Genomic DNA, 288358 nt, shown 5'->3' with positions numbered 1-288358 from the left:
GCCCAAGTCTAGTCCTATTTGGAAAAGGCCACTCTTGAGGGTTTAGAAGCATTCTAAAGCCTATATAAACACTGTAGAAGGTACCTAAAAGACAAGCATGAAGTAGGAGGCAAGGAATTACTCGAAGAAAGCTGATTGATCCATCTCAGAAGCCGGATTCACCTTCAAGACTAAAGATCTCCCTTCAATTCCTTTCAAGAGTTCTTGGGTTTTCTTTATGTTTTGATATCATTATTCTTTTGAGATGTTTTCTTTCATAAATATGAACTAAATCCCCTAAATACATAAGGGGAATGAAACCTAAAACGGATCTTGTTATTATGTTCTGAATTGTATGATAAATATTTGACTTGTTCTTAATTATGTGTTCTTAATTCATGCTTTAATATTCCAGGATATTGATTCAAGTATTGATGCGCTTATTCAGAGGAGCAAAAGTCCCTGTCTAAGAGTAGATCTAGCATAATTGAGCGGAGTTGATTGCACACCTAGAGATAGGGTGAAAAGATTTTGCCAGATTAGGGTGAAACCTAATAAGGGAATCCATAGATTGAGTTAATGTAAAACAAGGGAGTTAATTAGAAAGAGATTTCAATTAATCAACCTAGGGTTAGACGTTGTTAGTCTCGAGAGAGATAATAATATAAATTAGGGATTTCTATGGATCAAGTCAAGTGAATAAATTGTCTAATTCAGAGTCAATAAAAAGTGAAGTCTAGGTGGATTTTTCCCTTAGGTATTGTCCAAATCATTCAGTTTTCCCAAAAGTTATTTCCCCAAATTACTTTCTGTGCATTCTTAGTTTAGTAAGTATGTAAAATCCTGATTTTGGGCTTAGCCAGAACAGTGGTTTCGGGAAATGATTTTGTGCAAATTTCACGAAAAAATTTCAGGACATGATTTTGTGAAAATTTCGTTCAAAAATTTCGACGTTTGAGCACTCAATTTAGTAGAAAGGATTAAATTGTGAAAAGTGCAAAAGTTGAGTTTCACATGTTAGAGGTGTCTAATTGTCATGAAATTTTAAATGGGAGGTCCTTAAATGATAATTAAACCATTCTATAACTTTTTGGACAAAAATGGCCTAGTTTGGGTAAAATTTGAAAGAACAATAAAAAGGGCATTTTGGTCATTTAGGGGTAAAATGAATTAAAAGACAAATTTTAAACTCCAAATGTGTCCCTTTCTTCTTACTATAGCAGAATGTACCAAGAGCAGCCATGGTTAGGGTCAAGCTTCCAAGCTTAATAGTAAGTGATTCCGAGTTCCGTTTTTAATGTTCTATGTATTTTTGAAATCTCGGTAACATGATCCGCTCATTTCTACCATTATTTTGAGCTAGGATTCATGTTTAAAAATTTACCCATGAATGGTCTGCATGTATTTTGATGTTTAATGGTAAAATATGAAGCTTGAAATTGTGTTAAACAACTTTTGCTAAGCGATTTTACATGAAAACGAGTAAAATGATATAATCGGTAAAAATACCTAATGTTCATAAGTACATGTTAGAGTGAGAATTTGATTTTTCCATAGAAGAGAAAAATGATCAGCATGTCATAAAACATAAGAAAATAGGAAGAAGTTTAATTTCTGAACCTTGGGGAAAAAATGCAAATATGCAAAAGTTTAGGGGTCAAAATGAAAATTTTTAAAAATATGATTTTTAGACCCATATGAATAGTGTGACTAATTAGTAGGCTAAATGTGATATTATAGATCAAGGAAATCGAGATTTGGGCTTAAATCAGGAAAATACAAGGTTATGGGCTAGAATGATAAATTGTCATTTCTGGCTCCGAGGTAATTTTGTACGTAAATAATTTATCGATTCTTTTTATTTTATTATATTTTGTTATCATATGAAATGTGGCTGCCTATAGAATGATTATCTGTTGTAAATTGCAAATTGAAAAATGACTGAATAAATTGTAACATGTTGGAAAGTGAGGAATTTCCCGGTTGAGCCTTCGGAATAGAAACAATACGAATGATCTATTGTGAGGTCACGTGTGTAGTACTAAGTGCAGGCTACTACATGTACCGAATTATTGGTCGCATGTGTAGTACTAAATGTAGGCTACTATGCGTACCCGATAACTTCGATCACGTGTGTAGTACTAAGTGCAAGCTACTACGTGTATCAGATGGTTAGGCAACGTGTGTAGTACTAAGTGCAGGCTACTATGCATACCATATAGCTTTAGCTACAAGTGTGAAAATATGTTCAAGCAACTGAGTATCAGTTATTATTTCGAAGAGTTCAACGGGAAAATCAATTAAGTAAAAATATATGTGAACATGATTATATGATGAATAAGTGCAGGTATATGTTTAAGAAAATTTTGGGCAATATTCTCGATATTTGAGTGAACTTTGATAAGACAAAATGGATTAAGTGAAATTATGTAAGAGTGAATTTTAGTAGTAAAACAATGTTGGACAGCAACAGTTGTGTAAATTTGAAAATTCACCAAACATTGTGTAAGTTGAATTAAATTTCAAATAAATTATGAAATTAAATCTTAATGAGTCTATTTTCATATAAAGGAAACAGAGTGAGCAAAAGAGCTATATATTATGTGATATTATAATTTTTTTGAGACAGTGTTAGAATGAATTCGAAATCGCCTGTTCTGACTTGGAAAAATTGTTAAAATTGTAGAAAAATAATTATGGATTATAATTTATATTCCTAGAATCCTTAATGAATCTAATTTCAGGAGAAAGAGACAGGAACATTATCTGAGTCTTGTACTATGATATAAATAAATGTTAGTGAAGAAAGGTTGAAGCTATCTAACAGCAAAATAAGGGCAAATTTTAATAATAAACTGTACTTATTGGCTGGACCAAAAATTCTGAAATTTTTTTGGTAGAAGGATATGTGAGTCTAGTTTCTGGGAAAATTTATAGATATTAATTTGAAGTTTTTTAACTCTAGATATAAATGATTTAGTGACTGTGACTCAAGGAAGCAGCTTCACCACCAGAACATGTGTAAATGTACAATTGGGTTAGTTTTACTATGGAAAGCATGTTACTAAATTGCTTATTATTTTCAGGTGAGCTTGCTAAGCGTAAAGATTACCCCCTCCTTTCTATTTCTTTTAGTTTTGTCAGGTTAACTCAGGGTTGGAGATCGTCGGAGGCAACATCATACTATCAAGCCAACACCTTGACAGTATAAACACATATGCTAGAATAGGGACATAGGTTTTATAACATGTGTTAATATAATTTGGCTAAATATAATGGTCTTTAGTGAGCTAATGATTCTGACTTATAAATCTAGCTATTCATGTTATGTCTGATATTGGTGATGTGCATATGCTTGTTTGCCATGCATGGTTGGTAATATGTTATGTGTTGTTGCGAATGTTTAAGTTCGTTAACGCCTCGAATCTTATCCTGACATTGGATACGGGTGAGGGGTGTTACATTTAGTGGTATCAGAGCTATGGTTTAGTCGGTTCTTGGACTAACCTAGCATGTGTAAAAGTTCAGCTATACATGCCACCGATCTGTGATAGTGTGATGCCTCTCGATGCGTATGAGAGCCACTTTGTTTAGACAAAGATACTCTCCAACTGAGCTACACCAACCATGTTGAATGTGATGCTAAAATATTCGAGTAAAGTATATTCATGACGAACTAAAACTTGGAAAGGTACGAATGAGGATTCATGACATTTGTACATGGTGAAATGAGCTTATCTAGGATTAATAGATAATTCCATGATGTATGTGATCGATTTATTTGAACAAATGCATGTGTTTGAGTAACTTATCAAAAATATTGATAAGATGAATATTCATGTATATTGGTAGGGATGATTATGATTGGTAAGCTTGTATAACTTGAGTAAATGTATTAAATTGCTTGGACTGATATATATGATTGTAATGATATGTATATGATGATGTGTAAGATGAAAGTTTAGACTGTGATATACTTATCCATGTTTGTTTGGACCTTATATGATATTATGTGCTTGATTTGTTTGATTTAATGAATGTATAAGTAAGATTATCTAGGAAACATGGAAATACATGTATAAGTACACTTGTTTAAATTAGATAACTGGAAAGTAAGTGTAAAATCAATATGAATGTTAGTTACTCGAAATGAATGATATGATTGAGATATGATTGCTATGATGAAAATTTTCTTACATGTATATGTATATGAGAGTTGAGTAAGAGGCCCCACGACCCCATCCCTATTACCAAAGTGATGTTTTATAATGGAAATTTCTGAGATTTGTGTTGACTGAGTTTCCAGGTGAGAAACCAAAGAGTTTAATGATAGAATGGTTATAAGAATGATTAGAGATTGAGAACGAGTTGATAAGTACAGACATGATCTAGAAAGATATCAGATGTATCGAAAGATTGTTTAATTTTCGCAACATCGCAGTTAGTAAAAAAGGTTAGTTTTAGTAAAATGATCTATCCTGGTATGATGTTGAGAAATGTATTGATTGAAATTCCCTAATGAATTGGTTTTCTTAGTAAAGGGAATATTATGGAATTTGGGACGGTAGAAATATTTAAAGGAATAATGTTCGAAATATGAAATGTTCAAGCATGGTAATTACAGCGAACAGTTTGTGACTGTCTCTATTGAGATATTGTATGAGATTACCTGATACTGGAAATATTATTGGGGTTATCTAATCCTTGGTGAATTCTTATATTATGAAAAAGTTCCTTGATCTTAACTTTAGACGAATATATTGTCAGTCTGATTGGGTTATGATCTGCATGGTTCTATTTTTCTCTGGTATTTTGTTATATTCTGCCTATTGAGAATCGATGAGAAATTGTGTATGGTGCCATGATTCTATCTCTATTGATCATTCCTCTGTCTGATTATACACACACACATATATATATGAAGAGCATATAGTTCCAGTCGTATTTGTTGTCAGTGGTTTAAAATGATGTTATTCTGGATTTATTTATTCTGGGCTTCTCCGTCTAGAATTTCTCTATCTTGGATTTTCTGGTTATATTTATATTGTAACTTGTTGATCATGGCTTGCATTTAGAGCATGACCTCCAGCTTGTGATTGATATATATAGAAAAAGTATGACTATACCTCTGAATTGATCCTGATAGTGTGCTGAAATTTCAAGTCCTAATGTCTATGGTGGATTTCCTTTCTCAAGTAAGTTAATCAGAGTTAATGTATTTAGTTGAGGTATCAGTATTACTTATTCTAATGCATTTTTTAAAGTATTCAATTGGTATGATGAGTGAATTTGGAATGATGCATGTTGAATCGTTCTGTTGACTAGAAGAGAGAATTTTTTTGAAATATTAATTACGGATGAAAAGGTCGACTTGATTGTTCAATCTGTATGGAATATATGTTTAGAATTTAATGAGATGTGCATGCTTGAGAATAAGATTTTATTTCTTCACGGGTAAAAAGACGAACAGTCTAATTAAGAAGTGTATGTTTCCTAGAAGAATCCTATGCAATAAGAAGATTTGATATTGATAATGTGAAGATAATCTGGGTATTAAAAAAATGCTGAAACGATCATTGTTTATCTTTGAGTACAAATTCTTGAAATGTTAAAAGTTTAAAGATGTATAGCAAGAATCATCAGAATTATTTTTGCCGTTTGGGAATTAGAATAGAAATAGAAAAGGTTAATATGGATTTTCTTGTTTGGATCATTCCTGTCCTTGAAAGAGGAAAGTGATCTATAGCGTTGTTAAACATTATGAGATGTGTAAATTATGTTGGTATACCTAAATGTAAGCTCACCAGATTCATAGAATTTCGTGTCTTTATGAAATTTGGATATAATGAAATTTTAATCTCCACTAATCGGATTGAGATCCGAGTTTCATAACATGATTTCTTTGGAAAGCCAGAAGAGGCTTGAAATAAAGAGTAGCTGAGGGTTGAATTGACAAATAATTGGACTGTGTGAAATTATAAAGCGTATGAGGTTGAGATGAACTGATTAGTTTTACTATTCGAATCCCAAAAGATTCAGGTGCGAATGTATATGTAACATGATGGTATGGATCGAAATTTTGAGTACATGAGCTTTCTGGTAGAGATTAAGTTTCAGTAAAAGTATTGTAAAGTGAAAAACCAAAACTACTTTTCTGGTGAGATTTTCGGGGACAAAAATCCCTAAAGGGGGGAGAAATCTAACATCCTGATTTTGGGCTTAGTCGGAACAGTGGTTTCGGGACTACAAATCTGATGAGGAAAATTTCATTTTTATTATATTTTTATGGTCTACAATTTCACGAAATGATTTCGTGAAAATTTCGTTCGAAAATTTTGACGTTTGAGCACTCAATTTAGTAGAAAGGACTAAATTGTAAAAAGTGTAAAAGTTGAGTTTTACATGTTAGAGGTGTCTAATTGTCATGAAAATTTAAATTGGAGGTCCTTAAATGACAATTAAACCATTGTATAACTTTTTGGACAAAAATGCCCTTGTTTGGGTAAAATTTGAAAGAATAGTAAAGAGGGCATTTTGGTCATTTAGGGGTAAAATGAATTAAAAGACAAATTCTAAGCCCCAAATGTGTCCCTTTCTTCTTGCTACAGAAGAATGTACCAATAGCAGCCATGGTTAAGGTTTGGCCAAGCTTCCAAGCTTAATAGTAAGTGATTCCGAGCTTCGTTTTTAATGTTCTATGTATTTTTAAAATCCCGGTAACATGATCTGCTTATTTCTACCATTATTTTGAGCTAGGATTTATGTTTAAAAATTTATCCATGAATGATATGCATGTATTTTGATGTTTAATGGTAGAATATGAAGCTTGAAATTGTGTTAAACAACTTTTGCTAAACGATTTTACGTGAAAACGAGTAAAACGACATAATCGGTAAAAATACCTAATGTTCATAAGTACATGTTAGAGTGAGAATTTGATGTTGCCATAGAAGGGAAAAATGATCAGCATGTCATAAAACATAAGAAAATAGGAAGAAGTTTAATTTCTGAACCTTGGGGAAAAAGTGTAAATATGCAAAAGTTTAGGGGTCAAAATGAAAATTTTTTAAAATATGATTTTTAAACCCATATGAATAGTATAACTAATTAGTAGGCTAAATTTGATATTATAGATCAAGGAAATCGAGATTTGGGCCTAAATCAGGAAAGTACAAGGTTATGGACTAGAATGGTAAATTGCCATTGCTGGATCCGAGGTAAGTTTGTATGTAAATAATTTATCGATTCTTTTTATTTTATTATATTTTGTTATCATATGAAATGTGGCTGCCTATAGAATGATTATTTGTTGTAAATTGCAAATTTAAAAAGGACTGAATAAATTGTAACAAGTTGGAAAGTGAGGAATTTCCCAGTTGAGCCTTTGGAATAGAAACGATACGAATGATCTATTGTGAGGTCACGTGTGTAGTACTAAGTGTAGGCTATTACGTGTACCAAATTATTGGTTGCATGTGTAGTACTAAGTGCAGGCTACTTTGCGTACCCGATAACTTCGATCACGTGTGTAGTACTAAGTGCAGGCTACTACATGTATCAGATGGTTAGGTCACGTGTGTAGTACTAAGTGCAGGCTACTACGTATACTGGATAATTGGTCGCATGTGTAGTACTAAGTGCAAGCTACTATGCGTACCAGATAGCTTTGGCTACAAGTGTGAAAATACATGCAGGAAACTGCGTATCAATTATTATTCTGAAGAGTTCAACGGGAAAATCAATTAAATAAAAATATATGTGAACATGAATATATGATGAATAAGTGCAGGTATATGTTTAAGAAAATTTTGAGCAATATGCTCGATATTTGAGTGAACTTTGATAAGACAAAATAGATTAAGTGAAATTATGTAAGAGTGAATTTTAGTAGTAAAATAGTGTTGGACAGCAGCAGTTGTGTGACTTTGAAAATTCACCAAAAATTGTGTAAGTTGAATTAAATTTCAAATAAATTATGGAATTAAATATTAATGAGCCTATTTTAATATAAAAGCAACAGAGTGAGCAAAAGAGCTATATATTATGTGATATTATAATTTTTGTGAGACAATGTCAGAATGAATTTGAGATCCTCTGTTCTGACTTGAAAAAATTGTGAAAAATTGTAGAAAAATAATTATGGATTATAATTTATATTCTTAGAATCCTTAATGAGTCTACTTTCAGGAGAAAGATACATGAACATTATCTAAGTCTTTTACTATGATATAAATAAATTTTAGTGAGGAAAGGTTGAAGCTATCTAATAGAAAAATAGGGTCGATTTTGAATAATAAACTGTACTTATTGGCTGGACCAAAAATTCTACAAATTTTATAGTACAAAAATATATGAGTCTAGTTTCTGGGAAAATTTATGGATATTAATTTGAAGTTTCGTAACTCTAGACATAAATGATTTAGTGACTGTGACTCAAGGAAGTAGCTTAACCAGAACTTGTGTAAATGTACAATTGGGTTAGTTTTATTATGGAAAGCATGTTAGTAAATTGCTTATTATTATTTCATGCGAGCTTACTAAGCGTAAAGCTTACCCCCTCCTTTCTATTTCTTTTAGTGTTGTCAGGTTAACTCAGGGTTGGAGATCGTCGGAGGCAACATCACATTATCAAGCCAACACCTTGGCAGTATAAACACATATGCTAGTATTATCAAGTGAGTGGCATGTATAGGGACCTAGTTTTTATAACATGTGTTATTATAATTTGGCCAAATATATTGGTCTTTAGTGAGCTAATGATTCTGACTTATAAATGTAGCTATTCATGTTATGTCTAATATTGGTGATGTGCATATGCTTGTTTGCCATGCATGGTTGGTAATATGTTATGTGTTGTTGTAAATGTTTAAGTCCGTTAATTCCTCGAACCCTGTCTCGATGTTGGATACGGGTGAGGGGTGTTACAAAGTAGTTTAGATAAAACATACCCCTTCATTTTTAGGCTAGATAATAAAAAGAAGGTTAATACTAATACTTTTAGTTCCTTTGCGTTCGACATCCGGTCTTGCCATAAGCTATACTACTGTTTGATAAGGTGCGCTTGCCTTTGTCGTGATAATAGTTAGCTTTTAAGAACGGACATTCATAAATTTTAAAACTTATTGCACGTATCACATCACAAGATCATGTTTTTGGCGCAATTGCTGGGGAACTAAGATTTTAGGAACACTCGATTTTTATTACTTTAGCCATTTTACTTTTATTGCAATTTAAATTTTTATTTTCTTTTCTAATTTTTCGTTTATTCGCTTCCAGCAGGTTTTTATAGTGTATGACTAGAAGAAACCAGTCGGGACCATTACTTTTTAACAGTGAGATCAATCGCACAGCTCGCAAAAATCGAAGAGAAATAAGGCGAAGCCTAAGATACACAGAGGAAGAGCAAGAAGACGACATTCACACCATAATCGAGGAGATGGCTGAAAATCAGGAAAATCCGCTACCTCCTGCGATTGCTACTGATCCAGTAAATCAGAATCCTACTCCATGCACTATGTATGATTATGCTAAACCTAATTTAACAGGAACTGAGTCAAGTATAGTTAGACCTGCTATTGCTGCAAACAATTTTGAACTGAAACATAGCACAATTCAAATGATACAACAGTTTGTTTAGTTCGATGGTTTGCAAGATGAGGATCCAAACAATCACTTGGTGAAATTTCTGGAGTTTTGTGACACTTTTAAAATCAATGGTGTTTCTGATGATGCCATTGGCCTTCAGTTGTTTCCCTTTTCATTGCGGAACAAAGCTAAACAGTGGTTGAACTCGTTACCACGAGGGTCAATCACTACTTAGGAACAAATGACCAAAAAGTTTTTCTTAAATATTTTTCACCGGCTAAAATGGCCAAATTAAGGAATGACATCTCTTCTTTTGTGCAGATGGATCTAGAAACACTCTATGAAGCATGGGAGAGATACAAGGACCTCTTGAGAAGGTGCCCTCACCATGGGCTGCCCTTATGGTTACAGGTTCAAACATTTCACAATGGCCTGAATCCTTCGACTAGACAGATGATTGACGCAGCTGCTGGTGGGCCTATCAATAATAAGACACCTGAAGAGGCTTATGAATTTATAGAGGAGATGTCACTGAATAATTATCGGTGGCAAGTTATGAGAACAAAGCCGACGAAAGCAGCCGGCGTTTTCATGTAATATCCCGAATTAGGGCCTAATCAGAATAGTGGTTCCGTGACAAAAAATCTGAGATAAAAATAATTATTTTATGATTATTTTGAGGTCTATGATATGATTGCATGATTGTGTGAAAATTTCGTAAAGAAATTCTATGCATAAAGTGCTTAATTTGAAGTTAGGGACTAAATTGAATAAGTTGCAAAACTTGCATTCTTGAAGTTTCTAGTATGAAACTGCTTTGAAATATTAATTAGGAGGTCTTAAATAGCAATTTGACCAATTTCTAAGTTTATGGACAAAAATTGGACATGGATGGAATTTTTGGAAAGTTTAGTAAAAAGGGCATTTTGGTCATTTTGGGGTAAAATGAATTAAAATACAAAATTAAAAGCCAATTTTGTTCATCTTCTTCACCATGGACGTGTATAGCAAGGGAGACTCTATGGCTAGGGTTTCCAAGCTGCCAAGCTCGATTGTAAGTCAGTTCTAGCCTCGTTTTTAATGATTTTTACGTTTTTGGAGTCCCGGTAACTTGATTTAGCTTATGCTAGTAATAATTCAACCTAGGGTTCATAATTGGAAAAATACCCATATGTGAAATTTGTGTATTTTGGTGTTTTATGATAGAATATGAGGTTTTAAATTATGTTAGACAACTTGTGCTACTCGGTTTTAAGTGAAAACGAGTAAAAGGGCTTAATCGGTAAAAATACCTAATAGTCATAAGTACATGTTAGAGTGAGAATTTGATGTTGCCATAGAAGGGAAAAATGATCAGCATGTCATAAAACATAAGAAAATAGGATGAAGTTTAATTTCTGATCCTTGGGGAAAAAGTGCAAATATGCAAAAGTCTAGGGGTCAAAATGAAAATTTGTAAAAATATGATTTTTGGACCCGTATGAATAGTGTGGCTAATTATTAGGCTAAATGTGATATTATAGATGAAGGAAATCGAGATTCGGGCTTAAATCGGGAAAATACAAGGTTATGGACTAAAATGGTAAATTGCTATTTCTGGATCGAGGTAAGTTCGTGTGTTAATAATAATGCAATACCATGCATGAATTGTAATTCTCTATTGATATGGCATAAATTGTATGACTTAATATGTTTAAGAGAAGTTGATGGATGGTATGTATGATATGAAAAAAAAAATATGTAATGCTAGTTGTATTATGTGAAATTGAATGGAAAATTATTGCTACGTTAATTGAGTGTTAAATTACTATTACCTGGGTTGTATGAATTGCTGCACGGTTGTACCTGATGAGATTTCGACAAGTTTGTACGTAAATAATTTATCGATTCTTTTTATTTTATTATATTTTGTTATCATATGAAATGAGGCTACCTATAGATTGACTATTTGTTGTAAATTGAAAATTGAAAAAAAGACTGAATAAATATGTAACATGTTGGAAAGTGAGAAATTTCCCAGTTGAGCCTTTGGAATAAAAATGATACGAATGATCTATTGTGAGGTCGCATGTGTAGTACTAAGTGCAGGCTACTATGCATACCCGATAACTTCGATCACGTGTGTAGTACTAAGTGCAGGCTACTACGTGTATCAGATGGTTAGGTCACGTGTGTAGTACTAAGTGCAGGCTACTATGTGTACCAGATAATTGGTTGCATGTGTAGTACTATGTGCAGGCTACTATGCGTACCAGATAGCTTTGGCTACGAGTGTGAAAATATGTGCAGGCAATTGAGTATCAGTTATTATTCCAAGAGTTCAACAGGAAAATCGATTAAGTAAAAATACATATGAACATGATTATATGATGAATAAGTGCAGGTATATGTTTATGAAAATTATGAGCAATGTGCTCGATAGTTAGGTGAACTTCGATAAGATAAAATGGATTAAGTGGAATTATATAAGAATGAATTTTAGTAGTAAAAAGCAGCAGTTACGTGATTTTGAAAATCCACTAAAAATTGTGGAAGTTGAATAAAAATGTAAATGATATATGAAAATAAATCTTAATGAGTCTATTTTCACATGAAAGAAACAAGGGAAGCAAAAGAATTCTATATTGTGTGAAATTTGAATTCTTGTGAAATAGGGTTTGAATGATTTCGGGATACCCTGTTCTAACTTTAGAAATTCACCATAAATTGTAAAAATATTATTAAGAGTCATACCTTACATGCATGGATTCCTATTGAGTCTATTTTTAAGTAAAATAAACATAATGGTCGTTGGAATTCTGTACAGGGAGAAATTTGGTTCATAGTGAACAGAGGTCAGAGTAGTCATACTCTGAAACAGGGGAGACTTTAACTAATAAACTGTACTAATTGGCCTGACCAAAAATACTGGAAATTTTATGGGAGAAAGATATATGAATCTAGTTTTAGGTAAAATTAATGAAATTAAATTTGGAGTTTTGTACCTTCAGATATGAATGATTTAGTAACTGTAACTCGATAACATAGCTTAACCTGAACATGTGTAATTGTACAATTATAGTGTTTTGTCTTAAAAAGCATGGTAGTAATTGCTTATTATTTTCATATGAACTTACTAAGCGTAAAGCTTACCCATCCTCTCCATTTCTTTAGTATTGGCAGGTCGGCTCGGGGTTGGAGATCGTCGATGTCAAAATCACACTATCAAACTATCAGTTTTGGGAAAATTAATTCAAATATTAGAAATATCAAGTGAGTGGCATGTATAGGAAGTTGGTTTGTGATATGTATTTTTATTATGATTTTGACCATACGTATCAGTCTGCATTGAGTTATTGTATAAAATCATGAGATGTGGTCTTTATCCATTATGGTTTATAAGTTTAATTAATCATGCCATGTCCTATGTTTTGATGTGATGATATAGTTAGCTTTGTTTGTTATGCATGTGCTCGAAAAGTTTTGAATTAAATGAAATTTTATGGCCCGGTTTTCGTCTATGTGTATTGTTAAGTCTGGTAATGCCTCGTACTCTGTTCCGGCCTTGGATACGGGTAAGGGGTTTTACATTTCAACCTCGATGCAGTAACTATGCTATCTAACTAGGTAGAACTCTTAAATAAAAAGATTGACGGTTTGTGTGGTTCTACTCAGGCACATCCAATGATAAGGTGTGATTCAAATGGAGGAGGAGCATACACAGAATATCAACCCTTCAACCCTAGCATCGAGGAGGAACAAGTCCAATATATGGGTAACAATAACTCTAGACCTCAAAATAACCCATATAGTAATACTTATAATGCAGGTTGGAGGAACCATCCCAATTTCTCGTGGGGCGGTCAAGGAAATCAAAGGCCACAACATCCTCCGGGTTCTCAACAACCACCTTATCAACAGAAAAAAAGCCAAACCTTGAGGAGATGGTAACAAAGTTTACCTCGGTGTCGAAAACTCGCTTTCAGAATACCTAAACAACACTTAAGAATCAACAAGCGTCGATCCAAGGGCTTGAAACTCATATAGGCCAACTCGCCAAATTGATTTCTGAATGACCTCAAGGTAGCCTACCAAGTAACACTGAATCTAACCCAAGGGAACAGCTCAATACAATTACCATTCAAGATAAGGAAGGGTTAGTCGAACTTGAACCAGAACTGAGGTAAGGAATTGTGGTAAGTAAAAGCAAAGGTGAGGTAGACCACAGTGAACAAAATCAGTAAATAAAGAGTACAAACCTCGTGTATCATACCCCAACACGACAAGGAAAGACCCCACAGACGAACAATTTGGTAAATTCTTTAAATTATTAAAAAAATTACATATTAACTTACCATTTATTGAAGCTCTTTCGCAGATGCCAAACACAGTCAAATTCTTAAAGGAGCTTTTAACAAATAAGAGGAAGTTGGATGAGGCGTCACATGTGGAGTTAAATGCAGTTTGCTCAGCCATACTATAGAATAAGCTGGTCAACAAATTAAATTGGTAGTTTAGATGTTAATAATGCTTTGGCTGATTTAGGGGCTAGTATCAATGTCATGCCTTATAAAATGTTTAAACAACTAGGTCTTGGGAAACCCAAACAAACTAGGATGAGCATCCAGTTAGCTGACAAAACAATCAGATTTCTTAGGGGTATTATTGAAGTGTGCTCGTTAAAATTGACAAATTCATATTCCCAGTTGATTTTGTTGTTGTAGACATAGAAAAAGATAGTGGCGTGCCCTTAATTTTAGGAAGGCCCTTTTTAGCAACTGCTAGAACTATAATTGATGTTGGTACAGGTGAACTCACACTTCGTGTGGAGGAGGAAACAATCACTCTTCAAGCTCGTAATTCAAGTAACACATCGAATATCAAGGTTGATTGTATAAATTGTACTACTAATACTGATCATGTGGTGAAACCTTATTTGTAGGAAACACGTTCAAAGAACACACCTAAGCCATGTTCGAGTACCGAAAATGGACCCATCTATGAAGAACGAAGGCTACAGGTCAAGGAACTAGATGAATGGCAGACACAAATATCGAGATCACACAATAAACCAAGATCACGCCACGACGAGATCAATATTTCACCAAATCAACTTAAGGTTGGAGACAAAGTACTATTAGTTGCAGTAGACCCTCTGATTGCCACCTCTGAACCTAATGGAGAAATCCCTCTTACGGTACTTAGCATTTTCCCATACGAGACAGTCGAGGTAATTCATCCTAAATTCGGTACGTTCAAGGTAAATAGTACTCATCTAAAACCTTATTTTGATAAAATTGATAGCAGGGATGAGGAGTGTAAACTCCTCCCACCACCATGACCACGCAACAGAGAGGTAAGTCAAGCTTAGACTATAAATAAGCGCTTTTCGGGAGGCAACTCGAGCACTAACGGTGTTCACTTCTTTAAATTTTAGTTTATAACATTTAATTCACTAACTAAATCACTGAATACAGGTTTTCCAGAACCACACGGCCAGGCAAACGGGCGTGCCTTAGGCCGTTCCCATACCACGGAAGGAAACACGACCGTGCGATACAACTGTGTGAAAATAGGGCAAAAATTTTCCCCAACACGAGAGTCGATAAGTTGCCATGGCTATGCGACATGGCCGTTGGTGAATCTGTCAAAACAACACGGGCGTGCGACATGCCCATGTCTAGAGGCCGTGGTTGAAACTGAGAAATTAACATGGAAGTGGGACACACCCATGCCCACCACCCGTGTTTGAGACTGTGAAATTAACATGGGCATGTGCATCCATACACGAGCGTGAGAGAAGCGAACGAAGCAAAACACGGTCTGTAACACCCCGTACCCGAGACCGTGGCCGGAGTCGAACACGAGGTGCTAACGGACATAATATATTTATTTTCACGATCCATTAAAAAATTCCATACGGTGGCTAAGCGTATCACTTGTCACCTTAAAAATCATATCTTGAGTTTCACAACTTGAAAATCAGTTTCGTGATTTTTCCCGAAACTAGACTCATATATGCATCTACAAATTTTTTCTAGAATTTTGGTCGGGCCAATTAGTACAGTTTATTAGTTAAAGTCTCCCATGTTACGAGGATTGACTACACCGACCTTCGCGCATTACGACTTGGATATCTCCCCATGCAGGGCTTCAATCTGATGCCGTTTATTTCTATAGAAACTAGACTCAAAGAGGAATCTATACATATATGGCATGACTCCTAATTATCTCTGGTTAAAAAGTCGAGCAGGAATCCGAAACCGCTTCGCCCTGCTTTTCACGAAAACCTAAATATCTCTTAACATACAACTCATATGACCGTTACGTTTCTTCTATATGAAAGTAGATTCATCAAGGTTCATTTAAATAATTTATTCACTATTTAATTCCATTCCTACTATTTTTAGTGATTTTTCACATCGACATCGCTCTTCTGTCAAGATCGCCTTTAAGGTAGACTTTACCTATTTCATAGTTTCCATGATTCAATTAGCCCTTTTTGCATACATAGCACAAAGTATAATCATGATTAACCATTCCAATGGCTAATCGTTTCCAAACATTTCCATACCTCTTAGTGATCAACATACAAAACGATTATAGTACTATGCTAAAACGTATATAAGCCATTTTCGCATGGCTATCCAAATTTACACAAAATCCATGGGTACATGACCAACAACAAAAGGGTAGTCCTATACATGCCATTTCAAAGTTCAACCAAAATTGTACCAAAAGGGGCTTTGATAGTGTGGGAGACTTCGACTTCCAAAAATCCAGTCCGATGGTGACGAGCCAAAATCTATAAAACAGAGAAACAATGAAGCGGAGTAAGCAATTTATGCTTAGTAAGTTTTGAGCAAGGGATTCCAGACAACAAAAGCATAGCATTCATATAGCTAAACGGATAATTTCATATGCACAAATTCTCAATATCATACTTACTTCACATTACCAACCCTTATGTTCATACACAAAAGATCTACTTAGCCAAAGGCCTAGGTAGCTCGTTTATCAACTGACGAATACTTATTTGTAAGGGCTCAACTAATTCAAAGCACATACTGAAACATACCTCATTGTTGGGATTTCACAAGCGTATTAACTAAAATTTTTACAGCAAGTTCATTCATTCCCGAATCACGTACCTTGAGTTTAACCGGACATAGCTACTGTTCAAATACCTTCGGGACATAGCCGGTTATAGTAGCTCGCACAAATGCCTTCGGACTTAACCCAGATTTAGTAACTCGCACAAATGCCTTCGGATCTTAGTCCGGATTTAGTAACTCGCACAAATGCCTTCGGATCTTAGTCCGGATATAGTCACTTAGCACAAAGCCTTCGGGACTTAACCCGAACATCATTCGAAGAACCATGCACACATATATCAATAAATCATGACACTTCCATATTTCATTTTCATTACCAAAGCTCAACACAAGACACTTATCATATTTACAATTTCGGCTCAATCGCCACATACAAAGAGCATGATTTTGATTTACTTAAGACATAATCTAATCGAATCATAATTTAAGTTCCATTACTCGAAAACTTACCTCGGATGTTGTCGAATGATTCCGATGGCTATTCGACCACTTTTTCCTTCCCTTTATCGGATTTAGTTCCCCTTTGCTCTTGAGCTTAATTTAACAAATAAATTGATTTAATCATTTGAGCATCGAAAAGAGGAACTCAAGGTACTTAGCCCACATATATTCATTAGACATTAAAGTCACATATGTACGGAATCATGAATCAAACTCAACACATTAGTTAGTACTCTCCTTAGCGAATTTTCTAAGTCAAGATAAAGCCTTCAACATGCTTACCTATGGCGAACAACACATCAACCTATGTACTCATTCATGTGGCCGATTATGCATGTCTATGTTGAGGCCAATTATATACTCAATACCACACACAAATGGCATACCTTTTACTAACTAATGCATTACATATTATAACTCAATACGCATCCATCATGTACTCCATAGCCGAAACACCATCATATGTCAGTATATACCTTGAGATATTGTATATGTCATACCAATACGTCATGTGCAAACATATATATATATATATATATATATATATATATATGTGCAAGAGTCGAATCTCAAAATTGATTATAACTAAACATGAACATAAATCCAAAACACAAATCTTACCTACCATGCAATAAGCATAAATCATACTTATGGATATACCATGGCCGAATACATCACAACACCATACCATTTCAATTTTAGTCATGGTTAAACAAAGAACTTAATGTCCCACTCAAAAATGCTAAAAAGGAAATCCATGAGTCATCAATCCACCATCACATGTATCATTATCAAGCTTCATATTTAGCATGCAATGGCATTAACACAAAATCCACCTTGGCCGAATATCATCCCCATGACATAGCAAAGATTTGAACCATGGGCTAATTAGAACTCAAGCTAGCAACTAAAAACATGCATGAATCTCATGGCACAACCTCAAACATACCTTAATCTAGATACGAGTATGGCCAAACCTCTTCCTAATCCTCTTCCAAACCAAACATGAGCAAGAACTCCTTCCTTCTTCCTTAGAATTTTCGCCAAAAGAAATGAAAAGGATGAACAAATTTTTTTCTCTTTTCTTCAACTCACGGCAATGGGGAAACACTCACACCATTCTTTTTTTTCCCATTTCTTTATTACCCATACTCCTTATTTTATTTTTTCCTAACATACACCATTGTCACAACATGTTTTATGACATGTTTTGCCCATCACTCTTTTTCATGGCCGGCCACTAGCAATTAGGGGGGGAATTTGACATGCAAGTCCTCCCTTTTGATTACATGCACTATTAGGTCCTTATAGATTAGCCTATCACATTTCAAAAGTGTCACACAAGTCCTACTAACTGAATTCACATGCAATCGACTAAATCGAAGCTTGAAATTTTCACACATTCATAATTACATATTCTAGACAATAAATATTACGTTCAAACATTTCAGTGACTCGGTTTAGCGGTCCCGAAACCACTTCCCGACTAGTGTCAATTTTGGGCTGTCACACGGTCGTGCGACACGATCGTGTGCATTAACATGCCCAAAGAACATAGGCGTGGGCCGAATTTTAGACCTGCCCAAATTTGAAAATCACGATACACACAGGCTAAAATTAGGACACACAGGCGTGTCCCACGGCCATGTGCCCCAAAATCTATATAAACCCCCCACTATTCATATCCCCTTCCCTAAATATCAAACCCTCGCCACCGGAATCTTTTCACACGCCCTCCCTAGCACGCCCGTGCACCGACCACAGCACCACCATCGACGACCTAAGCTCGTCCCTCTACCAAGCTATTGCGTTTGTTCACTCTTTTCTCTCTATTCTCTTCAATTCTTTTACTAATTTTATGATTTTTTTATTGTTTTATTTCACTATTTTGCTTAATATTCATGGTTCTAATGATAGTAATGCTTATGCTCTTTGTTAGAAATTTTCCATTTTAGTGGATACATTATGCTACATTCATCCATTTTTCTCTTGTTTCCATGGATTTCATGCTTACCCATACCATATTACATATTATCAATCCCACATGCATCCATTCACTAGGTATTCCATTTAACACTATTCTCATGTTCTTATTGTTACTAATGACTTGATATATCTTTCCATTAGGATTTAGTTGCTTTTCGGTACATCTTCCCTTTTGCCTATGATGCCCATGAAGTATTCTTTTTTAATTTTAACATGCTTACATACCTTTCCATGCTATTCTTGGGGGGTATTTCTATAACTTCATCTTTCCATTTCAAATACCATGTCAAATCCACGTGGTAAGAAAATTACCGTCCCCGCCTCGAAGAAGAGGAAAGGAGCAGCATCATCGTCGAGTCCTACCACGAAAATCAGGCATCCATTCGTCCACTTTCCCTCGGGACCACAGGAAGAACTTTTTCAGATACTACGGGCCCGACCCCTAAGTGTGGGCCACTGCATTGATTGGGCAGCACTTGAACAAATCCAAGTGGTTAACGCGATCAGAGCCCTTCTGACGACTAACCCATAAGGCCTCTTTTTCGAGATCATCGAGTCGACGTACCTCGAGCTCACACTCTAACTCTGCTCAACCTTCCACCTTCAAGTCGTCATGACACAGCTCGGTGATCCTGGAATGGTCCAGTTTCGTCTCGGTGGTTTAGTGAGCCAGTTGAACGTACCTGAGTTTGGAATTGCACTAGGGCTGTATACGGAGGAGTTCATGGACGACAACGAACTTGACACCCTCCATCCCCATATCCACTATTCTCCTTCGAAGTGTTGGAGTGCTTTAGCCCCTGAATCGGCCACCTATGACCCCATCTACTCTAAGGCATTGGCCTTTACCCCATCCTTGAGGTACTTACACGCAATCTTGTCCCACACTCTGACAGGGCAGTGAGAGAGCACCGGCATCATCAACACCCACGACGCCTACTTTTTATGGAGTATGGCGAACGGGAACGTATTCGACCTTGCCTATTTTATTGCCCTCACCATTCACCATCAGACGGAGCGCCATAGGAAGGGAGTCATATCCATCGGCCATTATGTGACTCGCCTGGCGCGGTATTTAGGCCTCCTCAACACGGCGACGTAAGCATCTTCCCTCACCGTCATTGGTCAGATGTCCCCACAGGGCATCTCTTGTATGCTACATATAAGGATGATCGAGCGATGATGTTGAGTTGACCCTCCTCAGTACCGCCTGGTCTAGTCCGTCGAGGAGGAGGACCCAGAGGACATTACTGATGATGTCCCTCCACGTCATGAGGACCTACTGTCTCAGCCACCACCCAGTTCATATGGTGGCTTCATACTCTGACATCTCTGAGCGCCTTACTCAATTTGAGCAGTAGTGTTTTCAGTGCTTTAATCACATTGATTGTGACATCCCTAATTTAACCCTAGTCGGGAAGTGGTTTCGGGACCACAAAACTAGGTCACAAAAACATTTAAATACCTTATTCCATGCCAAATATATGTGAAAATGCATGTGTGAATTTTTAATTCTTTGATTTAGTTAAATTGAACGTGAATTGAAAGAAAAAGGACTCATGTGAAAGGATTTAAATATATGTGGCTAATTTTAAGAGGTTAGTAAAAGAATGAAGTAAAATAGATGGAGTTGCATGTCAAATAGTTCATTTCCTAAGGATAGTGGCGGCCATGACAAGATTATGGGCAAAGGAACATGTTTCCAACATGTTAGGTTAGTGGTGTATGTAGGAAGCCATAAAATAAAAGCTAGCATTAAAGAATTAAAAAAATGATGAGCATGGATGCCCCCCATTTGCCGTGAATTGAACAAGAAAAACAAAAAAAAGTGCTCATCCTTTCTCAAATTTTTGTATTGCCGTGAGTGAGGGAGAGGGGGGGTTTGGAGAAGCTTGGCCATACTTGCAACTAGATTGAGGTATGTTTGATGTCATTCCTTAAGATTCATGCATGTTTTAGTTGTTAGTTTGAAACCTACCTAGCCCATGGCTTAGATTTCTTTGCTATTTGATGGAGATGAAGTTCGCCATGGAGGTTGTCTTTCTTGGTTGGTATTTTAATGTTGTTGTGACGAAGCATGAAGAGAAGTGAGATGAATGTTTAATAAAAGGAGATTTTTGTGCCATTGAGTTCTTGTTGTTATATGTGTATGTGCATGAGTATTCGGCCATGCTATAGAATCCATGTTGCAAAATAATTAATGCTTAATGTGATATATAATAGTACTTGTGAATGAGCTTGAGAGTATCTAAATTATTAGTTGGAGGTGCCGATTGTGGTCTTGGATGAATTTTAAAGAACAAAGAAATTTTGGGTGACTATAGGTCAAGGACATTCGACCAAAGGCTTGTGTGCTAGCAAAGTCGGCCTAGATGGGGTAAATGTTAAGTGTTAAATGTTCATGAGATAAAATTTTGTGATTTGATGAATTAATGATGATAGTATAGTTGATGTCATGTATAAATATGTGGCAAGACGGTTAAACTAGTTAATTTATTGATTAAGCTCAAGAAGCTAGAGGTGGAGAATCAAGCAAAGGCAAAGGAAAGAACATCGAGTAGCCAAGTTGGAACCATTTTACCCAATACAAGGTAAGTCATTAAACATATATTTGATATTGCTTAAATGATTGTAATATCTATGCAATTGTGTTTAATGAGATGAAATATATACAAATGTATGTGTATGAAAAGATGATATTGTTGAGCGTAAAAGAGATAGTGAAATGTGTAGGAAGTTTGCTTGGCACTAAGTGTGCGAGAAATAGATGTGTCGGTGATTGAGATTGGCACTTGAGTGTGCGAGCTTGTAATGTATGGCACTAAGTGTGCGAGTTTGGACTATATGGCACTATGTGTGCGGGCTTGAATCACAAGGCACTAAGTGTGCGTGATTGAGTATTAAGCACTATGTGTGCGAACTCTACACATATCTCCGATTGAATATTTATATGGAGGTGTGACTTTATCGAGATGAGTATGGACAGCGGAAAGAGTAAGTACCTTGAGTTCATGGCTAATAGATGCTATGTTCATGCTCGGGTGGAGTTGGTAAGATTTAAATCTATGTGATGATTTCAATTGCATTCCGTAAATAAGGTATCGTGGAATAGATGAAAGTTCATTTGATTGCATGATTGTTGCGAAATGAAATGATGTATGGAAATTGCTTCAAATATCCTATTGAATAGTATATGAAATGTAAATGTATGACTTGGTATGAGATTGATCCGAAGGTCTAAGGAACTATGGTATAGTTCGGTATGGCTGGAACACTTGGCCTTGTTTCATTATTTCATTTTATGATAATTATATTAATGGATGGTTGTGGAATGCTTATGACTTCTTGAGTTATAAACTCACTCGGTGTTTTCTTGTCACCCATTTTAGGTTTCTTGGACTCGTCTCCTTTTGGGTGCTCGGAACCGCAACGAAGTCATCACACCGTGAGCAATTGTTGGTATTGTCTTCTTAGTCAACTTAGGAGAACATTTGGCATGTATGGGCTATTTTGTTTTGTTAAATTTTGGGTTGTAAACTTTAAGCCATGTGAAAATGGCCTATGTGGTCGTTTGAGTGGGATGCTAGAATCTATAGCCACGAGTCTTAGAAACCTTAATTTTGATAAGGTGGCCATAATTTGTGTCACGTATGATGGATGATTAGTAAGGCTAAGGAAGGATTCATGAAATTGGCATAGTCTACTGCAGTAACTGTTGCGGACAGCAGCAGTGATATGAGATCGAAAAATCACTAAAAATAGTAGAAGTGGAATTAATTGATAAAAAAAATTACTTACTCGAAGCTTGATGGGTCTATTTTCATATGGATGAAACAAAACGACCATATGAGCTGTATTTTAAGAGATATTCAAGATTTCGTGAGACAGGGCCAGAACGGTTTCTGGATTCTATGTTTCGACTTTGAAAATTTACCATAAATTATCAAGAAACAATTAGAAGTCATGCCTTATATGCATAGATTCCCCTTTGAGTTTAGTTTTATTAGAAACAAACGGCATGAGCATTGGAGCTCTGTACGAGATGATATCCAGGTCGTAATGCGCAAAGGTCAGTGTAGTCGAACCCCGAAACAGGGGTGACTTTAACTAATAAACTGTACCAATTGGCCCGACCAAAAATTTTAGAAATAAATCCACAGATGGATATATGAGTCTAAATTCGGGGAAAATTTACGGAACTGGTTTTCGAGTTCTGGAACTCGAGATATGATTTTTAAGGTGACAGGGACGCAGTTTGCCAGCTGGACTGGAAATGTGAAAAATAGTCTGTGTGACACATGAGAGTTGGTCTGAGAACCCCTCGTGTCTGACTCCAGCGACGGTATCGGGAACGGGGTGTTACATTGATGCTACTCTACATCAGATTTGTCGGGACCTTCACATCTCATCGCCATCATCACCTCGCGAACCATTTGGCGATGACGATGTTTAAAGACATTTTATTTATTATTTTTATTTTCACTTTTATCTTTATTTATGTTCTTAAAGTACTTTTTATTTTATTTTCCTTTAGTACTATTTCATTTTAGGTTTTATAATTTTTTATTCAACAATTTATAGTTTCGGCTATTTCATTACAAGTAATTATGCTTCTTTATATTTCCTAAAGAGTTCTTGATTTTATCACAGTTATAAAGAGCTCCAAAGCTCACTATCACTTAGGAACTTGAAACTCCACTAGAAAAGGTTCTCTACGACTGCCATGACCTGCCTGATCACCACGATAACCTCTTCGCTGGACACTGTGGTTGTGGAACCCAACCTCTACCACCACTGGAGTATTCTCCTTCAATCTTATCATTGCCTTGGCTAATTATTCTCCATACCTCCAATTCAAGGATTCCATTCAACATTTAGGAAGTTTCACTTCTCTCCCTCTCTCTTCTGATATTATCTTTATATCACTATTATATATCTTTGTACATTGAGGGCAATGTACATCTTCAGTGTGGGGGGTTATTTATTTCATTATCAGAAAAATCCTTGAATTTTGTCTTGTTCACAAATAATCTTCTCATATCATTATTAGAATGAATTTTGATTAATTTATGATTTTTATTGATATGTCTTAGATTAAAACATAGGCATTTATGCATTGATTGTTTAAACTTTAAGGAATTAGAGAATCAAAGCATCATAAGTTGATTTTTGAAAATTATAAAAATTTCTAGGTTATTTCCCCAAGTTTAGGTATTATCTTGAGTTGAAATTCACAGGGTTAACATCAAAAAGCCATAATTTTAGTGAGATCTTGAGCCTTTAGAGCATATATTATTTCTTTCACGCTCACTTTTATTATTGCTTTGAGTGCGTCAATATTGATCTGTTATTCTAGAACTTGCTTGATTATACATGTCAAGACCACACCTTTGATTTGATATGTCAAGATGATAAAGGCACTTAGGTTTAACCCACTCACTCTATAAAAGCCTACCTTCATAATTAACCCTTAGTAAACCCCCTTGAGCCTAATTGTAATATCCTGATTTTGGGCCTAGTCGGAATAGCAGTTTCGTGACCACAAAATCCGAGATAGAAATAATTATTTTATGATTATTTTTAGTTCTATGATATGATTGCATGATTGTGTGAAAATTTCATGAAGAAATTTTATGCATAAAGTGCTTAAATTGAAATTAGGGACTAAATCGAATAATTTGTAAAACTTGCATTCTAGAAGATTCTAGTATGAAATTGTTTTGAAATATTAATTAGGAGGTCTTAAATAGAAATTTTACCAATTTCTAAGTCTATGGACAAAAATTGGACATGGATGAAATTTTTGGAAAGTTTAGTAGTAAGGGCATTTTGGTCATTTAGGGGTAAAATGAATTAAAATACAAAATTAAAAGCCAATTTTTCTCATCTTCAACCCCATGGCCGAATATAGCAAGGAGAAACCATGGCTAGGGTTTTTCAAGCTTCCAAGCTCGATTGTAAGTCCATTCTAGCCTCGTTTTTAATGATTTTTACGTTTTTGGAGTCCTAGTAGCTCGATTAAGCTTATGCTAGCAATAATTCAACCTAGGGTTCATATTTGGAAAAATACCCATAGGTGAAATTTGTGTATTTTGGTGTTTTATGATAGAATATGAGGTTTTAAATTATGTTAGACAACTTGTACTACTCGGTTTTAAGTAAAAACGAGCAAATGGGCTTAATCAGTAAAAATACCTAATAGTCATAAGTACATGTTAGAATGAGAATTTGATGTTATCATAGAAGGGAAAAATGATCAACATGTCATAAAACATATGAAAATCGGTTGAAGTTTAATTTACGAGCTTTGGGGCAAAAGTGTAAATATGCGAAAGTTTAGGGGCAAAACTGTAATTTTTCCAAAATATGATTTTGGGTCAATTTGAATAATGTGAGTCCTAATTAGACTATATTTTAAATGATAGAGCAAGTAAAACTAAAATTCGGGCTAAAATGGGGAAAATACCAAGTTGTGGACGAAATGGTAAAAGTAGCCATTTTCGCATACGAGGTAAGTTCATATGTAAATGTTGGTAACATAGGTATTATTTTAAATGTTTTAATGTTATTTAAATGATATGATAATTATTATGAAATATTATCTTGTGATAATTGTTTGTTAATATGTCAAATTATGTGATATACTTGGAAAATGTGAAATACTACCGAGTATCGGTAACGACATTCCGTAGAAGATGGTTGAGACACATGATTGGGAAAAAGGTCCCGTTGAACCTTAGGAATGGATTAGGATACAAGTGACATGTCACTAGGATATTTGGGCATCCGAACTCGTTGAGTTGAGTCTGAGTTCACTTATGGATGCGAATGTCTGAACTTGTTGAGTTGAGTCCGAGTTCACTTATGGATGCGAACGCCCGAGCTCGTTGAGTTGAGTTCGAGTTCACTTATGGGCGGGTTACATGGTAGCTTAGCTACATATGTGGCACTTATGTGCAAACTTTCCATGTATCCGAATTATATTCCGATGTGTTCAACGGGTAAAATTCTACTCAAATGGAGGAATACTCGAGATGAAAGGGACGTATTGGTAAGTGTTGTGAAATGAATACTTTGAACATGTATGTACTTAACCCTCGGGTTGAAAACTCGATATAACAACAATATGGTAAGATGATAAATGAAAATGTGATATGAATGTCTCGGTGATGATTATGCAAATGATGTTTTATGTTTGCGTATATAGTTGTGTTACTTGCTATTTGCATGTGAGCTTACTAAGCATTTATGCTTACTCCCTCCTTTTCGTTCCTTGTAGTGTTGACAAGCCAGCTCAGAAATCGGGAATGGTCGGAGGCACACTCACACTATACGTATACCATCTTGGCATAATGGCTTGTTATTTTGAGTATGGCGTGTATAGCATTATAATCATTTTGTATATATGGTCTTATGATATGGTTATTGAGTGGTATGGAAATGCTTGGTAATGATTAGCCATTGGAATGGCTAATCATGATCATATTTGGTATTATGTATGCTAAATTGCTAGCTAATCCATGGAAACCATGAAATAGGTAAAATTTACCATAAAATAGATTCAGATAGCAACAGTGATGTGAGTTTGAAAAATCATTAAAAATAGTAGAGATACAATTAGCTGATGAATAAAATATGGAATTGAAGACGTATGAGTCTATTTTCATATGGATGGAACAAAACAGGTATATGAGTTATATTTTATGAGATGTTTAAATTTTTGTGAAATAAGTCCAGAGCGATTTCTGGATCCCCTGTTCTGACTTTGGAAATTCACCATAAATTTTTCAAAGATAATTATAAGTCATGATTTATATGTTCAGATTCCTTATTGAGTCTAGTTTTATCAGAAATGAAGGGCATACTCATTGAAACTCTGTAAAAGGAGATATCTGATTCGTAATACATAGAGGTCGAGCGTTGAACCACAAAGCAGGGAGACTTTAACTAATAAACTGTACTAATTTGCTAGACAAAAAAATTTTAGAAAAATATTAGTAAATAGATATATGAGTCTAGTTTTAGAGGATTTCTAGTTTTGGAACTTGAGATATGAATTTTTAAGCGACTGTGACGCAGATTGCTAGCTTGACTGAAAATTTTAAAAATAAATTGTTTGAGCGATTTAAGTAATGAATTAAGTCTGTTAACACCTCGTGTTCGACTCGGCAATGGTCTCAGTGCAGGCGTTACATTTGGTGGTATCGAGCAGGTTTAGTCGGTTCTCGGACTAACTTAGCATGTGTAAAAGTTTAGCTATACATGCCAGCGATGCGTGATAGTGTGATGTCTTCCGACGCGTATGAGTACCGTCTTATTTAGGCAGTACTCTCCGGTAGAAAGCTGCTACCGACCATGTTCAATGTTATGTGAAGGTATTTGAGTAAAATTATGATTATGATAAGTCTCGGTTCAAAAAGTATGAATAAAAGTTTATGATACATATGTGATAAATATCCATATTTGCTTAATGCTTATATGATGTAGTGTATATGGCTTACTTGATAAGATTAACGGAATAAATAGAAAGTAGTAGAGGTATGAATAAAAGTCATAATATTATGATACTGAATGAAAATGTCCTTGTCTTGATTTGGACGTCGAATGTTGATGAATGCTAATGATATATAATTTTTATAAGATAAAGGATTATAATGAAATGAACTTATCTATGTTAAATTGTTGGACTGAATTATATGATTGTAATGATATGTACATGATGATGCACGAAATGAATGTTGTGATTGTGATGTAAATATCTATGTTTGTTTGGCCTTATATGATGTCATGAGCATGAATTAATTTAATTAAATGAATGGATAAGTAAAGCTATCTAGAAAACATAGAATGTATGCATAAGTATATTGTCTAAATGGGACAATAGGAAAATTTGTGAAAGCCAACATGAATGTTGCATTGGCTGAATGAATGACATGATTCTGATGATGTTGCTATGATGATGGAAGTTGTGTCATATGTGTATGTATAAGAAAGTCGAGTCAGAGGTCCTACAACCCCTCCCCCTTACCGAAGTGGTACTTATAATGGAATTTCATGAGATTTGTATTGAATAAGTTTCCGGTTGAGATCCCAAAGAGTTCAGTGATAGAATAATTATAAGTATGATCAGAGATTGAAAATGAGCTGATAAGTAAAGTCAGAGTCAATAAAGTATCAGATTGATATAAAGATTATTGGAATTATGCACTGTCCCAGTTAGAGAAAGAAATTCTCTTTGATAAATCGAATTACTCAGGTGCAAGGTCGAGAAAAGTGTAAATCAAAATTTATTCAGAACTGACCTTCTTTAGTGAATGGTTTAATATGAAATTTGTGATGGTAGAACTAGTTGGGGAAATGATATTTGAAATGTGAACTATCCGAGTGTGGCATTATGATTTGGACAGATTTAGCAGTCTCTTTTGAGATGTTCTATGTGTTTACCCGTTCTCAGAAATATTTCTATGGCTATTGATCTTTTGAAGAAATTCTTGTTATATGGGAATGTCTTCTAATTCTAGTGTTGGATGAAAGCATTGGTAGTCTGACTGGTTTATAATTTATATTGCTCTATTTCATCGGGTATTCTATTCCATTTCGTCTGATAAGAATTGATGAGAGAATACATATGATATTATGATTCTGTTTCTTCTACTTGATGCTTCATCTGATATATATGTATGGGAAGATATATTGTTCTTGTTGTATTTGATTCAAGTGGGATTAAATGATGTTTTCTTTTGGACTTTCTTTCTTTGAAGAATTATCGGGGTATTCTATATTTTCTCTATGAGTTTGGTTTTCGAATCTCCGACATAGTATCGTATCTTGGATTTCTTTATTCGGTTTTCTTGTTATCTTTGTTCTATAATTTGTCAATTATGACTCATGTTCAAAGTACGTTCTTCAGCTCATGATTATCATGTCAAATATGACTATACTTCTAATTTGATCTTGGTAATGTGGTGATTTTAGTATTGAGATTTTTTTTCTAATTTCTGTGTAAGGATTTGACATCAAGAAAGGCATAGGTGATAAAAGCGAGTTTCATCGGTATGGTGAATTATTTATTTGAAAGATTTCATTTGACAATTATGTTAGGATTATTTTCTCAAGTCGATAATATAATTTCATTTTGTCTTGATAAAAGAGTAAATAGTCCGAACGAGAAGTGTATATTTATTAGAAAGAGTTGGATATTAGTTAAAGTCACTACTGAATGATAAGGTTTTCGTCTTGTGAAAGCTGAAAAGTTTATTACATGTTGACAAAGTTTGGATAGATAAGAATATTGGTAATCAAGCGTTTGAACTAGACTAGTCTACATTGAGTAAAGACTTCGACTTTCATTAATTTACCGTTGTATGAATTGTGATGTGTTTCAAGACGGTGAGGTAATGTGATAGTTTAGAGCTTTCGATGTTACATAAAATCGGAGTTGTTAAAGGGTTAAAGCCGAGCATTGGAATCTATCAAAATTATCCTTGTCGGTGTTGATATTGGGATGGAAATGAGAAGGATTATTCTTGAGGCCATATCGAATTAATTCCATAGCGAGAAGAGGAAAATGTGATGTATCCTATTGTTAAATGTTTAGCGAGATCTATAAATCATATCGTATTGAATGAATTCCTACTCATCGATTCATGGAATTTTAGGTCTCTTTGATTGTTGGATTTCTTGGAATTCGGTCTCCATTAATCAAGTTAAGATCCGAGTTTTATGTCATGATATCATGGGAAGCGAGAAGGGTTGAAAATTTAAGAACGGTTGAGAGTGAGACGTAAGCTTTCAGATCATATGAGAAATTAAAGAGATGTATTGGAGGTACAGCCTAAGTGAAAGTTCTACTGACACCAAATATGAGATTAAAAGTGAAGACCACTTTTCTGGTAAGATTTTCGGGGACGAAAATCCCTAAAGGGGGGGAGAGTTGTAATATCCTGATTTTGGGCCTAGTCGGAATAACGGTTTCGTGACCACAAAATCTGAGATAGAAATAATTATTTTATGATTATTTTGAGGTCTATGATATGATTGCATGATTGTGTGAAAATTTCGTGAAGAAATTTTATGCATAAAATGCTTAAATTGAAATTAGGGACTAAATCGAATAATTTGTAAAACTTGAATTCTAGAAGTTTCTAGTACGAAATTGTTTTGAAATATTAATTAGGAGGTCTTAAATAGAAATTTACCAATTTCTAGGTCTATGGACAAAAATTGGACATGGATGGAATTTTTGGAAAGTTTAGTAGTAAGGGCATTTTGGTCATTTAGGGGTAAAATGAATTAAAATACAAAATTAAAAGCCAATTTTGCTCATCTTCAACCCCATGGCCGAATATAGCAAGGATAAACCATGGCTAGGGTTTTGCAAGCTTCCAAGCTCGATTGTAAGTCTGTTCTAGCCTCGTTTTTAATGATTTTTACGTTTTTAGAGTCCCGGTAGCTCGATTAAGCTTATGCTAGCAATAATTCAACCTAGGGTTCATATTTGGAAAAATACCCATAGGTGAAATTTGTGTATTTTGGTGTTTTATAATAGAATATGAGGTTTTAAATTATGTTAGACAACTTGTACTACTCGGTTTTAAGTAAAAACGAGCAAATGGGCTTAATCGGTAAAAATACCTAATAGTCATAAGTACATGTTAGAGTGAGAATTTGATGTTACCATAGAAGGGAAAAATGATCAGCATGTCATAAAACATAAGAAAATAGGCTGAAGTTTAATTCACGAGCTTTGGGGCAAAAGTGTAAATATGCAAAAGTTTAGGGGCAAAACTGTAATTTTTCCAAAATATGATTTTGGGTCAATATGAATAATGTGAGTCCTAATTATACTATATTTTAAATGATAGAGCAAGGAAAACTAAAATTCAGGCTAAAATGGGGAAAATACCAAGTTGTGGACGAAATGGTAAAAGTAGCCATTTTCGCATACGAGGTAAGTTCATATGTAAATGTTGGTAACATAGTTATTATTTTAAATGTTTTAATGTTATTTAAATGATATGATAATTATAATGAAATATTATACTGTGATAATTTTTTGTTAATATGTCAAATTATGTGATATACTTGGAAAATGTGAAATACTACCGAGTTTTGGTAACGGCATTCCGTAGAAGATGGTTGAGACACATGATTGGGAAAAAGGTTCCGTTAAACCTTAGGAATGAATTAGGATACAAGTGACATGTCACTAGGATATTTGGGCATCCGAACTCGTTGAGTTGATTCCGATTTCACTTATGGGCGGGTTACATGGTAGCTTAGCTACATATGTGGCACTTATGTGCAAACTTTCCATGTATCCGAATTATATTCCGATGTGTTCAACGGGTAAAATTCTACTCAAATGGAGGAATACTCGAGATGAAAGGGACGTATTGGTAAGTGTTGTGAAATGAATACTTTGAACAGTATGTACTTAACCCTCGGGTTGAAAACTTCGATATAACAACAATATGGTAAGATGATAAATGAAAATGTGATATGAATGTCTCTTGATGATTATGCAAATGATGTTTTATGTTTGCGTATATAGTTGTCTTACTTGCTATTTGCATGTGAGCTTACTAAGCATTTATGCTTACTCCCTCCTTTTCATTCCTTGTAGTGTTGACAAGCCACTTCGAAAATCGGGAATGGTGGGAGGCACACTCACACTATACGATACCATCTTGGCATAATGGCTTGTTATTTTGAGTATGGCATGTATAGCATTATAATCATTTTGTATATATGGTCTTATGATATGGTTATTGAGTGGTATGGAAATGCTTGGTAATGATTAGCCATTGGAATGGCTAATCATGATCATATTTGGTGTTATGTATGCTAAATTGCTAGCTAATCCATGGAAACCATGAAATAGGTAAAATTTACCATAAAATAGATTCAGATAAGAATGATGATGTGAGTTTGAAAAATCATTAAAAATAGTAGAGATACAATTAGATGATGAATAAAATATAGAATTGAAGACGTATGAGTCTATTTTCATATGGATGGAACAAAACAGGTATATGAGTTATATTTTATGAGATGTTTAAATTTTTGTGAAATAGGTCCAGAGCGATTTCTGGATCCCCTGTTCTGACTTTGGAAATTCACCATAAATTTTTCAAAGATAATTATAAGTCATGATTTATATGTTCAGATTTCTTATTGAGTCTAGTTTTATCAGAAATGAAGGGCATACTCATTGAAACTCTGTAAAAGGAGATATCTGATTCGTAATACATAGAGGTCAGAGCAGTCGAACCCTTAAACAGGGGAGACTTTAACTAATAAACTGTACTAATTTGCTAGACAAAAAAATTTTAGAAAAATATTAGTAAATAGATATATGAGTCTAGTTTTAGAGGATTTCTAGTTTTGGAACTTGAGATATGAATTTTTAAGCGACTGTGACGCAGATTGCTAGCTTGACTGAAAATTTTAAAAATAAATTGTTTGAGCGATTTAAGTAATGAATTAAGTCTGTTAACACCTCGTGTTCGACTCTGGCGATGGTCTCGGGTACGGGGCGTTACATTTGGTGGTATCAGAGCAGGTTTAGTCAGTTCTCGGACTAACTTAGCATGTGTAAAAGTTTAGCTATACATGCCACTGATCTGTGATAGTGTGATGTCTTCCGACGCGTATGAGTACCGCCTTATTTAGACAGGTACTCTCCAAAGAAATGCTGCCGACCATGTTCAATGTTATGTGAAGGTATTTGAGTAAAATTATGATTATGATAAGTCTCGGTTCAAAAAAGTATGAATAAAAGTTTATGATACATATGTGATAAATATCCATATTTGCTTAATGCTTATATGATGTAGTGTATATGGCTTACTTGATAAGATTAACGGAATAAATAGAAAGTAGTAGAGGTATGAATAAAAGTCATAATATTATGATACGAATGAAAATGTCCTTGTCTTGATTTGGACATCGAATATTGATGAATGCTAATGATATATAATTTTTATAAGATAAAGGATTATAATGAAATGAACTTATCTATGTTAAATTGTTGGACTGAATTATATGATTGTAATGATATGTACATGATGATGCACAAAATGAATGTTGTGATTGTGATGTAAATATCTATGTTTGTTTGGCCTTATATGATGTCATGAGCATGAATTAATTTAATTAAATGAATGGATAAGTAAAGCTATCTAGAAAACATAGAATGTATGCATAAGTATATTGTCTAAATGGGACAATAGGAAAATTTGTGAAAGCCAACATGAATGTTGCATTGGTGAATGAATGACATGATTCGATGATGTTGCTATGATGATGGAAGTTGTGTCATATGTGTATGTATAAGAAAGTCGAGTCAGAGGTCCTACAACCCTTCCCCCTTACCAAGTGGTACTTATAATGGAATTTCATGAGATTTGTATTGAATAAGTTTCCGGTTGAGATCCCAAAGAGTTCAAAGATAGAATAATTATAAGTATGATCGAGATTGAAAATGAGCTGATAAGTAAAGTCGAGTCAATAAAGTATCGATTGATATAAAGATTATTGGAATTATGCCTTTGTCGAGTTAGAGAAAGAAATTCTCTTTGATAAATCGAATTACTCGGTGCAAGGTCGAGAAAAGTGTAAATCAAAATTTATTCAGAATCGACCTTCTTTAGTGAATGGTTTAATATGAAATTTGTGATGGCGAACTAGTTGGGAAATGATATTTGAAATGTGAACTATCTCGAGTGTGACAGTTATGATTTGATGATTTAGCGATCTCTTTTGAGATGTTCTATGTGTTTACCCGTTCTCGTAAATATTTCTATGGCTATTGATCTTTTGAAGAAATTCTTGTTATATGGGAATGTCTTCTAATTCTAGTGTTGGATGAAAGCATTGGTAGTCCGATGGTTTATAATTTATATTGCTCTATTTCATCGGTATTCTATTCCATTTCAATCGATAAGAATTGATGAGAGAATACATATGATATTATGATTCTGCTTCTTCTACTTGATGCTTCATCGATATATATGTATGGGAAGATATATTGTTCTTGTTATATTTGATTCAAGTGGGATTAAATGATGTTTTCTTTTGGACTTTCTTTCTTTGAAGAATTATCGGGTATTCTATATTTTCTCTATGAGTTTGGTTTTGAATCTCAGACATAGTATCGTATCTTGGATTTCTTTATTCGGTTTTCTTGTTATCTTTGTTCTATAATTTGTCAATTATGACTCATGTTCGAAGTAATCGTTCTTCACTCATGATAATCATGTCAAATATGACTATACTTCTAATTTGATCTTGGTAATGTGGTGATTTTAGTATTGAGATTTTTTTCTAATTTACGTAAGGATTTGACATCAGTAAAGGCATAGGTGATAAAAGCGCGAGTTTCAGTCGGTATGGTGAATTATTTATTTGAAAGATTTCATTTGACAATTATGTTAGGATTATTTTTCTCAAGTCTGATAATATAATTTCATTTTTGTACTGATAAAAGAGTAAATAGTCTGAACGAGAAGTGTATATTTATTAGAAAGAGTTGGATATTAGTTAAAGTCACTACGAATGATAAGGTTTTCGTCTTGTGAAAGCTGAAAAGTTTATTACATGTTGACAAAGTTTGGATAGATAAGAATATTGGTAACTGAAGCGTCTGAACTAGACTAGTCTACATTGAGTAAAGACTTCCTGACTTTCATTAATTTACCGTTGTATGAATTGTGATGTGTTTCAAGATAGTGAGGTAATGTGATAGTTTAGAGCTTTCGATGTTACATAAAATCGGAGTTGTTAAAGGGGTTAAAGTCGAGCATTGGAATCTATCAAAATTATCCTTGTCAGTGTTGATATTGGGATGGAAATGAGAAGGATTATTCTTGAGGCCATATCAGAATTAATTCCATAGCAGAAAAAGGAAAATGTGATGTATCCTATTGTTAAATGTTTAGCGAGATCTATAAATCATATCTGTATTGAATGAATTCCTACTCATCAGATTCATGGAATTTTAGGTCTCTTTGATTGTTGGATTTCTTGGAATTCGGTCTCCATTAATCAAGTTAAGATCCGAGTTTTATGTCATGATATCATGGGAAGCGAGAAGGGTTGAAAATTTAAGAACAGTTGAGAGTGAGACGTAAGCTTTGGATCATATGAGAAATTAAAGAGATGTATTGGAGGTACAGCCTAAGTGAAAGTTCTTGACACCAAATATGAGATTAAAAGTGAAGACCACTTTTACGGTAAGATTTTAGGGACGAAAATCCCTAAAGGGGGGGAGAGTTGTAATATCCTGATTTTGGGCCTAGTCGGAATAACGGTTTCGTGACCACAAGATAGAAATAATTATTTTATGATTATTTTGAGGTCTATGATATGATTGCATGATTATTTTGGGCCTAGGCATCCGAGCTCGTTGAGTTGAGTCCGAGTTCACTTATGGATGCGAACGCTCGAGATCATTGAGTTGAGTCCGAGTTCACTTATGGGCGGGTTACATGGTACCTTGGCTACATATGTGGCACTTATGTGCAAACTTTCCATGTATCCGAATTATATTTCGATGTGTTCAAAGGGTAAAATTCTACTCAAATGGAGGAATACTTGAGATGAAAGTGACGTATTGGTAAGTGTTGTGAAATGAATACTTTGAACAGGTATGTACTTAACCCTCGGGTTGAAAACTCGATATAACAACAATATGGTAAGATGATAAATGAAAATGTGATATGAATGTCTCGGTGATGATTATGCAAATGATGTTTTATGTTTGCGTCTATAGTTGTGTTACTTGCTATTTGCATGTGAGCTTACTAAGCATTTATGCTTACTTCCTCCTTTTCATTCCTTGTAGTGTTGACAAGCCAGCTCGGAAATCGGGAACGGTCGGAGGCACACTCACACTATCCGTATACCATCTTGGCATAATGGTTTGTATATTTTGAGTATGGCATGTATAGCATTATAATCATTTTGTATATATGGTCTTATGATATGGTTATTGAGTGGTATGGAAATGCTTGGTAATGATTAGCCATTGGAATGGCTAATCATGATCATATTTGGTGTTATGTATGCTAAATTGCTAGCTAATCCATGGAAACCATGAAATAGGTAAAATTTACCATAAAATAGATTTAGACAGCAACAGTGATGTGAGTTTGAAAAATCATTAAAAACAGTAGAGATACAATTAGATGATGAATAAAATATGGAATTGAAGAATTATGAGTCTATTTTCATTTGGATGGAACAAAACAGGTATATGAGTTATATTTTATGAGATGTTTAAATTTTTGTGAAACAGGTCCAGAACGATTTCTGGATCCCCTGTTCTGACTTTGGAAATTCACCATAAATTGTTCAAAGATAATTATAAGTCATGATTTATATTTTCAGATTCCTTATTGATTCTAGTTTTATTGTAAGCAAACGGAATAGTCATTGAAACTCTGTACATGGAGATATCTGATTCGTAATACACAGAGGTCAGAGCAGTCGAACCCTGAAATAGGGGAGACTTTAACTAATAAACTGTACTAATTTTCTAGACAAAGAAATTCTAGAAAAAAATTAGTAAATATATATATGAGTCTAGTTTTAGGGAACATTTACAGAATTGGATTTTGAGTTTTGGAACTCGAGATATGAATTTTTAAGCGACTGTGACGCAGATTGCTAGCTTGACTGAAAATTTTAAAAATAAATTGTTTGAGCTGTTTAAGTAATGAATTAAGTCTGTTAACACCTCGTGTTCGACTCCGGCGACGGTCTTGGGTACGGGGCATTACACTAATAAGCCATCTATTGATTTACCATCTATATTAACCCATAACCCATTATTGTTGAAATCCCCTAAATTAATTTGATCCTTATTTTTGTCGAGATTTGATTTGAATAAATTGCTTAGCTATTTATTTTTTATAGTTAGCCTATGTTATTTGACTTGTTCTTAAAATTTTTTTAATACATACATATATATTAGTTGTAATTCCTTGTTTTTGAGCGTAAGTGTTTAATTCCATATTCTGAGAAGAAGCTCACATGTATTCAATTGATGATTAATTATTTTTCTAGTTCGGTAAATTTTTTTTCAATTCAATCTCGATTCTAACCTTCTTTTTCAACTTGTGACCACACCCCTAACCAAAGCCATGTTACAACCCTCTAAAAACCTTTTGATTGATGTTTCATCTCAATTTATAGTGGTGGAGATTTGATTTTCATGCAAGCCTATGGTAATAACTTTTCATATTGACAATTGAGTGCTTAACTTGTCGTCCTTAAAAACCTTGAGTGATTTGAGTGAATCCTTAGTGAGGATGTTAAACTCTGTGATATTCTGAATCAAAGGTAATCACTTAGATGAGGGGAGACACCTATATTTTCGTGATAAAATTCTCAACTTGGAATGTTTGAAACTTTGATGTTCTTTCAATTGAATTCTCAATGTATGATTACTTATGGTTTATTTTGAGATATTATTGATAGGAATTATAAGTTAAGAAAAATGAATTCTTAATTGTGTGTTGAGGATTTTGCTTGAGGACAAGCAAACACTTAAGTGTGGGGGTATTTGATAAACCATAATTTATACATATTTTTATCCCATGCTTAGCATAATTTTGGATGAATTATCCTTAGAATTGGTGAATTCGATGCTCCTAATCCTTTAATTTCATGTTTTATACATAGGAGAGCATAGGAGAATAAAACGAGCGAGAAACGAGCCAAAAACGAAAAAAAATGGGCCAACATGGGAAATCAACACGGCCTGGACTTCCTCACATGGGTAGTTCATACGCTCGTGTCCATTTAACAGACTTGAACACGATTTGAAACAATCATACACAGGCATGTCCCTGTTGAGCCCAAGTCTAGTCCTATTCAGAAAAGGCCACACTTTAGGGTTTTGAAGCATTCTAAAGCCTATATAAACACCTCAAGAGGTACCTGAAAGTCACACACGGAGTAGGAGGCAAGGAATTACTCGAAGAAAGTCGATTGATCCATCTCAGAAGCTGGATTCACCTTCAAGACTGAAGATCTCCCTTCAATTCACTTCAAGAGTTTTTGGGTTTTCTTTATGTTTTGTTATCACTATTCTTTTGAGATGTTTTCTTTCATAAATATGAAGTAAATCCCCTAAATACCTAAGGGGAATGAAACCTAAGACGGATCTTGTTATTATGTTCTAAATTGTATGATAAATATTTGACTTGTTCTTAATTATGTGTTCTTAATTCTTGCCTTAATATTCCAAAACATTGATTCAAGTATTGATGCGCTTAATCAGAAGAGCAACAGTCTCTGTCTAAGAGTAGATCTAGCATAATTGAGCAGAGTTGACTGCATGCCTAGAGATAGGGTGACAAGATTTTGCCAGATTAGGGTGAAACTTAATAAGGGAATCCATAGATCGAGTTAATTCAAAACTAGGGAGTTAATTAGAAAGAGATTTCAATTAATCAACCTATGGTTAGATGCTGTTAGTCTCGAGAGAGATAATAATAAAAATTAGGGATTTCTACGGATCAAGTCAAATGAATAAATCGTCTGATTCAGAGTCAATAACAAGTGAAGTCTAGGTGGATTTTTCCCTTAGGTATTGTCCAAATCATTCAGTTTTCCCAAAAGTTTATTTCCCCAATTTACTTTCTGTGCATTCTTAGTTTAGTAAGTAGTTTATATAAAACAAACCCCTTCATTTTTAGGCTAGATAATAACAAGAAAGTTAATACTAGTACTTTTAGTTCCGTTGGGTTCGACATCCCAGTCTTGCCATAAGCTATACTACTGTTCGATAAGGTCTGCTTGCCTTTGTCATGATAATAGTTAGTTTTTAAGAACAAACATTCATAAATTATAAAACTTATTGCACGTATCACATCACACGATCACCTTTGCCTCTGTGGTATTATGTGATTGTTGAGGGTAGACCGATTACTTCCTTTCCCCTATGCTTGGGTTGCGTTTTTGGTAAGTTGTTAATCGTTTGGTTCAATCTGATTGTGTGAATAAATATTAACTGGAATTCGGTTATAATGCAGGTAATCGCCTAGGAGCGTATAATCAACCTTTTTCAGTGATTTAAGTGGACTGAGTTGTCTTAGCACTATTAAGGCAATTGACAATCTCCCTTTTGGACAAGTAAAATAAGAGGGGTCGCGGTAACCCTATCATGAAAGGACTAATGGTGTGTTATGTTTGACTATAGGTTGGAGTGCTCGAGAGTGGGGTGCGCATTTTTGCAAATAAGGTGTGTAACATAATCCCAACTTTCGAAAGCGGCAAAAGCCGGAATGAGTGAACGATGGCACTACACGAGCATGCGCTCACTCATGTGGTAGTCCATGTGACTAAATTAGGCGTATGATCGTGGAGGCCATCCATGAGAGATTTCATGGGCCGAGGCCGTTGTGGGCCATTTCGGGCTGAACTAGGCCGTGTGAGCCATACGGGCATGTGGGCCTACTCGGGAAAACCACACGGACGTGTGGAGAATGTTAGGCCAGGCTGTGTAATCCACACGACCAAGGCCATTTCTAGGTTATGTGGGCCACACGAGTGTGTGAGCCCACATGGGACCGCATTACGGGCCTTGGGCCCATTTTCACTGTTTGACTGTTAAGATTGCACGGGTCGTCCGAGACAACAGTGGACCTACTGTTGGGTCGGTAACTGTACCTGGACCCCTAACCGATAAAATGACTATTATGCCCCTATGTGATAAATTGACTGATATGCCCCTATGAGAAGTATGATTATATTTGAGCATGCCACATTAAACATATTGAATACACGTATGATATTATGACACATCACGACATGATGTATGATATGTTGCATGGGGATGGGTTTATTATGATTGGAGGAAGTGTACTATACTCGCAGCTCTGCTGCATATACTGTTTAGTACCGCAACTAGTACTACTTGGAGTGTAGGGATAGCTGGGTTGATTATATCTCCACATGGAGTGTAGGGTTGGATGGAGATGGAGTGTAGAGGTTGGTTGGGTAGGATCTCATGATTGCATATCTGTAATGTACTGTTACTGAGATGGGCTCTGACCCAAGCTGATATTGATATTGTAATTGGCTAAGGCCCTAATTGATATTAAACCGTCACTAGATTGGGCTTAGGCCCAGACTGTGTTTACTCACTATTTGTTTATTTGATATGGGATTACGCACTGAGTTTTCATAACTCACCCATCTGTGTATTTGTACAGGTAATCCCCAGTCTTAGGCGGATCGGTGCTGCAAGGGACTCAAAGGTGGCCACATAACTACACGTACTTTCGTATTTAATTTTTAAATTATAAGTAATTCTATTTTGGGTATTTTTAATGTAATAAGACCTCTTTGGATTGTATTTTTAATTTTGGATTTTAAATTTCTTTGGTGATAACTACTAGTATTAGGAACTCGAGTTTTAAAAGGAAACAATGTTTTTAAAAGTAATCATAAGAACACAATCGATTTAGAAAACTTTCGCTATAAAGTGATATCTTGATGTTCAAAAAGTTTTCAACGCAAGTTTAAGATGAATGACACATTTTAAAATCATCAATAAGATGACACAACGAAGTTAAATTGGGAAAGGTTTTTTCAATGATATCAAACTTTGCGAAAAAAAAACACTTCAATGTAACATCGCCAGATTCGACCATAACGTCTAGGCTGAGTTTGGGGTGTTACATTTAGTGGTATTAGAGCCAGGTTTCAAAACTCGACTGTGGATTTGGGTTTCTTCTAAAAATTAGAATTTTCAAAAAGAATTGTTCTTAATGATTTGGAAGTATTTTGAAATGTTTTTACTGAATGTGTGGTACACCGAGTCTCCAGTGTCGATTCTAAAAGTCTTTTGAAACTATTGATTGTTTAAATTAAAATACTGAGACTACTATAGGTAGTAGACTGTACTGAAATACTCTATTTAGGGTAAACTAAAACCTGTAGTAAGACTGCGATCTGCAAAAACGAACTCTAAATTACTAATACTGTTTTCTATAAAATATCTGTTAATAAACACTGGAACTGTAAAAATGATGCATAAAACTATTAATACAGATAAAATGAAATTCGATATGAGCACCAAAGGTACTTGCGGAAGGGGTACAAGAGGCCGCGATGGAGGCCGTGTAAGTGCTCGAGCTGGGTCTTTGTCATTTGGCCACATGCCTAATACTAAAGCTAGAGAGGCATCGACTTCACCTATGACTGAGACTAGGTCTCATGATCTTGCGGTTGGGGATGAATCACTGTCCCAAGCTATGTTACAAATTCTAGAGAGTGTTGCATGGCCCAATACTAGTGCTGTGGGTCGTGGGTCAGTTATGGAACGACTCCGGTCTAATGGAGCTGAGATTTTTAGGGGTATTGCTGGAGTTGCCCCTAATGTGGCTAAATATTAAATTGAGGCCACAGAAAGGATCATGGATGATCCTGACTGCACCCTTGAGATGAAACTAAAGGGTGTAGTGTCACTGCTGCAAGGTGAGGCCTACGAGTGATGGCTTATGGTTAAAGAGGGAACTTAGCTCGATCGGTTGACCTGGGAATTTTTCAAAACTGCTTTCCAGAGTTAGTATGTGGGTGTGAGTCATATGGATGCTCAGGGGAGAGAGCTTCTGAATCTAACTCAGGGGGATAAATCAGTGGCTGAATATGATGATGAATTTTTCCGGTTGAGCCGCTATGCGCGAGGGATGGTGGCAAATGAGTATTAGCAATGTGTTCATTTTAAGGACGGCCTTAGGGATAGTCTATAGGTTTTGATAGCTCCATAGAGGGAGTGTTGATAAGGGAAGATCACCGTGGAGGTGACGCGTGCTGAACGCCAAAATTGTGAGAAGGAGAGAGGTAAGAACAAGAAGGATGCAGAGCCCTCAAATTTCTTTCTGAGGCCTAAGAAAAAGGCCAGAATTGATGGGCTAGTCAGAGTTGGGGCCCCTATTGTTGCTACTGGGCTGCAGCCCTGTACTAATTGTGGGAGACGCCACTAGGACGAGTGCTGGAAAAGGATTAGGGCATGTTTGAGATACAGGTCATTAGAGCACTGTATTAGAGATTGTCCATGGAGACCCGTTTAGGTGCAAGCTACAGGTTTGGGTACTGTTCATCTGTTGAGGGGTGTTCAGTAGCCACCGAAGGGCTGTGGTCAGGCCAGAGGTGGTAATAGTTTAGGCCGTGGGCATAGAGCACTGGGCAGAGGTGCTGACCATACTGAGGCGAGGCAGCCAGCTCTGGTTTATGTTGCAAGTCGCCAAGAGGATGGAGATGCTCTAGATGTTATCACGAGTATGTTCTTTATCTATAATGTAACTTATACTGGACTGATAGATATATGATCTACCCATTCCTATATAGCTTGTAGTATGTCTGGGACTTTAGGTATCTTGGTTGAGAGTACTATGAGGTAGGTGACTATGATGAGCCCATTGGGGCAGTTAGTAGTGGTAAATAAACTGTTTACGAATGTACCTTTAGAGGTTCAAGGAGTTATCTTTTTTGCGGATTTGATGGAACTTCCTTTTGGAGAATTTGACTTAATTCTTGGAATGGACTGGCTAGTTAAGCATCGTGTGAGCTTGGATTATGCTACTAAACAGATGGTACTGAGAACTGCAGAGGATGACGAGGTAATTGTAATTGGGGAGCGGCGAGATTATTTGTCAAATGTGATTTCTACATTAAGGGCCAAGAAATTGGTTCGTAAGGGTTGTGAGGCGAATCTAGCCTACATCAGTGTTTCTGGTTCTGGGGTTTCTTCTGTTAAGGATATCAAAATAGTCAAAGACTTTTTGGATGTTTTTCCTGATGAGCTGCCAGGGTTACTTCCAAACTGTGAAGTTGAGTTTGGGATTGAGCTCCTGCCTAGTACAGAACCGGTGTCCATCGCCCCTTATAGAATGGCACCGAAGGAGCTTGTGGAGCTTAAGGCTCAAATTCAAGAGTTATTGGATCGTGGGTTCATCCGACCTAGTGTGTCTCCGTGGGGAGCACTAGTTTTGTTTGTGAAAAAGAAGGATGGATCCATGCGTATGTCCATTGATTATTGGCAATTGAATAAATTGACCGTTAAGAATAAGTACCCCTACCGAGGATTGATGATCTGTTCGACCAGTTTGGAGGAGCTTCAGTTTTCTCTAAGACTGATCTCCGATCGGGGTACCATCAGCTAAGAGTCAAGGAGACTAATGTATACAAGACAATATTTAGGACACGTTATGGTCATTATGAGTTCCTAGTGATGCCGTTTGGACTGACGAATGCACCAGCGGCTTTTATGGATTTGATGAACCGAGTGTTCCAGCCCTATCTGGATCGGTTCATGGTGGTTGTTATTGATGACATTCTTGTGTATTCGAGAACTGAGGATGAACATGAGGCACATCTCGGAGTGGTTTTGTAGATTCTGAGGGAGAAACAACTGTACACCAAGTTCAATAAGTGCAGGTTCTGGTTACGAGAGGTAACAAATCACTGAAGGGATTAGGGTTGATCCTCGAAAAATTGTGGCGGTTTTTGATTGGAAGCCGGCAAAGACTGTATCTGAGATTCCCAGTTTTCTGGGAGTGGCAGGGTATTATCTGCGTTTTGTAGAGGGGTTTTAACTGATTGCAGCACCATTGACTGAGTTGTTACGTAAGGGGGTGCCATTTAATTGGGCTGATGCTTAACAAAAGAGTTTTAAGAAGCTTAAGAAAGTTCTAACTGAGGCCCTTGTCTTGATTCAGTCAGAGTCTGAGAAAGAGTTCACTGTCTATAGCGATGCATCACATGTTGGTTTGGGATGTGTGTTGATACAAGATAGTAAGGTTGTAGCATATGCGTCTCGTTAGCTTAAGACGCATGAGGTGAATTATCTAACACACGACTTGGAGTTGGCCACAGTAATATTCGCACTAAAGATTTGTAGGCAGAAGTGTATCGTTTATAGGCCTTGGGCCCATTTTCACTGTTTGACTGTTAAGGTTGCACGGGTCGCTCGAGACGGCTGTAAACCTACTGTTGGGCTGGTAAGTGTACCTGACCCCTAACAGATAAAATAACTATTATGCCCCTGTGTAATAATATGACTGATATGCCCCTATGAGATGTATGATTATATTTGAGCATGCCACATTAAACATATTGAATACACGTATGCTATTATGACACGTCACGACATGATGTATGATATGTTGCATAGGGATGGGTTTATTATGATTGGAGGAAGGGTATTGTACTGGCAGCTCTGCTGCATATACTGTTTAGTGCCGAAACTGGTACTGCTTGGAGTGTAGGGATGGGTGGGTTGATTATATCCCCACATACAGTGTAGGGTTGGATGGAGATGGAGTTTAGAGGTTGGTTGGGTAGGATCTCTTGATTGCATATTTGTAGTGTACTGTCACTGAGATGGGCTCTGACCCAAACTGATACTAATACTATAATGGGCTAAGGCCCTAACTGATACTGAATAGTCAGTAGATTGGGCTTAGGCCAAGAATGTGTTTACTCACTGTTTGTTTATTTGATATGGGTTTACATACTGAGTTTTAATAACTCACCCATCTATTTATCTGTACAGGTAATCCCCAGTCTTAGGTGGATCGATGCTGCAAGGGACTCAAAGGTGGCCACACAACCGCACGTACTACTGTTTCTAATATTTAAATTATAAGTAATTTTATTTTGGGTATTTTTAATATAATAAGGAATCTTTGGATTGTATTTTTAATTTAGGATTTTAAATTACTTTGGTTATAACTACTGGTATTATGAAATGGAGTTTTAAAAACAAACAATGTTTTTACAAAGTAAATGCAAGAACGCAATTGATTTAGAAAACTTCCGCTATAAAGCGATACCTTTACATTTAAAAAGTTTTCAATGCAAGTTTAAGATGAATGACACGTTTTAAAGCCATCAATAAGATCGCACAATGAAGTTAAATTGGGAAAGGGTTTTTCAACGGTATCACACTTTGCAAAAAAATACTTCAATGTGACATTGCCAGATTCGGCCATAACGTCTAGGCCAGGTTTGGGGTGTTACACATTACTTAACCAAATAGAAACCAACATGATTTTTACCATTTATAAAACATATACTAATCATGCTTTAGAAATTAAACATATCAATAATATTTATTTCATCATTTTATTGTTCTCATTAACATAAAACATATCTTATCACATATACTTTATATTTCTATTAGCCGAACATATTAACTAAATAACATGGCATTTGAATTCTTAAAATAATCATTAATCATAATTCATTTTCATGTACTCAACTTACAACAATACATTCATTTATAAGCTTTCCCACATGCGCATATTAGCCTAAGTTGAACTATACCTCATGGTTAACTAAGAAAAATTTTAAAAATACATACAAGCATATCTAAATGACCAAATTTCACTTGCAACATAACCAATTCATACATTGCTCACTTGACTAACATTAATCATTTTTCGTGTAATTTATCCAAATCAAAACATGTCAATTTCATATGCTATAAATCATGCGAAAATTTCATATACACAACTAAATCAATTTATATATATATTCGGTTATTTAATATGACATCCATAGAATAGTTAAAACATATCCATTCTTGCCATCGTAAACTGAACATAAATAGTCAAATATCATAGCCGAACATACAATAACATATATATATAACAATTTGACCTTTACATCCCAAATCACCACAATTCATGACATAGGTACATATGTATTCATTTATCTATCATCAACCAAATACAGCAGCTCATCACCGCCATTTCCCAAACTAATAAATAAAAGAAATTACAGTCAAAATGTAATTCAATAGTAAACCATACCAAAAACACATCCAACAACCATTTTTAATTCACTTGAGTCGAATTATAACAACCACAAATGCATATCATACCAATTAACAATCTTACCAAGCTGAGCTAAATTATAAACTATGCTTATCATTACTTCATATCGAATCATATATTAAGCACACCACAAACATATTCCATGAAACATAATTCCCAACATGAACTTATACCATGACTGAAAATGCATAAACATAAGCATTATTACTAGCCATTTTCGCATGGCTTTACATTTACAATTTCAAAACTAACCAAAACACAAGCTAGCCTATACATGCCATAGATTCAAAGTTCAACTTTAAAAAAAAATACCGAAATAGCAATCAGTAGTGTGACGGATTTCTCTAACGATCCCGAGCTCGTAACTAGCGTTAAAAAAATCTATAAAATAATAAACAAACACTCACATAGTAAGCTTAAATAACTTAGTAAGTTATAAGCAAATAATTTATTTTAATGACATACATAATTCAATTAAACTAGATCGAACCAAACAAATTTTAACCAAATGTACATGTATTATATTACAAACTCAATCATTATCTCATAAACATTAACATTATAATATTAATGGCCGAATGTACATATACTCATAAACATAAACAATTCTCACTTTTATAGTGTATATTTCATATATAAATCACAAGTACACATTTACCTTATTTTCCCAATCATTTAACCTAGCACATACCTAACCTCTTAGCTCGATTTCACATTCGATCATTACTCAATATTGCCCGTGGAACCATTCAAAATTAATAAGGATACTCGGATAGTTGAAAAGCTCGTACAATGCCAACGTCCCAGACGTGGTCTTACATTAAATCAAATACGATGCCGATGTCCCAGACATGGTCTTACACGTAAATCACAGGTCGATGCTATCGTCCCAGACGTGGTCTTACATGAAAACACATATCGGAATCCTATGTCATGACATATGTATCCTAACTATTCCTGAGGTTCGTACAGGGCTTTCAGACGTCGTAACTCGATCAATTCAGACTCGTAAATACTTCTCCCATACTTATACAAATTCGGCTTGAACATATATATACAAGTAATAATTCAATTCAGCACAAATAAAATATATAAAATCAAATTTAACGACATTTATTTACGTATGAACTTACCTCAGAAACAACGAAAGAACTGGGAGGATTATTCGAGAACTTTAGATTTCCCCTGATCCAATTTTGATTTCCTCTTTTCTTGATCTAAATTAATACAAATTTAACTTTTTTATTAACATATTCATTCAATTTAGTCCAAAAACATATAAATGGGAAATTTACACTTTTGCCCCTGACATTTCACAATTTTCACAATTTAGTCCCTATTTCACAAAACACAAAATATTCAAAATTTGACCATACCCATGCTTGGCCGTATTTCATTAACGTTCCTAGAAGCCCATTTCTTTCATTAATTTCACATTTTGACCACAAAATTCACAATTTAATCCCAAATAGGCATTTTTACTAAAAATCACTTAATTAAACATGAAAATCTATTAACACGTATTTATTTTTAATCATCAAACACAAAATTCATCAAGCTTTCAACAATGGAAAAACACAAAATCATCATCAAATTCAAAAATTCAAGCATGGGTTAGCTAGTATTCAAAGCAACGATCTCAAAAATGTAAAAATTATCAAAAATTGAGTAAAAACAAACCTTGAATCAAGCTTCTAGAGTACCGAATATTCAAAGCTCAAGAACCCTATTCTCTTTTCTAATTTTCGATGAGAGGATGATGAATAATGGCTTTCATTTTTTTTTTGTGTTAATTTTATTAACTTATATTTCTAATTTACAAAATTAACCTTGGTTAAAACTTTATAAAATTACATATATTAAGTCCATTACCGTCCATTAACCTTAATAGTAGCCTAATTTCATTTTAAGGACTTTAAAATTAACAAACCATAGCAAATAAGCACTTTAACAAATAGAAAACCACTTTCACATTTTATGCGATTAAGTCCTTTTTATTAAATCGAGCATACAAACGATAAAATTTTCACACGAAACTTTCGTACATATCAATTCACATACTATAAACACAAAAAATGATTTTAAAATATTTTTTTTTGACTCGGATTTGTGGTCCCAAAACAACTCTTCTGAATAGGGTGTAAATCAGGCTGCTACAACTTCCCCTTAGGGATTATCGTCCCTGAAAATCTTACCGGCAAAAATGTTTGGGTATCATTCTCTCATAGCATCATCGGGCTCCCACGTAGCTTCTTCTACCCCGTGCCGGTGCCATAAGACTTTCACTAAAGAGATTTTCTTATTTCTTAATTCTTTAACCTCGTGATCTAAAATTCAGATCAGTTCTTCTTCGTATGTTATATTGGATCAAATCTCAATCTCAGACGGGGAAATCACATGTGATGGGTCAGATCGATATCATCGAAGCATCGAAACATGGAATACGTTATGGATCTTTTCTAACTCAGGTGGCAACAATAGTCTGTAAGCAACTGACCCAATACACTCAATAATCTCATACGGCCTAATAAATCTCAGACTCAATTTACATTTATGACCGAATCGAAGTATTTTCTTCCACGATGAAACTTTTAAAAACACTTTGTGTAACACCCCGTACCCGAGTCCGTTACCGGAATCGGACACAAGGTGCACACAGACTTAACTACTTTCGCAGTCCATTTAGAAATTTCCAGACAAGCTGGTTACTGCATCACTGTCGCCTTAAAAATCATATCTTGAGTTTCAAAGCTCGTAAATCAGTTTTGTAATTTTTACATGAAACTAGACTCATATTTCCATCTACAGATTTTTTTCTAGAATTTTTGGTCGAGCCAATTAGTACAGTTTATTAGTCAAAGTCTCCCCTGTTACAGGGATCAACTACACTGACCTTCATGCGTTACGAATTGGATATCTCCCTGTACAGGGCTTCAATACTGATGCAATTTATTTCTTTAGAAACTAGACTCAGAGAGGAATCTATACATATATGGCATGACTCCTAATTATCTCTGGTTAATTTACAATGAATTTCCAAAGTCGGAACAGGGAATCCAGAAACCGTTCTGGCCCTGTTTCACGAGAACTTTAATATCTCTTAACATATAACTCATATGACCGTTTCGTTTCGTCCATATGAAAGTAGATTCATCAAGGTTCATTTACATAATTTATTCACTATTTAATTCCATTCCTAAAAATTTTAATGATTTTTCAAATCCACACCACTACTGCTGTCAGCATCTGTTTCAAGGTAAACTTTGCCTATTTCGCGGTTTCCATGGACCAACTAGAGTTTTGTCATACATAGGTCCACATATAATCATATTTAGCCATTCCAATGGCTGATAATTTGCCGAACACTTCCATTCAGTCCATAGTCACATCATGAAACCATACATATATACATAAACACAAATGGTCTAATGCCATACTCCACTTTTACGAGCCATTTTCGCATGGCTGTACACACGTACATCACACAACGTACTTGAAAACAGCAAAAGGGTAGTCCTATACATGCCATACCCAAATTTCAACTAAAGAGTACCAAAAGGGCTTTGATAGTGTGGATGAATTCGACTTCGATGATTGTAACAGCCCAAAATTGACCCTAGTCGGAATGTGGTTTCGGGACCACAAAACCGAGGCATAAAAATAATTAAAAATTTATTTTGATGCCTATAATATGTGTGTGCTCATGTATGACATTTTATGATGATTGATTTAGTGTTATAAAGGTGAATTTCACTAGAAAGGACTTGTGTGAGAAAATTTAGAATTGAGATAGGCAAATGTGGAAGTGGTCTATTGATGCACACTAGGAAATGTTGTCCTTGCATGTCAAATTCCCCAAATTTGACTATAGTGGCCGCCAAGGTGGGCATGATGGGCAAGGAAAACATGTTTCCAACATGTTTGGCTAGTGAGTTATGTAGGAAATATTATAATAAAAATAAGCATAAAAAATGAAAAAAAAGAGAAAGATGAGCTTGGATGCCCTTGTTGCCGTGAGTGTGGAGAAAGAAAGAAGAATTTTGTTCATCATTTTCATTTCTTTTGGGCTGAAAATTCTAAGGAGGAAGGAAGGAATTCTTGTTTCATGTTGGTTTGAAAGAGGTTTAGGAGGAGGTTTGGCCATACTTGTACCTAGATTAAGGTAAGTTTGATGTTTTGCCATGAGATTCATGTATATTTTAGTTGCTAGCTTGATGTTCTTGTTAGCCCATGGTTCAAATCTTTGTTATGTCATGGGAATGAAATTCGCCAAAGTGAATATGGTGTTAATGCCATTGCATGCTAAATATCAAGCTTGATAATGATTCATGTGATGGTAGATTGAGGATTCTTAGATTTTCTTTTAGCATTTTGAATGAGATACTAAGTTCTTTGTTTAACCATGACCAAATTGAAACGGTATGGTGTTGTGGTATTCGCCATGTTGTATCCATAAGTATGATTCATGCATGTTGCATGGTAAGTAAGATTTAAGCTTTGGATATGTGTGTATATTTGGATATAAGCCACTTGAGAATTGGCCATTGCACCTACATGAATATATGTTTGCACATGATGAATTGGTATGACATGTATACTATTTTAAGGTGTCTATTTGCTTGTGATGTTGTTTCGGTTATGAAATAAATGAGAGATGTGTATAGAACTACAATATGTAATGCGTTAATTAGGAAAATGTATGCTGTTTTTTGTGTAGTATTAAGTGTAAAATTAGCCTCCACATAGACATGCATATTCGCCAAAGGAAGTAGATTGGTGTGCATGTATTCGGTTAGAGGCAACCATATTGAAGCCTTATCTTGGCTTAGATTGTTGACCAAATGGGTAATAAGTGAGGATGGTTGCGAATATACAAACATACATATGCATGTGTAATTGAATTATGAATGTTTAGCAAGAGGGTTAAACTAGTTGATTTATTGATTAAGCTCAAGGAGTTAAAGAAGGAGAATCAAGCAAGGGAAAGACGAAGGTCATCGAGTAGCCGACTTGGACTGTTTTACCCAACACAAGGTAAGTCATTAAGCGTATATTTGGTGTTGATTTAAATGATCAATATATATATGCAAATGTGTTTAAATGAGTTGGTGTGTAAATGGAAATGTATGTGTATGGAATGATGCCATTGTTGAATGTATAAAGGCAGCAAAATACATAAGGTATTGGTCTCGGCACTAAGTGTGCGGGTATAAAAGGACACGGTGACAAGATTGGCACTAAGTGTGCGGGTTTAAAATTGTACAGCACTAAGTGTGCGAGTTTGATTATATAGCACTAAGTGTGCGAGTTGAATACATATAGCACTAAGTGTGCGGATTCACTATATGTTCTTGCATTACAATTGGCACTGAGTGTGCGACATTATCGAGCTAATCCCGGACAGCGGATCGGGTAAGTACCTCGTGCTCTTGACGAATAGAAAATATGTTCATGCTCGGGGTTGAATTTGGTAAGCCTTAAATCTATGTGATGATTGAAATTGTATGGTTGTGCTGGAAATTGAGTTAATGTGTATAAATGCTTCGATTATCTTGTTGTGTAGAATATGAAATGTGGATGTATGAATTGGTACGAGATTGGACCGAAAGGTCCGAGGTATTATGGTATAGATTCGATATGGACGAGTACCTAGCCTCATTTGTTGTACATGTAGTAGTAACTTTATCGATGGATTGACGAATGCTTATGACTTACTGAGTTGTAAACTCACTCGGTGTTTTCTTGTCACCCATTTTAGGTCTCTTGGACTCGTATTGTTATGTGCTCGGAACCGTCGTTGAAGTCATCACACCGGCTGAAATCTTGTGGTATTGTTTTTTTGTTGTTGAAGAACATTTGGCATGTATAGGCTATTATATTTTGTCGAATTGTGGGTTGTAAACTTTAAGCCATGTGAAAATGGCCTATGTGGTCGTCGAGTGGGATGCTAGAACCTATAGCCACGAGTCTTAGAAACTCAAATTTTGTTAAGGTGGCCATAATTTGTGTCATGTATGATGGATGATTAAGGCCAAGGAAAAATTCATGAAATTGGTATAGTCTACTGCAGTAACTGTTGCGGACAGCAGCAGTGAGATGAGATTGAAAAATCACTAAAAATAGTAGAAGTAGAATTAAATAGTGAGTAAATTATGGAACTGAACATTGATGAATCTATTTTTATATGGACGAAACGAAACGACCATATGAGCAGTATACTGGGAAATATTAAAGTTCTCGTGAGACAGGGCCAGAACGATTCCTGGGTCCCCTGTCGCGACTTTGAAAATTTACCATAAATTATCCAGAAAGAATTATGAGTCATACCTTATATGTACAGATTCCATTTTGAGTCTAGTTTCATTAGAAACAAACGACACCAGTATTAAAGCCCTGTACAGAAAGATATTCAAGTTGTAACGAGCGGAGGTCAGAGCAGTCGATCCCTGTAACATGGGTGACTTTAACTAATAAACTGTACCAATTGGCCCAACCAAAATTCTAAAATAAATCCATGGATGGGTATATGAGTCTAAATTCAGGGAAAATTTACGAAACCAGTTTCCGAGTTTTGGAACTCGAGATATGATTTTTAAGGCAACGGTGACGCAGTTTTCCAGCCTGTCCAGAAAAGCCAAATTGGTCGGTACTTTAAGAGGATTTGTCTCGTTAACCCCTCGTGTCCGACACCGGCGTCGGTCACGAGTTAGGGGTGTTACAATTTTATTGGTATCAGAGCTATAGTTTAGTCGGTTCTAGGACTACCATAGCGCGTGTGAGTCTAGCTATACATGCCAAATTGTTAGCGCTTAATAATGTGATGACTTCTGACGGTTGGAATTTTTGTTTTGATTAGCAATGGAACCCGGTAGAGAGACCCTTGGCGGATGACGTTGAAAGTGTAGCGGCTGCTCCTGCGCAAGGGACACCGCCTGTTGAGCCTCATCATCCGCGAATAATCAAAATGAAGGGCGAAACAAGCCTTCTTCACCATGATGAATGAGTGGGTCGCGCAATATGCCCGAACCAACCCGGCTGTCCAACCATTCCCGAATTTAAATACTCCACCCCAAGAGCCCGCAATGCCTCCGATTCTTGATCCTGTGAGGTGAGTAAACCACCGTGGACTTGATTAGGAAGCGTGGGGCGAGGAGTTCAAGGCCATAGTTCTTGATGATGCCGAAAAGGCCGAAGTTCGCTCGATAACACCATTAGAGTGTTAGATGAATCGTCATGCACACCGACGAATGTCTTAAGTGTGCTATATCCTTGTTAAGAGACTCGACTTACTATTGCTGGAGGACTTTAATTTCCATAGTCCCAAATGAACGAGTTACTTGGGATTTCTTCCAATCCAATTTCGAAAGAAATACATTAGTCAACAGTTCATCGATCGAAGCGTAAGGAATTCTTGGAACTCAAGCAAGGCGGATGATCAGATCTCTGAATACTGAACATGAGTTCGTAAGACTTAGTCGGTATGCTCGGGAGTGTGTGGCTGATGAGGTTGCGATGTGCAAAAGATTTGAAGAAGGATTGAATGAAGAGTTAAAGTTACTAGTGGGAATTTTGGAGATAAAGGAGTTCGTGACACTAGTCGAACGAGCTGCAAGGCGGAAGAACTTGGGAAGGAGAAGAAGAAGGCGAATTTGAAGCAAGAGATTACCGTAAAAGATCGACGAGTAAAGCTCCGTTCTCGGCTGTAAAGAGGTTCGGGGAGGACACCAGCAAGTCGAGGACGCATCGGGAATTTCCATTAGAGCCCGACCATTGACGGACTCCCGAGCTACTTCAGAGCTAGTGTGGGCAATAATCGTCAAGAGAGACCTGAATGCCCCCAATGTGGAAGACGACACCTAGGTGAATGTTGGGGTAAGTCATTAATAGGGCTGTTATGGATGCGGTTCAAGGACCACTTCATTAGAGATTGCACGGAGCTAGATGAGAGGAATAAGACGCAAGGTGCAAGACCTAGTGGAACGACGGTGGAGGTAGGCCCCGAGAATCTCTGGAGGTAGGGGTGGTAATCGAGAGGAGCCTCTAATACGGCTATCCGATCCGAGACCCGTACTCTGCTAGAGCATATGCCATCCGCGCACGAGAGGAGGCATCCTCCCCGACGTTATCACCGGTACTTTTACTCTCTTTGATACTATTGTGATTGCATTGATTGACCCCGCTCTACTCACTCATATGTATGTGAAACCTTAGCATCCAAAGAAGACTCTACCGTTGAGTCTCTCGAGTTCGTAATTCGAGTGTCAAACCCTTTGGGTCAATACGTGCTCGTTGATAAAGTGTGCAAGAGATGCCCCTAACAATTCGAGAATCTGTTTTCCTACCGATCGATGCTTCTACCATTTAATGAATTCGATGTTATTCTTGGTATGGATTGGTGACCGTACATGATGCAAAGGTGGATCGCAAAAGGAAAACCATTGATTTGAGGAGTGCAAATAATGAGGTAGTCCGAGTCGAGTCTCTCGATTTAAAAGGAGCGCCAGCGATAATATCTTCTATGACCGCTCGGAGGTATGTGAAAAGGGGTGTGAAACATACCTTGCGTATGTGTTTGGAAGTAAAGGGACGGAAAGGAAACTCGAATCGGTACCAGTGGTTTGTGAGTATTCGATGTTTTTCCGAGGAGTTACCGGATTGCCACCGGTTCGAGAAGTGGAATTCGATATCGGTTGTACCGGGTACTACGCCGATTTCAATAGCCCGTGTCGTATGGCATTAACGGAATTAAAGGAATTGAAGGTTCAATTGCAAGAATTGACGGATAGAGGTTTCGCTCGACCGAGTTTTTCTCCATGGGCGCACTGTATTGTTTGTGAAGAAGAAGGACGGAACCATGAGGTTGTGCATCGACTACCGTCAACTCAATAAAGTGACGATAAAGAATAAATATCCATTGCCACGAATTGACGATTTGTTTGATCAATTAAAGGAGCCTCGGTGTTTTCAAAGATAGATTTGAGGTCGGGTACTATCGGTTGAGGGTCCGAGAATCGGACATACCCAAAACCGCTTTTAGAACGAGGTACGGTCACTACTGAATTCTTGGTGATGCCGTTTGGGCTCACTAATGCCCTCAACGGTGTTTATGGATTTAATGAATAGAATTTTCAGGCCATACTTGGATCGGTTCGTAGTTGTATTTATCGATGACATTTTGGTCTATTCGAGAGATGAAACCGAGCATGCTGAACACCGAGGCTAGTGTTGCAAATCTTACGAGATAAGCGATTATCGCAAAGTTCAAAAATGTGAATTTTGGTTGAAAGAGGTTAGCTTTTGGGGCACGTGGTGTCCGCGATCGGTGTCGTGGTGGACCAACAAAATTTCGCCATAGTCGATTGGAAACCACCAAGGAATGTTACCGGTTAGGAGCTTTTGGGGCTTGCTGGTTATTACCGACGATTTGTAAAGGTTTCTCGACGATAGCCACGCCAATGACGGCTTACTCCAAAAGGATGTTAAGTTCGAATGGACGGAGAAATGTCGAAAAGTTTCGATCAACTGAAAGCTTATTTGATGAAGCCCCAATTCTAGTGCAACCCGAATCGAGCAAAGAGTTTGTCATTTATAGTGACGCATCTCTACTTGGGTTAGGTTGCGTATTAATGCAAGAAGGTCGAGTTGTGGCCTGTCGTCGAGGCAATTAAAGCCACATGAGAAAAATTATCCGACTCATGATCTCGAATTGGCAGCCATCGTATTCGCCTTAAAGATTTGGCGACATTACTTATTTGGTGAAAGGTGCCATGTATACTCGGATCACAAAAGTCTCAAATATTTGATGACCCAAAGAGACTTAAATCTGCGACAAAGACGTTGGCTCGAGTGTTAAAGGATTATGAGTGATCATTGACTATCACCGGGAAAGGCGAATGTGGTTACGGATGCCTTGAGTCGTAAATCGTTATTCACTTTACGAGCGATGAATGTGCACTTGTCTCGTCCGATCCGACAAAGGTGTGTTAGTGGCTGAATTGAAAGCCAAACCATTATTGACACACCAAATTCGAGAAGCTCGAGAAAGTCGACGACGAGTTGGTTGCAAAGCGGGCTGCATGTGTTCGAACAAGGACTCGGAGTTTCAAATCGACGATGACGATTGTTTGAGGTTCAAAAGTCGTCAGTGTGTCCCAAAGAATTGAACTCATTTCGATAATTCAATGAAGCCCATTGTAGCCGAATGGCAATCCACCCGGGAGTACGAAGATGTACAATGAATTGAAACGTCGGTTTGGTGGCATGGTATGAAACGAGACATCTCCGACTTTGTTTGAGATGTCTAATATGTCAACAAGTGAAAGCGGAACATCGTGCCTTCAGATTACTTGACCAATCACGATACCCGAGTGGAAATGGGATCGAGTCACAATGGACTTTGTATCCGGACCGCCATTGTCGACAAGTAAGAAGGATGCGGTTTGGGTCGTGGTAGATCGATTGACTAAGTCGGCCCACTTTGTCCCCGTCGTCTGGGTTTTCAATGGACAAATTAGCGGAATTGTACGTTTCTCAGTTGTGAGATTACACGGGTGCCTATTTCTATCGTGTCGGATAGAGATCCGAGATTTACCTCGCGATTTTGGAAAAAGTTGCAAGAAGCTTTGGGTACCAAGTTGCATTTCAGACCGCCTTTCACCCCCAAACCGATGGTCAATCCGAACGGATAATTCAAATACTCGAGGATATGTTGAGATGTTGTATCCTTGAGTTTAGTGGTTCATGGGAACAGTATCGCCTTTGATTGAATTCGCACAACAATAGCTTTCAATCGAGTATTAAGATGGCGCCTTACGAGGCTTTATACGGTCGTAAATGCCGTACCCATTATTCGGATGAACTTAGTGAAGGTAAATTCTTGAGGTTGATTTGGTTAAGGATGCCGAGCAAAGAGTTCGAGTAATTCGTGAAAGTTTGAAAGCGCCGGATCGCCAAAAGTCGTATGCGGATTTGAAAAGAAAAGATATTGAATATCGGGTTGGAGACAAGGTCTTTCTCAAAGTTTCACCTTGGAAGAAGGTGCTTAGATTTGGCCGTAAGGAAAATTGAGCCCGAGGTTCATCGGGCCATATGAAATATCTGAACGAGTCGGTCCAGTCGCGTATCGTTTGATTTTGCCCCCTGAACTTGAAAGGATTCACAACGTCTTCCATGTTTCGATGCTTCGACGCTATAGATCCGATCCATCGCACGTGATTAGTCCATCAGAAATTGAAATTCAAGCTAATATGAGTTATGAGGAAGAACCGATTCGTATCCTATCACGAGAAGTGAAAGAGTTGCGAAACAAGCGGGTTCCGCTAGTGAAAGTGTTATGGCTCAAGCACGGGATAGAAGAAGCTACTTGGGAGACCGAGAACTCTATGAAAGAACGATACCCAAACCTATTTACCGGTAAGATTTTCGGGGACGAAAATTTCTTAAGTGGGGAGAGTTGTAACAGCCAAAATTGACCCTAGTCGGAATGTGGTTTCGGGACCACAAAACCGAGGCATAAAAATAATTAAAATTTATTTTGATGCCTATAATATGTGTGTGCTCATGTATGACATTTTATGATGATTGATTTAGTGTTATAAAGGTGAATTTCACTAGAAAGGACTTGTGTGAGAAAATTTAGAATTGAGATAGGCAAATGTGGAAGTGGTCTATTGATGCACACTAGGAAATGTTGTCCTTCATGTCAAATTCCCCAAATTTGACTATAGTGGCGGCCAAGGTGGGCATGATGGGCAAGGAAAACATGTTTCCAACATGTTTGGCTAGTGAGTTATGTAGGAAATATTATAATAAAATAAGCATAAAAAATGAAAAAAAAGAGAAAGATGAGCTTGGATGCCTTGTTGCCGTGAGTGTGGAGAAAGAAAGAAGAATTTTTGTTCATCATTTTCATTTCTTTTGGGCTGAAAATTCTAAGGAGGAAGGAAGGAATTCTTGTTTCATGTTGGTTTGGAAGAGGTTTAGGAGGAGGTTTGGCCATACTTGTACCTAGATTAAGGTAAGTTTGATGTTTTGCCATGAGATTCATGTATATTTTAGTTGCTAGCTTGATGTTCTTGTTAGCCCATGGTTCAAATCTTTGTTATGTCATGGGAATGAAATTCGCCAAAGTGAATATGGTGTTAATGCCATTGCATGCTAAATATCAAGCTTGATAATGATTCATGTGATGGTAGATTGAGGATTCTTAGATTTTCTTTTAGCATTTTGAATGAGATACTAAGTTCTTTGTTTAACCATGACCAAATTGAAGCGGTATGGTGTTGTGGTATTCGCCATGTTGTATCCATAAGTATGATTCATGCATGTTGCATGGTAAGTAAGATTTAAGCTTTGGATATGTGTGTATATTTGGATATAAGCCACTTGAGAATTGGCCATTGCACCTACATGAATATATGTTTGCACATGATGAATTGGTATGACATGTATACTATTTTAAGGTGTCTATTTGCTTGTGATGTTGTTTCTGGTTATGAAATAAATGAGAGATGTGTATAGAACTACAATATGTAATGTGTTAATTAGGAAAATGTATGCTGTTTTTTGTGTAGTATTAAGTGTAAAATTAGCCTCCACATAGACATGCATATTCGCCAAAGGAAGTAGATTGGTGTGCATGTATTCGGTTAGAGGCAACCATATTGAAGCCTTATCTTGGCTTAGATTGTTGACCAAATGGGTAATAAGTGAGGATGGTTGCGAATATACAAACATACATATGCATGTGTAATTGAATTATGAATGTTTAGCAAGAGGGTTAAACTAGTTGATTTATTGATTAAGCTCAAGGAGTTAAAGAAGGAGAATCAAGCAAGGGAAAGACGAAGGTCATCGAGTAGCCGACTTGGACTGTTTTACCCAACACAAGGTAAGTCATTAAGCGTATATTTGGTGTTGATTTAAATGATCAATATATATATGCAAATGTGTTTAAATGAGTTGGTGTGTAAATGGAAATGTATGTGTATGGAATGATGCCATTGTTGAATGTATAAAGGCAGCAAAATACATAAGGTATTGGTCTCGGCACTAAGTGTGCGGGTATAAAAGGACACGGTGACAAGATTGGCACTAAGTGTGCGGGTTTAAATTGTACAGCACTAAGTGTGCGAGTTTGATTATATAGCACTAAGTGTGCGAGTTGAATACATATAGCACTAAGTGTGCGGATTCACTATATGTTCTTGCATTACAATTGGCACTGAGTGTGCGACATTATCGAGCTAATCCGGACAGCGGATCGGGTAAGTACCTCGTGCTCTTGACGAATAGAAAATATGTTCATGCTCGGGGTTGAATTTGGTAAGCCTTAAATCTATGTGATGATTGAAATTGTATGGTTGTGCTGGAAATTGAGTTAATGTGTATAAATGCTTGATTATCTTGTTGTGTAGAATATGAAATGTGGATGTATGAATTGGTATGAGATTGGACCGAAAGGTCCGAGGTATTATGGTATAGATTCGATATGGACGAGTACCTAGCCTCATTTGTTGTACATGTAGTAGTAACTTTATCGATTGGATTGACGAATGCTTATGACTTACTGAGTTGTAAACTCACTCGGTGTTTTCTTGTCACCCATTTTAGGTCTCTTGGACTCGTATTGTTGCGTGCTCGGAACCGTCGTTGAAGTCATCACACCGGCTGAAATCTTGTGGTATTGTTTTTTTGTTGTTGAAGAACATTTGGCATGTATAGGCTATTATATTTTGTCGAATTGTGGGTTGTAAACTTTAAGCCATGTGAAAATGGCCTATGTGGTCGTCGAGTGGGATGCTAGAACCTATAGCCACGAGTCTTAGAAACTCAAATTTTGTTAAGGTGGCCATAATTTGTGTCATGTATGATGGATGATTAAGGCCAAGGAAAAATTCATGAAATTGGTATAGTCTACTGCAGTAACTGTTGCGGACAGCAGCAGTGAGATGAGATTGAAAAATCACTAAAAATAGTAGAAGTAGAATTAAATAGTGAGTAAATTATGGAACTGAACCTTGATGAATCTATTTTTATATGGACGAAACGAAACGACCATATGAGCAGTATACTGGGAAATATTAAAGTTCTCGTGAGACAGGGCCAGAATTATTCCTGGGTCCCCTGTCGCGACTTTGAAAATTTACCATAAATTATCCAGAAAGAATTAGGAGTCATGCCTTATATTTACAGATTCCATTTTGAGTCTAGTTTCATTAGAAACAAACAGTACCAGTATTAAAGCCCTGTACAGAAAGATATTCAAGTTGTAACGCGCAGAGGTCAGAGCAGTCGATCCCTGTAACATGGGTGACTTTAACTAATAAACTGTACCAATTGGCCCAACCAAAAATTCTAAAAATAAATCCATGGATGGGTATATGAGTCTAAATTCAGGGAAAATTTACGAAACCAGTTTCCGAGTTTTGGAACTCGAGATATGATTTTTAAGGCGACGGTGACGCAGTTTTCCAGCCTGTCCAGAAATGCCAAATTGGTCGGTACTTTAAGAGGATTTGTCTCGTTAACCCCTCGTGTCCGACACCGGCGTCGGTCACGAGTTAGGGGTGTTACAATGATCCCGAATCCGATAGCTAACGAGCAAAATCTATAAAACAGAGAGCCAAAGCAACGGGGTAAGCATTTTAATGCTTAGTAAGTCTCAAGTAATGAAATCAGCTTTGACTAAAGTATTACATTCACATAGCTAAATGAATCACTTTATTAATACACATTCTCATAATCATACTTACTTCACATTACCGACCCTTATGTTTATACACAAAAGAACAACTTAGCCAAAGGCCGGTAGCTCGTTTATCAACTGAGCGAATACTTACTTGTAAGGACTCAACTAATTCAAGCACATACGAACATACCTCATTGCTGGAATTTTCACAAGTGTATAAACTGAAACTTTTACAGCAAGATTGCTCACTTCCGAATCACGTACCTTCGGGATTTAACCGGATACAACCACAAGCACAATTGCCTTCGGGTCTTAACCCGGATTTGGTGATTTGCACAATTGCCTTCGGGTCTTAGCCCGGATATAACAACTCGCACGAATGCCTTCGGGTCTTAGCCCGGATATAACAACTCGCACGAATGCCTTGGTCTTAGCGGATATAATCACTAGCATAAATGCCTTCGGGACTTAGCCCGGGTATCATTCAAATGCTCATGTACACATATATCAATAATCACGACACATCCATATTTCATTTTCGTTACTAAGGCTCAAACACAAAATATTTATCAAACCTTTACAATTTCGGCTCAATAGCCACACACAAGGAGCATGATTTCAATATAATTCAAGTAGGGTCATTACTCGAAGACTTACCTCGGATGTTGTCGAACGATTCCGACGGCTATTCAACTACTTTTTCCTTCCCTTTATCGGATTTAGCTCCTCTTTGCTCTTGAGCTTAATTTAACAAATAAATTGATTTAATCATTTGAGCATCGAAAGAGGAATTCAAGGTATTTAGCCCACATATTTTCATTAGACATTAAAGTCACATAGGTACGGAAATCATGAATCAACTCAACACATTAGTTAGTACTCTCCTTAGTCAATTTTCTAAGCCAAGAATAGGCATCAATATGTTTGCCTCTAACTGAATGCATGCACACCAATTCCCTCATGTGGCCGAATATGCATGTCCATGTTGAGGCCAATTATACACTTAATACCACACACAAAAAAACAGCATACATTCTACTAACTAATGCATTCCATATTGTAACTCAATACACATCTATCATTTCCCTCATAACCAAGCATCATCATAAGTAAGTATATACCTTGAGATAGTATATATGTTATACCAATACATCATGTGCAAACATATATACATATATATGTGCTAGAGCCAATCTCAAGTTGATTGTAACTAAACATGAACATAAATCCAAAACACGAATCTTACTTTCCATGCAATGAGCATAAATCACACTTATGGATGTACCATGGCCGAATACATCTCAACACCATAATTTTGGTCATGATTAAGCAAAGAACTTAATGTCTTACTCCAAAAACACTAAAAAGAAAGTCCAAGAGCCATCAATCCACCATCACATATACCATTAGCAAGCTTCATATTTAACATGCAATGGCATTAACACAAAATCCTCCTTGGCCAAATACCATCCCCATGATATAACAAAGATTTGAACCATGGGCTAATAAGAACATCAAGCTAGTAACTAAAAACATGCATGAATCTCATGGCACAACCTCAAACATACCTTAATCTTGATGCAAGTATAGCCAAACCCCTTCCTAATCCTCTTCCAAACCAAGCATGAAGCAAAACTCCTTCCTTATCATTAGTATTTTCGGCCAAAAAGGAGTGAAAAAAAGGATGAACAATTTTTTTTTTTCTTTCCTTCAACTCACGGCAAGGGAGGGGAGAAGCCTTCACACACATTTTTCTTCCTTTTTTTATTACCATACAACTTATTTTATTTATTCCAACATAACCCACTTACCAAACATGTTTCATGACATGTTTTGCCCATAATTCCTTGTCATGGCTGGCCACTAGCTATTGGGGGGGGGGGAATTTGACGTGCAAGTCCATTGTTTTGCATGCATGCTTTAATTAGTTATCACACATTTCCCCATCATACTTTCAAAGTTTACTACTAGGTCCTTTCTAGTGAAATTCACATTTATAACTCTAAATCAAAACATCAAAAATGTCACAAATGAGTTAACACACATTATAGGCAATAAAATAAATATTAAATTATTTTTATGCCTCGGTTTTGTGGTCCCGAAACCACATTCCGACTAGGGTCAATTTTGGGCAGTCACAACTCTCCCCCACTTAAGAAATTTTCGTCCCCGAAAATCTTATCGGTAATTAGATTTGGGTATCATTCTTTCATAGAGTTCTCGGGTTCCCAAGTAGCTTCTTCTATCCCGTGTTTGAGCCATAACGCTTTCACTAGCGGAACCCTTTTGTTTCGCAACTCTTTTACTTCACGAGCTAGGATACGAATCGGTTCTTCTTCATAACTCATATCGGCTTGAATTTCCACCTCGGATGGACTAATTACGTGCGATGGATCAGATCTATAGCGTCGAAGCATCGAAACATGAAAGACATCGTGAATCTTTTCGAGTTCATGGGGCAAAATCAAACGATACGCAACTGGACCGACTCGTTTGGATATCTCATATGGCCCGATGAACCTCGAACTCAATTTGCCTTTACGGCCAAATCTGAGTATCCTTTGCCAAAGCGAAACTTTAAGAAACACTTTATCTCCACCTGATATTCAATGTCTTTTCGTTTCAGATCCGCGTACGACTTCTGACGATCGGAGGCTATCTTCAGATTTTCACGGATTACTTTTACTTTCTGTTCAGCATCTTTAATCAAATCCACTCCGAAATTTCGCTTTCACCGAGCTCGGTCCAGAACAATGGTGTACGGCATTTACGCCCGTACAAAGCCTCGTAAGGCGCCATCTTAATACTTGATTGAAAACTATTGTTGTAAGCGAATTCAATCAAAGGTAAATACCGTTCCCATGAACCACTGAACTCGAGGATGCAACATCTCAACATATCCTCAAATATCTGAATTATCCGCTCGGATTGACCATCGGTTTGGGGTGAAAAGCGGTCTTGAAATGCAACTTGGTGCCCAAAGCTTCTTGCAATTTCTTCCAAAATCGTGAGGTGAATCTCGGATCTCTATCCGACACAATGTAAATCGGTACCCGTGTAATCTCACAACTGAGAAACGTACAATTCAGCTAGTTTATTCAATGAAAATCCGTACCACGGGGATAAAGTGAGCCGACTTAGTCAATCTATCAACAACAACCCAAATCGCATCCTTCTTACTTGTCGACAATGGCGGTCCGGACACAAAGTCCATTGTGAGTCGATCCCATTTCCACTCGGGTATCGTGATCGGTCAAGTAACCTCAAGGCACTTGATGTTCCACTTTCACTTGTTGACATATTAAACATCTCAAACAAAGTCGGAGATGTCTCGTTTCATACCATGCCACCAAAACCGACGTTTCAAATCGTTGTACATCTTCGTACTCCCGGTGGATTGCCATTCGGCTACAATGGGCTTCGTTCGTAATTATCGAAATAAGTTCAATTATTTGGAACACACGACGACTTCAACCTCAAACAATCATCATCATCAATTTGAAACTCGATTCCTTGTTCGAACACACTCACTTCGTTTTGCAACCAACTCATCGTCAACTTTCGAGCTTCACGAATTTGATGAGTCAATAATGGTTTGGCCTTTAATTGGCTACTAACACATTGTCGGGTAGAATGCACAAGTGTACGTTCAACGCTCGTAAGACAAACAGTGATTTCTGGCTTAAGGTGTCCGCAACCACATTAGCCTTTCCCGGGTGATAATCAATGACAAGCTCATAATCTTTTAACAACTCGAGCCAACATCTTTGTCGCAGATTTAAGTCTCTTTGAGTCATCAAATATTTGAGACTTTTGTGATCCGAATACACATGGCACTTCTTACCAAATAAGTAATGTCGCCATATCTTTAAGGCGAATACGATGGCAGCCAATTCGAGATCATGGGTCGAAAAATTTTTCTCATGTGGCTTTAATTGTCTCGACGCATAGGCCACAACTCGACCTTCTTGCATCAATACGCAACCTAACCCAAGTAGGGAGGCGTCACTATAGATGACAAGCTCTTTGCCAGGTTCGGGCTGCACTAATACTGGAGCTTCCGTCAAATGAGTTTTCAATTGATCGAAACTTTTCTGACACTTTTCCGTCCATTCAAACTTGACATCTTTCTGAAGCAGTTTCGTCATGGGTGTGGCTATCATCGAGAATCCTTTTTCAAACCGTCTTTAGTAACCGCAAGTCCCAAAAGCTCCGAACCTCGAGAATATTTCTCGGAGGCTTCCAGTTAAGTATGGCTTGAAATTTTGCTCGGGTCGACTCAAATACCCGATGCAGATACCACATGACCCAAGAAGCTAACCTCTCTTAACTAGAACTCACACTTGCTGAACTTAGCATATAACTGCTTATCCCGTAATATTTGCAACACTAATCTCAGGTGCTCCGCATGTTCGGTCTCATCTCTTGAATAGACCAAGATGTTGTCAATGAACACAACTACGAATCGATCCAAATATGGTCTGAAGATCCGATTCATCAAATCCATAAATACCGCAGGGGCATTAGTGAGCCCAAACAGCATCACTAAGAACTCGTAGTGACCATATCTCATTCTGAAGGCAGTTTTGGGTATGTCCGAATCTCGGATTCATGAATCGATAATAGCCCGATCTCAAATCTATTTTGAGAACACCGAGGCTCCTTCAGTTGATCGAACAAATCATCGATACGCTGTAACGGATATTTGTTCTTTATTGTCACTTTATTGTCGACGATAGTCGATGCACAATCCTCATGGTTCGTCCTTCTTTTCACAAACAACACCGGTGCACCCCAAGGTGAAAAACTCAAGCGAGCAAAACCTCTATCCACCAACTCTTGCAACTGAGCTTTCAACTCCTTTAATTCCGTTGGTGCCATACGATACGGAGCTATCGAAATCGGTGTGGTCCTAGGTACAAGCTCAATACCAAACTCTATCTCCCGAACAGGTGGCAAACCTGGTAATTCTTCGGGAAAAACATCCAGGTATTCACAAACCACCGGCACAGATTTGGGTTTTGTTTCTAACTCCTTATCATCAAGTACATACGCTAGGTATGCTTCGCACCCCTTTCTTACATATTTCTTGGCCAACATTGATGATATTACAGCTGGCAACCCCTTTAAGTCCGTAGACTCAACTCGGATCATCTCGTTATTTGCGCACCTCAAATCCATAGTCTTGCTTTTGCAATTCACAACCGCATCATGCACGGTCAACCAATCTAAACCGAGGATAACATCAAATTCGTCAAACGGCAACAACATTAAGTTCGCCGGAAAACAGGAACCTCGAATTACTAGGGGGCATTTCTTACACACTTTGTCGACAAGCACGTAACGACCCGAGGGATTTGACACCCGAATTTCGAACTCAGTAGACTCAATAGGTAAAGTCTTACTGGATGCTAACGTTTCGCATATATAAGAATGAGTAGAACCAGGGTCAATTAAAGCAATCACATTAGTATCAAAGAGAGTGAAAGTACCCGTAATAACATCTGGCGAGGAGGCATCCTTGCGTGCGCGTATAGCATAAGCCCTAGCAGGAGCGCGAGCCTCGGATCTGGTCGTAGCATCTCTAGATCCTCTCTGACCACCACTAGCATTGCCCGTATTTCTAGATGGTCTACCTCGAGCAGTGGTAGCGCCCGGTTTCCCACTTTGATCTACATTCTGTTCAGACCACCTTGGGCAATCTTTAATGAAGTGGTCAACTGCTCCGCACTTGTAGCAGGAGCGGTCACGGAATCTACAACTTCCAGAATGCCATTTGCCACAATACTGGCACTCCGTTCTCTCTCGACGATCATTTCCAACACTGGCGATCGAAGTGACTCGTGTGGTCACAGGGGGTCGATCGCGATCTCGTCTAGAAAAGCCCGAGTGTCTCTAGACCGCCTAAGCCATCTCTAAATTTCTTTGATAATTATGGAAGGGCTTCCACGAAGACCTCTTCTGAAACTCCCTTGCTCCCACTTTAGCTTTTCTTTTCTCCATATCGAGCTCTTCGACTTTGCACGCCGCTCGACAAGAGCCACAAACTCTGATTTCCAAAATGCTAACATACAGCTTTATATCATCATTCACCCATCTTCAAGCATTTACACATCACGCTTCAAGAAATACATTCCGTCTGCATCTGGCTAAGCCTTACAAATTTTCGTTCATAGTCGGTAACCGGCAAGGAACCTTGTTTAAGTTCAAGAAATTCCTTCCGTTTTTGATCCATAAATCTCTGACTGATATACTTTTTTCGAAACTCAGTTTGGAAAAACTCCCAAGTTACTTGCTCTCGGGGCACAACAAGTCGAGTACTCCACCAATAGTGGGCGTAATCACGTAGTAAGGTGATAGTACACTTTAGGCATTCATCGGTGTACAAGATAGCTCATCGAAAATTCGGGATAGTATTGTCCAACCAAAATTCAGCTTGCTCGGCATCGCCGCTATCCGTAGCTTTAAATTCAGTAGCCCCATATTTTCGGATTCTCATCAACTGGGGCTTATTGGACCTTATTTGGTCGATTCGGAGGCATTGTAGGTCGGGGTGTGTTTGTTGGGAATGGAGGTTGTGGAACAACAGATTAGTTCGAATGTATTGGTTGAACCAATCATTCATCACGCTATAAAAGGCTTGCCTAGCCTCATCATTCGGATTACTAGCAATAGGTTGAGAGTCCATGCGCTGTCCCTTGTGCGGAGCAGCGCCACACTCTCCACATCATTAGCTATCGCTTCGGTTGGGATCGGATCCATTACTATAAATAAACACAAATTCAAATATCAGAAATCACCACACTATCAATTAATCACATAATGGCATGTATAGCTTGACCCAAACGTATTACGGTAGTCCTAGAATCGACTAAACCGTAGCTCTGATACCAATAAAATTGTAACACCCCGTACCCGAGTCCGTTACCGGAATCGGACACAAGGTGCACACAGACTTAACTACTTTCGCAGTCCATTTAGAAATTTCCAGACAAGCTGGTTACTGCATCACTGTCGCCTTAAAAATCATATCTTGAGTTTCAAAGCTCGAAAATCAGTTTCGTAATTTTTTCCTGAAACTAGACTCATATTTCCATCTACAGATTTTTTCCTAGAATTTTTGGTCAAGCCAATTAGTACAGTTTATTAGTCAAAGTATCCCCTGTTACAGGGATCGACTACACTGACCTTCATGCGTTACGAATTGGATATCTCCCTGTACAGGGCTTCAATACTGATGCCATTTATTTCTTTAGAAACTAGACTCAGAGAGGAATCTATACATATATGGCATGACTCCTAATTATCTCTGGTTAATTTACAATGAATTTCCAAAGTCGGAACAGGGAATCCAGAAACCGTTCTGACCCTGTTTCACGAGAACTTTAATATCTCTTAACATATAACTCATATGACCGTTTCGTTTCGTCCATATGAAAGTAGATTCATCAAGGTTAATTTACATAATTTATTCACTATTTAATTCCATTCCTACAAATTTTAATGATTTTTCAAATCCACACCACTGCTGCTATCAGCATCTGTTTCAAGGTAAACTTTGCCTATTTCGCGGTTTCCATGGACCAACTGGAGTTTTGTCATACATAGGTCCACATATAATCATATTTAGCCATTCCAATGGCTGATCATTTGCCCAACACTTCCATTCAGTCCATAGTCACATCATGAAACCATACATATATACATAAACACAAATGGTCTAATGCCATACTCCACTTTTACGAGCCATTTTCGCATGGTCGTATACACACGCACATCACACAACGTATTTGAAAACAGCAAAAGGGTAGTCCTATACATGCCATACCCAAAGTTCAACTAAAGAGTACCAAAAGGGCTTTGATAGTGTGGATGACTTCGACTTGATGATCCCGAATCCGATAGCTAACGAGCAAAATCTATAAAACAGAGAGCCAAAGCAACGGGTAAGCATTTTAATGCTTAGTAAGTCTCAAGTAATGAAATCAGCTTTGACTAAAGTATTACATTCACATAGCTAAATGAATCACTTTATTAATACACATTCTCATAATCATACTTACTTCACATTACCGACCCTTATGTTTATACACAAAAGAACAACTTAGCTAAAGGCCGTAGCTCGTTTATCAACCGAGCGAATACTTACTTGTAAGGACTCAACTAATTCAAGCACATACGAACATACCTCATTGCTGGAATTTTCACAAGTGTATAAACTGAAACTTTTACAGCAAGATTGCTCACTTCGAATCACGCATCTTCGGATTTAACCGGATACAACCACAAGCACAATTGCCTTGGTCTTAACCCGGATTTGGTGATTTGCACAATTGCCTTCGGTCTTAGCCCGATATAACAACTCGCATACGAATGCCTTGGTCTTAGCCTGGATATAACAACTCGCATACGAATGCCTTGGTCTTAGCCCGGATATAATCACTAGCATAAATGCCTTCGGACTTAGCCCGGTATCATTCAAATGCTCATGTACACATATATCAATAATCACGACACATCCATATTTCATTTTCACACTAAGGCTCAAACACAAAATATTTATCAAACCTTTACAATTTCGGCTCAATAGCCACACACAAGGAGCATGACTTCAATATAATTCAAGTAGGGTCATTACTCGAAGACTTACCTCGGATGTTGTCGAACGATTTCGACGGCTATTCAACTACTTTTTCTTTCCCTTTATCGGATTTAGCTCCTTTTTGCTCTTGAGCTTAATTTAACAAATAAATTGATTTAATCATTTGAGCATCGAAAGAGGAATTCAAGGTATTTAGCCCACATATTTTCATTAGACATTAAAGTCACATAGGTACGGAAATCATGAATCAACTCAACACATTAGTTAGTACTCTCCTTAGCCGAATTTTCTAAGCCAAGAATAGGCATCAATATGTTTGCCTCTAACCGAATGCATGCACACCAATTCCCCTCATGTGGCCGAATATGCATGTCCATGTTGAGGCCAATTATACACTTAATACCACACACAAAAAAACAGCATACATTCTACTAACTAATGCATTCCATATTGTAACTCAATACACATCTATCATTTCCCTCATAACCGAAGCATCATCATAAGTAAGTATATACCTTGAGATAGTATATATGTTATACCAATACATCATGTGCAAACATATATACATATATATGTGCTAGAGCTGAATCTCAAGTTGATTGTAACTAAACATGAACATAAATCCAAAACACGAATCTTACTTTCCATGCAATGAGCATAAATCACACTTATGGATGTACCATGGCCGAATACATCTCAACACCATAATTTTGGTCATGATTAAGCAAAGAACTTAATGTCTTACTCCAAAAACACTAAAAAGAAAGTCCAAGAGCCATCAATCCACCATCACATATACCATTAGCAAGCTTCATATTTAACATGCAATGGCATTAACACAAAATCCTCCTTGGCCAAATACCATCCCCATGATATAACAAAGATTTGAACCATGGGCTAATAAGAACATCAAGCTAGTAACTAAAAACATGCATGAATCTCATGGCACAACCTCAAACATACCTTAATCTTGATGCAAGTATAGCCAAACCCCTTCCTAATCCTCTTCCAAACCAAGCATGAAGCAAAACTCCTTCCTTATCCTTAGTATTTTCGGCCAAAAAGGAGTGAAAAAAAGGATGAACAATTTTTTTTTCTTTTCTTTCCTTCAACTCACGGCAAGGGGAGGGGGAGAAGCCTTCACACACATTTTTTCTTCCTTTTTTTTATTACCATACAACTTATTTTATTTATTCCAACATAACCCACTTACCAAACATGTTTCATGACATGTTTTGCCCATAATTCCTTGTCATGGCTGGCCACTAGCTATTGGGGGGGGGAATTTGACGTGCAAGTCCATTGTTTTGCATGCATGCTTTAATTAGTCATCACATTTCCCCATCATACTTTCAAAGTTTACTACTAGGTCCTTTCTAGTGAAATTCACATTTATAACTCTAAATCAAAACATCAAAAATGTCACACATGAGTTAACACACATTATAGGCAATAAAATAAATATTAAATTATTTTTATGCCTCGGTTTTGTGGTCCCGAAACCACATTCCGACTAGGGTCAATTTTGGGCTGTCACACTTTATCCCAATTTGAAACTCAATATCTTTTCGTTTCAAATCTACATACGATTTCTGATGATCTGACACTACTTTTAGATTATCACAAATCACTTTCACTTTCTATTCAGTCTCTTTGATCAAATCGACCCCGTGTATTTTATTCTCACTAAGTTCAATCCAATATAGAGGTGTTCAACATTTACGACCGTACAAATCCTCTTAAGATACCATTTTGATACTCGATTGAAAGCTATTATTATATGTAAAATTAATGGCAAGTACTGTTCCCACGTACCTTCAAACTCAAGAATGAAACATCTCAACATATCCTTGAGTACCTGAATAATTAGCTTGGTTTGACCATCTGTCTGTGGGTGAAAAGCAGGGCTAAAGCGTAGTTTCATACCTAATGCATCTTGTAGTTTCTTCCAAAACCTTGATGTGAACCTCGGATCTTTATCTGAAACAATAGAAATAGGTACTCCATGCAATCTCACAATCTACGAAATATACAACTCAGCAAGTTTATCAAGCGACCAATCTGTGTGAACTGGAATGAAATGAGCCGATTTAGTCAATCTATCAACAATAACCCATATTGCAATTTTCTTACTCGGTGAAAAAGGAAAACCCGATACAAAATCCATTGTGATTCTATCTCATTTCTATTCGGGAATCATAATCGGATGAAATAACCCGACGGAACCTGATGCTCAACTTTAACTTGCTGACAAATTAAGCATTTCGACACAAATTTCGAGATATCTTGTTTCATACCATGCCACCAATAAAGCGATTTCAGATCATTATACATTTTAGTACTACCCAGATGAACAGATAACCGACTTCTATAAGCTTCATTTAAAATCATCTGAATCAACTCTGAATTTCTCGGAACACATATTCGTGCTTTGAATCTCAAACAACCCTCAGTATCAACTCAGAATTCTGAATTAGTATTCAAATCACATTGAATCCGTTTTGTTAACAATTCATTATTGACTTTCTGAGCTTCACAAATCTGCTGCATAAATAACAGTCTCGCTTTCAACTCAGCTACAATCGAGCAATCATTAGATAGAGCCATATGTGTATTCATCACACGCAAGCAACCAAATATTTTCGACTTAGAGCATCAGCAACAACATTGGCCTTTCCCGGATGGTAGTCAATTACAAGCTCATAATCTTTTAACAACTCTAGCCATCTTTGCTGTCGTAGATTCTTATCTTTTTGAGTCATCAAATATTTTATCTTTTTTTATCAAAATAGATGTGACATTTCTCACCAAACTGATAGTGGCGTCAAATCTTCGATGTAAACACAATAGCTGCCAATTCTAGGTCATGTGTCGGATAGTTCTTTTTATGTGGCTTTAACTGTCTCGAGGCATAAGCTATGACTTTGCCTTCTTGCATCAAAACACAGCCCAGGCTATTCAAAGATGGATCACTATAAATGACAAATTCTTTTCCCGATTCTAGTTGAACTAGCATTGAAGCTTTGGTTAACAAACTTTCAACTGATAAAAACTTTTCTGGCACATTTTTGACCATTCGAACTTAACATATTTCTAAAGCAATCTCGTCATCAGCGTTGCAATCATAGAGAAACCTTTTACAAACTATTTGTAATAACCAGCAAGTCCCAAAAAGCTTCGGACTTCGGAAACATTTCTCCGAGGCTTCCAATCTAGTATTGCCAAAATCTTGCTCGGATCCACTCAAATACCCAATGCTGGCACAACATGTCCCAGAAAATTGCCTTCTCATAATTAGAACTCACATTTACTGATTTTGCATACAACTGCTTATCACGCAAAGTCTGTAACACTATTTTCAAATGCTCAGCATGCTCGGATTCATCACGGGAATAGATCAAAATGTCATCTATAAACACAACCACAAATTGATCCAAATACTGTCTGAAAATTCGATTCATTAAATCCATAAAAACAATAGGTGCATTAGTAAGTCTGAAAGGCATAACCAGAAACTCATAGTGTCCATACCTCGTTCGAAAAGTAGTTTTTGGCATATCAGAGTCTTTGACTTGCAGCTGATAGTAACCTAATCTCAAATCTATCTTTGAAAACACTATGGCCCCTTTCAACTAATCGAACAATTCATCAATTCGTGGAAAAGGATATTTATTCTTTATAGTCACCTTATTGAGCTGTCGGTAGTCGATGTACATTCTCATAGTTTTGTCTTTCTTTTTCACAAACAAAACCGATGCACCCCAAGGATAAAAACTCAGTCGCGCCTCTATCAATCAATTCTTGCAACTGAGCTTTCAACTCTTTTAATTCAATTAGTGCCATTTTGTACGGAGCTATCGAAATCGGAGTTGTCCCTGGCACTAACTTAATGCCAAACTCTACCTCTCGGATGGGTGGAAAACTCGGTAATTCTTTAGGAAACACATTCGGATACTCACACACAACGGGTACTGATTCAATCTTCTTTTTGGTCACTTTAGAATCAAACACATAGGCTAACTAAGCTTCACAACCTTTTCTCACATATTTCTGAGCTAACATCGAAGATATCACTGTTGGTAAACTATTCAGCTCATTAGACTCAATTCGAATAATCTCATCATTCTTGCATCGGAAATCAATAGTCTTCCATTTGCAGTTCACAATAGCATCATGTAACGTTAGCCAATCCAAACCCAGAATTATATCAAATTCATCGAATGGCAACAACATCGAATCGGCCGGAAAACAAGAATCACGTATCGTCAATAGACAATTCTTGCACACTTTATCAACGAAAACACACCGGCCTAAGGGGTTCGATACTCTAATCACAAACTCAGTAGACTCTATAGGCAAAGTCTTACTGGATACTAAAGTTTCACATATACAAAAATGAGTAGATCTAGGATCAATCAATGCAACAACACTAGTATTATAGAGAATGAAAGTACTGGTAATCACATTTGGTGATGAAATTTCTTCACAAGCACAGATAGCATAAGCTCTGGCAGGTGCGTGAGCCTCAGATCTCATAGCCATGTCTTTAGTTACCCTTTGGCTGCTACTCACACTACCCATGTTTTTGGGTGGTCTACCTCGCGCTCCCGTGATGCTCGGCCTCGTATTCTGGACTGTGTCTTGCTAAACTAACTCAGGGCATTCATGAATGAAGTGATTCATTGATCCACATTTAAAGCAGGCCCGATCATTCAATCGGATGTTACCAATGCTAGCTACTGAGGTAGCTCTCAAGCTCACAGGTGGTCTATCTCGATCCCATCTAGAATAACCCATAGTAGCCTTTGAACAGCTAAAGTCATCTCAGAATTTCTTTGATGTCGACTGAAATGTTTTACCAGATGATCTTTTTCGTGAATCTCTAGCTTCAAAGTCAGCTTTTCTTTTCTCTTTCCCGAGCTCTTCAGCTTTACATGCTCGCTTGACTAGTACCACAAACTCTTTTATTTCAATAATCCCGTCTAACAGCTTAATGTATTCATTCAACCCGTCTTCAAATCTTTTACACATTATAGCTTCAATTGAAACACATTCCCGGGAATACCTGCTGAGTCTCACAAATTCCCGTTCATATTCTGTTACGATCATACGAACTTGTTTCAACTCAAGGAATTCTTTGTGTGTTTGATCAATGAATCTCTAACTAATGTATTTCTTAGGGAATTCAGTCTGAAAGAACTCCTAGGTAACTCGTTCTTTTGGAACCACCTAAACCAGTGTATTCCACTAGTGTTATGCAGAATCTGCAAGCATGGATACAACACATTTAATACACTCGTCAGAGGTACAGGATAGCTCATCAAACACACGGATAGTATTATCGAGCCAGAATTCAGCTCGGTCAGCATCATTATCAACAGTGGCTCTAAATTCTTTAGCCCTGTGTTGTTTGATTTTATCAACTGGGGGCTTATTTAATCTCATCGGATCAATAACTTGACGTATTATAGTTATCTGAGGAGGATTAGGCGGGGGTGGGGGTTGTTGAGCAGCTGGATTAGTTCTAATATATTGAGTGAACCACTCATTCATCATCTGGAAGAAGGCTTCTTTAGCCTCTCCCTCATGGCTATAGTAACAAGTCTAGAGTCAGATTGCACTGCCCCTTGAGGGGAGCGGGTGCATTACTTTCCACGTCATCTACTATGGCTCGATCGAGATCCATTTACTATATTAAGAATCATCACACTATCACAGTATATAAATATGGCATGTATAGCTAAACTCACACGCGCTACGTTAGTCCTAGAACCGACTAAACCATGGCTCTGATACCAATCAAATGTAACACCCCTAACCCGTACCCTTCGTTGAATTAGGGTTACGAGGTATTACCAAACATAAGCACAGTTCGTCACAATCACTTATTACAAGTCATGCACAAATTTATATCGACCTCTTTATAATAATTTTGTACTCAATTAGCAGCCAATCACTCATCCGTATAAGTCAAGTCTGCATATATAAAGCACATGACCAATATAAATCAAACATACATTACTAATCATATTACAAAATTAATCCATGCTATAAAATTTAACCATATCAGTATCATTATCTTTTCTCAAATTAAAATTTCAATTCAATTAATATGTATCGTGTAATGCCCCAAAAATTGGGCCTAGGAGAGTTGGGCTTTGAGTGCAGGATTCGGATAGAAGAAAACCGAATATTGAGAAGTTTTAAATATTACTAGTGTTTAAAATATATATATATTGATAAAATATTTATGTTATTACTAATATTTTAATTTTTATGAAAATTATTATCATTATAATTATTAGAGACAAATATATTTATAAAATTATTGTTGTTAATTTAGTGTTTAAATTAACATATTATTAAAAAATTTTATTGTATCTATTTTTATTGATTTATGGAAATTATAATTATTATTATTAGGAAAAAATATATATATATTATCGTATTTGAAATCTTCAATATTATGGTTATTATTATTACTATTATTTTAGTTTTAAATAAATTTAGAAGTATTTAAAGTATGGGAAAAATTCGATCCAAGACTCTAGCAAAAATAATTATTTTTGTTCTTTAGGGATCTGGGCATTAAGGTTTATTAATAAGTTAGGCTAAACTGGACATAAGGAGGAATTTGGCCTAGTGGTTAGGCGTGTTAGCGGTAGGAAGGGAGCGGGGTTCGATTCCTGCGTGCGCAAATGTGAGTTTTTTTTTTAGTATACAAAGTTGCGGTTGGAATAGGCCTTAAAGGAAGTTACGAATGAAGTTTGACACAAAGAGAGCACGTGGTGCAGTGACAAGCAACGTATGTGTGTGTTAAAGAGGTCGCAGTTCGATTCCGTGCGTGGCGAATCTTGTTTTATTTTTAAAGTGGGCGAATCAAATGTAAGGTTTATAATTTATTGTGGCTATATATTAGCAAGGAAGGAAGCTCGTGCAAAGGCTAACAAAGATGGGCGTGGGCGCAAGGCGGACGGAGGTCCGGGGTTCGAGTCCGAGCTAAGGTATGTTTTAATGTTTTAAAATGAACGGACTTCAGCGAGTAACCTTTAAGATAAAATGGGACGGTATATTATTGAAAGCAAATCGGCGTCCCAAAGTCCAAAGAAGATCTTGGGCAACCTGGAGGTCCTGAGTTCGAACAACGTTATGCTTAAAGGGTGTTTCTTTTTGCTGAACGACGTGGGAAGGACCGTCTGAGGATTGAAATGCTACCAATTGCAGGAGGATTCTACTGAATGGGGGATCTTTGCTCAAGAAGGGAGAGTTTGAATTAAATTCAAACTTTAATTATGGCCATGAATTAAGGAGATAAGGAAGGAATTAAAATTGGAAAAGGATTTTATTTTATTTTAATCTTAATCTTATTTCTTTTTGCTCTTATTCTTTTCTATTTTTCCCAAAAGTGAACAATTTTCTCATTTTTTTATTTTCTTTCCTTCTCTCATCTATTCCCTCTTCTCTTTCTTTCTCCTCTTGCCGATTGTTCTTAAGCTAATCCTCTCTTTTCTCTTCCGTTATTTCTTCCACAAACTCTTTACCTCTCATTCTTCCTCTCTTTCATTTATAGTAAAAGTTGAACCGATCATTCTTTTCATTGCTAACCGAATATCAACAAGCCAAATCCCAAGGAGTCAAAGGAAGTCGATTGCTTTATAAAGTGACCCAAAAGCCAAAAGCACAAAGACCCTTGGGTGACTTGGTGGCCGATTCGTAGGATCCTTGTGGTACGGGTTCGCTAGTGTTTTAGAGTGCATTGCGTTGAATCGGAGTTAACACGGATTGAAACCGTTTGGGTAAGTGAACCTTGGTAAGTGCTCGTAGCTTTAATCAATTCAATATTAGGGAGTTTAAGAAAAGCCGAAACCTCTCTAATTTAGGGAGATGGACGAATATGGGCATAGACTTTATGGGGTCTTCTTTTAATATTTTTGGTTTATTTATTGAAGGAGCAGCAAGGTGTAGTGTCGATTTGGAGTAGCTTAGATCACCGGAGTAGCTAGGCCCAATCATCAATCGCGACAAAGGTAGGTGCCTAAGGCCATTTTGGAGGGTGGCCGAATGTGTAAGTGTTAATATTGGATAGTTCTTGATTTGGTTCAATTATTGCGAGCTGATATATTTAACAAATGATTATAGGAGAAATCGTGTAGGAAATCTCGTCGAGGAATATCGCAAATCAGGTGTGTAAACGAACCCTTTCATAGCTTAAAGCGATAAATGCCGAAAAGCCGAAATCTCGAAATTCAGGCATTTCGAGGACTTGTGAGCAAGCGAACGCTCACTAGTTAGTTAGAATCGATGAGATTATGATCGGGAACATTGGAAACGGTAAGAACGTGATTTTTGGCATTCACGGTAAGTTGGACCTCGAGGGGCTGCAATAGGTCCCAATAGGCTTTCGAGCCCATTTGGGTAAAATTGATAGAAAACGTTAAATTGAATGTTAAGATTGTTAATACTATTATGGATATAGGCTAAATGGGTTTAGATGACGAAATTGGCAAAATAGGGCCAATAACTCGTTTTCGCTAAAAATGGGCCAGAATCACTGTTTGCACCCATGAATTGTTTGTAACCGTTAATGAACATGGAAACCCTTAATTTTTGGTAAAATTACAAGATTACCGTTATAATATGAAAATGACCGTTTTGCCCCTAGGTAAAAAAATGACCATTATACCCCTAGGGTTTATATATGAACCTAATGCATGGGATTTTGATAAACATGATATGTATGATATGCACATGACATGTATGATATGCACATGATATGTATGATATGCACATGAGATGTTCATAAATGCATTGGGTTGGGTTTTATATGGATGGAGGAAGTGCAAAAGGGCTTATGCCCCGATTATTAAAGGGCTTATGCCCGCTTATTAAAGGGCTTATGCCCGATTATCAAAAGGGCTTATGCCCCGATTATCAAAAGGGCTTATGCCCCGATTATTAAAGGGCTTATGCCCCGATGATCAAAAGGGCTTACGCCCGATTATTAAAGGGCTTTTGCCCGATTATTAAAAGAGGCAAGGCCTCGATTATATGATAAAGCACTATCTTTGCCAAAGGAGAGTTTGGCGGGGTGGGTCGAGTTAATCCCACATGGTGTGTTGGTTGGTACGGGTGGAGAGTAGCGGATGGTGGGTTGAGTAGTCTCCCAAATGGGTTGCATTCTTTCATTGAAATTATATGTGACATTGAAATGGGCCTAAGGGCCATACTGTTTCTGATAAAGGCTTCACCAATAATATGAAATATGAAAAGGCTTGCCCAAGAATATGAAATATGAAAAGGCTTGCCCATATTATGAAATATGAAATATGAAAAGGGCTACTGCCCAAAGGCATGATTGAGATTGATTTGGGCTTAGACCCAACAGGCCGTTATTGTTTTGGGCTCGAAAGGGCTTGTTGCATCTTGAGTTTCCAAACTCACCCCTTTCCTTAACCTTGCGGTGAGCCTTGATGTGTGGACTTGGGCGGAGGGATTCAGAGTGGCCACGGTGATCGTTTTGGACCTTTAAATAAGAGTTGGTTTTCATTTAATTTCCTTTAATTATTATTTATTTTGGGTTGTAATAAGGCCATTTTTAACTTTTCTTTTATTTCTTCTCGAGATTATTTTATTCTTAATAACTTTAAAATTGGTTGATAATTATTCAAATAGGCTAGACTTAGGACGTGTTTTCAAAGCGATATTTGTTTTCAAAAGTTCAACACCACGATTAATCGATTTATCAAAGTCGTTCACTTAAACAAATTTAAACTCGATATAACAAAGTGTGGCTATGGTTGTGGGCATGTCTATGATTGGATCCAATCAAAGAGCTTGGTACTTAAGCAGCCTTCATGGCTCACCTCCTCTATCTCGGATACCTACCTGGTGCCTAGCTTACATACACTTTGTTAACTCAACAAAATATAGGGTTTGGGGTGTTACATATCGTACCTTACCACATGTGTCTCATAAAATATTCATACATAAGAGATTTTTAAATATTACTAATTAATCAAATATAATCATGTGCATTACTAATCCAAGTACAAAACCACTATAATATCTTTAATCATTTTCGAACATCAAAGACATTTCATAGCATACCTAATCCGAATGCTCAAAAACCAATCCAAACCAAATATGCCTAGCCATTTTAACTCATCACAAGACTATGCGCATAAGGCCATATTAGTTTAAACCGTATAGTTCTCAACTTATAATATTCACACATTTGCATTACTTAACCAAACAAAACCAACATGGTTTTTACCACTTATAAAACATATACTAATTATGCTTTAGAAATTAAAAATATCAATAGTATTTATTTCATCATTTTACTGATCTCATTAACATAAAACATATCATATCACATATACTTTATATTTCTATTAGCCGAACATACAAACTAAATAACATGGCGTTTGAACTCTTAAAATAATCATTAATCATAATTCATTTTCATGTACTCAACTTACAACAATACATTCATTTATAAGCTTTCCCACATACGCATATTAGGCTAAGTTGAACTATACCTCATGGTTAACTAAGCAAAAATTTACAAATACATACAAGCATATCTAAATGACCAAATTTCACTTGCAACATAACCAATTCATACATTGCTCACTTGACTAACATTAATCATTTTTCGTGTAATTTAGCCAAATCAAACATGTCAATTTCATATGCTATAAATCATGCGAAAATTTCATATACACAACCAAATCAATTTATATATATATTCGGTCATTTAATATGACTTCCATAGAATAGTTAAAACATATCCATTCTTGCCATCGTAAACCGAACATAAATAATCTAATATCATAGGAAAACATACAATAACATATATATATATATATATATATATATATATATATATATATATATATAACAATTTGACCCTTACATCCTAAATCACCAAAATTCATGACATAGGTACATATGTATTCATTTATCTATCATCAACCAAATATAACAGCTCATCATTGCCATTTCCCAAACTAAAAAATAAACAAATTACAATCAAAATGCAATTCAATAATAAACCATACCCAAAACACATCCAACAACCATACTTAATTCACTTGAGCCGAATTATAACAACCACAAATGCATATCATACCAATTAACAATCTTACCAAGATGAGCTAATTATAAACCATGCTTATCATTACTTCATACCAAGTCATATATCAAGCATACCACAAAAATATTTCATGAAACATAATTCCCAACATGAACTTATACCATGACTGAAAATGCGTAAACATAAAAATCATTACTAGCCATTTTCGCATGGCTTTACATTTACAATTTCAAAACTAACCAAAACACAAGCTAGCCTATACATGCCATAGATTCAAAGTTCAACTTTAAAAAAAATACCGAAATAGCGATCGATGTGTGATGGATTTCTCCAAAGATCCCCTAGCTCGTAACTAGCTTTCAAAAAACCTATAAAACAATGAACAAACACTCACACAGTAAGCTTAAATAACTTAGTAAGTCATAAGCAAATAATTTATTTTAATGACATACATAATTCAATTAACTAGACCGAACCAAACAAATTTTAACCAAATGTACATGTATTATGCTTACAAAGTCAATCATTATCTCATAAACATTAACATTATAATATTAATGGTCAAATGTACATATACTCATAAACATAAATAATTCTCACTTTTATAATGCATATTTCATATAAAAATCACAAGTACACATTTACCTTATTTTCTCAATCATTTAACTTAGCACATACCTGACCTTTTAGCTCGATTTCACATTCGATCATTACTCAATATTGCTCGTGGAACCATCTAGAATTAATAAGGATACTCGGATAGTCAAAAAGCTTGTACAATGCCAACGTCCCAGATGTGGTCTTACATGAAATCAAATATGATGCCAATGTCCTAGACATCGTCTTACACGTAAATCACAGATCGATGCCAACGTCCCAGACGTGGTCTTGCACGAAAACACATATCGAAATCCTATGTCATGACATATGTATCCTAACTATTCCTAAGGTTCATATGGGGCTTTCCGACGCCGCAACTCGATCAATTCAGACTCATAAATACTTCTCCCATACTTATACAAATTTAGCTTGAACATATATATACAATTAATAATTCAATTTGGCACAAATAAAATATATACAATCGAATTGAACGACATTTATTTACTTATGAACTTACCTCGGACAACGACGAAAGAACCGGGATGATTATTCGACACCTTTATATTTCCCCCGATCCAATTCCGATTTCCTCATTTTTTATCTAAATTAATACAAATTTAACTTGTTTATTAATATATTCATTCAATTTAGTCCAAAAACACATAAATGGGCAATTTACACTTTTTCCCCTGACATCTCACATTTTTCACAATTTAGTCCCTATTTCACAAAACACAAAATATTCAAAATTTCACCACACCCATGCTTGGCCGAATTTCACTAAGGTCCCTAGCAGCCCATTTCTTTCATTTATTTCACATTTTGACCACTCAATTTACAAAATTCACAATTTAATCCCAAATAGGTATTTTTACTAAACATCACTTAATTAAACTTCAATCTATTAACACATATTTATTTTTCACCATCAAACACAAAAATCATCAAGCTTTCAACAATGGCAAAAAACAGAATCATCATCAAATTAAAAAATATAAGCATGAGTTAACTAGTATTCAAAGCAACGATCTCAAAAACATAAAAATTATCAAAAACCGAGTAAAAACGAACCTTGAATCAAGCTTCAAGAGTGCCGAATATTCAAAGCTCAAGAACCCTATTCTTTTTTCCTAATTTCGGTGAGAAAATGATGAATAATGGCTTTTATTTCTTTTATTTTAATTTTATTAACTTATATTTCTAATTTACAAAATTAACCTTGATTAAAACATTATAAAATCACATATATTAAGTCCATTACCGTCCACTAACCTTAATAGTGGCCTAATTTCATTTTAAGGACTTTACAATTAATAAACCATAGAAAATAAGTACTTTAACAGATAGAAAGCCACTTTTACATTTTACGCGATTAAGTCCTTTTTATTAAATCGAGCACACAAACGATAAAATTTTCACACGAAACTTTCACACATATCAATTCACATACTGTAAACACCAAAAATAATTTTAAAATATTTTTCTAACTCAAATTTTTGGTCCCAAAACCACTGTTCTGAATAGGTCTAAACCGGGTTGCTACATCTCACCTGTAACATAACACACTGGGATAAATTCATAAGAAATTACAGAGGAAAACATCATTTACATGAGTCATATTTGCATATTGCAACTGATAGTTTAGATAGTCAATCCCATCGTTCTTAACTTTCAACTTTGTCTCTGGTGAATACTTCCTCAAGTTCCACTCATTTATACTCATTCGTTTCTATACCTTACACAGAAACTATTTCCTTTTCTTATCAAAATGTCTTCGATACATAGCATACATCCTTCAGTCTCTGAGCTTACACCTTATCACGATTCAAGAAGAAACAAGTGCACAAATAATCGATACTTCCTTTGACACCGAATTTTATGTCTATAATCAGAACATGTTTTCAATTTTAATCTATTACTTCTTTATCTCTCTTTCTTTTAATTATGTCCGATCGAGTCTTAGTCTTGTACCATACTTTACCATATAGTCCATAGATGTAGATTGCCCTTCCTGTTTTCACTAAGTTCATTTAGGAGCCAAACAGAACTTGCCACTATGGAAATTCATTATAATACACCATGAAGGCCTTATCACAGTATGCCACAAGGCTATGCTTGCAAGGTTCACTACAGAGGTTATTCTTTCATAATTCAGCACAACGACATTCCCTTCAAAATTTACCACCAAGGCTTTTCTTTCATGATTTTCCACAAAGGAATTTCTTTCATGATTCGCCATAAAAGCACTTCTTTCGTGATTTTCCACAAAAGGCATTTCTTTCATGATTCGCCACAAAGACATTTCTTTCATTGCGTGTTTACAATATGGATTTGCCTAGACTCACACTATGTGAGGTTTGCTCATCATCTTCCTAGGACACACAGAGAACCCCATTGGGTAACCACCTCCTTTAATTCCTGTCAAAAGGTGCCATGGCCATGGGATTTCCTTTTAGAGTTCATGTTTAAAGTCTAGATTGACCCCTTTTGACAACACCGCGATGAATAGACATGGACTCACTTGACAAACCCCACATGCATTAACACAATCTTCATTCACCAGTTAGATCACTTACTCTTAATAGAACGTACCTCATAGCATACATATAAGTCATACATATATGATCGTACTCCCTATCTCGTTACTTGAGTTATCAAATTTATACCCGATGTACATACCATCCTTAACAAACACATAATCATAGATATCCTTCAGTGGTCTCCTATATAGTCACAAACGTATCATACTACAACTTTCAAGATCTCGACATCAACTTTTTAACTAGTTTTCTGCAAATCTTCTAGTACAAATAGTACAAGTACAAGAGTCAGCATAGAAACTCACCAACAACTAGAGATAGTAGCTCAAACTCTAGATCCAAAAAGAAACGACAACAACCACTACTTATTAAATAGGAGAACACCATTAAAACTCATTCGAAACCTTTACCATTATTTCAAACCCAGATAACCCTCATATTAAGCCTTACTTCTTCATTTTACTATTCATGCACTTATTCAAACTTAATCTTTCATAAATTTAACATGTAGAGTCACATAACTTACCTTGATATGGAGTAGTTACTAGCAAAGATCCAGATTGACAACTCCAACTTAAACAAGAGGAAAATAGTTTTAGGCTCCTCTAGCTTTAAATAACAATACTTTAGAAGGAAAAAGAAAAACTCTCCCCTTTCTCTACCCTTAATATCCACATTTTTAACCTAAGTCCTTATTGAAACTTAACACGTGTCACAACTTTCAAGACAACCTTTATAAATGGGTTATAGATGTAGAGAGAACCTAATAAAAAATCTAATAAATTATATACTTGGTTTTTCTATTCTATCCATTTCTAACCAAATCATTTCTAATGCAACTAACATAGTAACTTAATGAACTTGGCATACAATACCTTTGACGATAACTTCTACGAGGCCCAAAACATGTGTTGGAGGTTGTTCGGGACTAAACCTAGAACTTAAGAAAATTTTACAACACCTAGAAAATTTTTCATCAAAATAGGGTTACACGCCCATGTGGCTTAGGACATGCCCGTATGGGTAGGCTGTGTGGTTATACACACCCTTGTCCCTAAACCGTGTAACTTTCTATTTATGACATCATGCACGAAAGGAAGTCACACGGCCAAGTCACACGCCCGTGTGCTAGGTCGTATGGTGAATTTTAATTTTCGTAATTTTCATAAAATATGTGCAGACTTCACACGCCTTGGACACGCCCATGTCCCTAGGTCGTGTTCGTCATACGGCTGAGACACACAGCCGTGTCTCTACCCGTGTGATAAAAATAAGTCTATTTACTAAGCCATTTTGCCACTCTTACTTGGACCAACCTACACAACAAGAAGCAACACCAATCCAAGCATATACATACAACCAAAGCAGCTACAAACAAGATATCAATACATCATTTGCACATACTAACATCTATCATGCATAAACCTCACATACTTTCTTTCCCATTCATGCCAATTTCATCTTCATGATAAGATTCATCACATAAATATACCAACGACCAATAAAATTAATATTAGCCAACTTCTAATGGCCATAAACAAAATGAATTATTAACCATTACAATGCCAATAGATTTGGCTAATCCAATATGACACAAAACAAAATGACCAAGTCCATATACATGCCATAGTAAAAATATTGAAACCAAATATACCCAAAACAATCATTTGATAGTGTGAATCGAGCTCCGACGTTCCTTGATCCTTGAGCTAGTTTGGCGACACTATAATGAATGGAAAGAAAAAGGGAGTAAGTTTTAAAGCTTAGTAAGTTTGCATGCAAATAATAAGCCACATAAATCATACATTAATCATATAACTACTCAACATAAGTTAACATAAATACCATCATGCCTCTTAGGCATAACTTACTCATTAGCATTCTTACCAAGAGTTCATCTCATACTAAAGTACATACTCATGAATTTTACATACATACCTGTACCAACTCATAGCATAGTTGAATACTTTTTCAACTTTGACATACTCTTTGAATTACCCGTTGAACACTTGGAATACTATCGGATACACGGAAAGTCTTGCACATAAGTGTCACATATGTAGCCAATGCTACCTCATATCTCATAGCACGTGAGGCTCACACACGAGCTAATCACGGGCCTGCTCACACAAGATGTTAGTCTAGACATAGCTACACGAGTTGCTCACACAAACTGTCAGGTATCCGTAACACCTGCCGGACTACCCAGCCAACGGTAGGACATACATGACTAGCACCTAGATTCACATAGATCACATAACACAGATTTCCTAGTGATATGCCATTTCTATCCTAAACTATTCCTAATGTTCAACCGAGATTTTCTCATTGTCGAAACTTTGTTGAATATTTCCAACGAAACAATCATACAACTCATGCAATGTTAAACATTAAATACATAATACAACATTACATTATTTACACGCAAACTTACCTCACTACAAAATAGTAGGAAATGGACCAAATCGTCAATAACTATGTTCTTCGCCTGGTCGAGGTTCAAACTTCATTTTTCTTGATCTATAATAGAAATTTTAACTTATTTAATTATCACTTTACTCAATGCTGTCCAAAAATCACATTATGGAAAAATTACAGTTTTCCTAACTTTTCATATTTTTATAAATTAGTCCTTAGGTTCGTAACATGAAATGTATCCATTTTATTTTTTACCCAAACCTAATCGAACCTAAATCATGCTCATAACAACCCACATTTTTTCATCAAATCACATTTCTACTATCTATTTTTACAACTTTTAAAAGCAAGTCCTTTTTATGCATTTTCACTAAAAATCACTTAGTAAAAGTTGTTTATCACAGCTTAAACATACAATATCTTCCATCAAACATCAAAATACATGCATGTCACACATGGGTAAATTTTTAAACATGAATCCTACTTCAAAATAATGGTAGAAATAGATAGATCCGATGATAACGACTTCAAAAATGTAAAGATCATTAAAAACGGGGCTAGGATGCACTTACAATCAAGCTTGACAGTTGAAGGAACCCTAGCTATTGTGAGCATGGAATTTCGACGCATAACGAAGAAGCTGGACATCAATTTTGACTTAATTTTCCCTTTTTATTTTTTTATTTACTAAATGACCAAAATGGCCTTAATGCATAACTTTGAAATTTTACCTATCATGTCCATTTTTGTTCACTAACTTATCTAATGGTCTAATTACCAAATAAGGATCTCTAATTTAAAATCTCATAGCAATTGGACACCTTTAACAAGTGGAACTCAACTTTTACACTTTTTACGATTTAGTCCTTTTGACTAAATTGAGTGCCCAAACGTCAACATTTTCGAACGAGATTTTCACAGAATAGTTCCATAAATCTATATACCATAAAAATATAATAAAAATAAACTTTTCTATGTCAGATTCGTGGTCCTGTAACCACTGTTCCGATGAGCCCCAGCATTGAGCTATTACAACTCTCCCCCTTTTTGGGATTTTCATCCCCGAAACTTTTACCAGAAAATAGGTTTGGGTACTGTTTTCTCATTCTCTCCTCGAACTCTCAAGTAGCCTCTTCAACCACATGTCTTTGCCACAACATTTTCACAAGAGCTATACATTTATTTCTCAACTGTTTTACTTCCCGGGCTAATATCTTGATTGGTTCCTCACTATAAGTTATATTTGGAAAAATCTCAACTTCTGTCGGTGAAATCACATGCGAAGGGTCTAATCTATAATGGCGCAACATAGACACATTAAACACATTATGGACCTTTTTCAATTCAGATGGCAAAGCTAACAGATATGCTACCGGTCCTATTCTCTCAGTAATTTCATATGGCCCAATAAATCATGGACTTTACTTGCCTTTACAGCCAATTCTTAGAATTTTCTTCCAAGGAGATACTTTCAAAAATACCTTATCAGCAATCTGAAATTCAATCGCTTTTCTTTTCAAATCCGCATACGACTTTTTTCTATATGAAGTAGCTTTCAAACAATCACGAATCACCCTTACTTTTTCTTCGGTTTCTCTAACCAAGTCAACCTCGTGAATCTAATTCTCTCTGAGCTCTGACGAGTACAACATAGTTTGGCATTTTCGGCCATACAATGCCTCATAAGGTGCAATTTTTATGCTCGACTGAAAACTGTTATTATAAGCAAATTCAACTGACAGTAGATATTTTTCCCAACTACCTTGGAATTCTAGAACACAACATCAGAGAATATCTTCTAAAATATAAATCACCCTCTCGGATTGACCGTTGGTTTGTAGATTGAAAGATGTACTGAAATTTAATTTTGTGCCAAAAGCTTCTTGCAACCTTTTCCAAAACCGCGAAGTGAACCTCGGATCTCTATCTGATAGAATAGAAATAGGTACTCCATAAAGTCTAACAATTTCAGCAATGTATAGTTCAACTAGCTTATCTAATGACTAATTAGTATGTACCAGTATAAAATGAGCTGATTTCGTCAGTCTATCAATAATAACCTAGACGGCATCATTCTTTTTCGGAGTCAAAGGCATACCCGTTACAAAATCTATGGTAATTTTGTCCCATTTCCACTCAGGAACCATCACAGGGTGAAGTAAAATCGAAGGTACTTGGTGTTCGGCCTTTACTTGTTAACAAATCAAGCATTTCAAAACAAACTCTGAGATATCTCGTTTCTTGCCTGACCACTAATACATTTTCTTCAAATCACAATACATTTTTGTATTGCCCGGATGAATAGACATACAACCACTATGTGCCTCATTAAGAATCTTCTGAACCAACTCTGTATCTTTAGGAACACATATCCTACCTCAGAATCTCAAACAATCATCGGAGTTAATTTGATATTCTGAGTCATCACCCGATTCACACTGAATTCTCCTAGCTTGTAAATCACTGTTACACTTTTGAGCTTCACAAATCTGCTGAAGAAACATCGGTCTAGCTCTCAACTCGGCTAGAATCGAACCATTATCTGATAAAGTCAACTGTGTATTCATGGTCCTCAAAGCAAACAAAGATTTTCTATGCAAAGCATCGACCACTACTGTAACACCCCAAACCCGGCCTGGACGTTATGACCGGATCTGATGCGCCACATTGATGCGTTCAAAACATTCCGTATTACTTAGTTTGGAAAAGCTGAGTTGGTGTTGTAAAAGACACTTTTAAAGGTAGGTTAAAGTGAATGGAAGCTGCGCACTAGGTAGGAAACCAGGAAGAAGAGGAGGTGAGTTCGTCGGATCGCTTAAGTACCAAGCTCTCTCTTGGATCCAATCCTAGACATGCACACCGCCATTGCCACACTCTAACATCTCGTATAATTTTAGAAAACCGTTTGATTATGACCAGCTTAAGAAAATGATTAAGGTTGCAAATCGTTTGCTTAAAATATTTATTTTCTTGGGAAAACATTTACTTTATGGAAACTTTATGCGTCATCGTGATCTTTTTAAAAACAAGTAGATTTTATAAAGCGAACCCTAGTGCTAGCCAGTTTAATAATCCCCAAAATATAAGTAATTAAAAAGAGCGACCTTATTACAACTTTAAGCATAATAAAATAATCCAAAATAAATATTAAACTTATTTAAAATCGGCAATCAATCTTCATGGCCACTCTGAATCCCTTGACTCCAAGTCCACCAATTCTAGGGCTCACCGCAAGGATGGAAAAGGAAGGGGGTGAGTTTGGGAAAACTCGATTATACTGAAACCCATCCAAAGCCCAATTCAGCTCGAGCCCATTGGGCCTAAGCCCTATTCAGATAATAGTACACATGGGTCAAGCCCTTTTGAATCTGATGAGCAAGGCCTTAGCCCTTTTACATAACAAGATGGCCCATAGGCCCGCTTCAATAACATGAATAACAACAGAATAATGAATGCAAGCCCATCCGGGAGACTACTCAACCCACCAACCGCTACTTGCATCAAACCAGCCCTACACACCTTGTAGGAATATCTCAACCCACCCAAATTACACACCACAGTTGCGAAGCACGCACTCAAATTTCATCGATTGAGGCAAAGCCTCCAAAGACGTGGATGAACCACTTTTAGTACTTCCTCCATTAATACCCCAACCCTATGCAATGATATTAATAAAAGCATATCATGTAAAATACAACATTGATCAATCATGCAGTTCACCAATTTAAAACCCTAGGGATATATCGGTAATTTTGCTCTTTAGGGGTAATTTGGTAATTTTGCTCTTTAGGGTAATTTCGTGATTTACGCTCTTCGCACAAGCTAATTCATAATTTTTATCGGTTTTATGCAATTTGATTCCACCATCTACCTAACGAGCTAATTTGCCCATCTCTTACCCATATTGGTGCAGAAAGCCCATTGGGCCCAATTTTGGCCCATCGAGCCCTTTTTCTAAATACGCCAAAACGTCATGTGAACGTGCTTACCACCTTGCGGTGCGGATCTAACAATTACTCTATGCCTTGAGAGCATTCGCATGCTCACATGACCGTGAAATGCCTAATTTGGCATTTTACTTTCTTAAATTGAACTAAGAAAGGGTGTTAGACACACTGTTTCATGACATCGCTCTTGAGATCCCTTACGATGTCCTACAATTATTCATCACCATTTTTAGCATACAAGTTATGCTTAACAAACTCAAAATCCACCCTACCTTATTCGGCCAAAGAACCCTTATTGACCATAAGTTGCTTACCTTCACAGGGTCCAATAATACGATTCAAGCTTATCCAAGTCGATACTCCAAGCCTCGCTGCTCCTCCAAAGTTGTCTATATCACACTGTCCAAGTCAGTCACTTGCCCACAAGGGCAAAATAGTCATTTAACACCCTAGGGGCAAAATGGTAATTCTACCCTACAAGGGTATTTCGGTAATTTTATAAACAAAGGGTATTTTAGTAATTTTACAAACCGAGGTATTTTGGTAATTTTGTAAACCAAGGGTATTTTAGTAATTTTACAAACTAGGGTATTTTGGTGATTTTATAAACCAAGGGTATTTTGGTAATTCTATAAATTAAAGGTAAAACAGTAATTACATGGCCGAGGTAAAAGCGGTAATTCTATAAATCGAGGTAAAATAGTAATTACATAAACGAGGGTAAAATGGTAATTCAGTAAATCGAGGATAAAATAGTAATTACAGAAACTCGTGGTAAAACAGTAATTACGTAAATCGAGGTAAAACAGTGATTACATGGCCCGAGGGTAAAATGGTAATTCAGAATCGAGGTAAAATGGTAATTTTACAAGTCGAGGCATTTCAATAATTGGTAAACTAAAGTATTCTAAACATTGATAACAATACAAATGGGCCTAAAGCCTATTCTCGACCCAAATGGGCCCACACGCGTGTGGCCCTATTAGCCCAAATCTAGCCACAAATATGAGATTCACCTAGCCTAGCCCAATATTTACTACACAATCAAATAACTTATCCAATTGGGCTGTGAGGCCCATTAGGCCCATGATGACCCCTTTCGCCCATCGCGTTCAAGTAGCCATCCTACAGCTAGAGTAGTAAGAAATACACACCTGATAGGAGACTGGAGTTAATCCACGCTCCGAGCACTCTTAGCCGACGCCCAACCCAAACGAGCACGCCATACAGCGAAAGGGATCAGCCAAGAAAGGTGCCTTTACTCTCCTCATGGTTCCCTCTATTTAAAGCCAGCTTCACATCCACTCTTATGTTAGCTTCCCGATGTGGGATCCCTCCATTATCAGAGTTTAAATTCAACACCAGCTCTTGCCATCCCAACATAGCAAAATAATCAACCTTTGCATGCCAAAGGATTCGAACCAAAGTCCTCCTATATGCCAACTCACGCCATCACCACTAGGCCACCAACTCATTTGTGTCATAAATCCAACACATTAAACTTTCTACTTGCTTCTAGATTTATTGAAAAGAAAAACCAAAATATATTGCAAGAGCCAAGACTTGAACCTTGGACCCCTTGCTTCCTCTATGGCGTCACTTCCTTGTCCCCTAAGTGGCGTCACCTTGCCACTACACCACACTCCTTTTTTGTGTCACAATTTCTCCAACAATATTCTTAAGGCCTACCTACTACACCTGTGGTTTGATCTACCTTAAATTTTTACTAGAGTCCGTGTTTGAACCCAAGACTTCTCCAACACTTCTCAAGACACTTAACCACTAAAATAAGCCTTCATTAACAAAATTTACATGCACAACAAAATATTAAAAGTGCCTTCAACCGCTCCCATGCTCAAGGCCCAAAACTTCTAGGCCCAAATTGTGGTGTTACAACTCTACCTCCCTTAAAGAAATTTCGTCCTCGAAATTTCCATTTAACAGTAGTCATCTAACATCTACCCCACTACGCTACAATGCAAGCACTCTCTGATCTAAATAATTTTAATACGACGCAGAACATCTAATTACGAAATAAAGAAACGTTTATCAAGCACGCATTCAATTCGTAACACACACTTAAATAGGATAAACTTGGCAATCCCGAGCTCGATGCTCCTTGGACCCACATCTAAAGCATCCTCCCATCTTCCTAAGGCATTCACCAAGATGACGCTTGCAGCGATCTTTGCGGTTGGAAAGTTTGGTCGTGCCTTAACATGTTTCACGAGCGAAGCTTGGTCTTCGAGAACTAGAATCTTTTCTCTTCTTACTTTGTAAGCACCCCGCTTGAAACATTTCCTAATTTCCTTAACCTTGGTCTCCAATACTTCCTCTACCACTTTCCTTACTAACTCGGCCATTGCCTCGTTACCAAGCTCGAGTTACGCTACACGAAGTTGGCGGACTTTTCTTACCCTCAAAATCCATATCAATACTCTACATTACCAGTACACATATCAATTAACTACAAAGATCTCAAAAATTTTACTATTTATTCACATGTCTTATGCAGAGATAGTATTTTCAAGTTTCTATTTTCACGGGATCATAGCCTAGCTACGCCTCGAGATTCTAGAGTTTTTAGGGTTGCCCTAGTTATAATGTGATGATATGGTCTCAGTTCTATCTACAATAATATCTTAATACGAGGTAATATGAGGAATGAAATACTTACAGACTTGGTGCGGGGATTCAGCAGCCACTTCTTTATCGATCCATAAAACCCATGTTTTTGTTTACCAAAATAAAAGATTTCATTTGAAAACACTTTTTTTAAAACTATTGATTTAACCTCGTTCAATAGAAAAACTTTGAACATTTTGAAAAACCTATAGGAAAAACTTTTTTTTAAAGATTTTGGACTCGATCCACACCGAGTTGTTGTAACCGAGCTCGATACCACTAAATGTAACACCCCAAACCCTACCGGACGTTATGACCGGATCGATCGCCACATTGATGCGTTCAAAACATTCCGTATTACTTAGCTTGGAAAAGTTGAGTTGGTGTTATAAAGACACTTTTAAAGGTAGGTTAAAGTGAATGGAAGCTGCGCACTGTAGGAAACCAGAAGAAGAGGAGGTGAGTCCGTCGGATGCTTAAGTACCAAGCTCTCTCTTGGATCCAATCCTAGACATGCACACCGCCATTGCCACACTCTAACATCTCGTATAATTTTGAGAAAACCGTTTGATTATGACCACTTAAGAAAATGATTAAGGTTGCAAATCGTTTGCTTAAAATATTTATTTTCTTGGGAAAACATTTACTTTATGGAAACTTTATGCGTCATCGTGATCTTTTTAAAAACAAGTAGATTTTATAAAACGAACCCTAGTGCTAGCCATTTAATAATCCCCAAAATATAAGTAATTAAAAAGAGCGACCTTATTACAACTTTAAGCATAATAAAAATAATCCAAAATAAATATTAAACTTATTTAAAATCGGCAATCAATCTTCATGGCCACTCTGAATCCCTTGACTCCCAAGTCCACCAATTCTAGGGCTCACCGCAAGGATGGAAGAGGAAGGGGTGAGTTTGGGAAAACTCGGTGTATCTGAAACCCATCCAAAGCCCAATTCAGCTCGAGCCCATTGGGCCTAAGCCCTTTTCAGATAATAGTACACGAGGGTCAAGCCCTTTTGAATCAATGCAAGGCCTTAGCCCTTTTACATAACAAGATGGCCCATAGGCCCGATTCAAGAACATGAATAACAACAATAATAATGAATGCAAGCCCATCCGGGAGACTACTCAACCCACCAACCGCTACATCGCTTGCCCGTACCAGCCCTACACACCTTGTAGGAATATCTCAACCCACCCAAATTTCACACACACAGTTGCGACAGAACACTCAAATTCGATCGATTGAGGCAAAGCCTCCGATCGTGGATGAACCACTTTTAGTACTTCCTCCATTAATACCCCAACCCTATGCAGCAGATATTAATAAAAGCATATCATGTAAAATACAACATTGATCAATCATGCGATTCACCAATTTAAAACCCTAGGGATATATCGGTAATTTTGCTCTTTAGGGTAATTTGGTAATTTTGCTCTTTAGGGTAATTTAAGTGATTTACGCTCTTCGCACAAGCTAATTCGATAATTTTATCGGTTTTATGCAATTTGATTCCACCATCTACCTAACAGGCTAATTTGCCCATCTCTTACCCATATTGGTGCAGAAGCCCATTGGGCCCAATTTTGGCCCATCGAGCCCCTTTTTCCAAATACGCCAAAACGTCATGTGAGCGTGCTTACCACCTTGCGGTGCGGATCTAACAATTACTCTATGCCTTGAGAGCATTCTCATACTCACATGACCGTGAAATGCCTGAATTTGGCATTTAAACTTTTTAATTGAACTAAGAAAGGGTGTTAGGTACACACTGCTTTGTGACGATCGCTCTCGAGATCCTTTATGATGTCCTACAATTATTCATCACCATTTTAGCATACAAGTTATGCTTAACAAACTCAAAATCCACCTTACCTTATTCTACCAAAGAACCCTTATTGACCATAAGTTGCTTACCTTCACGGGGTCCAATAATACGATTCAAGCTTATCCAAGTCGATACTCCAAGCCTCACTGCTCCTCCAAAGTTGTCTATATCACACTGTCCAAGTCAGTCACTTGCCCACAAGGGCAAAATAGTCATTTAACACCCTAGGGGCAAAATGGTAATTCTACCCTACAAGGGTATTTCGGTAATTTTATAAACAAAGGGTATTTTAGTAATTTTACAAACCAGGGGTATTTTGGTAATTTTGTAAACCAAGGGTATTTTAGTAATTTTACAAACTAGGGGTATTTTGGTGATTTTATAAACCAAGGGTATTTTGGTAATTCTATAAATTGAAGGTAAAACGGTAATTCTGTAAACTGAGGGTAAAACGGTAATTCTATAAATCGAGGGTAAAATAGTAATTCTGTAAACTGAGGGTAAAATGGTAATTCTGTAAATCGAGGATAAAATAGTAATTACATGGCCGAGGGTAAAGCAGTGAATTACGTAAATCGAGGGTAAAACAAGAATTACATGGCCGAGGTAAAATGGTAATTACAGAATCGAGGTAAAATGGTAATTTTACAAGTCGAGGGCATTTCAATAATTGGTAAACTAAAGTATTCTAAACATGGATAACAATACAAATGGGCCTAAAGCCTATTCTCGACCCAAATGGGCCCACACGCTCGTGTGGCCCTTTTAGCCCAAATCTAGCCACAAATATGAGATTCACCTAGCTTAGCCCAATATTTACTACACAATCAAATAACTTATCCAATTGGGCTGTGAGGCCCATTAGGCCCACATGACCCCTTTCATTATCGCGCCCAAGTAGCCATCCTACACTAGAGTAGTAAGAAATACACACGATAGGAGAGTGGAGTTAATCCACGCTCCGAGCACTCTTAATGACGCCCAACCCAAACGAAAGCACGCCATCTGTGAAAAGGATCAGCCAAGAAAGGTGCCTTTACTCTCCTCATGGTTCCCTCTATTTAAAGCCACTTCACATCCACTCTTATGTTAGCTTCCCGATGTGGGATCCTCCATTATCGAGTTTAAATTCAACACCACTCTTGCCATCCCAACATAGCAAAATAATCAACCTTTGCATGCCAAGGATTCAACCAAAGTCCTCCTATATGCCAACTCACGCCATCACCACTAGGCCACCAACTCATTTGTGTCATAAATCCAACACATTAAACTTTCTACTTGCTTCTAGATTTATTGAAAAGAAAACCAAAATATATTGCAAGAGCCAAGACTTGAACCTTGGACCCCTTGCTTCCTCTATGGCGTCACTTCCTTGTCCCTAAGTGGCGTCACCTTGCCACTACACCACACTCCTTTTTGTGTCACAATTTCTCCAACAATATTCTTAAGGCCTACCTACTACACCTGTGGTTTGATCTACCTTAAATTTTTACTAGAGTCCGGTTTGAACCCAAGACTTCTCCAACACTTCTCAGTACACTTAACCACTAAAATAAGCCTTCATTAACAAAATTTACATGCACAACAAAATATTAAAAGCTGCCTTCAACCGCTCCCATGCTCAAGGCCCAAAACTTCTAGGCCCAAATTCAGGGTGTTACAACTACACTCGCCTTTCCTAGATGATAATCGATCACAAGCTCATAGTCTTTTAATAACTCAAGCCATCTTTGTTGTCACAAATTCAGATCTTTTTAAGTCATCAGATACTTTAAAATTTTATGATCGGTAAAGACATGACATTTCTCACTGTACAAATGATATCTCTAAATCTTCAAGGCAAACACAATGGTAGCCAACTCTAAATCATGCGTCGAGTAGCTCTTTTTCATGCAGTTTCAGCTGTCTCGAGGCATAAGCTATCACTTTGCCCTCTTGCATCAACACACATCCTAATCCATTCAATGATACATCAATATAAATTACAAACTCTTTCCCCGATTCAGGTTGTACTAAAACTGGTGCCTCAGCCAATAATGCCTTCAATTTCTCAAAACTTTGCTGACATTTTTCAGACAACTAGAACTTAACATCCTTTTGCAGCAATCTCATCATATGGGTAGCGATCATAGAAAATCCTTTAACAAACCGTCTATAATAACTAGCTAGTCCCAAAAAGCTTCTAACCTCGGATACATTCTTTGGTGGTTTCCACACAAAAATAGAAAAAAATCTTGCTCGAATCAACTCGGATACCATCACTTGAAACAATGTGTCCCAAAAATCTGACTTCTCGAAGCCAAAATTCACTTTTACTAAATTTAGCATACAACTATTTTTCTCTTAAGGTCTGCAAAATAGTTCTCAAGTGCTCGACATGCTCTATCTCATCTCGAGACTAAATCAGTATGTCATCAATAAAAACAACCATAAACTTATCTAAATATGGTCAAAAAATTTGGTACATTAGGTCCATAAAAACTGTAAGAGCATTTGTTAGTCCGAAAGGCATGAAAAGAAATTCATAGTGCCCGTACCTTGTTCTAAAGGCAGTCTTTGGTACATCCAACTCTTTAACTCGCAACTGGTGGTATCCAGATTTCAAATCTATCTTTGAAAATATTGTTGGCCCTTTTAGCTGATCAAACAAGTCATCAATTCTCAACAAGAGATGCTTGTTCTTTATTGTCACTTTATTAAGCTGTTGATAATCGATGCAAAGTCTCATAGATCCGTCTTTCTTATTTACAAACAATACTGGTGCACCCCAAGGTGAAAAACTAGGTCTCGCAAAACTTTAATCTGTCAGTTCTTCCAACTGCGTTTTCAACTCTTTCAATACAGTCGGGGCCATCCTATACGGAGCTATCGGTATTGGTGTAGTCTCAGGAACCAAATCAATACTAAACTCAACTTCTCTAATCGAAGGCAAACTTGGCAATTCTTTCGGGAACACGTCCGAATATTCACACACTATTGGCACTAATTCAAATTTTAATTCAGATTCTTTTGTATTCAACATATAGGCAAGATAGGCTTCACAATCTTTTCTTATATATTTCTGAGTAGACATTGAAGAAATTACAATTGGCAATCTATCTGACTCATCATATTCAACTCGAAGAATTTCACCATTTTCACATTTCAATTCAATGACTTTCCATCTAAAATTTACTATAGCATCATGCAGAGTCAGGCAATCCATACCCAATATAACATCAAATTCATCAGACGGCAGCAACATCAATTTAGCTAGTAAACAATGACCTCTAATTATCAAAGGACATTTCTTGCATACTTTATCAACAAATACATAATTACCTAAAGGGTTTGACACCTTAATCATAAATTCTGTAGACTCAACAGGCATATTCTTGCTAATTACCAAATTCATGAATACATATGAATGGGTAGATCCTGGGTTAATCAAAGCAATAACGGTAGTATTATAAAGAGAAAAAGTACCGGTGATAACATCCAGAGATGTTGCTTCTTTGCGAGCACGGATGGCATAGGCCCTAATAGGTGCTTAAGCTTAAGATCTTGCAGCTGAATCCTTTGTCACATTTTTCCTACTAGCTCCATTCCTGGTATTTCTCGAGGGTCTTCCTCTAGAAGCAGTATTACTCGACCTTGTACTCTAAAACTTTTCTTTTTCAGTCATCTCAGGGCAATCTTTAATGAAGTGATCTTGGGAACCACAGTTAAAACAAGCTCGATCATTCATTCGGCACTTGCCGGGGTGACATCTTCCACAATGTGGGCATCCAAATCTATTGGGTCGATTACCAACGCTTGCAATAGAAGTAGTCTGAGCTTTAAAACCCAAATATTGATTCCTACTGTTTCTAGTAGAGAACCCAACTGAAGCATGATGACAAGAATGCATCTCTAGATTTCTTAGACTGAGATTGAAATGACTTACCCATCGGCCTCTTTCTTGCATCTCTAGCGTCAGACTCAGCTTTTTGCTTTTCTTTAGTCAGTTCCTTTTCTTTACAAGCTCGATCTACAAGCACAACAAATTCTTTTAGCTCAAGAATACCCGCTAACAATCTGATGTCTTCATTAAGCTCGTCTTCAAACCTTTTACACATAATAGCTTCAAAGGAAATACACACTCTAGCATACTTGTTGAGCCGAACAAACTCTCTTTCATATTCAGCAACTGACATGCGACCCCGTTTCAGCTCAAGAAATTCTTTACACTTCTGATCGATGAATCGCTCACTAATATACTTCTTTCGGAACTCCTCCTGAAAGAATTCCCATGTAACCCTCTCTTCCAGAACCACAAATACTAGTGTTTTCCACCAGTGATATGCCGTGTGCATCAATAAAGATATATCATATTTCAAGCATTCATCGGGGGTGCAAGAAAACTCATCAAATACTCTAACCAAAATTTTTCTTTTTAGGGATCATCATTGGCATTTGCTCTAAATTCTTCAGCCCATTGCTTTCTGACCTTATAAACCGAGGTTCTATTCAATCTCATAAAGTCTATACCTTGAGGCACTATGGGGACAGGTTGAGGATTAAGAGGGGTAGAGCATGTTGTTGTTGAGCGGCCAGGTTAGTTCGAACGAACCCTGAGAACCACTCATTCATCATCTGGAAGAAGGCTTTCCGAGCCTCTCCTCCTTGACTCATAGCTACGGGTCTACTCTCAACTAACATCGTCCCTTGGGCAAGAGTCGGTGCATTACTTTCTACATCATCTACCACAACTCGTTCGAGATCCATTACTATATGAAAACACAGTTTAAAATTGTCAAGAGTCATCACACTATCATAATTTATATATGGCATGTATAGCTACACTCATACACATGCTACGTTAGTTCGAGAACTGACTAAACCATAGCTCTGATACCACTAAATGTAACACCCCTTGCCCATATCTGAAGCCAGAATAGGCTTCGAGGCATCACCGAACTTAAACACAAACTAACATACAAAACCGAGACATAAATTTCCATCCAAATTTAAAACTTTTCATTTATAATTATGTTGTCCCTAAAATGGACCTACGAAGCCCAAAACATGCATTGGAGGTGGTTTGGGACTAAACCAAAAACTTTAAAAAATTTTACAACACTTAGAAAAGTTTTCATCAAAACAGGGTCACACGCCCGTGTGGCTTGGGACACGCCCCTGTGGGCAGGCAGTGTGGTCATACACGTTCGTGTTCCTAAACAGTGTAACTCTCTATTTATGACGTTATGCACCAAAGAAAGTCACACGACCAAGTCACACGCCCGTGTGCTAGGTCGTGTGGTGAATTTTAATTTTCTAAATTTTCATAAAATAGGTGCAAACTTCACACGCCTTGGACACACACCCATGTCCCTAGGCTGTATTCATCACACGGCTAAGACACGCCATCGTGTCTCTGCCCGTGCGAAAAAAAATAAGGCTATTTACCAAGCCATTTTGCCACTCTTACTTGCACCAACCTACAAAACAACAAGCAACACCAATCCAAGCATATACATACAACCAAATCAGCCACAAACAAGATATTTATATATCATTTGCACATACTAACATCTATCCTGCATAAACATCACATACTTTCTTTTCCATTCATGCCAATTTCATCTTCATGATAAGCTTCATCACATAAATATACCAATGACTAATAAAATTAATATTAACCAACTTTCAATGGCCATATACAAAATGAATCATTAACCATTGCAATGCCAACACATTTGGCTAAACCAATATGACACATAACAAAATGACCAAGTCCTTATACATGCCATACGAAAAATATTGAAACCAAGTATACCCAAAACAATCATTTGATAGTATGAATCGAGCTCTCACGTTCCTCGATCCTCGAGCTAGCTTGGCAACACTATAAGGAATGGAAAGAAAAAGAGAGTAAGCTTCAAAGCTTAGTAAGTTTGCATACAAATAATAAGCCACATAAATCATACATTAATCATATAACTACTTAACATAAGTTAACATAAATACCATCATGCATCTTAGGCATAACTTACTCATTAGCATTATTACCAAGAGTTCATCTCATACTAAAGTACATACTCATGAATTTTACATACATACCTATACCAACTCATAACATAATTGAATACTTTGTCAACTTTGACATACTCTTTAAATTACCCATTGAACACTTGGAATACTATCAGATACACGGAAAGTCTTGGACATAAGTGCCACATGTGTAGCCAATGCTACCTCACATCTCATAACACATAGGGCTCGCACATGAGCTAATCACGGGCCTGCACACACAAGCTGTCAGTCAAGACGTAGCTACACGGAATGCTCACACAAGCTATCAGGTATCCGCACCACATGTCAGACTACCCAGCTACTGGTAGGACGTACATGACCAGCACTCGGATAGATCACATAACACATGGTTTCCTAGTGACATGCCACTTGTATCCTAAACAATTCCTAAGGTTCAACTGGGATTTTCTCATCGTCGAAACTTCGTTGAATATTTCCAACAAAACAATCATACAATTCATGCAATATGAAACATTAAATACATAGTACAACCTTGCATTATTTACACACAAACTTACCTTAATACAAAATAGTAGGAAATGGACCTAATTGTAAATAGCTTGTTCTTCCTCCGGTCGAGGTCGAGGTCCGAATTTTGTGTTTCTTGATTTATAATAGCAAATTTAACTTATTTAATTATCACTTTACTTAATGTTGTCCAAAAATCACATTATGAAAAAATTACAATTTTGCCCCTAACTTTTCATATTTTTACAAATTAGTCTTTAGGCTCGTAAAATTAATTGTATCCATTGTCTTTGTTACCCAAGCCTAATCAAACCTAAATCATGCTCATAACAGCCCACATTTTTCATCAAATCACATTTTTACTACCCATTTTTACAACTTTTACAAATAAGTCCTTTTTATGCATTTTCACTAAAAATCACTTAGTAAAAGTTGTTTATCACACCTTAAACATACAATATCTTCCATCAAAAATAAAAATACATGCATGTCATACATGGGTAAATTTTTGAACATGAATCTTACTTCAAAATAATGGTAGAAATAGATAGATTGTATGATAATGACTTCAAAAATGTAAAGAGCATTAAAAACGGGGCTAGGATGCACTTACAATCAAGCTTGAAAGTTGAAGAAACCCTAGCTATGGTGAGCATGGAAATTTTGGCACATGAAGAAGAAGATGGACACCAATTTTGACTTAATTTTCCCTTTTTATTCTTTTTATTTACTGAATGACCAAAATGCCCTTAATGCATAACTTTAAAATTTTACCTATTTATGTCAATTTTTGTCCACTAACTTATCTAATGCTCTAATTACCAACTAAGTACCTCTAATTTAAAATCTCATAGAAATTGGACACCTTTAACAAGTAGAACTCAACTTTTGCACTTTTTACGATTTAGTCCTTTTGACTAGATTGAGTGCTCAAACGTCAAAATTTTCGAATGAGATTTTCATAGAATAGTTCCATAAAATTATAAACCATAAAATTATAATAAAAACAAATTTTTCTACGTTAGATTTGTGGTCTCGTAACACATGTTTCGACTAGCCCCAAAATCAGGCTATTACATCTCTCTTCCTACAGTGTTAGGTCAAGAGGTCGTCAAATTGTTAGCACCGTTGTGGGGGAGGCTTCACCATTAGGTTAGTTTTATTTTTATTTTTAGTAGGAGAGGTAGAAATTTTTCTGAATTATAGAAATGGTTTTTAATTTTTATTAACATTTTTTATTGCCTAACCAAGTTCTTTTTCTTTGTGGATTTCAATGTATAACTCAGAGTAGAGGCACACTTATTGAGCTAGCCATTGATCTAGAAGAATCATATGCCGCAAGCGTAGAAATCAACAACAACAATAGTAACAACAAGAACATTAACGCAAAATAACCCACCCACTGTAGTTGATCCACCACGTGATAACTAGTTGTTTAACGATCTACCCATACAACATCTGCCACCACCACAACATTAGTTACCTCTAGAGCCACCCATGGCTTAAGAAGTGAGAACACTTAGAGACTACACGTTACCAAATATGGACATAGTACAAGGTAGTATTACAAGACTAACAATAACTACGAATGTAACACCCCAAACCCGGCCTAGACGTTATGGCTGAATTTGTGATGTCACATTGGAGTGTTTTTCATAATGTAATTTCTTAGAAAACTCGTTCCACCTAAAAACATCTTTGAGTTCTTAACAAAAATTTAGGGTGTATGTTTTTTTTGAAAATTCAAGTTGTTTTAGCAAAATATTGATCATATTAGATTGTTATTACCCTTTAAAACAATGTTTGTTGCGGAAGCTCTCAAAATATGTTGCATAATCATGCTGTTTTAGAAAAGCATTTGTTTATATTTTCTTGAAAATTTTTGTCCTACTACTATCAGTCAAAAATCAGGGCAAATAAATCCCCAAAATTAAAATGGAACTTAAAGAGGCATTATTACATAATGAAAACCCAAAAGTAAACCTTATTTATAAAATTTAAAAAAAAAAAACTAAGTCGATTGGCTACCATTGAGTCCTTCGTCACCTTGATCCGTCTATGCCTGGGGATTTCCTGTACAGTTAACAAATGGGTGAGTTTTCAAAAACTCAGTGTGTGAAATCCCATAAAAGCAATCAATCAGAGTAAGCACAATTTGGGCCTAAGCCCTTTTGGTAACAGTTAGGGCCTTAGCCCATTTCAATAATAGTAGCAATCTAGGCCTGAGCCCGTTTCAGTAACAGTAGTAGTCTGGGCCTAAGCCCGTTAACATATCAGTACAGTATGCAAGCAAAGAGTCCTACCCAATCCATCCTCCACACCATCTTTGTACCAACCCTACACACTATGTGGGGATAAAATCGACCCACCCATCCTTACACACCAAGTAGTACCAATTGCAGCTCCAAAATAGTATTTGTAGCAGAGCTGCCAGTAATAGGCTTATAGCCTTTCAGTACACTTCCTCCAAAATCATATATCCCACCCCATACAATGTAATATAATATGAATGTATATACAGTACAGATGGCATGCTCAATCAATCATACATCACACAGGGGTAAAACAATCATCTTACCAAAATAAGGGTCCAGGGACACTTACAAGCCTAACAGTAGGTCCACAGTCGTCTTAGGCGACCCATGCAACCTTAACAAACAATCAGTGATAATTGGCATATAGTTCATATTGCGGACCCATGTGGGCGGACACGCTCGTATGGCCCACATAGCCAAGAAATAGCCTTACCTGTGTAGTTTACACATCCAAGCCCACTATTTACCACACTTTTGTGCAATTTTCCCATGTGAGACCCATAGGCCCATTGGGCCCACACGATCTAATTCAGCCCAAAATGGCCCAATATCGTTTTGGTCCATGAAAATGCTCATGGCAATCTCATCGACCACACGGCGGTGGTTTACGACACTGCCTGCCACACCGTCGGCCACACGCCCGTGAGGTGTCGATAGCCCACTTTTTAGCTTTTCGGCTCTTCTGGCATTTCACATCTAACGGTAGTGTTGTTCACACACACACACACATGCCTGTTGTGATGTCGTAGTCAAACCACTTCTGAGATTGAGAAACTATGATCAACCACGGCCCCCCATTAGTCTACAACTATCGTTAATCCAAAATCATAATATTGAAACGCTTAACCAAATTATAGCTACTTACCAAACAAACAATCGTAATACCCTTCTTGTTCTAAAACCACATATTCTCTCCAATACTTTATATTCACACAAAACAGTTAACCGATTCGTAAGAATCTACAATCCCACATAAATACATCTAGGACTTAAAGCACTTACCTATAAAAGAGATATCAATTGTAAGGGAAAAGTAGTCAGCCTAACATCTTGTTATGAACTTGAGTCCCTAGCATCATTCATAAATAAAGTGTTAAGTGGACAATTCCCTATGGTAGAAAAAGAGAAAGCACAACCAATCGGCCTGAGAGATACATAAGCCGAACCTTTGAGAAGAAAGCCAAATAAAGTCCGGCTAGGGAGAACAAACCGTATAACACTTACTAATAGATCAAGGGGATTTCGACAGTCCTTCAGTAAGAAACGGCCAAGGAACAAAAAGAAAAGAAGAGAAAGAAGATGGTTAGGCCTTGACAAGATTCGACCAAAACAAGAAGAGTAGAAGAGTTGAGAGAGGGAGAGGAGAAGAAGGAATGAATCGGTCCACAAGTATGGCTAACAACTGAAATGGGTTTGAAAGAGGAAGGACAAGTGCTATTCAGCTAATGAGGAAAATACCAATTGAGAAAAAGGGAGTGAAGGACAGAAATCAGTGGACTAGAGGGCTAGAGAGAAGAGTAGAATCGAACTCACAAAAACCAAAAGGGTACTCGAGACAGAATCCAAGCAATGCACGGCTTTAGAAAAAAATGTGAAAAAGACCAAAAATGCCAAAACCCAAAATGAATAACAAGAGAAGCTCCCTAAACTCCAAGGCCAAATTCCTATGGTCAATGTACCTATTCGGGTACAACTTTTCTCCCTTTCAAATCCCATAAATTCTCCTCAAATCACTCCCCCATTATCTCCTCAACTAACAAGTTCAAACTCTACTCAACCCAGCAGAGCTTCGCTCAAACATAACCTCCTTCCATGACCATCAGTAAAAATAATCTACATATGCAGCAACAGAGATTCGAACCTTAGACCCCCTTGAACACTCTACACTCCACTTACCACTAGGCTAGTAAGCTTTTTATGTCGTGCCTTACTCCCATTAATTTAAAAGTCTACTAGTTGAAGACAAGGGTTTATTCAAAAAGAACCAAAATTTTGCTCAAGCCAGGGCTTGAACCCATGACTTCTTAGACACTCCCAGAGCATTAAATCACTAAGTCAGACATACATCCACCCCACAACACACAAAAATAATTTTAACTAGGTTCTCGGGATTTGGGGTTTTAGGGCATTTCAAAGAACAATTTTGAAATAAATTTGGCAATGATCCAAATGATTCAAAACAATATTTGGTTAAGAGGGATGATGATGGAGGACCCTAACCAACATTTAAAATGATTTCTCCAACTGTGCGATACTTTTAAATTTAAAGAGGTCACTGATGGCACTATTCATCTTTAGTTATTCACCTTCTCCTTAATTGATAATGTTTTTTCACCTTCTCCTTAATTGATAATGTTTTTTCTTAATTAGATTCGTAGGTACCAGGATCAATTACCACATGGAACTAGCTTGTATAGAAATTTTTGCACAAATTCTTCCCTATCAGCAAAATTGTTCAACTAAAAAGAGACATTAACAACTTCAAATGGATGGAAGGAGAAAACTTTTACAAAGATTGGGAACATTTTAAATTACTCGTACAAAGATACCCTAATCATGGTCTACCTGATTGGTTAAGATTGTTGATGTTTTACAATAGGTTAGATAGAAACTCGAGGGTAGGACTAGATGGAGCCACAGGAAGGGCTTTAATGAACCGATCATATGAGGATGCTTATCAACTGATAGAGAACATAGTCATGAGCTCTTGCCAGTGGCTAAATGAAAGGTTTACTTATGGTCAAAGATCTATGACCAAATTTGTCCATGAGGAAGACAAATACCAACAAATATTGGATAAGTTTAATCGGTTAGAGTCAACATCTTCTCGACCCATGACGAATAGGGGTGAACCAATCCAAAGACGTGAACTATATAGGGAATAGGGGTGGAAACCCTTATTCCCTCACTTACAATCCCGAATGGAAGGATCACCCAAATTTGAGATAGCATGGAAACCAAGGTGGAGGTAATGCTACTCAAAATCGAAAAAATCGTACTTACCAACCTCCTTATTTGAAGAAAGCTTAGGAGAAGACCATTGCAAATGACCATACTGTATGCGATCCAAGGTTAAATTTGTATTTAAGCCTAAAATTAAATTTAATAATTAAAGCTAAAATAGAAACAAAACTTTATTATAATTTTTTAAAATTTAATTATGATTTAATAAAATATAATTTAAAAATTCATATTATTTAATCAAATAGATTATTGAAAAAATTATATATCACTAGCGAGGAGTTAACTTAGCTTCTAGAAATGTAAGCGGGAGTTAACTCGAGTATTGTGATTGAATTGTCTAATTTTTAGTTGTTTAGTTAAGTATTTTAGTTCCTATTGCATTTTATACACATTTTTAAAATTTATTTTTTATCTACTTGTTTGATAGATTGTTAAAAAATTTAATTTATTTTCAATGATTTAATTTTTTTATACATGTTTAATAATCCAAAATAAAAACAACTTGTTAGGATTTTTCTATAAAAAATATGGAAAACAATAAGTAGATATGAGTGCTAAATTAGACGTATATGCCAATTGTTTTTAATTGGCCTTTTAGGTCATTTTTTTTTTATAATTAGGGAAATAGGTCAATTTTGTAGGAAGAGTGTGAAAGTGCGAGACGCTTTCACATTCTCTCACCTTGGCCTTTTCTTTAAATTTTACAGGGTTAGGGTGTAGGTTTTTAGAAGTGAAACTGTGAAAGTTTATAGGTGGATTTGAGGGGTCGGGATGTAATAATGTGTTTCAGAACACCTACATTTCATATGTCATGCTGGGATAAGACCATCACCTCAGAAACCCATCCAATATAAGTTAAGTTTTTGGGTGACAGTGCTTAATACGATCACGGCTTTGAGTATAATCATGGGCCAGTTGACGGTTGTTATGCGGTCACGAGTTCAAGCTTTTTGGATACCCACAAATGATGCCTTATATATACCATACATAAAATTGAATCTATAATCGTGGGGAAATTTTCTAAACATAGACACATCTTGTAGTGTGATAATCACTAGAAAAATACTATCACACCTAGTTTTCATTAAGGTCAAAAATTAAGGAATATTTAATAGTTAATTGAAAGAGATAATAAGTGCAGTAGCCTGTACTAAAAAATTAGGAAATTTTAAGGGATGAATGACAAATAGTTGAGGTTCAATTTTGGTTAAGTTAAGTTGGAATCGGTTGGCTCTTTAGTTGGAAATAGAATGATTACCAATGGATGGCTTAATTGGGGCTTTGGTGACCATGCATGAAGGATTATTTATATATGTATAAGAAGATTATTCTACAGACAAAAATCTTCTCATCTTTGTTTATATTTTCTTCTCTTTTGCATCTAGTTGCTTCGAAGAAGAGAATAATGAGTAAAACTCTGCATGGGGTAGTGATAATGAGGTTTAAATCTGGAAAGTAGGGAAACTGGTAAACTGATAAGCTTCTTAATCTTTTTGTACTCGTGGATTTGAGAAAAAAATAACTAAAGATTTCTATAATCTTTGAAAAGCTTCTACATGATACTAGATTCTAGGTTTTAAAGTTTGAATATCTTCGGTTTAATTGCTATATGTGTTTTCATGCTTAGCTTCCAAGACGAAGGGGGCTTTGGCATTTGGAAAAACTAAGCTGGCGAGGACAAAGGATAGCAGGTGAGTTTCTGCACTCCTCTATTTAGGTGTGGTTCTAAGTTGTTTTGTTTGTAGGGTTGCTTGCGCGTTCTATGCTAAATTTGGTCTGAGTCCATAACTGGGTATGAATATTGTTGTTTGGGATTGTATGGAAATTATATGCATCCATAGGTTTGTACAAGTATGAGAGTTGCAAGAATGTTACAATTAATCTAGTATAGTTGTGCGTTGATAGAAATGTGGCATACTGCTGACCTACCGTCAATTGTAGTAGTCAATCCGGGTTATTACCTCACTTAAGGAGGTTCTTTTCTATGAATTTTAGTATTTAATATTATGTTTTTAGTATTTAATAGTTAGAATTAAATATTAATAAAAAAAGTTTTTTTAAACAAAATTTGTGAGTGTTGTGATCTATTAGGTTAACCGAGCCTTAGGTAGTTCTAATATATTCAATTGAGCATGTAGGATGAAGATTTATAGGTTCAATTGACATGAAAGCAAGGGACAAGTGATTGAAAGCTTCTTGAGCCAATTAAGCATGAAACAAACAGAAATTGGTGTGGAACACATGCTGTGTCGCACCATAGCCCTTGTGTGGTGCAACATAGATTGAATTACTGCCCAAGTATGCCGAGGATATTTTCTTCCGTACAATTGACTTTATACAAAGGCCTAGGATGTGCCGAAAACCTAATTCTGGCTGCCAATACTCCTATAAATAAGACCTTAGGGGTTCGATGTAACTAAGTTGTATTAGACACACTTAAAAAACCAGAAACGAGATAATCTTCCTGATTGGTTTATTGATTTAAGTTGTTTGTTTATTTTTCTTGTTTATTTATTTTAGTTCTTTAAGTTATCTTATTAATCTATTTTATGATTACTCATAATATAGGAATTAATTATTATTGAGACTTATTGTTGTAAAAATATTTTTATAATTTATTTCATCCTCCCTTCGGTACGATCCTCAAGATACTTCCAAGTGTTTTATTGTAACTAAACTATATTACAATTTGACCCGTATAGTTGCAGACATTGTCGTTCTAATTCCTTGTATATTTCCGTGTTATATTTTACTATAAATGATAACTCATTTATAGACGGTCAAGTTGTTGGTGCTATTGCTGGGGAGGTTTCGACATTAAATCTTGAAAATATTTTTACAATAAATAAGATAAGTAGAAACATTAGAGCTTATAGATACAATTATTTTATTTTATTTGATGGGAACAACTATATTTAATACAAATTGGCTAAAACTTAGTATTGCCCAACCAATAATGAGTGCAATTCGATTTGAGATTAATCCCTCCTTATTAACATGGTTATTCACTAATATGAAGTTTAACGATGATCCAACCTTGGAACCAATAGCTTTTCTTAGACGGTTTGAATAAATATGTAGTATGGTGAGCTATGCTGGAGTTTAAGAAGAAGTAATCAAGTTACTATTGAGTCATTTTTCCTCGAGAGGCCAAATCCGAGAATTGTTAGAAGCATTACCTTTGGGAAATATTACAACATGGGAAGAGTTTGTGCAATGATTCTTACAAAGGATCATACCCATGCCCATACAGTTAAAGACAAATAAGGAGTTATTGCAATTCAAATAGAGCCCCTTTAGAGCAGTTAGTCAAGCATGGGACATATTCAAAATAATTGTACGAAAGACATTAAGGGGTGGAATCAATACAATTATTCAAATATAACACTTTTATGCAGGTTTAGATCATGATAGCAAATAATAGTTTGACGTGATGGTTGGAGGAAGTTTTTGGTCAAAAACTACTTGAGAAATTGTTATGCTCCTTGAAATAGTGAGCAACTACGGTTATACTTGGAGCAAGATTAGCAGAAGAAGTGCTTAGAATTGATAAAGTGAACGAGGATAAGGAGGAAGAAATAGAACAATAATAGAGCGACAATAAAGACTACAGTTCAGATGTTGAAGAAATTTTAAAAGACAAATTTTTGATAAATTGCTCGAGAAGTTGTTGGAATACATCTATCAAATGGATTCGAAAAAACAATATAAGGAACCTCTGCATCAGTCAGAAAATCTTCTAGCCAAGATGATTTTGTCAATTGTCAAACCACTGGTGTTGGAATAAAGCCCCTTCCCACACATTTGAAATACGAGTATTTGGGCAATAACTATACTTTACTAGTAGTCATTGCAGCAGGCTTATCGATGGAGCATGAGAAAATGTTTTTGGATGTACTTAAAGCTCATAAAAAAGCTATTGGGTGGACCACTATTGACATTAAAGGAATTAATCTGATTTTATGGCAGTATAGAATAAGATTGGAAGGAGGAAAGAAGCCAATGGTTGATGTTTAGCGATGCTTTAATCCAACAATAAAAGAGGTGGAATGAAGAAGCTAATGAAGTGGTTAGATGTTGAAATTGTCTACCCTATCTCCGATAGTGAATGGGTGAGTCCAACGTAATGTGTTCCAAAGAAAAAAAGGAATAACAGTGGTTACAAACGAGAAGAATGAGTTGATTCCTACTCGGATAGTTATAAGATGGATGGTATGTATTGACTACAGGAAATTAAATGACACAACAAAAAAAAAAACATCACTTCTCACTGCCATTTATAGACCAATTTCTTGACCGATTGGTCAAAAAGGAATACTATTGTTTCATTGAAGGATATTATGTCACACCCCAAGTATGGTAGATCCAAGACTTAGGCTTATACTAGTGAAATAATTTGTTTGGTGAAGTACTGTCTGCCCAATTTTTTATTTTTATTTTTTGCAAATAAGAGTGGCCATATATAGTAACCATTTTGAAAGTAAGTAAATATTTTGTTTTAGGTTATTCTACTATTTAAAGAAAAATAAATGTGTTAGCAAAGAGGTGGTATTTAAGAACTGTGTTAGCCAATTGGGTTATCTGATCAAATAATTTTCTTTCAGGATTCTCATTTATGTTTTTCTCAGAATCTGTAGGCCACTAAGAATGACAAATTATGAATTCGAATGACAGTTGTTACGTTTCACTAAGTGGAATGGGGTAATATTTATATTTATATTTATGTAAAAAGGATTTTGAGGAAGGTTCTTCTTTCTCCAATATTAATCTTTGATTCTTTCTTCTCAAATCTAATTCTATTTTTTCTCAGTTAAGCTAGAAGCTAAATTTCTTTGTTAAATCATTATCATTCCATTTGCGGTAAGTATCACTGATCTGCAAGTTAAGTTTTGAAAAACAAAGTCTGTAAGGCGTATATGAACAATAAGTTCTTAGTACTAGGCATCACATGACGGTTGTAACTAAGGATCTATGTTCTTTAAGTAGCGGTTGTTGTGGATTCGAAAAAGATATTTAAGTCTGGAGCTTTAAGCTATAGTAGGCAAGTCCCTAATGTCGACTCTTACAAGTCTTTCTAGATAGACCTCTTTTGATCAATGTTCTAGTAATGGTGTATGAGTTCCTAATAACTACTAAAAATATGTATGTAATCTTGGTATAGTATCCTTGTAGGACCAATATGTAATGATTTTTATATATGGATGCATGTGATTTTGTGAAACTACTATGTGTGTGCGCCTAGGATGTATACTATGATACATGTGCGTGAAACATGTATTGAAGTATGATTTGGTTTAAAAAATGAGTTTAGTTTACCTGAATGTGTACTTATGTTAGATATATGATGAGTATTGGAAATGTTAGGGAAAATGGGGTGTAATTGAGTGATGGGAGGTTATGAGGTGAGTCTTAACACCATAGTGGAATTACATTATGTCCGTTTGGATAGTAAACACAAGTTTGATATGAAAACTTCGTTAAAAGTCGATGGCAATGACATATTCTAGAAAGGAGTGGATGAGTTGCATTTATCGGTTGGGGTTTCCTGCGTATCCCAGGGTGATGATGGGCAAACCTTACGCGATGTGTATTTAGGTAAATCCATATCGCAAACACGGTATTTCTTGGGGTGCCTTTGTCGCATTATGTATAGTCTTTGTGGTGCATTCTATATAGCCTTTGTAACACATTCTGTATGGCCTTTGTGACATTCTATTAACCTTTGTGGTGTATCTGGTATGTTTTCTATACGGCGTACTATGTTTGGCCCTTATGGCATACTCTAATAATCTACAATTTCTTGAAGTGATTTTGGCTTGAAGAATTCTGTGATGCAAACAAATGGACTTTAAAGGAAGTTTTTTGAAAACAAGTGTGAATTGTATGTTCAATGAGGATATCCATTGTGGTTATCTATCAATAGAATATAGGTGTGTTTTCAACTAGAAGTGGCATATAAGTATCCATTGTCCCAATTTTGTTTGAGTTATGTAGGGTTAGTAACCTGAGTTATTTGTATTTTCCATAGTTGAATAATGTTATGTTTAAACTCTGAAATTATCTGGTATTTGTGCTAACTGCCATTTTGGGTATTGAGATAGAATGTGATATGATTGGAATACTAATGGTATTCAACTCTGCGTGGGAATTCACCAAAAATGGAAGTATCCTCCTGTGAATAGTATTTTTAAACAAGAGCTCCAAAATAAAAGGTATAAGTAATCTTAGTAGAAAAGAAGAGGTATTATGGCCTGCTAAGATTTGAAGTAATCCATTAAGTTAAGTTAAGAATAATTCGTAAAGCATGGTAAATGGCACCTAGATATGTATACATGTGTGTACGACAATGTAAAGATATCAATCAAGGATAGATTTGGTAATCTAAATAATCAAGATGAAGAGTTCAGCTTGAAAGGTTTAAAGGTAAATTGGATTTCAAACTCACAAGTTCGTATAACTTATAACTGTTATGTTTATGTTTCTAATTATGTTGTTTGGATGATTTTGACTAGAGAGACAAGCTAGGAGTACGCCAAGGAAGTGGCAATCAAGTATGTTATGCATACAATGGATGTGTTTAGATAGTTGCAGATTGTAGAATTACACCTTATTAGTCTATTTTATTAAACCTATGTATTGTAATAACTTATGATAAATATGATGTATTATCTCTAAATAGATTTCTTTGGTTCTTAAATAATTGAGATTTTGAATGAAAGGATCAACAAAATGTTTTGAGTTAATTGTTTAGGATGGATGTTTATTGCATTTTTCTAAGTAAAACACGTAGTATCACCTAAGACCTGTACCCAGAGAATCAGGTTGGGTTGAGGGCATTACATTTTCGGGATATCATCCAATCCCTATTCACCCAAATGACTAGGAAAAAACTATGTTTACATGTCTGTTTGGAACGTATGCCTTTCGAAGGATGTCGTTTGGATTATGCAATCCTTATGCTAACGAGATTTGGATAATGTTTGTTTGAATGTCATTTTATCTAATAGGGTTCTCTATGTGTCTCAGGGTGATGATGGGAAAACCTTACTGAATATCACAAACATGACTGTTATGGGATGCCTATGTGGCATTCTGTCCGCCTTTATGGCGTACTCTGAATGAATCGCCTTTGTGGCATATTCTAAAATAGGGACTTAGGACATGTACAACATATCTTTTGTTGCCTCCGATGTGTTCTGTGAAGTCTGTCGGGCAATAAACACGAAACTCTGTATGAATGCTTGTATGGTGTACTCTGTTAAGCCTATATAGCATGAACTGTCAGTAATTTCTGGTAAGAATTGAATCTAAATGTCTGTCATTATTATAAGATAAAAGTAAATTCTTTTAGTTCTAAAATAAGTAAGTCTAAGATGAGGTATTGATATGTTCTAGGTTATGACTGACTAAGTCTTAAGGGCTTCCATGAAAGAGAGATGTGTATCTGTATGTTAAAAAGGGTATCCATTCTAATGATCTGTAAATATGGAAAGAGAGGGGTATTGTGTGATATCCCGAATTAGGGCCTAATCAGAATAGTGGTTTCGAGACCACAAATTTGAGAAAGAAATAATTATTTTATGATTACTTTGAGGTCTATGATATGATATCATGATTGTGTGAAGAAATTCTATGCATAAAGTGCTTAATTTGAAGTTAGGGACTAAATTGAATAAGTTACAAAATTTGCATTCTAGAAGTTTCTAGTATAAAATTGCTTTGAAATATTAATTAGGAGGTCTTAAATATCAATTTGACCAATTTCTAAGTTTATGGACAAAAATTGGACATGGATGGAATTTTTGAAAGTTTAATAAGGAAGGGCATTTTGGTCATTTTGATATTAAATGAAATAAAATGGGAAAAATAACACAAAAATGATCATCTTCTCCATAAGTTGCTGCCAAAATTTTCTCTCCACCATAGCTAGGGTTTCAACACTTTTAAGCCTTGATTGTAAGTGATTTCTATGCCCGTTTTTAATGTTCTTTACATTTTTAAAATCCTCGTAGCTCGGTTTACCTATTTCTACCAATATTTTTGAGCTAGGGTTTATATTTAAAAATTTACCCATGAATGATATGCATGAATTTTGATGTTTTATGGTAGAATATGAAGCTTGAGATTGTGTTAAACAACTTTTGCTAAGTGATTTTACGTGAAAACGACTAAAATGACATAATCGGTAAAAATACCTAATGTTCATAAGTACATGTTAGAATGAGAATTGGATGTTGCTGTAGAAGGGAAAAATGATCGGCATATCATAAAACATAAGAAAATAGGATGAAGTTTAATTTACAAGATTTGGGGAAAAAGTGTAAATATGTGAAAGTTCAAGGGCAAAATTGTAATTTTTCCAAAATATGATTTTGGGTTGATTTGAATAATATGAGTCCTAATTAGGCTATATTTGATATGATAGAGCAAGAAAAAACAAAATTCGGGCTAAAATCGGCAAAATACCAAGTTGTGGACAAAATGGTAAAAATGACCATTTTCGCATACGATGTCAGTTCATATGTAAATATTGTAATATAATCATTTTTTTAAATCATTTAATGCTATTTATACTATATTATGATTGTTATCATGCAATTCTATGCTTTGTGGTTATTGTTGGATAACATGCAAAAATTTTATGAATTATGTGAAAAATGTGAAAAACTACCGAAGTATCGTCATTGGTATTCCAAGGAGAATGGTAAAGAAGTACGAACGAGGAAAATCCCTTTGAACCTTAGGAATAGATTAGGATATTTGGGCATCCGAGCTCGTTGAGTTGAGTCCGAGTTCACTTATGAATGCGAACGTCCGAACTCGTTGAGTTGAGTCCGAGTTCATGAGATGTAACTAGGCATCCGAGCTCGTTGAGTTGAGTCCGAGTTCACTTATGGATGTGAACGCCCAAGCTCATTGAGTTGAGTCCGAGTTCTCTTATGGGCGGGTTACATGGTAGCTTGGCTACATATGTGGCACATATGTGCAAACTTTCCATGTATCCGAGTTATATTCCGATGTGTTCAACGGGTAAAATTCTAGTGAAATGGAAGAATACTCAAGATGCAAGTGACGTATTGGTAAGTGTTGTGGAATGGGCACTTTGGACAGGTATGTACTTAACACTCGGGTTGAGACTTGATACGACAACAATAATGTAGTAAGACGATGAATGATAAATAGAAATATGATATATGTTTTGGTGATATTATGCTAATGTTGGTTGGTATAATTGCTCTGTTAAGTTATTTGTTATTTGCATGTGAACTTACTAAGCATTTATGCTTACTCCTTCCCTTCCATTGCTTGTAGTTTTTACAAGCCGGCTTGGAGATCAGGACGGTCAGAAGCATGCTCACACTATCAACGAACCATCTCGGTATGGTGGCTTGCATATTTTGGGAATATGGCATGTATATCATTATAATCCTTTTATGTATATAATCTTATGATATAGCTCATGGATGGCATGAAAATGTTTCAGAATGATTAGCTATTGGAGTGGCTAATCAAGATTATATTTGTGACACCCTTAATTTGACCCTAGTCGAAAAGTGGTTTCGGGACCACAAAATCGAGTCATAAAAATAATTAACCGTCACAGTTGATGCTTATTATATGTATATATGCATGTGTGAAAATTTCATGTTTGAATTTTGTTAATTGTAAGTGAATTTTATTAAATAGGACTTAAGTGAGAAAATTTAGAAATGTACTAGGCAAATGTAAAGTGGCCTATTAATGCATGTTATGAAACTGATGGGTTTGCATGTCAAATTACCCAAAATTAGAGCTAGTGGCCGGCCATGCTATGGGGTGAAACATGTTGGAAACATGTTGTGTTAGTGTGTTATGTTAGAAAGAATAAAATAAGAGGTTAGTAATAAAGTAATGAAAAGAGAGGGGTGATGAAAACAAAGTTGTCTCATCCATGCCCCCCCTCCATTGCCTTGAATTGAAGGAAGAAAACAAAAGAAAAGGAAAAAAAATGTTCATCTTCTTCTCCTACCTCTCTCAAGCCGAAACTAAACAAGAAATAGAAGAAAGCACACCTAAGGCATTCGGCCATCTTGTGTGGGGGGGGGAATTAAGGTATGATATCATGTGATTCTTTTGGAATTTTTGTGAAGTTGAGTTTGTTTTGGTGCTCATAACATGACCCATGTGTTAATTTTTTAGTTTGTGTTGCAAGAAACATTTGGTTATGTCCTTATATGTCAAATTGATGATAAATTTTTGATATTTGGTGAATGAATATGGGTTTCGGTCATGGTAGATAACAAAGAATGTGGTTGTTGTTCATTGAGTAAATGATTGAGGAATGGTTAGAAGAATTTGAATGCTAAACTAGTTGATTTGTTTATAATGTCCGATTATGATCATTTATAGAGATGTGAATGAATTGTTGTTATGTGTAAATATTTATTTGATGATATATATATATGTATTCGGCAATGGGATAAAATGTGTATTAAGGTAAGTTTCATGGTGATTATGCTTGTGATGTTGGGTTAATATTCGGCATTGAGTAATGTGGGGTAAGGTGATTAATCGGCTATGAAATTAGCTAAATTGAATAGGTATGTTTAATGATATGCTTAGTATAATGTATGATCTTATAACTCGGTTTGGTATTGAGATAAAGGTTAGATGTATGATTGGATTTTGGTATGTGTTAAATTGGTCAATCAAAGATTAAATGATATGTGATTGCCAAATGTGATTGTTAAGTGAATAATATTAGTTAAGTACTTAAGCAAATCTATTGTTTTACTTAAGCTTAAGAGCAAAGAGGATCAAAGTCGGATAGGGAAAAGAGAAAGTAGCGAATAGCCGTGGACATCTAATCGTCGACCACTTCGAGGTAAGTTTTAAGTGATTAAACGTTGAGTAAATTCAATCATAATAGGACATAATGAGTTGATTTAATAAGATATGATGTGGCCATGATATGTCTTAAACTCAAATGGTAAGTTCATAAGTGTTTGGACTTGGAAATTTAAGAGCAAATTGTAATAATTTGCTTTGGACAGCAACGATAACGTTATTTTAGAAAATCACTATAAATTTTGGTTTGGAATTATAGGCTGAATAAAATATGTAATCAAATCTTAGTTAGTCTAGTTTCTTATAAAAGAGACCGTGGAAGCAAAGAAATTTCCTATAAAGAGATATTTAAAGTTGTGTGGGACGATGTCGAATGACTCAAATCCCTGCTCGCTTTTTGGAAAATCATTATAATTTGTACAAAAATGGTTATAAGATAAGATTTATATGCTTAGACTCCTTAATGAGTCTAGTTTCAAATGAAATCTGTACAATGAAAAATTTGATTCAGTAGTGAAGAATGGTCGATTAGTCAAATAGTGAAACAGGGAAACTTTAAGAAAAATCTGGTATTGATTGGCCAAACATAAAATTCTGGAAATTTTATGGATGGAAGATATACTGAGTCTATATTCAGGAAAATTAACGGCAAGTGATTTGGAGTTTTGTAGCTCCAGTTATAAATAATTTAGTGACTATTGCTCGGAAAACAGCTCGTAGTGAATATGTGATTTTGTTGTAAACATGGATAAAACTTGTTTTAGTTGCTCATAAGCTATTGATTAAACCCATACGTGAATTCTAAATCGTGATATTGTAAAACGATATATGAGTGTTAGACGGATCTTTGATATTAAAATTTGTGAAATTGTAAGTTTATGAGTATTCGAATATGAAATGATAGAATGGCTTGAAATTGAATTATTCATTGGAAAATGATTGATGTAGATTCGGCTAAGACAAAGTGTATACATGATAGTATATGTGGTATGTGAAGTATATTTGGATAATTGTGATGTGAATACATGAAAATTTATATTTTGATTTAGGATTTTATGTGATGAATGTGAATGTGTATATATGAGATAAGGCCGAATGGCCAATGTGATGAATGTGAACATGCATATATGAGATAAGGCCGAATGGCCAATGTGATGAATGTGAGCATGCATATGTGTGATAAGGCCGAATGGCCAATGTGGTGAATATGAACATGCATATATGTGGTAAAGCCGAATGGCTAATGTGAAAGATGTATGACATATGTATATGTGGTAAAGCCGAATGGCTAATGTGAAATATGTATGAGATATGCATATGTGGTAAAGCCGAATGGTCAATGTGAAATATATATATGAGATATGTATATGTGGTAAAGCCGAATGGCTAGTGTAAAATATGTAGGCGATAATATATATTGTGGCGAACGACCAAATGTGAAAGGTGTGTATTATTAGATATTTGATGAGGCAAATGAATTACAAATATGACAGTCGATGTGAATGTTGTAACATGTGATTAAATGTACATGAAACTTGGAAATATATTTCGGGTAAGACCCGATGACTACGTGTGGAGATTATGTCCGGGTAAGACCCGATGACTACGTGTGGAGATTTTGTCCGGGTAAGACCCGATAACTTCTTGTGGAGATTTCGTCTGAGCTAAAGGTCTCGCCGATAATCCAAGTAGAGGTTAAAGCTATAAGACTTCGTAATAAGAATTGCTTATAAATATATTCAATGCGAAAGGTTAAGCAGTATGTACTCCAAGTTTATATGTGAGCTTGATTTGAACTAAATCATAAGGTAGTTATGTGATGCATACGAGAGCAATCTATGAGACTATTCCTATGATTATGTGACATCGGATTAGTGTGAGAGGTTATGTGAAATCATACAATATATCTATGTCACATGAGCTCACTTTTATGTGAAAGTTTATCTGCCTATTGTATATGATGAGATGTGCATATTCGGTAAAGGGATGGTATGCCCGAAGGAAGAGTGAAATAAAATATACGAACAACTATGTTATAATTTGATTGTTATCTGTTGACACTGCTTAAAACTTACTAAGCATTGTAATGCTTACTCCGTTTACTCTGTTTCCTCTGTTTTATAGATCTCATTGCGAAGCTACAGGCTCGGGGATCGTCAGCAACTAGTCACACTATCACTATCCACCGCTTGTTACTGTTATGTTTAGAATTATTTTATGGCATGTATAGAATAGACTAGTGGCGGAAGAATATTGTAACACCCCGTACCCGATACCGTTGCCGGAGTCGAACGCGAGGTGCTAACAGACTTGATTACTTTGTTTTCACAGTCCATTTAAAAAAAAAATTTCCAGACAGGCTGGCTAACTACGTCACTGTCGCCTTAAAAATCATATCTCGAGTTCCAAAACTCGAAAACTGATTCCGCAAATTTTCCCTTAAATTAGACTCATATATCCATCTGTGGATTTATTTCTAGAATTTTTGGTCAGGCCAATTGGTACATTTTATTAGTTAAAATCTCCCCTGATTCTGGGTTCGACTACTCTGACCTTCATCTATTACGACTTGGATATCTCCCTGTACAGAGCTTCAATACTCATGCCGTTTGTTTCTAATGAAACTAGACTCAAAGGGGAATCTATACATATAATGCATGACTTCTAATTGTCTCTGGATAATTTATGGTAAATTTTCAAATTCGAAACAGGGGATCCAGAAACTGTTCTGGCCCTGTTTCATGAGAACTTTAATGTCTCTTAATATACTGTTCATATGATCGTTTCGTTACTTTCATATGAAAATAGATTCATCAAGGTTCGGTTACATAATTTATTCACTATTTAATTCCGTTCCTACAAATTTTAGTGATTTTTGGCTAAAATCATTTATCAAACCTTTCCAATTTTGGCTCAATAGCCACACACAAAGAGCATGATTTCAATTGGCTTTATAACATAGGATCTATGCACATTCGGCTATCCGCCATAATATGACAAATCATTTCAATATAAATCAAGTAGGGTCATTACTTGAAGACTTACCTCGGATGTTGTCGAATGATTTCGACGGCTATTCGATCACTTTTTCCTTCCCCTTATCCAACTTTGGTCCTCTAAGCTCTTGAGCTTAATTCAAACAAATAGAGCTTATTTAATAATTTATCAATTTAACAATCCGATTAAATACATTCATATTATACAACCCTTTCAAAATTCCTTAGCAACAAGCATTTAACAACAATGTTCTTAACCAATTCCTTAAGCACACATTCAGCAACATATATATATATATATGTCAATGACTAAAACACTTAGGCCGATTCTTTCCATTTTGTATCTATGCACCTATTTGATCATTAGTTTAGTTCAAACATCCTTACACCAAGATTCATCCAATTTAACATGAAACACAAACCTAAATCCTCAATAGCTACCATGGCCGAAAGTTCTAGTCATCCCAAAATTCAAAATTCTTAGCATGGGCTACCTAGAGGATTTGATGACTAGTTCAAATCTCAAACCATTTAACATACTTATCAAAATATATAACATTACCACCATTTTTCTTTAACCTCTACCATGGCCGAATGTTCATATCACCATCCATTTCAAAGATTTCGGCATGGTTAAGTAAGGACTTAGAATCTAGCTTAAAACCATGCTAAGATTTTCAAGGACTAGCTTGAGTTTCTTACCTTAATGAAGGCCTACCATGGCGAATGGCTCCTCCTCTTCCTCTCTTAGAATCGGCCAAGAAGAAAACATGAGAAAGACTCATTTGTTTCTTTTCTCTTTTCCTTATTTTATTTACTTATGTTATAAAATATAAGCTACTAACTAATAATTAATACATATTATGTGCATATAAGCCCATCATGGCGGCCACTACTTATGATATATGGGAAATTTGACATGCAAACCCCTCATTTTTGCATGCATGATCCACTAGTCATCACACATTTCCCCATCATACTTCCAAAGTTTACTACTAGGTCCTTTCTAGTGAAATTCACATTTATAACTCTAAATCAAAACATCAAAAATGTCACACATGAGTTAACACATATTATAGGCATCAAAATAAATTTTAAATTATTTTTATGCCTCGGTTTTGTGGTCATTTTAAGGCTGTCACAACTCTCCCCCACTTTAGAAATTTTCGTCCCCGAAAATCTTACCGGTAAATAGGTTTGGGTATCGCTCTTTCATAGAGTTCTCAGGTTCCCAAGTAGCTTCTTCTACCCCGTGTTTGAGCCATAACACTTTCACTAGCGGAACCCTTTTGTTTCGCAACTCTTTCACTTCACGTGCTAGGATACGAATTGGTTCTTCTTCATAACTCATATTGGCTTGAATTTCAACCTCTGATGGACTAATTACGTGCGATGGATCAGATCTATAACGTCGAAGCATCGAAACATGAAAGACGTCGTGAATCTTTTCGAGTTCAGGGGGCAACATCAAACGATACGCAATTGGACCGACTCGTTCGGATACTTCATATGGCCCGATGAACCTCGGACTCAATTTGCCTTTACGGCCAAATCTGAGTATCTTTTTCCAAGGCGAAACTTTAAGGAACACTTTATCTCCCACCTGATACTCAATGTCTTTTCGTTTGAGATCCGCGTCGACTTCGACGATCGGAGGCTATCTTCGACTTTCATGGATTACTTTTACTTTCATTCAGCATCTTTAATCAAATCCACTCAAAATTTTACTTTCACCGAGCTCGGTCCAAAACAATGGTGTACGGCATTTACGCCCGTACAAAGCCTCGTAAGGTGCCATCTTAATACTTGATTGAAAACTATTATTGTAGGTGAATTCAATCAAAGGTAAATACCATTCCCATGAACCACTAAACTCGAGGATGCAACATCTCAACATATCCTCGAGTATCTGAATTATCCGCTCGGATTGACCATCGGTTTGGGGATGAAAAGCAGTGCTAAAATGCAGTTTGGTACCCAAAGCTTCTTGCAATTTCTTCCAAAATCGTGAGGTGAATCTCGGATCTCTATCCGACGCAATAGAAATCGGTACCCCGTGTAATCTCACAATCTGAGAAACATACAATTCAGCTAGTTTATCCAATGAAAAATCCGTGCATACGGGGATAAAGTGAGCCGACTTAGTCAGTCTATCGACAACGACCCAAATCGCATCTTTCTTACATGCCGACATTGGTAACCCAGATACAAAATCCATCGTGACTCGTTCCCATTTCCATTCAGGTATCATGATCGGCTGAAGTAAACCCGTAGGCACTTGATGTTCCGCCTTTACTTGCTGACATATTAAACACTTCGAAACAAAATCGAAAATGTCTCGTTTCATACCATGCCACCAAAACTGACGTCTCAGATCGTTGTACATTTTCGTACTCCCCGGGTGAATTGACATTTGGCTACAATGAGATTCGTTCAGAATCATCGAATGAGTTCTGAATTTCTTGGAACACACAACCGATTTCTGTACCTCAAACAATCGTCATCATCAATTTGAAATTCCGATTCCACATTCGGAACACATTCAGCCCGTTTTGCAACCAACTCATCGTCGACTTTCTGAGCTTCACGAATTTGATGAATCAATAATGGTTTGGCCTTTAATTCAACTACTAACACATTGTCAGGTAGAATAGACAAGTGTACATTCATCGCCCGTAAAACAAACAAAGTGATTTCGGGCTTAAGCGCGTCATAACCACATTAGCCTTTCGGGTGATAATCAATGACAAGCTCATAATCTTTTAACAACTCGAGCCAACGTCTTTGTCGCAGATTTAAGTCTCTTTGAGTCATCAAATATTTGAGACTTTTGTGATCCGAAAATACATGGCACTTCTCACTAAATAAGTAATGTCGCCATATTTTCAAGGCGAATACGATGGCAGCTAATTCGAGATCATGGGTCGGATAATTTTTCTCATGTGGCTTTAATTGTCTCGACGCATAGGCCACAACTCGACCTTCTTGCATCAATACGCAACCTAACCCAAGTAGGGAGGCGTCACTATAGATGACAAACTCTTTGCTGATTCGGCTGCACTAAAATTGAGCTTCAGTCAAATAAGTTTTCGATTTTTCGACATTTTTCCGTCCATTCGAACTTAACCTCTTTTGAAGTAACCGTCATGGGTGTGGCTATCATCGAGAAACCTTTACAAACCGTCGGTAGTAACCGCAAGCCCCAAAAAGCTCGAACCTCGGTAATATTTCTGGAGGCTTCCAGTTAAGTATGGTAGAAATTTTGCTCGGGTCAACTCGAATACCGATCACGATACCACATGACCCAAGAAGCTAACCTCTCTTAACCGAACTCACACTTACTTGAACTTAGCATATAACTGCTATCCGTAAAATTTGCAACACTAATCTCGGTGTTCAAGATGTTCGGTCTCATCTCTTGAATAGACCAAGATGTCATCAATGAACACAACTACTGAACCGTCCAAATCTCGTCAAGATCCGATTCATCAAATCCATAAATACCGCGAGGGCATTAGTGAGCCCAAACGGCATCACTAAGAACTCGTAGTGGCCGTATCTCGCTTAAAAGCAGTTTTGGGTATATCCGAATCTCAAATTCATGAATCGATAATAACCCGATCTCAAATCTATCTTTGAAAACACCGAGGCTCCTTTAGTTGATCAAACAAATCATCAATACGCGATAACGAATATTTATTCTTTATCGTCACTTTATTCGGTGACGATAGTCAATGCACAACCTCATGGTTCCGTCCTTCTTTTCACAAACAATCTTGGTGCACCCCAAGGTGAGAAACTTGGTCGAGCGAAACCTCTATCCGTTAATTCTTGCAATCGAGCTTTCAACTCTTTTAACTCGGTTGGTGCCATACGATACGGAGCTATCGAAATCGGCGTAGTCCCAGGTACAAGCTCAATACCAAACTCTATCTCCCGAACAGGTGGCAAACCCGGTAATTCTTTAGGGAAAACATCTGGGTATTCACAAACCACCGGCACCAATTCGGGTTTTATTTCTAACTCCTTATCATCAAGTACATACGCAAGGTATGCTTCGCACCCCTTTCTTACATATTTTTGGGCCAACATTGATGATATTACAGCTGGCAACCCCTTTAAGTCCGTAGACTCAACTCGGATCATCTCGTTATTTGCGCACCTCAAATCAATAGTCTTGCTTTTGCAATTCACAACCGCATCAAGCACGATCAACCAATCCAAACCGAGAATAACATCAAATTCATCGAACGGCAAAAGCATCAAGTCTGTAGGAAGCAGAACCTCAAATTACTAGGGGCATTTCTTACACACTTTGTCGACAAGCACGTGACGACCCAAGGATTTGACACCGAATTACAAACTCGATGAGACTCAATAGGTAAAGTCTTCTTTGGATGCTAAGGTTTCGCATATATAAGAATGAGTAGAACCAGGGTCAATCAAAGCAATCACATTAGTATTAAAGAGAGTGAAAGTACCGGTAATAACATCTGGTGAGGAAGCATCCTCGCGTGCGCGTATAGCATAAGCCCTAGCAGGAGCGCGAGCCTCGGATCTGGTCGTAGCATCTCTAGATCCTCTCTGATCACCACTAGCATTGCCCGTATTTCTAGATGGTCTACCTCGAGCAGTGGTAGCACCCGGTTTCCCACTCTGATTTACATTCATTCAGGCAACCTCGGGCAATCTTTAATGAAGTGGTCAACTGATCCGCACTTGTAACAGAGCGGTCATGGAATCTACAATTTCGAATGCCATTTGCCACAATCTCGACACTCGTTCTATCTCGACGATCATTTCCAACACTGGCGATCGAAGTGACTCGTGTGCTCACAGGGGGTCGATCGCGATCTCGTCTAGAAAAGCCCGAAGTGTCCCTAGACCGCCCAAGCCATCTCTAAATTTCTTCGATGATCGTGGGAAGGGCTTCCCGAAGACCTCTTCTGAAACTCCTTGCTCCCACCTCGGCTTTTCTTTTCTCCATCTTGAGCTCCTCGGCCTTGCAAGCTCGCTCAACAAGTACTACAAATTCTCGGTTTCCAAGATGCCAACATACGCTTTATATCATCATTTAGTCCATCCTCGAAACGTTTACACATTACGACTTCGAGGAAATGCATTCTCGTCGTCTGGCTAAGCCTCACAAATTTTCGTTCATAATCGGTAACCGACATGGAACCTTGTTTGAGTTCAAGAAATTCCTTCCGTTTTTGTCAATGAATCTCGGTGATATACTTCTTTCAAACTTCGGTTTGGAAGAACTCCCAAGTTACTTGCTCTCGGGGCTGTGAAAGTCGAGTACTCCACCAATAGTAGGCGAATCACGTAGCAAGGAGATAGTACACTTTAGGCATTCATCGGGTGTGCAAGATAGTTCATCGAGTACCCGAATAGTGTTGTCCAACCAAAATTCAGCTTGCTCGGCATCATCACTATCCGTTGCCTTAAATTCAGTAGCCCGTGTTTTGGATTCTATCAACTGGAGGCTTATTTGACCTTATTTGGTCGATTCTGGGAGGCATTGTAGGTGCAGGGGTTGTGTTTGTTGGGAATGGAGGTTGTGGAACAGCCGTATTAGTTCGAATGTATTGGTTGAACCAATCATTCATCACGCTATAAAAATCTTGCCTAGCCTCATCATTCGGATTGCTAGCAATAGGTTGAGAGTCCGTCGGCGCTGTCCCTTGTGCGGGAGCAGGCGCCACACTCTCCACATCATCATCTATCGCTCGGTTGGGATCGCGATCCATTACTATAAATAAACACAAACTCAAATGTCAGAAATCACCACACTATCAATTAATCACATAATGGCATGTATAGCTAGACCCAAACGTATTACGGTAGTCCTAGAATCGACTAAACCGTAGCTCTGATACCAATTTAATTGTAACACCCCGTACCCGATACCGTTGCCGGAGTCGAACGCGAGGTGCTAACAGACTTGATTACTTTGTTTTCATAGTCCATTTAAAAAAAAAATTTCCAGACAGGCTGGCTAACTACGTCACTGTCGCCTTAAAAATCATATCTCGAGTTCCAAAACTCGAAAACTGATTATGTAAATTTTCCCTGAAATTAGACTCATATATCCATCTGTGCATTTATTTCTAGAATTTTTGGTCAGGCCAATTGGTACAGTTTATTAGTTAAAGTCTCCCCTGATTCTGGGTTCAACTACTCTGACCTTCATCTATTACGACTTTGATATCTCCCTGTACAGAGCTTCAATACTCATGCCGTTTGCTTCTAATGAAACTAGACTCAAAGGGGAATCTATACATATAAGGCATGACTTCTAATTGTCTCTGTATAATTTATGGTAAATTTTAAAAGTCAAAATAGGGGATCCAGAAACCGTTCTGGCCCTATTTCACGAGAACTTTAATGTCTCTTAATATACTGTTCATATGATCGTTTCGTTACTTTCATATGAAAATAGATTCATCAAGGTTCTATTACATAATTTATTCACTATTTAATTCCGTTCCTACAAATTTTAGTGATTTTTCAAATCCACACCACTGCTGCTGTCAGCATCTGTTTTCAAGGTAAACTTTACCTATTTCGTGGTTTCCATGGACCAACTAGAGTTTTGTCATACATAGGTCCACATATGATCATATTTAGCCATTCCAATGGCTGATCATTTGCCCAACACTTCCATTCCAGTCCATAGTCACATCATGAAACCATATATATATACATAAACACAAATGGTCTAATGCCATACTCCACTTCTACGAGCCATTTTACATGGTCGTACACACATACATCACAAAAAGTACTTGAAAAACAACAAAGGGTAGTCCTATATATGCCATATCTAGAGTTCAACTAAAAGAGTACCAAAAGGGCTTTGATAGTGTGGATGACTTCGACTTTGATGATCCCGAATCAGATAGCTAACGAGCAAAATCTATAAAACAGAGAGCCAAAGCAACGGGGTAAGCATTTTAATGCTTAGTAAGTCTCAAGTAATGAAATCAGCTTTGACTAAAGTATTACATTCACATAGCTAAATGAATCACTTTATTAATACACATTCTCATAATCATACTTACTTCACACTTCATCAACATATACACACACAAGGTATCAACCTATCTAAGAGCCGAAAGTTCGTTAGTCAATTGAACGAATACTATTTAAAACGAATCAACTTTTCCGATGCACATGCAAACATACCTTATTGTTTGGGTTTTTCGAGCGTATTAATTAATATTATTATAGCACAAATCGCTCACCTTCAAACCCAAGTTTCTTGAGTTTAGCGGATATAACCACACGCCTAATTGCCTTTGGGTCTTAACCGGACATAACAACTCGCACAAATGCCTTGGTCTTAGCCCAGATATAACAACTCGCACAAATGCCTTGGTCTTAGCCGGATATAACAACTTCGCACAAATGCCTTGGTCTTAACCGGATATAACAACTTGCACAAATGCCTTGGGCTTAGCCGGATATCATTCAAATGCTCATGCACACATATATCAATATTCATGACACATCCATATTTCATTTCCGTTACTAAGGCTCAAACACAAATCATTTATCAAACCTTTCCAATTTTGGCTCAATAGCCACACACAAAGAGCATGATTTCAATTGGCTTTATAACATAGGATCTATGCACATTCGGCTATCCGCCATAATATGACAAATCATTTCAATATAAATCAAGTAGGGTCATTACTTGAAGACTTACCTCGGATGTTGTCGAATGATTTCGACGGCTATTCGATCACTTTTTCCTTCCCCTTATCCAACTTTGGTCCTCTAAGCTCTTGAGCTTAATTCAAACAAATAGAGCTTATTTAATAATTTATCAATTTAACAATCCGATTAAATACATTCATATTATACAATTAGGCGCGAATAGCTTCATTGACTAGTTATTCAAGCATTATACATGTGCTCTACTCATGCACCACCGAATAATAGGACTAGCTTAATACCTTGCATTTTCAATTCATAGACATCATTTCGTTCCTCACAACACACATTTTGTCCCTAACCATCATAAGAGCCCAAGGCATCACTTACAATGCCGAATTCGATTAAGTCTACCATCATAGCATTATCATATTTATGCACTTGGTAAGTTGCATCTGAACACATTCGGCACTAGGTGTCCAAACCAATGTTCCTCAAACATTAAACTCAATTTATAACCCATTCAAAATTCCTTAGCAACAAGCATTTAACAACAATGTACTTAACCAATTCCTTAAGCACACATTCGGCAACATATATATATATATATATATATGTCAATTACTAAAACACTTAGGCCGATTCTTTCCATTTTGTATTTATGCACCTATTTGATCATTAGTTTAGTTCAAACACCCTTACACCAAGATTCATCCAATTTAACATGAAACAAAAACCTAAATCCTCAATAGCTACCATGGCCGAAAGTTCTATTCATCCCAAAATTCAAAATTCTTAGCATGGGCTACCTAGAGGATTTGATGACTAGTTCAAATCTCAAACCATTTAACATACTTATCAAAATATATAACATTACCACCATTTTCTTTAACCTCTACCATGGCGAATGTTCATATCACCATCCATTTCAAAGATTTCGGCATGGTTAAGTAAGGGACTTAGAATCTAGCTTAAAACCATGCTAAGATTTTAAAGGACTAGCTTGAGTTTCTTACCTTAATGAAGGGCTACCATGGCCGAATGGCTCCTCCTCTTCCTCTCTTAGAATCGGCCAAGAAGAAAACATGAGAAAGACTCCTTTGTTTCTTTTCTCTTTTCCTTATTTTATTTACTTATGTTATAAAATATAAGCTACTAACTAATAATTAATACATATTATGTGCATATAAGCCCATCATGGCCGGCCACTACTTATGATATATGGGAAATTTGACATGCAAACCCCTCATTTTGCATGCATGATCCACTAGTCATCACACATTTCCCCATCATACTTCCAAAGTTTACTACTAGGTCCTTTCTAGTGAAATTCACATTTATAACTCTAAATCAAAACATCAAAAATGTCACACATGAGTTAACACATATTATAGGCATCAAAATAAATTTTAAATTATTTTTATGCCTCGGTTTTGTGGTCCCGGAACCACATTCCGACTAGGGTCATTTTAAGGCTGTCACAAATATTTTTGGTTAATGTATATAAGCCATGCGAAAATGGCATCTTTTGAATGTTTACTTAGTGAAGTTTAAATTTTACCTCTGGCTGTGCTTAGTACTTATTTAAATGAACGATCTTTATTTCAAGAAAAAGTTCAAAATTTTACTGTTCTGACATGAGTTACAAGTCCGGTAATGCCCCTTACCTATTCTGGCGACGGTTACGGGATAGGGGTGTTACAATATTTGATAACACGTATGCTTTATGTGCTAACTAATCTATGGAAATCCATAAAATGGTGAAATTGGCTATAAAACAGAATCACATAGCAGCAGTGATGTGAGTTTGAAAAATCACTAAAAATAATAGAGATATAATTAGATGATGAATAAAATATTGAATTGAAGCTTAATGAATCTATTTTCATTTGGAAGAAACAAATAGGTAAAAGAGTTTTATTTTATGAGATATTTACATTTTGGTGAAATAGGGTTAGAGCAATTTTGGGATTCCCTATTCTAACTTTATAAATTCACCATAATTTGTGTAAAAATAATTCGGACTAACAATTTATATGTATGGATTCCTTATTTAGTATATTTTTAAGTGAAACAAACTGCATAGTCATTGGATTTCAGTACAGAAAGAAATTTACTTCGTAGTGCACAGGGGTCAGAGTAGCCAAACCCTGAAATAGGGGACACTTTAACTAATAAACTGTACTAATTGGCCCAACCAAAAATTCTGGAAAACAATTAGTATATATATATATATGAGTCTAGTTTCAGTAAAAATTTACGGATCTTAATTTCGAGTTTCGGAACTCGAGATATGGATTTTTAAGCGACTGTGATGCAGTTAGCCAGCTTGTCTGGAAATTTTAAAAATAAATTGTTTGAGCTGTTTAATTAATGCATTAAGCCCGTTAACACCTTGTGCTCGACTCCGGTGATGGTCTCGGGTACGGGGGCGTTACATATTGGATCTTCTTCTTGTATTATTCTGAATTTGAGTTAATGTTATCTTGGATATATCACAACATGAAATTCGTCAGAGTGGTTTATGTAGAGATTTATCAATATGGATATGTGTGGTATTGAATCAATTTATGTTTGAGTATGAATTGATGGTATTATATTCTGCATAATTATTAGCCAAACATATATGTATCCGCCAGTGATAAATGTCAATGAATGATTGTTTAAGACAAGATTATGAGTTAAGGTAAAGGTTACTGGAAGTTGTTACTGAAGGTAGGTACTGTTAAGAAATTATTATGGGACAAGAGATTTATGATTTGTAAAGATTCCTTACTTAGATAGATATGGAAGATGGAGTATGACAAAAGCAGGATAGCTGGAATTTAAGAGAATGGTATTTTGTGGTGGTATTCGCTGAAATAAATGATGCAAGATAATTCCATCAAGGTAGTTTTATAATGAGCTCACTAAGTACTCTTGTACTTACAAGATTTGTTATTACTTTTAGTTATTTGTGTGGAGACTTCGCTTGGAGGGATGATGCCAAAAGTACGCCAAGGTAGTGGTGGAGTGGGCTATTATGCATACAGTAGATATGTGGCGTAGTTTAGGAATATGCATTTTGAGTCTGTATGAAATAAACTTCTAAATTGTAAATATTTGTATTATGATTGATGTAATCAAATATATTTTAAACATTTCCCTTGTTTTCTTCTAATAAGTTTTTAACTAAAATTCCAAAGAACATGTTTAAAGAAATCAGAAATTATAAATTATTTTTGTTGATGATTAACTTTTGTGTAGTAACACCTCAAATTTGAACCCGATGAATTGGGATTTAGTTTGGGATGTTACACTCAGACCCCTAAGTATTGGTGCATTTTGTCTTGGGTAGTACTACAATCGTACATAACAAATTCTACGTACTATATAGTATCATAAGGACCTCGGGGTCTGAATGGGATTGGATTTATAGGGATAATGTTTCGATTAACTTGGCCTCGGCCCCTCCTCTGGTAGTTGTTCTAACCATTTTGTGAAGGGAAGTGAAAGGAAAATAGAAAAGAAGGAAGCAAATGTTACCTTTGAGAAATATAAATATTGAAGACAAAGAAAGTAGAAGGATTAAGCAGAAAGGGAAATTAGGGTTCCCATTGATTCAGCAAAAGTGTTTAAAAAGCGTATTTGGGTACTTGTTTTATAGAGATAAGTGTAGGAAAGAAGTTTAATTCATGGTAACTGTTCAGATTCTCTACTGTAAATTTGACATCTGTCAAAGAACAAGTTTTGAAATGTTTAAATTTATGCAAGTAACTGATGGATCCTAAATTTGCCCATTGGAATCAAACTGTTGGTATTCTCATATGGGACTTATGAGGTTTACGCCTTTGGAAAGAAGTTGCTTTGGGTAAAAAGTATAGTTTGTCAATTAGTAGTATACGTCTGGCGCAAACGGTGAGCTTTTAGATATTATTATGAAATCTTTCATGTTGGAAAATTTTAAGGATAAAATTTTGTTTAAGGGAGAAGAGTTGTCAGACTCCAAGCCTGGCAGATCTAAGACTTAGGCATATACTAGTGAAATAATTTGTTTGGTGAAGTATTATGTAACGCCCCAAATCCTAAATCCCTGATAAAATTATTTTTGTGTGTTTGTACCATGAAAGTATGTCTGGTTTAGTGGTTGTGTGCTCTGGAAGTGTATGGGAAGTCATGGGTTCTAGCCTTGGCTTCCATAAAAATTTTGCTTTTTAAGGATAAAACCTCTATCTTTGGCCATTAAGGTTATAAGTTTATTTTTGTAAAAACATGACAGAATGGGTCTGCTGGTCTAGTGGATAGTGGCGTGTAGAGTGTGCTAGTGGTTTGAGGTTTAAATCCCTGCTTGTGCAAATAGAGATTATTTTTTACTAGTGGCCATGGGAGGAAGCTGTGTTTGACCAAAACACCAAGGAGTTTGAATGACTTTGAATGGGGTTGTTGTTAGTTGAATTTGGGGAGTGAAAAGGGGGATTTTCAGTTGTTGAGGTTTGTGAGCAGGAGGATTTTTAGGAGGAAATCGCAGAATTTGAATTTGGTGGGAGTGGTGCTACCGAATTTGAACTCTGGCACTCAGAATTTCGGTAGTGTGGGAGTGCATTAGAGGAGTCTAAGGTTTAGAAGCTGACAGAATTAGAGGAATCCCATTTGGTTAAAAAGGATTCGATCACAACTCTCTAGCTAACTGAGTGCCGATTTTGTTTCTAGCTTTACTGCCGATTACTTTCTCAACTTTTCGGGTAGGTCACATTCATTTTTGTTTTGTTTATCCTATAACCGAATATTACAAAAGAAAAAGGGGGTTCTTTTGGGTTTCTTTCATTTTTTCTCCTAGCATATTCGGATTCTTCCTTCCTTTTTCCTATTTGTTCCGACCTTCTCTATTTTTTGTTAAGCCAAATCATCTCCTCCTTCTTTGTTTGGCTGAATACCCCGAGTGTTGTTTCTCTTCTTCTTCTCTTTCCTCCAAATCGAATACCCTCTGACATTGTGGTATAATCTATTAACACCTAATCATCATCTTTCTCTTCATTTTTTTCTTGGCCGATTCTTGCTGTGGTACTGCCGAAAGCCCTTTGATTTCTTGGTAAGTTTTTTTACGGTTTGTTTCCCCTAGCCGAATCTTATTTGGCTTTCTTCTCAAAAGTTTGGCTTTTGTATCTCTTAAGTCGAACGGTTGCATTTTCTCTCTTTCTCTGCCATGGGGAAATATTCATCTAACACCTCTATTCATACGAATGTTGCTTGGGGCTAAATTTCAATAATCAAGGTGTTAGGCCGATTACTCTTCCCCTACAAGTGGTTTTTCCTTTATTGGCAAGTGCTATAAGTATTGATTAAGGATATTGTCTTTTTGTTATGTTTCTTAATGGTGGTTAATGTTTGATTTGTAATAAGGTAACTGGGGATATTTTGTTATCAGGTGAGAACAACTGAAAGTTTCAGGTGAAGGGTGGTGTTTGGTGTTGAATATTTAAGAGAAGCATTCATGGTTTATAAGGTGTTTTGATCTCAGAAGTGTTTCGGCTACGACATCACAACAGGTGTGTAACACTACCATTAGATGTGAAACGAAAAAAGCTGAAAAGCTGAAAAGTGGGCTGTCGACACCACACGAACGTGTGGCCGCTCGTGTGACAGGCCATGTAACAAAACATGGTTGTATGGTCGATGACATGGCCATGAGCATTTTCATGGGTTGAAACATGATAAACCGTAATTTATACATATTTTTATCCCATGCTTGGGACATTTTATGGGTGATTTTTCCTTAGATTTGGTGAATTTGATGCTCCTAATGCCTTAATTTCATGTTTTATACTTAGGAAAGCATAGGAGAGTGAAAGGAACAAGAAACGAGCCAAAAATAGAGAAAATAGGCCAATGTACGAAATCAACATGGCCTGGACTTCCTCACACGGGCAGCCCACACGGCCGTGTCTATTTGGAAAAATCGAAGCATGACTCACACGGGTGGACCACAAGCCCGAGCCTATTTAACAGGCTTGACCATGTCCTTAAGTAATCGCACACTGGCATGTCACAAGGGAGTGCCCCTGTCGAGCCCAAGTTGAGTCCAATTTGTAAAAAACCAATTTTAAGGGTTCTTAGGCATTCCAAAGCCTATAAATACACCCTAAAGGAGGAGGAAAAGGCGGGCACGGAGGAGGAAGCAGGGAACTACTCAACGACACTTCGGGCTCCTCAATACAACAGCTCAATCATCCTCCCTTACTCTTATTGGCCAGATGTCCCCACAAGGCATCTCGAGCATGCTTAACGTGGGGATGATCGAGAAGCACCGAGGAACCCACCCTCCTCAGTACCGTCTCGCCCAATCCACCGAGGAGGAGGCCCCTGAGGACATTACTGATGATGTCCCTCCACGTCATGAGGACCCACCGTCTCAGCCACCACCACCCTTTCGTCCAGTTCATACGGCGGCTTCATACGCTGACATCTCTAAGTGCCTAACTTGATTCGAGTAGCAATGTTTTTAGCGCTTCGGTCACATTGATGCTACACTACACCAGATTTGTCATCACTTCCACATCTCATCCCCACCCCCACCTCGCGAACCATCTAGCGATGAAGATGTTTAAAAACTTTTGTTTATTGTTTTATGTTTTTACTTTTATTCTACTTTAGGACTACTTTTTATTTTTCTTTAAGCTTATTTTTATTCGGTTTTATAATTTTTATTTAACAACTTTGAATTTCGGCTATTTTCTATCAAGTAATTATTCTTCCTTATATATTTTCTAAAAGAGTTCCTAATTCAATCACAGTTATGAAGAGCTCCAAAGCTCACTATTACTCAGGGACTCGAAACTCCACTAGGAAATGTTTTCCACGACTACCATGTCCTACTCGACCACGACCATAACAAACTTCAGATATAATATTCTTTTGTCACAGGACTTATAGACTAATGAACCTCTACCACTGCCGGAGTATCCTCCTCCATCCTCATGCCGATTATTCTCCAAAACTCCAGTTCAAGGAAATTCATTCATCACTCAGGAAGTTTCACTTCTCTCCCTATCTTATATTTATATTCTTTTCTATATTTCCATCTTTGTACATTGAGGGCAATGTACATCTTAAATGTGGGGGGGTATTCATTTTTATATCAGAAAAATCCCTGAATTTTGTTTTATTCTCATGCAATTTTCTCATATCATTATTAGAATGACTTCTACTTAGTCTATAATATTTATTGATATATCTTGAATTAAAACATAGGCATTTATGCATTGATTGTTTAAACTTTAAGACATTAGGGAATCAAGCATGATAAGTTGATTTTTGAAGAATTAAAAACTTTTAGGTTGTTCCCCCAAGTTTAGGTATTATTTTGAGTTGGAATTCACAAGTTTAAACATCAAAAAGCCATAATTTTTGTGAGACCTTGAGCCTTTAAGAGCATCTATTAATTCTTTCATGCTTACTTTCATTATGAGTGCGTCATTATTGAATTGTTATTCTAAAACTTGCTTGATTATGCATGTCAAGACCACTCTATTTGATTTGATATGTCAAAATGAGAAAGGCACTTAGGTTTAACCCACTCACTCCATAAAAGCCTACCTTCACAATTAACCCTTAGTGAACCCCCTTTAGCGTAACAACCCATTCATTGATGTACCCTCAATATTAACCCATAACTCATTATTGTTGAAATCCCCTAAATTAATTTGATCCCTATTTTTGTCGAGATTTGAGTTGGAATAATTGCTTAGCTATGTTTTATTCTATTTTGTAATTTGACTTGTTCTAAATAAAAATACATGTATACATATTAGTAGTAGTGATCTTCAAAGCTAAAGAAGTTAAATTCCATATTTTGAGAAAAAGCTCAATTGTACGCAATTGATGACTAATCATTTTTCTAGTTAAGCAATTTTTCAATTCAATCTCGATTCTAACCCTTCCTTTTAGTTTGTGACCACACCCTCTAACCAAAGCCACATTACAACCCTCTAAAGACCATTTGATTGATTTTTCATCTCAATTTATAGTGGTGGAGATTTGATTTTCATGCAAGCCTATGGTAATGACTTTTCATTATTAACTATTGAGTGCTTCATTCATTGTCCTTAAACACCTCGAGTGATTTCAGTGAATCTTTAGTGAGGATGTGAAACTCTGTGATATTTTGAATCAAAGGTAATTACTTAGATGAGGGGAGACACCTATGTTTTCATAATAAAATACTCAACTTAGAATGTTTGAAACTTTGATGTTCTTTCAGTTGAATTTTCAATGTATGATTACCTATGGATTATTTTGAGATATTATCGATAGAAATTATAAGTTGAGAAGAATTTACTTTGATTATGAGTTGAGGATTTTGCTTGAGGAAAAGCAAATGCTTAAGTGAGGGGGTATTTGATAAACCGTAATTTATACATATTTTTATCCCATTCTTAGTACATTTTATGGTGATTTTTCATTAGATTTGGTGAATTCGATGCTCTGAATGCCTTAATTTCATGTTTTATACTTAGGAAAGCATAGAAGAGTGAAAGAAACGAGAAACGGGCCAAAAACGAAAAAAATGGGCCAATGTACGAAACCAACACGACCTGGACTTCCTCACACGGGCAGTCCACACGGCCGTGTCTATTTGACAGAATCGAAGCATGACTCATACGGGTGGACCACACGCCTGTGCCTATTTAACAGGCTTGACTACGGCCTTAAGTAATCGCACACAGGCATGTCACACGGGCGTGTCCCTGTCGAGCCCAAGTTGAGTCCAATTTGGAAAAGGCCAATGTTGAGGGTTCTCAGGCATTCCAAAGCCTATAAATACACCCTAAAGGAGGAGGAAAAGGAGGGCATGGCGGAGGAAGTAGGGAACTACTCAAGGAAAGCCGATTGATCCATCTCAGAAGCTAGATTCATCATTAAGATTAAAGATCTCCCCTCAATTTCCCTTCAGGAGTTTTAGGTTTTTCTTTATGTTTTGTATTCATTATTCTTCTGAGATGTTTCGTAACACCCCTCACCCGTACACCGGAATAGGGCTCAAGGTATTGCCAGACTCAAACATTCATAAACATACCAAAATCGAGTTACTAAATTTTGCCCAAAATTTAAAAGGTTTAAAACATATACTTTCGTCCCTCAAATAGGTTATCGAGGTCTAAAAGTTACAGTAAAGTGGTTCGGGACAAGACTGAAAACATTTGGGAAACTTTGGGCGACTTAATAGATTTCTAGCTTTGGGAGGCCACACACCCGTGTATGTGGGCCGTGTGGGCTCACACGCCCATATATCGTTGGGCACGCCCGTGCCTTCACCCCGTGTCCAAAACTTGAGCATTCTGTTAAACCAACACGGCCTAGGCACACGCCCGTGTGACCTACCCGTGTACTAATTTGATTTAAAGTTTTAGGTGCAGGGGACACACGGTCACAAAGACACGCCTGGGAGGAAAGCAGTGTGTCACACTGCACCTAGACACACACCCGTTTGTCTATCCATGTGGACTTTGTTGGGCTATTTTCCAAGCCTCGGTCACCCTTCCCTACTTCTTATGCATAGAAATTTGCAAGTTTGAGAGAAAACATGATTTTACACTTACACTTATAAATAATCTTAATAAGACTCCCAGTGTGGAAACCTCATATCATTGGTTTCACACGAAAAGGTTATTTCCCATTCAGTATTCATGGGTTCTTATGTTATAGTATTACATTTCAGAACATGGCTCGTTTTTGAACTCATTGCCACTTGTAGCATTCCATCATAATATAGCATGAACATGCAGATAAAGGCAGGTCATAGCCTACTTTCAAATGTACCATTTTCCATGGCCTTATACAAAATGATGGGTACATCTTTACATGCCTTCATTTGGCAATTCAAATGACACATATTACAAAATACTCAAGACCCTAAACATGCCATTAACAAAATAGTAGTGTCTTTATACCAAAGCTTGATCAGTTGATAGTGTGTTGACTCTTCAATCGTCTTCCAATCCTTATGAGTCCTCGAGCTCTGAAAACAGAGGAAAAGAGAGGGAATAAGCATTTTCATGCTTAGTAAGCTCGAATAAACAGAAATTAGACTTACCAAGTAATTAGCATACATCCATACTGAAGTCATGAATTCATCCAATATGAAATGATTTCCTATCACATGCACTCAATTATTGAGTTTGCAGCACCCCAAACCCGTGACCGTCACCGGATTCGACCACGAGGTGTTACCGGGCTTACTTCCCTTATTTCCCTCTTGGAAATTATGAAATTTTTGTTTCAGGCAGGCTAGCTAACTGCCTCACTGTTACCTTAAAAATCATATCTCGAGTTCCAGAACTCGAAAACCAATTCCGTAAATTTTCCCTAAAACTATACTCATATATCCATCCATGGATTTATTTATAGAATTTTTGGTCGGGCCAATTGGTACAGTTTATTAGTTAAAGTCACCCATGTTACAGGGGTCGACTACACTGACTTTCGCGCGTTACAACTTGAATATCTCTCTGTACAAGGCTTTAATACTGGTGTCGTTTGTTTCTAATGAAACTAGACTCAAAATGGAATCTTTACATATAAGGCATGACTTCTAATTATTTCTGGATAATTTATAGTAAATTTTCAAAGTCGAGACAGGGGATCCAGAAACCGTTCTGGCCCTGTCTCACGAGAACTTTAATATCTCTCAGTATACTGCTCATATGGTCGTTTTGTTTCGTCCATATGAAAATAGATTCATCAAGGTTAAATTTCATAATTTATTCACTATTTAATTCTACTTCTACTATTTTTAGTGATTTTTCAATCTCATATCACTGCTGCTGTCCGCAACAGTTACTGCAGTAGACTATGCCAATTTCATGAATCTTTCCTTGACCTTACTAATCATCCATCATACATGACACAAATTATGGCCACCTTATCAAAATTAAAGTTTCTAAGACTCGTGGCTATAGGTTCTAGCATCCCACTCAACGACCACATAGGCCATTTTCACATGGCTTAAAGTTTACAACCCATAATTCAACAAAACATAATAGCCTATACATGCCAAATGTTCTCCTAGTTCAACTACGAAGACAATACCAAAAGATTTCCAGCGGTGTGATGACTTCAACGACGGTTCCGAAACACGCAAACAATACGAGTCCAAGAGACCTAAAAGGGTGACAAGAAAACACCGAGTGAGTTTATAACTCAGTAAGTCATAAGCATTCAACCACCATCCATTAATAAAGTTATCACAACATGAAACAATAAGCGAGGCTAGGTACTCATCCATACCAAACTATACCATAATTCCTCGGACCTTTCGGTTCAATCTCATACCAAGTCATACATCCACATTTCATATTCTACACAATAAGATATTTGAGGCATTTTCACACACTAACTCATTTTCACCACAATCACACAATTGCAATCATCACATAGATTTAAAGCTTACCAAGCTCAACCCCGAGCATGAACATATTGCCTATTCGTCATGAGCTCAAGGTACTTACCCGATCCGCTGTCCGGGATTAACTCGATAATGTCGCACACTCGAGTGCCAATTGTAATGCAAGAGCATATAGTGAATCCGCACACTTAGTGCTATAAAATCAGCTCGCACACATAGTGCTATATAATCAAATTCGCACACTTAGTGCTGTACAATTTTAAACCCGCACGTAGAGCCAATCTTGTCACCGTGTCCATTTATACCCGCACACTTAGTGCCAATCTTGTCACCGTGTCCATTTATACCCGCACACTTAGTGCCGAGACCAATACTTTATGCAATTTACCACCTTTATACATTCAACGATGGCATCATTCCATACACATACATTTCCATTTACACATCAATTCATTAAACACAATTGCATATATATTATGATCATTTAAATCAATACCAAATATATGCTTAATGACTTACCTCGGATGTTGTCGAATGTCTTCAACGGCTATTCAATTACTTTTCTTTCCCTTGTCCAACTTGATCCTCTAAGCTCTTGGGCTTAATTCAAACAAATTTATCTTATTAAAGTCCCATCATGCTAGCTTATGGCGAATACCCATATCAAATAAGCAATTTACCTTAACTCGTAACCCACATAGCCAAGTTACACATATAACCCTTATGACCGAATATGAATATCACCAAAATCTCTATGACTTAACCTTCAGCCTTCATAGCGAATATATATATAGCTTATCAAATAGACATTTATTCACCTTCCCTTAACACATATTAATCAATTAGTCCATGCATTATCCCTTGACACACCCAGTCATTAAAGCAATAACCTAATAACATCCAAGCATATTATACTAAAATTTCTTCTAAGGTCAATTCATGTACCATCCTTAATACTCATACAATTATTTTATTTTAAATAATTTACACACCATTTACCTAACATCAATTAACTAGACACTTTAAGGATTTCTTCTTTGACTATACACACATTCGGCAACTATCCATACACACACAAGCCGATTTTTTCCTATCACCCAAACCATCTACATGAACACTTAACTAACTCAAACTTCACCCATCCACAAATACTCATTACAACACAAAGACAACAATCCTTTTCCTCAATTTCTTCCATGGCCGATTACCCAATATTACCACACAACCAAGATTTTGACATGGCTAAGTAGGAAATTTTAGTAGCTAGCTTAAAGTATGCTAACCTTTCAAGAACCAACATGAACTCACTTACCTTAATTCAAGCTCAAGGGTGACCAAACCTTCTCTTGCTTTCTTCTTCAATTCGCCAAGCATGTTCAACGATGAACACTTTTTTTTCTTTTCTTTGTTCACTTCACGGCAAATGGGGAGGCATCCACACACTTTTTTTTGCTATCATCATTTTCCTTTTTTTTCCCTTTCTTTATTACTAGCTTTTATTCTATTGTTTTCTACATACCCCACTAACATAACATGTTGGAAACATGTTTCCTTGCCCATAATTTTGTCATGGCCGGCCACTATCCTTGTCAAATGGATTATTTGACATGCAACTCCATTATTTTACTTCATTCCTTTATTAACCTCTTAAAATTAGCCACATATAATTGAATCCTTTCACATGAGTCCTTTTCTTTCAATTCACATTCAAATTAACTAAATCAAAGAATTAAAAATTCACACATGCATTTTCACATATTTAGACAGTAAATATCATACTCAAATGATTTAGTGACTCGGTTTAGCGGTCCGAAACGCTTTCGACTAGGGTCACTTTAGGGATGTCACGAGTTAGTCATGTGACAGCCCAAAATTGACCCTAGTCGAATGTGGTTTCAGTACCTTATTAAAACCGAGGCATAAAAATAATTTAAAATTTATTTTGATGCCTATAATATGTGTGTGCTCGTGTGTGAATTTTGAATTCTTTGATTTAGTTAATTTGATTGTGAATTGAAAGAAAAGGACTCATGTGAAAGGATTTAAAATATGTAGCTAATTTCAAGAGGTTAATAAAGGAATGAAGCAAAATAAATGGAGTTGCATGTCAAATACTCCATTTATTTTGAATGAGTGGCGGCCATGTCTAGATTATGGGCAAGGGACATGTTTCAACATGTTTAGTTAGTGCATTATGTAGAAAGAATTAAGAAATGAAAAAAAATGAGCATGGATGCCCCCTTGGTGCCGTAGCTAGAGAGAAAGAAAGAAAAAAAAGTTGTCATTCATCCTTTCTTTGAGCAAAGACTAAGAAAGAAAAAAAACAAAAAATTGTTCATCTTTTCCCTCCTTCCTTTGGCCGAAATTCCTAAGAGGAAGAAGAGATTTTTGCTTCATTTTCTTTGTTTAGAAGAGATCTAGAAGGAGATTTGGCTAAACTTGCATCAAGATTAAGGTATGTACGAGGTGGTGTCATGAGATTCATGCTTGTTTTGGTTGCTAACTTGATGTGCATGTTAGCCATGGTTCAAATCCTTGTTATGCCATGAAAAATGGTATTTGGCCAAGGTTGATATTGTGTTAAAGCCATTGCATGCTAAATGTGAAGCTTGCTAATGATGCATGCAATGATGGATTGACTACTCTTGAAATTTCTTTGTAGCAATCTTCAGTAAGACATTGAGTTCTTTGTTTAACCATGACCAAAGTTCAATGGGGTATGATTGTGATGTATTCGACCATGATGCATTCATGAGCATGATTTATGCTTGTTACTTGATTGGTAAAAATTGTGTTTTAGAGGGTTATGAACACCTTGAGATTCGCCACGCACCTATATGTGTATATATGTTTGCACATGATATTTTGATTATGAAGAAAGTGATAAATATGTTTGTTTAAAGAAGAAATTTGTTGAAGAATGTTGTGAAATTTGCATGTACATTCGGCCTAGTACATGTATAGTGTGAAAAACCTTGAAATTATTTTTGATTTTGTGTATTTATGACCATGTGTAATCGGCCACATGAGTAATTTGAGCACTTGATGTTATGTTAAAATTCTTGAGCTTAAATATGTGGATGTATGTATATAAGGGCCAAGTACTTTGAACTTCACGTTGATGTTTGAATGTATTGAATTGCTTGTTGTGATGTAAAATGTGCATGACCATTGTGTATTTGAGCTAAAGGATGGCCATATGACCATTTACACTCCTTGTCATATTCGGCCATAAGCTATCATGATGAGATTTTAATAAGTTAAATTTGTGTGAATTAGCTCAAGAGCAAAGGGGAGCTAAATCCGATAAAGGGAAGGAAAAAGTAGTTGAATAGCCGTCGAAATCGCTCGACAACATCCGAGGTAAGTCTTGAGTGATGACCCTACTTGAATTATATCAAAATTATGCTCCTTGTTTGTGTGGCCATTGAGCGAAATAGTAAAGGTTGATATATATTTTGTGTTAGAGCTTTAATAACGAAAATGAACTATGGACGTGTCTTGAATATTGATATATGTGTAAGTGAACATTGGAAATATATCCGGGCTAAGACCCGAAGGCATTCGTGCGAGTTGATATATCCGGGCTAAGACCCGAAGGCATTCGTGCGAGTTGATATATCCGGGCTAAGACCCGAAGGCATTCGTGCGAGTTGATATATCCGGGCTAAGACCCGAAGGCATTCGTGCGAGTTGATATATCCGGGCTAAGACCCGAAGGCCTTTGTGCAAGTCACCAAATCCGGGTTATGACCGAAGGCAATCGTCTTGAGTCGCTATATCCGGTTAAATCCGAAAGTATGTGATTCGAAGTGAGCAATCTTGCTGTGAAAATTTCAGCTTATACACTTGTGAAAATTCCAGCAATGAGGTATGTTTGTATGTGCTTGTACTAATTGAATTCTTACAAGTAAGTATCGCTAGGTTGATAAACGAGCTACCGGCCTTGGGCTAAGTTGTTCTTTTGTGTATGAACCTAAGGGTCGGTGATGTGAAATAAGTATGAGTATGGGAATGTGAATTAGTAAAGTGGTTTAATTAGCCATGTGAATAAAATACCTTAGTCAAAGCTGATTTCATTGCTTGAGACTTACTAAGCATTAAAATGCTTACCCGTTGCTTTGGCTCTCTGTTTTATAGGTTTCGCTCGTTAGCTATCGGATTCGGGATCAAAGCAGTCGAAGTCATCCACACTATTGAAGCCCCATTTTGGTACAAATTTTGGTTGAACTTTGAAATGGCATGTATAGGACCATCCTTTGTTGAAGGTCATGTACCTTCCGGTTTGTGTAAACTTGGATAGCCATGCGAAAATGGCTTATATCGTTTTAGCATAGAACTATAATCGTTTGTATGTTGACCCTTATGAGGTATGGAATTATTTTGAAACGATTAGCCATTGGAATGGTTAATCATGATCACACTTTGTGCTATGTATGTAAAAAGAGCCAATTGAATCATGGAAAGTATGAAATAGGTAAAGCCTACTAAAGGCAGATGCTGACAGCAGCAGTGACGTGGATGTGAAAAATCACTAAAAATAGTAGGAATGGTATTAAATAGCAAATAAATTATGTAAGTGTACCTTGATGAATCTACTTTCATATGGAAGAAACGAAATGGTCATATGAGTTATAAGTTAACAGATTTTAAAGTTCTTGTGGAATAGGGCCAGAACGGTTTCTGGATCCCCTGTTCCAACTTTGGAAAATCATTGTAAATTAACCAGAGATAATTAGGAGTCATTCCATATATGTAAATTCCTCTCTGAGTCTAGTTTCTACAGAAACAAACGGCATTAGTATTGAAGCCCTGTACAGGAGATATCCAATTCGTAACGCACAAAGGTCAGTGTAGTCGATCCCTACAACAGGCGAGACTTTAACTAATAAACTGTACTAATTGGCTCGACCAAAATTCTAGAAAAAATATGTAGATGGAAATATGAGTCTAGTTTCAGGAAAATTTACGGAACTGATTTTCGAGTTGTAAAACTCAAGTTATGAATTTTGGAGCGACTAGTACTCAGATTGGCAGCTTGTCTGAAAATTGTCAATAAGTGGGTTGAAGTGCATTAACACCTCGCGTTCGACTCGTGACGGTCTCGGGTTCGGGTGTTACAATTTTATTGGTATCAGAGCTACGGTTTAGTCGATTCTAGGACTACCGTAATGCGTTTGGGTCTAGCTATACATGCCATTTTATGTGATTATATGATAGTGTGGTGATTTACGACGTTTGAACTTGTGTTTATTTATAGTAATGGATCCCGATCCCAACCGAGCGATAGCGATGATGTGGAGAGTGTGGCGCTGCCCCGCTTTGACAAGGGACAGCGCCGGCGGACTCTCAACCTGTTGCTAGCAATCCGAATGACGAGGCTAGACAAGCCTTTTATAAGCGTGATGAATGATTGGTTCAACCAATACATTCGAACTAATACTACTGTTCCACAACCTCCATTCCCAACAAACACACCCCGCACCTACAATGCCCCGGTAATTGACCAAATCAGGTCGAATAAGCCCCGATTGATAGAATCCGAAAACATGGGGCTACTGAATTTAAAGCTACGGATAGTGATGATGCCGAGCAAGTCGAATTTTGGTTGGACAACACGATCCGCATTTTCGATGAGCTATCTTGTACACCGATGAATGCCTAAAGTGTACCATCTCCTTGCTACGTGATTACGCCTACTATTGGTGGAGTACTCGACTTACAGCTGCCCTTGAACAAGTAACTTGGGAGTTCTTTCAAACCGAATTTCGGAAAAAGTATATCGATCGAGATTTATGGACCAAAAGCGAAAGGAATTTCTCGAACTTAAACAAGGTTCCATGTCGGTTCATCGACTATGAGCGAAAATTCGTGAGGCTTAGCCAGATGCAGCGAGAATGCATTTCTTCGAAGTCGTGATGTGTAAACGCTCAAGATGGACTGAATGATGAGATAAAGTCGTATGTTGGCATTTTGGAAATCCGAGAGTTTGTGACTCTCGTCGAGCGGCGTGCAAAGCCGAGGAGCTTAGTATGGAGAAAAGGAAAGCGAAGCGGGAGCAAGGAGTTTCAGTAAGAGGTATTCGGGAAGCCCTTCCAACATCATCAAAGAAACTTAGAGATGGCTTAGGCCGATCTAGAGACACCGGGCTTTTCTAGACGAGATCGCGATCGACCCCACGTGACCACGAATCACTTGATCGCCATGAGTGGGAATGATCGACGAGAGAGACGGAGTGCGATATTGTGGCAAATGGCATTTTGAAGCTGTAGATTCCGTGACCGCTCTGTTACAAGTGTGGATCAGTTGACCACTTCATTAAAGATTGCCCGAGGTTGTGCGAGCAGAATGTAGATCGGAGTGGGAAACCGGTACTACCACCGCTTCGAGGTAGACCATCCGGAAATACGGCAAGGCTAGTGGTGGTCGAGAGGATCTAGAGATCTTTGCGACCAGATCCGAGGCTCGCGCTCCAGCTAGGACTTATGCTATCTGCTGCGAGGATGCCTCCTCGCCGGATGTTATTACGGGTACTTTCACTCTCTTTGATACTAATGTGATTGCTTTGATTGACCACGGTTCTACTCATTCTTATATATGCGAAACATTAGCATCCAATGAAGACTTTATCTATTGAGTCTCTTGAGTTCGTAATTCGGTGTCAAATCCTTTGGGTCGTTATGTGCTGGTCGACGAGTATGTAAGAAAAGGGTGTGAAGCATACCTTGCGTATGTACTTGATGATAAGGAGTTAGAATAGAACCCAAATCATGCGGTGGTTTGTGAATACCGGACGTTTTCCCCAAGAATTGCGGGTTTGCCACTGTTCGGAGATAGAGTTTGGCATTGAGCTTGTACACAGGACCACACCGATTTCGATAGCTCCGTGTCGTATGGCACCAACGGAATTAAAGGAGTTGAAAGCTCGGTTGCAAGAGTTGATGGATAGAGGTTTTGCTCGCCCGAGTTTTTCACCTTGGGGTGCACCGGTGTTGTTTGTGAAAAGAAGGACGGAACCATGAGGTTGTGCATCGACTATCGTCGACAATAAAGTGACAATAAAGAACAAGTATCCGTTACCACGTATCGATGATTTGTTCGATCAACTGAAGGAGCCTCGGTGTTCTCAAAAATAGATTTGAGATCGGGCTATTATCGATTCTTGAATCCGAGATTCGGACATACCCAAAACCGCCTTGAGCGAGATATGGTCACTACGAGTTCTTAGTGATGCCGTTTGGGCTCACTAATGCCCTGCGGTATTTATGGATTTGATGAATCGGATCTTGGATCATATTTGGATCGGTTCGTAGTTGTGTTCATCGACGACATCTTGGTCTATTCAAGAAATGAGACCGAACATGCGAGCACCGAGATTAGTGTTGCAAATTTTACGGGATAAGCGGTTATATGCTAAGTTTAGCAAGTGTGAGTTACGGTTAAGAGAGGTTAGCTTCTTGGGTCACGTGGTATCTGCATCGGGTATTCGAGTCGACCCAAGCAAAATTTCAGCCATACTTAACTGAAACCTCCAAGAAATATTACTTGAGGTTCGAGCTTTTTGGGACTTGCTTACATACTACCGACGGTTTGTAAAAGGATTCTCGATGATAGCCACACCCATGACGGCTTGCTTGGAAAGATGTCAAGTTTGAATGGACGGAAAAGTGTCGAAAAGTTTTGACCAATTGAAAACTCATTTGACGGAAGCTCGATTACTAGTACAAACCCGAATCGGCAAAGAGTTTGTCATCTATAGTGACGCCTCCCTACTTGGGTTAGGTTGCGTATTGATGCAAGAAGGTCGAGTTGTGGCCTATCGTCGAGACAATTAAAGCCACATGAGAAAAATTATCCGACCCATGATCTCGAATTGGTCGCCATCGTATTCGCCTTAAAGATATGGCGACATTACTTATTTGGTGAGAAGTGCCATGTGTATTCGGATCACAAAAGTCTCAAATATTTGATGACTCAAAGAGACTTAAATCTGCGACAAAGACGTTGGCTCGAGCTGTTAAAGGATTATGAGTGGTCATTGACTATCACCCGGAAAGGCTAATGTGGTTGCGGATGCCTTAAGCGAAATCACTTTGTTTGCTTCTGACGATGAATGTACACTTGTCTATCCTACCCGACAATGTGTTAGTAGCGAATTAAAGGCCAAACCATTGTTGACTCATCAAATTCGTGAAGCTCGAGAAAGTTGATGAGGAGTTGCGTGCAAAACGGGTTTGAGTGTGTTCGAACAAGGAATCGGAGTTTCAAATTGATGATGACGATTGTTTGAGGTTCGAAGTCGTTTGTGTGTTCCAAAGAATTGAACTTATTTCGATAATTCTGAACGAAGCTCATTGTAGCCGAATGGCAATCCACCCGGAGTACGAAGATGTACAATGAGTTGAAACGTCGGTTTTGGTGGCATGGTATGAAACGAGACATCTCCGATTTTGTTGCAAGATGTTTAATATGTCAACAAGTGAAAGCGAGCATCAAGTGCCTTCAGGGTTACTTGACCGATCACAATACCCGAGTGGAAATGGGATCGAGTCACAATGGACTTTGTGTCCGGACCGCCGTTGTCGACAAGTAAGAAGGATGCAATTTGGGTTATTATTGATAGATCGACTAAGTCGGCTCACTTTATCCACAATGCGTATGGATTTTCATTGGATAAACTAGCTGAATTATGCGTTTCTCGAGTTGTGAGATTACACGAGTACCGATTTACATTGTGTCGGATAGAGATCCGAGGTTTACCTCGCGATTTTGGAAGAAATTACAAGAAGCATTGGGCACCAAGTTGCATTTCAGCACCGCCTTTCACCCCCAAACCGATGGTCAATCCGGCGTATAATTCGGATACTTGAGGATATGTTAAGATGTTGCATCCTCGAGTTCGATGGTTCATGGGAACGGTACCTACCTTTGATTGAATTAAGCTTACAACAATAGTTTTCAATCAAGTATTAAGATGGCGCCTTACGAGGCTTTGTGCGAGCGTAAATGCCGTACACCATTGTTTTGGACCGAGCTCGGTGAGAACAAAATTTTTGGAGTGGATTTGATTAAAGATGCTGAATGAGAAAGTAAAAGTAATCCGTGAAAATCAAGATAGCCTCCGATCGTCGTAAATCGTATGCGGATTTGAAACGAAAGGACATTGAGTATCGGTGGGAGATAAAGTGTTTCTTAAAGTTTCGCCGTGGAAAAAGATACTCGATTCTACCGTAAGGGCAAGTTGAGCCCGAGGTTCATCGGGCCATATGAGATATCCGAGCGAGTCGGTCCGATCGCATATCGTCGATTTTGCCCCGAACTCGAAAAGATTCACGATGTCTTTCATGTTTCGATGCTTCGACGCTATAGATCCGATCCATCGCACGTGATTAGTCCATCGAGGTTGAAATTCAAGCCAATATGAGTTATGAGGAAGAACCGATTCGTATCCCGCACGTGAAGTGAAAGAGTTGCGAAACAAGCGGGTTCCGCTAGTGAAAGTGTTATGGCTCAAACACGGGATAGAAGAAGCTACTTGGGAAACCGAGAACTCTATGAAAGAGCGATACCCAACCCTATTTACGGTAAGATTTTCGGGACGAAAATTTCTTAAGTAGGGAGAGTTGTGACAGCCCAAAATTGACCCTAGTCGGAATGTGGTTTCGGTACCACAAAACCGAGGCATAAAAATAATTTAAAATTTATTTTGATGCCTATAATATGTGTGTGCTCGTGTGTGAATTTTGAATTCTTTGATTTAGTTAATTTGATTGTGAATTGAAAGAAAAGGACTCATGTGAAAGGATTTAAAATATGTAGCTAATTTCAAGAGGTTAATAAAGGAATGAAGCAAAATAAATGGAGTTGCATGTCAAATACTCCATTTATTTTGAATGAGTGGCCGACCATGTCTAGATTATGGGCAAGGGACATGTTTCCAACATGTTTAGTTAGTGCATTATGTAGAAAGAATTAAGAAATGAAAAAAAATGAGCATGGATGCCCCCCTTGGTGCCGTAGCTAGAGAGAAAGAAAGAAAAAAAAAGTTGTCATTCATCCTTTCTTTGAGCAAAGACTAAGAAAGAAAAAAAACAAAAAAATTGTTCATCTTTTCCCTCCTTCCTTTGGCGAAATTCCTAAGAGGAAGAAGAGATTTTTGCTTCATTTTCTTTGTTTAGAAGAGATCTAGAAGGAGATTTGGCTAAACTTGCATCAAGATTAAGGTATGTACGAGGTGGTGTCATGAGATTCATGCTTGTTTTGGTTGCTAACTTGATGTGCATGTTAGCCATGGTTCAAATCCTTGTTATGCCATGAAAAATGGTATTTGGCCAAGGTTGATATTGTGTTAAAGCCATTGCATGCTAAATGTGAAGCTTGCTAATGATGCATGCAATGATGGATTGACTACTCTTGAAATTTCTTTGTAGCAATCTTGAGTAAGACATTGAGTTCTTTGTTTAACCATGACCAAAGTTCAATGGGGTATGATTGTGATGTATTCGGCCATGATGCATTCATGAGCATGATTTATGCTTGTTACTTGATTGGTAAAAAAATTGTGTTTTAGAGGGTTATGAACACCTTGAGATTCGGCCACGCACCTATATGTGTATATATGTTTGCACATGATATTTTGATTATGAAGAAAGTGATAAATATGTTTGTTTAAAGAAGAAATTTGTTGAAGAATGTTGTGAAATTTGCATGTACATTCGGCCTAGTACATGTATAGTGTGAAAAACCTTGAAATTATTTTTGATTTTGTGTATTTATGACCATGTGTAATCGGCCACATGAGTAATTTGAGCACTTGATGTTATGTTAAAATTCTTGAGCTTAAATATGTGGATGTATGTATATAAGGGCCAAGTACTTTGAACTTCACGTTGATGTTTGAATGTATTGAATTGCTTGTTGTGATGTAAAATGTGCATGACCATTGTGTATTTGAGCTAAAGGATGGCCATATGACCATTTACACTCCTTGTCATATTCGGCCATAAGCTATCATGATGAGATTTTAATAAGTTAAATTTGTGTGAATTAGCTCAAGAGCAAAGGGGAGCTAAATCCGATAAAGGGAAGGAAAAAGTAGTTGAATAGCCGTCGAAATCGCTCGACAACATCCGAGGTAAGTCTTGAGTGATGACCCTACTTGAATTATATCAAAATTATGCTCCTTGTTTGTGTGGCCATTGAGCGAAATAGTAAAGGTTGATATATATTTTGTGTTAGAGCTTTAGTAACGAAAATGAACTATGGACGTGTCTTGAATATTGATATATGTGTAAGTGAACATTGGAAATATATCCGGCTAAGACCAAGGCATTCGTATGCGAGTTGATATATCCGGCTAAGACCGAAGGCATTCGTGCGAGTTGATATATCCGGGCTAAGACCAAGGCATTCGTGCGAGTTGATATATCCGGCTAAGACCAAGGCATTCGTGCGAGTTGATATATCCGGCTAAGACCAAGGCCTTTGTGCAAGTCACCAAATCCGGGTTATGACCAAGGCAATCGTCTGAGTCGCTATATCCGGTTAAATCCGAAAGTATGTGATTCGAAGTGAGCAATCTTGCTGTGAAAATTTCAGCTTATACACTTGTGAAAATTCCAGCAATGAGGTATGTTTGTATGTGCTTGTACTAATTGAATTCTTACAAGTAAGTATCGCTAGGTTGATAAACGAGCTACCGGCCTTGGGCTAAGTTGTTCTTTTGTGTATGAACCTAAGGGTCGGTGATGTGAAATAAGTATGAGTATGGGAATGTGAATTAGTAAAGTGGTTTAATTAGCCATGTGAATAAAATACCTTAGTCAAAGCTGATTTCATTGCTTGAGACTTACTAAGCATTAAAATGCTTACCCGTTGCTTTGGCTCTCTGTTTTATAGGTTTAGCTCGTTAGCTATCGGATTCGGGATCAAAGCAATAAGTCATCCACACTATTGAAGCCCCATTTTGGTACAAATTTTGGTTGAACTTTGAAATGGCATGTATAGGACCATCCTTTGTTGAAGGTCATGTACCTTCCGGTTTGTGTAAACTTGGATAGCCATGCGAAAATGGCTTATATCGTTTTAGCATAGAACTATAATCGTTTGTATGTTGACCCTTATGAGGTATGGAATTATTTTGAAACGATTAGCCATTGGAATGGTTAATCATGATCACACTTTGTGCTATGTATGTAAAAAGAGCCAATTGAATCATGGAAAGTATGAAATAGGTAAAGCCTACTAAAGGCAGATGCTGACAGCAGCAGTGACGTGGATGTGAAAAATCACTAAAAATAGTAGGAATGGTATTAAATAGCAAATAAATTATGTAAGTGTACCTTGATGAATCTACTTTCATATGGAAGAAACGAAATGGTCATATGAGTTATAAGTTAACAGATTTTAAAGTTCTTGTGGAATAGGGCCAGAACGGTTTCTGGATCCCTGTTCCAACTTTGGAAAATCATTGTAAATTAACCAGAGATAATTAGGAGTCATTCCATATATGTAAATTCCTCTCTGAGTCTAGTTTCTACAGAAACAAACGGCATTAGTATTGAAGCCCTGTACAGGGAGATATCCAATTCGTAACGCACAAAGGTCAGTGTAGTCGATCCCTACAACAGGCGAGACTTTAACTAATAAACTGTACTAATTGGCTCGACCAAAATTCTAGAAAAAATATGTAGATGGAAATATGAGTCTAGTTTCAGGAAAAATTTACGGAACTGATTTTCGAGTTGTAAAACTCAAGTTATGAATTTTGGAGCGACTAGTACTCAGATTGGCAGCTTGTCTGAAAATTGTCAATAAGTGGGTTGAAGTCTGTTAACACCTCGCGTTCGACTCCGGCGACGGTCTCGGGTTCGGGGTGTTACAAGTCACGTAATCATGTATCATGTAATTTAACTAGATGAACTCGTCATTCATATTTCATCATGTATGCATATCCCATAATATTCTCATTGAGTTTCTAGGGAAACTCGATGGATTACCTAGTATCCGTCAATTCATAGGAATGATCGTTCCATATATGCACTCCCACGAACCTCACATCATATGGCAAGATTACCAGTCCAGGCTAAATCCCCCATATCATGAACTCGTAAGGTGATGTTGAGATTACCAGTCCAGGCTAAATCTCTTATAGTGACAACACCCTTAATGAGCTCGGATCTGAATTACCAATCCAGGCTAAATTTAGACCCTAATCAGATTACCCGTCCGGGCTAAATCTGTAATGCATATATATTCTTCGGGAGGCTTGATCATTCAAGGAACACCTGTCTGGGCTAGGTTCATTTTCATACTTGAGATCTCGGATTACCCCTCCGGACTAAATCCTTACTGCAACACATGTAAGATCTCGGTTCACATGTCAATGAGGGGTTATCCATCGATTTCCCTTTTGTCAACCTCAACCGAGATATCTTTCACATGTTATCATCAATATACATTACTATGATATTTCATACCAATAATAAATGCAATCACCAAGAATTCATAAAGCATAAAATTATGCATTTTAAGGGTGTACTTCAAATTATCCAAACTTACTTGGTATTCTGTTCGGGATTGAGTTTCGGTTATTCTGAAACTTTGCGTTTACCACGATCGACCTCTTGAATTTGCTTCTCGGGGTCTATAACAGCAAAATTAATTCATTAATACCTCACATTATACATTTCGAGTGTAATAACTACCCTCGGTCCAAATGACCATTTTACCCCTGACCATCGACATTTTTTCGATTTAGTCCTTAGGCTCGTATAATGAAACACATGAAATTTCTATCTTACCCAAGCCTAACCGAACATTTTTCTCTCTTATGGCAACCCACATTTTCATTTTCTTCCCCATTCTTACCACACATTTTCATCTTTTGCAATTTAGTCCCTATAAGGGTTTCTCATGAAAACTAACTTGGAAAAGATGTTTATCACACATTTATCTTTCATATTCCTCCATAATCCATCAAAATACATGCAACTCATGCATGGGTAAATTTTTAAACATGAACCCTAGCATGAAATATGGGTAGAAATGGAGAGAGCAAGTTACCAGGATTTCAAAAATACAAATAACATGAAAAACGGGGCTTGAGAGCATTTACTATTGAGCTTGGAAATGTTGAAAACCCTAGCTATGGTGTCTCTTCAATTTTCGGTAGCCATGGAGAAGAAAATGGCTGATTTTTGGCTTGATTTTTCCCATTTTAATTCATTAAGATGACAAATGACCAAAATGCCCTTATACCCTTTCTTTAAAATTTTATCCATGCAAGCCCATTTTTGTCCAAAAATTTAGAACTTGGGAAAATTTATCTCCAAGACCTTCTAATTCATAATCTTAAGCAATTTCATACAAATTACTTCTAGAATCCATGTTTTACAATTTATTCAATTTAGTCCCTAATTTCTAATTGGACATCCTATACATAGAATTTCTTCATGAAATTTTAACACATGCATATACTCATATTCTAGGCCTCATGATAATCATAAAATAATTATTTTGATGTCAGATTTATGGTCTCGAAACCACTATTCCGACTAAGCCCTATTTTAGGATATTACATGTTTACCTTTTTAGTTATAAACTAAAACCCTAAATACCTAAGGGGAATGAAACCTAAGACAGATCTTGTTATTATTATCTGAATTTCATGATAAATATTTGACTTGTTCTTAATTATGTGTTCTTAATTCTTGTTTTGATATTCCAGGATATTGATTCAAGTTAAGCTCTTATTCAGAGGAGGAAACACCCTGTCTAGGAGTACATTTGTCATAATTAAGCGGAGTTGATTGTGCACCTAGAGATAAGGTGACAAGATTTTGTCGGATTAGGGTGAAACCTAATAAGGGGATCCATAGATCGAGTTAATGCAACCCTAGGGAGTTAATTAGAAAGAGATTTCAATTATTCAACCTAGGGTTAGACGTTGTTAGTCTCGAGAGGGATAATAATAAAACTTAGGGATTTCTACGGATCAAGTCAAATGAATAAATCGTCCGATTCAGAGTCAAATAACAAGTGAAGTCTAGGTGGATTTTTCCTTAGGTATTGTCTTAATTCAATCGTTTTTCCAAAAGTAATTCCCCAATTCCATTTTCTGTGAATTCTTAGTTTAGTTAATTAGTTAGTTAAAACAAACACCATTATTCTTAGGCTAGATAATAAAAAGACAGTCATTACTAGTACTTTTAGTTCCTTTGGGTTCGACAATCCGATCTTGCTAAAGCTATACTACTGTTCGATAGGTACACTTGCCTTTATCGTGATAATAGTTAGTTTCAAGAACAATTCACTATAAATATTTAAAACCTGTCACAAATATCACGTATCAATACAATATTGGGCCATTTTGGGCTGAATTAAGTCGTTGGGCCCAATGGGCCTATGGGCTCCACACGGGAAAATTGCACAAAAGTGTGGTAAATATTGGGCCAGGCTGTGTAAACCACACAGCTAAGACCATTTCTAGGATATGTGGGCCATACGATGGGCCCACAATATGGGCCATGGGGCCATTCACACTGATTGTCTATTAAGGTTGCACGGGTCACCCAAGCCGACTGTGGACCTACTATTAGGCCGACAAGTGTACCTGGACCCTTATTTTTGTAAATGACTGATATACCTCGATGTGATGTATGACTGTTTGAGCATGCCATTTGAATTGTATATACATTTATATTATGCTGCATTGCATAAGGTGGGATATATGATTTTGGAGGAAGTGTACTGAAAGGCTATAAGCCTATTACTGGCAACTTTGCTGCAAATACTATTTTAGTGTTGTAACCGGTGCTACTTGGAGTGTAGGGATGGGTGTGTTCATTTTATCCCCACATGGTGTGTAGGGTTGGTACTGAGATGGTGTGTAGAGCCTGGATTGGGTAGGATTTTCTATTTGCATACTGTATTGATACTGTATTGGGCTTAGGCCTCACTAATACTATTACTGAAGTAGGGTAAGGCCCTAACTGAGGTTAAAAAGGCTTAGGCCCAAATTGTGTTTACTCTAATTAATTGCTATTATGGGATTCCACACTGAGTTTTTGTAAACTCACCCATTTGTTAACTGTGCAGGTAGTCCCTAGACTTAGACAGATCGATGCGATGGAGGACTCAGTGGTGGCCACTCAACTTAGTTATCTTTTAATATTATAATTAATGTTTTATTTCGGGCTTTTGATTATGTAATAAGGCCTCTCGGGTTTATTTTTAATTTTGTTATTTTACTCAATTTATTTGTGATTTACAACTGCTAGCAGTAGGAAAAACACGAGTTTTGAAAAAGTCAAACGTTTTCAAAACCACCACATATACGTAACTCATTTTCAAAGCTTCTGCGGATAACAAATTGTTTACAAAATTAATAACGTTTTATTAAAAGCAACCTTTAAAAGTACAAGTCCCACATTATCAATGAGCAATAAGTCTTTAAATCGGCTTTTCAAACAATACAAAGAGGCTAGTTAAAGAATGGGTTTTAAACGACGAGTTTTAGATTCTGAAAAACATTTCAATGTGACATCCCCAGATCCGGTCATGACATCTAGGCCGGGTTTGGGGTGTTACATTTAGTGGTATCAGAGTCAAGTTGCAAAACTCGACTATGGATTTGGGCTTTTGCAAAAAAAAAGTGGAAATTTTAACAAAATTGTTTCAAATGGTTTAAAGTGATTGATATAATTTGAAAATATTTTACTGAAGGAGCGGTTCACCGAGTCTCCATGCCGATTCTGTAAATCTTCTGATTATTTATACTGAAGGATTATATTGAAATGTTATTATTGAGACTACTTTAGGTAGTAAAACTATACTGAAACTCTCTAGTTAGAGTAAACTACAAACTGTAGTAAGGCTGCGAATTGGGAAAACAAACTCTAAGATAATATTGTTCATAAAATATCTATAATAAACACTGGAAGAATAAACTGAATGGCATAAAACTGCTAATACAAACTAAGCGCATTTGATAATAAGCACCAAAGGTACTCTTGAAAGAGGCAACAGTAAAGGCCGTAGAGGTGCTCGGGCTGGGTCTTCATTAGTTGGACACCAGCCTAATAAGGAAGCTAGAGAGGCACCAGCTTCAACTATAACTAAGACAAGGTCTCAAAATTGAGCAGTTGGGGACGACGCACTGTCCCAAGCAATGTTGAGTATTCTAGAAAGGATCGCTAGGCCTAGTACTGGTATTGTGGGTCGTGGGTTAGTTACGGAGAAACTCAGGTCTAATGGGGCTGAGATATTTAGGGGGATTGCTGGAGTGGCAGCTAATATGGCTAAATATTGGATCTAGGCCATAGAGAGGATCATGGATGACCTCGACTACAACCCCCGAATAGAAAATAAAGGGTACAGTATCACTGTTGAGAGATGAGGCCTACCAGTGGTGGCTTACTGTCAAAGAGGGCACTCAAGTTGATCGATTGACCAGGGAGTTTTTCAAGACTACTTTCCAGGCTAAGTATGTGGGTGCCAGCTATGTGGATGCCCGTAGGATTGAATTTCTGATTTTAACTCAGGGAGATAGGACAGTGGCTGAATATGAGACAGAATTTTTATAACTGAGCCGCTATACACGCGGGATGGTAGCAACTAAATACAATCACTGTGTTCATTTTTAGGATGGCCTTAGGGATGGCTTAAGGGTTTTGATAGCTTCTCAGAGGGAGCGAGATTTTGCAGCACTGGTTGAAAAGGCGAAGATCACCGAGGAAGTAAAATACGTTGAGCGCCAAAACAGAGAGAAAGGTAGAGGTAAGAGGGATGTTGAGCCCTCAAATTCATTTTAGAGGCCTAAGAAAAAGGCCAGAACTGATGTGCCGATTAGAGTTGGGGTCCCTGCTGGTACTACTGGACCGCAATTTTGTACTGACTGTGGGAGACGTCATCAGGGCGAGTGTTGGAAATGGATTGGGGCTTGTTTAAGGTGTAGTTCTATGGAGAACCATATCAGAGATTGTCCACGGAGGGGCGATCAGGTGCTAGCAAATAGTTTTGGTAATGCACCTTTGAGGGTTGTTCAATAGCTACCGAAAGGCCGTGGGCAGGCCAGAGGCGGAAATGGAATGGGTCATGGTCAGAGAGCACCGGGCAGAGGGGCTAGTTAGGCTGAGGCAAGGCAGCCAGCTCTAGTGTATGCTGTTTATCGCTGAGAGGAGGCAGATGCTCTGGACGTCATCACGGGTACATTCTTTATTTATAATGTACGCTATACTATATTGATAGATATAGGATCTACTCATTCCTATGTTGCCTATTCGATTGTTGAAAACTTGGGGGTTACGGTTGAGAGTACTTTGAGCAAGATTACTGTACTAAGTCCATTAGGGTAGTCTGTCCGGGTAAATAAGATGTTTAGAGATGTTTCCTTAGAGATACAATGAGTCATCTTTCTGGCTGATCTTATGGAACTACCTTTCGGAGAATTTGACCTAATATTGGGGATAGATTGGCTGGTCAAACACCGAGTGATTTTAGATTGTGCCACAAAAAGGATGACACTAAGAACTGAGGAGGACAATGAGGTAGTTGTCATTGGGGAATGCCAAAGCTATTTGTTGAATGTGATTTCAGTGTTAAGGGCTGGGATGTTGGTACGCAAGGATTGTGAGGCGTTCTTGGCCTACATCAGTGTTTCAGATGTTAGGGTAATCTGTTTCTGAGGCAGAATTTGTGTACCTAAGGATACTAGTTTGAGGATGTCTGTACTGCGAGAGGCATATAATAGCCCCTATGCTATGCATCCAGGTGCAAATAAGATGTACAGAGATCTTCGTGAGATATATTGGTGGCTAGGTCTTAAACATGAGGTTACCGACTTTGTGAGAAAATGTCTGACTTGCCAGCAGGTTAAAGCAGAACATCAGTTGCCTTCTGGATTGCTTCAGCCAGTTAAGATTCCACTTTGGAAGTGGGAAAGAGTAACAAAGGAAAAGAGTAACTATGGACTTTGTGAGTGGGCTACCCTTAATGCCTACAAGAAGGACACGGTATGGGTCAACGTGGATTGGTTGACAAAATCTACCCATTTTATACCGATTTACACTGACTATTCATTATAGAATCTGGCTAAGCTGTATCTATCCAAGATAGTGAAATTGTATGGGGTACCAGTTTCCATAATATCTAACAGAGATCCTCGCTTCACGTCTCGGTTCTGGAAGAAGTTACATGAAGCTCTGGGTACACGGTTGGACTTCAATACTCCGTTCCATCCTTGGACAGATGGTCAGTCAGAGAGGGTGATTCAGATACTAGAGGACATGTTAAGGAGTTGTGTGATTGACTTCTGAGGCAGTTGGGAGGATTACTTGCTGCTAGCAGAGCTTTCTTACAATAATAGCTACTAGTCTAGCATATAGAGGGCATCTTACAGAGCATTATATGGTTGTAGCTGTCGCACTTCTTCATGTTCGACTGAGTTAGGTGAGCGGCGTAATCTGGGCCCTGAGCTAGTATTTGATACTGAGGATAAGTTCAAATTAATTCGGGATCGACTGAAGGCAACATCGGACAGGCAAAAGTCGTATACAGATTTGAAACGTAAGGAAATTGAGTATTCTGTGGGAGATTTTGTCTTTCTCAAGGTCTCGCCATGGAATAAGGTACTGAGATTTGGGCGTAAAGTCAAGTTGAGCCCAAGGTTTATTGGGCCTTACCGCATACTGAGACGAGTAGGACCAGTTGCCTACTAGTTAGAGCTACCTCTGAAATTAGAGCGAATTCATGATGTGTTCCACTTTGTTGTACAAGCTGAGGAGATTGAAGTTAGACCAGATCTGACTTTTGAGGAGGAACTAATTCAAATATTGGATCGAGATGTGAAAGTATTGAGAAGAAAGTCTATTCCACCTGTTAAGGTTTTGTGGCACAATCACAACTTTGAGGAGGCCACGTGGGAACCTGAAGAGGCGATGCGGCAACAATACCCTCACCTATTAAAACCAGGTAAATTTTGAGGCCAAAATTTTCTTTAAGGAGAGTAAAATTGTAACGCCTCAAATCCCCAAATCCTGATAAAATTATTTGTGTGTTTGTGACGTGAAAATATGTTTGGCTTAGTGGTTGTGTGCTCTAAAAGTGTCTGGGAAGTCATAGGTTCAAGCCTTGGCTTCTACAAAAATTTTTCTTTTTAAGGATAAAACCCCTATCTTTGGCTAGTAGGGTTATAAGTTTATTTTGGTAAAAACATGACAGAATGGGCCTGTTGGTCTAGTGGATAGTGGCGTGTGGAGTGTGCTAGTGTTTCAGGTTCGAATCCCTACTTGTATAAATGAAGTTTTTTTTTACTAGTGGCCATGGGAGGAAGTTGTGTTTAACCAAAACACCGAGGAATTTGAATGATTTTGAATGGGGTTGTTGTTAGCCGAGTTTGAAGAGTGAAAAGGGGGATTTTTGGTTGTTGAGGTTTGTGAATAAGAGGGTTTTTAGGAGGAAATCGGGTGATTTGAATTTGGTGGGAGTGGTGCTACTGAATTTGAACTCTAGCACTTAGAATTTCGACAGTGTGTGAGTGTCTTGGAGGAGTCTAAGGTTTAAAAGCTGACGGAATTAGAGGAGTCTCATTCGGTCAAAAAGGATTCGATCACAACTTTCTAGCTAACTGAGTGCCGACTTAGTTTCTAGCTTTGCTGCTGATTTCTTTCTCAACTTTTCGGGTAGGTCACATTCATTTTTGTTTTGTTTATCCTATAGTCGAATATTGCAAAAGAAAAAGGGGTTCTTTCGGGTTTCAATCATTTCTTCTCCTAGCATATTCAGATTCTTCCTTCAATATTCCCATTTTTGTCGACCTTCTCTGTTCTTTATTAAGCCGAATCATCTCCTCCTTCTTTGTTTGGCTGAATACCCTGAGTGTTGTTTCTCTTCTTCTTCTCTTTCCTCCAATTGAATACCCTCTGACATTGTGGCATAATCTATTAAGGCCTAATCATCTTCTTTCTCTTCTTTATTTTCTTGGCCGATTCTTGTTGAGGTACTGCCGAAATCCCTTTGATTTCTTGGTAAGTGTTTTTATGGTTTGTTTCCCCTATCCGAATCTTATTTGGCTTTCTTCTCTAAGATTTGGCTTCTGTATCTCTTAAGCTGAACAGTTGCTTTTCCTCTCTTTTTCTGGCATGGGGAAATACTCATTTAACACCTCTATTCATATAAATGTTGCTAGAGGCTCGATTTCAATAATCAAGGTGTTAGGCCGATTGCTCCTCCCTTACAAGTGGTTTTTCCTTTATTGGTAAGTGCTTTAAGTATTGATTAAGGATCTTGTCCTTGTGTTATGTTTTTTAATGGTGGTTAAGTGTTCGATTTGTAATAAGGTAACTGGGGATCTTTTGTTATCAGGTGAGAATAACTAAAAGTTTAAGGTGAAGGGTGGTGTTTGGTGTTGAATATTTAAGAGAAGCATTCCTGGTTTATAAGATGTTTTGATCTCAGAAGTGTTTCGGCTACAACATCACAACAAGTGTGTAACACTACCATGAGATGTGAAACAGCAAAAGCTGAAAAGTCGAAAAGCCGAAAAATGGGCTGTCGACACCAAACAGGCGTGTGGCCGCTCTTGTAGCAGGCCATGTAACAAAACATGGTCGTGTGGTCGATGAGATGGCGATGAGTGTTTTCTTCGGTCGAAACAATATTGGGCCATTTTGGGCCGAACTGGGGTATGTGGGCCCCACACGGGAAAATCACACAAAAGTGTGGTAAATATTGGGCTAGGTTGTGTAAACCACACGGGTAAGGCCATTTCTGGGCTATGTGGGCCATACAAGCGTGTGGGCCCACATGGTCCCGTAATATGGGCCATGGGCCCAATATCGCTGATTGTTTGTTAATGTTACATGGGTCGCCCAAGACGACTGTGGACCTACTGTTGGGCCGGTAAGTGTAACTGGACCCTTATTTTTGTAAATGACTGATATGCCCCAATGTGATGTATGACTGTTTGAGCATGCCATTTGTACTGTATATACATTTATATTATGTTGCATTGCATGGGGTGGGATATATGATTTTGGAGGAAGTGTACTGAAAGGCTATAAGCCTATTACTGGTAGCTCTATTGCAAATACTGTTTTAGTGCCACAACAGGTGCTACTTGGAGTGTAGGGATGGGTGGGTCGATTTTATCCCCACATGGTGTGTAGGGTTGGTACAAAGATGGTCTGTAGAGGTTGGATTGGGTAGGATTTTTTGATTGCATACTCTACTGATACTGTAATGGGCTTAGGCCCCACTAATATTGTTACTGAAATGGGCTAAGGCCTTAACTAAGGCTGAAAGCGCTTAGGTCCAAATTGTGTTTACTCTAATTGATTGTTATTATGGGATTACACATTGAGTTTTTGTAAACTCACCCATCTATTAACTGTGCAGGTAGTCCCTAGACTTAGACGGATCGATGCGACGGAGGACTCAGTGGTGGCCACTCAACTTAGTTATCTTTTAATATTATAATTAAAGTTTTATTTTGGGTTTTTCATTATGTAGTAAGGTCTCTCGGGTTTATTTTTAATTTTGGAATTTTACTCAAAGTTATTTGTGAATGACAACTGCTAGCAGTACGAAAAACACGAGTTTTCAAAAATTCAAACGTTTTCAAAACCATCGCAAATACAAAACTCGTTTTGAATGCTTCCGCGAATAACAATCTGTTTACAAAATTAATAATGTTTTTTTAAAAGTAACCTTTAAAAGTACAAGTCCCACATTATCAATGAGCAATAAGAATTTAAATTAGCTTTTCAAACAATACAGAGAGGCTAGTTAAAGAAGATATTTTAAACGAAGAGTCTTAGATTTCGAAAAACACTTCAAATTGACATCGCCAGATCCGGTCAAGACGTTTGGTCCGAGTTTGGGGTGTTACATATTATCTACCTTTTTGTTTTTTTTGCAAATGAGAGTGGGCGTATAGTGACCATTGTGTAAGTAAGTAAAGATTCTATTTCAGGTTATTTTTCTATTTAAAGAAAAAGGAATGTCTTAGCAAAAAAGAGGTATTTAAGGTATGAGTTACCACCGAATGTATAGTACACTTATTTTTTCTGAGTATTGTGCTTCTTAGGTTTGTATAGTGATCTGGTTGGGAGCCAATTGGGTTAGTTGATCAAATAATATTAGTTCAAGATCCTCATTGATGTTTTTCTCGAAATCTATAGGCCACTAAGAAGGAAAAATTATGAATTCGAGTGACACTTGTTAAGTTCCACTAAGTGGAATGGGGTAATATTTATATTTATATGAGAAGGGTTTTGAGGAAGTTTATTCTTTCTCCAATATTACTCTTTAATTCTTTCTTTTCAAATCTAATTGCATTTCTTCTCAATTAAGTTAGAAGCTAAAGTTCTTTATTATATCAGTGGTCATTCCATCTCCAGGTAAGAATCACCGATCTGCATGTTAAGTTTTGAAAAAAAAAATAGTTTGTAAGAGGTATATGAATAGTACGTTGTTAGTACTAGGCTTTGCATGAGGGTTGTAATTGTCAATCTATGTTCTTTAAGTAGTGATTGTTGTGGGTTGAAGAAAGATGTTTGAGTCTGGAAAGCTGCAGTAGGTGAGACTCAAGTGAGTCCCTAATGTGGACTCCTGTAAGTCTTTTTGGGTAGATCTCTATTGATTGATGTTCTAATAATGGTGTATGAATTCCTGAATGACTATTAAAAATATGTATGTAAGCTTGGTATAGTGTCCTTGTAAGACCAGTATGTAATGAATTGTATATATGGATGCATGTGATTTTGTGAAACAACTATGTGCGTGTGCTTGGGATATATACTGTGATACGTAATTGTGTAACACCCTATACCTGATCTAGTTACCAACCTCAGCTATAAGGTGTTACAGCTATAAAACTTTAACATGTTTCATAATTTATTTAAAGATAATCAAAATAATTCATCATTAATCCTTTCCAGGCTTTTCAACCAATTTGGAACCTAATTCGAGCTTACGAAAAATTTTAAAAAAACTAGGATCAATTATGGATTAAATTGAAATTTCTATGAAAATTTTGAAGAAAAGTGTAAATAGGGGTCACACAGTTGTGTGACAAAGGCCAGCCCGTGTGTCCCTAAAAATGGTCGTGTGGCTACCTTACATGCCCATGTGGCCTCTCCGAATGCCTGTGTGCTCAGACCGTGTAACTAATTGTGACCATGTGAAAAATCCTGTAGCTAAAATCAAACAACAAAATAATCGTGTGGGAGACCCTATGTGGCTCACGGCTGTGTGACAACCTCTGTCCCAGGTCGTGTGCATCTAAAATAACTTCAAAACCAAGCTTTTTCATTTACCATTTCTAAAGTTCTAAGCCAAACCATTTCCTATCATTTTTACCTATTCAAAACACATTAAAACATGTCAAAACATACCAAAATCATCCAACTTAAGTGCTTAACCAATATGCCTTCAATGGCACCTCAATTTGAAACATAAACACCTATCATCCAATCAAGCATGTACTACAAGTAAAATTCTTTCAAACATCCTTCAAATGCAAAATAATACATACCATAATTTCAAGTGCCCCTTATATGACTAAAATACTTATAATTTACATATCCAAAACCCTAATTACATGCCACTTATAATCGGGCCAAAAATAAACAAAAAGGCTACCGAATAAGTTGTCGAATAGTGTGATCTCCAATGACGTTCCAATCGACAGTGAAATTTGATGATCTGCAATCAAGCAAACCAAATAAAGTAAGCTTTCATAAAGCTTAGTAAGTTTATAAAACAAAAACAACACATGCCTGCTAACTTAATTATAAATTATAAAAAATATGTAACTAACGATCCTTGCCATATATAATTGTTTCAACTTTCTGAAATACTTAAACCTGGATGATTCATATCATCAAAATACAACGCATCAAATATTCACAACTAAGATACGATTCATCATATCATATCATTTCATTCAATTTTCCTTTTAATAATTAATTATTTTGCTCGAAGAACAATAGTAAATCAACTTCGGATAAATGGGAGGGTAATGCTTATACAAGTCAACATAAGGACTTCAACCGATACATGATGATGCTCATACAAGCTTCAAAAAATCTACAACACATGTAGGATCTCAAGCCATCCGTATGGTATTTGTCACTAGTACATAGTACCTGCTAAAAAAACACTGGCTCAAGGCCTACTTTTTCATACATCTCATATTCAATTTATTCTTTCATTACATTCCTCATCCAAAAAATAATAACAACATTAAATTAATTTATTTAAAAACACACATAATTAAAATAATTATAAATATAATAAACATAAAACGAACTTACCAAAATATGATAGCTAACAACACGGATGATGATTACTCGACGACTTTTTCTTTCCCGCGTTTATCCATAGACTGGTTCATTTCTTGATCTCAATATAATAGTTTATTTCAATTAACAAAATTAAACATCTTAAAACATTTACATTTATGCAATTAACCCTTTAATGACATTTTACACATTTACCCTAAACTCTCACCTTTTATCCAATTTAGTCACTACAACCGAAATTCTCACAATTATCACAATTTAGCCCAAAAACCATTGTGTCAAATTCTATATGATCTCTAAACAGTCCACTTTTATCATTATATTACGATATTTACATATTATTTTACAATTTTAACAACATAGTCTTTAACCTCTAAAATCAACAAAAATTACTTAACAAAATAACCCTATCTCAATAATATATCATAAAAATTCATGATCATTGCAAATTCATCCATGGTAAAATTATAAACATTTAATAGTTTTATGAATTAATCCTCAGTTTAGCTAGATTAAGCTATGACGGTGTCAAAAACATAAAATTTACTAAAAATAGGTAACAAAAACATACCATGCAAAATGAACTAAGCTTGGTCGAACTTCAACTCATACAAATGGTGTTTTTCTTCTTTCAATTTCAGCGATGAAGATGCAATGTAGATGATAACATATTTTGTTATCTTTTAATTTTTACTTATTTATTAAATTACTAAATTAACTTTAGTTTTTAAATTAAATTTTATCCTACCTACCACCTAATCATCCACTATGTTTCAGATATGTATAATTGCCATATAAAACCCATAATCCATGATTTATAACTATTTTATACAATTAGACACACAGTGAGTGACTTTTTGTAGCTTTTATGATTTAGTCTTTTTTACTTAATTACCTATCCAAACATTAAAATATCTGGACCAATTTCAATATGCCTATATAATCACTTTGTAAATATTTAGTAAAAATATTTACAGCCTCGGTTTCTAGAAATGAGGTCCTGATACCTCATTTTCCAAAACCATTTGACTTTAGGGACAAACCTCTTATACTTAACTATTCATTTAATTAACAAAAATTATCATATCCAAAATTCAATATAATACTATTTTTAATCCTACAATAATATTTACGAATGCACTCGTCGAATTTGTGGCCCCGAACCATTATTTCTGACACCACTAAGAAATAGGCTGTTACAGATTGTCTAGATGTGTGCGAAACATGTATTGAAGTATGATTTGGTTAAGAACATAAGTTTAGCCTACCTAAATGTGTACTTATGTTAGATATATAATGTGTGAATGGAAATGTTGGGGAAAATGGGATGTAATTGAGTGATGATAGGTTATGATATGAGTATTAACATCGTGCTAGATCTTGATGATGTCCATCAAGATAGTACACACGAGTTTTGGTATGATAACTCTGATAAAAGTACATGGCCATGGCACATTTTGGAAAGGAGCGGATTACTCGCATTTATCGACTAGGGTTTTCTGTGTATCCCGGGGTGATGATGGGCAAACCTCACACAATGTGAGTTTAGGAAAATTGATATTGTAAATACGATAGCTCTTGGGGTGACTTTGTGGCATTCTGTATTGTCTTTTTGGTGCATTCTATATAGCCTTTGTGGCACATTTTGTACGGTCTTTGTGGCATTTTATATCACTTTTGTGACATTCTATTAACCTTTGTGGCGTATATGGTACATTGCTTATATGGCGTATTATGTTTGGCACTTGTGGTGTGCTCTAATAAATCTATGATTTGTTTGAAGTGATTTAGGCTTGAAGAATTATGTGATGCAAACAAGTGGACTTTAAAAGAAGCTTTTCGAAAAGAAGTATGAATTGTATGTTCAAAGAGGATATCCATCGTGGTTATCTATCAGTAGAACATGGGTGTGTTTTCAGCTATAAGTTGTGTATTAGAATCCATTTCTAATTTCGTTTGAGTTATGTACAATTGGTAATCTAAGTTATTTATATCTGCCAAATCTGGACAATGTTATGTTTAAACTTTAAAATTACCAGGTATTTATGCTAACTGTAAGTTTGTGTATTGAGACAGAATATGATATGATTGGAATACTGATGGTATTCAACTCTCCATGGGCATTCACCAAAAGTGAAAGTATCCTCCTATGAATAGTGTTTGTGAATAAGAGTTCCAAAATAAAAGGTACAAGTAATCTTTGTAACAGCCTAATTTTGGGCTTAGTTAGAACAATGGTTTCGGGACCAAAAATCTAAAGTCAGAGAAATTATTTTATTATTAATTTGGTGTTATATCATGATTACATGAGTGCATGAAAAATTTGATGGATTAATTTTAGCGCTTGGAAGCTTAATTTTGAAAAAGGACTAAATCGCATAAGGGGAAAAAGATGTGAATTGCTAGAAAATGGTGTTAAATGGCCATAGATTATAAAGTAGGGGTATTTAATATGCTAATAGGCCAATTTTAAAGGCATAGCCGGTCATTGAGACAAAGAAAGTCAAAAAAATCAAGGGTTGTTGGCATTAAGTGATGCATTTGACTAATAAATAAAATAAAGAGAAAATGTTGTCATCTTTTTTTTTTCTCTCTTGCTTCTTTCACCGATTTTTTCCTCCAAGAAATAGCCATAGGAGCTTGAAACTTTCAGCCACTTATTCCTCTCTCAAGTAAGTGATTTAGATGGTTGTTTTTGATGATTTTGGTACTTTTGGAACCCTTGTAGCATGAGCTACATATTGAGGGGACTATTTTGCAAAATGGATAAAAGCTTAGAGATTCACCATGAGAGCATTTATGATATTTTCTAAAATTTTATGGAAGAAAATGAATCTTAGTTGTTTAATAAACAACTTTTGTGAAGTGGTGTTCATGAAAAACACCTAAAAAGGGCTAGTTTGTAGTATTTGTAAAATAGATAGTAATGTTATGAAATAATGGGAATTTTGGGTTGCTATAAGAGTAAGAAGGGTTCGGCTAAGCTTAAGACATGAAGAAATTTGATAAAAATTGATTTTCGAGCCTAGAGGTAAAATCCTCATTTTGCCAAAAATGTGAATTTTGATTGTCTAAATTTATTTAGTGATTAAATGAGTGAATTTTTATTATTTTAGATCAAGAAATAAAAAATCTGAACCTAGACTGGGGGAAAGCCAAGCAACTAGATTAAATCGACTAGTCTCCTATGTTTTGTAATCTGAGGTAAGTTGTATGTTAATAATGCAACTATATTGTCATGATGTGTGATTAAACTGATATTGTATAAATTGTTTTGTTTGTGAATATGAATATGCATGTTGAAAAATTAATGTAACAAAGACTCCTGATTGAACTTTAGGAGTAGATTTGGATATTCTTGCCATGACATTGGGTGATATGTGTGCTAGTGAAAGACATGTTGGGACATGCATCAGCCTCGAGATATACAAGCCAGTGTAAGACATGTCTGGGACATACATCAGCATCAAGATGAGAGCTAGTGTAAGACATGTCTAGGACATGCAACAGCCTCGAGATATACAAGCTAGTGTAAGACCTGTATGGGACATGGCGTCAGCTTGTTGTGTGTCAGTGTAAGACCTCTCTGGGACATGGCATCGGCACCGATAGATGAGAGCCAGTGTAAGACCTTTTGGGACACGACATCAGCCTCGACATATGAAAGTCAGTGTAAGACCTGTCTGGGACATGGCATCGACTTTGACGTGCCAACCAGTGTAAGACCATGTCTGGGACATGGTGTCGGCATCTTATCCCATGTTTGGGGCTAATGAATATCTTGTAGTATTCCAAATGGTTCAACGGGAGATTTATGGTATATATATCGAAATGAGAGAACTTATGACCATGTGGTGAGTGGTATAGATACCTAAATGAGAATTACAAAATAAGAGCTTCATTTACGTTGTATGTTTAGTAAGGAAGGAAAGTGAGTAAGTTATGCTTATGACCACTTGTGTATTTTACCTAAAGTATGAAATGTGAATTCAATCATTGTTGTATGCTTGGTGAGAGATGAATACGAACTAATAATATTTATGAATCCTCACCTTTATGTACAAATTGAGTTATTTTGGGAGTATGATCCCTTATGGTAATTTGTAGTTATTTCATTATTTACATGAGACTTACTAAGCTTTATGCTTACCGTTTTTCCTTTCCATTTTCTTATAGTGTCGCAAAGTAGCTCACGAATCATTGCCTTACGTCGGAGAAGCTAGTCACACTATCCCTAAAGCATTTGGTATAGCTAGTTTTATCATTTTGATTATGGCATGTATAAGAACTAGTGTTTTTGTAATGGTCACATTGTTTTGGGCCAAACGAGTGGCTTTTCATAGCTATTGAGTCATTTTCTATAATGCCATGGATGGTGGCTAATATTGGTTATTGATAAATGCAAATGATGATCTTCTTTTGGGAATGAGTAAATTGAATGATTTTTCATGTTGTTGAGTTGTTTGTGAATATGTAGAGTGACCCTAATGTGTGGAATTTCAGTTGGGGGCTGATTTAGCCATGTGGTTGTGTATGAAATTGGTTTGTCTTAATGTTGTCTGAATTAATGCAAGTAAGGGTGGCAAAATGGCTTGGTAGATAGCCTTATTTTTGTCCACTCGGGTAGACACACGGGCGTGTTTCTAGGCCGTGTGCTACACACGGCCAACCCCATAGGCGTGTTATTTGGTCGTGTGTCCCCTGCACCTCGAATTTGCAAGTCAGTATGCATGGTAGTAAATACACGGGTAGAGACACAGCCGTGTGTTTCAGCTGTGTGAAGGACACGGCCTCTAGCCACGGGTGTGTGCCTTGGCCGTGTGCCCCTAGTTTGTTGTTGACGTCAGAAATAGAATGTTAAGATTTTTACATACGGGCTGCTACACGGGCGTGTCATGGCCGTGTGAGGGACACGGGCTATAGACACAGGCATGTGCCTGACCGTGTGAAAACCCCTGTAGGTTCGAATTAGAAAATAAATTCACACAGGTAGGGGACACGGGCGTGTCCCTATTTTTCTTAGCTTGTGTGAGTCACACGGGCCTTCAGCACGGCCATGTCAAACTGACCACACGGGCGTATGCCCCTATTTCAAGTAGTATTTTTCAAAGTTCCCAAAAATGTTCAGACTATCCCTGAACCGTTTTAACAGCGTGATTTGGGCCTCGTAAGCCCATGTCTAAGTCTTATAGACAATTATTGAAAAGTTTTAAATTTGATCAATTTTTTATGATTTGGTTATGCTCATGTGCTTGTGTTTAAGTCGAGTAATGCCTCGTACTCGTCCCGCCCTCGGACTCAGGTAAGGGGTGTTATAATCTTAGTAAAGAACAAGAGGTATTAGAGCCTTGTAAGATCTGAAGTTAGCCACTGAGTTAAGTTAAGAATAATTCATAAAGTATAGTAAATGACACCTAAATATGTATTCATGTGTGTATGACAATGTAAAGATATCAACCAAGGGCAAATTTGGTAATCTTAATCATCAAGATTAAGAGTTCAGCTTGAAAATTATAAAGGTAAATTGGATTTTCAAACTCATTAAGTTCGTATAACTTATAAGTGTTATGTTTATGTTTTTGGTTATGATGTTTGGATAAGTTTGACTAGAGAGACAAGGTAGGAGTACTCCAAGAAAATGACGATCAGGGATATTATGCATACAGTGGACGTCTTTAGATAGTGTGGATACTAGGATTACGCCCTATTAGTTTGTTTTATTAAACCTATTTATTGTAATAAGTTATAATAAGTATGATGTATTATCTCTAAATAGATTTCTTTGTTTCTTAAATAATGAGATTTTGAACTAAATTATAAGAAAAATGTTTTAAGTCAATTGTTTAGGAAGGTTGTTTAGTGCAATTTTTTCTAAGTAAAATGCGTAGTAGCGCCCAAGACCCAGACCTAGAGAATTGAGTCGAGTTGAGAGCATTACATATTTAGGATATCATCAAATCCCTATCCACCCAAATGATCTGGAAAAAACTATGTTTACATGTCCATTCGAAACGTATGCCTTTTTGAAGGATGTTGTTTGGATTATGCAACGCTCCTACTACATTCATGTGTTGTACGACTACGATATTTTCCGACATGCTAGAAGGATTAGACATATTCATGGATGATTTTTTTTTTGTTTATGGAGATTCATTCATGTAGTGTTGGAAGTGCCTCTGAATTATAAATTTTATGAAGTTTGTTAAATGCGTGTAATGCCCCCACGCCCAAAACTGTCGCCAGAGTCGAGCTTGAGGAGTTACCGAACATAATTTATCAAATTAAGAACTTCAAATCATTTGTTTCTACATTCACAGCTTTCTAACTACCCGTATCACAGTTACAAGAAAAATCATATCTCGAGTTACAAAACTTGAAATTAAAATCCGTAAATTTTCCCTAAATCTAGATTCATATATATATTTACTACTTTTTTTCTAGAATTTTTGGTTGGGCCAATTAGTACAGTTTATTAGTAAAAGTCTCCCCTGTTTCAGGGTTCTACTGCTCTGATATCTGTGTATTACGAGTCATATATCTCTCTATACAGAATTTAAATGACTACTAGCTTTGTTTATCTTAAAACTAAACTCAATAAGGAATCTGTTTAAAATTTATTATGAATTTTTAAAGTTAGAACAGAGGATCCAGAAATCACTCTGGCCCTGTTTCACAAGGTTTCAAATATCTCATAAATTATAATTTATATTCCTGTTATTTTTTATCCATATGAAAATAGACTCATTAATCTCCAATTTCATAACTTTCTCATCATTTAATTCCATTTATACTATTTTTAGTGATTTTTCAAATTCATGTCATTGCTGCAGCAATATTCTGTTTTAAGGCAAATTTTATCTTTTCATGAGTTGTTATGAACTAGATAACCTATTAAACTTCCATGATATCAAACATGATCTAAATTTAACCATCACCATGACTTATCAATATCAAACATTTTCTCAACCAATCATGGCCATATCATAAAACTATTTACACAAAATAAGTATATTGCTATACATGCCATACTTAAGTTTTACAAGCCATTTACCCAGATGAAAGTCCTTTAGATAGTGTGATCGAACCTTCGACCTGTCCCGATTCCCAAGTCGGCTTGTTCAAAACTACAAGAAATAAAGAGGAGGAGTAAGCATAAATGCTCAAGAAGTTCATATGTAAATAACAAGTAACATAACAATACAAATATACCAAACAACTTTAGCATGGTATCACCGAAACATATGTCATATTTCTAAACATCATTCATCATCTTACCACCTTATCGTTGTTGTATCTATTATCAACCCGAGGGTTAAGAACATACCTGTCCAAAGTGTCCATTTCACAACACTTACCAATACGTCACTTGCATCTTAAGTATTCTTCCATTTCACCAGAAATTTCACCCGTTGAACACATCGGAATACAACTCGGATACACGGATAATTTGCACATAAGTGCCTCATATGTAATCAAGAAATCATGTTGTAACACCCCGAACCCGAGACCGTCGCCGGAGTCGAACGCGAGGTGTTAACAGACTTCAACCCACTTATTGACAATTTTCAGACAAGCTGCCAATCTGAGTACTAGTCGCTCCAAAATTCATAACTTGAGTTTTACAACTCGAAAATCAGTTCCGTAAATTTTTCCTGAAACTAGACTCATATGTCCATCTACATATTTTTTCTAGAATTTTGGTCGAGCCAATTAGTACAGTTTATTAGTTAAAGTCTCGCCTGTTGTAGGGATCGACTACACTGACCTTTGTGCGTTACGAATTGGATATCTCCTGTACAGGGCTTCAATACTAATGCCGTTTGTTTCTATAGAAACTAGACTCAGAGAGGAATCTACACATATATGGAATGACTCCTAATTATCTCTGGTTAATTTACAATGATTTTCCAAAGTTGGAACAGGGGATCCAGAAACCGTTCTGGCCCTATTTTACAAGAACTTTAAAATCTGTTAACTTATAACTCATATGACCATTTCGTTTCTTCCATATGAAAGTAGATTCATCAAGGTACACTTACATAATTTATTTGCTATTTAATACCATTCCTACTATTTTAGTGATTTTTCACATCCACGTCACTGCTGCTGTCAGCATCTGCCTTTAGTAGGCTTTACCTATTTCATACTTTCCATGATTCAATTGGCCCTTTTACATACATAGCACAAAGCGTGATCATGATTAACCATTCCAATGGCTAATCGTTTCAAAATAATTCCATACCTCATAAGGGTCAACATACAAACGATTATAGTTCTATGCTAAAAAACGTATATAAGCCATTTTCGCATGGCTATCCAAGTTTACACAAACCGGAAGGTACATGACCTTCAACAAAGGATGGTCCTATACATGCCATTTCAAAGTTCAACCAAAATTTGTACCAAAATGGGGCTTCGATAGTGTGGATGACTTCGACTTCTTTGATCCCGAATCCGATAGCTAACGAGCGAAACCTATAAAACAGAGAGCCAAAGCAACGGGGTAAGCATTTTAATGCTTAGTAAGTCTCAAGCAATGAAATCAGCTTTGACTAAGGTATTTTATTCACATGGCTAATTAAACCACTTTACTAATTCACATTCCCATACTCATACTTATTTCACATCACCGACCCTTATGTTCATACACAAAAGAACAACTTAGCCCAAGGCCGGTAGCTCGTTTATCAACTTAGCGATACTTACTTGTAAGAATTCAATTAGTACAAGCACATACAAACATACCTCATTGCTGGAATTTTCACAAGTGTATAAGCTGAAATTTTCACAGCAAGATTGCTCACTTCGAATCACATACTTTCGGATTTAACCGGATATAGCGACTCAAGACGATTGCCTTGGTCATAACCCGGATTTGGTGACTTGCACAAAGGCCTTGGTCTTAGCCCGGATATATCAACTTCGCATACGAATGCCTTGGTCTTAGCCCGGATATATCAACTTCGCACGAATGCCTTGGTCTTAGCCCGGATATATCAACTTCGCACGAATGCCTTCGGTCTTAGCCGGATATATTTCCAATGTTCACTTACATATATATCAATATTCAAGACACGTCCATAGTTCATTTTCGTTACTAAAGCTCTAACACAAAATATCTATCAACCTTTACTATTTCGGCTCAATGGCCACACAAACAAGGAGCATAATTTTGATATAATTCAAGTAGGGTCATCACTCAAGACTTACCTTGGATGTTGTCGAGCGATTTCGACGGCTATTCAACTACTTTTTCCTTCCCTTTATCGGATTTAGCTCCCTTTGCTCTTGAGCTAATTTACACAAATTTAACTTATTAAAATCTCATCATGATAGCTTATGGCGAATATGACAAGGAGTGTAAATGGTCATATGGCCATCCTTTAGCTCAAATACACAATGGTCATGCACATTTTACATCACAACAAGCAATTCAATACATTCAAACATCAACGTGAAGTTCAAAGTACTTGGCCCTTATATACATTAGGCATCAAAGTTGTATATGTACGAAATCATAAATCGAACTCAACACATTAGTTAATATTCCTCTTAGCGAATTTTCTAAGCCAAGAATAGGCATCAATATGCTTGCCTCAAACCGAATGCATGCACACTAATTACCCTCATGTGGCGAATATACACTTAATACCACACAAAAAAAAACAGCATACATTTTACTACTAACACATTACATATCGTAATTCATTGCACATCTCTTATTTACTTCATAATCAACACATCATCACAAGCAAATATACACTTTGAATTAGTATATATGTCATACCAATCCATCATGTGCAAACATATATTCATGTAGGTGCAAGGGCGAATTCTCAAGTGGCTTATATCCAAATATATACACATTTCCAAAGCTTAAATCTTACTTACCATGCAACATGCATGAATTATACTTATGGATATATCATGGCGAATACCACAACACCACACCATTTCAATTTGGTCATGGTGAAACAAAGAACTTAGTATCTCATTCAAAAAAAATGCTAAAAGAAAATCTAAGAATCTTCAATCCTCCATCACATGTATCACTTTCAAGCTTGTTATTTAACATGCAATGGCATTAACACCACATTCACTTTGGCGAATTTCATTCCCATGACATAACAAGGATTTGAACCATGGGCTAACAAGAACATTAAGCTAGCAACTAAAAACATGCATGAACCTCAAACATACCTTAATCTTGATGCAAGTTTAGCCAACCTCTTCCTAATCCTCTTCCAAACCAAGTATGAAGCAAAACTCCTTCCTTAACCTTAGTATTTTCGGCCAACAAGAGAGTGAAAAGAGATGAACAAAATTTTTTCTTTCTTCCTTTAGGACATTCGGCCAAGCTATGGAGGAAGATGGACACTTTTTTTTTTTTTTGTTTCTCATCTACTAACATTAATTGTTTATTCCATACCCCTTATTTTATTCTTTCCATCATAACCCATTTACCAAACATGTTTCATGACATGATTTTTGCCCATAAATCCTTGTCATGGCGGCCACTAACTATGGGGGAAATTTGACATGCAAGTCCATTGTTTTGCATGCATCCTTTAATTAGTCATCACACATTTCCCTCATACTTTCAAAGTTTATTACTAGGTCCTTTCTAGTGAAATTCACATCTATAATTCTAAATCAAAGCATAAAAAATATCACACATGAGTTAACACACATTATAGGCAATAAAATAAATATTAAATTATTTTTATGCCTTGGTTTTGTGGTCCCGAAACCACATTTCGACTAGGGTCGTTTTAAGGCTGTCACACATGTAACCCGCCCCTAAGTGAACTCGGACTCAACTCAACAAGCTCGGGCGTTCGCATCCATAAGTGAACTCGGACTCAACTCAACGAGTTCGGATGCCTAGTTACATCTCACGAACTCGGACTCAACTCAACGAGTTCGGACATTCGCATCCATAAGTGAACTTGGACTCAACTCAACGAGTTCGGATGCTCAACCATCCTAGTGACATGTCACTTGTATCCTAATCTAGTCCTAAGATTCAAACGGGTTTTTTCCCTCGATCTCACATTTGTCGTCTTTCATGGAATATCGGAACCGATACTCGGTAGCAATTCATCTTTATCAAGTAGTAAACATAATTTGCATATTACTCAACATTAACCACAAAGCATAATATTTCACGATTAAAAATCAGCGTATCATATAATTAACATCAATAACTTAAAAATAACAATTATGCTACATTATTTACACATGAACTTACCTTGGTACCAAAATATAGAGATTTTGCAATTTAGTCCACAATCTTTTCTTTTCCTCGATCGCGACTTGAATCTCGTTTCTCTTGATTATGGAGCTTGGAAGCTTGAAACAAACCCTAACTATGGAGAACCCTTGAAATTTCGGCCTAATGAAGAAGATGGACAAAAATTGGCTTTTAATTTTGTTTTTAATTCATTTTAATAACTAAATGACCAAAATGCCCTTACTACTAAACTTTCCAAAAATTCCATCCATGTCCAATTTTTGTCCATAGACTTAGAAATTGGTCAAATTGTTATTTAAGACCTCCTAATTAATATTTCAATGCAATTTCATACTAAAAACTTCTAGAATGAAAATTTTGCAACTTATTCGATTTAGTCCTTACTTTCAATTTAAGCACTTTAGGCATAGAATTTCATCACGAAATTTTCACACAATCTTGCAATCATATCATATTCAACAAAATAATTATAAAATAATTATTCAAAAGGCTGAAGTAATCCCGAAGGTACTTGGTGTTCAGCTTTCACTTGTTGACAAACTAAGCACTTTGATACAAACTCGGAAATATCTCTTTTCATTCCACTCCATCAATACATTTTATTTAAGTTATTATACATTTTCGTATTTCCCGGATGAACCGCCAAACAACCACTATGTGCTTCATGCAAAATCTTTTGAATCAACTCATCATTTTTCGGTACACAAATCTGATTTTTAAACATCAAACAACCATCAGAACCGATTCGAAATCGATCCGTGTCGACTTCACCTTGCTTTTCTCTTGGCTAGCAAATCTTGGTCATTTTTCTGAGCTTCAAAAATCTCTTGTAAAAACATCGATCTTGCTCTTAACTCTGCTAGAATCAAACCGTCATCTGACATTTTCAACTGAGTGTTCATAACTCTCAAAGTAAACAACAACTTTCTGCTTAAAGCATCGGCAACCACATTCGCTTTTCCCGGATGATAATCAATAACAAGCTCGTAATCTTTCAATAACTCTAACCATCTTCGTTGTCTCAAATTCAAGTATTTTTGTGACATCAAGTATTTAAGACTTTTGTGATCGGTATATACTCGGCAATTTTCACCATACAAATAATGTCGCCAAATCTTCAAAGCAAACACCACTGCAGCCAATTCCAAATCGTGAGTAGGATAATTCCTCTCATGAGGTTTTAACTGCCTCGAAGCATAAGCCACCACTTTTCCTTCTTGCATGAGTAGACATCCCAGACCATTTAGAGAAGCATCATTATACACCACAAATTCTTTACCTGATTCGGGTTGTATCAACACCGGTGCTTCGATTAATAACTTTTCAATTCTTGAAACTCTGTTGACATTCTTCCGTCCATTCAAATTTAACATCCTTTCGAGTAGTCTAGTCATAGGAGCAGCAATTATAAAAATCCATTTACAAACCGCCGATAATACCCAAATAGCCCCAAGAAACTCCTAACTTCGCTTACATTTTTCGGTGGTTTCCAATCAACAATGGCTGGAATTTTACTAGGATCAACCCGTATACCATCACCTGAAATAATATGACCCAAAAATCCAACTTCCCGGAGCCAAAATTCACTTATACTAAACTTAGCATACAACTGCTTATCTCTCAAAGTTTGCAAAACTATCCTCAAATGCTCAGCATGCTCTGTCTCATCTTTTGAATAAATTCAAATATCATCTATAAACACCACAACAAATCTGTCCAGGTATGGCCGAAATATGCGATTCATTAAGTCCATAAACACAACAGGAGCATTTGTCAACTCGAATGGCATAACTAGAAATTCATAATGACCGTACCTTGTTCTAAAAGCAGTTTTAGGCACATCTGACTCTTTCACTCGCATCTGATAATACCCAGATCTCAAGTCAATCTTTGAAAACCATGTCACTCCATTTAGCTGATCAAACAAATCATCAATTCTCGGCAATGGATACTTGTTTTTGATTGTCACCTTGTTTAGCTGCTGATAATCAACACATAATCTCATAGAACCATCATTCTTTTTCACAAATAACACGGGAGCACCCCAAGGTGAAAAACTTGGTCTCACAAAGCCTTTATTAGTAAACTCTTGCAACTGTGACTTTAATTCTTTCAACTCTATTGGTGCCATTCTATATGGAGCAATCAAGATCAGAGCTGTTCCCGGTATCAAATCTATACCAAATTCTACTTCCCTGACTGGAGGCAAACCCGACAATTCTTTTGGAAATACATCCGCAAATTCACACACAACCGGCACTGATTCAACTTTCTTTTCAACTTATTTTGTATTAATTACATACGCCAAATAAGCTTCATAACCCTTTCTCAAATATCTCTGAGCCGACATCGAAGAAATCATACTAAATATTGCCTCTGATTTGTTTGGTTCAACCCGCAAGATTTCACCACTTTCACATTTTAATTCTATAACCTTTTCTTTGCAATTTACTATAGCATCATGCAATGTCAACCAATCCATACCCAAAATAACATCAAATTCATCAAACGGCAACAACATCAAGTCGCCCGGAAAGTAATGACCCCGAATCATTAAAGGCCATTTCTTGTATACTTTATCAACAATCACACATTTGCCTAGTGGATTCGACACTCTAATCATAAATTATGTGTTCTCAACAGGTATATTCATACTGGACACCAGTTTCATGCATACATATGAATGAGTAGAACCGGGATCAATCAAAGCAATAACATTAGTATCATAAAGAGAAAATGTACCAGTAATCACATCGGGTGAGGAAGCATCTTCACGCGCTTTAATAGCATAAGTTCTAGCCGGAGCTCTTCCTTCAGATCTAACTGCTGCATCTCTGGCTATATTCTTACTGGTTGCTTCACTTTCAGCTTTTCTCAGATACCTTCCCCTCGAGTCTGCACCACTAGCTTTTACATTCTGAAATTTTTCTTTCTCACTCTCTGCAGGCGGTCTCTAATAAAATGATCCGGAGAACCACATCGAAAACATTCATTTGCTCTGCACGGACCAAAATGATTTCTACCACACTGCTGGCACTCGGGTTTAACAAATCTCGTATTTCCCACACTAGCCGCAGAAATAGTCTAAGATTTAGGACCCACATTTCGCTTCTTAAAATTTCCATATGATTGCCCAGCTGAAACATGGGAACGAGGATTCATATTTCTTGACTTTCCGGCTTGCTGTGATGGTGCATTACTCATTGGTCTTTTCTTCCAATTTCGTGTTTCAGATTCTACCTTTTTCTTTTCCTTTAGTAATTCTTCAGCCTTGCAAGCTCGATCGACAAGTACCACCATTTCTTTTAGTTCAAGGATCCCAACAAATACCTTAATGTCTTCGTTAAGCCCGTCTTCAAATCGTCGGCACATCTTGGCTTCTGTAGGAACATATTCCCAGCATACTTACTCAATCGAACAAACTCTCTTTCATATTCGAGATCATCATATTACCTTACTTCACTCAAGAAACTCTTTACATTTCTGATCAATAAATCTTTCACTAATATATTACTCTTTACATTTCTGATCAATAAATCTTTCACTAATATATTTCTTCCTAAACTCTTCTTGAAAAAATTCCCAAGTTACCCTCTCTTTCGGTACCACCGAAATCAAAGTCTTCCACCAATTATAGGTGAATCTCTCAACAAAGATGTAGCACATTTCAAACATTCTTCGTGTACAAGATAATTCATCAAATACCGGATAGAATTTTCAAGCGAACTCTGCTTTCTCGCATCATCATCAATATTTGCTCTAAATTCTTCAGCCCATTGTTTACTTAATTCATCAACGGGGTTTTGTGAAATTTTATCATATCCACTCCCCGAGGCATCGGAGGCATAGGTTGAGGAATTGGGGAGGTGGGGAGGTCGTACATTTGGGTTCGTCGAACGAACTCGATGTACCATGCACTCATCATTTGGAGAAAGGCTACCGATCCTTTCTCCTCCTCCCCGACCAACAGTGGGAGGTGGGTTTTAGTCGTGGCCCTTTCAAATTGTCGCATTACTCTCTACTTCATTTGCCACAATTGGATCGGGATCCATTTACTATATAAAAATCATTTAAAAAGGTCAGAAGTCATCACACTATGACAATTCATACATATGGCATCTAAAGCAAAATCCGTACATACAACACGTAGTCCGAGAACTGACTAAACCTGCTCTGATACCACCAAATGTAACGCCCCCACGCCCAAAACCGTCGCCGGAGTCGAGCTTGAGGAGTTACCGAACATAATTTATCAAATTAAGAACTTCAAATCATTTGTTTCTACATTCACAGCTTTCTAACTACCCGCGTCACAGTTACAAGAAAAATCATATCTCTAGTTACGAAACTCGAAATTAAAATCCGTAAATTTTACCTAAATCTAGACTCATATATATATTTACTAATTTGCTTCTAGAATTTTTGGTTGGGCCATTTAATACAGTTTATTAGTTAAAGTATACCCTGTTTCAGGGTTCGACTGCTCTGACATCTATGTATTACGAATCAGATATCTCTCTATACAGAATTTCAATGACTACGAGGTTTGTTTATCTTAAAATGAGACTCAATAAGGAATCTGTAAATATAAAGAATGACTTCTAATTATTTTTTTTACAATTTATTATGAATTTTTAAAGTCAGAACAGAGGATCCAGAAATCACTCTGGCCCTGTTTCACAAGGTTTCAAATATCTCATAAAGTATAATTTATATGCCTGTTTTTTTTTATCCATATGAAAATAGACTCATCAAGATTCAAGTTCATAACTTGCTCATCATTTAATTCCATTTATACTATTTTTAGTGATTTATAAAATTCATGTCATTGCTGCAGCAATATTCTGTTTTAAGGCAAATTTCATCTTTTCATGAGTTGTTATGAACTAGATAACCTATTAAGCTTCCATGATATCAAACATGATCTAAATTTAACCATCACCATGACTTATCAATATCAAACATTTTCTCAACCAATCATGGCCATATCATAAAATTATTTACACAAAATAAGTATATTGCTATACATGCCATACTTAAGTTTTACAAGCCATTTACCCGATGAAAGTCCTTTAGATAGTGTGATCGAACCTTCGACCGTCCCTATTCCCGAAATGGCTTGTTCAAAACTACAGAAAATAAAGAGGAGGAGTAAGCATAAATGCTTAGTAAGTTCATATGTAAATAACAAGTAACATAACAATACAAATATACCAAACAACTTTAGCATGGTATCACCAAAACATATGTCATATTTCTAAACATCATTCATCATCTTACCACCTTATCGTTGTTGTATCTATTATCAACCCGAGGGTTAAGAACATACCTGTCCAAAGTGTCCATTTCACAACACTTACCAATACGTCGCTTGCATCTTAAGTGTTCTTTCATTTCACCAGAAATTTCACCCGTTGAACACATCGGAATACAACTCGGATACACGGATAATTTGCACATAAGTGCCTCATATGTAATCAAGAAATCATGTAACCCGCCCCTAAGTGAACTCGAACTCAACTCAACAAGCTCGAGCGTTCGCATCTATAAGTGAACTCGGACTCAACTCAACGAGTTCAGATGCCTAGTTACATCTCACAAACTCGGACTCAACTCAACGAGTTCGGACATTCGCATCCATAAGTGAACTCGGACTCAACTCAACGAGTTCGGATGCTCAACCATCCTAGTGACATGCCACTTGTATCTTAATCTATTCCTAAGGTTCAAACGGGCTTTTTCCCTCGATCTCACATTTGTCGTCTTCCATGGAATATCGGAACCGATACTCGGTAGCAATTCATCTTTATCAAGTAGTAAACATAATTTGCATATTACTCAACATTAACTACAAAGCATAATATTTCACGATTAAAAATCAGCGTATCATATAATTAACATCAATAACTTAAAAATAACAATTATGCTACATTATTTACACATGAACTTACCTTGGTACCAAAATATAAAGATTTTGCAATTTAGTCCACAATATTTTCTTTTCCCCGATCGCGACTTGAATCTCGTTTCTCTTGATTATGGAGCTTGGAAGCTTGAAACAAACCCTAACTATGGAGAACCCTTGAAATTTCGGCCTAATGAAGAAGATGGACAAAAAATGGCTTTTAATTTTGTTTTTAATTCATTTTAATAACTAAATGACCAAAATGCCCTTACTACTAAACTTTCCAAAAATTCCATCCATGTCCAATTTTGTCCATAGACTTAGAAATTGGTCAAATTCTTATTTAAGACCACCTAATTAATATTTCAATGCAGTTTCATACTAAAAAATTCTAGAATGCAAATTTTGCAACTTATTCGATTTAGTCCCTACTTTCAATTTAAGCACTTTAGGTATAGAATTTCATCACGAAATTTTCCCACAATCATGCAATCATATCATATTCATCAAAATAATTATAAAATAATTATTTCTATCTCGGATTTGTGGTCACGAAGCCACTATTCCGATTAAGCCCTAATTCAGGATATTACAACCCTCCCCCCTTTTAAGGATTTTCGTCCTCGAAAATCTTACCGGTAAACAGATGTGGGTATTGATTTTTCATAGTTTCTTCAGGTTCCCATGTAGTCTCTTCTACCCCATGCTTTTGCCACAACACTTTCACAAGTGCAACACTTTTATTTCTTAGTTGTTTGACTTCTCGAGCTAAAATCTTAATCGGTTCTTCTTCATAAGTCATATCCGGTCGTAGTTCAACTTCTGTCGGTGAAATTATATGTGAAAGATCTGAACGATACCGACGTAACATAGATACGTGAAACACATCATGAATCTTAACTAATTCAGGTGGTAGCGCTAGCCGATATGCTACTGGTCCAACTCTTTCAATTATTTCATACGGTCCAATAAAACGCGGACTTAACTTGCCCTTTCGTCCAAATCTAAGGACTTTCTTCCATTGAGACACTTTCAAAAATACCTTATCACCAACTTGAAACTCCAATTCTTTTCGTTTCAAATCCGCATAAGATTTCTGTCTATCTGAAGCAGCTTTCAAACAATCTCGAATCACTTTTACCTTTTCTTCGATTTCTTTTATTAAGTCAACTCCATAAATCTGATTTTCCTTGAGTTCAGTCCAATACAATGGCTTCCGACATTTACGACCATATAATGCTTCACAAGGTGCCATCTTCAAACTCGTCTGATAACTATTATTATAAGCAAATTCTACCAATGGTAAGTACCTTTCCCAACTATCTTGAAATTCCAATACGCAACATCCGAGCATGTCTTCAAGAATCAATTACTCTCTTTGATTGTCCATCGGTTTGTGGATGAAAGCGGTCTTTGAAATTTAACTTTGTACCTAATGCCTCTTGCAACTTTTGCCAAAACCGTGAGGTAAACCTCGGATCTCTATCCGAAATGATTGACAAAGGTATCCCATGAAGTCTAACAATCTCTCGGATATACAATTCAGCCAACTTATTAAGAGAATAATCTGTACATACCAGAATAAAATTGAGCCGATTTAGTCAGTCTGTAAACTATTGCCCAGATAACATTTTTCTTCCCTGGAGTTAACGGCAACCCTGATATAAAATCCATAGTAATCCGATCCCATTTCCATTCAGGAACCATAATAGGCTGAAGTAATCCTGAAGGTACTTGGTGTTCAGCTCTCACTTGTTGACAAACTAAGCACTTTGCTACAAACTCGAAAATATCTCTTTTCATTCCACTCCACCAGTACATTTTCTTTAAGTCATTATACATTTTAAATCTTTGCCGAGTAACCGCCAAACAACCATTATGTGCTTCATGCAAAATCTTTTGAATCAACTCATCATTTTTCGATTTTACAAATCTGATTTTTAAACATCAAACAACCATCGAACCGATTCGAAATCGATCCGTGACGACTTCACACTGTTTTCTCTTGGCTAGCAAATCTTGGTCATTTTTCTGAGCTTCAAAAATCTCTTGTAAAAACATCGGTCTTGCTCTTAACTCTGCTAGAATCAAACCGTCATCTGACATTTTCAACTGAGTGTTCATAACTCTCAAAGTAAACAACAACTTTCTGCTTAAAGCATCGGCAACCACATTCGCTTTTCCCGGATGATAATTAATAACAAGCTCATAATCTTTCAATAACTCTAACCATCTTCGCTGTCTCAAATTCAAGTATTTTTGTAACATCAAGTATTTACGACTTTTGTGATCGGTATATACTCGGCACTTTTCACCATACAAATAATGTTACCAAATCTTCAAAGCAAACACCACTGCAGCCAATTCCAAATCGTGAGTAGGATAATTCCTCTCATGAGGTTTTAACTGCCTCGAAGCATAAGCCACCACTTTTCCTTCTTGCATGAGTACACACCCCAGACCATTTAGAGAAGCATCACTATACACCACAAACTCTTTACCTGATTCGGGTTGTATCAACACTGGTGCTTCAGTTAATAACTTTTTCAATTCTTCGAAACTCTGTTGACATTCTTCCGTCCATTCAAATTTAACATCCTTTCGGAGTAGTCTAGTTATAGGAGTAGCAATTATAGAAAATCCATTTACAAACCGCCGATAATACCCAGCTAGCCCTAAGAAACTTTTAACTTCAGTTACATTTTTCGGTGGTTTCCAATCAACAATGGCTGGAATTTTACTAGGATCAACCCGTATACCATCACCTGAAACAATATGACCCAAAAATCCAACTTCCCGGAGCCAAAATTCACTTTTATTAAACTTATCATACAGCTGCTTATCTCTCAAAGTTTGTAAAACTATCCTCACATGCTCAGCATGCTCTGTCTCATCTTTTGAATAAATTAAAAGATCATCTATAAACACCACAACAAATCTGTCCAGGTATGGCCGAAATATGCAATTCATTAAGTCCATAAACACAGCAGGAGCATTTGTCAACCCGAATGGCATAACTAAAAATTCATAATGACCGTACCTTGTTCTAAAAGCAGTTTTAGGCACATCGACTCACATCACTGCATCGATAATACCGGATCTCAAGTCAATCTTTGAAAACCATGTCGCTCCATTTAGCTGATCAAACAAATCATCAATTCTCGGCAATGGATACTTGTTTTTGATTGTCACCTTGTTTAGCTGCTGATAATCAACACATAATCTCATAGAACCATCATTCTTTTCACAAATAACACGGAGCACCCCAAGGTGAAAAACTTGGTCTCACAAAGCCTTTATTAGTAAACTCTTGCAATCTGTGACTTTAATTCTTTCAACTCTGTTGGTGCCATTCTATATGGAGCAATCAAGATCGAGTCTGTTCCTATCAAATCTATACCAAATTCTACTTCCCGATCGAGGCAAACCCGGCAATTCTTTTGGAAATACATCCGCAAATTCACACACAACCCAAGACCGATTCAACTTTCTTTTCAACTTCTTTTGTATTAATTACATACGCCAAATAAGCTTCATAACCCTTTCTCAAATATCTCTGAGCCGACATCGAAGAAATCATACTAAATATTGCCTCTGATTTGTTTGGTTCAACCCGCAAGATTTCACCACTTTCACATTTTAATTCTATAACCTTTTTTTTGCAATTTACTATAGCATCATGCAATGTCAACTAATCCATACCCAAAATAACATTAAATTCATCAAACGGACAACATCAAGTCGCCCGGAAAGTAATGACCCCGAATCATTAAAGGACATTTCTTGTATACTTTATCAACTATCACACATTTGCCTAGTGGATTCGACACTCTAATCATAAATTCTGTGTTCTCAATAGGTATATTCATACTAGACACCAGTTTCATGCATACATATGAATGAGTAGAATCGGGATCAATCAAAGCAATAACATTAGTATCATAAAGAGAAAATGTACCATAATCATATCGGGTGAGGAAGCATCTTCACGCGCTTTAATAGCATAAGTTCTAGCCGAGCTCTTCCTTCGATCTAACTGCTGCATCTCTGCTACATTCTTCTTGGTTGCTTCACTTCCACTTTTCTCGATACCTTCCCTCGAGTGTGCACCACTAGCTTTTACATTCTGAAATTTTTCTTTCTCGACTCTCTCAAGGCGGTCTCTAATAAAATGATCCGGAGAACCACATCGAAAACATTCATTTGCTCTGCACAGACCAAAATAATTTCTACCACACTGCTGGTACTCGGGTTTAACAAATCTCGTATTTCCCACACTAGCCGCAGAAGTAGTCTGAGATTTAGGACCCACATTTCACTTCTTAAAATTTCCATATGATTGCCCAGCTGTAACTTGGGAACGAGGATTCATATTTCTTGACTTTCCGGTTTGCTGTGAGGGTGCATTACTCGTTGGTCTTTGCTTCCAATTTCGTGTTTCAGATTCTACCTTTTTCTTTTCCTTTAGTAATTCTTCAGCCTTGTAAGCTCGATCGACAAGTACCACCATTTCTTTTAGTTCAAGGATCCCAAAAAATACCTTAATGTCTTCGTTAAGCCCGTCTTCAAATCGTCGGCACATCTTGGCTTCTGTAGGAACATATTCCCTGGCATACTTACTCAATCGAACAAACTATCTTTCATATTCTGAGACTGTCATATTACCTTACTTTAGCTCAAGAAACTCTTTACATTTTTGATCAATAAATCTTTCACTAATATATTTCTTCCGAAACTCTTCTTGAAAGAATTCCCAGGTTACCTCTCTTTCGGTACCACCGAAATCAAAGTCTTCCACCAATTATAGGCTGAATCTCTCAACAAAGATGTAGCACATTTCAAACATTCTTCAGGTGTACAAGATAATTCATCAAATACCCGAATAGAATTTTCAAGCCAGAACTCTACTTTCTCTACATCATCATCAATATTTGTTCTAAATTCTTCAGCCCCTTGTTTACGAATTCTGTCAACGGAGGTTCTGTGAAATTTTATCATATCCACTCCCTGAGGCATCGGAGGCATAGGTTGAGGAATTGGCGGAGGTGGGGGAGGTCGTACATTTGGGTTCGTACGAACGAACTCAGTGTACCATGCACTCATCATTTGGAGAAAGGCTTCCGATCCCTTTCTCCTCCTCCCCGACCAACAGTAGGAGGTGGGTTTTCACGGTCACGCCCTTCAAATGAGTGGCGCATTACTCTCTACTTCATCTCGCCACAAATTGGATCGGGATCCATTTACTATATAAAAATCATTTAAAAGGTCAAGTCGTCACACTATCACAATTCATACATATGGCATGTATAGCAAAATCCGTACATACAACACGTAGTCCGAGAACCGACTAAACCTACTCTGATACCACCAAATGTAACGCCCCCACACCCAAAACCGTCGCCAGAGTCGAGCTTGAGGAGTTACCGAACATAATTTATCAAATTAAGAACTTCAAATCATTTGTTTCTACATTCATAGCTTTCTAACTACCCGCATCATAGTTACAAGAAAAATCATATCTCGAGTTACAAAACTCAAAATTAAAATCTGTAAATTTTTCCTAAATCTAGACTCATATATATATTTACTAATTTTTTCCTAGAATTTTTGGTTTGGCCAATTAGTACAGTTTATTAGTTAAAGTCTCCCTGCTTTGTGGTTCATTGCTCGACATCTGTGTATTACTGAATCAGATATCTATCTATACAGAATTTCAATGACTACGAGGTTTGTTTATCTTAAAACGAGACTCAATAAGGAATCTGTAAATATAAAGAATGACTTCTAATTATGTTTGTACAATTTATTATGAATTTTTAAAGTCAGAATAGAGGATCCAGAAATCACTCTGGCCCTATTTCACAATATTTGAAATATCTCATAAAGTATAATTTATATGCCTGTTAATCTTTATCCATATGAAAATAGACTCATCAAGCTTCAATTTCATAACTCGCTCATCATTTAATTCCATTTATACTATTTTTATTGATTTTTCAAATTCATGTCATTGCTACAGCAATATTCTGTTTTAAGGCAAATTTCATCTTTTCATGAGTTGTTATGAACTAGATAACCTATTAAAATTCCATGATATCAAACATGATCTAAATTTAACCATCACCATGACTTATCAATATCAAACATTTTCTCAACCAATCATGGCCATATCATAAAATTATTTACATAAAATAAGTATATTGCTATACATGCCATACTTAAGTTTTACAAGCCATTTACCCAGATGAAAGTCCTTTAGATAGTGTGATCGAACCATCGACCCGTCCCGATTCCCGAGCTGGCTTGTTCAAAACTACAGTAAATAAAGAGGAGGGAGTAAGCATAAATGCTTAGTATGTTCATATGTAAATAATAAGTAACATAACAATACAAATATACCAAACAACTTTAGCATGGTATCACCAAAACATATGTCATATTTCTAAACATCATTCATCATCTTACCACCTTATCGTTGTTGTATCTATTATCAACCCGAGGGTTAAGAACATACCTGTCCAAAGTGTCCATTTCACAACACTTACCAATACGTCGCTTGCATCTTAAGTGTTCTTTCATTTCACTAGAAATTTCACCCGTTGAACACATCGGAATACAACTCGGATACACAGATAATTTGCACATAAGTGCCTCATATGTAATCAAGAAATCATGTAACCCGCCCCTAAGTGAACTCGGACTCAACTCAACAAGCTCGGGCGTTCGCATCCATAAGTTAACTCTGACTCAACTCAACGAGTTCGGATGCCTAGTTACATCTCACGAACTCGGACTCAACTCAACGAGTTCGGACATTCACATCCATAAGTGAACTCGGACTCAACTCAACGAGTTCGGATTCTCAACCATCCTAGTGATATGTCACTTGTATCCTAATCTATTCCTAAGGTTCAAACAGGCTTTTTTCCTCGATCTCACATTTGTCGTCTTCCATGGAATATCGGAACCGATACTCGGTAGCAATTCATCTTTATCAAGTAGTAAACATAATTTGCATATTACTCAACATTAACTACAAAGCATAATATTTCACGATTAAAAATCAGCGTATCATATAATTAACATCAATAACTTAAAAATAACAATTATGCTACATTATTTACACATGAACTTACCTTGGTACAAAAATATAAAGATTTTGCAATTTAGTCCACAATCTTTTCTTTTCCTCGATCGCGACCTGAATCTCGTTTCTCTTGATTATGGAGCTTGGAAGCTTGAAACAAACCCTAACTATGGAGAACCCTTGAAATTTCGGCCTAATGAAGAAGATGGACAAAAAATGGCTTTTAATTTTGTTTTTAATTCATTTTAATAACTAAATGACCAAAATGCCCTTACTACTAAACTTTCCAAAAATTCCATCCATGTCCAATTTTTGTCCATAAACTTAGAAATTAGTCAAATTGTTATTTAAGACCTCCTAATTAATATTTCAATGCAATTTCATACTAAAATCTTCTAGAATGCAAATTTTGCAACTTATTCGATTTAGTCACTACTTTCAATTTAAGCACTTTAGGCATAGAATTTCATCACGAAATTTTCACACAATCATGCAATCATATCACATTCATCAAAATAATTATAAAATAATTATTTCTATCTTGGATTTGTGGTCACAAAACCACTATTCCGATTAAGCCCTAATTCAGGATATTACAATGCGCGTTTGAATATAGTAAACGATTAGGATGTGGTTAACAAGTCAATAGGGTTAGAACGTGCGCTTGTATGGGATTGCACTTTGGTGCCTTTGAATAGCATTATGAGTCTTTCTGGTGTGGTGTTGTTACCCGAGTATCCGAGTTATGTTACTATAGTTCATCAGGCTAGATAGAAATGAGATTATATATCAAAAAGATGAATGGAACTAAATGAGTATTTATATAAATGATTTCTAATTGAGTAATCATGATAGAATGTGTATGAGTATATATATGACATGATCATTATTGAATTTGTAGTGAATTTGATTTATATGATGATTTAATCTTTTACAAATGTCACCTATTCTGTAAATTGAATGTCAGTTTACTTTAAGTTAAGTTCTTAAATTCAATAACTTGGTTGAGGTAAGTTGGTTTAGTTTAGTTATGGATTTACTAAGCTATATAAGCTTACTCTATTTAGTTTTCTATGTTTTTGTAGTTAATCTTTTGCAAAACTGATCGGACGGATCAACTTCAAAGCTCACACTATCAAGCTTATGCCTCGGTAGATTTTGATATGTTATTTTGGTCTTGTGGCATGTATATAAGTTTTTAGAGTTGGTAAAATTGAAGTTCTAGTTGGTAATATAATGTGTTTCAAGTTGATATGTAGTACGTTATATTATATGTTTTTATGGTATGCTTATAAGGCATGTGATGAAGCAAATTTTGGGATTTACATGTTGAATTAAATTATGAAATGGTTGAACTTGGAAAATGGAGTGTGGTTTATGCTTTAGTTGATGATTATGTGAATGTTTTGATATATGATATGAATTGTTTAATTAAATTGATGTATGTTGCCTTATGGCATACTAGTTAGAACTAGGAATTTAAGTTATTATGGAAAATGTTTGATATGTTTTGAGTTGTTTAAATGTATGATCTTACTAAAGCCTAATGCATAATTTATATGGTTGTTATGCAGTCAAATGTGTGATTGTTTGAATGGTTGAGTGAATGCATGTTTGATTGATTCTTTAAGGTGCCATTGAAGGCATATTGGTATAGTTGACTATGATACACCTTGGTATATTAGTATTGAAAATGCTATAATGACGATTAGTTGAAAACAAGAAGTCTTGTTTATTAGTTAGTATGTTTTTTATTGATGATTTCAGGGCTCTAATTGTTTATACAAAGTATTGTTTGAATTTTAGATGTTTTGAGAATGAAATAAATATTTTAAAGATGGAATTTTACCATTTCTATGAAGTATCGATATTTTTATACTTGGTATTGATACTTGACCATATGAATAATTTTTAAAATAAACAGCATACTAAAACGGTATCGATTTTTATGTAAGTATCGATACTTTTCTTAAATTATCGATATTAGGAAATAAATATCGATACCCTTACTTTTGCTTAACAAATAGAATTTAATTTTGTTATTGTTATTTAGGTATGGTATCGATACAGTATCAATACCAGTAATTAAATATCAACACAAATTTTGAAACTTTAAAACTTTCAATTTTTTTCAAATCAATCATATTTCTTACTTGAATTTCACAATTAATTCCTTGTAGACTTCAATTTATTTCATTGCAGTATACGTGAATTGTAATATATAAATTTCAGATCTGGTTGTGATTGTTGCATGTAGCATCCTATTATTCAGTTTCAATGATTGAATTGGGTAAGGGGTGTTACATTTTTGGCGTATTCTGCAATGCCTATGTGAAGTATTATGTAATGCCTTAGTGGCATATTCTACAATACCTATGTGGTGTATTCTGCAATGCCTTTGTGGTGTATTCTGCAATGCTTTTGTGGAAAATTCTGTAATACCTATATAGTGTACTCAATTTTGTCTGTATAAGAATTCGCTAAGATAAATAACTATGTGTATAGTATTCTAGGCAAAGCATTCAATGTCTGTTTGAGTGAGAATCCGTTGAAAGTAACTTCTGCATAAATATCACTTTGAGAACTGTATCTAGCTTTTACCTTTCTAGAAAGTGAGAAATAAGGCCTGTGTTGAGGGGTAAATTCTGCAATCCACCTAATAGGTGAAATGTGTATATGAGGTCAAGTGTAGATATCAATGAATAGGCATGCACCTGGTGTTTAGGAAAGTGTCCGCCAAAAGCTAAAGAGAAATTCAGAATTTTGAGTAGAAGAATTCTGCAACAATTTTTCAAATGTAACCTTGGTTAATATTCACTAAGTTAATTTGAACTTATGAATGTCTGGCTGTGATATAGGTTTTGAGGTAAAGTTAATGCAAGTAGGGACTTAGCCAGGAATCATGTTGTGATAATATGCATGCAGAGAGCACTTTAGGAATATGGCGCTTAGTACTCTACGCCACAAAGAAGTCCGTCTTTGATAAAATTTTAAGTCTCCATCTTTAATAAAATTTTAAGTCTTAACATTATATACTGCTTTGAAAATCTAATGTAATTATTAAATTTTCTCTTTCATTTATCCTTTTTTTTTAAGAATAGTAAATAAAGAAATAAGAAGTTTGTGTTAGAATGGTTTTATGCTTGTTTTAACTATTACTAAGTGATTAAATCTTGTAGAACCCAATATTCGAATTCAGTAAGTTGGGTTGGGTAAAGGGTGTCATAGATTAATTAGTATCAGAGCTTTCGATTTAGTTAATCCTCTGATAGTGGAGATAGAGTTAGCCCTGTATGCATAAAATACCGAACCTGGCTTAGTCTCTCAGGCAAGTTTAGAACTTTTGTGTGGAAAACACTTTGGTATATTATTAATGTTAGGTAAGTGGCACAAGAAAGAGAAGGAAATTACATGAGACTAGGATTTGTTTGGGGGTATATTGTTATAAGTCTTTCAAGTGGTAACGATGTCGTGTTTAAATAATTTTGAATTTTACATACTGGTAAGGTGTGATTATACGGGTTATTGAAATCAAGTTTTTGTGGTTTAAGAATATGTTATTCTTATTTAACAGGTATTGTAGAAGTGGAGAAGAAGAATTGGTGCTATAATAGTGCTTTTATAAAGGGCTAGCTGTTGTTTAAATGGGGCTTAATGTTGAATTTAAGTTGTCCAAATAGTCAGTTTTTGAGGTTTTAACTCTAACTTCACACCTAAATTCCTGTCTAATTACCGTGCAACTCTATAGAGCACCTTGATTCAGGTTCACATATAATTGGTCATGTTGATTTTAAATTGCTTGTTGTTGTTGAATGAGGCTATTTCTATTTGACTTAATGATTTCTAATTATGTTTGCTCAATTATGTTGTAATGCATTCAAACACAGTTGTTAAAATTATGTTTCTTAAATGTGTTTAAAGGTGTTGTATTTATGTTGTCTCAAATGACATTAAAATGTTGTCCATTTTGTGCTATTGATGTCGTTCCAAAATGAAATTGAAATGTTGTCCAGTTGGTAATTCTAATGTTGGACCTTTAACACTTAGATTCTTTGTTTTAAAGATTTTTCAAGCTTGCTGGAAAATGCCACATTTGTGTCACACTTTGAGTCTAGTGGATTTGATTTTAGGGTGTAAAGTTGTGAAGGAACTATTTGGCGTAGTATAATCCACCACTTTACAGTCTTTTGGCAAATTGGATTGTGGCGTATAGTAATTACTGAAGAGGTGAATAAAGGTTTTAGGTTATTCTTATTTTGTGATCTAAGAGAAAGGTATATCAAGTGAAGTATAAGTCGGGTCAGCTATCGCCATATGTATAATACGCCTAGTTTGCCTAAGTATTGTGTTAGTTGGGCTATGTAATGAGATTTGGTTAGGAGTCAACTGGTTAACTGTTCAAATATCAATTATACAGGATTCTCAATTATGTTTATCTCAAAACTTATATGCCATTACGAAGGACAAATTCTGGATTGAAACGAAACTTGTTAAGTTCCAATAAGCGAAATTGGTTATATATATTTCGGTGAGAAAGGTTTGGGGGGAAGTTTTCTTATTTCTTCAATAGTACTTTATGCTTGTTTTTCTTAAATCTAAGTGTTACCTCTCCTTCAAAAAGCTGGAAGCTAAGTTTCTAGATCTAATGTATGGTTATTCCATCTCCTAGTAAGTATTATAGCTCTGCATGTTAAGTTTTTAAAGGAGTAAAGATGTTAAGAATTATAGGAATAGTAGTTATGAATATAAGGTCTTGCATGGAGCTTATCTATGATTGAGATGCTAGCAATTTGTATGAAAAAAGGGGATTTAATGGTGAATTTGTGTTTTTTTAAGGTTGTTGCTACTAGGTCGAGATGGATGTCTGAGTTTAAAGCTTTGAGATACAGTTTAGGTGAGTGTCATGTGAGTCTCGATTCTGACTCCTGCATGTTAATCATTCAGGAAAAGACCTATATATAATGATAGTGCCTCAGATAACAGGTAAGTGGGTGAAGCATAGTAAAGATGTTATGTGTGTAATGATATTATGTATGCACTATTGTATGAATAGAAAGTGGTTAATAAGTATGCAGGTAAAGTCTAATATAAGAATATATAAATTGATCAGTTGTGCATGAACAAATCTGGGTATTTAAATTCTAGGTATAATGTCCCTTGTGATGCCTCTGGTAGGGCAAGTATATTGCTAACCAGATTGGCAGATCACGATACGAAAATAAGTTTAAGATTATGTGGGTGAGACCTATGGCAATTTATGAGGTGAAAACACTCATGGTGTGTAACACCCCTAACCCGAATCTGTTGCTAGAACAGGGTTATGAAGTATTACCAAAGTTTACAGGCCAAGTAACAGACATTTCATAAATGTTTAGTGTTCATATTAGATTTTAATTAAATTTAATCATATAGTCCCTTACATGAGCCCTCAGGCTCAAATCATTCATTAGAATCATGTCGGGACTAAACCGGGTACTCAAAAAAGTTTTCCTAAAATTTCAAAATTTTTCCTAAGTGCAAGGGTCACACGGCCGTGACTCAGGCCATGTGGTTCAAGGCCGTGTGGTTCACATAGCTAGGGAGACCCCCGTGTCTCAGGCTGTGTGGTTCATATGGCCAGGGACACGCCCGCGTAACTCTCTGACTTGGGTCACACGGTCAGGTCACACACCCGTGTACTATAACGTGTGTGGTGTAGGGGTCACACGGCCAAGCCACCCGCCCGTGTGCCAGGCTTGTGATCAATTTTGAGCATTCTATTTTGACATTTTAAAGATGCAGGGGACACACGGCCAGTTCACATGCCCATGTACTAGGCCATGTGTCACACACAGCTAAGACACACGCCAATGTCTCTGCCTGTGTGGACAAAAATAGGCTATTTACCAAGCCTCATTTCTCACCCATTTTAAGTTCCTCTTACACCAACACTTAACCACATTCTCAAATCATATCAAAGCATTCAAAACAAGTCCAAATCATGTCTTAAACATGACATAATATCACATACAACCAATGTACCCTTAGGTACTCAAATGACAATTTATTATCATGTTACTCTATAATTCATACTTATTTAGTTACCAAATGCATATATGCATGATTACATTCATTCTTCAAACATGATAGATCTATTTATAAACATATCAAAATATGTTAAGCATAAGCCATTCCAATGGCTAGTTTCATCAAAACATTTACATGCCATTATTGGTTAAATAACCTATACATGCCATTCTAACCATAATTAATTTACAATATATACCAAGATAGGCCAATGGATTGTGTGAGTGATCTCCATCGATGCTTCCAATCCAACGAGCTTCTAAATTACTATAGAACAAGGGGAAATAAAACATAGTAAGAATGAAATGCTTAGTAAGTTCGTATAACATGGTAAATAACTTACCATATATTTATGTTCAGAATAAACTTGCAAGGCACTATCAATAAATTTTATCATAAGCCCTAAACACATATCCTCATCATGTTAGTCAAGTAATCACATATGATAGTCCTTAATCATGTATGAACAAAGTCATCTAGCATGATCCACATTCATGTAATAACCAATTCATGCATCATTTTATCAAGTAATATCATTTCCATGTACTTCATGTACATACGGGTAATAATTTGTTTCTAAGTCATACTATCTCATATAAACATTAAGAAACATGTATGGGCTTAATAATAACCAAATTCTATTATACATATATTTTCCACACCATGAATTCAAATAACATATACAATTCATATCCCTATATTTCAAGTACATTTTCATAATAATTCATCTCAAATTCAGATTATTTAATATTGGGATTTTACTCATTAAATCAATTAAAATATCAATGGAAACCCAGGAAAATACACTTGAAGTGTATAAATTTATAATCATAGATGAACATATTCATCAAAAAAGTTTCATGTTCATATTTCACCATCTCATACTTCCATATATCATGTATCATCATTTTCATAAATTTCAGGCAGATACTGTAACACCCGTGCATCTGAGTCCGTTCATCGAGTCGAACACAAGGTGCACACAAACTTGACTTAATCATTTTCACAATCCATTTAAAATTTTCCTGCATAAGTCGGTTATTTGCGTCCACTGCCGCTTTAAAAATTATATCTTGAGTTTCAAAGCTCAAAATTAGTTTCGTAATTTTTCTCTGAAATTAGACTCATATTTCCATCCACAAATTTTTTCTAGAATTTTTGGTCGGGCCAATTAGTACAGTTTATTAGTTAAAGTCTCCCCTATTATAGGGATCGACTATACTGACCTTCGCGCATTACGACGTGGATATCTCCCTGTACAGGGCTTCAATACTGATACCGCTTGTTTCTATAGAAACTAGACTCAAAGAGGAATCTATAAATATATAGAATGACTCCTAATTATCTCTGGTAAATTTACAATGAATTTCCAAAGTCGGAACAGGGGATCTAGAAACTGTTCTGGCCCTGTTTCACGAGAACTTTAATATCTCTTAACATATAACTCATATGACCGTTTCGTTTCTTCCATATGAAAGTATATTAATCAAGGTTCATTTACATAATTTATTCACTATTTAATTCCATTCCTACTATTTTTAGTGATTTTTTACATCCACATCACTGCTGCTGTCAGCATCTGTTTTCAAGGTAACCTTTACCTACTTCATAATTTCTTTGATTCAACTAGCCCTTTTAGCATACATGGCACAAGGAATGATCATGATTAACCATTCCAATGGCTAATCATTTCCAAACATTTCCATACCTCTTAATGAACAACATACAAAATGATTATGATACCATGCCAAAGTGTATATAAGCCATTTTCGAATGGCTATCCAAATTTATACAAAATCAAAGGGGTCTACGGCCAACAAACGAAAGAGTAGTCCTATACATGCCATTTCAAAGTTCAACCAAAATTTGTACCAAAAAGGGGGCTTTGATAGTGTGGATGACTTCGACTTCGATGATCCTGAATCCGATAGCTAACGAGCAAAATCTATAAAACAGAGAGCCAAAGCAACGGGTAAGCATTTTAATGCTTAGTAAGTCTCAAGTAATGAAATCACTTTGACTAAAGTATTACATTCACATAGCTAAATGAATCACTTTATTAATACACATTCTCATAATCATACTTACTTCACACTTCATCAACATATACACACAAGGTATCAACCTATCTAAGAGCCAAAAATTCGTTAGTCGATTGAACGAATACTATTTCAAACGGATCGACTTTTCCGATGCACATGTAAACATACCTTATCGTATGGGTTTTTCGAGCGTATTAATTGAATTTATTACAGCACCAAAACACTCACCTTCAAACCGAGTCTCTTCGGAATTTAGCCGGATATAACCACAAGCACAATTGCCTTCGGGTCTTAACCCGGATTTGGTAACTTGCACAAATGCCTTCGGGTCTTAGCCCGGATATGACAACTCGCACGAATGCCTTCGGGTCTTAGCCCGGATATAATCACTAGCATAAATGCCTTCGGGACTTAGCCCGGTATCATTCAAATGCTCATGTACGCATATATCAATGATCACGACACATCCATATTTCATTCTCGTTACTAAGGCTCAACACAAAACATCTATCAAACCTTTCCAATTTCGGCTCAATAGCCACACACAAAGAGCATGATTTCAATTGACATTATAACTTAGTCCCTACGCACATTCGGTTGTCCGCCATAATATGACAAACCATTTCAATATAATTCAAGTAGGGTCATTACTCGAAGACTTACCTCGGATGTTGTCGAACGATTTCGACGGCTATTCGATCACTTTTTCCTTTCCCTTATCCAACTGTGGTCCTCTAAGCTCTTGAGCTAATTCACACAAATTTAACTTATTAAAATCTCATTATGATAGCTTATGGCCGAATATGGCAAGGAGTTTAAATGGTCATATGGCCATCCTTTAGCTCAAATACACAATGGTCATGCACAATTTTTAATCACAACAAGCAATTCAATACAATTCATTCAAACATTAAAGTGAAGCTCAAGGTACTTAGCCCTTATATACATTAGACATTAAAGTCACATGTATGCGAAATCACGAATCGAATTCAACATATTAGTTAGTACTCTCCTTAGCGAATTTTCCAAGCCAAGAATAGGCATCAATATGCTTGCCTCTAACCGAATGCATGCACACCAACCCCCTTCATGTGGTCGAATATGCATGTCCATGTTGAGGCCAATTATACACTTAATACCTCACAAAAACAGCATACATTTTACTAACTAATGCATTCCATATTGTAACTCAATACGCATCCATCATTTATTTCATAACCGAAACATCACCATATGCAAATATATACCTTGAGATAGTATATATGTCATACCAATACATCATGTGCAAACATATATATATATATGCTAGAGCCGAATCTCAAGTTGATTGTAACTAAACATGAACATAAATCCAAAACACAAATCTTACTTTCCATGCAATGAGCATAAATCATACTTATGGATGTACCATGGCCGAATACATCACAACACCATAATTTTTGGTCATGATTAAACAAAGAACTTAATGTCTTACTCAAAAATGCTAAAAGAAAATCCAAGAGTCCTCAACCCACCATCACATATATCATCAACAAGCTTCATATTTAGCATGCAATGGCATTAACACAAAATCCACCTTGGCCGAATATCATCCCCATGACATAGCAAGGATTTGAACCATGGGCTATTAAGAACATCAAGCTAGCAACTAAATACATGCATGAATCTCATGGCACAACCTCAAACATACCTTAATCTAGATACAAGTATGGCCAAACCTCCTCCTAATCCTCTTCCAAACCAAGCATGAAGCAAAACTCCTTCCTTCTTCCTTAGTATTTTCGGCCAAAAGGAATGAAAAAGGATGAACAATTTTTTTTTCTTTGCTTTTCTTCAACTCAATGCAAAGGGGGGGTTCACTCACACATTCTTTTTTTTTTTCATTCCTTTATTACCCATACTTATTAATTTATTTTTTTCTCCCATGATGTACCAACATAACATGTCTAGGACATGTTTTGCCCGTAATTCCTTGTCATGGCCGGCCACTAGCTATTAGGGGGGGAAATTTGACATGCAAGTCCCCCCTTTTGATTACATGTACTATTAGGTCCTTATAGATTAGCCTATCACATTTCAAAAGTGTCACACAAGTCCTAATAACTGAATTCACATGCAATCGACTAAATCGAAGCTTGAAATTTTCACACATTCATAAATGCATATTTTAGACAATAAATATTACGTTCAAACATTTCGGTGACTCGGTTTAGCGGTCCCGAAACCACTTCCCAACTAGGGTCAATTTTGGGCTATCACAACTCTCCCCCACTTAAGAAATTTTCGTCCCCGAAAATCTTACCGGTAAATAGGTTTGGGTAACGCTCTTTCATAGAGCTCTCGGGTTCCCAAGTAGCTTCTTCCATCCCGTGTTTGAGCCATAACACTTTTACTAATGGAACCCTTTTGTTTCGCAACTCCTTCACTTCACGAGTTAGGATACAAATCGGTTCTTCTTCATAACTCATGTCAGCTTGAATTTCAATCTCTGATGGACTAATTACGTGCGATGGATCAGATCTATAACGTCGAAGCATCGAAACATGAAAGACGTTGTGAATCTTTTCAAGTTCAGGAGGCAAAATCTATCGATATGCAACTGGACCGACTCGTTCGGATACTTCATATGGCCCGATGAACCTCGGACTCAATTTTCCTTTACGGCCAAATCTGAGTATCTTTTCCAAGGCGAAACTTTAAGAAACACTTTATCTCCCACCGATACTCAATGTCTTTTCGCTTTGAGATCCGCGATGACTTCCGACGATCGGAGGCTATCTTCGATTTTCACGGATTACTTTTACTTTCTGCTCAAAGATCTTTAATCAAATCCACTCGAAAATTTTTCTTTCACCGAGCTCGGTCCAAAATAATGGTGTACGGCATTTACGCCTCGTATAAGGCCTCGTAGGCGCCATCTTAATACTTGATTGAAAATTATTGTTGTAAGCAAATTCAATCAAAGGTAAATACCGCTCCCATGAACCATCGAACTCGAGGATGCAACATCTCAACATATCCTCAAGTATCTCGAATTATCCGCTCGGATTGACCATCGGTTTGGGGTGAAAGGCGGTCTGAAATGCAACTTGGTACCCAAAGCTGAGAAACGTACAATTCAGCTAGTTTATCCAATGAAAAATCCGTACGCACGAGGATAAAATGAGTCGACTTAGTCAGTCTATCTACAACAACCCAAATCGCATCCTTCTTACTTGTTGACAATGGCAGTCCGGACACAAAGTCCATTGTGACTCGATCCCATTTCCACTCGGGTATCGTGATCGGCTGAAGTAACCCTGAAGGCACTTGATGTTCCGCTTTCACTTGTTGACATATTAAACATCTCGAAACAAAGTCGGAGATGTCTCGTTTCATACCATGCCACCAAAACCGACGTTTCAAATCGTTGTACATCTTCGTACTCCCCGGGTGAATTGACATTCGGCTACAATAGGCTTCGTTCAGAATCATTGAAATGAGTTCCGAATTCCTTGGAACACACAGACGACTTCTAAACCTCAAACAATCATCATCATCAATTTGAAACTCCGATTCCTTGTTCGGAACACACTCAGCCCGTTTTGCAACCAACTCCTCGTCAACTTTCTAAGCTTCACGAATTTGACGAATCAATAATGGTTTGGCTTTTAATTCAGCTACTAACACATTGTCGGGTAGAACAGACAAGTGTACATTCATCGCCGCAGTTTAACAAAGATTTCCGGCTTAAGGCGTCCGCAACCACATTAGCCTTTCCCGGTGATAATCAATGACCAGCTCATAATCTTTCAACAACTCAAGCCAACGCCTTTGTCGTAGATTCAAGTCTCTTTGAGTCATCAAATATTTGAGACTTTTGTGATCCGAAAATACATGGCATTTCTCACCAAATAAGTAATGTCGCCATATTTTCAAGGCGAATACGATGGCAGCTAATTCGAGATCATGGGTCGGATAATTTTTCTCATGTGGCTTTAATTGTCTCGACGCATAGGCCACAACTCGACCTTCTTGCATCAATATGCAACCTAACCCAAGTAGGGAGGCGTCACTATAGATGACAAACTCTTTGCCCGATTCGGCTGCACTAAAATTGAGCTTCCACAAATAAGTTTTCATTGATCAAAACTTTTCGACATTTTTCCGTCCATTCGAACTTAACATCTTTTCGAAGTAGCTTCGTCATGGGTGTGGCTATCATCGAGAAACCTTTTTCAAACCGTCGGTAGTAACCGGCGAGCCCCAAAAAGCTTCAAACCTCAGTAATATTTCTCGGAGGCTTCCAGTTAAGTATGGCTGAAATTTTGCTCGGGTCGACTCGAATACCCGATGCAGATATCACATGACCCAAGAAGCTAACCACTCTTAACCAGAACTCACACTTGCTGAACTTAGCATACAACTGCCTCTCCCGTAAAATTTGCAACACTAATATCAGGTGTTCAGCATGTTCGGTCTCATCTCTTGAATAGACCAAGATGTCATCAATGAATACAACTACGAACCGATCCAAATATGGTCTGAAGATCCGATTCATCAAATCCATAAATACCGCAGGGGCATTAGTGAGCCCAAACGGCATCACTAAGAACTCGTAGTGACCATATCTCGTTCTGAAGGCGGTTTTGGGTATGTCCAAATGTAACACCCCGAACCCGAGACCATCGCCGGTGTCGGACACGAGGGGTTAACGAGACAAATCCTCTTGCTGTACCGACCTATTTGGCATTTCCAGACAGGCTGGAAAACTGCGTCACTGTCGCCTTAAAAATCATATCTCAAGTTTCAAAACTCGGAAACTGATTCCGTAAAATTTCCCTGAATTTAGACTCATATACCCATCCATGGATTTATTTCTAGAATTTTTGGTCGGGCCAATTGGTACAGTTTATTAGTTAAAGTCACCCGTGTTACAGGGGTCGACTACACTGGCCTTTGCGTGTTACAACTTGAATATCTCTCTGTACAGGGCTTTAATACTGGTGCCGTTTGTTTCTAATGAAACTAGACTCAAAATGGAATCTGTACATATAAGGCATGACTTCTAATTCTTTCTGACAAATTTATAGTAAATTTTCAAAGTCGCGACAGGGGACCCAGAAACCGTTCTGGCCCTGTCTCACGAGAACTTTAATATCTCTCGGTATACTGTTCATATGATCATTCCGTTACTTTCATATGAAAATAGACTCGTCAAGGTTCGTTTACATGATCTATTCACTATTTAATACCATTCCTACAAACTTTTGCGATTTTTCAAATCCGCACCACTGCTGCTGCCAGCATCTATTTTCAAGGTAAACTTTACCTATCTTGTGGTTTCCATGGGCCAACTATAATTTTTGACATACATAGGTCCACATATGATCATATTTAGCCATTCCAATGGCTGATCATGTGACCAACACTCTCATTCCAACCATAATCACATCATGAAACCAAATATAATTACAAAGCACAAATGGTCAAATTCTATCCTCCACTTTTACGAACCATTTTCGCATGGCCGTACACATATACATCACAAAGAACTTAAAAAACAATCGAGGGTAGTCCGATACATGCCATATCCAAAGTTCAACCAAAAGAGTACCAAAAAGGGGGTTTGATAGTGTGGATGACTTCACTTCAATGATCCCGAATCCGATCGCTAACGAGCAAAATCTATAAAACAGAGAAACAAAGGAACGGAGTAAGCAATTTATGCTTAGTAAGTTTCGAGCCATAATTTACACACAACCAAAGCATAGCATTCAAGTAGCTAAACAATAATTCATATGCACAATTTCTCAATGACATGCTTACTTCACAATCCTAACTCTTATATTCATACACAAATAACGGCTTAGTTAAGGCCGATAACTCGTTTATCATTTGAGCAAATATTCATACGCACTTACTCCTAGTGTGCAAAGCACACACAACACATACCTTGTTGCTGGGAATTTCACAAGTGCATTAACTGAAAATTTTCCAGCAAGCTTATAATTTTCAAATCACATACCTTCGGAGTTTAACCGGATATAGCTACTCGTTCAAACGCCTTCGGGACATAGCCCGGTTATGGTAACCCGCACAAATGCCTTCGGGACTTAACCCGGATATCACAACTCGCACAATTGCCTTCGGGCTTAGCCCGATATCATAGCTCGCACCATTGCCTTCGGCTTAGCCCGATATCATAATTCGCACATTTGCCTTCTGCTTAGCCCGATATCACAATCGCACATTCATACACATCTTTGTTTCAATATCATAACAAAACTTTTATGCACAATTCGCTTAATAAGAAATATCATTTCGGCTCAATGGCCACATACAAGGGCACAATTTCGATTGCTTATTACTTCATCCAATCGAATCAAAATCTAAGTTCCGATACTCGAAAACTTACCTTGGAGATTATCGAGCGCTTCCAACGGCTATTCAATCACCTTTTCTTTTCCTTTATTGGAGCTAGTTCCCCTTTGCTCTTGAGCTTTATGTTAACAAATAAATTGATTTAATCGTTTGAATATCAAAAGGAATCCAAGGTACTTAGCTCTTATAGGGCCGCACACACTTACATCCACATACTTAAGCTCAATAATTATAACATAGCATCAAGCACTCATATGGCCGATTATACTTAGTCATGCTTGCACAAAATCAACAATTAAATTTCAAGATTTTCACACCATATAGGTACTAGGCGAATATACATGCAAATTTCACAAACATTCTTCAACCATTTCTTCTTTAAACAAACATATTTATCATTTACTTCATAACCAAATCATCATGTGCAAACACATATACACATATAGGTGCAAGGTCAATTTCAAGGTGTTCATAACCATCAAAACACAAATTTTAACTAACATGCAAGAAGCATAAACCATGCTCATGAGCATACCATGGCCGAATACATCACACACCATACTCCTTTTAATTTTTGGTCATGGTTAAACAAAGGACTCAATGCCTTACTCAAGAATACTAAAAAGAAATTTCAAGAGTAGTCAATCCATCATTACATGCATCATTAGCAAGCTTCACATTTAGCATGCAATGGCTTCAACATAATATCAACCTTGGCCAAACACCATTTCCATGGCATAACAAGGATTTGAACCATGGCTAACATGAACATCAAGTTAGCAACTAAAACATGCATGAATCTCATGACACAACCTCTAACATACCTTAATCTTGATACAAATATGATCAAACCTCCATCTAGTTCTCTTCCAAATCAAGCATGAAGCAAAACTCCTACCTTCTTCCTTAGTATTTTCAGCCAAAAAGGAAAGAACAAGGATGAACAAATTTTTTTCTTTGCTTCTCTTTCACTCACGGCAAAAATGGGGGAAAGGATGAGCAAATTTTTGATTTTTTTGTTTCTCTTCCTACTTGCTTAATTTTTTTATCATTTATCACATCATGCATTAACAAAACATGTCATAACATGTTTTCCTTGCCCATATTCCCTTGTCATGGCCGGCCACTATACCATCTTTGGGGAAATTTGACATGCAAATCCCTTATTTTTGCATGCATGATCAACTAGTCATCACACATTTCCCCATCATACTTTCAAAGTTTACTACTAGGTCCTTTCTAGTGAAATTCACATTTATAATTCTAAATCGAAACATCAAAATGTCATACACAAATTAACACATATCATAGGCATCAAAATAAATTTTAAATTATTTTTATGCCTCGCTTTGTGGTCCCAAACCACATCCCGACTAGGGTCAATTTTAGGTTGTCACAACTCTCCCCACTTAAGAAATTTTCGTCCCAAAAATCTTACCGTAAATAGGGTTGGGTATCGCTCTTTCATAGAGTTCTCGGTTTCCCAAGTAGCTTCTTCTATCCCGTGTTTGAGCCATAACACTTTCACTAGCGAACCCGCTTGTTTCGCAACTCTTTCACTTCACGTGATAGGATACGAATCGGTTCTTCCTCATAACTCATATTGGCTTGAATTTCAACCTCGATGGACTAATCACGTGCGATGGATCGATCTATAGCGTCAAGCATCGAGACATGAAAGACGTCGTGAATCTTTTCGAGTTCGGGGCAAAATCAAACGATATGCAATCGGACCGACTCGCTTTCGGATATCTCATATGGCCCAATGAACCTAGGGCTCAACTTGCCCTTACTATCGAATCGAGTATCTTTTTCCAAGGCGAAACCTTGAGAAACACTATATCCCCACGATGCTCGATGTCTTTACGCTTCAGATCCGCGTCACGACCGACGGTCGGAGGCTATCTTCGACTTTCACGGATTACTTTCACTTTCTGCTCAAAGATCTCTAATCAAATCCACCCGAAAATTTTGCTTTCACCGAGCTCACCCAAAACAATGGTGTACAAAGATTTACGACCGTATAAGGCCTCGTAAGGTGCCATCTTAATACTTGATTGAAAACTATTGTTGTGGCGAATTCAATCAAAGGCAAATACCGCTCCCATGAACCATCGAACTCGAGGATGCAACATCTCAACATATCCTCAAGTATTTGAATTATCCGCTCGGATTGACCATCGGTTTGGGGTGAAAGGCGGTCTGAAATGCAACTTGGTACCCAAAGCTTCTTGCAACTTCTTCCAAAATCGCGAGGTAAATCTCGGATCTCTATCGACACGATGGAAATAGGCACCCGTGTAATCTCACAACCGAGAAACGTATAATTCGGCTAGTTTGTCCATCGAAAAATCCGTGTCGACGGGATAAAGTGAGCCGACTTAGTCGATCTATCTACAACGACCCAAATCGCATCCTTCTTACTCACCGACAATGGCGGTCCGGATACAAAGTCCATTGTGACTCGATCCCATTTCCACTCGAGTATCGTGATTGGCTGAAGTAATCCTGAAGGCACTTGATGTTCCGCTTTCACTTGTTGACATATTAAACATCACGAAACAAAGTCAGAGATGTCTCGTTTCATACCATGCCACCAAAATCGACGTTTCAAATCGTTGTACATCTTCGTACTCCCCGGGTGGATTGCCATTCGGCTACAATGGGCTTCGTTTAGAATTATCGAAATAAGTTCCAAATTCTTTGGAACACACAGACGACTTCTGAACCTCAAGCAATGGTCATCATCGATTTGAAACTCCGATTCCTTGTTCGGAACACACTCAGCCCGTTTTGCAACCAACTCATCGTCGACTTTCTGAGCTTCACGAATCTGACGTATCAATGATGGTTTGGCTTTCAATTTAGCTACTAACACATTGTCGGTAGAATGCATAAGTGTACATTCATCGCCATAAAGCAAATAGTGATTTCCGGCTTAAGGCGTCCGCAACCACATTAGCCTTTCCCGGTGATAATCAATGATAAGCTCATAATCTTTTAACAACTCGAGCCAACGCTTTTGTCAGAGATTTAAGTCTCTTTGACGATCAAATATTTGAGACTTTTGTGATCCGAAAATACATGGCACTTTTCACCAAATAAGTAGTGTCGCCATATTTTCAAAGCGAACACGATGGCGGCTAGTTCGAGATCATGGGTCGATAATTTCTCTCATGTGGCTTCAATTGTCTCGACGATAGGCCACAACTCGACCTTCTTGCATCAATACACAACCCAACCCAAGTAGGGAGGCGTCACTATAGATGACAAACTCTTTGCCCGATTCGGGTTGCATTAGAATTGGGGCTTCACCAAATAAGTTTTCATTGATCGAAACTTTTCTGACATTTCTCCGTCCATTCGAACTTAACATCCTTTTGGAGTAGCTTCGTCATTGGCGTGGCTATCATTGAGAAACCTTTTACAAATCGTCGGTAATAACCGAAAAGTCCCAAAAGCTCGAACCTCAAGAATATTTCTGAGGCTTCCGCTAAGTATGGCTGAAATTTTGTTCGGTCGACTCAAATACCGATGCGGATACCACATGCCCTAAGAAGCTAATCTCTCTAACCGTAACTCACACTTGCTGAACTTAGCATATAATTGCTTACCCGTAAAATTTGCAAAGACTAACCTCGGTGTTCAAAGATGTTCACTCATTTCTTGAATAGACCAAGATGTCATCAATGAACACGACTACGAACCGATCCAAATATGGTCTCAAGATCCGATTCATCAAATCCATAAATACCGCAAGAGCATTAGTAAGCCCAAACGGCATCACTAGGAACTCGTAGTGACCATATCTCGCTCAAGGCGCCTTGGGTACGTCCGCATCTCGAATTCAAGAATCGATAATAGCCCGATCTCAAATCTATTTTCGAGAACACCGAGGCTTCTTCGCTTGATCGAACAAATCGTCGATAGCGATAATGGATATTTGTTCTTTATCGCCACTTTATTAAGTCGACGATAGTCGATGCACAAATCATGGTTCCATCCTTCTTTTCACAAACAACACCGGCGCACCCAAGGTGAAAAACTTCTGACGAGCAAAACCTTTATCCACCAATTCTTGCAACTGAGCTTTCAACTCCTTTAATTCCATTGGTGCCATACGATACGGAGCTATCGAAATTGGAGTGGTACCAGGTACCAATTCGATGCCAAACTCTATTTCCCGAACAGGTGGTAAACCCGGCAATTCTTCAGGGAAAACATCCGGGTATTCACAAACCACTGGCACAGATTCGGGTTTCTTTTCTGACTCCTTGTCATCGAGCACATACGCAAGGTACGCTTCGCACCCTTTTCTTACATATTTCTGGGCCAACATTGCTGATATTACGGTGGCAACCCTTTAAGTCCGTAGACTCAACCCGAATTATCTCGTTATTCGCGCACCTCAGATCGATAGTCTTGCTTTTGCAATTTACAACCGCATCGTGCATGGTCAACCAATCCAAACCAAGAATAACGTCGAATTCGTCGAACGGCAAAAGCATCAAGTCCGCCGGAAAACAAGAACCTCGAAATACTAGGGGACTTTTCTTACACACTTTGTTGACAAGCACGTAATGACCCAAGGGATTTGACACCGAATTACAAACTCAAGAGACTCAATAGGCAAAGTCTTATCGGATGCTAAGGTTTCGCATATATAAGAATGAGTAGAACCAGGTCAATCAAAGCAATCACATTAGTATCGAAAAGAGTAAAAGTACCGTAATGACATCCGGTGAGGCAAAGATCCTCAGCGTCTTGCCAGATGGCATAAGTCCTAGCAGAGCACGAGCCTCGGGTCTTGTTGTAGCATCTCTCGACCTCTCTCGACCGCCACTAGCATTGCCCGTATTTCTGGATGGCCTACTTCGAGCAGTGGTAGCACCCGGGTTTCCACTTTGACTTACATTTTGTTCAAGCGACCTCGGGCAATCCTTGATAAAGTGGTCGGCCGATCCACACTTATAGCAGGAGCGATCACGGAACCTATAGCTCCCCGAATGCCATTTGCCACAATGCTGACACTCCATTCGGTTTCAATGATCATTCCCAACACCGGAGACCGTGCCTCAGATACCCATTGGGGTCGATCACGATCTCGCCTAAAAAGGCCCGGCGCCTCTAGACCGGCTCACATCTTCTCGAAATCTCTTCGATGCGTGTTGAAGAGACTTTCCCGAGGACCTTTTTCAAAATTCTCCAGTTCCCACATCAACTTTTTGATTCTCCTTTCTAAGCTCTTCGACTTTACAAGTTCGCTCAACAAGTACTACGAACTCTCGATTTCGAGAATGCCAACAAACATCCTTATATCATCGTTCAGCCCATCCTCGTTGCGTACACATAATAGCTTCGACGAAACACATTCCCGAGCGTATCTCATCGAGTCTAACAAATTTTCGTCAGAGTCGAAGAATTGGTCATAGAGCCTTGCTTAAGATCAAGAAATTCCTTTCGCTTTTGGTCGATGAATCTCGATCGATATACTTCTTTCGAACTCGGTTTGGAAAAACTCCCAAGTTACTTGCTCCTAGGCACAACCAAGTCGAGTACTCCACCAATAGTAGGCGGAATCGCGTAGCAAGGAGATAGTACACTTTAAGCACTCATCGGTGTACAAGATAGCTCATCGAGCACCGGATAGTGTTGTCCAACCAAAATTCAGCTTGCTCGGCATCGTCGTCATCCGTAGCTTTAAATTCAGTGGCCCCATGTTTTCGAATCTCGTCGATCGGGGCTTACTTGACCTTATTTGGTCGATTATCGGAGGTATTGTAGGTGCGGGGTTACATTAGTCGTGAATGGAGGTTGTGGAATAGCGTGTTAGTTCGAATGTATTGGTTGAACCAATCATTCATCACGCTATAAAAGGCTTGCCTAGCCTCATCATTCGGATTGTTGGCCATAGGTTGAGAGTCCGCCAAGATCTCCCTTGCGCGAGCAGCGCCACACTCTCCACATCATTAGCTATTGCTCGGTTGGGATCGGGATCCATTGCTATAAACAAACACAAATTCAGAATGTCAGAAATCACCACACTATCAATTATCACTTAATGGCATGTATAGCTAGACCCCAAACATATCACGGTAGTCCTAGAATCGACTAAACCTGGCTCTGATACCAATAAAATTGTAACACCCCGAACCCGAGACCATCGCCTGTGTCGGACACGAGGGGTTAACGAGACAAATCCTCTTGCTGTACCGACCTATTTGGCATTTCCAGACAGGCTAGAAAACTGCGTCACTGTCGACTTAAAAATCATATCTCAAGTTTCAAAACTCAGAAACTGATTCCGTAAAATTTCCCTGAATTTAGACTCATATACCCATCCATGGATTTATTTCTAGAATTTTTGGTTGGGCCAATTGGTACAGTTTATTAGTTAAAGTCACCCGTGTTACAGGGGTCGACTACACTGGCCTTCGCGTGTTACAACTTGAATATCTCTCTGTACAGGGATTTAATACTGGTGCCGTTTCTTTCTAATGAAACTAGACTCAAAATGGAATCTTCACATATAAGGCATGACTTCTAATTCTTTCTGACAAATTTATAGTAAATTTTCAAAGTCGCGACAGGGGACCCAGAAAACGTTCTGGCCCTGTCTCACGAGAACTTTAATATCTCTCGGTATACTGTTCATATGATCGTTCCGTTACTTTCATATGAAAATAGACTCGTCAAGGTTCGTTTACATAACCTATTCACTATTTAATACCATTCCTACAAACTTTTGCGATTTTTCAAATCCGCACCACTGCTGCTGCCAGCATCTATTTTCAAGGTAAACTTTACCTATCTTGTGGTTTCCAAGGGCCAACTATAATTTTTGACATACATAGGTCCACATATGATCATATTTAGCCATTCCAATGGCTGATCATGTGACCAACACTCTCATTCCAACCATAATCACATCATGAAACCAAATATAATTACAAAGCACAAATGGTCAAATTCTATCCTCCACTTTTACGAACCATTTTCGCATGGCCGTACACATATACATCACAAAGAACTTAAAAAACAATCGAGGGTAGTCCTATACATGCCATATCCAAAGTTCAACCAAAAGAGTACCAAAAAGGGGGTTTGATAGTGTGGATGACTTCACTTCAATGATCCCGAATCCGATAGGTAACGAGCAAAATCTATAAAACAGAGAAACAAAGGAACGGAGTAAGCAATTTATGCTTAGTAAGTTTCGAGCCATAATTTACACACAACCAAAGCATAGCATTCAAGTAGCTAAACAATAATTCATATGCACAATTTCTCAATGACATGCTTACTTCACAATCCTAACTCTTATATTCATACACAAATAACGGCTTAGTTAAGGCCGATAACTCGTTTATCATTTGAGCAAATATTCATACGCACTTACTCCTAGTGTGCAAAGCACACACAACACATACCTTGTTGCTGGAATTTCACAAGTGCATTAACTGAAAATTTTCCAGCAAGCTTATAATTTTCAAATCACATACCTTCGAGTTTAACCGGATATAGCTACTGCTCAAACGCCTTTCGGACATAGCCCGTTATGGTAACCCGCACAAATGCCTTCGGACTTAACCCGGATATCACAACTCGCACAATTGCCTTCGGGCTTAGCCCGGATATCATAGCTCGCACCATTGCCTTCGGGCTTAGCCCGGATATCATAATTCGCACATTTGCCTTCGGGCTTAGCCCGGATATTACAATTCGCACATTCATACACATCTTTGTTTCAATATCATAACAAAACTTTTATGCACAATTCGCTTAATAAGAAATATCATTTCGGCTCAATGGCCACATACAAGGGCACAATTTCGATTGCTTATTACTTCATCCAATCGAATCAAAATCTAAGTTCCGATACTCGAAAACTTACCTTGGAGATTATCGAGCGCTTCCAACGGCTATTCAATCACCTTTTCTTTTCCTTTATTGGAGCTAGTTCCCCTTTGCTCTTGAGCTTTATGTTAACAAATAAATTGATTTAATCGTTTTGAATATCAAAAGGGAATCCAAGGTACTTAGCCCTTATAGGGCCGCACACACTTACATCCACATACTTAAGCTCAATAATTATAACATAGCATCAAGCACTCATATGGCCGATTATACTTAGTCATGCTTGCACAAAATCAACAATTAAATTTCGAGATTTTCACACCATATAGGTACTAGGCCGAATATACATGCAAATTTCACAAACATTCTTCAACCATTTCTTCTTTAAACAAACATATTTATCATTTACTTCATAACCAAATCATCATGTGCAAACACATATACACATATAGGTGCAAGGCCGAATTTCAAGGTGTTCATAACCATCAAAACACAAATTTTAACTAACATGCAAGAAGCATAAACCATGCTCATGAGCATACCATGGCCGAATACATCACACACCATACTCCTTTTAATTTTTGGTCATGGTTAAACAAAGGACTCAATGCCTTACTCAAGAATACTAAAAAGAAATTTCAAGAGTAGTCAATCCATCATTACATGCATCATTAGCAAGCTTCACATTTAGCATGCAATGGCTTCAACACAATATCAACCTTGGCCAAACACCATTTCCATGGCATAACAAGGATTTGAACCATGGCTAACATGAACATCAAGTTAGCAACTAAAACATGCATGAATCTCATGACACAACCTCAAACATACCTTAATCTTGATACAAATATGATCAAACCTCCATCTAGTTCTCTTCCAAATCAAGCATGAAGCAAAACTCCTACCTTCATCCTTAGTATTTTCGCCAAAAGGAAAGAACAAGGATGAACAAATTTTTTCTTTGCTTCTCTTTCACTCACTGCAAAAAGGGGAAAGGATGAGCAAATTTTGATTTTTGTTTCTCTTCCTACTTGCTTAATTTTTTATCATTTATCACATCATGCATTAACAAAACATGTCATAACATGTTTTCCTTGCCCATATTCCCTTGTCATGGCCGGCCACTATACCATCTTTGGGGAAATTTGACATGCAAATCCTTATTTTTGCATGCATGATCAACTAGTCATCACACATTTCCCCATCATACTTTCAAAGTTTACTACTAGGTCCTTTCTAGTGAAATTCACATTTATAATTCTAAATCGAAACATCAAAATGTCATACACAAATTAACACATATCATAGGCATCAAAATAAATTTTTAAATTATTTTTATGCCTCGGTTTTGTGGTCCCGAAACCACATCCCGACTAGGGTCAATTTTAGGTTGTCACACCGAATCTCGAATTCGCAACTGATAATAGCCCGATCTCAAATCTATCTTTGAAAACACTGAGGCTCCCTTTAGTTGATCAAACAAATCATCAATATGCGGTAACAGATATTTGTTCTTTATCGTCACTTTATTCAGCTGACGATAGTCAATACACAACCTCATGGTTCCGTCCTTCTTTTTCACAAACAATACTGGTGCACCCCAAGGTGAGAAACTTGGTCGAGCGAAACCTCTATCCGTCAATTCTTGCAACTGAGCTTTCAACTCCTTTAACTCGGTTGGTGCCATACGATACGGAGCTATCGAAATTGGCGTAGTCCCCGATACAAGCTCAATACCAAACTCTATCTCTCGAACAGGTGGCAAACCCGGTAATTCTTCGGGAAAAACATCCGGGTATTCACAAACCACCGGCACAGATTCGGGTTTTATTTCTAACTCCTTATCATCAAGTACATACGCAAGGATGCTTCGCACCCCTTTCTTACATATTTCTGGGCCAACATTGATGATATTACACCTGGCAACCCTTTTAAGTCCGTAGACTCAACTCGGATCATCTCGTTATTTGCGCACCTCAAATCAATAGTCTTGCTTTTGCAATTCACAACCGCATCATGCACGGTCAACCAATCCAACCCAAGAATAACATCAAATTCATCGAACGGCAAAAGCATCAAGTCCGCGGAAAACAGAACCTCGAATTACTAGGGACATTTCTTACACACTTTGTCGATCAAGACGTAACGACCAAGGGATTTGACACCAATTTACTTAACTCGGTAGACTCAATAGGTAAAGTCTTCTTGGATGCTAAGGTTTCGATATATAAGAATGAGTGGAACCAGGTCAATCAAAGCAATCACATTAGTATCAAAGAGAGTGAAAGTACCGTAATAACATCCGGCGAGGAAGCATCCTCGCAGACGCAGATAGCATAAGCCCTAGCAGGAGCGCGAGCCTCGGATCTGGTCGTAGCATCTCTAGATCCTCTCTGACCACCACTAGCATTGCCCGTATTTCTTGATGGTCTACCTCGAGCAGTGGTAGCACCCGGTTTCCCACTCTGATCTACATTCTGTTCAGACAACCTCGGGCAATCTTTAATGAAGTGGTCGACTGATCCGCACTTATAACAGGAGTGATCACGGAATCTACAACTCCCAGAATGCCATTTGCCACAATATTGGCACTCCGTTCTGTCTCGACGATCATTGCCAACACTGGCGATTGAAGTGACTCGCGTGCCCATAGGGGGTCGATCGCGGTCTCGTCTAGAAAAGCCCAAAGTGTCTCTAGATCGGCCTAAGCCATCTCTAAATTTCTTTGATGACTGTGGGATGGGCTTCCCCGAAGACCTCTTCTGAAACTCCCTTGCTCCCCTTCACTTTTCTTTTCTCCACACCGAGCTCCTCGGCTTTGCAAGCTCGCTCAACAAGTACCACAAATTCTCGGATTTCCAAGATGCCAACATACAGCTTTATATCGTCATTCACCCATCTTCGACACGCTTACACATCACGGCTTCGAGGAAATGCATTCTCGCATGATCGACTAAGCCTCACAAACTTTCGCTCATAGTCAGAACCGACATGGAACCTTGTTTGAGTTCAAGAAATTCCTTCCGCTTTTGGTCAATGAATCTTTGATCGATATACTTCTTCCAAACTCGGTTTGGAAGAACTCCCAAGTTACTTGCTCTCGGCACAACAAGTCGAGTACTCCACCAATAGTAGGCGTAATCGCGTAGCAAGGAGATAGTACACTTTAGGCATTCATCGGTGTACAAGATAGCTCATCGAGTGCGGATAGTGTTGTCCAACCAAAATTCAGCTTGCTCGGCATCGTCGCTATCCGTAGCTTTAAATTCAGTAGCCCCATGTTTTCGGATTCTCATCAATGGGGCTTATTCGACCTTATTTGGTCGATTCACGGAGGCATTGTAGGTACGGGGTCAGTGTTTGTTGGGAATGGAGGTTGTGGAACAGTAGATTAGTTCGAATGTATTGGTTGAACCAATCATTCATCACGCTATAAAAGGCTTGCCTAGCCTCATCATTCGGATTGCTAGCAATAGGTTGAGAGTCTTGCGCCATGCGCTGTCCCTTGTCGTGAGCAGCGCCACACTCTCCACATCATCGCCTATCGCTTCGGTTGGGATCGGGATCCATTACTATAAATAAACACAAATTCAAATGTCAGAATCACCACACTATCAATTAATCACATAATGGCATGTATAGCTAGACCCCAAACGTATTACGGTAGTCCTAGAATCGACTAAACCGTAGCTCTAATACCAATAAAATTGTAACACCCCGTACCCGATTCCGTTACCAGAGTCGAACACAAGGTGCACACAAACTTGACTTAATCATTTTCACAGTCCATTTAAAATTTTCCAGACAAGCTGGTTACTGCATCACTGTCGCTTTAAAAATTATATCTTGAGTTTCAAAGCTCGAAAATCAGTTTTCTAATTTTTTCCTGAAATTAGACTCATATGTCCATCCACAAATTTTTTTCTAGAATTTTTGGTCAGGCCAATTAGTACAGTTTACTAGTTAAAGTCTCCCCTATTACAGGGATCGACTACACTGACCTTCGAGCATTACGACGTGGATATCACCCTGTACAGGGCTTCAATACTGATGCCGCTTGTTTCTATAGAAACTAGACTCAAAGAGGAATCTATACATATATTGCATGACTACTAATTATCTCTGGTAAATTTACAATGAATTTCCAAAGTCGGAACAAGGGATCCAGAAACCGTTCTGGCCCTGTTTCACGAGAACTTTAATATCTCTTAACATATAACTCATATGACAGTTTCGTTTCTTCCATATGAAAGTAGATTCATCAAGGTTCATTTAAATAATTTATTCACTATTTAATTCCATTCTTACTATTTTTAGTGATTTTTCACATCCACATCACTGCTGCTGTCAGTATCTGTTTTCAAGGTAACCTTTACCTACTTCATAATTTCTTTGATTCAACTAGCCCTTTTAGCATACGTGGCACAAGGAATGATCATGATTAACCATTCCAATGGCTAATTGTTTCCAAACATTTCCATACCTCTTAATGAACAACATACAAAATGATTATGATACCATGCCAAAGTGTATATAAGCCATTTTCGCATGGCTATCCAAATTTATACAAAATCAAAGGGGTCTACGGCCAACAAACGAAAGAGTAGTCCTATACATGCCATTTCAAAGTTCAACCAAAATTTGTACCGAAAAGGGGGCTTTGATAGTGTGGATGACTTCGACTTCGATGATCCCGAATCCGATAGCTAACAAGAAAAATCTATAAAACAGAGAGCCAAAGCAACGGGGTAAGCATTTTAATGCTTAGTAAGTCTCAAGTAATGAAATCAGCTTTGACTAAAGTATTACATTCACATAGCTAAATGAATCACTTTATTAATACACATTCTCATAATCATACTTACTTCACACTTCATCAACATATACACACAAGGTATCAACCTATCTAAGAGCCGAAAATTCGTTAGTTGATTGAACGAATACTATTCCAAACGGATCGACTTTTCCGATGCACATGTAAACATACCTTATTGTATGGGTTTTTCGAGCGTATTAATTGAATTTATTACAGCACCAAAACACTCACCTTCAAACCGAGTCTCTTCGGAATTTAGCCGGATATAACCACAAGCACAATTGCCTTCGGGTCTTAACCCGGATTTGGTAACTTGCACAAATGCCTTCGGGTCTTAGCCCGGATATGACAACTTCATACGAATGCCTTCGGTCTTAGCCCTGATATAATCACTAGCATAAATGCCTTCGGACTTAGCCTGTATCATTCAAATGCTCATGTACGCATATATCAATGATCACGACACATCCATATTTCATTCTCGTTACTAAGGCTCAACACAAAACATCTATCAAACCTTTCCAATTTCGGCTCAATAGCCACACACAAAGAGCATGATTTCAATTGACTTTATAACTTAGTCCCTATGCACATTCGGCTGTCCGCCATAATATGACAAATCATTTCAATATAATTCAAGTAGGGTCATTACTCGAAGACTTACCTCGGATGTTGTCGAACGATTTCGACGGCTATTCGATCACTTTTTCCTTTCCCTTATCCAACTGTGGTCCTCTAAGCTCTTGAGCTAATTCACACAAATTTAACTTATTAAAATCTCATTATGATAGCTTATGGCCGAATATGGCAAGGAGTTTAAATGGTTATATGGCCATCCTTTAGCTCAAATACACAATGGTCATGCACAATTTTTAATCACAACAAGCAATTCAATACAATTCATTCAAACATTAAAGTGAAGCTCAAGGTACTTAGCCCTTATATACATTAGACATTAAAGTCACATGTGTACGAAATCACGAATCGAATTCAACATATTAGTTAGTACTCTCCTTAGCCGAATTTTCCAAGCCAAGAATAGGCATCAATATGCTTGCCTCTAACCGAATGCATGCACACCAACCCCCCCTTCATGTGGCCGAATATGCATGTCCATGTTGAGGCCAATTATACACTTAATACCTCACAAAAACAGCATACATTTTACTAACCAACGCATTCCATATTGTAACTCAATACGCATCCATCATTTATTTCATAACCGAAACATCACCATATGCAAATATATACCTTGAGATAGTATATATGTCATACCAATACATCATGTGCAAACATATATATATATATATGCTAGAGCCGAATCTCAAGTTGATTGTAACTAAACATGAACATAAATCCAAAACACAAATCTTACTTTCCATGCAATGAGCATAAATCATACTTATGGATGTACCATGGCCGAATACATCACAACACCATAATTTTTGGTCATGATTAAACAAAGAACTTAATGTCTTACTCAAAAATGCTAAAAGAAAATCCAAGAGTCCTCAACCCACCATCACATATATCATCAACAAGCTTCATATTTAGCATGCAATGGCATTAACACAAAATCCACCTTGGTCGAATATCATCCCCATGACATAGCAAGGATTTGAACCATGGGCTATTAAGAACATCAAGCTAGCAACTAAATACATGCATGAATCTCATGGCACAACCTCAAACATACCTTAATCTAGATACAAGTATGGCCAAACCTCCTCCTAATCCTCTTCCAAACCAAGCATGAAGCAAAACTCCTTCCTTCTTCCTTAGTATTTTCGGCCAAAAGGAATGAAAAAGGATGAACAATTTTTTTTTCTTTGCTTTTCTTCAACTCACGGCAAAGGGGGGGGTTCACTCACACATTCTTTTTTTTTTCATTTCTTTATTACCCATACTTATTAATTTATTTTTTTCTCCCATGATGTACCAACATAACATGTCTAGGACATGTTTTGCCCATAATTCCTTGTCATGGCCGGCCACTAGCTATTACGGGGGAAATTTGACATGCAAGTCCCCCCTTTTGATTACATGTACTATTAGGTCCTTATAGATTAGCCTATCACATTTCAAAAGTGTCACACAAGTCCTAATAACTGAATTCACATGCAATCGACTAAATCGAAGCTTGAAATTTTCACACATTCATAAATGCATATTTTAGACAATAAATATTACGTTCAAACATTTCGGTGACTCGGTTTAGCGGTCCTGAAACCACTTCCCGACTAGGGTCAATTTTGGGCTGTCACAGATACATGTAATAATTCATTTCATGTTCATAATTTTCTCATGTTAGGATTTTTCTCATTGAATTTATATGAAATATCGATGGATACTCATGTAGTACACTTGAAGTGTACAAAACTATAATCCATCAAAGGTAACAGGGACTTCAAGCGAGCCATGTCAAGAAGCTCATAAGAGTCTATATCAAGACGCTCACGTAGAGCTACGTTTGTGTCTGCATTATATGTTGGATCACAACCGATTGAATCATGTAATAGGATGCTCACTCAGAGCTGCGGTAGTGTGCAACACATTCATAATCACTACCGATCAGGATGCTCATAGGAATTATATAACAGGATGCTCGAGAGGTCTATAATAGGATTGCTCGTCCGAGCTATATTCTGTTCGTAACGTATGCAGGACTATAATTAGTATGGAAAATCTTGTATCCATCGAATTTCATTATTCAAATGGGATTTAACATTTTTCAGCATTATCAGACATGTAATTAATTTCGTGTTAGTATCATTTACATAATTCATACATACAATATTCAATTCAATCATTTATTGGAATTTAACATTTATCGGGCTTTATCAGATATGTGATCATTTCATATATTTATGACATTATATAATTCGCATAAACATACTCAATTCAAACATATAAATATACATGATTTAGTTACATGAACTTACCTCGACAATTGTTGGTGTACGTAAAATCTACTAATCCAACATTTTTCTCTTTTCCTTGTTCTAACTCTGAATTTGATCTATCCGGATCTATCTGAGTAAATTTAACATCAATTTAATATAATTTATGCTCAATTCAGTCCAATTCACATTTTAGGCAAAATTACCATTTTGCCCTTAAACTTTTAATTAATGACGATTTCATCCCTAGGCTCGAAAAATAAAATTCATGCAATTTAATCCTTATTCCAAGTCTAGCTAAATTTTACAAGTAACATTTACAGCCAATGTATTTCACAAAATTTAGAACTTTTCATAAATTTTACAACTTTACAATTTAACCCCTAATTCACATTTTCATCAAATTTCAGTTTACAAAAGTTGTTTATCTATCAACAACCTTTCATTTTCTACCATAAATTTCAAAATTTCAGCATACTCATCCGTGGAAAAATTTCTATAACTTTTCAAATTAATCCCCAAAATAGCTAGATTAGGTTATCCCGATCTCAAAAATATAAAAATTACTAAAAAGGGGACTTGAATACTTACCTAATTTGGCCAAATAATTTTTCTATTTTTTCCATTCTCCATGCCTAGGGTTTCCATAGTTATTTGGGAAACATGATGATATTTTCTTTATTTTATTATTTTTCATCTTTCCAATTTTGTCATTTTCTTTATTTTATTTTTCATGGATGATTCATCATCCTTATCAACTAAGTATTTTTTTAATGGTCTATTTGTCATATAAGGACCTTCAATTTTGAATTCCATAGCTATTTAATCCCTTTAGCTATTAGAACTCAACTTTTGCACTTTGTACAATTTGGTCCTTTATCAAATTAAACATAATCGGTAAAATTTCTTTACGAAATTTTTATATGACATTATTATCATACTATAGATTATAAAATAATATTAAAATAAATTTCTTTTCCAGAATCAGATTTGTGGTCCCAAAACAACTATTTCGATTTTACCGAAAACGGGCTGTTACATGGTGTAACCTCCAGTAAGATGAAGGCTAGAGTGGCAGATTACGACATGAGAATTTGTAAGACCATGTGACTCAGAGCCGTGGAAATATATGACTGTTTGAATATTCATGGTAATGCCTTCGGTAATGTGTAGATCAAATTGGTAGATCATGGCATGAAGTTAAATATAAGTCCGTGAGGGAGAAACCCATGGCACCTTCTGTGAAAGTCTGTTGGGATAGTAAACACGTGATTCTATATATTTGTTGTGTGGGGTGATTTGCTAATTTTTTGTGGCAAGTCATGTATCATCGTATTGGTGTATTCAATGATATATGTGTGATAGAATGTGGCTATCCACCCTTGTGGTAAGTTCTGGTTAAGTTCTAAGAATTCCTTGATAGATAAGGGTATGATACATCTGAAGTTAATTTGGTTGAATTAGTTTTGTGATGTAATTGAATAAGTCTTAAGGGAAGTCTCTTGAAAAGAAGTTTGTATCTGTATTTTCAAAGAGATTATTTGTCATGGTAATCTGTTAGTCTAGAAGGCATATTGGTAGTCATGAAAGAAATAAGCATGTGTCAATCTGAGATGTTTGTCATCTTGGTTTATTCTAGTATTTTGTAACAAAGATGTGTTGGAATTCTTCTAAAAAATCTGGAATGATTCTTATCGGTATGAGTATGCATTGGTCTAAGATAGGATATGATATGATTATCAAACTTAGTAAGGGTATCCGTCAAATGAAAGATCTGTAAGTAGTATCCGCCAAGAGAATAGTACCAGTGATCAACTGTTCAGGAATAAACATTGAAGGTTGTTTGTTGATAATAGAAAAGATTGTACCATCTGGTAAGATCTGGAGATAGCCAAATAGTTAAGTGAAAGATAATAAGTAAAGAATGGTAAGTGGTGTGTAAGCATGTATAAAGTATATATATATCTGAAGCTATGAAGGTATCCGCCAAAAATAGAATAGGTAATCCAATGAGACATATTGTAGAATTCATCAAGAAAATTTTAAAGGTATTTTGTACTTAAACTCACTAAGTTTGTATCACTTACAAATTTTATGTTCATGTTTCAAGTATTGTTGTGAATATTATGCCAGGAGGTACAATGTCAGGAATACACCAAGGAAGGGGCGAATGGAGTTATTATGTATATAATGGTCAATCTAGAAAAGTGGCGTATAATAATATTATGTCTTCTAGAGTCAGACTTTAGTAAACTTTTGTGTTGTAGTTTAATTATGATAAGTCTTTTGTATTATTTTATCCTTAAATACTTTTCTTTAATAATGATGCCTTTGATAAAATAATTAAGAAATGTGCTTTAAAATCAAGAGTACATGTTGTCTATTTTGATCATCTGTCAAGTATCATGGCGTAATACAAAAGACCCAAACCTGGTGATTTTGGTCAAGTTGAAGACGTTGCGATTTGTATACACTAGCTGGATATAATAAATGTTGGTAAGTTCTCTATTTTCTTCCTTGGTTGTTTTGTTGTATCTTTAAGTTGGAATGAGTGATGGCATTAGGAGAATGTGGGTGAAATCCTAGGCTATTGAGGGAGCTACTAATGCATGTGGCTGTGTGCATACTATCAAAATGTTAGCTCAAAAGATCAACTTCAAATCTCCAAGAGAGGAATGAATTGGCCTTAAGAAAATTTTTTGGAAGAAATAAACAAATATGCAACAATGAACACAACAATTTATAGTGGTTCAGCCCCAATTGCCTACTCCACTACCTTAGCTAACCACAACTAAGGATTTCCCAAAATTCACTAATTTGGTAACTTTTGAAGACAAGGTTTAACCTTACAATTCTCTTAAGATTTATGCCTCAAAATCTTAAGATTGCACTCCCTTAAGGTTTCTACACAAACCTTAAGAATTAATCCTCTCTCAAAGAGATCAAATAAGAAAGGTAAAAAGTAATCCTTACAACATCAAAATGTTTGCCAATTAAGCACTAATACAAAGAAGAGCTAAATGAATATAATGAAAGCTCACAAGTGTTTACAAGAAAAAGTATGAAAGAATTAAGCTCTTAGGTTGTTTTAATTGATCTTTAAGCTTTTCACATGTCTCTTTCTTTTAAGACCTTTGGAAGATGGTATTTATACCCTCTAACTGATTTCCAACCGTTGTGGTTGTTGTGAGAGTGAATAGAGCCATTAGAATGAAAATACCAGTTCATTTAATTCACCTGCAATAAAATGTATCAATACTTTTAGCATTTAATGCTTGATTCAGTAACCGTTGAAATTAGTTTACAACGATACCAAAGACAATTTATTGAAACCTGGTAAAATTGAAAACAAAATGCCAATTTGGTATCAATTTTAGAGTGGGTATCGATATCATGAAAACTATCGATACTTGGACAAAAAATATCAATACTTTTTGTCCTGGAGTAATACTAACTTATTTGAAAATAGTTAAAAAATAATTGAAAATTTTTTATTTAATTGAAACTAGTTCAACTTGATTTTATCAATTTGTTCAACTGAACTTTTATTCAAAAATTTTTAATTTATTATATCAAAACATATTATCAAATAAGGCTTAGTTTAACAATCTCCCCCCTTTTTATATAACAAAACATTAGGTAATTTTGTTTTTGAATAGATTACTCCCCCTTAGTCAAAGTCATTTTCAATTTAAGCTCCCCCTATATAAAAATCATTTTCAATTTAAGGCATAAAGGTTTGGAGCATAAAAATTTGAAATAAGTTCAAATTTGACATTCATTTTGCTTTGAAAATTTGATGACTAATCTTGGCAGAAAAGCAATAAATCAACTATAAAATTTACCTTTCTCTTCTTCCTCTTTTTGTTATATCAAAAAAATAATAAAGTAAAACTTAAAAGGAAAAGAATGTGGTTAGTCCAAAGATAGATATTAAAAATAAAGAAAAAATGAACTATCGTACGAAATGACATTAAGTTGCAATCACATAGAATTTACATTTGTTCACCTTAAAGCAATGCACCTTACCTGCAAACATGGAATTAAGTTTTTGGTACCCCATTTATTTTGTGTCCATAAGCATTAGTTTCCAAAATTCTAGTCCCTTTAGGTATCCATTTTGAAATAGCTTCCTTGTCTTGAATAGCAATAAGTCCTTTATGGACCCATATACTCTTAACAAGTTATCCCTTGTAAAATCTTGAGGGGCCTCTATTTTTATAAAAAGTAAAGTTAATTTTAACAATGTTTTGTTTTGAATTTTCTCCTTTTTCAAAAACTTTGTTAGAGTGAGCTTTTTCACTCTTAAGAAACTCAAGTTGCTTTTAAGATCCTTATGAACTTTTGAGAGTAAATTATGTAAATCAAAGTTTTTCTTTTCAAAGTCATTAATAATTTCTTGCATTTTTTATACTTTCTCTTCAAGTTCATGATTGGTTTTGGAAAGTAAGTCACTTTCATTTCTCAATTTTGAAACATTTTTCTTGTGTTTTGACATCATGACTTCAAATTCCAAACCCAACAATAATCATTTAAAGTAGATGAGCTATAAGTTATCTTAGAATCATTAACGACCATAAGGCATAAGTTGGCTACTTCTTGTATCATCGGATGAATCCGCATCACTCTGAGCAGCAACATAAGCCTTGTGTTTTTGTTTGCTAGACATCTTCTTCTTCCATTAAGAAAAATCAAACTTGATGTGTCCTAATTTCTTCCTCTATTGGACTTCATGAACCTCTTGAATCTCCTAGCAAACATCTTCATCTCTTTATCTTCATCCACCTCTTCACTTAATGCACTATCTTCATTTGTGGTGGATTCTAGAGCAATACCAATATTCTTCTTCATAATTTTTTCTTCTTCACCCCCTTTGTTTAGTCTCATCTAATGTGTAAGCATAGAATGAATGAGCTCATCCAATGTCAAAGTTTCTAAATTCTTTGCTTCTTCAATTGCGATCACCTTGGCTTCCCATGATGTAGGTAAGCTTTAAAGCATCTTCCTTACCACCTCTTAATTTGGATAATTCTTCTCATAAGACTTTAATCAATTTATGATGATTGTAAATCGGTCAGACATCTTCTTGATATATGTCGAAACCGTTTTTAAAATTGAGTTTTGGAAAATGGGAATCGACTTTAAAAAAACAAAAACGAGAGTCGCCACCAATCTTTTTAGGTGTGATTGGATCACCTTTAAAACATTTTGTTTTAAAATCATTAGTTTTGGTCCACGAAATAAAAGAACGGGTCCGGGAGTCGGTTACGTACGAGGAAGGATTAGCACCCTCGTAACGCCCAAAAATTGGTACCTAATTGATTATCAAATGTCTTTAATGTCGGAAATTTAAAAATTTTAAGATGTAATCCTCTTTAAAATACTTTGATTTTGAAAATTTGGGTTCACTCGTATCAAAGTATTGACACTAAGTTAGCCTTTTTGGAAATCCCTATCTCGAAACGACAAAAACCATATCCAGTAAGTTAGGACACATTGCTTTGAAATTCCAAGACAGTTGCTCGCATTTTGAAAACCTTTAAAAACTTAGAAGGGTACTTGATTATTTGAACTCAACGAGAAAAGTCGCAACCCAATAGGTTAGGGTACTACTTTTCTCGAAATTTCCAAACACCAGGCATTGCCTTTATATATTATTTTTTGAAAACTTGGAATCTCATTTTTAAATTGATGCATGAGAAATCGTATTACATTATAAACCATGCATGATAACATATTATCGTAATAGGTAAACCAAAACATGCATTTAAGCAATATGATAGCAATAATATAAAACCATGCATTAGATACATACATATATAAAAATAATAAATATAGCAAATCTTAATAACATACGTACAAAAATATACATAGCATATATTGAAGATGAATAAGCAAAACATACGAACATACAAAGTAATAATTAAAATGATGTATGATATACAATTTAATATATATAAAAAGAGTAATAATATCAATGTACATGTTCATAAAATATAATATCAAATTATAAAATAACATTTAATACATAAATGATATATATACAATATAAAAATATATAAAAGAATAAAATATAAAATAAAGTGAGTAATTGTTAACAAAATATACTTATAAAAAATATGATATTTAATAATAATTTTAAAATAATATTTAATATATAATATATAATATATAATAACAAAAAAATTATAAAAGACTAATAATTATATATAAAATAAAAATATATTGGTTTAGAAAAATAATGTATAAAATATCAAATATGTGAAAGAATTTATATTTATAATAACATAACTATATAATATATACTAATATAAGTTTAGAATAATATGAAATAAATAATTAATGATGAAATATACATATTATATAAATTATTATATTATAATATCTTCAAAATGTGTAATAATAGAATATGAGTAAAGTAATTATTAACATATAAATAAAAATAAGTATATAATACAAGTTAAAACTTTTGATAATAATAATATAGATAAAAAATATATAGTAGTATAAAAAATGACATAATAATATAAAATAAATATAATATATAATACAAAGTATATATGTAAAAATAATTTATAATATATATAATTAATATGAATAATAAATAATAAAATAATTATATAATATAATATAAAAATAAGATTAAAATAAAATGATAAAAATTTATATTTATATAATAACAATGAAATAAATATATAGGGTTAAATTTGAAGTTCAATAAAATTATAGGCGAATTTAAAAAGATAAAGTTGAATTAAGGTCCTAATTAAAACATGCATAAAACAAAAGGGACTCATTGGGCAAATCGCCTTATTCCCCAAAACGGCAGCATTTTAAATCGGGGTTTAAAATAGCTATTGCAGGGACTAATCAAAACTGAAACAAAATATTAAGGCTAAATTATAAATAAAATAAAACATAATTGTAAACACAAAAAAAATGGAAGGACCGATTGAGTAATTAACCCAATCCTCAAAAACACGCGGATCCTTCCCGGGTAATCGGGTCAACGCATGGATCCCGTGCCTAGAAACGACGTTGTTTTATGCTTATTGGATTAAGCCAAAACGGCGCCGTTTCATTTATGCTATATAAGTTAAACATTTAGTTTTAAAGTCATTTGTGACCCGAGTTTTTTAAAAAAACTAAAATTCTCTCTGCAGAGGGGAAGAGAGAGACCCCGGCTTTGTCCTCCGGCCACCGGGTTGCATTCGTGCACGAGCTTCACGCGCCGCCTTTGATGCTGTTGCGTACGGCGGTTAGGGTTTTCAAAACTCTATTTTTCGCAGCCAATCAAAAAGGTAACTCCGTTTTATTTTTGTTTCCTTTGATTATATTCTAAGATCTGCGCATTCACACCAGAAAATAAACATGTAAATGGAAAATAATAATAAAGTGATTCGATTACCTTAAAAACAAAGACTGTCTTTTATTTCTTCTGTTTTTTATGAAAACAACCATCTGTAACCTCCTATCTTTCTGTGTTTTTCTCTCTGTATATCTATGTGTGTCCTCTCCTATTTACAAGTGAAAGGGAAGGCTTTATAGCCTTAATCCTTTACATATTCTGGGAAAGAAATCTACGATTTCTTTCCATTTTCGTGTCCTCTGTATCTTTGACTGATATGCTATGATTTTCTTACCCTTTCCTGCTCTGCTTTTTCGTGTATCTGCTGTTTGTTTCCTTTTCTTGCAAGTGACTCGCGATGATCTCAGTGATTCAAGGGCTGCTGGCGCGATTCAGGGCCGGATAGAGGGATGACCGGTGATCGGGGCACTGGTGAGCATTGAAGACCCTTGGGACAGCGCATTAATGGCGGCCTCAATTTCGAGGACTGAACAGACGCTCCTCGAATTCTCTAGAACCTCTTGCGGCGCCACAGTATTTAGGAAACCCTAGGGTTTCCTGTTTACCTTAAGTCTTTTGGGCCTTTTGAGCTGTTTCAGATTCGGGCTTGGGTATTTTGGGTTATGGGTGTAATAGGGTTTGCTGGGTAGTTTTGATTTTGGGCCTACTGTTTGGGCTTTGTAACCTGGACTTGGACTGTTTAATAAATAAATATTTATTTATTTATCTATTTTCATTTGGTCTTAAGGCCCGGTTGAATTTGGGCTATTACAGCTGCCCCTCTTTGCTCATTGTTGTGTAACGGGAATTGAGCAAAGATTTAGAAAGACCAAATTTGACCGGTCCTATCAAATCATGATTTTTAATCTTCTTGTAAACTTATGACTGTCATGTTGATATCTTCGATCTGCTCTCCGTCAAACACAGAGACGCTAAATCTACTTCTTTGGTTTGTTCTCTGACAATACAGAGATGCCAAATCATCTTAGACTTGCTTCATCGTAAGCACATGAAAGCCAAATTAGCTATGTCTTCGATTTGTTCCTTGTAAGCACAAGAATGTCAAATCATCTTGGATCTTGCTTCAGTGAAATTATCTGAAGGTGAGATCTACTATGTATCTGCTCTCCGTTGAAGTGGAGATGCCAGACTTTGATTTGTTCTCTGACAATACAGAGATGCAAAATCATCTTAGATTTGCTTCATCGTAAACACGTGAAAGCCAAATCAGCTATGCCTTTGATTTGCTCCTTGTAAGCACAAGGATGCTAAATCATCTTGGATCTACTTCAGTATAAACATCCGAAGGTGAGATCTGCTATGTATCTGCTTCCCATTGAAGTGGAGATGCCAGACTTCGATTTGCTCTCTGACAATACAGAGATGCCAAATCATCTTAGATTTGCTTCAACGTAAACACGTGAAAGCCAAATTAGCTATGTCTTCGATTCGCTCCTTGTAAGCACAAGGATGCTAAATCATCTTGGATCTGCTTCAGTATAAACATCTGAAGGTGAGATCTACTATGTATCTACTCCCTGTTTAAGTGGAGATGCCAGACTTCGATTTGCTCTCTGACAATACAGAGATGCCAAATCATCTTAGATTTGCTTCAACGTAAACACGTGAAAGCCAAATCAGCTATGTCTTTGGTTTGTTCCTTGCAAGCACAAGAATGCCAAACCATCTTGGATCTTGCTTCAGCTAGATCTGCTATGCTGCGGCCTATTACCCTACTGCTTAGGGGATTAAGGCGCGCCATCTTTGATAACCTGTAGAATGATTATGCCTGATAATTAGGATGCTATGATCGAAGTGAATCGAATGTTTCTAATTAAACATGTTATAATGCAAAATGTTGTGAATATGACCCCTATCTTAGACGTTATCACTCATTCTTTCTTTTTTTTTTTTCAAAGTATCATTCTTGCTCAGCCTGTAGGCCTGTTCCCTTCCTCCAATGCTACGATCCACTAAGGATGTTTGTAAGACAATCTTTCCTTAAAATTGAATCGTTGGTTTTGTCCATTTTCCTTTTGGACTGGAAGAAAGAAATTCCTCGAGTTCCCTTATCCCTTACTTACGTGAATTTCTCGAACAATTGTCCTGTTTTCGTAACACCCCGAACCCGTGACCGTCGCCGGTGTCGGACACGAGGGGTTAACGGGCCAAATCCTCTCAAGGTACCAACCAATTTGGCATTTCCAGACAGGCTGGAAAACTGCGTCACTGTCGCCTTAAAAATCATATCTCGAGTTCCAAAACTCGGAAACTGATTCCGTAAATTTTCCCTGAATTTAGACTCATATATCCATCCATGGATTTATTTATAGAATTTTTGGTCAGGCAAATTGGTACAGTTTATTAGTTAAAGTCACCCATGTTACAGGGGTCGACTACACTGACCTTAGCGCGTTACAACTTGAATATCATCTCGTTCAGAGCTCTAATGCTCATGACGTTTGTTTCTAATGAAACTAGACTAAAAGAGGAATCTATTCATATAAGGAATGACTTCTAATTGTTTCTGGATAATTTATGGTAAATTTTCAAAGTCGCAACAGGGGACCCAGAAACTGTTCTGGCCCTGTCTCACGAGAACTTTAATATTTCTCAGTATACTGCTCATATGGTCGTTTCGTTTCATCCATATAAAAATAGATTCATCAAGGTTCAATTTAATAATTTACTCACTATTTAATTCTACTTCTACTATTTTTAGTGATTTTTCAATCTCATCTCACTGCTGCTGTCCGCAACAGTTACTGCAGTAGACTATGCCAATTTCATGAATCTTTCCTTGGCCTTAATCATCCATCATACATGACACAAATTATGGCCACCTTATCAAAATTAAAGTTTCTAAGACTCGTGGCTATAGGTTCTAGCATCCCACTCGATGACCACATAGGCCATTTTCACATGGCTTAAAGTTTACAACCCACAGTTCAACAAAATATAATAGCCTATACATGCCAAATGTTCTTCAACAATGAAGACAATACCAAAATATTTCAGCCGGTGTGATGACTTCAACGACGGTTCCGATCACGCAAACAATACGAGTCCGAGAGACCTAAAATGGGTGACAAGAAAACACCGAGTGAGTTTATAACTCAGTAAGTCATAAGCATTCATCAATCCACTGATAAAGTTACTACAACATGAACAATAAACGAGGCTAGGTACTCATCCATATCGAATCTATACCATAATTCCTCGGACCTTTTGGTCCAATCTCATACCAAGTCATACATCCACATTTCATATTCTACACAACAAGATATTTGAAGCATTTTCACACACTAACTCATTTCCACCACAATCATACAATTTCAATCATCACATAGATTTAAGGCTTACCAAATTCAACCCCGAGCATGAACGTATTTTCTATTCGTCATGAGCTCGAGGTACTTACCCGATCCGCTGTCCGGGATTAACTCGATAATGTCGCACACTCAGTGCCAATTGTAATACAAGAGCATATAGTGAATCCGCACACTTAGTGCTATATATTTTCAGCTCGCACACTTAGTGCTATAGAATCAAACTCGCACACTTAGTGCTATACAATTTTAAACTTGCACACTTAGTGCCAATCTTGTCGCCGTGTCCATTTATACCCGCACACTTAGTGCCGAGACCAATACCTTATGCATTTTGCTGCCTTTATACATTCAACAATGGCATCATTCCATACACATACATTTTCATTTACACATCAACTCATTTAAACACAATTGTGTATATATTATGGTCATTTACATCAACACCAAATATATGCTTAATGACTTACCTCGGATGTTGTCGCACGTCTTCAACGGCTATTCAATTACTTTTTCTTTCCCCTTGTCCAACTTCGATCCTTTGAGCTCTTGAGCTCCAACTAGAAGAAGGGTTGCCGAATTTGCTTAATGAAAAGCTCTCTAATTCCTTCCTTTGGTTTTTGGCTTTGGCAAGATGGAGAAGAAGATGAACACTCTCTTCTAATTCCTCTTTATTAATCTTTATTTCTCCTTTATTATTATTATTTGTTTTCTTTGCTCATTCACGGCAAAATGAAGAAGCTGGTGGGTAAGTCTTCCTTCACCTTTGTTTTCTTTACTTTATGTAACTAATATTATTTTATCTAAATTAATGCCACTTCTTAATTTAATATCAATTAAACATATATATTTGCCCATCAACATCCATCTTGGCCGGCCACTAGAGAATAAATTGGGCAATTTGACATGCAAGGACAACATTTTCTAGCATGCATCAATAGGCCACTTCAACATTTGCCTATCACATTTCTATGTTTTCTCACACAAGTCCTAATTGATAAAATTCACTTACAATTAACAAAATCCAAACATGAAATTTTCACACATGCATATATGCATATAATGAGCATCAATTATGATGGTTAATTATTATTATGACTCGGTTTAGTGGTCCGAAACCACTTTCCGACTAGGGTCAATTTAGGGATGTCACAACTCTCCCCACTTAAGAAATTTTCGTCCCAAAAATCTTACCGTAAATAGGCTCGGTATCGCTCTTTCATAGAGTCTTCAAGTTCCCAAGTGGCTTCTTCCATTCCGTGTTTATGCCACAACACCTTCACTAACGGATTTTCTGTTATGCAATTATTTTACTTCACGCCTCATAATGCGAATGGTTCCTCTTCATAGCTCAAATTAGGTGAATCTCAATCTCGGATAGAGCAATTACGCGCGATGGATCAGACCTATATCGTCAAGCATCGAGACATGAAAACGTTGTGAATCTTTTCGAGCTCGGGGCAAAATTAATCGATATGCGATCGCCCAACTCGTTCGGATACTTCATATGGCCCGATGAACCTCGGACTCAATTTGCCCTTATGACCAAATCTAAGCACCTTCTTCCAAGGTGAAACTTTGAGAAAGACCTTGTCTCCAACTTGATATTCAATATCTTTTCTTTTCAAATCCATGAGCGACTTTTGGCGATCCGGCGACTTTCAAACTTTCACGAATTACTCGAACTTTTGCTCGGCATCTTTAACCAAATCAACCTCAAGAATTTACCTTCACCAAGTTCACCCGAATAATGGGGTACGGCATTTACGACCGTATAAAGCCTCGTAAGGCGCCATCTTAATACTTGATTGAAAGCTATTGTTGTGCGAATTCAATCAAAGGCAAATATCTTTCCATGAACCACTAAACTCAAGGATGCAACATCTCAACATATCCTCCAGATTTGAATTATCCGTTCGGATTGACCATCGGTTTGGGGATGAAAAGCGATGCTAAAATGCAGCTTGGTACCCAAAGCCTCTTGCAATTTCTTCCAAAATCGCGATGTAAATCTTGGGTCTCTATCCGACACGATAGAAATAGGCACCCCATGCAATCGAATAATTTGGGAGACGATAATTACGCCAATTTATCAAGCAAAAATCCGTGCGGACAGAATAAAATGAGCGACTTGGTCACCTATCAACAATGACCCGGATCGCATCCTTCTTACTTCATCGACAATGGCGGTCCGGATACAAAGTCCATGGTGACTCGATCCCATTTCCACTCGGGTATCGTGATCGATCAAGTAATCCCGATGGCACTTGATGCTCCGCTTTCACTTGTTGACATATTAAACATCTCAAACAAAGTCGAGATGTCTCGTTTCATACCATGCCACCAAACCGACGTTTGGTCATTGTACATTTTAGTACTACCCGGGTGGATTGACATTCGACTCATCGTGAGCCTCGTTCAAAATCATCGAAACAAGTTCAATTCCTTGGAATACATAATCGACCCTTGAACGTCAAGCAATCATGGTCGTCAATCTGAAATTCGATTCCTCCTTCAAACACATTCGCTCACTTAGCGACCAATTCGGCGTCGACCTTCCGAGATTCAAGTACTTGTTGAATCAATAACGGTTTGGTCTCTAATTCGACTACTAGCACCTCATCGGGTGAAACGGATAGATGAGCATCCATCGCTCTCAAAGCAAACAAAGCCTTTACGACTTAAAGCATCGCCACCACGTTGGCCTTTCCCGTGATAATCAATGATGAGTTCGTAGTCTTTCAACAACTCAAGCCAACGTCTTTGTCGCGGTTTAAATCTCTCGAGTCATCAAATATTTTAGACTCTTGTGGTCCGAATAAATGTGACACCTTTCTCCAAACAAGTAATGCCGCCATATCTTCAAGGCGAACACTATGGTCGCTAGTTCAAGGTCATGGGTCGGATAGTTTCTCTCATGCGGCTTTAGTTGTCTCGACGCGTAAGCCACAACTCGACCTTCTTGCATCAACACACAACCTAACCCAAGCAAGGATGCGTCATCAGATATGACAAACTCTTTCTTGGACTCATACTGTACTAGCACTGGGGCCTCGGTTAAACAAGTTTTTAGTTGATCGAAACTTTCTTGACAAAGTTCACCACTCGAACTTAACATCTTTTTGGAGTAGTTTCGTCATCGATACAGCTATCATCGAAAAACCTTTCACAAATCGTCGATAGTATCCGCAAGCCCCAAAAGCTCCTAACTTCGGTAACATTCCTTGGAGGTTTCAATCGACTATGGTCAAATTTTGTTCGGTCGACTCGAATACCCGATCGAGATATCACATGACCCAAGAAGCTAACCTCCTCAACCGAACTCACACTTGTTGAACTTAGCATATAACCGCTTATCCTGTAAAATTCGCAACACTATCCTCGTGTGTTCAAGTGTTCGGTCTCATTTTGCGAATAGACCAAAATGTCATCAATGAAGACAACTACGAACCGATCCGGATATGGTCGAAGATCCGATTCATCAAATCCATAAATACCGCAAGGGCATTAGTAAGCCCAAATGGCATCACTAGGAACTCGTAGTGACCATATCTCGCTCAAGGCGCCTTGGTACGTCCGAATCTCAATTCACAATCGATAATAGCCCGATCTCGGATCTATTTTCAAAACACCGAGGTTCTTCAGTTGATCGAACAAATCATCGATCTGCTGATAACGGATATTTGTTCTTTATCGCCGCTTTATTAAGTCGACGATAGTCGATGCACGACCTCATGGTTCCATCCTTCTTTTCACAAACAACACCGGGCGCACCCCAAGGAGAAAAACTCAGCGAGCAAAACCTCTATCCACCAATTCTTGCAATCGAGCTTTCAACTCCTTTAATTCCGTTGGTGCCATATGATACGGAGCTATCGAATTTGGAGTGGTACCGGTACCAATTCGATGCCAAACTCTATTTCCGAACAGTGGCAAACCCGCAATTCTTTAGGAAAACATCCGGTATTCACAAACCACCGCACAGATTCGGGTTTCTTTTACGACTCCTTGTCGTCGAGCACATACGCAAGGTACGCCGCACCCTTTTCTTACATATTTCGGGCCAACATTGCCGATATTACGGTGGCAACCCTTTAAGTCCGTAGACTCAACTCAAATTATCTCGTTATTCGCGCACCTCGGATCGATAGTCTTGCTTTTGCAATTTACAACCGCATCGTCCATGGTCAACCAATCCAACCCAAGAATAACGTCGAATTAAATCGAACGGAAAAGCATCAAATCCGCGGAAAATAAGAACCTCGAAACACTAGGGACTTTTCTTACACACTTTGTTGACAAGCACGTAATGACCCAAGGGGTTTGACACCAATTACAAACTCAAGAGACTCAATAGGCAAAGTCTTCTTTGGATGCTAAGGTTTCGCATATATAAGAATGAGTAGAACCGGGGTCAATCAAAGCAATCACATTAGTATCGAAAAGAGTGAAAGTACCGGTGATAACGTCGGGAGGATGCCTCCTCTCGTCTGCGGATGGCATATGCTCTAGCAGAGCGCTGGTCTCGGATCGAACAGTAGTATCGGTGGCTCCTCTCGATTACCACCCCTACCTCCGAAATCCTCGGGGTCTACCTCTAGTCGTCGCCCCACTAGATCTTGCACCTTACATCTTATTCTTCTCATCTAGTTCCGTGCAATCTCTAATGAAGTGGTCCTTCAACCACATCCGTAATAAAGTCTTGTTAACGGACTTACCCCAACATTCACCTAGGTGTCGTCTTCCACATTGGGGGCATTCAGTCGCTCTTGACGATTATTGCCCACACTAGCTACCGATGTAGCTCGGGAGTCCGTCAATGGTCGGGCTCTGATGGAAATTCCCGCAGTCGCCCTCGACTTACTAGTGTCCTTCCTGAATTTCTTTACGGTCGAGAACGGAGCTTTACTCACGATCTTTTACGATAATCTCTTGCTTCAAATTCAGCCTTCTTCTTCTCCTTTCTAAGTTCTTCCGCCTTGCAGGCTCGTTCGACTAGTGTTACGAACTCCTTTATCTCCAAAATACCCATTAGTAGCTTTAAATCTTCATTCAATCCTTCTTCAAATCTTTTGCACATAGCAACCTCATCAGCCACACACTCCAGAGCATACCGACTAAGTCTTACGAACTCATGTTCAGATTCGACATGTCATACGGCCTTGCTTGAGCTCCAAAAATTCCTTACGTTTCGATCGATGAACCGTTGACTAATATATTTCTTCCAAATTCGTTTGAAAGAAATCCCAAGTAACTTGTTCCTTTGGGACTATGGAAATCAAGGTCCTCCACCAATAGTAGGTCGAGTCTCAGAACAAAGATATAGCACACTTAAGACATTCATCGGTGTGCATGACATTTCATCAAACACTCTAATGGTGTTATCAAGCGAATTCGGCCCTTTCGGCATCATCGGTAACTATGGCCTTAAACTCCTCGGCCCCACGCTTCCTAATCAAGTCCACAGGTGGTTTACTCAGCCTCACAGGATCAGTAATGTGACATCCCAAAATTGACCATAGTCGGGAAGTGGTTTCGGGACCGCTAAACCGAGTCACCGACATGTTCGAACGTAATATTTATTGTCTAGAATATGTGAAAATGCATGTGTGAATTTTGAATTCTTTGATTTAGTTAATTTGATTGTGAATTGAAAGAAAAAGGACTCATGTGAAAGGATTTAAATAGATGTGGCTAATTTTAGGAGATTAATAAAAAGGATGAAGTAAAATAAATGGACTTGCATGTCAAATAGCCCATTCCTAAGGGTAGTGGCCGGCCATGTCAAGAGTGATGGGCAAGGGAAAACATGTTTCAAACATGTTTAGCTAATGGATTATGCTTGAAAGAATAAAGAAATGAAATTGAAAAAAATAGGATATGATGAAAACAAAAGAAAAAAAAAAAGTGTTCATTCTCTCATTTTCTCCTTGCTTGGCCGAATATACTAAGAAGAAAGGGGGAAAAGCTTGAGAAAATCAGCCATGGGAGCTTACTAGACTAAGGTGTTTTGATACAAGAAGGTATGTTTTATGCCACTCTTGAAAATGCATGCATGATTTGGAGGATTGGTTCAAAATTTTCCTTGAATCTCAAATCGAAACTAAGTTGTTAGGTGAGTTAAATTTCGCCATGCATGTTGTTTTCCTTGGTGAGTGTTTTGATGTTGTTGTGATGAAAGCATGGAGATGAGTGAGTTTGAATGTTTAGCAAAAGGAAATTTTGTGCCATTGAGTTCTTGTTGTTATGTGTGTGTGTGCATGAGTATTCGCCATGCATGTTGTCTTCCTTGGTGAGTGTTTTGATGTTGTTGTGATGAAAGCATGGAGATGAGTGAGTTTGAATGTTTAACAAAAGGAAATTTTGTGCCATTGAGTTCTTGTTGTTATGTGTGTGTGCATGAGTATTCGCCATGCTATAGAATTTATGTTGCAAAATGATTAATGCTTAATGAGATGTATAATAGTACTTGTGAATGAGCTTGAGAGTATTTAAACAATTAGACATGAAAAGGGTGGTAATGAGGCTGAAAAATTGTTGGATGGTTAATTGGGTAAGGAATGAAGCATTCGGCCATATGGGGTATAAATGGGCATAGGTGTTAAATACCTTGTATTGGAAACTTTGATAAATAAGTAGCAATAAATTAAGATGAGATTGAGTAAATTTTCAGCTTAGTTGTGTTAAGTATTCGCCAATAACCATAATAATGCATGTGAATGCCGTATGTTTGTGTTTGATGGAGAGGTAAATTGTTTGATTTAGCTCAAGAGCAAAGGGGAACTAGATTGGACAAAGGAAAGGAGAAAGCAAACGAGTAGCCGATTTGGAACCGTTCTACCCCAAACAAAGTAAGTCATTAACCACATATGTTTGATATTGCTTAAATGATTGGAAAATCTATGCAATTGTGTTTAATGGAATGCTATATATGTATAAATGAAATTGTATGTGTATGGAGTGAGGATAATTGTTGAATGTAAAAGAAATAGTGGAATGTGTAGAAAGTTTGCTTTCGGCACTATGTGTGCGGGCAATACGTGTGTATGGTGACGAGATTGGCACTAAGTGTGCGTGTTGGAAATATATGGCACTAAGTGTGCGTGCTGGAAATATAAGGCACTAAGTGTGCATGCTGGAAAAATATGACACTATGTGTGCAAGCTGGAAAAATACTGCCTTTGGGTGTGCGAGCTCAAGGGTATGGCAATCGTGTGTGGGGCTTAAATTATGCGTGGCACTAAGTGTGCGAAATCGAGTGGTAAGAACTGTAAAAGCGTACTCTATATATATGGAGGGTGTGTCTCCATTGAATTGAGTATGGACAGCGGATCGGTAAGTACCTCGAGCTCATGACGAATAGAGAATACGCTCATGCTTGGGGTTGAATTTGGTAAGCCTTAAATCTATGTGATGATTGAAATTGTATGGTTGTGCTGGAAAATGAGTTAATGTGTAAAAATGCTTCGATTATCTTGTTGTGTAGAATATGAAATGTGGATGTATGACTTGGTACGAGATTGGACCGAAAGGTCCGAGGTACTATGGTATAGATTCGATATGGATGAGTACCTAGCCTCGCTTTGTTGTACATGTTGTAGTAACTTTATCGATGGATTGATGAATGCTTATGACTTACTGAGTTGTAAACTCACTCGGTGTTTTTCTTGTCACCCATTTTAGGTCTCTCGGACTCATATTGTTTATGCGTGATCGGGACCGTCGTTGAAGTCATCACACCGGCTGAAATCTTGTGGTATTGTTTTCGTTGTTGAAGAACATTTGGCATGTATAGGCTATTATATTTTGTCGAATTGTGGGTTGTAAACTTTAAGCCATGTGAAAATGGCCTATGTGGTCGCCGAGTGGGATGCTAGAACCTATAGCCACGAGTCTTAGAAACTCTAATTTTGATAAGGTGGCCATAATTTGTGTCATGTATGATGGATGATTAAGGCCAAGGAAAGATTCATGAAATTGGCATAGTTCATCTGCAGTAACTGTTGCGGACAGCAGCAGTGAGATGAGATTGAAAAATTACTAAAAATAGTAGAAGTAGAATTAAATAGTGAGTAAATTATGAAATTGAACCTTGATGAATCTATTTTTATATGGACGAAACGAAACGACCATATGAGCAGTATACTGAGAATTATTAAAGTTCTCGTGAGACAGGGCCAGAACGGTTTCTGGGTCCCCTGTCGCGAATTTGAAAATTTACCATAAATTATCCAGAAAGAATTAGGAGTCATGCCTTATATGTACAGATTCCATTTTGAGTCTAGTTTCATTAGAAACAAACGGCACCAGTATTAAATCCCTGTACAGAGAGATATTCAAGTTGTAACGCGCGAAGGTCAGAGCAGTCGATCCCTGTAACATGGGTGACTTTAACTAATAAACTGTACCAATTGGCCGGACCAAAAATTCTAGAAATAAATCCATGGATGGGTATGTGAGTCTAAATTCAGGGAAAATTTATGAAACCAGTTTTCGAGTTTTGAAACTCGAGATATGATTTCTAAGGCGACGGTGATGCAGTTTTCCAGCCTGACTGGTAATGTCAAATTGGTTGGTACCTTGAGAGGATTTGGCCGTTAACCCCTCGTGTCCGACACCGGCGACGGTCACGAGTTAGGGGTGTTACAATTTTATTGGTATCAGAGCTATGGTTTAGTCGGTTCTAGGACTACCATAGAGCGTGTGAGTCTAGCTATACATGCCAAATTGTTAGTGCCTAATAATGTGATGACTTCTGACGGTTGAAATTTTTGTTTTGATTAGCGATGGAACCCGGATAGAGAGACCCTTGGCGGGTGACGTTGAAAGTGTAGCGGCTGCTCTGCGCAAGGGACACCGCCTGTTGAGCCTCGCCATCCGCGAATAATCAAAATGAAGGGGCGAAACAAGCCTTCTTCACCATGATGAATGAGTGGGTCGCGCAATATGCCCGAACCAATCCGGCTGTCCAACCATTCCCGAATTTAAATAATCCACCCCAAGAGCCCGTAATGCCATCCATCGATCCCGTGAGGTGAGTAAACCACCGTGGACTTGATTAGGAAGCGTGGGGCCGAGGAGTTTAAGGCCATAGTTACCGATTTATGCCGAAAGGGCCGAAGTTCGCTTGATAACACCGTTAGAGTGTTTGATGAACTGTCATGCACACCGATGAATGTCTTAAGTGTGCTATATCTTTGTTAAGTAGACTCACCTACTATTGGTGGAGGACCTTGATTTCCATAGTCCCAAAGGAACAAGTTACTTGGGATTTCTTTCAAACGAATTTCGAAGAAATATATTAGTCAACGGTTCATCGATCGAAGCGTAAGGAGTTCCCGGAACTCAAGCAAGGCCGTATGATCAGATCTCAATACTGAACATGAGTTCGTAAGACTTAGTCGGTATGCTCGGAGTGTGTGGCTGATGAGGTTGCTATGTGCAAAAGATTTGAAGAAGGATTGAATGAAGAGTTAAAGTTACTAGTGGGAATTTTGGAGATAAAGGAGTTCGTGACATTAGTCGAACGAGCTCGCAAGGCGAAAGAACTTGGGAAGGAGAAGAAGAAGGCTGAATTTGAAGCAAGAGATTACCGTAAAAGATCAACGAGTAAAGCTCCGTTCTCGATCAGAAAGAGGTTCGTGGAGGACACCAAGAAGTCGAGGGCGATCATGGGAATTTCCATTAGAGCCCCACCATTGACGGACTCCGAGCTACATCGGTAGCTAGTGTGGGCAATAATCGTCAAGAGAGACCTGAATGTCCCCAATGTGGAAGACGACACCTAGGTGAATGTTGGGGTAAGTCTGTTTAACTGGCTCATTACGGATGTGGTTCGAAGGACCACTTCATTAGGGATTGCATGGAGCTAGATGAGAAGAACAAGATGCAAGGTGCGAGATCTAGTGGGGCGACAGCTAGAGGTAGACCCCCGAGGGTTTCAGGAGGTAGGGGTGGTAATCAGAGGGGAGCCACTGATACGGCTGTACGATCCGAGACCCGAGCTCCTGCTAGAGCATATGCCATCCGCAAGACGAGAGGAGGCATCCTCCCCGACGTTATCACCGGTACTTTTACTCTCTTTGATACTAGTGTGATTGCATTGATTGACCCCGCTCTACTCATTCATATGTATGTGAAACTTTAGCATCCAAGAAGACTCTACCGTTGAGTCTCATCGAGTTCGTAATTCAGTGTCAAACCCTTTGGGTCAATACGCATTGTTGATAAAGTGTGCAAGAGATGCCCCTAATAATTCGAGAACTCTGCTTTCCTACCGATCCGATGCTTCTACCATTTGATGAATTCGATGTTATTCTTGGTATGGATTGGTTGATCGTACATGATGCAAAGGTGGATCGCAAAAGGAAAACCATTGATTTGAGGAGTGCAAATAATGAGGTAGTCCGAGTCGAGTCTCATCGATTTAAAAGGAGTGCCGCGATAATATCTTCTATAACCGCTTCGGAGATATGTGAAAAAGGGTGTGAAACATACCTTGCGTATATGTTGGGAAGTAAAGAGACGGAAAAGAAACTCGAATCGGTATCGTTGGTTTGTGAGTATTCAGATGTTTTTCCGGAGGAGTTACCGGATTGCCACCGGTTCGAGAAGTGGAATTCGCATCGGTTGTACCGCACTACGCCGATCTCAATAGCTCCGTGTCGTATGGCATTAACAGAGTTAAAGGAATTGAAGGTTCAATTGCAAGAATTGACGGATAGAGGTTTCGCCGACCGAGTTTTTCTCCATGGGGCGTACCAAGATTGTTTGTGAAAAGAAGGACGGAAGCATGAGGTTGTGCATCGACTACCGCCAACTCAATAAAGTGACGATAAAGAATAAACATCCGTTGCCACGAATTGACGATTTGTTTGATCAATTAAAGGGAACCTCGGTGTTTTCAAAGATAGATTTGAGGTCGGGATACTATTAGTTGAGGGTCCGAGAATCGGACATACCCAAAACCGCTTTTAGAACAAGGTACGGTCACTACGAATTCTTCGTGATGCCGTTTGGGCTCACTAATGCCCTCGCGGTGTTTATGGATTTAATGAATAGAATTTTCAGCCATACTTGGATCGGTTCGTAGTTGTATTTATCGATGACATTTTGGTCTATTCGAGAGATGAAACTGAACATGCTTGAACACCTAAGGCTAGTGTTGCAAATCTTACGAGATAAGCGATTATACGCAAAGTTCAAGAATGTGAATTTTGGTTGAAAGAGGTTAGCTTTTGGGGCACGTGGTGTCCGTGACGGTGTCGTCGGTGGACCCAACAAAATTTCGACCATAGTCAATTGGAAACCTCCAAGGAATGTTACCGTTAGGAGCTTTTTGGGGCTTGCGGTTACTACCGACGGTTTGTAAAAGGATTCTCGATGATAGCCACACCCATGACAAAACCGCTTGTAAAGATGTCAAATTTGAATGGACGGAAAAGTGTCGGAAAAGTTTCACCAATTGAAAACCCATTTGACGAAAAGCTCCAGTTCTAGTACAAATTTTAATCGGCAAAGAGTTTGTCATCTATAGTGATGCCTCCCTACTTGGGTTAGGTTGCGTATTGATGCAAGAAGGTCGAGTTGTGGCCTATGAGTCGAGACAATTAAAGCCACATGAGAAAAATTATCCAACCCATGATCTCGAATTGGTCGCCATCGTATTCGCTTTAAAGATATGGCGACATTACTTATTTGGTGAGAAGTGCCATGTATTCGGATCACAAAAGTCTCAAATATTTGATGACTCGAGAGACTTAAATCATGCGACAAAGACGATGGCTCGAGTTGTTAAAAGATTATGAACTCATCATTGATTATCACCCGAAAGGCTAATGTGGTTGCGGATGCCTTAAGTCGAAATCACCGCTTACTTTACGAGCAATGAATGTACACTTGTCTATCCTACCCGACAATGTGTTAGTAGCCAATTAAAGGCCAAACCATTGTTGGCTCATCAAATTCGGAAGCTCGAAAGTTGATGAGGAGTTGCTTGCAAAACGGGCCGAGTGTGTTCGAACAAGGAATCGAGTTTCAAATTGATGATGACGATTGTTTAAGGTTCGAAGTCGTCTGTGTTCCAAAGAATTGAACTTATTTCGATAATTCTAAATGAAGCCCATTGTAGCCGAATGGCAATCCACCCGGGAGTACGAAGATGTACAACGATTTGAAACGCCGGTTTGGTGCCATGGTATGAAACGAGACATCTCGATTTTGTTTCAAATGTTTAATATGTCAACAAGTGAAAGCGGAACATCAAGTGCCATCGGGATTACGCCACCGATCACGATACCCGAGTGGAAATGGGATCGAGTCACAATGGACTTTGTATCCGGACCGCCATTGTCGACAAGTAAGAAGGATGCGATTTGGATCGTTGTAGATAGATTGACTAAGTCGGCTCACTTTGTCCCCGTACGTACGGATTTTTCAATGGACAAACTAGCCAATTGTACGCTTCTTAGATTGTGAGACTACACGGGGTGCCTATTTCCATCGTGTCGGATAGAGATTCGAGATTTACCTCGCGATTTTGGAAGAAGTTGCAAGAGGCTTTGGGTACCAAGTCGCATTTTAGCACCGCTTTTCATCCCCAAGCCGATGGTCAATCCGAACGGATAATTCAAACTCGGAGGATATGTTGAGATGTTGCATCCTTGAGTTTAGTGGTTCATGGAAAGATATTTGCCTTTGATTGAATTCGCTTATAACAATAGTTTTCAATCAAGTATTAAGATGGCGCCTTACGAGGCCTTGTACGGCGTAAATGCCGTACACCATTGTTTTGGACCGAGCTCGGTGAGAACAAAATTTTGGAGTGGATTTGATTAAAGATGCTGAATGTAAAGTAAAAGTAATCCGTGAAAATCAAGATAGCCTCCGATCGTCGAAAGTCGACGCGGATCTAAAACGAAAAGACATTGAGTATCAAGTGGGAGATAAAGTGTTTCCTAAAGTTTCGCCTTGGAAGAAGATACTCGATTCTACCAGTAGGGCAAATTGAGCCCGAGGTTCATCGGGCCATATGAGATATCCGAACGAGTCGGTCCAACACGTATCGTTTGATTTTGCCCCGAGCTCGAAAAGATTCACTATGTTTTTCATGTCTCGATGCTTCACGATATAGGTCTGATCCATCGCACGTAATTGCTCCATCCGAGATTGAGATTCAGCCTAATTTGAGCTATGAAGAGGAACCGTTCGCATTATGAGGCGTGAAGTAAAAGAGTTGCGAATAGGAAAATACCGTTAGTGAAGGTGTTGTGGCATAAACACGGAATGGAAGAAGCCACTTGCTAGCTTGAGGACTCTATGAAAGAGCGATACCCGAGCCTATTCACCGGTAAGATTTTCGAGGACGAAAATTTCTTAAGTGGGGGAGAGTTGTGACATCCCAAAATTGACCATAGTCGGAAGTGGTTTCGGACCGCTAAACCGAGTCACCGACATGTTCGAACGTAATATTTATTGTCTAGAATATGTGAAAATGCATGTGTGAATTTTGAATTCTTTGATTTAGTTAATTTGATTGTGAATTGAAAGAAAAAGGACTCATGTGAAAGGATTTAAATAGATGTGGCTAATTTTAGGAGATTAATAAAAAGGATGAAGTAAAATAAATGGACTTGCATGTCAAATAGCCCATTCCTAAGGGTAGTGGCCGGCCATGTCAAGAGTGATGGGCAAGGGAAAACATGTTTCAAACATGTTTAGCTAATGGATTATGCTTGAAAGAATAAAGAAATGAAATTGAAAAAAAAATAGGGATATGATGAAAACAAAAGAAAAAAAAAAGTGTTCATTCTCTCATTTTCTCCTTGCTTGGCCGAATATACTAAGAAGAAAGGGGGGAAAAGCTTGAGAAAATCAGCCATGGGAGCTTACTAGACTAAGGTGTTTTGATACAAGAAGGTATGTTTTATGCCACTCTTGAAAATGCATGCATGATTTGGAGGATTGGTTCAAAATTTTCCTTGAATCTCAAATCGAAACTAAGTTGTTAGGTGAGTTAAATTTCGGCCATGCATGTTGTTTTCCTTGGTGAGTGTTTTGATGTTGTTGTGATGAAAGCATGGAGATGAGTGAGTTTGAATGTTTAGCAAAAAGGAAATTTTGTGCCATTGAGTTCTTGTTGTTATGTGTGTGTGTGCATGAGTATTCGGCCATGCATGTTGTCTTCCTTGGTGAGTGTTTTGATGTTGTTGTGATGAAAGCATGGAGATGAGTGAGTTTGAATGTTTAACAAAAAGGAAATTTTGTGCCATTGAGTTCTTGTTGTTATGTGTGTGTGCATGAGTATTCGGCCATGCTATAGAATTTATGTTGCAAAATGATTAATGCTTAATGAGATGTATAATAGTACTTGTGAATGAGCTTGAGAGTATTTAAACAATTAGACATGAAAAGGGTGGTAATGAGGCTGAAAAATTGTTGGATGGTTAATTGGGTAAGGAATGAAGCATTCGCCATATGGGGTATAAATGGGCATAGGTGTTAAATACCTTGTATTGGAAACTTTGATAAATAAGTAGCAATAAATTAAGATGAGATTGAGTAAATTTTCAGCTTAGTTGTGTTAAGTATTCGCCAATAACCATAATAATGCATGTGAATGCCGTATGTTTGTGTTTGATGGAGAGGTAAATTGTTTGATTTAGCTCAAGAGCAAAGGGAACTAGATTGGACAAAGGAAAGGAGAAAGCAAACGAGTAGCCGATTTGGAACCGTTCTACCCCAAACAAAGTAAGTCATTAACCACATATGTTTGATATTGCTTAAATGATTGGAAAATCTATGCAATTGTGTTTAATGGAATGCTATATATGTATAAATGAAATTGTATGTGTATGGAGTGAGGATAATTGTTGAATGTAAAAGAAATAGTGGAATGTGTAGAAAGTTTGCTTTCGGCACTATGTGTCTTGAACAATACGTGTGTATGGTGACGAGATTGGCACTAAGTGTGCGTCTTGGAAATATATGGCACTAAGTGTGCGTGTTGGAAATATAAGGCACTAAGTGTGCATGCTGGAAAAATATGACACTATGTGTGCAAGTTGGAAAAATACTGACCTTTGGGTGTGCGAGCTCAAGGGTATGGCAATCGTGTGTGCGGGCTTAAATTGCGTGGCACTAAGTGTCCAAATCGAGTGGTAAGCACTGTGTGTGCGTACTCTATATATATGGAGGTGTGTCTCCATTGAATTGAGTATGGACAGCGGATCGGGTAAGTACCTCGAGCTCATGACGAATAGAGAATACGTTCATGCTTGGGGTTGAATTTGGTAAGCCTTAAATCTATGTGATGATTGAAATTGTATGGTTGTGCTGGAAAATGAGTTAATGTGTAAAATGCTTGATTATCTTGTTGTGTAGAATATGAAATGTGGATGTATGACTTGGTACGAGATTGGACCGAAAGGTCCGAGGTACTATGGTATAGATTCGATATGGATGAGTACCTAGCCTCGTTTGTTGTACATGTTGTAGTAACTTTATCGGTGGATTGATGAATGCTTATGACTTCTTGAGTTGTAAACTCACTCGGTGTTTTCTTGTCACCCATTTTAGGTCTCTCGGACTCGTATTGTTTGCGTGATCGGGACCGTCGTTGAAGTCATCACACCGGCTGAAATCTTGTGGTATTGTTTTCGTTGTTGAAGAACATTTGGCATGTATAGGCTATTATATTTTGTCGAATTGTGGGTTGTAAACTTTAAGCCATGTGAAAATGGCCTATGTGGTCGTCGAGTGGGATGCTAGAACCTATAGCCACGAGTCTTAGAAACTCTAATTTTGATAAGGTGGCCATAATTTGTGTCATGTATGATGGATGATTAAGGCCAAGGAAAGATTCATGAAATTGGCATAGTTCTCGCAGAATGGCTATTGACGGACAGCAGCAGTGAGATGAGATTGAAAATCACTAAAATAGTAGAAGTAGAATTAAATAGTGAGTATATTATGAAATTGAACCTTGATGAATCTATTTTATATGGACGAAACGAAACGACCATATGAGCGAGTGTAATTGAGAATTATTAAAGTTCTCGTGAGACAGGGGCGAGAACGGTTTCGGGTCCCTGTCATGCGACTTTGAAAATTTACCATAAATTATCCAGAAAGAATTAGGAGTCATGCCTTATGTACATATTCCATTTTGAGTCTAGTTTCATTAGAAACAAACGGCACCATATTAAAGCCCTGCAGAGAGATATTCAACTTGTAACGCGAAGGTCGAGCGATCGATCCTGTAACATGGGTGACTTTAACTAATAAACTGTACCAATTGGCGAACCAAAAATTCTAGAAATAAATCCATGGATGGGTATGTGAGTCTAAATTTAGGAAAATTTATGAAACCAGTTTCGAGTTTTGAAACTCGAGATATGATTTTAAGATGACGGTGACACGCTTTTCCAAATTTAACCGGTAATGTCAAATTGGTTGGTACCTTGAGAGGATTTGGCGTTAACCCTTCGTGTCCGACACCGGCGACGGTCACGAGTTAGGGGTGTTACAAGTAACTGATGGCATCACGGGCTCTTGGGTGGATTATTTAAATTCGGGAATGGTTGGACAATGGGATTAGTTCGGCATCTTCGCGACCCACTCATTCATCATGGTGAAGAAGGCTTGTTTCGCCTTCATTTTGATTATTCGCGGATGACCGAGGCTCAACAGGCGGTGTCCCTTGCGCAGGAGCAGCCGCTACACTTTCAACGCATCCGCCAAGGGTCTCTATCCCGGGTTCCATCGCTAATCAAAACAAAAATTTCAACCGTCGAAGTCATCACATTATTAAGCACAAACAATTTGGCATGTATAGCTAGACTCACACGCCTATGGTAGTCCTAGAACCGACTAAACCATAGCTCTGATACCAATAAAATTATAACACCCCGAACCCGTGACCGTCGCCGGTGTCGGACACGAGGGGTTAACGGGCCAAATCCTCTCAAGGTACCAACCAATTTGGCATTTCCAGACAGGCTGGAAAACTGCGTCACTGTCGCCTTAAAAATCATATCTCGAGTTCCAAAACTCGGAAACTGATTCTGTAAATTTTCCCTGAATTTAGACTCATATATCCATTCATGAATTTATTTCTATAATTTTTGGTCGGGCCAATTGGTACATTTTATTAGTTAAAGTCACCCATGTTACAGGGGTCGACTACACTGACCTTCGCACGTTACAACTTGAATATCATCTCGTTCAGAGCTCTAATGCTCATGCCGTTTGTTTCTAATGAAACTAGACTCAAAGGGGAATCTATTCATATAAGGCATGACTTCTAATTGTTTTTGGATAATATATGGTAAATTTTCAAAGTCGCGACAGGGGACCCAGAAACCGTTCTGGCCCTGTCTCACGAGAACTTTAATATTTCTCAGTATACTGCTCATATGGTCGTTTCGTTTCATCCATATAAAATAGATTCATCAAGGTTAAATTTCATAATTTACTCACTATTTAATTCTACTTCTACTATTTTAGTGATTTTTCAATCTCATCTCACTGCTGCTGTCCGCAACAGTTACTGCGAGAGACTATGCCAATTTCATGAATCTTTCCTTGGCCTTAATCATCCATCATACATGACACAAATTATGGCCACCTTATCAAAATTAAAGTTTCTAAGACTCGTGGCTATAGGTTCTAGCATCCCACTCGACGACCACATAGGCCATTTTCACATGGCTTAAAGTTTACAACCCACAGTTCAACAAAATATAATAGCCTATACATGCCAAATGTTCTTCAACAACGAAGACAATACCAAAATATTTCAGCGGTGTGATGACTTCAACGACGGTTCCGATCACGCAAAACAATACGAGTCCGAGAGACCTAAAATGGGTGACAAGAAAACACCGAGTGAGTTTATAACTCAGAAGTCATAAGCATTCATCAATCCACCGATAAAGTTACTACAACATGAACAATAAACGAGGCTAGGTACTCATCCATATCGAATCTATACCATAATTCCTCTGACCTTTTGGTCCAATCTCATACCAAGTCATACATCCACATTTCATATTCTACACAACAAGATATTTGAAGCATTTTCACACACTAACTCATTTCCACCACAATCATACAATTTCAATCATCACATAGATTTAAGGCTTACTAAATTCAACCCCGAGCATGAACGATTTTCTATTCGTCATGAGCTCGAGGTACTTACCCGATCCGCTGTCCGGATTAACTCGATAATGTCGCACACTCAAGTGCCAATTGTAATACAAGAGCATATAGTGAATCCGCACACTTAGTGCTATATATTTTCAGCTCGCACACTTAGTGCTATATATTTTCAGCTCGCACACTTAGTGCTATAGAATCAAACTCGCACACTTAGTGCTATACAATTTTAAACCCGCACACTTAGTGCCAATCTTGTCGCCGTGTCCATTTATTCCTGCACACTTAGTGCCGAGACCAATACCTTATGCATTTTGCTGCCTTTATACATTCAACAATGGCATCATTCCATACACATACATTTTCATTTACACATCAACTCATTTAAACACAATTGTGTATATATTATGGTCATTTACATCAACACCAAATATATGCTTAATGACTTACCTTGGATGTTGTCGCACGTCTTCAACGGCTATTCAATTACTTTTTCTTTCCCCTTGTCCAACTTCGATCCTTTGAGCTCTTGAGCTCCAACTAGAAGAAGGGTTGCCGAATTTGCTTAATGAAAAGCTCTCTAATTCCTTCCTTTGGTTTTTGGCTTTGGCAAGATGGAGAAGAAGATGAACACTCCTCTTCTAATTCCTCTTTTATTAATCTTTATTTCTCCTTTATTATTATTATTTGTTTTCTTTGCTCATTCACGGCAAAATGAAGAAGCTGGTAGGTAAGTCTTCCTTCACCTTTGTTTTCTTTACTTTATGTAACTAATATTATTTTATCTAAATTAATGCCACTTCTTAATTTAATATCAATTAAACATATATATTTGCCCATCAACATCCATCTTGGCCGCCACTAGAGAATAAATTGGGCAATTTGACATGCAAGGACAACATTTTCTAGCATGCATCAATAGGCCACTTCAACATTTGCCTATCACATTTCTAAGTTTTCTCACACAAGTCCTAATTGATAAAATTCACTTACAATTAACAAAATCCAAACATGAAATTTTCACACATGCATATATGCATATAATGAGCATCAATTATGATGGTTAATTATTATTATGACTCGGTTTAGTGGTCCCGAAACCACTTTCCGACTAGGGTCAATTTAGGGATGTCACAGTTTTAGTTTCTTGTATTATCTAGAAATTCCAGAGTAATGCACAAAACTTCATTTGTGAACATATTTAGTTCATCTATCATTATTTCAATGCGACATACTTAAAGAATAATGGAAGATAAATAAATCTCTAAGAATAATTGGATTTGAATGAATTATCGAAAAAAATACAAAGGAAATTAATCTGAAAGCCTATCTTTAAGAAGAAATAGAATCTAAAGATAGCAGACAAGATAAAAGTTGGATGCCCAAGATATCGCCGCTTGAGTATCTATATACCAGCTTTATGAAATCTTTCTTGAGTTCAACATGTGTTTAAAGGATCCAAAGTATTTTGTAGATACCCTAATATGCAACGTGCTTCACTCTTTATTGAATATATCAAGATCACTGTGTACTCTTCAAAATTTGAGCTGCCCTTTCAGGTTTTCAACTCAGAACCCTTTGGTCACAAGGTGCCCTTTTCGAGTTTTCACCTTGGCCTCCCTGTTTTTTTTTTAAATCTCAAGGTGCCTTTTGTGGGTTTTCACCTTGGATTCTCTTCTCCTTTAGACAAAATATTTTTTAACTGAGTCTGAGTTCACTAGGTTAGGTAAACTTTTCCCATCCATTTTCGTTAAGATCAATGCACTGCTAGAGAAAGCTTTCTTCACGACATACGGCCCTTCCCAGTTCGGCATCCATTTTCCCCTAAAGTCTTTTTGAATAGGAAGGATCTTTTTCAGTACAAGATCTCCTTCGTGGAACTCTCTTGGTCGAACTTTCTTGTCATAAGCTCGCATCATTCGCTTTTGATACAACTGACCATGTTGAATGGCTCTTAGCCTCTTCTCCTCAATCAAGTTCAACTGGTCATATCGGGATTGAATCCATTCAGCTTCATCTAACCTTATCTCTGTCAAAATTCGAAGTGAAGGTATTTCTACTTCAATAGGTAACACTGCTTCCATCCCATAAACTAACGAGAATGGGGTTGCCTCAGTAGAGGTTCTGACGGATGTTCGATAGGCCAGGAGTGCAAACAGTAACTTCTCATGCCAATCTCTATAGGTCTCAGTCATCTTCCCCACTATTTTCTTAATGTTCTTGTTGGCAGCTTCTACTGCCCCATTCATTTTTGGACGATAGGGAGAAGAATTATGATGTTTGATCTTGAACTGGTTGCAAACCTCTGCTATCGTTTTGTTGTTTAAGTTCAATACATTGTCGGATATGATCTTCTCAGGCATTCCATACTAACAAATGATCTTCTTCTTCAAGAATCGACTCACGGTTGATTTAGTAACATTCGCATAAGAAGCGACCTCTACCCATTTTGTAAAGTAGTTAATTACCACGAAGATAAATCGATGTCCATTTGAAGCTTTCGGTGATATTGGTCCAATGACATCCATGCCCCACATGGAGAAGGGCCATGGAGAAGTCATAACATGTAAAGGTGAAGGTGGTACATGAATTTTGTCCCCATAAATCTGGCACTTATGGCATTTCTTGGTATAGTTGATACAGTCCCCTTCCATAGTGGCCCAATAATAGCCAAACCTCATAATTTGCCTTGCCATCATGAACCCATTTGCATGCGTCCCACATACACCTTCATGAACTTCTTCTAAAATTCGCTTAGCTTCCACAGCATCAGCACATCTCAAAAGTACTTGGTCTTTCCTTCTCTTGTACAGGATATCCCCGTCCAAGATATAGTCACAAGCTAACCTTCTTAAAGTTCGTTTGTCATTTTCATTGGCCTGTTCAGGGTATTTACGATCTCTCACATATCGTAATATATCCTGATACCAAGGGTTATCATCTTTTTCTTCCTTCTCAATGTTACAACAATGAGCTGGAGCCTCGTAGACGCTCATTTGAATTGGTCTCATCTCTTCCTCTTTATTCGCTTTAATCATTAAGGCCAAGGTTGCCAAAGCATCTGCCATCTAATTTTCGTCTCGTGGGAGATAATTAAAGGAGATGTCATCAAACTCCTCAAGTAACCCCATAACTACCTTTCGATAATTGATCAATTTAGGGTCCCTTGTCTCCCATTCGCCTCTAAGCTGATAAACTACCAACACAGAATCTCCATATACTTCTAGTTTTTTTATACCTCGCTCTATAGCTACTTGAAGTCCCATGATGCATGCTTCATACTGAGCCATATTGTTCGTGCAGTCAAAGTCCAACTTGCACGTGAATGGGTAATGATCGTCATTCAGGGATATCAAGACTGCCCCAATTCCATTTCCGATTGCATTGGAAGCCCCATCAAAATTTAGCTTCCAAGGAAAGTTCTCGGTCATTGCTATGCACATTAACTCCTCATTTGGAAAATCAAAGTTCAATGGCTCATAATCCTCTAGAGCCCTACTAGCCATGAAGTCTGCTACCGCACTTCCTTTTATAGCCTTCTGACTTATGTAGACCATATCAAACTCTGAAAGCAAAATTTGCCATCTCGCCATTCTCCCATTTAGAGCCGTTGACTCTATCATGTATTTCAATGGATCAAGCTTTGAGATGAGCCAAGTGGTATGCTATAGCATGTACTGTCTTAATCTCTGAGTTGTCCAAATCAACGCACAACATAACTTTTTAATCGATGGATATCTCATCTCATAGTCAGTGAATTTCTTACTGAGATAATAAATTGCCTTCTCCTTTTTCCCTGACTCGTCATGCTAGCCAAGCACACATCCCATAGAATTATTGAACACTGACAAGTACAGTATCAACGATTTATCTGGGCTTGGTGGAGATAATACCGGAGCATTCAACAAATACTGCTTGACCTTTTCAAAGGCATTCTGGCACTCCTCATCCCAAGTACCTTGATTGTGCTTTCTGAGGAGGTGAAAGATAGGATCGTATTTCTCAGTCAGTTGTGAAATGAACCGAGAGATGTAATTCAACCTTCCTAGGAATCCTCTAACTTCCTTCTGAGTACGTGGTGAAGGTAACTCTCGTATGGCTCTGACCTTGTCTGAGTTGACTTCAATTCTCTTTTCACTGACTATGAAGCCTAATAACTTTCCCGATCTGGCTCCAAAGGTACACTTTGCTAGATTGAGCTTCAACTGAAATTTTCTCAACCTCAAGAACAATCTTCTCAAGACCTCAATGTGCTCCTTTTTTGTATGTGACTTGGCAATCATATCATCAACGTATACCTCAATATTCTTATGCATCATGTCGTGGAATAAGTTTACCATGGCCCGTTGGTATGTTGCCCCTGCGTTCTTTAGTCCAAACGACATTACTTTGTAGCAAAAAGTGCCCCATAAGGTTATGAAGGTGGTTTTATCCATGTCCTCTGGATGCATCTTTATCTGATTGTATCCTGAGAAACCATCCATGAAGGAAAACAACGAATATCCTGCTGTGTTGTCCACCAAAGTGCCTATGTGTGGCAGAGGGAAATTATCTTTGGGACTAGCTTTATTTAAATCTCTATAATCAACACACATTCGTACCTTCCCGTCTTTCTTAGGAACTGGTACAATGTTAGCTACCCATTCGGAGTATTTCACTTCTTGCAAGAATCCTGCATCGAATTGCTTCTTGACTTCATCCTTTATTTTTAGAACAATATCTGGCCTCATTCTTCACAACTTCTATTGGACTGGCTTACAATCCTGTCTTATTGGAAGACGATGCACTACAATGTCGGTACTTAATCCGGGCATATCCTGATATGACTAGGCGAAGATATCCTTCAACTCTCGAAGCAACTCAACCAGATCAAGAGATACGTCATAATCTTAAACATCTTCAAAATCCTGAGGTTCCTCTAAACACATGTCTTGCTCGCAAGAGAAATCAGGAGTTGCAGTATCAACGCTCATATCATTGATATCTAGGGACCTGTGGGGTTATGAAAGAATATACAAAGAATGAATGAATCTAAGAATGATTGTTTATGTGCTATGAATAGAAGAATAAGAATTTCCAAAATTTAAAGGAATATTGGTCGATAAAAGTGAAACAATACTCGTTTAAATTGACAAAAGTTATGTTTTATTTAAATAATAATAGATGAACATAAGCCTATTTCACAAATGTAACCTTACTACTCCTAGGCCCTAGAGTAACATACATGTTTCGAGAATTACTCTGAAAAATTCCTAAAGACTACAGGAAGATCTTCCACAGTCCAATTGTTCAGAGGGCTCCCCGGTTCGTACGGGCAAATGCCCTCGAGGTTTCTTTGCTCCAATCCCTCATCGTGTACAGCATTAATCTGATGACTTTCTTCTACCAATAATCCTCCTAACTTAAAGGATTTGGATATAGGTGGGAATGTCATCGGTTCCCACTCCACTTCTCCTCTGTTCAAACGCGCCTTTCTTCTCGCTTGGCGCTTCTCAATCTCTTGCCTCTTGTGCTTATGGTCTAGCTTGAAGCCCAAACCAAAGCGATCTTTCTTCTCAAACAGTTTTGGGATTTGAATCCCTCTTTGCAGATGTCTTCCTAGTCCCTGTAATGCCCCGCAGCAGAGACCGTTTCCGGAGTCGAACACGAGGTGTTAACGAACTTAATTCATTTATTTACACAGTTCATTTTAAAATTTCCAGACAAGCTGGCTAACTGCGTCACTGTCACCTTAAAAATCATATCTTGAGTTCCAAAACTCGAAAACTGATTCCGTAAATTTTCCCTCAAACTATACTCATATATCCATCTACAGATTGTTTTCTAGAATTTTTGGTCGGGCCAATTAGTACAGTTTATTAGTTAAAGTCTCCCCTGTTTCAGGGTTCGACTACTTTGACCTTCATGCATTACGACTTAGATATCTCCCTGTACCGGGTTTCAATACATATGCTGTTTGTTTCTAATGAAGATAGACTCAAAAATGAATCTGTACATATAAAGCATGACTTCTAATTATTTCTGGTTAATTTATGGTAAATTTCCAAAGTTAGAACAGGGGATCCAATAACCGTTCTGGCCCTGTTTCACAAAAACTTAAACATCTCATAAAATATGGCTCATATGGTCGTTTTGCTTCTTCCATATGAAAATAGACTCATCAAGGTTAGATTACATAATTTATTCATTATTTAATTACATTTCTACTATTTTTAGTGAATTTTCAAACTCACATCACTGCTGCTGTCAGCATCTATTTTAAGGTAAATTTCACCTATTTCATAGTTTCCATGATTCAACTAGCCAGTTGACATATATAGCACCAAATATGATCGTGATTAACCATTCCAATGGCTAATCATTGCCAAGCATTTCCACACCTCTCAATAACCATATATATACAAAATGATTTTAATACTATGCTCAAAATATTTAAGCCATTTTCGCATGGCTATCCGAATATATACACATTACCAAAGGTACTTGATTAACAACAAAGGTTAGTCCTATACATGCCATTATCAACGTTTAACTAAAAGAGTACCAAAAGGGCTTAGATAGTGTGGGCGACTTCGACTTCAACAATCCCGAGTCCGATAGCTGACGAACAAAAATCTATAAAACAGAGAATTAAAGAAACGAAATAAGCATTTAATGCTTAGTAAGTTTTGAGTAACGAAATTATTTACGACTAAAGTATAGCATTCATATGACTAAATGAATAATTTCATATATGCACATTCTCAAAATCATAATTTCTTCACGCTTCAACCAATATATTCATACACAGGGTATCAAACCTAACTAGAGGCCGGAAGCTCATTAATCAATTGAGCGAGTACTATTTGAAAGGAATCAACCTTTCCGATGCATATACGAAACATACCTTATCGTTTGTATTTTATGAGCGTATTAATTGAAATTATTACAGCAAGATCGCTCGCTTCCAAACCCAAGTATCTTCGGGATTTAGCCGGATATAGCAACTCGCACAAATGCCTTCGGGTCTTAGCCGGATATAGTCACTAGCATGAATGCCTTGGGACTTAGCCGGATATAGTCACTAGCACAAATGCCTTCAGGACTTAGCCCGGTATGGCAACTACTCGCACAAATGCCTTCGGGACTTAGCCCGGATATAGTAACTTGCACAAATGCCTTCGGGACTTAGCCCGGATATCATCCGAATAATCAAGCACATATACCAATAAATCGTGACACATCCATATTTCCTTATCATAACTAGAATTCAAACACAAGACGCTTATCAACCATTACCATTTTCGGCTCAATAGCCACATACAAAGAGCATGATTTTGATTTGCTTTATAACATGATCTCTATACACATTCGGCTACCCGTCATAGGTATAAACTAATCACCTCAATATACAATTCAAGTAGAATCATTATATCACCGTTTATTTGTTATGCTTATATGTCATGTAACACCCCGAACCCGAGACCGTCGCCGGAGTCGAACGCGAGGTGTTAACAGACTTCAACCCACTTATTGACAATTTTCAGACAAGCTGCCAATCTGAGTACTAGTCGCTCCAAAATTCATAACTTGAGTTTTACAACTCGAAAATCAGTTCCGTAAATTTTTCCTGAAACTAGACTCATATGTCCATCTACATATTTTTTCTAGAATTTTGGTCGAGCCAATTAGTACAGTTTATTAGTTAAAGTCTCGCCTGTTGTAGGGATCGACTACACTGACCTTTGTGCGTTACGAATTGGATATCTCCCTGTACAGGGCTTCAATACTGATGCCGTTTGTTTCTATAGAAACTAGACTCAGAGAGGAATCTACACATATATGGAATGACTCCTAATTATCTCTGGTTAATTTACAATGATTTTCCAAAGTTGGAACAGGGGATCCAGAAACCGTTCTGGCCCTATTTCACAAGAACTTTAAAATCTGTTAACTTATAACTCATATGACCATTTCGTTTCTTCCATATGAAAGTAGATTCATCAAGGTACACTTACATAATTTATTTGCTATTTAATACCATTCCTACTATTTTTAGTGATTTTTCACATCCACGTCACTGCTGCTGTCAGCATCTGCCTTTAGTAGGCTTTACCTATTTCATACTTTCCATGATTCAATTGGCCCTTTTACATACATAGCACAAAGCGTGATCATGATTAACCATTCCAATGGCTAATCGTTTCAAAATAATTCCATACCTCATAAGGGTCAACATACAAACGATTATAGTTCTATGCTAAAAGCGATATAAGCCATTTTCGCATGGCTATCCAAGTTTACACAAACCGGAAGGTACATGACCTTCAACAAAGGATGGTCCTATACATGCCATTTCAAAGTTCAACCAAAATTTGTACCAAAATGGGGCTTCGATAGTGTGGATGACTTGACTTCTTTGATCCCGAATCCGATAGCTAACGAGCGAAACCTATAAAACAGAGAGCCAAAGCAACGGGTAAGCATTTTAAATGCTTAGTAAGTCTCATGCAATGAAATCAGCTTTGACTAAGGTATTTTATTCACATGGCTAATTAAACCACTTTACTAATTCACATTCCCATACTCATACTTATTTCACATCACCGACCCTTATGTTCATACACAAAAGAACAACTTAGCCCAAGGCCGGTAGCTCGTTTATCAACTTAGCGCATACTTACTTGTAAGAATTCAATTAGTACAAGCACATACAAACATACCTCATTGCTGGAATTTTCACAAGTGTATAAGCTGAAATTTTCACAGCAAGATTGCTCACTTCGAATCACATACTTTCGGATTTAACCGGATATAGCGACTCAAGACGATTGCCTTGGTCATAACCGGATTTGGTGACTTGCACAAAGGCCTTGGTCTTAGCCGGATATATCAACTCGCATCGAATGCCTTGGTCTTAGCCGGATATATCAACTCGCACGAATGCCTTGGTCTTAGCCCGGATATATCAACTCGCACGAATGCCTTCGGTCTTAGCCGGATATATTTCCAATGTTCACTTACACATATATCAATATTCAAGACACGTCCATAGTTCATTTTCGTTACTAAAGCTCTAACACAAAATATTTATCAACCTTTACTATTTCGCTCAATGGCCACACAAACAAGGAGCATAATTTTGATATAATTCAAGTAGGGTCATCACTCAAGACTTACCTCGGATGTTGTCGGCGATTTCGACGACTATTCAACTACTTTTTCCTTCCCTTTATCGGATTTAGCTCCCTTTGCTCTTGAGCTAATTCACACAAATTTAACTTATTAAAATCTCATCATGATAGCTTATGGCGAATATGACAAGGAGTGTAAATGGTCATATGGCCATCCTTTAGCTCAAATACACAATGGTCATGCACATTTTACATCACAACAAGCAATTCAATACATTCAAACATCAACGTGAAGTTCAAAGTACTTGGCCCTTATATACATTAGGCATCAAAGTTGCATATGTACGAAATCATAAATCGAACTCAACACATTAGTTAATATTCCTCTTAGCGAATTTTCTAAGCCAAGAATAGGCATCAATATGCTTGCCTCAAACCGAATGCATGCACACTAATTACCCCTCATGTGGCGAATATACACTTAATACCACACAAAAAAACAGCATACATTTTACTACTAACACATTACATATCGTAATTCATTGCACATCTCTTATTTACTTCATAATCAACACATCATCACAAGCAAATATACACTTTGAATTAGTATATATGTCATACCAATCCATCATGTGCAAACATATATTCATGTAGGTGCAAGGGCGAATTCTCAAGTGGCTTATATCCAAATATATACACATTTCCAAAGCTTAAATCTTACTTACCATGCAACATGCATGAATTATACTTATGGATATATCATGGCGAATACCACAACACCACACCATTTCAATTTGGTCATGGTGAAACAAAGAACTTAGTATCTCATTCAAAAAAAAAATGCTAAAAGAAAATCTAAGAATCTTCAATCCTCCATCACATGTATCACTTTCAAGCTTGTTATTTAACATGCAATGGCATTAACACCACATTCACTTTGGCGAATTTCATTCCCATGACATAACAAGGATTTGAACCATGGGCTAACAAGAACATTAAGCTAGCAACTAAAACATGCATGAACCTCAAACATACCTTAATCTTGATGCAAGTTTAGCCAACCTCTTCCTAATCCTCTTCCAAACCAAATATGAAGCAAAACTCCTTCCTTATCCTTAGTATTTTCGGCCAACAAGAGAGTGAAAAGAGATGAACAAAATTTTTTCTTTCTTTCTTTAGGACATTCGGCCAAGCTATGGAGGAAGATGGACACTTTTTTTTTTTGTTTCTCATCTACTAACATTAATTGTTTATTCCATACCCTTATTTTATTCTTTCCATCATAACCCATTTACCAAACATGTTTCATGACATGATTTTTGCCCATAAATCCTTGTCATGGCGGCCACTAACTATGGGGAATTTGACATGCAAGTCCATTGTTTTGCATGCATCCTTTAATTAGTCATCACACATTTCCCTCATACTTTCAAAGTTTATTACTAGGTCCTTTCTAGTGAAATTCACATCTATAATTCTAAATCAAAGCATAAAAATATCACACATGAGTTAACACACATTATAGGCAATAAAATAAATATTAAATTATTTTTATGCCTTGGTTTTGTGGTCCCGAAACCACATTTCGACTAGGGTCGTTTTAAGGTGTCACAACTCTCCCCACTTTAGAAATTTTCGTCCCGAAAATCTTACCGTAAATAGGTTTGGATATTGCTCTTTCATAGAGTTCTCGGGTTCCCAAGTAGCTTCTTCTATCCGTGTTTGAGCCATAACACTTTCACTAGCGGAACCCTTTTGTTTCGCAACTCTTTCATTTCACGAGCTAGGATACGAATCGGTTCTTCTTCATAACTCATATCGGCTTGAATTTCAACCTCGATGGACTAATTACGTGCGACGGATCAGATCTATAGCGTCGAAGCATTGAAACATGGAAGACGTTGTGAATCTTTTCAAGTTCGGGGCAAGATCAAGCGATACATGGCCGGGCCAACTCGTTCGGAGATTTCAGACGGCCCAATGAATCTCGGCTCAACTTGCCCTTACGGCCGAATCTGAGTATCTTTTCCACGGCGAAACTTTAAGAAACACTTTATCTCCCACGATACTCAATGTCCTTTCGTTTCAAATCCGCATACGATTTACGACGATCGGAGGCTATCTTGATTTTCACGGATTACTTTTACTTTCTGTTCAGCATCTTTAATCAAATCCACTCCAAAATTTTGTTCTCACCGAGCTCGGTCCAAAACAATGGTGTATGGCATTTACGCCCGTACAAAGCCTCGTAAGCGCCATCTTAATACTTGATTGAAAACTATTGTTGTGGCGAATTCAATCAAAGGTAGGTACCGTTCCATGAACCACTGAACTCGAGGATGCAACATCTCAACATATCCTCAAGTATCTGAATTATCGCTTTCGGATTGACCATCGGTTTGGGGGTGAAAGGCGGTCTTGAAATGCAACTTGGTGCCCAATGCTTCTTGTAATTTCTTCCAAAATCGCGAGGTGAACCTCGGATCTCTATCCGACACAATGTAAATCGGTACCCGTGTAATCTCACAATCTGAGAAACGTACAATTCAGCTAGTTTATCCAATGAAAAATCCATACGCACAGGGATAAAGTGAGCCGACTTAGTCAGTCTATCAATAATAACCCAAATTGCATCCTTCTTACTTGCTGACAACGGCAATCCGGACACAAAGTCCATTGTGACTCGATCCCATTTCCACTCGGGTATCGTGATCGGCTGAAGTAACCCTGAAGGCACTTGATGCTCCGCTTTCACTTGTTGACATATTAAACATCTTGCAACAAAGTCGGAGATGTCTCGTTTCATACCATGCCACCAAAACCGACGTTTCAACTCATTGTACATCTTCGTACTCCCCGGGTGGATTGCCATTCGGCTACAATGAGCTTCGTTCAGAATTATCGAAATAAGGTCCGAATTCTTTGGAACACACAAACGACTTCTGAACCTCAAACAATCGTCATCATCAATTTGAAACTCCGATTCCTTGTTCAGAACACACTCAGCCCGTTTTGCACGCAACTCCTCATCAACTTTCTGAGCTTCACGAATTTGATGAGTCAACAATGGTTTGGCCTTTAATTCGGCTACTAACACATTGTCGGGTAGGATAGACAAGTGTACATTCATCGCTCAGTAAAGCAAGCGGTGATTTCGGCTTAAGGCATCCGCAACCACATTAGCCTTTCCGGGTGATAGTCAATGACCAGCTCATAATCCTTTAACACTCGAGCCAACGTCTTTGTCGCAGATTTAAGTCTCTTTGAGTCATCAAATATTTGAGACTTTTGTGATCCGAATACACATGGCACTTCTCACCAAATAAGTAATGTCGCCATATCTTTAAGGCGAATCGATGGCGACCAATTCGAGATCATGGGTCGGATAATTTTTCTCATGTGGCTTTAATTGTCTCGACGCGCAGGCCACAACTCGACCTTCTTGCATCAATCGCAACCTAACCCAAGTAGGGAGGCGTCACTATAGATGACAAACTCTTTGCGATTCAAATTTGTACTAATCTTGGAGCTTCCGTCAAATGAGTTTTCAATTGGTCAAAACTTTTACGACACTTTTCCGTCCATTCAAACTTGACATCTTTAAAGCGGTTTAAGTCATGGGTGTGGCTATCATCGAGAATCCTTTTACAAACCGTCGGTAATGTAACCGCAAGTCCCAAAAGCTCCGAACCTCAAGTAATATTTCTTGGAGGTTTCGATTAAGTATGGCTGAAATTTTGCTTGGGTCGACTCGAATACCGTCACGAGATACCACGTGACCCAAGAAGCTAACCTCTCTTAACGAACTCACACTTGCTAAACTTAGCATATAACCGCTTATCCGTAAAATTTGCAACACTAATCTCGGTGCTCGCATGTTCGGTCTCATCTCTTGAATAGACCAAGATGTCGTCGATGAACACAACTACGAACCGATCCAAATATGATCTGAAGATCCGATTCATCAAATCCATAAATACCGCAGGGGCATTAGTGAGCCCAAACGGCATCACTAAGAACTCGTAGTGACCATATCTCGTTCTGAAGGCGGTTTTGGGTATGTCCGAATCTCGGATTCATGGCGATAATAGCCCGATCTCAAATCTATTTTGAGAACACCGAGGCTCCTTCAGTTGATCGAACAAATCATCGATCGTGGTAACGGATACTTGTTCTTTATTGTCACTTTATTAAGTCGGCGATAGTCGATGCACAACCTCATGGTTCCGTCCTTCTTTTTCACAAACAACACTGGTGCACCCCAAGGTGAAAAACTCGGGCGAGCAAAACCTCTATCCATCAACTCTTGCAACTGAGCTTTCAACTCCTTTAATTCCGTTGGTGCCATACGATATGGAGCTATCGAAATCGGTGTGGTCCTGGTACAAGCTCAATGCCAAACTCTATCTCCGAGCAGTGGCAAACCCGCAATTCTTGGGAAAAACGTCCGGTATTCACAAACCACCGCATGATTTGGGTTCTATTCCTAACTCCTTATCATCAAGTACATACGCAAGGTATGCTTCACACCCTTTTCTTACATATTTACGGGCCAACATTGATGATATTACAGTGGCAACCCCTTCAAGTTCGTAGACTCAACTCGGATCATCTCGTTGTTTGCGCATCTCAAATCAATAGTCTTGCTTTTGCAATTCACAACCGCATCATGCACGGTCAACCAATCCAACCCAAGAATAACATCAAATTCATCGAGCGGCAAAAGCATCAAGTCCGGGGAAAAGCAGTACCTCGAATTACTAGGGGCATTTCTTACACACTTTGTCGACCAGCACATAACGACCCAAAGGATTTGACACCGAATTACGAACTCGAGAGACTCAATAGGTAAAGTCTTCTTTGGATGCTAAGGTTTCACATATATAAGAATGAGTAGAACCGGGGTCAATCAAAGCAATCACATTAGTATCAAAGAGAGTGAAAGTACCAGTAATAACATCTGGCGAGGAGGCATCCTCGCGTCTTGTAGATAGCATAAGTCCTAGCTGGAGCGCGAGCCTCGGATCTGGTCGCAGATCTCTAGATCCTCTCGACCACCACTAGCCTTGCCCGTATTTCCGGATGGTCTACCTCGGCGGTGGTAGTACCGGTTCCCACTCCGATCTACATTCTGCTCGCACAACCTCGGGCAATCTTTAATGAAGTGGTCAACTGATCCACACTTGTAACAGAGCGGTCACGGAATCTCTGACTTCCAAAATGCCATTTGCCACAATCGGCACTCCGTCCTCTCTCGTCGATCATTCCCACTCTGGCGATCGAAGTGATTCGTGTGGTCACAGGGGTCGATCGCGATCTCGTCTAGAAAAGCCCAAGTGTCTCTAGATCGGCCTAAGCCATCTCTAAGTTTCTTTGATGATGTTGGAAGGGCTTCCCGAATACCTCTTCTGAAACTCCCTTGCTCCGCTTCACTTTCCTTTTCTCCATACTAAACTCCTCGGCTTTGCACGCTCGCTCGACGAGAGTCACAAACTCTCGGATTTCCAAAATGCCAACATACAGCTTTATCTCATCATTCAGTCCATCTTGAGCGTTTACATCACGACTTCAAGAAATGCATTCTCGCGCATCTGGCTAAGCCTCACAATTTTTCGTTCATAGTCGGAACCGACATGGAACCTTGTTTAAGTTCGAGAAATTCCTTTCGTTTTGGTCCATAAATCTCGGTGATATACTTTTTCCGAAACTCGGTTTGGAAGAACTCCCAAGTTACTTGTTCAAGGGCACAACAGAAGTCGAGTACTCCACCAATAGTAGGCGTAATCACGTAGCAAGGAGATGGTACACTTTAGGCATTCATCGGTGTACAAGATAGCTCATCGAGTACGGATCGTGTTGTCCAACCAAAATTCGCTTGCTCGGCATCATCACTATCCGTAGCTTTAAATTCAGTAGCCCCATGTTTTCGGATTCTATCAACTGGGGCTTATTCGACCTTATTTGGTCAATTACGGAGGCATTGTAGGTCTTGGGGTGTGTTTGTTGGGAATGGAGGTTGTGGAACAGTAGTATTAGTTCGAATGTATTGGTTGAACCAATCATTCATCACGCTATAAAAGGCTTGTCTAGCCTCGTCATTCGGATTGCTAGCAACAGGTTGAGAGTCCGCCGCTGTCCCTTGTGCGGGAGCAGGCGCCACACTCTCCACATCATCAGCTATCGCTCGGTTGGGATCGGGATCCATTACTATAAATAAACACAAGTTCAAACGTCAGAAATCACCACACTATCATATAATCACATAAAATGGCATGTATAGCTAGACCCAAACGCATTACGGTAGTCCTAGAATCGACTAAACCGTAGCTCTGATACCAATAAAATTGTAACACCCCGAACCCGAGACCGTCGCCGGAGTCGAACGCGAGGTGTTAATGAACTTCAACCCACTTATTGACAATTTTCAGACAAGCTGCCAATCTGAGTACTAGTCGCTCCAAAATTCATAACTTGAGTTTTACAACTCGAAAATCAGTTCCGTAAATTTTTCCTGAAACTAGACTCATATGTCCATCTACATATTTTTTCTAGAATTTTGGTCGAGCCAATTAGTACAGTTTATTAGTTAAAGTCTCGCCTGTTGTAGGGATCGACTACACTGACCTTTGTGCGTTACGAATTGGATATCTCCCTGTACAGGGCTTCAATACTGATGCCGTTTGTTTCTATAGAAACTAGACTCAGAGAGGAATCTACACATATATGGAATGACTCCTAATTATCTCTGGTTAATTTACAATGATTTTCCAAAGTTGGAACAGGGGATCCAGAAACCGTTCTGGCCCTATTTCACAAGAACTTTAAAATCTGTTAACTTATAACTCATATGACCATTTCGTTTCTTCCATATGAAAGTAGATTCATCAAGGTACACTTACATAATTTATTTGCTATTTAATACCATTCCTACTATTTTAGTGATTTTTCACATCCACGTCACTGCTGCTGTCAGCATCTGCCTTTAGTAGGCTTTACCTATTTCATACTTTCCATGATTCAATTGGCCCTTTTTACATACATAGCACAAAGCGTGATCATGATTAACCATTCCAATGGCTAATCGTTTCAAAATAATTCCATACCTCATAAGGGTCAACATACAAACGATTATAGTTCTATGCTAAAAACGTATATAAGCCATTTTCGCATGGCTATCCAAGTTTACACAAACCGGAAGGTACATGACCTTCAACAAAGGATGGTCCTATACATGCCATTTCAAAGTTCAACCAAAATTTGTACCAAAATGGGGCTTCGATAGTGTGGATGACTTCGACTTCTTTGATCCCGAATCCGATAGCTAACGAGCGAAACCTATAAAACAGAGAGCCAAAGCAACGGGGTAAGCATTTTAAATGCTTAGTAAGTCTCATGCAATGAAATCAGCTTTGACTAAGGTATTTTATTCACATGGCTAATTAAACCACTTTACTAATTCACATTCCCATACTCATACTTATTTCACATCACCGACCCTTATGTTCATACACAAAAGAACAACTTAGCCCAAGGCCGGTAGCTCGTTTATCAACTTAGCGCATACTTACTTGTAAGAATTCAATTAGTACAAGCACATACAAACATACCTCATTGCTGGAATTTTCACAAGTGTATAAGCTGAAATTTTCACAGCAAGATTGCTCACTTCGAATCACATACTTTCGATTTAACCGGATATAGCGACTCATACGATTGCCTTGGTCATAACCCGGTTTGGTGACTTGCACAAAGGCCTTGGTCTTAGCCCGGATATATCAACTTCATACGAATGCCTTGGTCTTAGCCCGGATATATCAACTTCATACGAATGCCTTGGTCTTAGCCGGATATATCAACTCGCATACGAATGCCTTGGTCTTAGCCCGGATATATTTCCAATGTTCACTTACACATATATCAATATTCAAGACACGTCCATAGTTCATTTTCGTTACTAAAGCTCTAACACAAAATATTTATCAACCTTTACTATTTCGGCTCAATGGCCACACAAACAAGGAGCATAATTTTGATATAATTCAAGTAGGGTCATCACTCGAAGACTTACCTCGGATGTTGTCGGCGATTTAAACGACTATTCAACTACTTTTTCCTTCCCTTTATCGGATTTAGCTCCCTTTGCTCTTGAGCTAATTCACACAAATTTAACTTATTAAAATCTCATCATGATAGCTTATGGCGAATATGACAAGGAGTGTAAATGGTCATATGGCCATCCTTTAGCTCAAATACACAATGGTCATGCACATTTTACATCACAACAAGCAATTCAATACATTCAAACATCAACGTGAAGTTCAAAGTACTTGGCCCTTATATACATTAGGCATCAAAGTTGCATATGTACGAAATCATAAATCGAACTCAACACATTAGTTAATATTCCTCTTAGCGAATTTTCTAAGCCAAGAATAGGCATCAATATGCTTGCCTCAAACCGAATGCATGCACACTAATTACCCCTCATGTGGCGAATATACACTTAATACCACACAAAAAAACAGCATACATTTTACTACTAACACATTACATATCGTAATTCATTGCACATCTCTTATTTACTTCATAATCAACACATCATCACAAGCAAATATACACTTTGAATTAGTATATATGTCATACCAATCCATCATGTGCAAACATATATTCATGTAGGTGCAAGGGCGAATTCTCAAGTGGCTTATATCCAAATATATACACATTTCCAAAGCTTAAATCTTACTTACCATGCAACATGCATGAATTATACTTATGGATATATCATGGCGAATACCACAACACCACACCATTTCAATTTGGTCATGGTGAAACAAAGAACTTAGTATCTCATTCAAAAAAAAATGCTAAAAGAAAATCTAAGAATCTTCAATCCTCCATCACATGTATCACTTTCAAGCTTGTTATTTAACATGCAATGGCATTAACACCACATTCACTTTGGCGAATTTCATTCCCATGACATAACAAGGATTTGAACCATGGGCTAACAAGAACATTAAGCTAGCAACTAAAACATGCATGAACCTCAAACATACCTTAATCTTGATGCAAGTTTAGCCAACCTCTTCCTAATCCTCTTCCAAACCAAATATGAAGCAAAACTCCTTCCTTATCCTTAGTATTTTCGGCCAACAAGAGAGTGAAAAGAGATGAACAAAATTTTTTCTTTCTTTCTTTAGGACATTCGCCAAGCTATGGAGGAAGATGGACACTTTTTTTTTTGTTTCTCATCTACTAACATTAATTGTTTATTCCATACCCTTATTTTATTCTTTCCATCATAACCCATTTACCAAACATGTTTCATGACATGATTTTTGCCCATAAATCCTTGTCATGGCGGCCACTAGCTATGGGGGAATTTGACATGCAAGTCCATTGTTTTGCATGCATCCTTTAATTAGTCATCACACATTTCCCTCATACTTTCAAAGTTTATTACTAGGTCCTTTCTAGTGAAATTCACATCTATAATTCTAAATCAAAGCATAAAAAATATCACACATGAGTTAACACACATTATAGGCAATAAAATAAATATTAAATTATTTTTATGCCTTGGTTTTGTGGTCCCGAAACCACATTTCGACTAGGGTCGTTTTAAGGCTGTCACATGTCATGACTTAATCAAATCATAAACTAAGTTTCATTACTCGAAAACTTACCTCTGACGTTGTCAAACGATTTCAACGGCTATTCGATCACTTTTTCCTTTCCCTTATCCAACTTTGATCCTCTAAGCTCTTGAGCTAAATCAAACAATTTACTTCCCAATCAAACATAATCACACGGCATCCATATACATTTTAGAACCATTCTTAACATATTTACTGCTCATTTACAAACAAAATACTCATATCACATTTATAAAACTACAAGCCGAATATACCTATGTGTGACCATCCCAATTTAATCGATTTCTTGTTTTATGCACTACCACATATTCACACATATATATATATATATTATGCCATTTACTCATAAACCCCATTATGCCGAATATTCATTAACCAATAGTCACACACACTACTTATGTACAAAAATTTATCCACCCTAGCCTATAGTTCATCCGGCCATTCATCACTCAACCAAACAAAATTTCATAGCAAACTCCTATGACCAAGCACACACATATACTTACATCCCAATACTCATAACATTCAAAATCACATTTTAAGTAATTTATCTTAAACAATGCCGAATCCTTAAGTGATTAAACATCAAATTTTTACTCAATTCCCAAACATATAAACAACATTTATTCATGACATCAAGCATCTTCATTTCGGCTATTACACATATATACACTAGCAATCAAATACTAACATTTGCACTTCACCTTAATAGCTAGCTTAGCAAACCTTAATTTAACATATAATTGTTCATAACACAATTAAAGCATCCTCTCCATTCCATCAATTCAAAACACATACATTGCCCAATAATATCCAAAATCATATTCGGCCTTAGTACTCAACTTGCAAGCCGATTTTTCTCCATCTAGCAACTAATTCACTTATGTGCTCATTTGTTAGACTCTACTTCACCTAACTACCAATTTTTTCTTTTCATCCAAATAACATGAACAACAACCATTTCTTGAACATTTTCTCTTAACCGATTACTCATGTTACCAACAAGATTCAAAATTTGGACATGGGCTAAGCAAGGAGCTTAATGACTAACTCAAAAAAAATGCTAGAAATCCAAGAATCATCCTTGAACTTACCTTGATTTAGCTAACCACCATAGCTGAATTTTTCCAAGCTTGTTCTCTCCTAGTCACGGCAATGAGGAGCAAAGATGAAAACTTTGGTTTCTCCTCCCATTTACCACATGTTTTATTATTCTTAATTCCTTATTTTATTTTGTAAACTAATAATGCTAATAGAAAATACATATTATCATCAATGACCCATACCATGGCGGCCACTACTTATTATAAATGGAAATTTGACATGCAAACCCATCATTTTATAACATGCATTAATAGGTCCTTATAGATTAACCTATCACCTTTTAAAAGTGTCACACATAAATCCTATTAATTAAATTCACATGCAATCGACTAAATCGAAGCTTAAAACTTTCACACATTCATATTCACATATTTTAGACAATAAATATCATATTCAAATACTTCAGTGACTCGGTTTAGCGGTCCCGAAATCACTTTCCGACTAGGGTCAATTTAGGGCTGTCACAGTCCCTTTCCTGGCAATGCCCCTTTTCCCATCATCATTTGCAGGGCCATCCTTGTGGCTCTAGACATTTTGCGTATCGGCACCTCACTTCCTTCCAAAATGAAGGTTGCATTGATGATTTCTGAAAAGCAAAAAGAACAATCAATAACCTCTTCATTCGCCTCGACATAAGAGGCCTTGCTAGTGACTGCTGCTATAATGTCCTCCTCTGCATTGATGGTTATTAACCGTCCATCTGTCACTAACTTCAATTTTTGGTGCAATGAGAAAGGCACCGCTCCTGCCGAGTGTATCCATGGCCTCCCCAATAAACAATTATAGGAGGGCTTGATATCCATCACCAAGAAATCAACTTCATATGTATTTGGCCCAATTTTCAAAGGGATGTCGATTCGTCCCATCACTTTCCTTTCAGTTCCATCAAAGGCTCTTACCACGTTATGACATGTTTTCATATGCAAACTGTCAATGGGTAATCTGTTCAATGTGGATAATGGAAGGACGTTCAAGGCAGACCCATTATCAACGAGTACACTTGGCAGCGTGTATCCTTTGCACCCAGTAGTGTTGTGCAAGGCTTTGGTTGACTCTATGCCCCCAGGTGGAATTTTATCATCATTGAAGTAGATGAAATTGTCAGCACTGATGTTATTTACCAACTAGTCCAACTTGTTAACGGATATATCGTGGGTGACATATGTTTCGTTAAGCATCTTCAATAATGCATCCCGGTGCACCTCAGAACTCAGAAGTAGGGCTAATACTGATATACGCGCTGGCTATTTACGCAATTGCTTGACCACACTATACTTGCTATGCTTAAGGAACTTTAAGAATTCCTTAGCCTCCTCCTCCTTCACCGGCTCGTTGATGGGTATTTCGGTCTCTTTCTCCTTCTCAATGTCAACATCCTTTGTTTTTGTGGGTTCCACTCTGATGCCCCCATCATAACGCTTCCTACTTCGCGTATGGGAACCTTCATTTTGCTCGCTCCTAGATGCACTGGCTATGCTCTCCCCCTTAGGTACTGTTACACTGTAGTCATAACTCCATGGCACCCTATTTGTGACATCCCTAAAGTGACCCTAGTCGAAAAGCGGTTTCGGGACCGCTAAACCGAGTCACTAAATCATTTGAGTATGATAGTTACTGTCTAAATATGTGAAAATGCATGTGTGAATTTTTAATTCTTTGATTTAGTTAATTTGAATGTGAATTGAAAGAAAAAGGGCTCATGTGAAAGGATTCAATTATATGTGGCTAATTTTAAGAGGTTAATAAAGGAATGAAGTAAAATAAATGGAGTTGCATGTCAAATAATCCATTTGACAAGGATAGTGGCCGGCCATGACAAAATTATGGGCAAGGAAACATGTTTCCAACATGTTATGTTAGTGGGGTATGTGTAAACAATAGAATAAAACTAGCATTAAAGAAATGAACAAAAAAAATGAGCATGGATGCCCCCATTGTGCCGTGGCTAGAGAGAAAGAAGAAGAAAAGGTTTTGTTCACCCTTTTACCTTGCCATTGGCGTGAGTGAGGAGAGAAAGGGAAGGAATGCTCATCTTTCTTCTTCTTCATTGCGAAATTGAGAAAGGAAAGATTTAAAAAGAAACCAAGGCATTCGCCATAGCTATTTCAATGGAAAGGTATGCATTGTGATTTTGTTTACTAATTGATATTGAGATTAAGTTGATAAGTGTATAGTCTAGCTAACCCATAACAAAACTCATGGATTCATGGTTGGGAGACAAGAATGGTAGTTGCCGTATGTATGGGCATATATGCACTTTGGAAAGGAGATTTTGGTGTCATTTGAGTTCCTTTATGAATGTATGTGCATGAGTATTCGGTCATGTTATTGTTTCATGTTGAAAAATGTTTAATGCTTAAGGTGTTGTATAATTTTACTTGTGAATGAACTTGAGAACATCTAAATTATTAGTTGGAGGTGCCGAATGTGGTCTTGGATGAATTTTAAAGAAAAAAGAAATTTTGGGTGACTAGAGGTCAAGGACATTTGGCCAAAGGCTTGTGTGCTAGCAAAGTCGGCCTAGATGTGGTAAATGTTAAGTGTTAAATGCAATGGGAATGCTAGATTAATGTTGCACATTCGGCTATAGTTAGGCATGTTGATGATCTCATTTAGACAATTAGAAATAAAAGGGTGGTAATGAGGTTGAAAATTTGTTGAATGGCTGGTTGGGAAATGAATGAAACATTCGGCCATATGGGGTAAAAATGGGCATAGGTGTTAAATACCTTGTATTGGAAATTTGGATGAATAAGTAGCAATAAATTAAGATGAGATTGAGTAAATTTTCAGCTTAGTTGTGTTAAGTATTCGGCAATAATCATAATGATGTATATGAATGCCGTATGTTTGTGTTTGATGGAGAGGTAAATTGTTTGATTTAGCTCAAGAGCAAAGGGAACTAAATCGGACAAAGGAAAGGAGAAAGCAAGCGAGTAGCCGATTTGGAACCGTTCTACCCAAAACTAGGTAAGTCATTAAGCATATATTTGGTGTTGATGTAAATTGACCATAATATATACGCAATTGTGTTTAAATGAGTTGATGTGTAAATGAAAATGTATGTGTATGGAATGATGCCATTGTTGAATGTATAAAGGCAGCAACATGCATAAGGTATTGGTCTCGGCACTAAGTGTGCGGGAATAAATGGACACGGTGACAAGATTGGCACTAAGTGTGCGGGTTTAAAAATTGTACAGCACTAAGTGTGCGAACTGAAAATATATAGCACTAAGTGTGCGAGCTGAAAATATATAGCACTAAGTGTGCGAGCTGAAAATTATATAGCACTAAGTGTGCGAGCTGAAAATATATAGCACTAAGTGTGCGGATTCACTATATGCTCTTGCGTTACAATTGGCACTGAGTGTGCGACATTATCGAGTTAATCCCGGACAGCGGATTGGGTAAGTACCTTGAGCTCATGGCGAATAGGCACTATGGTCATGCTCGGGGTTGAGCTTGGTAAGCTTTAAATCTATGTGATGATTACAATTGTATGATTGTGGTGAAAATGAGTTGGTGTATAAAAATGACTCAAATATCTTATTGAATAGAATATGAAATGTGAATGTATGACTTGGTACGAGATTGAACCGAAAGGTCTAAGGAACTATGGTATAGTTCGATATGGATGGAACAATTAGCCTTGTTTCATTGTTTCACTTTGTGATGAATTTAGCTAATGGATAATTGTAAAGTGCTTATGACTTACTGAGTTATAAACTCACTCGGTGTTTTCTTGTCACCCCTTTTAGGTCTCTTGGACTCGTATTGTTTGCGTGCTCGGAACCGTCGTTGAAGTCATCACACCGGCTGGAAACCTTTTGGTATTGTCTTCGTAGTTGAACTAGGAGAACAATTGGCATGTATAGGCTATTATGTTTTGTTGAATCGTGGGTTGTAAACTTTAAGCCATGTGAAAATGGCCTATGTGGTCGTCGAGTGGGATGCTAGAACCTATAGCCACGAGTCTTAGAAACTTTAATTTTGATAAGGTGGCCATAAATTGTGTCATGTATGATGGATGATTAGTAAGGCCAAGGAAAGATTCATGAAATTGGCATAGTCTACTGCAGTAACTGTTGCGGACAGCAACAGTGAGATGAGATTGAAAAATCACTAAAAATAGTAGAAGTAGAATTAAATAGTGAATAAATTATTAAATTGAACCTTGATGAATCTATTTTTATATGGACGAAACGAAACGACCATATGAGCAGTATACTGAGAGATATTAGAGTTCTCGTGAGACAGGGCCAGAACGGTTTCTGGGTCCCCTGTCGCGACTTTGAAAATTTACTATAAATTATCCAGAAAGAATTAGAAGTCATGCCTTATATGTGCAGATTCCACTTTGAGTCTAGTTCCTTTAGAAACAAACGGCACCAGTATTAAAGCCCTGTACAGAGAGATATTCAAGTTGTAACACGCGAAGGTCAGTGTAGTCGACCCCTGTAACATGGGTGACTTTAACTAATAAACTGTACCAATTGGCCTGACCAAAAATTCTAGAAATAAATCCAGGGATGGATATATGAGTCTAGTTTCAGGGACAATTTACGGAACTTATTTTTGAGTTCTGGAACTCGAGATATGATTTTTTTAAGGTAACAGTGTCGCAGTTAGCCAGCCTGCCTGGAACAGAAATTAATTATTTCCAAGAGAGAAATAAGGGAAGTAAGCCCGGTAACACCTTGTGGTCAAATCCGGTGACGGTCACGGGTTTGGGGTGTTACACTATTTTCATCCTTGTAAGGGAAAGGAGGGGGTTTATGGATGACGACCTTGGGCCCAGTTCGCGTCCCCACTTCATTATTCCCCGACAAGGAAATAATAATTCTTGGTCGGCTGGTTCCTTGTTGTCCATTTTCTAGCACGCATATTTGTCTTTCACAAGAACTACTCTAAAAAATCTGTAGCTCTTTGTTAATCATAAGGCCTTGCACCATGGCCTTGAACTCCTCACAATTTTGGATCATATGACCCATTTCTCCATGGAATTCACAATAGTTCTCTATTCCTCCTCTACCTTTTCCAGAGGTCAACATACCTCTCTTCACCATCTCCCCCCATATTACTTTCATGGGCGTCTTCACCTCAGCAATATCTTCCTTTATTTTTCCTTCCCTTATTTCGTCGATGGCATTCACTCCTTGATTGCCATGATCTGGTAACGGATTTTCAGTATAGGGGTACTGTCAAATTTCACAACCCCCATCTTGATAAGCCTCTCCACGACCTTCTTGAATCTGGTGCAATTTTCAATCGAATGCTCCGGTATTCCCGCGTGATATTTGTATTTTGCACTTGCATCATACCATTTAGGGTACGGTGGCTGTAGCGGTTTCAAGTGAAATGGAGAAATGGCATGTGCATCGTATAATCTTTGATAAAGCTCATGATATGTCACAGGGATAGGCGTGAATTGCACCCTCTCCGAATTCTGTCTTGTTCCTGATTCCTGACTTTGAGTACTTTGTTGCTCGACCGCAGCTACTTTGGGTTGACCAATTGTGATTGCCCTTGAGTTGAGGCTATTCATATTATTCGCCTCGTTGTCCTTTCTCCTTAGGGCCGATCTTTTAGCCATTTCCCCCTCAATTTTACCGCCCCTTACGGCATTCTCAATCATCTGTCCTGCCATAACTATATCCGCGAAACTTTTCGTGGTGCTTCCAACCATGTGAGTGATAAATGATGCCTTCAGATGTCGATAAATAACATGGTGGTCTCCTTTTCTAACAGTGGTGGTTGTACTTGCATTGCCACCTCCCTCCATCGTTGTGCATATTGCCTAAAACTTTCATTAGGCTTTTTCTCCATGTTTTGAAGTGTGATCCTGTCTGGCGCCATATCAGTCACATGGTTGTAATGTTGCATGAAGGCCTGCGCCAGGTCTCTCCATGAACCAATTCTTGCACGGCTCAACTGATTGTACCATCTAGCTGCAACTCCTACTAAGCTGTCTTGAAAACAATGGATCAATAATTGATCATTGTTCACATACCCAGTCATTCTCCTACAAAACATTGTTATGTGTGCCTCTGGGCAAGTAGTCCCATTGTACTTTTCAAACTCTAGCATCTTAAATTTATGAGGAAGCACCAAATCTGGGACCAAACTTAAGTCTTTGGCATCAATCCCGTGATGATTGCTAGTGCCTTCCAAAACCCTAAACTTCTCCTCCAACCACTTGCAACGATCCTTCAATTGTTTCGTGGATTCGGTTGCCATTCTTTCCTTCTCCATCAAATATAGATCAGGAGTGATAGGGTTGGTCAGGCTATCACCCAAATTATTTCCAAACCTAGATGGGAAATTCACGGGGATTCCAGCATCAACCGGCCCATGATGAGACCTCACAGTGACAGATGGCCTTCTAGGAGGTGCTTCAGTTTGCAGTGGCACATGAGGCAGAGTAAAACTCGGAGGAGGACCTTCATTCTCCTCTTTAGTGATTGCCGTGGGAGCTTTTCCTTTATCAGTGGCCCTCAGCAGCTGAGCCATTTCAGCCATCATATTCCTCTGAGCCTCTAGCATTTGTTCCCTCATTTCATTCTGCATTTTGGCCAACTGCTCTGGCATTTGGTCTTGCATATCCTTTTGTAATTGCTCGAACCTTTGACCCATACTCTTAGTTTTAGTGCGAGTACCGTAAGGATGTCTGATTTCCAGATTTTCTTTTCTACCTTCGTAAGTAAACTTTAACTAATTAGGGTCTTTCTATAACTTTGAATGCAAATGATGCGATGAAATGCTATGAGATGCAAATGGATGCAAAAAGGCATCGATCTCGATTCAATCTCATTTAGAAAACTTTATTTAGAAAAAGAATATCTTTACATATAAATGGATTACATATACGCCTTTGCCCTAATGCCCAAAGTTCTAACTTTATCTAATAAAAGGGCTAACTCTCGACCTTTATCAGACGCTGACTCATACATCATACTCAAAGCATCAGCTCGTACTGCTAAGTCTCGAAAATATTCAACAACTTCTCAGATCTGGGCTATAGCCTCCCCAATAATGTAATCCCTATCTCTAACTTGACCTTTAACTTGATGGAGCTCTTCTTTGAGACAATCTTCTTGTGCCTCGAGCTGCTCAATCCGAAGTTCACCATCATGCAATGCCACTTCCAAATCTTCAACCTTACTTTTTAGCTCTTCTAACTTGACCGTAGAATCATGGTTTCAATGCCAACGAAGGGATCTTCCAAGCTCAGTTACCTTGGTCTTCAACCCTTTATTCTCTTCCTCTAATGCCAAATTCTGCGACTACATCTCTTGGAACTTCCTCTCCCAATACTCGACTCTATTCTTTTCCTCTTGGACCTCTTTCTGCAACTGATCTGAAGATCCTCATACTCTCACTCTCCTCAACGATACTTGTGCCTTTTTGTAATGTTCCTCTAGATCATCTCGATCTTTCTCAATCTTCTTCTTTTCTTTCCTCTCTTTCTCGACCTTCATCTTTTGAACGTCGACGTCCAAGCTCAAGTACATCTTTTCTTCTTTGAGCTTTGCTACCCTCTTCTCGAACTCCAAGTTCTTTCTCTCGAACTCTTGCTTCATAATTTCTAACTCTGAGGGCATTACCCACAAATATTCCTCTATTGGCCGAGCTCCTTACACGCTTAGCTTAGGGATGTTATCACTAACCCTTCTACCTCTCCATTCGACGTATTCTGGTGTCGTAACAGGATTAATGGCCACTCTCTTCAACCGATAAGCCTTTTTCCAAGCACTAGAAACTTCGCTAACCTTCCTCTTGTAATCGGCTCCTCTATATACAAACTCACTTTGAGCTAACCCCTGAGTCACTAGTACGAACTGTCTCAATCCATGCTGCCTCAGCACGAGCAAAGGCGCATAACCAATGGCACCACAAATTCCCAACAGGGGGACCCAATCGAAACTGCCGCATCGGTAAAGAATCTCTCCAGGAATCATCCACGGAGCCCTCTACTCGACATCTTTTGACTGAAGGTTCTGAAGTAGCGTTATCCAATTCTCTTCTGGAACATCAACTCTTCTAGTTGAAGCTACTATGTCCTTCAACGGTGAATAATCCTCGAAGGAGACCCGACAAACCACCCTATCTATCAATCAAAAATGACTGTAGAACCAAGCCAAAAGTAACTGAGCACACCCTATAAACCTGCTAGCACCAGCCCTCCTACATGTGCCTAAGGACCTGAATGTCTCCGCCAAAATCGTAGGGACGAAAGTGACCCTTTTACTGAGTCGATGAAAAAGATCCGTGGTTGCCTCATCCATATATCCCAAAGCCCTAGGAAAAACCATCAGTCCATACAAACTTAAAGCAAAAACATCTACCTTCTTCGTCTCATCAGGGTGTGTCAGAATCAGATCTTTCAAAGCATCCCACAAAATGCAGTTGCACTCACCCTTCTCTATAATTCTGGTTGTGATCCACTGCTCGCTCATCCCCGTAATAATCATCAATTTCTTCCAAAAGGTAGGGACACAAGCAGCTCGAGAATAGATCCTATCGTTCTGAAACCTGGGACAACGAAGTAAGGCAGTGTACTCCTCCATAGTAGGTACCAAGTCTACTTCCCCAAAAGTGAAACAACTGTACGCCGGGTTCCAAAACTGAGCAAGGGCTCGGAATAAGTGCTCGTCTACCTGAACATCGAGCAAGTAAGGTAAGTCTCCATAATTATCATAGAATAACTGCTTGGTCTTTTTGCCCCACTGATCCCAAATTTCCTTAAGCTCTTGGAGCTTATTCTGCATGACACTAATACGAGTGTAATCTGACAGCTCCGACACATATCCCACAGCTATACTATGTCCCTTTTCTAGTTGAGTTTGCTCAGACTATCTATGGACGTTGACGTTGCCCTCCACTCTATCAAGTAGTCCGTTCTCCATAATAAAACTTCCTAACTTAGAAACTGACCGTGAATCGATACCTTTTAAATGCAAAATGACATGCACAAAATAAAAGAAAAGAAATAGTTAGTATCACATGATATCAATAAATCTCAACAATAATTTATAAGGGTAATATCTAAATTTTTATGGGCTCTTATGGTTTTTATATATGAGGTTGGTTCTAAAGTTTGAGGTACCCGAACCAGCAGATTCCTCAATTCTCACCCATTATAGGCTCATTTGAATCGAGTTCAATTCAAGGGAATACATTTCCCTATGGCTACACGGAGATGAAAATCTTACGAAACCATAGGTACGGATGTATCCCGAAAGTGATCCACTATCCTGCACGAAGGCGAAAACCTCACGAAGGCGTAGTGTCTCACTCCCACTTAAGGGTGTGACCACAACGGTCATGCAAATGCAATGCGTATAAGAATATATAACATATACAATAATACAAACACATGTAATGCAAAGAGGATTGAATTTTAAAATTTTCAAATTTCTGACATTAAGACAAAAGGTAATCAATTATACGGCTTGACTCTCTTAGAGGTCCCTAGTGGAGTCACCAAGCTGTCGAAACTGTTTTTAAAATCGAGTTTTGGAAAATGGGAATCGACTTTAAAAAATGAAAATGGGAGTCGCCACCAATCTTTTTAGGTGTGATTATATCACCTTTAAAACATTTTGTTTTAAAATCATTAGTTTTGGTCCACGAAATAAAAGAACGGGTTCGAGTCGATTCACGTCTGGCGTGATTAGCGACCTCGTAACGCCCAAAAATTGGTACCTAATTGATTATCAAATGTCTTTAATGTCAGAAATTTAAAAATTTTAAGATGTAATCCTCTTTAAAATACTTTGATTTTGAAAATTTGGGTTCACTCGTATCAAAGTATTGACACTAAGTTAGCCTTTTTGGAAATCCCCATCTCGAAATGACAAAATACCATATCCAATAAGTTAGGACACATTGCTTTGAAATTCCAAGACAGTTGCTCGCATTTTGAAAACCTTTAAAAACTTAGAAGGGTACTTAATTATTCGAACTCAACGAGAAAAGTCGCAACCCAATAAGTTAGGGCACTACTTTTCTCGAAACTTCCAAACACCAGGCATTGCCTTTATATATATATTTTTTAAAGCTTGGAATCTCGTTTTTAAATTGATGCATGAGAAATCGTATTACATTATAAACCATGCATGATAACATATTATCGTAATAGGTAAACCAAAACATGCATTTAAGCAATATGATAGCAATAATATAAAAACCATGCATTAGATACATACATAAATAAAAATAATAAATATAGCAAATCTTAATAACATACGTACAAAGATATACATAGCATATATTGAAGATGAATAAGCAAAACATACGAACATACAAAGTAATAATTAAAAATGATGTATAATATACAATTTAATATATATAAAAAGAGTAATAATATCAATGTACATGTTCATAAAATATAATATCAAATTATAAAATAACATTTAATACATAAATGATATATATACAATATAAAAATATATAAAAGAATAAAAATATAAAATAAAGTGAGTAATTGTTAACAAAATATACTTATAAAAAATATGATATTTAATAATAATTTTAAAATAATATATAATATATAATATATAATAACAAAAAAATTTATAAAAGACTAATAATTATATATAAAATAAAAAAATATATTGGTTTTGAAAAATAATGTATAAAATATCAAATATGTGAAAGAATTTATATTTATAATAACATAACTATATAATATATACTAATATAAGTTTAGAATAATATGAAATAAATAATTAATGATGAAATATACATATTATATAAATTATTATATTATAATATCTTCAAAATGTGTAATAATAGAATATGAGTAAAGTAATTATTAACATATAAATAAAAATAAGTATATAATACAAGTTAAAACTTTTGATAATAATAATATAGATAAAAAATATATAGTAGTATAAAAAAATGACATAATAATATAAAATAAATATAATATATAATACTGAACGTATATATGTAAAAATAATATATAATATTTATAAATAATATGAATAATAAATAATAAAATAATTATATAATATAATATAAAAATAAGATTAAAAATAAAACAAATAAAAATTTATATTTATATAATAACAATGAAATAAATATATAGGGTTAAATTTGAAGTTCAATAAAATTACGGTAATTTAAAAGATAAAGCTGAATTAAGGTCCTAATTAAAACATGCATAAAACAAAAGGGACTCATTGGGCAAATCGCCCTATTCCCCAAAACGGCAGCGTTTTAAATCGGGGTTTAAAATAGCTATTGCAGGGACTAAATCAAAACTGAAACAAAATATTAAGGCTAAATTATAAATAAAATAAAACCTAATTATAAGCACAAAAAAATGGAAGGACCGATTGAGTAATTAACCCAATCCTCAAAAACACGTGGATCCTCCCCGGGTAATCAGGTCAATGCGTGGATCCCGTGCCTAGAAACGACGTCGTTTTATGCTTATTGGATTAAGCCAAAACGGCGCCATTTCATTTATGCTATATAAGTTAAACCTTTAGTTTTAAAATCATTTATGACCCGAGATTTTAAAAAAAAACTAAAATTCTCTCTACAGAGGGGAAGAGAGAGACCCCGGCTCTGTCCTCCGGCCACCGGGTTGCATTCGTGCACGCGCTTCACGCGCCGCCTTTGATGTCGTCGCGTACGGTGGTTAGGGTTTTCAAAACTCTATTTTTCACAGCCAATCAAAAAGGTAACTCCGTTTTCTTTTTGTTTCCTTTGATTATATTCTAAGATCGACGCATTCACACCAGAAAATAAACATGTAAATGGAAAATAATAATAAAGGTATTCGATTACCTTAAAAACAAAGACTGTCTTTTATTTTTTTTTGTTTTTTATGAATACAATTGTCTGTAACCTCCTATCTTTCTGTGTTTTTCTCTCTGTATATCTATGTGTGTCCTCTCCTATTTACAAGTGAAAGGGAAGGCTTTATAGCCTTAATCCTTTACATATTCTGGGAAAGAAATCTACGATTTCTTTCCATTTTCGTGTCCTCTGTATCTTTGACTGATATACTATGATTTTCTTGCCCTTTCCTACTCTGCTTTTTCGTGTATCTGCTATTTGTTTCCTTTTCTTGCAGGTGACTTGCGATGATCTCGGTGATTCAAGGGTCGCTAGCGCGATTCGGGACCGGATAGAGGGACGACCGGTGATCGGGGCACTGGTGAGCATTGAAGACCCTTGGGACAGCGCATTAATGGCGGCCTCAATTTCAGGGACTGAACAGACACTCCCCGAATTCTCTAGAACCTCTTACGGCACCACAGTATTTAGGAAACCCTAGGGTTTCCTGTTTACCTTAAGTCTTTTGGGCCTTTTGGGCTGTTTGAGATTCGGGCTTGGGTATTTTGGGTTATGGGTGTAATAGGGTTTGCTGGGTTGTTTTGATTTTGGGCCTACTGTTTGGGCTTTGTAACTTAGACTTGGATTGTTTAATAAATAAATATTTATTTATTTATCTATTTTCATTTGGTCTTAAGGCCCGGTTGAATTTGGGCTATTACAAAATCCTCTTTGGGCTTCATCTTGAAAGTTTAGTTGTTGAGAGAAAAGATTCCAAGTTTAGACTTCTTCATTTGGCTGGTGCCTTCATGGGTGACTTCAATCTTGTCCCAAATCTCCTTGGATTTTGAACAAGATGAAAAACTACTATACTCATCTGAACCAAGTGCACAAAATAGAATGTGCATTGCCTTGACGTTGAGTTGAATGCTTTTCTTATATTTCTCATTCCATTGCTTCTTGCTTTTTGGAACTAAAAGCTCTCCTTCTTGTTTGGATGGAATTGAATGACCATCCATAATAATGTCCCATATAGTAAGATTATTTGATTGGATGAACAACGTCATCCTTGTCTTCTAATTGGAATAGTTAGCATTATTGGAATAAAGAGGTTTGGAGATAAATTAGGAATCACCAAAGAAAATTGACCTTGAAGCAGATGTCATTGTTGTAGAATGAGTTGATTATCATTTCAGCTTCTCTGGGGATCTTCTCTCGGTTGTTAAACCGTCTTTAGAGACTAGCTATGATACCAATTGTTACCTCGAAAGATCAACTCAAAATAACCAAGAGGGGGTGAATTGGCCTTAAAAAAATTGTGGAAGCAACAAATAAATATGCAACAAATGAACACAACAATTTATAGTGGTTCTGTAATACCCCTCACCCGTATTCAACGCTGGACTAGGGTTACGGAGCATTACCATATTTAAAACACAATTACACAAAATTTTCAAATACATAATATCATTTCATACATTCATCATTCAAACTCAATCAATTTGTCTGTTATACGAGCCTACAAGGCCTTAAACATGCATTGGAATTGGTTCGGAACTAAACTGATAACTTTTAAAACATTTGAAACACTTAGAAAATTTTTCTCAAAACAGGGGACACACACCCTTGTGGCTAGATGGTGTGTCTCACACAACCACTAGACACGCCCGTGTCACAGGCCGTATGAACATTCGAAATTGGAACACATGGCTGTGTCCTAGCCCATGTCCTATCCTGTGTCTAAACAAGTGAGCTTACTGACTTGGGTCACATGGCCAACCACACGCCGGAATGTCTAGCTCGTGTGCCTAAAAATTACTACACACGCCCATGTGTCTGGCTATGTGCTAGGTCGTGCCAAACCTATAGGGTATACTGACTTATACCACACGGCCAAGTTACAAGCCCGTGTGTGAGGCTGTGTGGAGCATACTTAATTTAAATTTCAACACTAGGGGATACACGACCATGTAACAAGACCATGTGTCACACACGGTTGAGACGACACACGCCCATGTCTCTGCTCGTGTGGACAAAAATAGGCTATTTACCAAGCCAATCTGCCACCTAAATTTCATGCACCTACATCACAATTCAAAGGCACCAACTCAAGGCCTAATAGGCATTAAATCAATCTCATACCCAACACATTCCATACCATTTTATTACTCATAATTACAAATCACTAAATACCATAATAAACCATCTAATTTCATGCCAACCTAGAACTTCACAAAACATCAAAAGACCATTTACAAATATACATTATTATGCTCAATTTCAAAAACATACTAGTTCACAAATCATTCATTTAATACTCAATATGCCTATTGTCATCAATCATAACAACCAACTCATTATACACAAGGCATAAGCAGATAAATACACATAATTCAAATATACCAATTATACCAAAGTTAAGCCATCATCCATGGCTATATATACAAATCAAAATATAGACATTTACAATGCCAATTCATTTGGCCAACATCATTACCAAAACATAACCATTCATAAGCCATTTCCAAATGGAAAAGCTCACTACAAAGATACATATCAAAATGACTATAATCCTATACATGCCATATAACCAAACCATGAGATCAAAAGTACCAAAGTGATGGTTGGATAGTGTACATAGTCTCCAACTATCCCGGAATCTGAGTTAGCTTTGAAATCACTATAAGACATGGAAAATAAACAAAGTAAGAATTATAGCTTAGTAAGGTCGTATGATAAAAACTTAACTAATCACAAATACACCATTCATCAATTTAAACATATTAACATGGAATTCATGATTTCTAACAAACCTTTCACATGCTTATTCATACGCTTATATGTAAACTTCGTAACTTCTTAGATTTAAAGCTCATACTATACATGTACATACCTGTAGCAATCCATAACAAGCTTATACATATTCTGAATACCGTTGAATATTCAATATCTCGCACACTAAGTGCCATCCATCGCACACTTAGTGCCATATATAGCCGAAGCTATCTCAATCTCGCACACTAAGTGCCATATGTAGCCGAAGCTATGTCGATTCGCACACTAAGTGCCACATATAGCTGATTTGTCATTGAACATGAATGTAGTCCCTTATATACAATTTATGCAATATCAAAGCATTAGAAACATAATTATAATAGTGTTTATTACATACGAACTTATCTCAGATATTAAAACGGTGAATCAAATTGATTAGTCGATAACTTTTGTTTTTCCCTAATCCTGGTGTGAATTTCATTTTTCTTGATCTAAATATATTCAAAATTAACTCATTTAATCAACTATTTATTCAATTCAATCCAAAATATATATTAGGGCTATTTTACACATTTGCCCCTAAACTTTCACATTTTTTACAATTTAGTCCTTATTTCATAAAATCACATATTAATGAAATTCCAAATATACCCAAGCTAGCCGAATTACTATTATTTCTCATTTATTTCACATTTAACTACTAACTTTACAAATTTCTCAATTTAATCCCTATTTTGCATTTTCACTAAAAATCACTTTACAAAACTTGCTTAACTATCAACAACCATTCATAATCTATAATCAAACATTAAAATACTCATGTATTCATCAAATGCATCATTCAAAATTTTTAACAATTTTGTAAATTAGTCCCTAGGCTAGCTAGACCTAGCTGCAACGATCTCAAAAATGTAAAAATCATTAAAAACGGGATAAAAATCATACCTTAATTGAAGAGATTAAGGTTTTCGAATGTTGAAGACAAAAATTGCTTCTTTCTCTCTATGTTTCAGTTGAATATAGTGAAAAGATGATGATAAATTGATTTTGTTTTATTTTATTTTAACTTAAATTAACCAATTTACTAAATTAACCCTTAATAACTTTAATAATCACATAAATACCAAGCCACCAACTTCCACTAACTCTATATGGGGCTAATTAATTCTTATGGACCTCTACTTTTAGGTTCCATAGCTATTAAACACTTTTAGCTAATAGAAGAACAGTTTTACACTTTACGCGATTTAGACTTTTTTCTCAAATTGATCATTTAAACGATAAAATTTCTTAACGAAATTTTCACACAATCATCATGCCATGTTAAAAACATTAAGATAATAATAAAATAAATATTTTTACTTTGGATTTGTGGTTCCGAAACTATTGTTCCAATTTGACTAGAAACAGGTTGTTACAAGTTCGACCCTAATTGCCTACTCCACTACATTAGCTTACCACAGCTAAGGATTTTCCCAAATTCACTAATTTGGTAACCTTTAACAAGAAGGATTAACCTTACAATTCTCTTAAGATTTATGCCGCAAAATCTTAAGATTGCACTCCCTTAAGGTTTCTACCCAAACCTTCAGAATTAACCCTCTCTCAAAAAGAATAAATAAGCAAACTAAGAAGTAATCCTTACAATATCATAATTTTTTCCAATTAGATACTAATACAAAGAAGAACACTTGAGCTAAATGAATACAATGGAAGCTCACAAGTGTCTATAATAAAAAGTCTGAAAGAATTAAGCTCATAAGTTATATTGATTGATCTTTAAGCTTTTCTGTAACGCCCCAAATTTGGGCCTAGAAGTATTGGGCTTTAAGCATGGGTCCGTAAGGAGGTTGTATATAAGTAGTTAATTATGCAAGGAAATGACACAATTAAATGTCTTCACAAGTGGTTAAGGGTCTTGAGAGGAGTTGGAAAAGTCTTGGGTTCAAACTTGGGCTTTACCAAAAATTTTGGCTTTAAGTGAATAAAACCTTAGGTGATTAGATGAAGGCCTTTTAAATTATTATGTTAAATAAACGTCACAAGGAAGCATGTGGTCTAGTGGTTGTGGCGTCATTAGGGTTGTAAGGGAGCTAGAGTTCAAGTTTTGGCTCTTGCAATTTATTTTGGTTTTTTTTTAAAGGAACCTAGACTTTGGCTTATAGACCTTATAATTAATTGAGGCTAAAATGGTGACACAAAGAGCCTTGTGGTGTAGTCGCAAGGTGGCGTGTTGTGTAACTGTGAGCTCTAAGGTTCAAGTCTTGTGATGCGTAATGGAGTATTTATTTTGCTGTTTGAGTTATGTAGGAGGTGGAGTTGGACTGGAACTCTATGGTTGATGGGGTCATAAAAAAATAAGGAATTTTCCTAATAGTTGGAAGTAATCCCACATCGAGAAGCTAACATGAGAATTGGCAAGAAACTGGCTTTAAATAGAGCGAATAAGATGAGTTGGTGATCACTGGTTTTAGGAGGGATTATTTCATGCCTTTTTAACCAAAGTTGGTGATCTTGGTGTGACAGCCCAAAATTGACCCTAGTCGGGAAGTGGTTTCGGGACCACAAAACCGAGGCATAAAATAATTTAATATTAATTTTGATGCCTATGATATGTGTTAATTTGTGTGTGACATTTTTGATGATTTGATTTAGGGTCATAAATGTGAATTTCACTAAAAAGGACCTAGTAGTAAACTTTGAAAGTAGGATAGGAAAATGTGTGATGACTAATTAAAGCATGCGTGCAAAACAATGGTCTTGCATGTCAAATACCCCCCTTTTTATAAGTGGTGGCCGGCCATGACAAGGGAGGATGGGCAAAACATGTCATAGACATGTTTTGTTGGTGCAATATGGGAGGAAAAATTAAACTAAGGTGAGGAATAAAGAATTGAAAAAAAAAAAGGGGAGAGAAGGTGTGATTCCCCCCATTGCCGTGAGTTGAAGGGAAAGAAAGAAAAAAATTTGTTCATCCTTTCTTTGAGCCAAAACTAGGAAGAAAATACAAAGAAGAAAAAAGAAATGTGTGTGTTCATCCTTGAACATCTTTTGGCCGAAAATTGAAGGAAAAAGGGAAGAAGGGAGTGAAGCATTCGACTATCCTAGGTCACTATTAAAGTAAGTTTGATGTTTTACCATGAGATTCATGTATATTTTAGTAGTTAGCTTGAGTTCTAACTAGCTATGGTTCAAATCCTTACTATGTCATGGAGATGATATTCGGCTAAGGTGAGATTATGTTGATATCATTTGCATGCTAAAAGTGAAGCTTTGTAATGGTTCATGTGATGGTGGATTGATGATTATTGAATATTCTTTTTAGCACTTTTGAGTGAGAGTTTGATAGATACTATGAGGTTAAACTTCATGACATTGTAAGCTTGTAAGTTGGATGATGAAATTCATGCTTTGTGAAGGTAAATGGTGTAGAAGGAGCATTCGGCCACAATGAAAATATATGAGATAGTCATAATCAGCCTTATGATTCGGCTCTTGCATATATATATATATATATATATATATATATGTTTGCACATGATGTATTGGTATGACATATATACTATCTCAAGGCATATAATTACATATGATCGTGTTTCGGTTATGAAGTAAATGATTGATGCGTATTGAGTTACAATTTTATTGGTATCAGAGCTTGTACCTGGGACCACACCGATTTCGATAGCTCCGTATCGTATGGTACCAACCGAGTTAAAAGAGTTGAAAGCTCAGTTGCAAGAATTGACAGATAGAGGTTTCGCTCGACCAAGTTTCTCACCTTGGGGTGCACCAGTATTGTTTGTGAGAAAGAAGGACGGAACCATGAGGTTGTGTATTGACTATCGTCAGCTTAATAAAGTGACAATAAAGAACAAATATCCGTTACCGCATATCGATGATTTGTTCGATCAACTAAAGGGAGCCTCAGTGTTCTCAAAAATAGATTTGAGATCGGGCTATTATCGATTCTTAATTCGAGATTCGGACATACCCAAAACGCCTTGAGCGAGATATGGTCACTCGAGTTCTTAGTGATGCCGTTTGGGCTCACTAATGCCCTGCGGTATTTATGGATTTGATGAATCGGATCTTGAGACCGTATTTGGATCGGTTCGTAGTTGTGTTCATTGGCGACATCTTGGTCTATTCAAGAGATGAGACCGAACATGCGAGCACGAGATTAGTGTTGCAAATTTTACGGGATAAGCGGTTATATGCTAAGTTCGGCAAGTGTGAGTTACGGTTAAGAGGTTAGCTTCTTGGGTCATGTGGTATCTGCATCGGGTATTCGAGTCGACCTGAGTAAAATTTCAGCCATACTTAACTGGAAGCCTCCGAGAAATATTACTAAGGTTCGGAGCTTTTTGGGACTTGCCGGTTACTACCGACGGTTTGTAAAAGGATTCTCGATGATAGCCACACCCATGAGGAAACTGCTTCAGAAAGATGTCAAGTTCGAATGGACGGAAAGGTGTCAGAAAAGTTTCGATCAATTGAAAACTCATTTGACAGAAGCTCCAGTATTAGTGCAGCCCGAATCTGGCAAAGAGTTTGTCATCTATAGTGACGCCTCCCTACTTGGGTTGGGTTGCGTATTGATGCAAGAAGGTCGAGTTGTGGCCTATGCGTCGAGACAATTAAAGCCACATGAGAAAAATTATCCGACCCATGATCTCGAATTGGCGACCATCGTATTCGCCTTAAAGATATGGCGACATTACTTATTTGGTGAGAAGTGCCATGTATTCGGATCACAAAAGTCTCAAATATTTGATGACTCAAAGAGACTTAAATCTGCGACAAAGACGTTGGCTCGAGTTGTTAAAAGATTATGAGCTTGTCATTGATTATCACCCGGAAAGGCTAATGTGGTTGCGGACGCCTTAAGCGGAAATCACTTTATTTGCTTTACGAGCGATGAATGTACACTTGTCTATTCTACCCGACAATGTGTTAGTAGTCGAATTAAAGGCGAAACCATTGTTGACTCATCAAATTCGTGAAGCTCGAAAAGTTGACGATGAGTTGGTTGCAAAACGAAATGAGTGTGTTCGAACAAGGAATCGAGTTTCAAATTGATGATGACAATTGTTTGAGGTTCAGAAGTCGTCTGTGTGTTCCAAGGAATTCGGAACTCATTTCGATGATTCTGAATGAAGCCCACTGTAGCCGAATGTCAATTCACCCGAAGTACGAAGATGTACAACAATTTGAAACGTCGGTTTGGTGGCATGGTATGAAACGAGACATCTCCGACTTTGTTTGAGATGTTTAATATGTCAACAAGTGAAAGCGGAACATCAAGTGCCTTGAGGTTACTTCACCGATCACGATACCCGAGTGGAAATGGGATTGAGTCACAATGGACTTTGTGTCCGGACCGCCATTGTCGACAAGCAAGAAGGATGCGATTTGGGTTGTTGTTGATAGACCGACTAAGTCGGCTCACTTTATCCCGTCGTCGGATTTTTCATTGGATAAACTAGCTGAATTGTACGTTTCTCAGTTGTGAGATTACACGGGTACCGATTTACATTGTGTCGGATAGAGATCGAGATTCACCTTGCGATTTTGGAAGAAATTGCAAGAAGCTTTAGTACCAAGTTGCATTTCAAAGACCGCCTTTCACCCCAAACCGATGGTCAATCCGGCGGATAATTCGGATACTTGAGAATATGTTGAGATGTTGCATCTTGAGTTCGATGGTTCATGGGAGCGGTATTTACCTTTGATTGAATTCGCTTACAATAATAGTTTTCAATCAAGTATTAAGATGGCGCCTTATGAGGCCTTATACGGTCGTAAATGCCGTACACCATTATTTTGGATGAGCTCGATGAAAGTAAAATTTTCAGAGTTGATTTGATTAAAGATCTTTGATGAAAAGTAAAAGTAATCCGTGAAAATCAAGATAGCCTCCGATCGTCGAAGTCGAATGCGGATCTGAAACGAAAAGACATTGACTATCGGTGGGAGATAAAGTGTTTCTTAAAGTTTCACCTTGGAAAAGATACTCGATTTGGGCGTAAGGGCAAATTGAGTCCGAGGTTCATCGGGCCATATGAGATATTCGAACGAGTCGGTCCGATTATGTGATCGTTTGATTTTGCCCCGAACTTGAAAAGATTCACGATGTCTTTCATGTTTCGATGCTTCGACGCTATAGATCTGATCCGTCGCACGTAATTAGTCCATCAGAGGTTGAAATTCAAGCCGATATGAGTTATGAAGAAGAACCAATTCGTATCCTAGCTCGTGAAGTGAAGGAGTTGCGAAACAAAAGGGTTCCGTTAGTAAAAGTGTTATGGCTTAAACACGGGATAGAAGAAGCTACTTGGGAACCCGAGAACTCTATGAAAGAGCGTTACCCAAACCTATTTACCGGTAAGATTTTCGGGGACAAAAATTTCTTAAGTGGGGGAGAGTTATGACAGCCCAAAATTGACCCTAGTCGGGAAGTGGTTTCGGGACCACAAAACCGAGGCATAAAATAATTTAATATTAATTTTGATGCCTA

General features: G+C 37.1%; 1 non-coding gene across 1 annotated transcript; it reads right to left on the bottom strand.

Annotated features, from left to right (window-relative positions):
• Positions 1–9852: 9852 nt before the first annotated feature.
• LOC128285914 (small nucleolar RNA R71) lies at positions 9853–9959 on the bottom strand. The gene has a single exon (XR_008276461.1). It is a non-coding gene; the product is annotated as a small nucleolar RNA R71 (small nucleolar RNA).
• Between the last annotated feature and the right edge of the window lie 278399 nt (positions 9960–288358).

This window comes from Gossypium arboreum, chromosome 12 (genome assembly GCF_025698485.1).
Source record: "Gossypium arboreum isolate Shixiya-1 chromosome 12, ASM2569848v2, whole genome shotgun sequence".
Taxonomy (NCBI): Eukaryota; Viridiplantae; Streptophyta; class Magnoliopsida; order Malvales; family Malvaceae; genus Gossypium; species Gossypium arboreum.
Note: the sequence above shows the minus strand (reverse complement) of the source record. Positions and strands in the feature narration are given on the sequence as shown.